This window comes from Rattus rattus, chromosome 10, assembly GCF_011064425.1.
Source record: "Rattus rattus isolate New Zealand chromosome 10, Rrattus_CSIRO_v1, whole genome shotgun sequence".
In the NCBI taxonomy this organism is placed as follows: Eukaryota; Metazoa; Chordata; class Mammalia; order Rodentia; family Muridae; genus Rattus; species Rattus rattus.
The window spans coordinates 19561632-19849989 of record NC_046163.1 but is presented as its reverse complement, the minus strand read 5'-3'; the positions used below and the strand labels follow the sequence as shown (position 1 = coordinate 19849989).

At 39.9% G+C, this 288358-nt stretch overlaps 3 protein-coding genes across 6 annotated transcripts in view; 1 reads left to right on the top strand and 2 right to left on the bottom strand.

Moving 5' to 3' along the window:
• Nucleotides 1–33904, bottom strand: part of Aspm (assembly factor for spindle microtubules) — a 38083-nt gene extending 4179 nt beyond the window's left edge. The window contains exons 1-19 of the mRNA XM_032915137.1: nt 32827–33904; nt 31162–31305; nt 29561–31007; nt 26649–26753; nt 26263–26409; nt 24908–25153; nt 24008–24075; nt 19759–19900; nt 19120–19250; nt 18368–18543; nt 17150–17295; nt 16974–17059; nt 15915–16136; nt 14192–14399; nt 13957–14099; nt 13618–13746; nt 10655–10849; nt 1490–5272; nt 89–255 (exon numbers count right to left, since the gene is read on the bottom strand). Of these exons, the coding sequence (XP_032771028.1) occupies nt 89–255; nt 1490–5272; nt 10655–10849; nt 13618–13746; nt 13957–14099; nt 14192–14399; nt 15915–16136; nt 16974–17059; nt 17150–17295; nt 18368–18543; nt 19120–19250; nt 19759–19900; nt 24008–24075; nt 24908–25153; nt 26263–26409; nt 26649–26753; nt 29561–31007; nt 31162–31305; nt 32827–33099 (7958 nt within the window). The 5' untranslated portion in view covers nt 33100–33904. The remainder of the gene's footprint in view (nt 1–88; nt 256–1489; nt 5273–10654; nt 10850–13617; nt 13747–13956; nt 14100–14191; nt 14400–15914; nt 16137–16973; nt 17060–17149; nt 17296–18367; nt 18544–19119; nt 19251–19758; nt 19901–24007; nt 24076–24907; nt 25154–26262; nt 26410–26648; nt 26754–29560; nt 31008–31161; nt 31306–32826) is intronic.
• Nucleotides 33905–36569: 2665 nt separating this feature from the next.
• Zbtb41 (zinc finger and BTB domain containing 41) lies at nt 36570–65820 on the bottom strand. 4 transcript variants are annotated; one of them, XM_032914742.1, is made up of 11 exons: nt 65722–65820; nt 63799–65032; nt 57604–57811; nt 56752–56821; nt 54731–54878; nt 49386–49515; nt 47947–48042; nt 46630–46736; nt 45200–45305; nt 44210–44298; nt 36570–42886 (listed from the first exon to the last, which is right to left on the bottom strand). In XM_032914742.1, the coding sequence occupies exons 2-11, from the start codon at nt 64913–64915 to the stop codon at nt 42231–42233; spliced, it is 2727 nt and encodes a 908-aa protein (XP_032770633.1). In that variant the 5' UTR covers nt 64916–65032; nt 65722–65820; the 3' UTR covers nt 36570–42230. The 4 variants fall into 4 exon arrangements, with proteins under 4 accessions (XP_032770633.1, XP_032770637.1, XP_032770634.1 ...); XM_032914746.1 differs by having other exon boundaries at nt 65731–65807; XM_032914743.1 differs by lacking the exon at nt 65722–65820 and adding an exon at nt 65625–65691.
• A 46296-nt stretch (nt 65821–112116) lies between these two features.
• Crb1 (crumbs cell polarity complex component 1) lies at nt 112117–285583 on the top strand. The gene is made up of 12 exons (XM_032915188.1): nt 112117–112309; nt 144593–145171; nt 153526–153721; nt 158870–159009; nt 166811–166993; nt 230526–231482; nt 236112–236659; nt 238796–238961; nt 242015–242921; nt 244938–245066; nt 248377–248503; nt 285021–285583. The coding sequence occupies exons 1-12, from the start codon at nt 112240–112242 to the stop codon at nt 285234–285236; spliced, it is 4218 nt and encodes a 1405-aa protein (XP_032771079.1). The 5' UTR covers nt 112117–112239; the 3' UTR covers nt 285237–285583.
• Nucleotides 285584–288358: the final 2775 nt, after the last annotated feature.

Here is a 288358-nt window from a genome sequence, read left to right as displayed (position 1 = left end):
TGAACATAACATAGCGATTACTGGAAATCAGCAGGGTGGTTCCTTTACCTAAGAGCCTTCACACTTCCACAGAGCTGTAGTACATTACCTCGTTCTCTCCTGCTTCGCATGGAAGTAACCTTGGATGGTTTTAACAGCTTTCAATAAAGTTAGGTATCTCCTGCGCACTCTGCAGCGCCTATACCAAGCTTGAATCCTGCAGGCAGCTTCCCCTCTGCGTAAGTCCTGCCGAGCTTCAGATGTTCTCCACACAGCCTATATCATGCACAGAAATGTAGGTTTACAATAATGGTTTACAATTGCAAACTAGAAAGACCTTATGCAATTATTGTCAATTATAATAACTAATATACAATTAATGGAAAAACATTCATTGTAAATATCAAGTTAGTTTCTGCTCTACTGGACTAACACACAGGGAACCTTCAGAACTGTGTCATTACAACAGTCTATGTGTAGTAATCACTTTCTCTATCACACAGACTCAGTGGCTGGTGGCCAGCCCACCTCAGCATAGCCTAGTGAGACGTTTAAAACTATGCTATGCAGAATCTGTTGGAAGCAGACAGATGCTCACTGTCCTCAGTGCATCTGAAAGAACAGAAATGTAAGTTCTGCTTTCTGGAGAAGAAAGACACAGCTTCCTCTCCCATCCATTGGTCATCTGCCTGAAACAGGATTTGGAAAGGACGACTATTTCTCATTTTGGCAACCTGGTGATTATGACAACTATAACTTATTCAATTAAGATTTAAAACCTGATTGTTTTAGTAATAAAAGAGACAAATTATGGACCAGAGAAACTAAATAAGTTGATACACAGTCATTTCAAAGGACACAAGGTCTGACATAGTTAATATTTATAAGTATCTTGTGAAGTGAAATACTGCCCTAACCCTCTACTGAAGAAAATAGAATTCAGTTGACTTTTCATGAGATTAGTTTGGCTTTCCTGTCATGAAGCTAATGCTACATGACGTATTCTCACTGAAATCTAAAACAGCCACTAATTCGTAGTATCTGGAATTGGAGAACATTTCTTGTTCTTTCCCAATCCTTGGCTGGTTGATACCAAGTTTCTCAGTTTACTTCTTTCCTAGGATCCTGGAGACTTTGCTCAATACCCTGTGTTCTTATGGTCTCCGGATCCATGTCTTAGACCCTCTTCTTCCTATACATCCTTCTACAAGGTTCAGTTATCAGTATGTGATTAAAAATAAACAAATCAATCAATCTAAAAAGGTTACTGGTCTGACCTCCAGACACATGAGCTGCCTTAGTAGCTGTCTGTGAGACACTATGGTCCAGTGCTTCACACTGAGCTCATCACTACTTCACTCCCCTTGCATCTGCCCCCTGTGGCCAGGAAGGGCGTGTCTGCTGAACTGCTAACATTTATAATATGTTAATTATAATAATGCTTAGCCACCACACCACACAAATGTATTTCTTTGCTCAATAGAGCTTTAGCATATGCATCATTACTCACCTGGAAGCCTCTTTCGGCCTCCATCAGCCTCCTTGCTTTAAAGGCTCTAAAATGCTTCTGTATAATCACAGCAGCGTCATGCTGCAGCTGAACTTGTTTGGCCATGTTTGAGCCCTGAAAATGCATCTGAGTAAGAGGTGTTTCTTCCTTACATGCCCTGGGCAGATCTTGCCGTCTCTTATTTGCTCTGTATTTCTTTTGTATCACTTTTGCTGCCCACCGAAGCTGCTGGTAGACACAGCGCTGCCTATGCATCCTGTACGTGCTTTGTATTCTGACAGCAGCACGGTGTTCTTCTCTGCTGAGTTGTTCTCTTTGCAGTTTTCTAGTTCTGTATGTTCGATAATGCTGTTGAATTCTAATTGAGGCACGCTTCCAAAGGTGAAACCTAACGTAAGTTCTGTGCATTCTAAACGTAGCCTGGATGAGAGCCGCAGCCCTGTGCCTTTCTTGTAACTGCTTTTTGACCATCAGTCTTCGAAAAGAGGACTGTATTGTAATGGCTGCCTTTCGTAACTGCAAGAATTGGTGCAATTTATGCTTGGCATAAAGGGTGGCTCTGTATTTCCTCTGCACGAATATAGCAGCTTTTCTGAGAGCAAGGAATTGTCTCCTTACTATTATAGCTCTAAATTTTCTCTGAATAAGGGTTGCAGAAGCATGCATAGTCTTCAAATGATTTCTGGTTTTCACCCCCCTAAAGACAGCCTGAAGGATCACAGCAGCTTGTCTCTGCCTGACAAAAAGCTGCCTCTGCAGTTCTGCAGTTCTGTGTGCTCGGTACTGCTTTTGGATCACAACTGAGGCCCTCTTCAAATGCTGGTACCTCACACAGGCTCTGTGCATTCGGAAAGTGGCCTGAATCACAGTAGCAGCCCTGTGCATCTTCTGCACACTTTTCCTTACTACCCATCCTTTGTATGATGACTGGATCTTTGTAACTGCCTTCTCCAACAGTAATTGTTGTCGGCAATACTTGGCGTGAAGTCTTGCACGGTACTGTCTCTGAATCCAAATGACTGTTTTCCTGAGAGAGAGGAACTTCCTTCTCATCAGTAGTGTCCTGAATCTCCTCTGAATGACAGTAGCAGCTAAATGCATAGCTTTTAAGTGTCTCCGCGCTTTCAGTCCCCTAAAGGCAGCCTGGACGAGGATTACAGAACGCTTCAGTCTGCTGTACCTCTGAAACTGAGAGCGTCCTTCCTTCACTGCTCGGTACCTCTGCTGCACCACTGTGGCTGCCTTCCTCAAGCGGAGGAAATATGTTCGCTGTCTGTGTCTCCTAAAGTATGACTGAATGAGCGTTGCTGCGAAATGCATCTTTCTTAAAGTCTTTCTAACTCTTGCTCCTCTGACACCGGCTTGAAGGGTCTTAATAGCCCTTAAAGTCCTCAGGTACTTTTCCTGCTGAATTTTACCTAGATAATACGCTCTGTACCTCACCTGGATCACAGCCGCTGCTCTTGACTGCTGTATCTTAAGCAAGGCTTTAATGAGTGTGGCCGCCATGTACATGTGCTGAATCTGTCTCCTTACTCGAATGCCTCTGTACACAGCTTGGACTTTAGTTGCTGCTCTCTTTAAGGTAAGGTATGCCTCACGTTGCTGGGTGGTAATTTTAATATTCCGATACCATCTCTGAATTATAATAGCAGAAGTTCTACAGGTTGTATATTCCTTCTGTGTTCTGTAGGCCCTAAATTTAGACTGTATAGTGACTGCTGCTTTGTGGCATTCAGTTATCTGTCTTCTCGCTTTCATACCACGGTAAGCTGACTGTAAAATTACTACAGCTGCCTTTGTTTTCAAGTATAAATGGCGCTGTTCCTTTCCAACTCTGTAGGCCCTATAGCACACCTGAATCTTACGAGCAGCGTTTTTCATGAGGCTCCACTTCCTGCGCTGAATGTACATTCTGTAGTACGACTGTATGAGGGCCGCGCACTGGTGCTGCTGTGCGATCTCTCTCCTCAGCATCTTTCCCTTCCACGTAGCCTGAAACACCAGGGCGGCGTGACGGAGCCGGATGTACTCCGAGTGCTGCCTCTCTCCTGCAGCCCGTGCCCTGACATGCTGCTGGATGACGACTGCAGCATTTCTCACTAGTTTATACTGCCTCTGGGCCCTGGCCATTCTGAAAGCAGCCTGGATCTTCACTGCAGCCTGATGTTGCCTCCTGAGCTGCTGCCGAACTTGCCAGCCACGGCAGGCAGACTGCAGAGCAACGACAGCCTCCCTTGTCTTTAGAAAGTGAATTCTCATGTCACAAGCAACCTTGTGTGCCCTGTACCATCTCTGAATCTTCACAGCAGACTGAAGCACAGTCTGGTATTTCTTCCTCTGACTGTGGCCTCTAAAAACCCTCTGAATTGTAACGGCAGCTGTAGACTGCCTCTTGATTTGCCTGCGTGCTCTGCGGCCTCTGTAAGCTGCTTGCAAACAAACAGCTGCTCCTCTGACCTGCAGGAAGATCTTCCTCTGACGGACTTGTGCTCGGTAGGCACTGTAGAAAGTCTGAATGACAAGAGCCGCCTTGCGCGTCTTCAGGTAGCGCCGCCTCACTCTCCACATCCTGAAGTAAGACTGCAGAGAAATGGCAGCCTTGCTTTGCAGCCTCATCTGCTTTCTGACCAGGCATCCTCTGAAGTACGACTGCAGTTTGATACAGGCTTCTTTGCGCACCTGTGCAGACTCTTTTCTCTTTTGGGAGCGGTACCACCGCTGGATGAATACCGCAGCGGCTCTTACCTGTAAATACTGCTTACGTGACTGTTTCATTTTGACAACTGACTGCAGCTTTACTGCAGCATTCCTCAAGCTCTGGAACTTCTTTCTGGAGATATAAGCCCGATAGCATGACTGAATCTTTACTACAGATGTTAAAGCACGACGAAATGTTTTCCTGGCTTGCATCCCTCTATATGCAGACTGCAGAACAATGACTGAAGACCTTTTTTTCTGGTAAGATGCTAGACTCTCCCTGGCTGAAATGGAAGCTCGGAAATGAGTCTGAATTGTAACGGCTGCCTTCCTTATCTTCTGATATTTCTGTAGTTGTTGGTGTTTCCTTATGTGTGCTTGCAATTTGATAACAGTCTTTTTAAGATTTAAGAATTTAACTCTTTCCTGTCTCATTCTCCAACAGGACTGAAGAACACAGGCGGCTTGGATGTGCAAACGGTATGAACGGCGAGCCTTCATGCCCCTGAAGGCAGCCTGCAGTTGAATGGCAGCCACTCGTTTCTGCAGATAGTCAGTGCGTGCTAACTTCCCCATCTGACGGGCCCTGTAGTGCTTCTGCAGAGTCAGGGTGGCGTCCTTCCTTCTCTTATGTAACTTTTGGGCGTGAAAGCACCGAACTCTTCTCTGGATGACTACAACACAAGACCTGATGTAAATGTACTTCTGCAACTCCCTGTGCATTCTGTACCACGACTGTATCACAACAGCGGCCCTTTCTCGTGTCTGTTTCCTGCAACGCCATTCTCTAAAAGCTCGCTGCAGTGTCACCGCAGCTCTGGTTTGGAGCTGCAGCTTGCGTCGCTTCCACCGTCTGAACACAGACTGGATTACAAGGGATGCGGATTTCAGCTTTCTGAATCTCTGCTGATCTCGTTTTCTACTTAAATGGGCGCGCCAACGCCTCTGGATGGTAACCGTGGCCCAACGATATCGCTTGTAAGATGTAAGGGCGATTTTCATTCTTAACCTGGACTGAAGGATGACGGAACAGTGTTTCAACTTCAGGAAGTGTTTTCTGGTGGAGTGTCTTCTCCAGTGAGCCTGAGAAACGTAAGAAAGGAGAGGTAAAATGGACACAGCTTTCTGAGGTCAACACTCGAAGCGCTCACTCATCTAGCATTCTGCTTCACAGCAGCCATGCTAAGGGCTAGGGAGGTGGCTCAGCCACCCAGAGCCACAGGACCTGGGTTTGGATCCCAGGACCCTCATCAGGCTGAGTTCACAATGCTCCAAATTTTCAAATGTTCCAAAATGAAAAAAAAAATAAACGTGTTGAACAGTTCCCTAACAGGCTAAACATTAAAGGTGATGACTCATTCCTGAGGAGTAGACATTGTAGAGGACCTTCTGGTAGTCCAGATACTACATACCCTGGATGATGTGCAAATGCAAATGCCATGCACTTTTATAACAATCTTGTTCATAGACAGAATTTGGGGTTCTGTCAGGGACCTCAAACGGATTCTCTGTGTACGGACGTATAAAGGTGACTACATATCAAGTTGAAGTAAATGGCTACATTACTGGCCCAATAAATAGGGCTGTAGACCTCAAGCTGATGCATCTATGATTCCACTGTCTAGAAGATACCTGACAAAAAGTAACATCTAGAATAAAATACTCAACCGTGTTAACACCCAAACTCCAAGTTATCCAATCAGGAAGTGCACACGCAAATTAAGTAAACAGGTGGTTCTCACAATAAAATAAATTACCAATAAATACAGCCTCGCCCATGAGGAAAATGAGAAGCTTTAGATAAGCTGTGCTAAGTTTACAGTACTCGGGCTAGGTAGCTAAGGGACATGGGGGGTGGGGGGGAGTGGAACAAAATAATATAGTCCATGCGCTAAAAGAAAGACACTGCCTACCCAGACTACTATATCCTGCAAAACTGTCATAATTAAAGGAGAAACAATTGTGCATAGAGGGAAAAAAACCAAGCTGAAAGAATTCATGACCACTAAATCACCACGATGTAAGATACCTACAGGGAAGCTTCAGATGGAAGAGAAAGGTAAACTCATCCAGGAAGCTGTGGGGCAGAATGAACCATGCTAGAGGGAGGATCAGCAAATGAGAAATAGGAAAACACCAAGCACCACAGAGCTATCTCACTGGCAGGAATTACCACCCACCTCTCAATAACAGCTTTGAATGTTAATGCTCTTAATTCTTCGAGCAAAAACTGAAGTCTAGGAGACTGGATCCATTTCCTTGCTGCCTACACCTCACCACTAAAGACTGATATTATCTGAGGCTGAAAGGAAAAGCAAAGCAATTTTAATGAAAGTAAAAAACAAACAAATATGGATCCATTCTCAGACAAACTAGATATTATAATTCTAAACTTAAATTCACCAAACACACTTGTACCTAATTTCTAAAAACAAATCTACTAGATATGAAAATATGAATTAACCCCAAACACAGTAATAGTGGATGACCTCAGTATCACACTCTCATCAACAGACAAGTCATTCTGATTATATATATATATATAAAAATATATATATCAAATGGATATAACAGACACATACAAACATTCTAACCCAAACATACAGAACATTCATAATTGTCAACAGTCTCTGGAGCTTTCTCAAAATTACATCATATTTTAGGACACAAATACAATAAAACTAAAATAACTCTTTACATTCTATGTAACCATAATTGAACAGAGCAAGAAATCAATAGCAAGAAAATTGCAGACTGTATACAAACTAACAGAGACTGACTACACTACCAATTGATGAATGGGTGCTATACAGCTATTTCTTCTAAAATTTGTCTTCCCAAAGGGAGATGAATTAAGAATCCAAAAGTAAATAAAACTCGGAAGTCTCTGGAAGCTCCTGAAAATTACAAGATTCACAAGGGGGCTCTCCACGAGGTTATATAAGCAATAATTTCTAGGACAAGGAGATTTGTCTTGCTCAGCTGCCTGCATATGCTGTATTGAGTGCCAGGATTTCATGGCAGGGTGGGATTTTGATTATGCAGTACCTTCAAGTCATCCATATTAGGTAACTTCTTACCAATATGACTATAAATTCCAATAAGCTCAATGGTTCTTTACCCTAGACTTGGGGGGGTCATTTTTAGGTCCAGTTTTGGTGCATTATCTGGGGCGAGCACACATTTGCTTGGCAGAAATCACACAATAATGGGTCATCAGAGAAATTAAGGAAGTTAAGTTTAGAGGTGTGGTATGGAAGGGGAGTAGTGGTAGAAGAGAATAATTAACAAATAGATGTGCTTTCCAGTAACTGGAGAAAAAGGTAGATAGATATCTAGGCTCAATGAAAATTAAAAGATGAGATTTAAAAACAAATTTAGGACTGCAGAGAAGGCTCAGGAGTTATGAGCACTTGTTACTGTTACAGAGGACCTGGTTTTGGTTCCAATCAACCACAACTGTCCATAACTTAATTCCAAGGGATATAATGTCCTCTTATAGCATCCATGAATACCAGTCATACCCAACTAAACATTCATCTTCTAGTTCTATAAGTTCATTAAAAGTTTAAGACAATAATTCTCATGCCACAGTAACCTGTGGTTTTGCTAAGACACAGATCATCTGCCTAGTGTCTCATTAGTTTTGACGATTTGTGTAGTTAAACGAGTCAATATTTTATTTTCTGTCCTTATACTGACAATAAATTGTGCATTCTCAGTTTATGCCCTTTAGTTGTCTCACAACAAACCTAGAAGAAATGTTTTCCCTCATTGTCAACTTGTTACCAGTCTGCTTTCTTATCCTTCCTATGAAATTGGTCCATGACACACAAAGGTTTACAGAGCCTTATTTGCTGCTTTTTTTTGAGGGCTGGAAATTACTGGTATAAATTTAGGAATTCTATAAAATCATTATCAGGAATTATGAAATCATCATTGCTAGATGAAGAGTACCCATCTTCATTGATCTGCAGAAAATCTGCAGGGTAGAAAATAGGGTAGGTTGATGTCCAGGAATCATTAGACTATAATGACTGGAAAGATATCAACAATAGGAACCAATCCTGAGATGAGATCTCTGAAGGCCCTGAAATTCAGAATTTACCCATTGTAGCCATGCAAAATGATGGGCCATCTCTAGAAAAGTCACTTGCTAGTTTTAGCCTCTAGATAGCTCCTGACAGTCATGGTCAGGGAGAAGACATAGTATGTTCTTCTGCCACCAATGCTCTGATAACTGGAATGAATATATATATCATCATATATATATATGATGTTTACTGAGTCTACAAGAAGACAAATCGAAAAATTAGGATAGTAGAAATAACATGACACAAAATTCAATTTCCAAAATAAAAAGTGATTATTATATTATTAATAAAATCAAATTAAAACTGTTTTAGAGGGGTTGGGGATTTAGCTCAGTGGTAGGGCGCTTGCCTAGGAAACGCAAGGCCCTGGGTTCGGTCCCCAGCTCCGAAAAAAAGAACCAAAAAAAAAAAAAAAAATGTTTTGGAGGTTAGTATATATAATACTAAGTATACAATACTAAGAAACTTTCTAAGTATTTACATTAGTGTAAAAATATGCGATGCTAAGTTGAACTGTACTTTGGCAAGTCTCTGGCAGTATATCCTAAAAATGAAATGCAACCACCTGACTGCTACCCCCAAAACCTCCACAGCTGGGAAGGGATGTTAGTCAGAAGGCATCAGCCAGCATGGTGCACAGGGCTGAGGTAGGTTTTGCCCTTCTTCTATTCCCTCTGTCTTGCAAAAAAAACCTGTTAGATTCCATTCCTAAAGCTAGCCACCAAGGCCTACTCCTTTATTTGGCCACTTGCTCCTCCTGAGGCTGACTACCTAGGCCCGGCTATCAAGTCCAACAATCAAAAAGTCCCCTTTTGTCTGCCCTAATTAACATGCCCAAATAAAACTAAAGACTTCATCCTAACATGGGGTTTCTCCTTTTACCTTTATAAAGTGCCATATGCCTATGTCTCCTCTCTGTCTAAAGCAGTTGTCTGTCCCCCTCAGGACAAATATCTCTTCTCCCTCTCCCTATTCCGTTCCCCTTTCCTTTAGTCCTCTCACTCTTTGTTATCTGTCCCTCTGGGGCAAATAAACTTCCTTTGTGTTAAAAGCTTGGTCTTGGGGTGTCTTGTGCCTACACAGGTCCCTTCAAGTGCTACTTCCACTGAAAGGTGCATTCAAATAGCCTTTACAATGGTTCAAAACTGGAATATCAAATGTCCAACCACAACAGAATGAAAACTAAGTGACAGCTTATTCAACCCTGATAATCCTCACAAACACAATAGCAGTAAATGAAAGAGTTTATAGAAATCTGAGTTCAAAACAGGACACAACTAATTTATACGGCTTTAAAAAGATACATAAGAAAAAGGTATGATTAGTACAGAACAGCCAATGGTCACCAATGGGGTAGAAAGGTTAACTAACTCTGTGAAGTAGCTTATAAGAGGCCGGTCACAGTCTGTCTCATGGTTAAGGAGGTAATTACATGGGTATTCATTTTGTGAGAAACCACCAGGCTCTAAAATATCATTGCATGCAATTTTCCCTGTGTAACATTTTATTTTTAAAGTGATTCAAAATGAGGCAATTTATTCAACTAATCTAGCATTTTCAGTAGACAGAATCAAAGCTTTTACATTTCTAAAAGAGATTTATATGGGAAAGCTTCAATAATATTTACAAGGGATGACTTGAAATAGCACACCTCATTAATGTTAGAATTCATTATAAAAACAAACTGATACCCATGCATGGAACACGTCTGTTTTTAAAAGAAAACAATATAGGCATTCTACTAGCCAGTGATGACCATGATTTCTGAGATAAACCAAAGGCGATAGAAAGAGAGGAAATGTCCACTTTGCTCGGAAGAGGAGTTTCCAGGATTCAATGCAGAGGAGCAAGGAATAGCCTGGCATCAGCACCTCCCATGGAGTCAAAGCTCTAATGAAAAACAAGACAGCAAGGGGTACAGAGCTTCAGCTATGTCTCAGCTCTATGCTACACACAGCAGCACTCAGCAGACAGCAAGGACGTACCAAGCCCAAGAGCCTACTTAATTAGGCAGTCGCCCTGCGTCCTTGCTTTTCACATCCTTGAATTCAAGCTAATGGCAGATAGGAGGCACCTAAGGAAAAAAGCAAGCATCTGACTGAATCTGCAAAACCTTTTGTTGTCCTTGATCCCTAGGCAATGCAACCCGACTGTGACCCAGCCACACTTACACAGTGCGAGGTCCTACGCAGGAGCATTAATGATCTGCTGCATACGGGGGAGCTGTAAGAAGTTACATGAAAACGCACCTAGATCTGGGATCTACACAGGACTCCAGGACCGACCCCCAGATGCACCAATCACATAGTTCCTTCTTTGCTAAACTAGGCTTACATGCTTTCAGTTGAAGCTTCACTCCACAGTACCGTACCTGGATCAGTGATGCTGATGCACTGTGAAGTTTTGCCAGTTTTTCACTCTTCAGCATCAGCAACTTCCTCTGTGCTGAGACTCTTCGCCAACATGTTTGAATGACGAGCGCTGCACTGACTCTCTTTTGCAATCTTCTTCTAGTTAGAAAACTGAGAACGACTGCCTGAATAATTCTAGCAGCTTTGTCTCTTTCCTTTAATGAGGAAAAGAAAAACAGAATTGTGTTAACAACCACTTTAAGACTTTGTTCTTTGTAAAATAATCATTTTCTACACATTAAGTATATTAGTAATTTATCCTGCAAAAATCCTCCCATACTCTAGGCTTACGTTCATCCTGGGGCTATAGTGGTTCTGGGCATATCAAAAAGGCAAATGATTAGAAGCGAACATTCTAAGAAAGAACCAAGATAAAATAGAGACATGTTTGATCTATCACAAATCAACTGCAGAGAAAAACAGGATTAACTATAATATGATTCTGACATGGATCCAGTGGGCTCATAGGAAAAGAGCCATATGCATGGCATGCAAAATGCTTTGCAGTGTAAGGCAGTGTTGCTTTGTTACAATCTGAGCAAAGCAATACACAAAAGAGGAGAACAATATACCTCTCCCCGTTACAGATCACGAGGAACAGGGAACACAGTGTGCACTGTGAGAACCATAGCTGAGAGGAGCAGCAACATGAGCTATCCAGGACAGCGGTGTGTCCTGGGACAGAAGCCAGCATCCTGCCTGCCCCCACTTGTATTACTACTGAGAGTGACTACTATGACCACCAAATGTTTCTTATCTCACAGCTCATAAGTGATCATTTAAGTCTCATTAAAATAATGATATACGCAGCACTTAAAACCCAGACGAACGGGTCACAGGACTTGTAAGTCCACAGGCAACAGCATCTCACAGGCTGCTCCTCTGCTCGCCTTGCTGCACTCTTTGCTCAACCTGAGTGGAAAGAAATAATAAACAGCATGACTGACACCCAGTTTGTTACTGACTAGAGCATCCCACGTGGAAGGGGCTCTACAAGGAGCTGTCTGCAAGGAAGAAGAAGCCACAATGTGTGAGAACAACTAGGGAACTGATCAAATCTTCATTCGAGAACATGAAAAAGACAATCAGTAGATTAAAACAAATACTAAGGAACAGGAAAGGCCATGTACTAGACCACAGAACTGAGGAAAAACTAATAAACTACACAACTGTAATCTTAGGACAGAGGAAGTATGCCTAGCAAAGTGACCAGGTCATCATACCACATTTCAGTGTCTCTTCCAAGCACTTCCTTCTAAGTAGTTCAGCTGGAAGTGCACTACTACTCTCCTGAGAGACACAGCCAGAATACAGCAAATACAGAGGCGAATGCCAGCAGCAAACCAGTGAACTGAGAACGGAACCCCCGTTGAAGGAATCAGAGAAAGGACTGAAAGAGCTTGAAGGGGCTCGAGACCCCTTATGAACAACAATGCCAACCAACCAGAGCTTCCAGGGACTAAGCCACTACCTAAAGACTATACATGGACTGACCCTGGGCTCCAACCTCATAGGTAGCAATGAATAGCCTAGTAAGATCACCAATGGAGGGGAAGCCCTTGGTCCTGCTAAGACTGAACCCCCAGTGAACGTGATTGTTGGGGGAGGACGGTAATGGGGGGAGGGTGGGGAGGGGAAGCCCATATACAAGAGGAGGGGGAGGGAATAGGGGGATGTTGGCCCGGAAACCAGGAAGGGGAATAACAATCGAAATGTAAATGAGAAATACTCAAGTTAATAAAGATGAAAAAAAAAAAAAAAAGAAGTGTACTACTAGAAATAATGGTAATTGATAAAGATTTTAGAAGTGATTGAGCTCAGAAATACAGAATATTTGGGTCAGAATTAAAAACCCAAGGGCGTCTTGGATAAAAGAGACTGAAGTGAAATGAAACAGTGCAACTGCAAGATCCGCTTTACGTCCAGTGACTAAAATGCACAACTTGACCTGTCATTAGATAAAGTGTTGAAGGGAGAGGCAAAGCACTGGAAGAGTTATCAAGACAGCTCTCCTAAGCTATGGCTACTGTGTCCACACCTGCAACTACTGGGCATTCTCTAAAGCACTGCAATGCCGCACCTACTACTCTACAACCAAGCTCCAGTTTCTTTTATTTCCCCATATATAGACCAAATACTACAATTTAATTTAATTTAAAGTTTGTGTCTACTTATGGATAGGAAAAAAAACATCATGCTGAACTTAGCCAAGGGACCCAGGACATGTTGTCTACCTGCCATTTCATTGCCACATAGCTTGAGTGACTCTATTGTCAATGGAGGGTTTATACTAATTATAACAATAGCATAAAAGCAAAATCTAAAAGCTGAAAAGGGTATCCCAGAATAATCATTGTCAGCCTAGCAGCTCGTGAAATGCATATGAGGATCTAAAGATGCTACATGTGTTCTTAATAGAAAGACACAGAAGGATGTCATCGCCACCATGTGGGAAGACTGGCAGCAGAAGCAACAAGTAGCAATCAGATTAACCAATACAATGTAACGAGAACTATAAATATTTCTTTCAGTCTTTCATGGTGGCTCGCCTTGGTTGTCAACATTACTAAATTGAGAGTCATTACAAGATCCAACACCCAAGCCTAAGCAGCACTAACACACAGGCAGTCAAAGCACTCCTGAGCCAGTCAGAGTCCATTCCCGGCCTCTGGAGACAGGGTGGACAGCAGTAAAAATATACATGAGGCAAGCACTCCTAGTTTATTCTTCACAAGTTTACAGGAAGTTGTCTATGTCCTCCAGCGATTATGGGGAGGGGGTCAGGATGGAAGATACGTCAGTCTACCATATTTATAGCTCCACATCCCCAAACCCTGTGTAATTAATACTTTTATCTCAACCATCTCTATTTGTAAAATTCACTGGAATCCTATGAGATACTGTTCTCATTTTCCACGATTACCTGACGGTCTTTCAGGTCTCTTTTTAGTTTATATTTTCTCCAGGTTATCTGTATAAGTCGGGCAGCTCTTATTTCTTTACGGAGATCCAAAAGCCGTGCACAAAGAAAGGACAAGTAGGTGATAACCACCTAAGAAAATATAGGAGAAAAGCAGAGGGTCAAGAGGGGACTGTTTCTCACTGTCACCGTCACACCTTTAATCCCAGCCTTCAGGCTAACTTCTGAGTTTGAGGTCACACTGGTCTACAGAGAGCAAATTCCAGGACAGCCAGGGCTACACAGACAAACCCATTCTCAGAATGCAAACGAAGAGTGATTAGGAAGAAAGTGTTCACCAACCTTCTCGTCTGGGATGGTATTTGACATGTCCGCATGATGAATCATAGCAGGTACGCCTCCAAGATCTCTAGCTGCAGATCTCACCAGATGAAAATTTTTCTTTTCGTTTTCTAGAAGCTCTTTGTACATTTCTGGAGTACTTTCTATTACACACACAAGTGACAAAGAGATGGCTGTGGTCAAAACTCAGACACGGCAAAGTAGCTGAAGACGTAATCAGCCTAAAGGGACTAACCATGATCAAGTGCTTCCAGAGACAGATCCAGACAACCGCCTTCAGATTCGGATGAGGAATTCAGTACCACTGAACCAGTCTGTGTGCAGGCCACGGACTGAGTGGTGCGCTGGCATATAGCATCGAAAGGAACATAGCCTGGGTGGTAATGGTGGATCAAATAGCATAGCACACGGCCATCTGAGAAAGACACTGTAAAATTCTCCACCTGAGTGCAAACGATAGAGAAGCAATCAGTGCTACTCAGATATTAATATAAACAGACTTGGTAAAAAAGTAGGGTTTGATTTCTATCTTGGTTGGATAGCATCTCTCAAAACAACATCAGCCTTCCCAGAACCAGAGAATATAACTTTATTGAAAGACCAGAGAGACACAGATGGAAACACGAACAGAATGTAATGGCAAAAGCAGAGACTGAACTAATGTAGCTTCAAGCCAGAAACCAAACAGGATCGCTGCCTTGTACCAGAACATAAAGGAGGCGCAGTGAGAATGGCCTTTAATGAGACTATGGACTGGAACACCTTGCTTGTAGACTTCTGGCTTCTACAACTGTTGAAAAGAAAGCCGGATGTTAAGTCACCTGGCACGCAGTAGTGTGTATGGCAGTCTTTGGAAAACTAAGAATTACGTTCAATCACCAATACCCATGAGTAGCAAATTCAAAATAAATGAACCAGTCTCTTAGTGGAAAAATCAGGTTAAGTTCCAACATTTCCATCAACTGTAAAACTTGACTTGTGTGTGTTCAGTGACATCAACCTCATGGCCAGCAGCACCGGCACACATGCCAAAATGACGCTGCTACTGCCTCCTTCAGAGACAGAACCTGTCTCAGCTGCTCACTGACCTCACAGGGAACGCACTCACATCTTTGGTACTGTAAGATTTGATTAAACCAGAGGTCACTATTATAGCTAACAGTGTTTCCAGGGACGATGTCTTTGAGGTGTAATAATTTATTACGTCCCTAGTAACATGCACTCTGTATTACTGATCCTATATAAAATTTGTTAGCAAGGAGTTTACATGTATGTGGGATCGTTTTTAAAACTATTTTACTTAAAAGTTCAGATCATACAGAAAGTATCACCCTAACAAACTATCATAAAGACCCAGCCAAGGTCTGTCACTCCTTTCTGAATGATGTTTCTTTGGATATTACAATAGAGTATGATCAGATTTCCATGTCCCGATTTTATGTTGCATCTGCCTTTAAAATGTTTCTTTAATTCTGTGGACAAATCTCACACAGATACTATCCCTGCAGCCTCCTCAGTCATTCCTTCCCTCACATCTGTCTCAACTCTGTCCACGGCTCCCTTCTGACCTCATGTCGCATATGTGTGAATGGATGTGCATGTGTGCATATAACTATACTGTCATTGTGTGTCTTTAAATCTACATATCACATAGGGAAGAAAACATACAATATTTGTCTTTTCTCAAAGCTTTTAATCTGTCTTAGTGATAAAAAATTATTGTGCACTGTTCAATGATTAACAGTCTGTATAACAGATTATATAGACTATAAGATGATAATAATTGTTGAGAAATAGTTTGGAATAATGAATGTGCAGAGTGTATGAAAGAGAGAGAGAGAGAGAGAGAGAGAGAGAGAGAACATGCTAAATATTAAAGAAATACAGGAAAAGATTTTATATATTGCTATATTTTAGCAAAGGTTTAAAATGTCAAAAACAAAACCAAGAAGACTGACCTTTTTATTATAGAAGGCGCAAACTGCATTTACCCAGTCCATCAATAGCTTCACACTGTCACCATAGTGTTCAAAGTTCCCACTAAACCGTCTGTCTTTTTGCTTCTTAGTAACCGCTGGAGAAGAGCATGTTAGTGCAGACATAGCTCTCTTTATATTGTGTGTGTGCTTTAGAAAATCAATTTCTTCCTTTAGTTGATTTAAATTAAGGGAAATATCCACCTGAAAAATACAGAAAAGTTAAATACATTTTTATATGCTTTCCATATTTCATTTTTAACCCACAAATTAAAATAGCTGTCTCTACAATAAGAAACTAAAGAAGAGCCTCTCAGAAATGTTAACAAACTGGGGAGGGCCGCTTGGGGGTAAAGGGCCTACTAAGTCAAGGACACCTGAGCACAGATCAGCGGCACCCACAGACCAACCAGGTGTAGCATCACAGGATCTAGGGGGACAGGGACCCGCAGATCCTGGAGACCTCCTAGACAGCCAACCTAGTCAAGTCAGTGAGCCAGACCTTCAATAAATTACTTTATCTCAAAGAACAAAGTGGACAGCAAGGAAGAAAACATACCCACCACTGACTCTAGCATCTTCACACATACAAGCATACAACACACACACACACACACACACACACACACACACACACACACACACACACACAGATTTTTTTCAATCTAATAAAATCTACTTAAAATGTACATCTTAGCATAAAAATTCTATTTTTTTAGCAAATAGTATCCACACATAAATGGTAAGAAATGTTTTTCAGTTAAAAATATAAACTTTGAGTCTACATAAGACCGACTTGTACATTTAGCACTATTTTTTCTAAGATAGAAACTTTAGCTTCAGTTCCTTTATTAGGAATTTACTTTGTCGATAGTATAAAAAAAGATTTAATTATAAAACAATAGCAATTACCACAGTTCCTAGGATAGAAAAGCCCAGAAAGTGCTACTGATTATTGCTAGTCTTCATTTGATTCTAACTGATTTTAATCATCAGCATTCAAAATCAATTAAAAAAAAGAAGAAGCTAAACATACAATACCTGGAAAGCAAATGCTATTTTCCAAAGCAACCCAAGGGTTTTCTCTCTGTGCCTATCCACGATATCCTTAGACAAGATAGTGTTTCCTACAAGTGAAAGGCAGTCCGTTAGGACAAGACATGCACACGTCAAGGTTCAGCAAGGACAGAAAAGCTTTATTCTGATTCTGTGTTTACCGTGCTCATCCGTCAGAGAAACTCCTCGTGATTTGAGAACCTGAAGAACAAGATCAACATTGTGCATCTTTTGAACTCGACTTATTGCAGGAATCCTGAGTTTGTCTGACAGATTCCAGTTCTGGGTCAGAAGCTCTATAGTTCGCCTAGCAGTAAAGAAATTTTCAATAAAACTTCTACAATGAAACTTGTCTAAGAAAAAGTTCACTTAAATAAAGATACTGTCCAAAAAAGTCATGAGACTCTAAACACATTAGGACAAAAGGAGGCCTCCCAGAATATTCAAGTTTCCACTGCTTCAGTTAGTAAGTGGACTTGTTTCTCACTGCAAGTCTGGACTTTGATGTCTACACATACATAAGAAAGAAAAGCATGGTTGGGGATTTAGCTCAGTGGTAGAGCACTTGCCTAGCAAGCTCAAGGCCCTGGGGTGGGTCCCCAGCTCCGAAAAAAAGGAAAAAAGAGAGCTGGCCTTTGAACAGGAGGGTAGTATGCAAAATATTCTGTCCCAGGAGCACGTGCATGCTCTCGGGCACACAAGAAAGAAAAGCATAAGACATAAACAAATATGAACAATTTAATAGAGTTCTCTACAGTAAGACAGAAGAGGATGAGGAGGAAGGAGTATAAGAGGAAATGTTGGGCAGGAATTAAGATACAGCATATTCTACAACAAGCAAATACATGTTTCTCTTAGTCAGGAGCAAATCCCATAATTTGGTATTAACTGTTCCTGATTGTCTTTGTTTTACAGAAGGCACCAAGACTTAGAGGAGTTAGGTTAACTTAGTCACACAGCTAACAAGTAATGACAGAAGGTGAAAGCTGAAGTAATGTTTACCAGTGTCCAAGCCAGAGCAGATCACTAGGATGCTATCTGAGTACCTACCCAGAAGAGACGCAGCAGAACCAGAATCCCAGCTCCTAGTAGCATCTCTAATATTTTCTTGTACATAAGTCCGATGAAGCCACTGCTGACACAGTGTTTTTAAGAATTCAGTGTTTTGCTCTTTGATAGTCCTATTCTGACACCCACAGATCCTATTTCAGTAACAGCAACACAAAATTGTGTTGCATAACTGATACATCATTTTTGTCAAAGAGAAAACTGAACATGTTTAAGTTTTAAATTTATTGTATTATAAAACATTTAAGGATTAATCCAGGAAAGACATGTTTAAAAAAATTCCATTAAGTAAATCTTTAGCTTATACTTACACAAGACGAACCCCACACTGCAAGTCCACTGCAAGATTCGTAACAGCAAAATCAAATTCATCAAGTGGTGTCTGAACGTGGCTCACAGGCAACCCCAATAAGCTGAGGTGACGAGAAAGGTCACCTTCACCACTTAGGAAGTCTCGTGAAAAGGCTAGAAGGAGCTCTTTACTAGCCTATAAAGAGAGAGCAAGTATCTTTCAGTAGTATATATTTTATTTACGATAACAAATCCTTCAAGCCATCCTGTACTTATGGAAATATGAGGAGTATAAAGAAACTGCCTATAACCAAGGCAAATGCAAACTCATTTCCAACTTAAGACCTTGTAAAAATTTGTTCACAATTAAATACAGAAGCTAGTTTGGTAACATATCACTTAAAATAAGGAAAAAATTTCTCCCCTAAAATTAATTCTGTATTAGCGTAACCTACCTAGCTCATTCTTAAGTCAAAATTAAGAGTAAAAATGAATGGGAAACAGTCAGTCAGCTAAAATCAGACATTTTAAATCAGGGGGTTTGAAGTCTCCAAGAACATTATAAAAAGATAAAAATGAGACTCATAATCATGGATAAACTGAGTCCTATGCAATTTAAAAGAACAAAGAAAAAGCCACTGGGCAAATTCTATCCCTGTTCCACTTGGGCACGTCTTCACAGGAATATCAAGGTTTTTATGATACAAAACATGCCGCCAGAGCAAGAAAAAGTCTGGCGAGGAAACTATAAGACGTAAAATAAAAATGGTACCTTGAATTCAGCATCTTTACAAAACAGACACGGATCATGATCAATAAGTCTGGAAATTTTAGCATGGTCAAGGAAACAGATCAACAACAGCAACTTTTTCAATGTGAACTTAGACAAAGCTGCTTCATGACCTTAAAGTACAAACAAAACAAACAACAGTAAGTTTCTCTGTGAAAGGCAATGATAACTGTAAGTTAGCAGAGCTGGTAGTAAGTAGCCCTAAAGTCATCATGTAGTTTTTCTCAGTAATTTACAGGTATGAGTCTATTAAGTAGTCTACGGGATGAGTACCATTTACTAAGTCCAAGGTATGGAAGGGACAACACAGTGGCAGCAATGAAATCCATCTGGTCTCATTCAACAGATGTTTGAGGAACTCCTACCACGATAAGCAAGCATCATCCTAGGTTCTGCATTGTTAGTAGCAACGGAAAATAAATATAGTCCCCATCGGACTTACAGCCTACTGGGGTAAGGCAGTGGGTAGAAATCACAGGAAGAAACAGTGATGGAGGAGAGGGCAAGTGAAGAAAAGAAAAGCCAGTCAAAAGCAGCGATTATTTAAATTGATTTGTGAAAGTAAAATTCAAACTACCAGGGTCAATGACAAGCTGTATGGCAGTGTGCGGAGATACTCACCATCCCGAAACAGGAGAGGAACAGTGGGGTGTCTATATTCAGCCGCTATGTCAGGATTCCAAAGTAAGCGATTCAGAATGAACATCGCCAATCCTGTGATGTCACTGTTGTCTGCGAGAGGAATCAGTTCTCCAAAAACTGTCTGCGAAGAGACGACAAGGCAAGGCCAGGGTTACACTAACCCTAAGTGGAAGAGGAAACTGTGCGGAGAGCAGACTGCTGTTTTCTAAGAAATATAAAACAGCGCAGAAGTAACATGGCTGCTATAGAATGTCCTGCAGCTGTGCATACAACCTGCATGCATGTTTAGTGTGAATGGTAGGCTGCAAAATCCTGAGAAACCTCATTCACATTTTATTTTTTCTCACTCAATTAAAGACCCACCAAGAATAGGCTCACTGCTCAAATTATATCATAGTCTGAAGAAGCATGTCCTTAAAATAATCAAACTTTTATAATAGTTAATGTGAAAGACTATCTATAAACAATCGGAGAAAATAATCGAGAAGTATAAGTAGTTCCATAAGCAACTATGAATGTGAAATTAGCTTAACGTTTACATGCTTGTGGATGTTTTTCAAGACATTTAGAAGAACTAAAAATAACAGGAAAAGATGAAAGTAGACGAGTATTAACGTCATCACTGTCAAAACAGGGACGTTTATCTTTATGTTCTTATGTTCTGGTCAAACACCACGCTCTGTGCAGAACCCTAAGGTCTAGAGTAAGATAAAGTGTATCAGGGTTCAATCACTGATCCGCTTTCCCAGTGCAAGGATTATCCATGTGCACTGCTTACTCCTGCGTTTCCACCGCGTGTCTCCCAGCGGTGCCTGGACATACTCTGAGCATCTGACACGGAAGTGATGCAGATTACGCCTAAGCAGAAGTCTCCAAAGGTCATTAGGCTGGATCGAGCAGGCTGGGGATGCTATGGCGTATTAGGGTAATGTGGTTGTTAAGAGTTAACAATGAGGAAATCCCACTCAAGATCCAGAAAAAAATTTAAAAGTTTCAGCATAAAGAAATGATAAATGCTTGAAGAAATAAATGTTAAAGATTAGACAATATACAATATATCTATATGTAATATATATAATATAGATATATGCAATATATAGTATATTGATGAATCTATATTAGCCCAATATAAAAATATATAACCATCTAATTATATATAAACATAACATAGTACTACAATAGTTCTATATTTTTATATATAACTTAAAATAAATTTAAAAGTAATGTTATATTTTAAGATGGCAGCTTTAAAAAGGCATTGCAAATTTCTACCTAGTAATTTTATTTACATCCTTTACTACAAAAAAAAAAGGAGGGCAAAGGAGGTCACAAATTCAGGGAAGCGGACCGTATCTATTTACAGAGATTACAGATTATCAGCAGAGTCAGCTGATATGTGATTTATTTAATACTGAGAGGGTAACAACTGAAATAAAACATTTTAGCAATGCTGTTGTCAGACAATGCATGCAACGTTAGCATGCAATGACATTGCCATGAAATGGTGCTCCAGTCAAGAATGTTCTAGTGCTGTTAGTCAGCTCTCTCTGAACCTAGCTACTAATACATAAGCTACAGCATTCAGCTTTCGAGACTCCTGTGTTCTGAACTGGTAAATACTAAAATAATAAATTGTATGATAGTCGTAGGAAAAATCAAAAGCATACTGGAAAAAACTAAAAAGAAAACACACACACACATACAAATGCCTCCCTTATGTTTTTATAAGCATACTTTAATAGTAGTGGTTATCGGGGCTGGAGAGATGGTTCAGTGGTTAAGAGCACTGACTGCTCTTCCAGAGGTCCTGAGTTCAATTCCCAGCAACCACATGGTGGCTCACAACCATCTGTAATGGGAACCGATGCCCTCTTCTGGTGTTTCTAAAGACAGCTACAGTGGACTCATATGAATAAAATAAAATCTTTAAAAAAAAAAATAGCAGTGGCTATCTAATGCCATCAGTTCTTATTTTATTTTATTTTTTTGGAGACACGTGTCGTTCTCAATATGTAGACTAGGCTACCCTGGAATTCACTATGTAGGTGGGACTTGAAACATGGATGGATTCTTCTGTCTCCACCTCCCCCAGGCAGAGATTACAATCATGAGCCACTACACTTGACTATCAGTCTATTTTAACTTTAGGTATCGCTGAAACAATACACATAAATATATCCGTACAGCATTACTATGAGAAGTATTTCATCTGAACACTTACAAAGTGTTTTGCTAACATACTAATAAAAATTCAAAGCTTACCCTAACATCCTAGCTGTCATTTGTATTGACACAAATAAAAAATTCAAAGGCGATTGTATTGTCATTAAATGCAGCAACAAATTATGTACAAAATAAAAGCGACAGTAAATTCTTCCGAAACGATATGCCAATAACTTAGAACAATGTGCCAGCACACGGAACTAGCACAGCACAGAGACCCACAACGGGGCACTAAGCAGAGTAAGACTCCAGACATTTGGTCCTGAATGGACTGTCTCCATTAAAGCGCTCCCATCAGGGCTCAGGGAGCTCTGTAGAGACAGAGGCAGAAAGACTGAGAGACAGGTAACAGATGACGCCAGGAAAAGATGCTTCTAGACACAACAGGACTGCTGCACATAAGAACTTGGATACTGTCTAAGCCACAAAGAGCCCCAGCACAGAGGGAGAAGTGGACATGGACTCTCCTCTTTAACAAAGAAGCTATGTGCAATTAATATCTACACCAGTGGAGTTCACTGGGTATACTACGTACACAACAGGCCAAGAGTAGGTGGCCAAGACACACAGACATAAAAATGTCATTGCTTTTCAGCGGACATTTTGTTTCCTTTTGCTTTGTTTAGGCATTGTTTGTTCTTTTGCTTATTTTACTTTTCCTTTGTGTGTTTTTGGAGTATATGTTTCTTCATTTTTCTTGTTCTTTTGTCAGTTTGTTTTAAGAAAAGGACTATGAGAAAAAACATAAATTTGAGTGAGTAGGAAGATTAGAAGAATCTGGGAAGAACTGGGGGTGGGGGGGTAAGCATGTTTAAAATATATGATATGAAAATTGTTTTTTTACCAAAAATGTTTTAAAAAGAAAGTGGTACAGTGGATCTTGAGGGAGAATGATTCCCATCTTTGGGGAACCACCAGATCTCCATAGTGGCTGTACAAGTTTGTACCCCCCAACAGTGGAGGATTGTTTCTTTTGCTCCACAGTCTCCCCAGCATAAGCTGCCACCTGTGCTATTGATCTTACATTGGAATCTCAGAGGCATTTTGGTTTGCATTTCTCTGATGGCTAAGGACAGTAAACATTTAAGTGCTTCTCAGCTGTTTGAGTTGCCTCTACTGATACTTCTTTGCTTAGAACTCTACCCCATTTTTAAATGGATTATTTGGTTTGTTGATATTTAGTTTCTTAAATTTGGTACATATTTTGTGTATTAGTGTTCTATCAGTGTGGAGTTGGTGAAAATCTTTTCCCATTCTGTAGGCTGCCACTTTTCACCGGGAGAACAAAGCCCTCTGAATCAACTGAGCAAAGATCATGTGAACGCAGAGACTGAAGCAACAAGCACACAATGTAAATAGACCCACACCAGGTCCTCTGTGAATATACTGAAGCTCTCAGTTCAGTGTGTTTATGGGACTTTCGAGTGTGTGAATCAGCGACTCTTTTGCCCTATCTTTGGCTTTTTGCTCTCTGTGGGTTTGCCTTGTCCAACATCAATGTGATGGTTTTTGCTTTATCTTATTATATTTTCTTTTGTTTTGTTGTTATTGTTAGAAGCCTGTTCTTTTCTAATGAGAGATGGAAAGTGAGTGAATCCAAATTGGTGAGAGTCAGAAATGGTAAGATTAGAGGGAGGGAAAACTGTAGCCAAGATATATTGTATGAGAAAAGAATATTTTCAATAAAAGGTAAAATCATCATCATCATCATCATCATCATCATCATCATCATCATCATCATTTTAATAATAATGTGGACCAAAAACTTCAAGTAAAATAATTCATAAGTAAATTACTTTGAAACAATATGCTAATAACTTATAAGGACATGATCTATTCATGCGGTAAGGATTTACTAAGTGACCTGATATTCTTTGTAGGAAGATGAATCAAGTCAACCAAATGACTTAACTATTCTAAGTAAAAACCATTTTTTATAAAAGAATGTATTCTATTGAAAGTATGTAATTTTTAAAATGAAGTGCTTCGAAACATGAAAACTTACCTCTAGACCAATTCGAAGCCACAGAGGATTATATGACAAGAGCCAATTCAGGACTTTTTGGCGTTGTCCTAAAACATAGGTTAAAAAAAAAAAGTTAAGTGTGGATTACTAAACAAAGATAGTAAATAAACCTCAACAGAGAATATTAATAAATATCAATTATAATTAATAATAAATAAATAAACCTCTATAGTGTAAAACAGAACAATTGAGTTATACTTCCTAAACATATGACCACAATCATATCTGTGAGATTTTAGGCAGCCAAGATTTGCAGCATCAAATGGGGATGTGCAGGAAGGAAACGAAAGTGGCATCTGCATGAGGGAACTCCAAGTTTGTTACATCAACATTCCTGACAGGCAGCACAGGCAACCAATCTTAGTCTCCACAAAGATGACTGACTGAAGCAAGAACACACTGATACACAGACAGACATATTATTTTATTCTAAAGAAAGGTAAATACTGCCATTTTCTAATGACAGACGTGGGTGACCCTGAAGGACATTAAGTAAAGTGAGCTAGGCAAAGAGTCAAATTCTTTACAGTCTCACTTGCACATGTCATCTGAAATTATTGGGCCCACAGAAGCAGAGAATGGTGTTCTGTGCATCTAGGTTAATTCAAGCATTTGGGCTAATAGCCACTTATCAATGACAGGTTGACAGGGCCAGGAAGATGTTGGCTAAAAAGTAGAGTGCTTTAGTTACGCAAGGTGAGTAAGTTTTAGACATCGGCTGTAAAGAAAGGTGACTGTAACTATGGTTCACTGCACAAGGTGTGACTCCATCACATTATAAATATGTACAGTTCTGTCAATTATCCATGAATAAATCTGATGAAAAAGTAATGCAAAATCTCTTTTAAAGAATGAATCTTGAGATTTCTAGAATCTTACCAATATCTTTCCAGAGGTGTCGATCTTTTCGAACAAGTAATCGCCCAACTTCGATTTCAATTTCAATCTTTTTAATAGCTTTAACCATTTTTTCAGAAGTAAACAAGGAGCAAGCTGTACGACGTAATCTATTCAGCCTGCAGCTGGCGGTGTAAGCTCTGAGAGACACTTCCTCTTTTGTAGGTGCTTTCGGGACACTTACTTTATGCTGGCCCTCCGCTCCCAAAACAAGGGTGGCCGCGTTTACTAGAGAAAAACAACAGGACAATGCTTCTGATCTCACACCATCTCCACACCTTACTAAACCCAGCAACTGAATGCGCGGTAAAATGCTTAAAAAGACAATTCGTTATGCTCTCCAAGCTCTCTCCTCTGGTTTACAGGTAACACTATTCACTAAGAGCCTTTGGCCAAGCTCTATCTGAAGACTGCCTAACAAGGAAAGTTCTTCTTACTAACCTCACACACATCTTCAAACACGAGACTTCTAAGGCAGACTAGTCAAATGCTTCTGCTTCTACGGAATATGATTCAGATGAAGTATGACATAATTTCAATTCTGTGTGCGTGCTTACATATACATGCATGTGCACATGTGTGTGTATATGTTAGAAACAAGAAGACAAGCTTGGGTGTCACTCCTGGGGTGCACTCCACCTTCTTGTTTTTGAGATGGTCTCCCACTGGCCTGGAACTGACCATGTAGGCTAAGATAGTAGACAAGTGAGCCCTGTGGATGTGCCCATCTACACAGCCCCAGCAATGCCCCTGGCTGCTTCTGTGAGGCTTCTGGGAACTGAACTCAGGTCTTCATGTTTTCAAGGCAAATGCTTTGTCAACTGAGCTGTCTCTCCATCTATATCTGGGATTTTTATAAAGCATATTTTACCTTAAGAAAAAAAAAACAATTAAAATCTGACTGTATTTAAAAAGAAAAAAAACAGCATAATGGCAGAAACCATACAAGTCAGAGAGTCCTGTAATGCAGAAATTCCAGAGTTGGCTCTCTGAGAGTACAAAGAAGCACAGTGGAGGAGTCACCCCTTTCCAAAGAAGCCTAGAGGACTTTAACTTGACGCCATCTTAGCCTAGAACTAACCCTGTGACTTCTATGCCAGGGCAAGTCAGGTTGCGTTCCCTTCTCCTCCAGAAGAGATCCCAACTCTTTCTACCCTGTCTACTCCCATTTCTTCCTGGAAAGTAAGCACCAGAATATTTTTAAATTCTCTCAAATCAGCATCCACGTGCTTCATTACCACAGAACTTTCCTGCACACTCCTTTATTAAGGCAACGAGCTAGTAAAACATTATTAAGTACAACATAATACCATTATGTGTAATTCAAAAACATTTACCTTTAGAAACATTGGTTTTTACAGTGAAATCATCAGGTGTTAATATATAATTTAGCCACCAAGTGAAGCCCTGTTCCTGTTTTTCCTTCCAGCGTTCATCATAGAACATATTCTTTGCAGCAAATGGCATTGGGTGTCTAGGAATAGCTAAAAATATAATTAAATTATTACATAAGAAATTTTCCTTTAAATCGCTTTTGAAAACAGATCAAGAGGACTTTTGTACTAGCAAAATCATCTTTAAACCACTGAGCGACGTTTGCTGTCACTCCATGCTGGAGAGAGCTAAGAACTTCCCGAGTGTAGTGCGCGGTCAGAGCAAAGGCTGAATGCTTTACTTCCCTCTCCTCGCGTTTCTCAGTCTGATAAATACAGTGAACACTTGCCTGCTTTTAATGGCTTTATAAAGGTCAGATGAGACTGTGCTACAGGGACAATGGATCTTCTCTTTCTCTTTGTTTTAGAAAGAGGTGTTTTTAATATTGATGAATCTAAAATAAAATAGAAAAAAGAAGCATTAAGAAGTAAAATGTTTCCAAATACGTAACAAATTTCAACTTGGATTCTTTATTACCATATTCATTTAAGAGATACATAATAATATAGGTGCTAATTCTATAAACTTCAGTAATCAAACCAACCAACATGTGGGGGATAGACAGACAGTGTGGCGGTGAGAGCTGCTCTTCCAGAGGACCTCGGTTCAACCTCAGATCCCACAGGTGGCTGCCAACCACCGGCTAACTCCTGCCAAGGGAATCCATTGCCTGTCTGGCTTCTACAGTACTAGGCATACACAGCTTTCAAAGACAGTCAGGCAAAACAGCCACACTCATTAAACTAAGGAACAACATCTTCAAGTTACAGACCGCAAACCACTTAATGAACCCCAAAGCGCCCCCTCCTGATGTAACCATAGCTTAGTTGTGCACACTTCCATACTGTGCTACATGCAGGGAAATGCAGATCTGACAGGCGTGTTCTCCGTCATGAGGCCACTGTCAGCCTTCAGCAGTATCAGAAGGCTTTAGAAAGGCCTTCTGAAGAGGAATTCACCAAGCTCCATTTAAGGAATATAACCTACTGACAGAGCAGCAATAAAGACGAAGCTAGGATTACCTGTGAGGAGCGGCACAAAGTGCAGAGCTCTACAATATTAATAACGGTGGCAACTAAAATTTAAATTCACTATTTCAGGAACTATGAAATAATAAATTCTAAGTTCTATTACCACAATTATCACATTAAATCATAGTATTATACTTATTAAGTATTAAGTATTATACTCATAAGTATTATACTTATCCACAATTTATACAATTAATACACTGGAGCAATTTTGTAGTCAAAGTTATACAAAGTTATACATAAATCAAATCTAGTGCATATAATTCTCTAGGTTTCTACTACAAATAAATAGTAGATTTGAGCAACCAAACATCCATGGTCATTTGTGTATTTATTCATGAATTCACTGATTCTCTTAATCACTTATTGTCTACTTTGTAGAAGGTCAAAATAGATATTTCCTTAAAAATCAAAGAATTTTGTTTAGAGTGCATCTATACAAACAGTGAAGCAGCGAGATATCACTAACAGGCATGTGCAACTGATTTATTTATATTTAAAATGTACTTGAAGGACATATTGGCCTCCAAGTCTTGATGTGTCAATATAACTACCAACAAATGGTACCTTCGGTTCCTATGCAAGAAACCTAAATGATGTGCACTGTATGATCTCTCTGGCTAGCCAGCCTGATGGTCTTTGATTCTGCAGGAGAGCAATCATGATAGCATAGTCTTCTTATTTGATGTCTCTTACTAACATTTCTGCTTACTGTTTTCTTGGCCAATTCACATTCTCATTCAAGTACTAAAAACTCAACTTTTGATAATCCCATTGGCTAATTAATTTCCTTCTAATAGCATTTCCAAATATAAGTATTTAGAATCATACCGATTTAGAATTTACATAGAAAGGATGGAAGATTACCACAATTAAGGACAATTCCAAGATGTCTGTCCCAGGCAATGAGACATTTAGAATCTTTCACTGAGGTCTGTACTGAGTAGATAGGAAGGATTTGGCTTTGTATAAAGCAAGTGAAAGACACTGTTGGCTAGTCATATAGAAACATAATATTGACTATAGGTCTACATATTAGGAGTCCTGAAAACTATATATAGGAAGATACATGTGCATAGCTGGCATTCAGAACTGTGACATATGATAAGGTTATAAAAAGAATATGAAAAATATTCTTATAGACCAAAGACACAAGTACGCAGTAAATATTGCCTGTCGTAATCTGACACAGTGGAGGAAGAGGGCTTCAAGAGAAAAGTGAGGGATAATATAACTTAGAACAAAATGGAAGGCTAATTTTTCCAGCCAGAAAAATTCAGGCAAAAAAAAAAAAATGAATAAGGACTTAATAGTAGTGACAAGACGTGAAGACCTATACAGGTAATGTTCAGGCATAGGCCACTCAAGTGAGATCAGCTTAGACAAAGGGAACTGGTTGCTGCTTGGCTGGCTAGTTGGGACATGTCTGGGCAGCACAAGAAAGGAAGGCAGGTAAGTGTAGTGATTGTGAAGAATTAAGAAATTCAAGCTAAAGAAAGAAAGAAACAGACACTGTAGGCGGGGCTATAAAAACTACTAATTAAGAAACTATAGTTGTTAGAAAAATATAAAAATGATGGAGTTTGGCTCAGGAAGAAGGGAGGGCTGGAATCAGAGATGACGGCAATTTACACTTAAGATGCTTTTAAGGGAGCAGAGCAGAACTCATGGATGTTGGAACTAAAAGACCAGGTTTTACAAATATTTTTAATTCTTCAAATTAGCTATTGGAGAGATGTTCTGAGAGAGATACGATTGTTCACCCTGAGAGACAGGAGTGAGTCCGAAAGATGAATTTCAAGCTGCTTGTTGTTTTATTCATTTGCTTGTTGAAGAAAAGAGACAAAATAATTTAGAAATACTTAAGAACAAAAAAAAAAAAAAAGCAGATATAACAATATCCCACCAGGAGGCCCAAGGTCATTTAGATGCAATATTTTTGAAGTTATAATTTAAGCAGAAAACTCAAGAACAAAAATATCAAACTGGGGTAGGATTAATAACTATTTCCGAACACTACAAGTATCCTGTTTATCTGTCAACAAACTGCTAAAAGTATAAATCAATATAAGGCCATAATAGCAGATGTACTAAATCAGAAACCTCACGAAAGCAAGAGAAAATGCATTTTTCAATTACACTTCTGCTTGAAATGTTATAGGCAACTTACCTGTTTTCTTCTTCAGGCCTGATCGCTCCAAGTTGCTTATACGCTTTGAAGTGAGTGCTTCTTTCTTTGTGGTTCTTGCCACAGTTGATGGTGTAGATTCCAGAGGAGAAAAATGGATCCGTTTGATTTCACACACGTCCATCCATTCTGCAACAGCTGGCTTTCCGCTTGTGTCTCCCACGGTCCCACTGCTCTTTCTTTTGCGGGCGATTACAACAGTTGAAGGTGTTACTTCATTTCTATAACTTGTTGGTTTATGTATTACTGCCTCTACAACTGGAAGAGAAGAATGAAAGCCTTTCTCTTTTAGCTTATCCACTTCTTTTCCACATTCTCCTACTATACCTTCGAGACTCCTTTTTGCATTTGGTTTGTTAATCTCAGGTAGCTTTTCTCTGGCATTGGTGGGCTTCCTTTTGGTAACAGTGGCGGAGAGAATTGGACGTCTCTTTTTCAGTTGTTTGCTCGGGTTACAAAAAGCATCTTGAAGCTTAGAAATCTTGGGGTTTTGCTTTGTAAAACCATAGTTATGTAAATTCATTTCTCCAGGGTTTTGTAGTTCAGATTTACTGCTGGGAGTTTGTGCATGCTGACCCTTGGGGTTCTCCGCCAAGCCTTCATTTACTCTCCAGTCCTGAGACGGTTTAGCTGGCAATGGTGATAGCTCACCCATTTGCTGCCCTACGTGGACCATGTTATCCTTTACAAATTGGGTTGGAGATAAAACAGGATTGACGGATTCTAAGTTTAGACCTTTTTTAAGTCCATAATTATCATTTAGAAAAGACTCTGGGCTTAAGATTGTTTGGCAAACTTCATGTACAGTTTGGGATTCCAGACATACAGATTCTGAGGGGTCTTTCTTAAATGTATCTGATAAAACATTTTTCATTGATCTCAGGCCATTATCAGATGTATAGCTGTCATTTTCAAAAGAATCTGGACTTAAAAAATGCATTTGGGTTTGTGCAATATTCAAAGGTGAAGAACAGTTTGGGATCAGAGCGAGTTTACTATCCCCCTCACTGTGGTGACTAACACTAATGGGATTAATAAAAGTTTCATTTGTAACTTCCTCGTTAAAATCAAATTTTTTTGAAATGCTGGCATCTTGTACTTTTGAATTTCGTGCATTTTCGGATTCATGAAGAGATGGATAGGCAGTGGGTCCGGGGAAAAACAGTGACAAGCAAGCTTCACTCTGGCATTCTCTAATAGGGCTGATGGATGAGGTGGGCACTTTGCTGTCTTCAAGGGGTAAAGAACTGTTTTCTGTTGGGGAACAGCATTCACTCATAGCCAGATTTTCACAAGGCTGCAGTGGGCTCCTAATTCTGTCAACTTTTTGTGAAATAGTAAACGATTCATTAAAATTTTGGTTTTTGGAGGTCCTTTTGGTATGTTTTGAAGAGGCTGGAATCTTCTTACTGGTATTCCAAAGACTTCTCTGTAAAAATAGATGAAATATACTAAAGAAGTTGCAAGCTATTCTCAACTAGTTATAAGTAAGTGATGTTATATATGTGGCTTCATGCCTCCCAGCTAAAGCATTTCACCATGACGAGCATTCCTTCTTTAAATCACAATGATTAAAGCCTTACCTTTTTCTTCCTCTGCTCTTCTGCATTTCCTAACAACACAGCCTGGTGCTTCAGAAAATCATTTACAAGAAATGTCACAATCTCTCTTACTCCCCCTTCTTTCAGTGGTGTCCAGGTAACAGAAATGGTAATCTTTTCTTTAGGCTGTAATCAGAAGAACACATTATAAGTTATTATAACAGTATAATTAATAATAGCCAAATGCACTATGCATAACTTAGAACAGATTGATAACTGTCACCACACCCTAATAGAGTTAATTATGTTTTCCTATCCAGTTTCCCTACACGAGTTCATTATAAGGGGAATAAAAGTCATTAGCAGTAGAACAAAATAAAATTATAAATATAATAAAAACTATAAAAGTATAATAAAATCCAATTGCACAAAAGCAAAAGAACCGATAATCTACAAGTCATTTTAATTGAGTGGCTTTTAAAATATAATAGTGGGAACTCGGGACCTAGTTCAGGGGTAAAGTGTGTGCTTTGACAAGCTTAGGATGCCAGGTGTGATGGCATTAACTTGTTTAAGTGAAAAGGATAAGCTTTTCACTATCATAGAAGTCATAGATTTTTAAATCAGCCAACTAACAATAACAACTTCTATAATGATAATATCGTCCTATAGCCAGAAATCCAGGCATCAGTGGGAAGGGCAATGGTTTCTTAAGTGTTGGGACTCCCGATGATGCAGCCAACCAGCCTCTGATTAGCCTTTCCCCTGAGGCCCATCCTTACTAGTCAGTAGGCAGTGTGTGTAGGCTCCCTCAGCTAACTGTTTCCACAGCTTTAGAGATTCTACTCAAGGAAAAGGACACGGTAATCCCAGTCAGAACGAAGAGACTACAACAGCAGCAAAGGAAATAAAAAAAAGAGTAAAATACAAAGGTTGCCTACATAACACATATACATATTGAGTACAATCCTGTGGCTGCTTTTAGGGTTCGGACAAAACAAAACAGTTTTTTCATTATCACAACAGAACTACATTTCTGTATCCAAACATATGAAAAACAAAAATGCATATTAAAATGGCTGAATGGAAGCAACTAGAAAACTTTCATCGATGTACTCCTTCAGTCTCAAAACACGGAATGTTAAAGAGTACAATCTTTAGAACCTCGAACATATTTTTGCAACGCCTGCCAAAAGTCTATTTAAAGCGCGTCTGTTTAACAGAAACTTCCTGAAATGCTTCTAGGGATGGCAGGTGCACACGGTTTCAATCATCATCCCAAGCAAGTTACTGCCCACTTTTCGCCAAACCATACGACGCCAAAGCCCGTCGACTGTGGACTTAAAGAGTTGACTTGGCGCTGGGGTTCCACTCTCTCCTAGTCCCATCCCTGCAGGAGCTGTCCCCGGGGGTCCGACTGAGGGTGGATTTGGTGTTGGCTCTTTCCCTGCCTCACCCCAGTAGAGGGAGCCCCACCCACCTCCCAGCCCCGGTCGAGTCCTGGAGCTGAAATGGTCTTGGGGTCCTGTTCTATCCCTGCCCTACCTATAAGGAGAGCGTCCCAAGATCAAAACAGGAAGGTGACTTGGTATCGGCGTCCCATTATCTCCTAGCCCCACCGTCAAGACTAGGAGCTGACCCAGGTCTTCTCCGGGTTTCTTGCCACTCCCCAAGGTGACGCCACGGGGACGTGTCCCTCGCACCTACCTGCAGCTCGCAGAGGTTCGGCGACGCGCTGAAGCCCTGGCCTGCGGCGCGCAGCAGCGACAGCTCCACATGCAGAGGCTCCGCGTGCGGGTTGTGCAGGACCAGAGACCGCGTCCGCGACGTACCCACGCGGACATCCCCGAAACAGAGGAAGGGAACGGCGCAGAAGTGGCTGAGCAACAGCACCGGCGGAGACGCGTCCTCGGCCGCGGGATCCCGGCGCGCCCGCCGCCCGCTCTCCTCCGAGCTGTAAGCCGCCTGCACCGTCGCCATGGCAGCCGCCCGCGCCGGGCAGTCAGGTACCCGCTGTTCGGGTCCCGCCGGCTCCCGGAAGCCAAGGACCAGGACAAAGATCACAAGAACAGGGATATCCCCAAACTCCGGGGAAAGTAGCCTAGCCGCTTTTGCTCGGTTCAAATTTCTCGCCTCCACCAATGGGGAGCTCCCGGAACCTCCTCGCTAGCGCACCAATCAGTGAGAAGAAACCCGCCCACATCACTAAAGAGCCAATGAGCGAGCGAGAGCTCCTGGCCAATGAGGAGGTGGCGCCTTGTTTAAACGTTGGCGGGGTTGTCAGGGTTACCAGGGTAAGAAACAAAAGGGCTACAAACATCCACTACTCAACGAGCCAGTGAATTAGAACGGAAATTGCCCTTGATGTTTTTAACATGTTAAGGCAAAGAAAAGGGTAACCTAACTGTGTCCAACCCACGGCTGCATGCGGTCCTGAATAGCTGAGTGCAACTTGTGAACAAGTTCCTGGGAAGAAATGGCATCTTCAACTCGTCCTAGGCAAGGCAAAGTAACTGACAAGAATATCAGTGATGGTGGAGGGGTTAGAATGTCGGTGGTCAAGTCCAATAAACAATTATTGGGGAACATAGCTAGTCTTAATAGCCATGTCTTGCTATCCTTCCTAAATGATCTAACATCTTTGTGAACATTATATAAATTAGTTATATGTACAAGTACAGCACTGGTTTCCAACCAACCAGAAATGAGTACTGCCGGCAACTGAGGCTATAACAGGTTTCCCTGTTGTCTTAGCACACATATCTAATGTTTCTCTTATGTATTTGAAAAGCACCTTTAAGTATTGTATAAAAAAAAAAGAAAGAAAAAGAAAAAATCATCGAATTGTTACCACCATAAACATGGAATTTGGAATAAATTTTATCTGGGTCCATAGGCCATGGACCTCTGAATAAACACTCTCATAAAATGGGACCAGGATGAGAGTTCTCATTTTATGTCAACAAACAACACTGTACAGTTAATGTGATTTTTTTTTTTTAGTAACTTGTGTGGTTTACCAACATTGTGTCACTATGTCAGAAAGTTTGACAGTGATTGTCACATAAAACCAGACACAACTGTGAAATAACCCAAGAAATATATAAAACATGTCTTCTTATCTGACATGTGGCAGGAGCCATAACGGGACAAGCTAATAACTATCAGGTGATCATCCTGAGATGGCCAGCCTAGAGTTATTATATAATCTGCAACTGGTTCGCACTTACTAAGCAAGGCTATAAGGGATTCATTTTAGGAAAGATTCCTGCTATTAAAATGCTTTTCCTATTATTATTAAACACATATAACAATCATTAAGTAATAGCACACCCCTCTGGAGCAGATCTCTGCAGATCTATGACGATGTCTTGTGATGCTATATAGACAAATAGATGACTTCTTATCTCTTGATAATTATCCTATAAGAATTCCTAAAATTATAACTGATTATTAAGCTTTTATAGGGGGACTGCTATTAAGTCTTTTTCTGATAGTCAAAACTGCAGTGAGAACTCTGCCAGTCTCCCAAGTGTTCGCAATTAATTGCTCTTAGATGGTAACCAGATTTTCTCCTACTCTGCACATTCTAAGAGGTTGTAAAATAATTAACTAAAAGTCATAAAAAGGAAACTAACAATTTATTCTAGATGCTAGGACAGAGGCTAAAATATTGACTGGGTTTATCTATACAAAGCTTCGCTAATAACTTAGTTATGGTTTTAAACCTTCAGTGAACCTGTGGAGTTGAGAGAGGTGATGGATGCTTAGCTAGATAATTACTCCCGATGGATATGCATGTAAACACACTCTGGTGTAAACGTCTATTTCAATTTATGATTTGATTTTTTTTGTGTGAACCTGTAATGAACTTTTTAACATGTGACCATGTATTCTGAAAGATGTTTAAATGCTGAGGACAGAGAGAGGAGTCAGAACTGAACTAAGAAGAACTGAGCTGAAGAGAGCTAAGGAGAACTGAGCAAGATCTGGGCTGAGAAGAACCGAGCTGAGAGAGAAACTGAGCTGAGAGTTTTTAGACAGAACTGAACTCAAGAAGAACTTAGAAATATAGGCATAGCACTGGGAGAAAAGGCATTGAGAGTAAGAGCATTATTGGTGCATCAAAGCAGGAAGAGAGAGCAAGATTAGAGGGAGAATGCAGAGTGGAATAACTGAGAGACTCTAGGTAACATAAAACACTAAGAGCACCGTGCAGAATGCAGAGGGAAAGAAGAAAGAAGCTGCAGAGAGCAGAAGGAACAGGTAGGTTTGTCCTTACCATGGGACAGAACAGGTCCTTTCTTAATAGCAAAGCAGGTTTAGTCTTATTAAAAGGAATAAACCTGTTTTCTTACAAACTTGGGTTTAATTCATTTAGCATTAAACGAGTAGAAGCTATTTCTTATCTAGGCAATAAAGATTGGAGCTCATTTTTCATCCAGAATGAGTGAGCTTTCTGCACTGGTGCTTGGTCTTTTTCTCCATATGCACATGTAAATATGGATGTGTATGTAATTATGGAATTGTAACAATGTATGCATGCTTATGTGTAAGAATGTAATTGTGAGAATGCATGTAAGCTGGGCCGAAATGCTTTGAGTGGAAATGTATAAATGCAGTCAGGAATCTGTATATGAACTTATATAAGTTTGTGCATATTTGCCTATGTAACAGTTTTTCCTTCTGCAAGCACTATTGACTTCTCTTGGTTCGATAGAAATGTATTGCTCCAAAGTTCCCCCTAGCCTGACAAGCAAGAGGCATAGGGACAAAAAGGAAAAGGCTCTAGCAATTAATCCTCTACTTCATCTCCTGCTGATTTAGAATGAGGTGCTAAGTGTCAGAGACTGCAGTTTCTGGCCTCAGAGGAACACAGAAGGCAGGTTAGCTACAGTAGCAGAGCATAGTGACTTAGACATAGATAAGTAAATCAGCTACAGTAACATAGTAACTTAGACTTAGAGAAGTAAACCTATTATTATACAGCAACCCTAAACATCTCCTAAGTCAAAGTCTTACCCTCCACCAATGCTCTTCCCCCTCCACTGCCTCAAGAAGAACCAACAAGAAAGAAGACCCGTGCCAGGCCCCCGGCAGACATGTCTGCCCGGAATTAATCAGCTTTACTCTCTAAGTTTCCGTAAAGAAAACTGGTAGTATCTTTCTGGGTTATTTTGTGGTTTTTAGACAGTATCTTCCTTTGTAATTATAATCAAATAATCGTGGCACATTGAAGACTGTAACAAAAATGGAGTTTGTTAGGTTGGGATGAGATCCTGTAGAGTTGTTAACATTTTACAGCAAGCCCCCTCCCTCCAAAAAACCAGAATAAATAATTGCTAAAATGAGGTAAGAATGCCCACTTTTGGTATTATATAGGATATATTCTTTCAGTAATAGAATTTTGCTACACTTTTAAATTCTCCAAAAGCAATAAGACTTCAAAGTAATGTCTAATACTTGAGTTTATATATAAAACACTGAAAAAATTAAGGTCCATTCATTTATACATTTCATATATACTTATAAATATATTTTAAATAATATGTAATTTATTAGAATTGTTTCAAAAATGATCCCAAGATACTTGGTTTTGCATTTGTTCATGGTTTTATAGACACTTGCTGAAGACATTGTGATCCATACTCTGAAAAATGTAATTTGAAAAGAACCTGGATGTGCTTTACTAGGACCAAAGAACTCTGTTTATTTTAAATATCAAAATAACACAAAGAACTAATTTAATATGCAAGATGTCATCTCCTCACAAAGAACTGAATGTTTGCTATAAAGACATTTATATTTAAGAAACACGAGACAAACAAAATACTAAACTCAAGACATTTTTCTTACAGTGGAAAATAATGAATTTTGACATTTTTGATTTTCCTTTGCAATTGGTTTTAAGACTGTCCTTAATTCAAAAAAAAAATTCAGATTAGAGACAGAAAACAAAAGCATTTCTATTTCAATATACACTGTTTCTCCCTTAAATAGAACAGTTATGACAGAACACTGAGCAGCTAAACATCCAGCGGTTGGCAATCACACTCATCAATTGTAGTAGTTTTACTTACAAGGAGAAAAGTCTGATTGTTAAAAGGATAAGGGATCACACCACAGTACATTATTCAACTTTATACAAGCAGGAATATCAGAGAGGCATAGTGACAATGAGATGTGCACATGCTCTTCATTCAAGAGACGTTTCAAAATCTCCAGCAGTAATGCAAATATTGAAATTGCTTAGCTTTACTTGAAAATTCAAAAGGTTTTCATCTTAAGTAACATTTGTTCTCCAAATAACATCTTTAAATTCTCTCTGCATAAATGCCTTGGGGATCTTTCAAAGGTCATAGACTTAAGATCAATATACAGTAAGTTAAAGCATGAATTAGTTGAACATAAACACACCCGCCCTACCAAATCCTCCTCCTCCTCCCAACTTCCACACAATCTAATCCTATTGCTTTAGTAATAGTGATCCACTTCCAAAGAGGAAGCACAAAACACGAGATGCCATAAGGGAAAGTATGGTAAGTAAAACTTGTAAGAAACATGGAAAGACACCAAAAAAGAACACACAGAGATTACTAAAAGAAAAATGGGCAAAAGAAATGAGTAGGATATGTAGAATTGTCTAGTACCTATATGCTGTGTAGAAAATTATAATCAATCCATTACTCACACTAATAGCAGGTAAGATTTAACATAATTCTACTTAAGTATTTAGAAACAGTACTTACTCCTTATTAAGTAATGCATTTTCAGTCTTTTTTAAATTTGGCACTAAATATGTCCAAACATGACTATTGAAAAGCCGTGCTTTTTCCTGAGTCATCAACTCAAGTTAGGTGTTGACTAGGATGTTGCTGCTTGCTAACAGCAGCTCTTCTCACACCGTCAACCATGTTCAGTTCAGGAAAGGTGAACTAAGTCTTCAGTTTAGAGCTGTGTGTTCCTCCTAACAAGTCACTTAAAAGGAGAGCAATCAGAGATAGACATTAACAAGAGGAGCAGGCATACTATTCTTCTGTCAGATTCTGCTAAACATCCAGACAGGCTGAGGAGTGACTCCAGTAGCTATAAAGGCCACAGTACAAACTTAAAAGAAGACATGTAAATTCTGAAGACCACTGTCCACACTACCACTCAACGCCAATTTTCCTAAGTTAACATAACACATAAAAGGCTGTTGCCCAGCCAGCAGGCAACAGGAATATTAAGACTCAGAACCAAAAAAATAAAACAAAAGGAACAATTCATTTATTTACCAGTACAATCTAGGCAACAGAGAAAAATGCTACATAACTACACATCTCTGAAAAAGTACAAAGTATTCGATTCAGAAAAGATGGTCTAAAAGGACACTCGTAAAGAACTAATGTTCAAAACCTCTTGATAAATAATAAATTAGAGTGATATTGTAGGAAGAACATTCAAGCTCATAAATGTACCAGGTTAGTTGTGTTTAGGTAACCTGTGATTGAGTGAAAAGCAACGGGTGGAACTGATTAGCCCTTAATACTTTATAGTCACTCCATAAAGGTGGTTTTGACACTTTTTTAAAGTTGAAAGGAATTAGTGTACTTCTTTTATGTTACCATCACTTAAAAGGCAGTCAGTTTATTAAAGCACCAGTTTAAAATGGTATTTTTTTTTATTCCTCTTTTGCCCAGCAGTAAAGTTCTAAATTAAAAGTCTGCAAACATTTCTACTTTTGTGGTAGCTTGAAGGTATCTTGCTGGCATGAGGAACAAATCCTACGGGTTAAGTGGTATTTTAGGCTGTCAAAACCAAAAAACCTCTAAGGCAGAAATTATTTTTATAATGTAGTGTAAAATATAAAATTATTGAATAGTGTTCATTAAAAAACTGTACTCAACTAAACTGAGAGAAATGAGTACTCTCACTTGTAACTGGTTGGTCAGTATGAATGTTCCCAGAGTATTTTCCTCTACTTATTTTATACATATAAACACAAACACTTAATACTTAATCTCAGTATTCAAACTAACAATTTTTAAAATTCAGTATCCAAGGACTTCAGCTGTGCTTCTTTGGACAAATATATAGTCAAACAACAAAGAATTTAAATTCTTTTAAACTATTCAATACCTACTCAAAATCTTTGGTGCATTAAGTCAGAGACAGTAAGTTAATAAATTTCTGCACTCAATAACTTATTCAATTTACAGATTAAGTGCTAACATATCTATCAAAATTAATTTAAAATAATAAATTATACTCACAAAATAAAATATTCACAATGAGGCTAAACTTACTTGTGAGATTCAAAATTTTAACCATAGTTACAAAATAATGATTTTAGAGTCATAAAAAGGTCAACTAAGAAGAGTGGGGCCCATTTTATAATTTTCGTGCCAACTTAAAATACTAATATACATTCAGCTTACTCAAATCCATGTTCTTACATTTTTGGAAACCAGAGGGAACAGGTAATTTTTTTCATTATTGTGGGTTTACTTATTTCTTCCTAAATATTTCTTCCTAAATATAAACTATCTACCTCCAGCCTGCAATAGGACCAAGAGAACGTAGGACTTGACCTAGTAAGCACTGGTTAATGCTATGGGTCTCCTCCTTCCACTAAAGGCAGTTCTGCCATGAGAGTAGAGTCACCATGAGTCCTATCTCTCTAAAATGGAAATGTGTCATTTCCTTTCTATTTCAAAACTGCTTACGAGGTTCAAATGAGATAACATGTGAAAATATTTTAGATAACAGACACTATTCCAGCTTTTCTACTACAACAGCTAAGTACAATTATACAATTGTATGTCACTTTACATAAGAGCTATATTCATAAAAAGTCCTATGTAAACCAATTCCTAAAATTAAGTCATATATTTAACATGTTAAAGTATCATTATTGAAAGAACCTTAAATACCTTCAAAACCCAAGGTAATATATCCACTGTGAAATGTTGTAGCCTCCTTTTCTGCCAAAATGTACAATTTATCATGCACATAAACACATATATAACATTTGCCTTTTCTGATAAACCCTAATTTTTCTACATTAGCTTATCTCTAAAGCAAAGTACATTTTATAGGTATGATGTTTTCATTTCATCATAGGTAAGATATTTAGTTAAAAACCTTATCTGCCTTTAGGATAAAAATCGCAAATCTGTCCTCTTGAACTTGATTTATAAGTCTAGGACTCATAGTGCCTCAGACTCAAGCTCCATGGTTAGTCCCCACAGAACATTTCTACATTAAGTAAATAAGAATGCTTTAGCAATAAGAAATAATATAAAATTAAGTTCACTGATCCAAAGACAATTACAACAACCAAACTCTGATAAGTGAGGCAAACTCAGGGGTTATAGCTATCATTTATCTTCGCTCCTTTGGTTAGTGCCTCAATTTGCAACATGCTCTTTGAACATTATATGGCAACTGTTCCTATAAAGTACCTTTGTTTCTTAAGTGCTTCAACAGTTTCCTCCTTACTGCTTACATTTTATCCACTAAAAGTTCATCATTTTATTTGTGATATGTTTTTAAAACCCACAAGGGCCAGGCAAGACCTTACAGTTTACACACACACATTCACACACAAAAAAGTGCTAAAAGCAATTAGCAGTGTAAACAAATTGAAATAGGAAAAAGTTTGAAACTGCTACTTTTCCAGTAGTTTACATACAAACTGCATGTTAACAGTGAGTCAACCCTGCCTGTGTAAGCATCAGCAACCCCACAAGACAAACCTCATCCTACATAAGATGAAAGTGAGTTGAAAAAAATGCAAAATGCCCATCTCTAAAGGTATTTCATACTTCTGGCAGATTTTTTTCTTCACCTAAGCTTAATCTGTGAAGTGCTCCTGTAATTCCTATTTCCTTTCATCAAGAATTCAACCATTGCCTCATCCAAAAACAAGGATGAAGAATAGAGACAAATCCACACAAAAGCAAAAATAAAGATCTGGTTTAAGTGTCAGTCTATACACAAACGGTACTGCACTGAGCATCATGTTAAGTTAGGGCAAATCTAAGAATGGGTTTGGCACCTTTTCTGATTATCTAGGTTCTGTTTCCCTATTTCAATCAGCCAAATGTGGGAAATGAAATGCTAACTACATTATTTGATTGAACTGCCATTGATTTAGTTACACTTGTCTTTCTTTATACATCTGTAGATGCTGAAACAGACTATGAATGTGGACTAAGTGGTCAAATACAAATGCACATGTATACTGATATATAGGTGAAACTGACATATTTTCATTAAGATATATTCAATTAGATAATTTAGTGCCTAGATCTAAGTTTGTATTTATTACTTAAGATAGTTGAATACAGGTCCAATTATCTGGATTAAAATAACAAATTTTACATTTCATTTAACATGCTAACCTTGTATTTGTTAGCTCTTGGATTTTGGCTTGTGAAAAACCCAAATATAATGACAAAAACAATAGATAGATGACAACCTGAAAGTATCAAGATTTTCTTACAAAAATTGTAAGAAATTTCAATAAGTTTCTAAACTCAATTTTGAAATTCTGAATGAAATATTTAATTAGTATTAAAATTTTGCCATTATTGACATATGTTTACATTCCTTCCTATAGACTACATGGTTCTTAAAACTTCATAGCAATATGGGAAAGAGAGAAAATAGATGATTAGAAGTAAAAACCTCGGCTTGGGCTCACACCTATAATCCTAGCAATTGGTTGGCTAAGGCAGAAAGTCTGTCACAAACTGAGGATACCCTGGGCTACAAACTAAGACCCTGTCTCAAAAAAACAAAAAGAAAGAAAGAGAAAAAATTTCCACTGATGATTTAAAAAATATCTCCACCATTGTCAGCAGCTAATAATCTGAAATTTTAAAATTTCAAAATTAGTACTAAATGATCTTTTTTAAAAAAATCATACTTCTAATATCATGTTAAAATGTGTCCAAGTATTCAGTCAATAGAAATAAACTTTTCTTGATTTGAAGCTGTTCTGAAGACTTGAGAAATTATTTAAAAAAAAAAAAAATGGAGAAAAAATAGCAGCCCTACTCATTCAAAGCCAGTAGCTTCTGACTGTCAGCTTACAAGCATCAAGAGGTCTATGGAATGTTGACTCATGAACGATGCTCACTAGTGGACATATTCTGAACAGCAGTTGTGCTATCAAGGCCCAGTAATGTCCCAAGATAAGACGGTTCTCTAGGATCTAGCATCTGTTCAGGTCGGACTGGGTGAACTATATTTGCAGGCTGAGGAGTAAGAGTGTATTTTTCCAGAAATGCTAAGTCTGCTGCACGAGGATAATCAGTTGGCTGCGGCTGTTGTGGTAGCATCTCATGGGACGATGTGGGGAGTGTGGTGGTATGAGACACCAGATCGCTGGATGTGTCAGGCATCTGAACTGGGACCAATGTTACTGGAACACATACTTCCGCAGACACATTCTGTAGCATAGTCTTGGCTTCCGACTGATAAACTTTGGGCTGGTCCAGATACTGTTTTGTTTCTGCTTGAAAGATCTTATCATCAGATGAGTACTCTATTGGCAAAGACATGAGTTTTTCCTCAGAAGTACTGAGAGAATCATCAGGAGATTTTATCCCATGAACATGGTCAATGTGGTACTTCAGCTTATCTTTCCGCTTAAATGTTGCATTACAGTGTTGACAATTGAAAGGCCGAGCATCAGAGTGAATAACCAGGTGTTTTGTTAAAGTTTTCTTAATTCTAAATGACTGATTGCAAATTTGACACTTGTATGGTTTTTCACCTGTATGAACAAAAACAAAATTAATGTATAATGTACCCACTTGATACGATGTCAAATTTTAAGTAGCAAATTTATCACATGCATACCTGTAAAAAACAGTAGTATTTTATGCTATCATAAATGAAGACAGCCTATCAAACTCATATAGCTAATGAGTTAAACATCGAAATAATCTGGGCTTAAGGCCTGGATAAACCAACTAGCCAAACCGCTAAGCCCAGCCCCTGCAATGTGGAACAATAGTTCCTACATAAGAAATAAAGTTAAATAAATAGGGCTAAATAACTGCTTAGTCTATTCTCAGTATAATGGTAAGTGCTTGGTAAGCCCTATTATCACTATTACTTTATCACTACTAAAAAAACACACAAAAGGTTTATTAAACTGAAACACTTAATGGTCAAAATCAATTGCTATGAATTAAACCTTCAACTGTCTCAGTGTAATTGTAAGTTTACCATCAATTTCACGAGCTCTATTTGTTTTTTATTAATAACTGATGTGAAAAAAAACAGCATTAACAGAGTTTCTCCAGTTTACACTCCTATAGATGCACTCCTAAAACTCTTTCAGTGTGTCTGGCTATTTCAAACTTGCTTAGAATTAGAGATGTCTTTCCACTCGGTCATAGAGTAAAACTGCTGTAGTTATGATGGGAATACAAGGGGAAGAAATAATCTAAAGAGTTTGCTTTTAGCAGCATCATTGTATCTTTACTAACTCTGGTATTTAAATTACCCAAATTGATTCACTTCCATTCTTACATTCACAATGTAATTACTTGTTTCTATCATGGTAGCAGCTCTAAAAATACAGAGTATAAAACAAAGCAATTTTAAGTGTAAACAAACGTCTTGATTGAAGAAAAAAATAAATTTTTCTGTATGAGTGAAAATGAAATCAATGTACCCTATACTTCACTAGAAAGTGAGTGAGTGCATTGAAAGAGAAGCATTCTAAATGCCTAAAGGTTATACATACCTATATGAGAAAACCCAGACACCACAACTTAATATGAGTCAGGAGATATAAGTATCACTTTTAAAAGAAGAAAATAATAACAGAAGCCTAAGGAAATGTTCCAAAGTTCACACAGAACCACAGAGCAGAAGGTACTGCAACACAGGCTAATTTTCTACAAAAAGGAATTTCCCAAAACTCTGAAATTGAGAAGAAAGTGAAAACATTGCTAATGTTCATGACATGAACTTTAACAAATTAAAAAAAAAAACTATATAAAGATTTGAGTCAAAAATAACACATCTAGATGTTTCAATATTAATAACTACACGGAGATCAGCATCAAGTACCCTTAAATATTACCTGAATGTGTCCGAAAATGCATTTCCAGACTTGATTTTCCTTTAAAAATCTTCTTACAAACATCACATTGATGAAATGTTGCTTTATATCTAAGAAAGTAAATGAGTTCATCTATAAAATTTAATGGATAATATAATTGACAACCGTGCAACCATATAAACATAAAACATACAAGTCTAGAGGAGGAAGAGTACTTAGAAATCCAGAGCTTCTTTCTCCAGTTATATTTTATTAAAGAATTAAAAAAATAACTTGTGAGAACAAAAGAACTTTTAATCAGTTATTAAATATACAAAGGAAAGAATGCAGGCAAAAGAATAAAAATTACATCATTACTAACTAAATGGCAAAAAGTGCTAGGGCAAAAAGCTTGTAATAAAATTTTCTTATGGTGATAATGACTACTAGATTATAGAAATACACAATAAAAATTGAATTTCACCTTAAGTAAATTATAAGTCAGTCAATTAAGGAAACAAATACTGAGACTGATTTAAAAAAACTAAAATAATCTCAATGTCTGTATTCATCCAAGTTGATGTGGCTCTCATTAGTTCACCTAACAAATATTACTAGAAGTTAAGAATAAACTTTTTCCCTAAATCAAAAAACAAATTATATATGAACCCTTTGTTTTTATACACGCACATATAAGTAAAGCTATAAATGGTCTGAAAGTTAACCTAGTTAACAGCATAGTGGAATGCCCAATAAATATTAAGTTAATGTTAAATTCAAACTGTACTTGTCAGGACTGTGAAATGAGTAGCACTTAAGTGAAATCCAGTGCCTATCCCTTCCTAGCCCTCTGAGTCAGGTACAGAGAGAGGGAGTAATAGGATAGCTCTTTAAGATTTTAGAGAAATATGGCAACTGAAGAAACAGAGATGATTAACCTGACTAAATTAAACAGAACAAATAAAAAGCCTAAATGCCCTCCATTCGGGACTCTGCCAATGTAGTGAAGAGGACAGGGGCTCGTGCACTCACTTCTGCCACACCTTCTCCCCCAGATGCACACTCTTGTAATGGACAGTGAGGTGATCCCTGCGACCGAAGCACTTTCCACACTCTTCACACTGATGAGCCTTCTCACCTAAAAAAAAAAAAAAAAAGGCCCACATACTTTTTTTTTTATCATAATAAGCATTTAAGCTTTATTTTTTTATTTTCTCTAGAGAAATAATGACCAAGCAGTAAGATGATTTGATGGGAAATAGACCAGAAAAACAAAGCTATCCTTTAATCTGAGTCATTTCCTAAATATCACTTAAGCAAGTATCTTTCCCAAAGAACCTATGCCTAATTTTATGATGTGGATGTTTTGATCACATGGAAAAGAAATTAGTAACTTTCTGTGGTAGACACCTACCTTTTTTTTTCAATATAGCAGAACAAGATAAAAATTACTTCAAACCTAAGGTATTGATTAGATTATCAATACCTTATATTATCTAGATATAAAACACCTCGAATGAACATACATTAAATTCAGATGAGTTACTTAACTACTTAGAAAAGGGACCTGGACATTTTCAGATCTTTGTATTTTAAGATAGCTTCATCTATGGAGATTTCTTAAATTTGCAATGAACCAAAATATAAATGTACATATAAATATAATGGAAAATCCAGCTGATTACCTATTATTACACATCAAAATAAAGGTTAATCTTTAAAGATCAGTGTCTCAGTACCAAAGTGCGATTAATGCATGTGACTTCTAGAATTACAAATTTAGACTTCCTTTATCTAAAATGAAAATGTGTAGTCGAGATTAAACTGTCATGAGACCTTTAATCTCTTAGAAGTAATGATGGCTACAATTTGCCTGGCTGTGACCATTAAGAAACCTGTCACAGTTCATATTTAAGGAATGTTTAGTAATGAGGGTAGTCACCTGTTCTACTGTGCTCAGGGAGATGGCTCCTTCCATTACTGCACTCACAGTTGGATCTACTAACACTCCCTGAACATCAAACGGAGAGGAAAAGCCCCAGAGTATAAAAATTATAATATAAAGGTCTGAAAATTTGGTCAGGACTATAAAGGTATTATTTTCCAAACATAAGGCTCAAAATCTCTTTATTTTCAGATGCTTTTACAGAAAGGATACAAAACCAGCATTATGACGGGGTAATCAACAAATGTCAAACTACTACAAACTAAGTTAGCATAAATAGAAAGCAGCATCATGTCCTTTTTTTCCACGTGGAGAGGTTTAATGAGAGAAGAAGAGTAGAAGAGGAGAGGAATAGAGGCTGGCCATGAGCATGTGAAGGGAAGGGGGCAGGGGAATGGGGAGAGGGGGACAAAGGGAAGAGGAAAGAGAGCAGAGAAGAGCAAGAGAGCCAATATCACGTTCTTCACAGTGTTTTTTCAAAACAATTTAGGAAACAGCAGTACAAAGTACAACTTACCTGAATGTATTTTTTTGTGCTTTGTGAGGTGGTCATGGCGAATGAATGTCTTCCCACATTCATCACACTCGTATCTTTTATCATCATGATGCACGCGCAAGTGAAGCCTGCAAACATAAAGGAAGAGAAACTGCTGAACCTGCTGTAGAAAGAAAATACCTGATTCTGAGTTAGTGAGGAAAAGGAGTGAAATTAGGCTGTCTGCTCAACCGCTCTCACAATCATTTGCTCTGCATCAGTGGCTTTGAGGGTCCTGCCCCACCTTTTTAAACAAAGATCTGAGGGTTTCTATTCACCTTCTAAAAGAGTACGTTGAAATGTGCATATCCCATATCAGTTCTAGACACTTCCTAAGTGCTTGGATCTTAGACCTGTCTCACCAGCACGACCAAATGTTTGGGGGTGTTATTGGTCTGAGTCTCAAGGATATAGTTCAGGAATTAAAATCAGACAAATGGATAAATATACAAATAAGTACATAATAATGACAGCAACCAGATAAGTGATGATTATACTACTCTGCAAAACTGACACCGTACAGAAACTGAGAGCTATAAACCACTGTATTTTAAAAGACCTGACATATAAAAATTACACTTTTACACTAAAGAATGGTGCTTCCAATTCAAAGATAAACAACAAAAGGGCTAGGTTACTAAATTTTACCTAGTTTGAATCCTTTCTATTCCCACAAAGTTCTTGTATACCGGAGTAAAAGGAATAGTTTTCCTTGTCAAAGTTCTAAAACAAGTCTTGATTTTATGATAACCAAAACCAGTCAAACGCAAAGAGAAGATAATCTCTTCATGATTGAAATCACACGTATCTCTTAGCAAATACTACCTATTTAGAGGGAAATTCCCACACGTTCAGACCTGCAGTTATGGTTATTCAGATATAAGACAAGTAAGTAACAGAGCACATACGGCCATCTACAAGTGAGGACTCCAGAGTCCTTCGTCTTATCCTAGCTCCACATTAAATCCACTCTTCTATTACAAAGGATGAGAAAACACTCAAAGGTTGAAACACCATAGTATTAATACTACTTTCACTCACAGACAAATAATTAAATGTTTAAGGAGAGCTCAATAAAGAATTTGGTAAAGTTGGTAATGACAAAAATTTAGTATTTTATATGCAGAATGAAGAAAATTAAAGTTGTAGAAACAAAAGTCTAGTCAGTAAAGTGTCTTCCCTAACTATACATCCTAAGTCTAAGAAAGGCTTTAACTGAACAAAGCACCTAAAGTAAAACAGACCTAGGCAGCCTGTAATCTTATCTCATTTAATACAGGGGAAGGTAAGTTGACTGACCTGTATGAGCTTCCATGACGAAAACTTTGCCCACAGATACTACAAAGATGAGGCTTTTCTCCACTGTGTATTCTCAAATGTTCTTTCAAAGTAGTTCTGTGTTTTAAAAAAAAGTTTAGCATATTATATATTACAGAGTCCTTAATCTTATATTTTATAATATAGATACACTCACAGTCAACTCGTTTAATATCAATGTACATACTCAATACAGATATCAAACCCCTTACCACAATGGAGAGTTCCAGTCTGACCATTATTTCAGCAGGTACTTGGCCAGAAAACCTGTAGTTCTAACATTCGAAATTTTTCTACACACTACAAGGTCTCAGTAAGAATGGACAAAATTACTGAGGGAGAGAGAGGGGCTCCTGACTTCAAAGGGCAGACCATGAGCTGGAACCCTGCCAGCAGATGGCGCTAGTCTACAAGAGCCACGACACCTGACAGGGAGGAGATTAACTGTGCCAGCTCTGTGGAAAACACCCCTGCACAGGGTTCTACGCTTACGTAAAACGGCAGCTAGAGTAAACAGAAAAGTATCTTTCTTCATTTTACTGTTTTTCTTTTTTGACTTTTGTTTAAACTTTTTGTTTTTATATAAAGTTCTACAAGGGGAAAATAAGTTTATAAATTTTTGAATCTGTAAAGAGGATTTTATATTAAGTGCCATAATGATTTCCCAACTCCCCTACCATATTCATAATTTATATTATTAAATCAGCACTTCTAATTCTAAGTGTAGGCCATGAAGTTTAATTACACTGAAGGTTTTAATTTTGGCCTAGTGTTTCACAAGGTAATTCCAGTGACAAGCTTATAGGCAACGTGCTTTGACTTGCAAGCATTGGGGTTGCAGGCGTGTGTCACTAAACCTGGCTTGAAAACTACACAAAAGTTCTATATATCTGCTCTTCAAGAAGAGCATTAAACATACGCTCAAGTCAGGAGCCAGACGATGCCACGCAGTCAGATATCTCGCTGATCTCCTTCTCCTCTCTCCTCAGAAACAACCACTCATATTTACCATGCCTTTCTGTTTTACTTCTCTCACATGCCCTCTATTATAAAAGACAGCACTGGCTTTTGAAAGCTGAATTGCTAGCACAGTCCTAACAATGTTGCCATTGTAATTAGGTCAATAGGGATCCAGAAGGTAGCATGACCAGGGCCTGTAGAGGAAATCCCTCTGCAGGTTCTGAGAGTTCATAAGGCCATCCTGACATGCCAGTAGATGAAGGGGAAAAAAAAGATATAGTAAGCCAATCATCTAAATTTGCAAATTCTGATTTCTATAATTGCTTTCTTGCCTTTTACATTTTAAATTAAAGCATAATTCTAGTACCTTACTTCCCAAGTTACCTAATTCCTATACCACTTATTAATAATTTATATCACATGTAAGTGCTTCAGCTTTCTGAGTGTACAGATAACTTTACCTTTCTCGAACTGACTTCCCACAAATAAAGCAAGTCCATTTTCTCTTTCCACCGTGAGTACATTCTATATGACGTTTCAAATTTCCAGTGTCATTGAATTGACGACCACATATATCACATGGGAAGGGTCCTTTAAAAAATAGCATATATTTGAAATTTAAAGACATATTAAATTATTCAACAGAGGTATCACAAGTTTGTTCCTACCACCACCAGGCATGGAGGTAAAATCCTTAGTAGTCTGAAATTATGTTTTTATATTCTTTTCCCCTCAAGGTCACTTATTCCTGAAAGGCATTTCTAGACCTTAGGCCCAAAAATGTGTACACAAATATGTTCATTTTGAATACTCTAATGCGTTCATTAACTGAAATGGGTAATTTCTAGTTTTAAGCTAGACTGAATCAAAATAGAAAATATTATACACAATTTCTATAAAAGCAGCAATGGGAACTTTTGAAAAAAAATGAAAAAGTGAATAGTTCATTATTTGGAAATAACCTGCTGTTCACATAGAACAATTTGTTAGCAACACTGAGAAAACACTGAGAAAACACTGTGACACATTTCTGCCCATTCTTACCAAACTAAACCCACATTTGTCAGTGACTCCGTAACACAAAGACCTTACCTGGTTCTGAATTTTACTATTTATTGAGAAGGTAACTGGAAACAGTAAGTTCTACAGAATAGGAAGCTGAAACAAAAACACAGCAAAAGGCAGTGGCAGACACAGCTTAAGGAAACTGTTTGAAGGATGGTAGTTCAGAATTTGTGAAAATGAAGTGAAGTAGGAATTACAATGAATTACTCAACAGTACAAAGGCAAGACTGAGAATTTGGACATGTGCTCAGAAACTACTTAAAGCAAATCTGGCCCATGGACATAGGACATTTCTATATTCAAAGTGAGATGAGACTTCAAAAACTATATTACTAGTCAGTACACTAAACATTCTTATTTAAAGTGTATATTTCTTTGACCGTGGGATTTGAATTTATTACTTATTAACTCATTCAACAAATACTTACTGACTCATTCCTAGTACTATGAGAGCTCCCTCCTCCCTGCCTGCACTGAGGAAAGAAAAGGTCTCCAAATAGTTGGGAAGGCAAAGGCAGTATTTGTACAACTGAAAATAAAGCCATGAGATGTACAGCCAAGATGAGCCTATACGGCAAGCAGGAGTTAAGTGAAGCATTAACCATGCACTCATAAAGTCCTTGGACCCTGTAGACTCTCTTTTCAGTTGCTGTCCCACAGTATGAGGAAGAAACAGTATCTACCTTCGTGTTGCTGATGTGTTACTTGTTAGCATTCTCCAAAACCACTTTTCCCCCATGTTGGATACTCAGTTTTGCATGTAAGCAGCTTATCTCAACTCTTTATTTGACAGTAAGCTAGAATCTTACCATCAGGTAGAACTTCAAAATAAGTCCATAAATAGGATAGAATTTTTAGATCTGAACTTTTTGTTATAGTATCTGACTATATATCTCACACTTACAAACACACATATATTAAAAGCTCTCCCTTAACTGTTCCATTCTCTCTCTCTCCCCTCCTTCCTTCCTTCCTTCCCCCCCTCCTCTCTCTCTCTCTCTCTCTCTCTCTCTCTCTCTCTCTCTCTCTCTCTCTCTCTCTCTCTCTCTCTCTCTCCTCAGCAGGACATACAGTCCTAACAGAGACAATACAAATGTACTGTTGAATACAACAAGGAGCTCCTTGTCACTTGCACCATCACTGCATAGGACAGTAGATAAGATCCACAAAGGCAAGCACTCTGGAGACAGTGATCACGGACCAAGCTGTTTCAAGAATCATGTCAAGTGCTGTGATTCTCAGGAATCACTCACCTGAAGCTTAAGCAGTTCACAGCAATGGACGTGTAGAAGGAGGGTGAAAAGTGACCTACTACCTGTCACTAAACACCTCCTTTGTTGTCTATTCATTATCCTTACAGAGCTACGGATGAGTCCTGGGCTTCCCAGGCCACACATCTGCTCTAGGACTGAGCCACATCGCCAGCCACCACACATTAGCGTCATGAGTTAAGGGGAGAAAAAAAAAAGAAAAGAAAAAAGAAATGCCCAAGCCTACGTTTAATATTTTTCTTAAATATAATGAAAAAAATATAAGCCCATTATTTTATTTCAAAAATAGAATCCTCAGAGTTCTTGAAAATAGTAACTACAGTACTAGAAATAACACATATTCAGAAAAAGAGAATACAAACTCAAACCTATTACAAATGACCTTTGTGGTGACTGTTTTACATCTGGAATGCAAATGTACTGCACTATGAAGTCTTACTCTTTTTAAATGATACCATACCTGTAAGTTCTTCTTAATAAATGTCACCTCATATAGGAATTATACACAGTAACTAAGCATGTGTGAGCAGAGAATTAAGGTTCACTGACCTGCTTGATTACGTGCTGCACTGTACTCTCATCAGGAGCCACAGCCTCCCTGGACACTAAGGCAGAACTTGTTACACAGCCAGCAGCTGGTCCATAGGTGGTTCTCACTAGTCTGAATATCAGTGTCTTTCCTAGAGTATTTTTTTTTTCAGTTACCTTTATAACTAAAGCTTTAGCACATTAATTAAACTTCACTGTCTACCGTTTCTGTATCATTTCTCTTATTGAGACTAGGTAAAATAGACTAGGTATAATAGAAAAACAAGTAATAGTTTAACAACAGTAACAACGAATTACTTTTAGAAACATCCTGCTCAAAAGCTCTAATAGTTATCCAGTTCAGGATATGCTCATAGAAAAGAATAATGCAGGTTACCTTAAAACTTTGAAGCTCTAAGAATGCATAGTGGACTAACTTTATAACTTAGAACTATAGTCTATCTGATATTTCTCAAATAGTGGCTACTAAATGATACATTTAATTGAAGTTGATATAGAAAATCATTAACAGAAATGGAGGTAGAATCAAAAAAAATCTGCCAGTTTACTTTTACAAAAAGAAAAAATCAACTATAGTTTTCAAATCAAACTAGTTGTTCAATAACAAGAAGGCAGTGGGGTGGGGAAATGGCACAATGAATCGGAACATTTCCTGAACAGGAATGAAGACCTTACAGTCAAATCACCAGAACCCAGGTCAAAAGGCAGGCACGGACAGCGCAACTGTAACCCCAGTGTTATAAGGCAAGAAAGAAAGATTGGCTAGTGCTTGCTGGTCACCGGCCTAGGTCCAGGCTCAGTGAAAGACACTGTCTATAGGGAATATGGTGGAGTGACAGTATAGGACATGAGACACCTTCCTATTCCTCTTCCTCTGGCTTCTGCATGCTCAAAATGAGAGGCACCTGCACATACACATGTGCATACACCACAAACAACCACAAATGGACAAACACAAACACAAAGCAGTTATTCCTGGAATAAAGTATAAAATTAATTTTCTCACATGTAATATTTAATCATTGTGTCCAACTAGAACTTCTGATAAATTTAATAGTTGTTTCAATGATGGCTTTTTAGAATTACTAGGATTGAACTTAGTCAAAACAAACAAATAAACAAAAAAAAATACTTGGAAAAAGTTAAGCTAAAAAAAACTACCTTCTAGCAATAAGTGCTTTCTATATTATAATCACAAATCACAATAAGGCCTTGAAGTTATCTGACACTTTGATCAAGGCAATAACAATTCAAGATCCTTTAACAGTTTTTCACTGACATAATTTTAAAGCATTGTTTCATCAAAAAGCAAAAACACAAAAGTGAAATTGAAAATAAACCAGGCTACTCAACTTCTATACTTGTCAATATCCATTTTAAATGTACTCAGTACAATTTTCTAGATCAATTCAAAACAAGATTATTAATTTAATTCTGAAAGATATAAACTACTAATACTGCTTAAATTTACATTAGTTTTGTCAGCTCATTGTGGGTTCACACCATGCTTTTGTGTAAAAAGTGTTTGCTATTAAGCCCGTCCATATAAAAAGGAGTTTGGATCATACACCACTTCATAACCAAATACTCCAAGAACTAACATTTGATCACTCTTCATGCATGCTGGATAATTTACAACCACCTATAATTCTAGCTTCAAGATATGCAATACTCCCCCCTTTATGGCCTCCATGGACACACACAGCAAGAACACACATGTGTACACACACACACACACACACACACGCACACACACATAATTAAAATAATAAAAATAAATCTTTAAAAAAATTAAAAGTATGTTCAGGCCAGAGAGATTGCTCCATAGGTAAAGGTGGTTGCCACTAAATCCCATGACTTCAGTTCCATCCTTGGGACGCACACAGTGGAAAGAGAGACCAACTCCTACTTGTCTCACTATCACCATGTAGGAATAGGAAAATGTGACACACACAAATATCTACGTACTTTTAAAAAGACTTCCCAACACTCAACAATAAAAATAAACAAATAAATCCACTAAACAAAAGGCATAAAGACTTAACAGAACACCAAGGACAAACTACAAACACGTGAAAAGATGTTCCACACTACATCTCCAGAAAAATGCAAATAAAAGCAATGATATAGTAAGCAGAGTTCTGACGATACTAAATGTTAAATACTATAGTAATGAAGCTCTAATCCTTGCTGGTGAGAATTAAAAATAGTACAACCATTTAAGAAGAAAATTAGAAGACAAACTGTATACATTCTAACAGGCCAATAGAGGTTTTCTTTAAGTTCTTAGGTTTTTATCAACAAAACTTGCAAACAGATAATAACAGACATATTACAATTAAGTACCAAAACTTGGAAGTTCATCATTTTTTAAAATGTACCATGTGGTGAGGATGCTGATGAGGGATGATGCTATGCATGTAAAGGGTGGTAACCATGTGGTGAAGATGCTGATGAGGAATGATGCTATGCAGAGGCTGGTAACCATGTGGGGATGCTGAGGGATGATGCTATGTCTGCACAGACGCTGGTAACCATGTGTTGGAATTCTTTTTTTTTTTTTTTGGTTCTTTTTTTTCGGAGCTGGGGACCGAACCCAGGGCCTTGCGCTTGCTAGGCAAGCGCTCTACCACTGAGCTAAATCCCCAACCCGTGTTGGAATTCTGATACGGGATGATGCTGTCTGTAGAGTCTGTCAGTATAAGAGCTATCTGCACTTTTTCAATTTTGTTATGAACCTAAAACTATTTTTGAACAAAAAGACATATCTTTGAGATTATAATTACTCATTTTACACTTTTCTTTCCTTTCTCCAAACAATACAGATTTTTAAGAGGAAAAAGTAAAGTTTAATAGTAGTGAGCTCTTCGAGAGTCAGACAATCAGAAAGTAGATGACTATTTTACAAGAGTATAACTTACCTAGATGGAACTTCTCTTGATGCTTTAACCGTGCAAATCTGGATTTGAAATGTTCTTCACAATAGGTACATTTAAAAGGTTTATCTTGTGAATGCAGAATCATGTGTTCTTCCAAGTGTGGTCTTCGAGTAAAAGATTTCTTACAAATCTAAATGAAAGTATACATAAAATGTAACTACCTTAATTTAAGCATGAATTAAAATATAAAGGCTATAACAAGGATAAAACATTTAAATTCAAGAGAAGTATCTTCCAACAAAAAAAGCACCAAAAGATAATCGATTTTCTACCTGTGCTAGGAAAGGAGGAAAATAAACACTAGAATTATAGCCCCAAATTATGCTAAATTAACCCTAAAGTAAGGCCATATTGTATGTTTAACATGGCTGTAAAATACTTAGTATCTTAATTCTAGACAGCAATTTCTTTTCAAAACACAAAGATTTATTTTATACATGTGAGTGTTTTGCATGCATATAAGTATGTGTAGCACATGCATGCCTGGTGTCCATGGAGGTCACAAGAGGATGTTAGAGCCCATGGAACTGGTTTATGGATGATTGTGAGATGTCATGCAGGTGGCAACAAAATCTGAGTCCTTTGTAAGAGCAGTGAGTGCTCTTTGAACTGCTGAGCCATCTCTCTAGCCCCTGAATATCAATTTTTTAATCCACAAAATAAGCCCAAATTTTATTTCCAGAATTTATATCAGGGATAAAAATATTTTTAGCATTATTATCACATTATTTAATTAGGATTATAATTAAATGACAGAAATCACTTATCTTGAAGTTTTCAGAAATAAGAAAAGATGGTTTATAAAAACGTGATACACGTCAGGGACTTAAAAGGAATGAAGCTCTTATAGCAACAGATAGCAGCACCAACCAGGCACAATTCCAAGATTATTTTATTTAATGCTCAAAAAATACTACAGAGCACACAAAACTACCAATATCATCATTTGTAGAGTTGAGGACGATAAAACCTCATAAGGTAAAGATATTATGTTGTATAGAATCAAAGAAATTAACCTCGATTTCTTGAAACCACAATCAAAACTGGGGATGATTCTTAAGTGTCCTACATAAGCAAGTTAGTCTTTAGAATAAAATGTATAACAAGCAATATTAAATACTAAACTATATGCAACTAAATAATGAAAAGAGTCCCTAAGAGTGTGACAAAATAAACACCAATATTTTGTTACTATTCCCACAGAAAAATACAGCTGAATTGTTCTCCCCCAACTCTTTTTTAGCACTGACTGGTTTAACCAATAGCATGGAGTGGAAGTTATGATCTTGGACTTCAAAGGCCTTGACTATGTTTCCTGGCTGGATCTCGATTCCTCCCCACCACCCCTACCACTGTCTCCTTCCCCTCCCCCTTCCCTCCTCCCCTTCCCTCCCTCTCTCTGAATCTAGCTGCTATGCTGGAAGTATAAAGAAAGTCCAAGCAGCTTCACAGAAAACAAAAAGTCACTGCCTATCCTTACTAACCCTAGCCATCAAGCATCACCAAGTTGGCAGCCATACAAGTAAGTCAATGGGAAAGTGCCTCAAAACCAGACAAGATCATCCTCCTTTGACTGACATCACACAGAACCAAAAAAATACCAAGCAAAGCCTTGACCCCACTTTGGTTCCGAATCCACAAAAGTGAAAAAAAGGAAAATAGCAGTTTAAGGACCCTAAAGCTTCAACATGGTTTATTATAAAGCAACAGACAACCAGGAATGGGGCGTTAACTTTAATACTTTATATTCTGCCACAGTAATGTCAGAGATTGCCATACACATCTATAAAAACAAGCATAGTAATTTTGCAAATTGCATGCCAGGGGCAGATCAGGGAAAACTACCAACCGAGACAGATTCTCCACTTCTAAAGTCTGAGAAAACTAACGCATCACAGGCTAAATTTAAAAAAAATCAATTATAGGTTCTAAAAGTGAGAGAAGTTCCATTACTTTTAAAGCCCAATTACTTGGATTTTCTAATAGAAATTACAAATTCTTACATCACATTTCCAACTCTCGCTCTTAGTCTTCTTAATGGAAATAAATTCTTGTGCATTTTCAGGATGAAATCTATCAAAGAAAGAAAACATTGAGAAAATATGTTAAATAAGTCTCTATTCCATATGAATCTGTCAACAGTGCTTTCAAGATCAGACATTATCACAGTGTGGTACACACGTCACACTCAGGAGGCTGAAGCTAGAGGGTCGAGAATTGTAGGCTAGCCTGTACTACAAACCAAAGCTGTGCTTCAAAACACAAAGAACTAAATAGGACTTGTTTACTGTTGGTTTTGTAAACACAGGGGTCTCACTCTGTAACCCAAACTGGCCGTAAGCTTACAGCAATCAACCTGCCTCAGCCTCACATGTGCTGGAATTACAACAATCAGCAACCTTACCCACCTTAGATACTGGTTCTTCTTATAAACACAGGTGCATATATTAAGAATATAGGTCCCATCGCTTAAACAATTTTATACATATATCTAAGTTACACAGAAATCAAGAAAAGCATATATATTTAAATGTACTCTTAAACAAAATCTACATGCTTTCAGGTATTTCAATTTTTAAAGTTAATATTAAATAGTCATGAACTTTTCCATCGTAAAAGTGAATATGGAAAAAAAATTAAAGTCATGAATTTCTGAAGGCATACTTGTCAAAACTGGATTTTTTTTTAAAGGATAATCACAGTGCATCTTAAACTTTACACTCCCAGCCATACACCTGCTGCGCTGTCAAAAGGCTTCATCAACAGTGAGGAAAACTACGGACAAAGCGACGTTTCTTGTTACTTGTGTTCACACTGGCAGGCCAGTGGCGCAGGCTCCGAAGCAGGATACTTGCCTCTTGACGTGCTTGGCGAGCGTCTTCTTGCTCGCGTGCAGCTTATTACAGTAAGGGCACTTGTGCTCCTTCTTATGAAACTCCACCTCGCTGCTGTGCTTCTTTCTGTGAACGGTTAGGTTAGACTTGGTCGAATAACGCTGGTGACAGATATCACACTCAAAGGGCTTCTCACCTGTGTGCACACGGGTGTGGCTCTCATATTTCCCTACAAGGGAGAAGAAAATTGAGTTCAATGAATCTGCTGTGCTGTGACTGAAACATCACAGTGCAATGAAAAGGCGTGGTTTAATAAACGTAATATATATACATATATATAACTAAAAAGAAAACTATTTACCTAAATTTCTAACTAAATGAGCCTCAAACACTCAGCACTTTGAGCTTATTGCTTAACGTATATTTTACTCAAATATTTAAGTTGTTTAAAAAAAAGTACTCATTCATGGATTTTAAAAATCTTAATGGCTGAAATTTTTCTGAAAAAAAAAGTGTTGACAAATTCTAAATTTTCAATGTATTTTTAAATGTAAAACTAACTTTTACCAGATATCCACTCGTCATTTCTCATTGACTATATCTGCAACTTAATCTTCCTATGCAGATCCACAAACTCGGTGCTCAGGATTAGTAGATCTTATTCAAATATCATGAGGAAGAAAAACGTTTACTTACTTTATTTTTTTTTTTCACAAAAGGCATTCTTGAAGAATGTTACAAACCCAAAATAATTAAAATAACAAATAATTAACAGTATGACCTATTTATATAAAAACTCCTAACAAAAATAGATGACTGTGTGTTTAGTACTGAAATGCTAAATCCAGCACATACACGTAAAATCTGAGAAAGTAAGAAAAGATGAGCAGGCATAAGAGGCATCCAGAGCCAGAGTCCCACCCGTAAAATGCACGCCTAAGATCTTTATCCACTCAGACCCTATCATTCAGGTGTTTCTAACAGAAATGACCAAGAAACTGTAACGCAGGCTGCTCAGCAAGAAAAGGACAGCCAAAGAGAGACAAATAGATGGCCTCAGTTGATTTACATTCTTATTTAGCAAAAAATTCTTTCCATCAGTAGAGGCGAAAGCACCATAGGTGATCACCTTAGATAGCAGAAATGTGTGACCTGGAACAAATAACGTCTCTGCTTCAAATCTTCCTTATCCCAACAAAGCACAGGAAGGAAATTTCTGCAGATTGATCTTTATCCTCTTACACATATGTGTATCCAGACAGCACCGTCAGTAACTGGACCCCTCCTCAGTTAGCTAAGCTTAGTTAAGCTGAAAATTTACTCTTAGTACCCGAGTTAGCAGTACTTTATGAATATCTAATAAATGAATTAATATATATATGATATTTCAAGCATTCTAGTACCTAGTAAACACTAGTAAATATCAGTCATTATTATTATTAGCCTCTTTAGATTCTTAGGATTAGAAAATAATTTATCAACTCCCAAATGCATGAATCTAATTTCTTGGTCCCAAATATAACAGGAAGAGTAACCTGAAAATATGAGGTGTAACAAAAACAAAAATGTGCAGCAGCCGTTCATTTTCTATAAACATTATTACAGCTGTAAAGATCTTATACTAGTAATTAGTAGTATTTTTATTACAGTAAAAATCAAAACTTTTCTATTTTGAAATAAAATTTAAGATATGTTTTAAATATCAAAACCATTAAGTACGAATAGTTAAACTTAAATTTTTAATTGATTACTCACCTTAGACCACTAAAAAAGTTTAATAAAAAAATTTTAAATAGCTCAAAATGGGCAAATACGGTGTGTGTGTGTATGTGTGTGTGTGTATGTGTATGTGTGTGTGTGTGTGTGTGTGTGTGTGAGAGAGAGAGAGACAGACACACAGACACACACACACACACACAGAGAGAGAGAGAGAGAGAGAGAGAGAGAGAGAGAGAGAGAGAGAGGAAGGGAGAATGTGAGGGTGCTTACCCATGTGTATACATGCCAAGACCTGAGTAAAGCACAGAGTGATGACTTTTTCAAGGTTCTCCATTTTGTTGTCTTGAGATGAGGTTCTAAATGAACAATAAGTTCACCCATTAACTAATCTGGAGGCCAGACCATTTTTGGACCCCACCTGTGACCATCTCTCAACTCTGGACTTACAGGTACACAGAGCCATTCCCAACCTGTTATGTGGGACTCAATCAAAGGCCTCTGGTCTTCATACTGACAGAGCCTTTTCCCCATCCCCCAAACCCAATGATTTTCTCCTTTAATTTTGGAAATGTAGTAAATTGTGATTTTTTTTTCTAATTTGCATGGTTTTTAAAATAAAAATTTGAGTAAGTTATAAAAGAGGAAAAAATAAAATAAACGTAATGATGTCAAGAGACCAAGAAAAATTCTCATAACACTAAGAATCACAGAAATGAAAAACTTAAATTTATGCATATCCATACTGCAGAGCCTATTTTATCCATGGATTTAAAATTCTGAACAAGAACAGCAGACATGCCTGAGGGAAAGCTCGCCTCAGAAGATCCACGTGAGTCTCCAGAGATTAAAGAAAACAAAAAAAAAGAAAAAAAAAAAAAAAAAAAAAAAAAAAAAAACCAAAAGAAAAAAGCAAAATGTAAGCCCCCAATAAATCTCAGGTTTAAGGCAAGTGGCAGGAGTGTAAGTATGAAAAGACAATCCTCAATAGAAACTAATATTCACAATCTATTTCATTTCTTCACATTTGTGTGGTAGATGTTATAATAACAATATATAAAATCATGTTCTTTTCAAACTATCAGTCTCTGTTTAAAAACAGAAAAACACCTTACAGAAAAAAACTGCACACAGTAGTTTTCTGAACGAAAACTCAGTAAAAACTGTCTCAAAGTAGTAGTAAATCAAAGGTGTTTTCACATGAATAAATTTGTCTTGATGTGTTTCTAAGTTTATCCCTCATATATCTCAGCAAAAATTATTTTTCAAATTTTATATGCAGTTTTTACGAGTATCACTAAATGAGCCTACAGATATTTCTAACCTGATATTGCTACTCTGAGTTACTCCTATTCATATAGCATACGGTAAAGAGCACAGAAACAAAATCCTTAGATGTAGAGAATTACAGCAGTGTTACAATTAGCTAAGAACCAAGCAGAACCCCTATCTAAAAAGACCAAAAGAACTCATGTTTAATAAAGAGGTAGAGGGGACACAAAACATTTTTGTCACTGGAGAAGATTAGATTTACGCCAAACAAAGATTTCAGTTTTCTACAGGAAACAAAAAATATAAATTATCCAAATTTCTCTCTTAGCCCATCTGTCATCTCTCTAGTTTGCTTTTTACCCAGTAGGTTTTTGGTACAAGGGGTAGCAAGGTCAAAGGACTTATATTTACATGAGAATCGGATGAGGGATGGACAGCTGGGAGCCTATGGAAAGACATAACTAGATCAGGAGTGCTACTTGCAGCACCAGAAAGAATAAAAGATCCGAGTAATGGAACCAAACCTCTGGGTTACGTATTGTGCAGCTAATAGTTCAGGCAGAATCTCAGTGCTTATCGCTTGCTCTCATAAACAACACAACCAAGTTAGGACATGGTAAAGAACCGTTACTGGGTCCACACAAGCCAATGTAAACCCAGATAGCATCCTTTAAACTTCGCTCAAGTTAGTAAGAGCTTGCTGACCTAAATACGCAAATCATACTACCTGAGCCAGCCTCGATTTAGTTAGACCAGCAAAATGATAGTCAAAAATCTAAGGTGGACCATTGTAGAATGCTGTAAGAGGAATGAGCGTGGTTTAAGAGGAACTGGAGAACAGCTATTAAATGGCTTTGAGATTAGGCAGACAAGACAGTCCAAGTGTATCTTCTGCATACTCTCTCCGTTCTAGCTGTGGCCAATCGCTCAGTTGACATTCACCACAAGCACTGCTCTACCCTCAGCCCACTTTTCATTGCCAACGCCTTCTCTTCCGAATCCAAGCAGCAGCATGCTTCTGCCTCTCTGCTTCCTTCTTGCCTCCTTGGCTTCTCGTTTTCTTGCCTCACTTCCATCTTCACACTGAGGCCAGGATGATCTAGCTGTAACTCACTGCCAGTCTCTCCTTTTTTTAAGCTCCCTGCCCATCCCAGCAGTTTCTTCAGATGAAGGTAAACCCCTCTGGATAGAATTCAAGTCATCCCCATGTTGGCTTTCCTTTACTTGACTACTCTTAGTTCCTGTCTTTTTTTTTTTTTTTTTCTATGCATCTTCACTTAGCCAAAAGACACCCAAACCTTAGCAATTTCTAGAACAGACAATGCCTTCATACAGGGATCCTTCTACCTTGTAAATACTAACCTATTCTGTATGTTTGAGGTTCAATACTACTTGTTCCGTGAAGCGAGTCATCATTTCCCTGATCACCTGTATTTATCCTGATAAGATGAACTCTATTGTATTATGATAACTTTTTACATGTACTCAGATACTTGAGGACAGAGAATATATCATTTCATACCTATTGAACAGTGCTTGGCAGGCATGCAATACTAAATTAATGATTAGCAAGGGCAGCTAACAGTCTTTGTAGTATTTAAGTGGTTCCCCAGAACCATCCATTTAATTCGCAACACTCATACTGTTAACAGCACATCTCATTTCACTAATGAGAAGGAAAACCCCACACAGGTTAAACAATGTATGCAAGGCCTAGTTTTCAAAACCCAGCAGTGTAACCCTATAAAAGCTCAAGCTTTTCAACCAGCATAAAAATAGAAACAAGTACTAGACAGACAGACAGACAGACAGACAGAGATATGCTATTGTAATGGCCATAAGGAAGAAAGGGTGTACAAGGAAAGCCCCAGTGTGGTCAAGCAGCAGAAGGGCAAAAGTGGAACATAAAATCATTCTGAAAACTAAATTGGAAATAACTGTAGACTGTGATCTACTGATTCTCAGAACAGAAGGAATTTGGGAAAAGATACTTGCAAACTTCTTGGTTTATTAGCTTCAATCATAGGTAGTATTTTCTGAATTCATGTACATAAAACTCAAGTTTCCTGAAGGGCATTAAAAGGGCACTCGTACGTTAACTTGTTTATAGTGACTTGAGGAAAAGCTAGGTTTAGAGGAATTAACTATATTTCTAGTACTATTACAGAATTGCATTAAAACAGACTGTGTGTTATAGTTTTCTAAACTTACTGGAGCTCAAAGCACTCTCTCAACAAAGTACCTCACGGGCTGACTGTTCAAGGCAACAGTCTGAGACCCATGTGCTAGACCTACAGTGCCTGTAGTGAACTGACCCTTGGTCACCAATTTCCAAGTCAAATCAGGCTAATTAAAGTTTGTGCATACCACAAGCAGGGAGTACAAAGTCTAAGATGTATAGGGAAGATAAAATGTTCCAAGATAAACGTTCCCAGGTATCTCAGCCCCAAAAAGTTGCTCTCTGTGTATATCCTCATACTGATAGAGCTAGAGACATTTGCTACCAGGATTGACAAGGTTCTTGTGCACATACACTCTTCCCATTGCCTAAGTTATTCAGAAGTTGTTTCGTTTCTCTGTGTATGAAAGAGTAAAAGTATTAATAATCACTATATTGGATTCTGCAAAGTATCCTTAGCAATACATTCAAAAGGCATTATAAAAGCAAAGAAACGTTTGTCACTGCAAAGCCAGTCTATACCTACTTGGAGAGCAAATGATTACAAATATCTTATAAGACGAATTTTAACCTATGCAAACAGCATGCATAACCCAGTACAGAACAGTCATATATCAAACTGCATGATTTCTTTTCCAAGGTCAGATGACACTGAGGTTGTCTTAATCATTTCATGTGCAGAATGTAACAATATCATCATCAGTGTACACGTGACTCAAAACTACTAGCACTTCTAAAATTAAACATTATATAAGTCAAAGCTGTACAGAATAACTGCTGATATTCTGGAGTGTTTCTTCCAAATACAGAGCCTGTACCCTGTTGAGACATGATGAAGACAACACAAAGGGGTAAACACCGGATTATTTCTGACTCACAACAAATTTAAAAATAACAAGGTAAACTATGTGCTGAAAACTGGAGCTCGTTCCCTACTTCAGAACTCTTTTTACATGTTCTTCTCAAAGTTTAGTTTTGAATGATTACCCCTGAGGGGGGAAAAGCCACAAAGGGTAAACAATTAGAGCTAGCAAACGGGCTCGCCTTACCTATCCGGTCAAATGTCTTATCACACTTGGGACACTGCAGGATCTTCTTATTGCTGTTCTGAATGACTACGGGAGCCAACCCTTCGTGGATGCTTCCTGCAGAGTCAGCAGCCTCGGGCTCCTCTTCTGCGTCATTGTCTTTGTCACTCTGCTCGGTGTCAGACTCCTCATCTGACACTTCCTCCTCCAGCTCCTCGTCCTCCACATTATATTCACTTCCAGGGTCCTCGGAGTCATTCCTATCCGACCTCTCCTTATCAAAACTTTCCTGATTCAAATTGTCTGACCCATCCCCACTCTCCTGTTCATCGTCACTGGTGTCATCAAACTTCACGGGACACTTCCGATTCCTCTTGGACCTCCGAGTAGAGAAACTGCGCTCCAGCATTTTTAACCCATGTTTTTTCCCCAGTAACAGGGACCTGTGAGTCTTAGCTAAATGGTTCTCTAAGGACTTTTTATAGCAGAAATGCCTACTACAAAATTTGCACTGATGATTGTTAGACAGCCTTCCGGTTAATTCATTTAGTGTCTCTTCTGGGGACGACTTGTCAGTGAGTTCCGCCTGAAACGTAGCAACGTTCTCATTATTCAGCAGCTTCACTGCGTCTATAATGTCCAAAAATTTTGCCGCCTCTAAAACAAGAGGTATTTCGTATTTGTACACAAAAAACTCTGATGTGTAAAGAAACTCGAGCAAATGCTGAAAAACTGAATGCGTTACGTGATCCAGGGTGACGACATCCGTGCTTGGATTTTTGCTCAAACACGCGTGGAAATAACTACTGCCAACAGCAACTACTACTTTATGCGCACTGAACTCTTTCCCTTCTACTATGATAAGTAAATCACAGAAAGACGGCTGCTTCTGCCTATCATCGTTCAAGTACTTCAGCAAATTCTTATTGTACTGCAAAGAACTCAAAAGCTTTCTCTGATCCGGAGAGGTGGGAAGCTCTTGGCAACACTGGAGAGCTTCAGGGGTTGGTCTTTCTGTCGACTGAGTGTAGGTCACTTGGCCACATTCCACAGCAGCATTTTCTTCTGAAGAATCTTTATGATAGCCTAGATGGATCTTCTCGTCAAGATCTGAAGTAACCTTTCTCCTTTTCTTCATTGCAGTACGGCAATTTTTGAACAAGAAACTTCATAAGTGGCTTACAAGATTCATGAAACAAAACTAGATTGTCTTGAACAACAGCTTCTGAAGGGGCGTGCCCCACCGTTTCATGGTCTGCAAAACAGCGAGAATCAGGTAAGAGCCCCACAGTATAGCAATCTTAAATAACCAAAGGTGCTGTCAACGAGTCTTTCCTACATCGTAACTAAATTACAAAGTCGACATTGCATTCACTAGCGGCTAAGATTTCTAGGGCAGAGAGAACCAGGAGAGCTGGGTTTGGGAAAGACAACCAACAAAAGAATAGTGTTAAGTGAAGGCACAGCACACCTTCCAGGCCTGACTAAGGTGGAAGAACAGAACACAGACAGCACTATCCCGCCGAGGCTGCAAACCTTGCAGACTGGCTGGCCCGGACTGCAGTCCGGGTTTGGGTGCTGTGACCGTGACAATAAGGCCAGCGCAGCCGCGAAAAGCAAGTCTCCATTAGCATGCTTTCCCAGGCGAGCGCGGCATGGCTCCAGAGAGACAGACCTTCCGAAATCCACTAGGCAGGGCGGCCCCAGGAGGGGCGCAGAGAGTGGGGTCAGCACGGGCGACGACTGCAGGAAGCGAAGCCTTCCCAGGCCCGGGTCCGCGGGGACCGCGCTCGCCCGTGACCCTTCCCTCCCAGGCTGTCCGGGCGAGCGCCCCACAGGCCCATTACCGGGAACCCCGGGCTCCCGCGCCGGCTCGGGGCCGCCCAGCTCCGATCCCCGCGCGCTCGCGCCCGCGCCCACCCACTTCCGGGTCCGGCCCCCCACCTCATCCACCTCGGCGGCGCTCCTTCCCCTTGCGGAGTCCCGCCGCCGCCGCTCGCCAGGCACGTCAGCCGCGCGCAGTCGCCCAGCCGCCGCGAGAGGCCGGAGAGCCGGGGGCATCCGCCAAAGCGCATGCGCCTGCCTCCCTGCCCCGCGCATGTGCAATGAGCTTTCTTTGCTGCTCTGGCTACCCTACTAAGGTTCCAGGTCTGTTATACCCGCTTTTCGTGGCGACTTGGGGGCCTTCGCTAATTGAATCAGCAAAACGTGGCTGCAGAAGGGAAAACGAAGATAGCTGTGATGAGGAGTTGGGGGGAATTGGCGCCGTGACCACTAGTGTGTTCCAGTCTGTCACGGAACAGCCACCTCCTCTGGAAGCCTGCCCCAGTCCATAGTGGCAAACACCCAAATGCGGGCTGCAAATAGTTATGTGGCTTTCCAAGATTTACATATGCGTAAAATGTACGCGCACGTTAAATTGTGGGGTTTGTTTTTATTAACTTACTATGAACAGATGATTTGCATGTAGGTGCGAAGCTGAGAAAAGGACATCCAAACCTTCAGCGACTTAAGAGCCTCAGAGCCCTTGCCTAACTTGTTTCTTCTCCGACAGAATGCCCAGTAGACTGATATTGCCCATCTAACGATGAAAGTTCTAGAGCTTGTTTGTACAAACCTAAGGGGAAAAAATGATACAAAGGCTGTGACCAAATGAAATAAATACCACCACCACCACCACCACCACCACCACCAACTTTCCCTTTTACCTGTAACTCCACTCTCTTCATAACTCTGAATCTGAAAAAGTTACCCTCTCATTAGAAAATATGGTGAGTACACATGGAGGGATCCATGACTCCAGCCACTTACATAGCAAAGGATGGCCTTGCTCAGAATCAACAGGAGGAAAAACCCTTGGTCCTTTGAAGGCTCGTTTCCCCAATGTAGGGTAATGCTAGGGTGTTGAGGTTGGAGTGGGTGGGTGGGAGTGGGAGCATCCTCACAGAAGCAGGGGGACAGGGGAGGGCATATGGAATGGGGAGGAGATAACATTTTATATGTAAATACATAAAAGAAAAATAAAATTTTAAAAAAGTTGGGGAAAAAAACAGGATGCCCTGAAAAGCAAAAGGAGAAGGAGAAGGAGGAGGGAAAAAAGGAGAAGAGGAGGAGGAGGAGGACGAGGAGGAGGGAGGGGGAAGGAGGAGGAGGAGATGGCGACGACGACGACGATAATGATGATGATATGGGCAAGGACATACCCAGGAGAAGGAGAAATGGGGGGAATACCTCAACTTTGTTTCCCTTGTTTGAATAGACATTGCAGTGAAGGTGCTTTATAGACGTACTGAAAGGCCTATTTGTAGATATAGCTCTCTAGAAATCTGCTGCGCCCCATCCTATCAGTTAGCCAAGACTGGCATCAGGCAAATAAACAGTTCCTCCCTTCTGTGTTTTCACCCCAGAACAATTGGGAGTGAAGACTGGATCGTCAACTCTTGCCAAAATTTTAAGCTTATTGGGCTGTTCCTGTGGATTTTACAGTCCAAAAAACTAAAGACATGACAGCTCCTACATACGGTTGAAGAGAAAGTCCATTGTAGAAATGAGAGAACATCCAGAAACACCTGGAATGGTCTAGACCGAACTGGGCCGTGGGACGGGGAGAGAAGAGAGAGGAGAGAGGAGAACTAAAAGGAGCTTCGGACTAAGAGGCCATGAGCGGTCCAGGAGACCAAGAAGGAAACAGGAGCCATAGAACAAGAGAACAAGAGACCCTGTACTCAAAATGGCTGGGTTATATAGGTATCAGAGAAGCTAGAGGAAGGGAAAAGGAGCTCAGAGGCTGAAGAGATTTAGTGTAGAGGCCCAGGAAGGTCAGTGAGAGTGACTTAATACTTGAGATGCTTAGAATCGAGCGGCCATTTGCCATCAAGCAGTTTTTGTGTGTTGAGTGGGCAACACAGCCATTGCCTCTAATTTAAGACCTAACAACTGTGTGACCTAATTTCTGGAGCTAAATCTTATCAACCTTACTATTCTGTCCTGTTTCTGTTTCTCCGGAGAGTAAGAAGCAAAAGTTAAATATAACATGCATAGGAATCAATCTTAATTATGTGCAATTTGTATGCAAATTCTCGCCTACTGGGCTACAAAATATTTCTGAGACCAGTTATTAATCATTTTCTTTTCTCTTTTTCTGCATTTTAAAATGTTTATAGGACATAAGAATCCTTTTCATACCATAAACTACACAAAAGCCAGACATTGGTTAAATTTCACTCAAGAGCCATTGTTCTCTAACCTCTCCCTCAGAAAACGCACAAGTAAATAACTGAAAACTGTTCCCTTAGGTGCTCTATGCTGGATAACCAACACTCCAAACTGGATAATTTATACACTATATAGTTTATTTCTTATATTTCTAGAGTGTAAGCGTGGTGGTTTGAATATGCTTGGCCCATGCAAGTGATACTATTAGAAGGTGAGGCTAAGTAAGTACTATTAGGAGGTAAGTGTGTGGCTGTGCGGGTGGGCTTTGAGGTCCTATATTCAAGCTCTACCATCGTGGAAAAGACCCTCTTCCAGGGTACCTGCAGAAGAGAGTTCTCTCCTGGCTGCCTCCAGATCAAGATGTAGAACGCTTTCTATCTTCTTATTTCTTCCTCAATTTCTTTGTTCAGAGACATTCCTCAACTTCTTTGTTCTTGCCATACAGGTCTTTCACTTGCTTGGTAAGAGTTGTACCAAGATATTTTATTTGTGGCTATTGTAAAGAGTGTTGTTTCTCTCGTTTCTTTCTCACCCTGTATAACATTTGCATAAAGGGGGGCTAAAGATGTTTTGATTTGATTTTGTATCCAGCCATTTTGCTCTAGAAGAACCTCTGGAGTCACTTATGTATGCTCTCATTTCACCTGCAAGTGGTGATACTTCGACTTCTTGTTTTCTCCCTTGGCCCCCCTTTAGTGTTCTTATTTTTCTAGCTAGAATTTAAGTGTTATGTTGAATAGACAGGGAAAGAGTAGTGATCAGCCTTGTCCTGTCCCTGATTTTAGTGGAACTGATTTAAGTTCCTCTCCATTTAATTTAATATTGGCTATTAGCTTGCTGTAGATTGCTTTGATTATTTTTAGATATGTGCATTGTGTCTCTGATCCTTCCAAGACTTTTGACATGAAGGGGTGTTGGGTTTTGTCTAGGTCTTTTTCAGCATCTGGTGAGATGATCATATGATTTATTTTTGCTTTCAGTTTGATTATATGGTAGATTATATTGATGGGTTTTCATATATGGAACCACCACTGAGTCCCTGAGATAGCAGCTTTACTCCTAATAGCCAGAAACTAGACACAATCTAGATGCCCCTCAACTGAAGAATGAATAAAGCAAACAAACGTGGTGCATCTACCTAATGGAATACTATTCAGCTATCTAAAATAAAACACACCATGAAATTTACAGGCCAATCGACAGAACTTGAGAATGTCATCCTGAGTGAGGTGACACGGACCCAGGAAGACACGTGTGGTATGTACTCAGTTATGATTAGACATTAGCAATTAAGTGCTAATTAACTAATTAGCAATCCACAGACCCACAAAAACTGATTAATAAGGAGAGCCCAAGGGAAGATATGTAAATTTCACTCAGAAGGGGAAACAAAACAGTTATCAGAGGTGGACAGAGAGGGAAGAGGGTTGGAGAGGGGGTGATGAGGGGATGGGGAGGGTGATCAGGTGTCAGGGGCAGGGAGGGAGCAGGAGGAGGCTGGGAGTGAGAATGGAAATCAGTGGGGCCATCTCTGGGAGGAGGCTACATGGCAGGAGGCTACGGGGAGTCTATAGTGTTAAGATTATAGCACTGAGATTCCTACCAGCGGTGAATATAGAGACTGTAGTCAGGAAAGACTTCCAATGAAAGGAGGAAGAAATCAACCCACCCACAAAACTATCAACCCACAATGTGCCCGCCTATAAGACGTACAGGGATAAAGATGGAGCAGAGACTGAGGGAACCAATGCCTGGCCCGACTGGAGACCCAGCCCCCGCAAGAGGCCGACCCTGACACTATTAATGACACTCTGCTATGCTTGCAGACAGGAACCTAGCATAACTGTCTCTTGAGAGGCTTCATCCAGCAGCAGATGGAAACAGGTGCAGAGACCCACGGGCGAACATCAGGCAGAGGTCGAGGAGTCTTGAGGAAGAGTTGGGGGTAGAATTGAATGAGCCAGAAAGGTCAAGGGCACCACAAGGAGACCCACAGAACCAACCTGGGCCCATGGGCACTCACAGAGATTGACCAACCAACCAAAGAGCATGCAGGGGCTGGACCTACACCCCTCACACATATCTGTAGCAATGTGCAGCTTGTTCTTTATTTGGTCCCCTAACAATTAGAGCCCATGCTATCTCTAACTCTGTTGCCTGCCATTGCAACCCGTTCTACCTGGACTACCTGGATGTGTCTCAGTGGGAGAGGAGGTACTTTGTCCTGTTGGAACCAGATATACCAGGGTGGGATGGTACCCAAGGGGGGCTTCCCCTTCTCTGAGAAGAAGGGGTGAGAGTAATGAAGAGAAGAATTTGTAAAAGAGGAACTGGAAAGAGATGAGAGATGGGGAGCTGAGACTGGGATATAATGTGAATTTTAAAATTTAAATTATGTAAAGGAAAAAATTATGTAGAACTCTTGTCTCCTTCCATGCCATGTCTGCCTGCATGATGCCATGCTTCCCACCCACCACGATGCTAATGAACTGAATGAACTGAACCTCTGAAACATTAAGCCCCAACTAAATGTTTGCCTTTGTAAGAGTTGCCTTGGTCATGGTATCTCCTCACAGCAGTGAACCCCTAACTAACACAGAGGGAAACCCAAATTCGAGGTTTTGACATTCAGAGTCTCCTAAGGGCTCATTTACCCCCCCATCCTCACTTGGAAAGATGAACCAGCCTCCCTCCGCATTAGGTTTAAAAGCCAGTTTATAGGAAAGATAAACTAGGGTCTTTTCTGTCCATTATTAAATCTGTTTCTCAAGGATTTGGCTATAGTCCACCTGTGGCCTTAACTACTAATGGTTCCATACTGCCTGTTCCAGGGAAGGCAATCATGTCTGTTTTTTTTTTTTTAAAAAAATGGTTTTTAACTATCTCAAACCGTTATCTTTGTTTCAAAAGGTTGTTATGATACCTGTTGCTATGAATCCCTTGTTGTGACTATCTTGCAATTAAGACTTTGTTTCAGGAGGTCCTTGTGAGTAATTTGTTGGGCTTAGATTCTGCTCCAATAACCCCGCCTATTTTGATATTTTGACTGACCCATTTGGAAATCCTCTACCCCTGAGATATAAAAAGTTTCCTTGACATCCTAAGGGGAAGCTGACTGTACATACAGATTAAAGAAAGGCTTGTTTAAGTAATTGCTCGCTTTAATTAATTTGGCCACGATGACTGTTCTGGTCACCCTTGCACTTCCGTCTTTGGGATTAACAAAAGAGATTATCTCTCTGGATAAATAACAGAAATGTTTTTAAGAAGTCATAAAATATTCCAATCAATCCTTTAAGTCCCGTTCACTAGTGAAGGCAGAGCTCTCATGTCAATCGCTATACTGGAGATATAAGCTTCAGTTCATGATAAGGGATGAGGCATTCACCATAATCATGAGATGAAAATATTCCAAAGACGCCTTTAATTTGTATAGATTCAAAGACATCAGTAAATGAGACTTCACATTGAACTCCTCTTCCCCATTAGCATATATACATTGTATATGGTACTGGGTTACATAAGAATATGTTCGCACAAATATAAAGGACTTTGAGCATATTCTTACTAGCACTTCCATACGCTCCCATTTCTTTCCTGTTCCTCTGTGGCAGTACAATATTATGAAAATATCTCTTGAATGCTAAGAGACTGGATTTTTTTTTGCTAGACCTCAGAGCTAATGTTAATAATACACGTCAAAGTCGCATAAAATTGCTAGCCGACTGTATACTCAAATTGTTTCACCTGCCTTTAGGAGAAAAAACATAAAAACAAAAATGTATTGTTCTTGGCTTTCCCATGTAACCACAGTTTACACCTAAGCTAATATAGAGCTGTAACTTTAAATTGTGTACTCCTCCATTCTCCCAACCCAGAATAATATGTGCACATCGTTTTCAGAAAATAAGTATAGAAATTGGAAGAATCTCCCTAAAATCTACTAGAAAGAATGAGAAGAATTATTTATGAGTATATGCTTATAAACAACGCTTCTTGGGAACAATTGAAGCCAGTGACTTAATCTCTCGTAAAACTCAAAGTTTTCTGTCAAGTATCTCATTCCTTCCCCTGTGATGCTTTCTGTGCTATTCAGTAAATATACAGCAAAGGCTTTTGAAAGAGAAGGCACACAGCACATACAGACACATACAAGAGAGGCATAAAGCAACAAACAGATTCATAAAATGTCCTTTAGGAAGACACAGAGTCGAGCTCATACCGCCGACAAAGGACTGAAGACGCAGGGACCATGAGACAGAGGATTCGAATCTGGACTCAATCTTAGTTAAATGTCTCCAAGGGGGAAGGGCTTTCATTTCTTTCCTTAATGTGACGTTGATGCATTATGAAACTGTTTGAAATCCAGGGACCACAAATGAGAGAACACATACAATAGTGTCTAAGTCTGACTTAATAGCCACTTTCTGCAGATCACATGTTCCTTTATATGGAGAAATCTTGATATAATGATGGTAGGAATGTAAAATAGCCACTATGGAACTCAGTATAGTCATCCTTCAAAAAATAAAAATGAAAATTAGATCTAGCATATGCCCCAGCTTTTCCATGCCGTTAGCCAAAAGATCCAAGTCAACATGTCACATAGACACTTGCATGTCAATGATATTTAATAAAACTATTAACAGTGGCCAAGTTAAGTATCATTTTTGTTTCCTTTCAAATTATGGGTGTGCCTATATGTCTGTGTGTGGGTTTGTGCACATGAGTGTAGCTGTACATGGAGGCCAGAAGAGTGCACTAGACTCCACAGAGCTGTAGTTACAGACAGTTGTGAGCTGTTTCTCATGTGTGCTGCAAACTTACCTAGAGTGTTCTGCAAGAGCAGCAACTGCTCTTCACCGCTGACCCATTTCTCAAGCCTAGACCGTCAACAGTATTAACAATTTCCCCAAAAGACAGTCCATAGGTTGAAACAATCATTTGATAAATATGTATCTTAAGACGAACCTACATCTAGAATAGTATAAGGAAAGCTAATGAAAGTGTGGAGTACACAGAGCTATAGATTGTAGAGTAAGAAAATGTTCGAAAAGACACTTCATTAAGAGATGAGCACACAAATCTTGACTTTTCGTGTGGGTGCATTGTCATCAGCCATCTTCTGGCTCCTGTCTGGCTCCTGCTGCCAAGTCTTTCCAGCTGTTGTCATGTGTCACTATTCTGAGTTACATGGGACAATGGGAAGAGGGAGGGTCACTTCAGGGTGAAATATGGCATTTCAGGCAGCAAGGAGGAAAGGTCTCAATGAACTGAACCTTGAACAACTATTCAAAAGTTCTTTGGGATAGGAGAGGAACCAAGTTCCTCATACAAAAGTCTCTAGTCTAATCTATATGTTTCCTAAAGGAAAACATCACACCACCCCCCCTGCAACTCTAGGCCTTACTGTGCACTGTTTGCCCTACTCAATGACGTAAGACATTCCAGCCAGGTCTGCAAGGACAGTCTTATGACCAGAGTCATGCTAAGGATGCAAATCGCAAAGCTCCTCAGGCAAAATGACTCTACAGATAGCAGAAAACAGCCACTGCTTTCTACAAAGATTTCTTCAATGTCAAAGTACTTCTGCTGGATTCAGTGAAAAACAACTACTTCATTCAAACGCTTACCCTAGATATAGTGACTCTACCAAATCCACTACAGTCATGTTGGTCCAACCACGATGGACCTTTGGAACTGTAAGCCAAAACAAACCCCCTCACCCCTAAGTTGCGTCTGTCAGGCATTCTATCAAAGCACCAGAAAAGAAACTAATATACCATATTGTATGGTTTCTGTTCTCTAGCTCACCCATCAGACAAAAATTATTTAGGACAGGCTGTATTAATCGTTTACACTGTTGTACTCTAATAGTAGAATACTCAGATGCTGACAAGTCAGTAAATACATTGATCTCAATAAGCTAGCTGGACTTTTTGCAAACATTCCTCACCAAAAAGCCAAAAGTAATAACACTGGTTCTGGATAATTTTGAGCTTCTCTTTTAGTACTAAGCTGGTGTGCTGGCTGTTCTTAATTGTCTACTTGACTACATCTGAAACTAACTAGGAACACAAATTGCTGGGCATACCTGTGAGAACTGTTTCTTGCTGGATCATTCGAGCTTGGCAAACCACCTTCAATCTAATCCACACCTTCTTGGAGCAGCCTATATAAAGGACAGGAAAGAAAGGGGATTTTGTTTTTTGCCCACTTGCCTTCATTTTGTTCGGCACCTTCATATATCCCATGGCTGACACATTCCTTCCCTGGGATTAGAGCCTACTTCAAAGGACTCCAATGAATACAGAAGATCAGATGAGACGTCCAGCCTCATAGACTAAGAACCTATTAGATGTTTTGGGATTCCAGCAGGAGGCAGCCATTGTTAGACTAGCTGGACCATATCTATAAGCCACTCTCATAAACGTCATATATAATTATAGACACATACACACACATTTGTAAGTATATATGTATATATAAATGTATATAGGCATATATACATATATGTGTATGTATACATATTATATGTATACATATACATATATAATATATAGTATTATATATACTATATATAATATGTATATAGCATTATATATTCTATATATAATATGTATATATAGTATTGTATATACTATATATAATATGTATATATAGTAATATATATATATATAATTCTATGAGCGCTGTTCCTCTAGAGAACCCAAGCTAATACATCCAGTATAAATGTAATTTTTATTTACTTATTTGTTTATTTGTAAAAATCCAAAGTGACTATGATTCCCATTGTGATACCCTCCTAAAGACTAATCATGATTTAAAAAAAAAAAAGATACAGAGCGCTGTTATGTCTGTGAAGTCGAGCAGTGAAAATTTTATAAAACCAATATATTTTGTAGCACAGCACAAGATAGCCCACAGAATTGGTCTATAACTGTATTTCAAACAGGGAGTTTAAAATCCAGAATTTACAAAGAATACAGAAATGAAAAACAACAACAATAATAGTAATAAAACTCTCAGTCAGCAAACTAATTAAAACATAGTTTCAAAAAATGGAAACACAGTGGCCAATAATCACTTTTGAAAGTGCTCACATCCCTAGTCACCAGGGATATACAAATCAAACCACTTGGAGATTTCACCTCTTCTGACTCAAAAGAACTACCATCAAGAATCCTGAAGACAAATGTGGAGAGGATGTGAGAAAAGCGTGATCATTATTAACTATGGTGGAAGTACAAAATTAATGCAACCGTTATGGAAATTGATTTGGAAGTGCCTGAAAATATTAAAAATAGAAGCTGGAGAGATGGCTTACTGGTTAAGAGCTCTAACTGGTCATCTAAAAGACCCAAGTTGAACTCCCAGTACCCCATTAGGCAGCTCAAAAGCACCTGCAACTCCATCTACAAGGCACGCAGCACCCTCTTTGGCATACAGGTGGTTCACATTCATTCATGCATGCACATGTGCACACAGATACATCCATTGAAAATAAGAATAAACCTTTAAAAATTAAAAATAGAGCTGCTATATGATCCAACTAACCCACTCCTGAGCAGATACCCAAAGATCTACATATCGTACCACAGAGATGTTCGCAAGTTCATGTTTACCATTTTATTTGAGACTACAACCTAGATGTCCACCAACAGATGAATGGACGATGTGCAGATCAGGGTTTTTTTTTTTTTTTTTTTGTCAACCTAACAAAAGCTAGAATCATCTATAAGGGGGAAACTTTCCAAGAATAAACAACTTATTGTGGCACAGTGGCCCAAGGCTTAGGTACAGAACAAGAGTCTGAGGAAGAGATTGAGTCCTGTATGGTTTCCTGTAAATTGAAATGTGCCCCCAGGAGCAAGGCCAGGGTCAAGAGATCATGACAACTAGTAGGCAAACAAATTTCTCATGTAGGGGAAAGCGGAAACTTTTGAAGAAGGCCCTTACTCAGTTTTCAGAAGCAGTGAATGTCTTCGGGAGGAGAGGGCTCTGACTACCAAGCTGCCCAGAGGAGATTTCTCAGACCTGTTGAGGCCCTCACAAGTTTTCCTGGGAGATCTAAGGTTGCAGCTACTCTGAATCCTACCTCTGTTGGATTGAGCTATTTTGGTGTTTCAGCTGCTTTGAGTCACTTTTGATCCTATAAGAACTCTCTCACCCATATTTCTATCAGTAACCCCAATAAAAACTCAGTGGTCCAGTGAGACAGATTTTGATGCAATAGTCATTTCCATCTCTCATGAGTTTCCTATCTGGTATAAGTGGACATATGCATTGCATTTCCACAGCAAAGACTCTCACACAAAATGTCCAAAAACTGTAGGAAGATAATTCATGCCTGGCATTGAGAATCTCACACAAACTTTAATGGCTTCTGAGAGTGTGCCAAGTCCAATAAACTATTTTAATAATCGCATCTATCTGTTGTTTTGTCTAAAGAGAGCAATGTCAGTGTCAGCATGTGTTATACATGTATTGAATATCAGGCCTAGGGGGTTTCTTCTATCCCTTTACCTTGGTCTCCCCCCCCCCATGCTGTCTGAGTCTTCTTATAAGTTCAATGTTTTTGATCCCCACCAAAATATTCTATATTCTAATAGATCTAATTTCTACTTACTGCTCCTTGCAGCCCACCAGCTATAAGAAATGACAAACCAACATATTCACCTTTCTTTCCTTTTTGCACTTTCACCATCAAATCAAAGCCTGTGATAGCTGTTCCTGGTTGTCAACTTGACTACATCTGGAGTGAACTACAATCCAGAAATGGAGGGTACAGCTGTGACCCAGACTTTGAGGGTGGAAGACCTCAGGCTGAGGACCTGGATCTTGACATGGGATGACACACGCTTTTGATCCAGATCTTGAGGCATAGTGGTCATGAAAAGCTTAAGCCCAGGTAAGCTAGTACACACCTTTAATCCCAGGAGACTGAGACAAAGCAGATCTCTGAGTTCAAGGCCAGCCTGGCACGGAGCAAACTCCAAATCCAGGCATGGTGGTGCACACCTTAAATCTGGGCCACACCTTCTGTTGCCTGCATTAGGACATTGGAAGAAGGAAGGCTTTCTTTTTTACCTGCTTGCATTGAGTTGCCAGTATATTTGTTGGAACCCACTTCTTTGGGATTCCAGCTTATACAGAAGGCCAGCTGAAACACCTAGCTTCATAGGACTGAGAAACTACTGGATTCTCGGAGTTTCCATTCACAGCTGCCCATTGTTGGCTTAGTTGGACTTCAGACTGTAAGTCATTACAATAAGTTCACTTAATACATAGAGACGTTCCATAGTGTCACAATGTTTGTGATTCAAGGGAACCCTGACTAATACAACGCCTCAGTTGCATGTCTTGTCACTCACGACAGAAGCCACACAACTGCCACCACTACCTGTCTATAATTGCATACCTGATATACTACTAGGGACTACAATGTATTTTCTAACCTAACCTCTGTGTGTGTGTGTGTGTGTGTGTGTGTGTGTGTGTGTGTGTGTGTGTGTGTGTTTACATTTTCATTGCTGTGAAGAGACACCATGACCAAGGCAACTCTGATAAAGGACCACATCTAAATGGGGCTGACTTACAGGTTCAGAGATTCAGTCCATTATCGTCATGGTGGGAAGCATGGCGCCATCGTCAGGCAGATGTGGTACTGCAGAAAGAGCTGACAGTTCTACATCTTGATCTGAAGGCAGTCAGATGGAGACTGACTTTTTCCTAGAGCTTGAGCACTAGGAACCCTCAAAGCTTGCCTACACGGTGACACATTTCCTTCATCAAGGTCACACCTACTAATAGTAGGGCTTCCCATGGGCCAAGCATGTTCAAACCACTACAGTGTGTACAGTATGTGTTTGTGCATACATGCATGTGTGTATGTATGTGTGTATGTGTGTATGTGTGTGTATGCATGCATGTATGTATGTATGTATGTATGTATGTATGTATGTATGTATGTGAGCAATGGAGCCTGTCTAAGCTCAGATGAGCTTAACTCAGGGAACTAATGTGCCAGAAGATCATTGGTCACCAAAGTTACACAGAGCTGGTGGCTTCTGTATTCACTCTTTTGTATCAATGTGATATAAATAATGCAAATAGATATAGGAGAGAGCAAAGCAAAAGTAGGATTATCATAAAAATTTAAAGACCCACAGGAGTGAGAGAGATCCAAGAGAGGGATACCGTTAGGCAGCATGATATGGTAGAAAAAAGTATGGAAGGAATAGACAAATGCTGAAGTAATGTTTAATAAGATTCATTAATTTTCTGAGTGTACAAGGGATGAACCAGGTGACTCAAATGCTCCACACACTTCCCCATATCCTCTTGGCACAACTGCATAAACAGTTGACAGTGTTTATCCACAGAGGGCAGTCACACATCATGGTCATCCATCTTCATTCATTTTCGATATTGCCTTGATTTGCTAGTTGTCGACCTAGGCTACGTCTACCACTGACTATTTAAGCTATGTTCCCTTTGTTCTGAGATTATAGAACCAGCTTGTAGTTTGCCATGGACGGATGGCTGTCAGGAGCTAACTCAGGCCTCAATATGGCATGTGATATAGTACTAGTGTAGAAAACAACCCACTGAGTAAATCACGGAGGTTATATCAAATTATAGACAAGAATTTTTCTCTAGATAGTAGAACAATGTAAGGTTTTATTTTATTCACTTCCAAATATTTCTGGCTCCTCTGTTATAAACCAATATTTTCATGACTATTCTTGGGCTGAGGTAGTGCAGAACATGGCTATGGCAGGAGGTAACTTGCTCCAAAAAGGAGGTAGAGCAAGAAGAGTGAGTGAGTCAGGAATATCTTCCAGAAGTATTTTCTGATGGCTTTCCTTCTCCATTCAAATCCCCTTCTAAAGTCTGCACAACTTTCACAAACAGCCTCATCAGCTGGGGAGGAAGCGTAGGACATGTGGGTCTGTGGAGAGCATTAAACCAAAACAGAGGACAAAGATAAGAGTATAGGAGATGGGGGTTACGCTTTTAAAACAGGGGGAAAGAAACGCATTACTAAGTAAATTAGATATACAACCAAGTGATATAAATCTTAGAAGAAAGGTAAAGAGCTAAGAAGGAAAAATAAAACAGGACCAGAGACATGAAAACCCTGAGTCAGAAACCATTTAACTGGGGTGAAAGTAAGAGCAAATCTCCCCTCATGGCTGAGGGACTGCTTACGCTGCTGGGCAAGGAGGGAGAAGAGGCAACAGGGTCCTGCATGAATCAGGCCATGGGTTGCAAGAGCGCTAGGAAGCAGAGGTGAATATTAATTATTGTTTGCTTGTTTTTGAGAAGATTCACTTATACTTTGTCAAGAACGGAAAATATTCTGGAAAGTGATCACCTGAGATCTTTATCCTAATTCTCTATGATGGGGAGGTCACTAAGTTTTCTAAAATAGATGTGGAGAATGCAAATAAAACCCAGCCTACCTAAACTACAACATTTACTCCCCCGACTCCCGACCCCCAGGTGAGCAAGGTATGCAAACTAATTCCTGAAGCAGGGGAAGCATGTAGACATTTTTGGAGGGCATGTTGTAGAAGAGAGAGGAAAGGGAAGCAGAAGTCAGCTTTCGTCTGGGGAGGAAGGTGATTGATTGTATTAAGGAACTTGCTGCAAGCCAGGAGCACTCATAATGATGGAAGGAGAGATCAACTTCAAAATGACGTCCTCTGATCTCTCCTCACACACCGTTGCACCCACCCCCCTACCGCATGGGCACACGTGTACACACACACACACACACACACACACACACACACACACACACACACTAGTGCCTTAGGATTTCTATTGCCATGGTGAAACGGCAAAACAAGTTAGGGAGGAAAGGGTTCATTTGACTTACACTTCCACATTGTTGTCCATCACTGAAGGTAGCCAGGACAGGAACTCAAACAGGGCAGGAACCTGGAGGCAGGAGCTGATGTAGAGACCACGGAGGGGAGGAGTCCTGCTTACTGGTTTGCTCCCCATAGCTTGCTCAGCCTGCTTTGTTAGAGAACCCAGAACCACCAACCCAGGAGTGGCACCACCCACAGTGATCTGTTGCCTTCCTTGCCATCACTAATTAAGCAAATGCCTTGCAGGCTTGCCTACAGCCTGGTTTTACGGAGGCATTTTCTTAATTGGGGTTCCCTTACGTGTATGTTAGGTTGACATAAAAACTATCCAACTAGTAATAAATACAAAATTTTAAAAGGGGGAACAATTTCCAAGAGATTAATTTCCATCTCTGCCTGAGTTCTATGATACAACATTCACTCATTAGAAATGGGACAGATGGGGACTGGAAAGATGGCTCAAAGAACACTGGCTGCTCTTCCAGAGGACCTGACTTCAGTTCCCAGAAGCAATGTAAGAGGACTCACGACTTCCCTATAAATACAACTGAAGGTTTAGCGCCCTCTTCTGGCCCCCAAGGCACTTGCACTCATATTTGCAGGTACCCATGTGGATTACAAAAATAGCATAGACTCTGTGGGTGAATACTTCAATATGCTTTGTTGTATCCGGTTAGTGCCAGTTTAAGTTTATATTTCTCACACTAGAGTGGCAAGAAAGGAGCTATTGATAGTATTCCAGTTCTTTATTGAAAATCTAGATTGTAAGAATAGCAATCAACATTTATTATAATTTTAACTAAAATATGTTTACATCATTTCTGTCTTTCCTTTCCTCATTCCAGTCACTGTTACATACACATGCATAATGCATACATATATATGCCTATACATACATATATAATATATGTGCATATATGCATATACTCATATATACATACATATGCCTAAATATGTAACTACAACATGTTTAATCTCATTAGTGTTACATCTATGTATATGATTTTAGACCTGTCCACTTGGTATTGGATAATCAATTGATGAGCTAAAAGTAAAGTTTTCCTATACAGATTTAAACAATATTTTTTTTTTTTGTTTTGGATGGTTACTAACAGCTATGATTCCATGCTTCCTGTCCATATCAATTTTCTTGTGTCACTGAAAGAACATTAGTAGAAAAAAATCAAATAAACAAACAAAAAAGAAGGGGCTGCCTGAACCTGGTTTTATCACTATAAAATAGTTGGTGGAGCTGAGAGATAAGTGAATTCATCAGTGCACACAGCACTGATCTTAAGACTAGAGGTAGACACAGAAAGTGTCATGTTCTTTTCCCTGCTCATCTATCCTTCACACTATGAGAGAAATGTGTGCTTCAGTTTTTATTGACCATTAAAATTTTCTTTTTCAATGTCAATGAACTGAAAATCCTCCGAACTGAACTCTTTGCTCCAGGAATAGCAATGAAAGGTAAAACAAACCCAGGTATCTTGATAAAGGTATGATATCACTAACATATTATCACATTAAATCAATCATTGACTATATGCTTTGAGGGGCTGTTGTTTAATAAACAAAGAAATATATATTTCTTATAATTATATATAAAAAGAATTATTATAAAATTCTTACAATAAGAACTTGATCTACAATGAAAAACCCTTATAGTTAAATTTTAATCTATGAAAATTATACTCTGTTAAAAATGTTCAATACGTGAGGTGTGTCTAATTTTCTAATTTTTCTTTAAAACATTTCTGAAGCTCCTTTAGCTTTCAAACATTTAACATATCAATGAAGTACAGTTTGATCACAGAGTCATTTTCCGTGATCTAGTCTAGTTGTGTATATGAGTGTGGATAGGAATACATTCCTTTAAGTTATAAAACAATCATGTCTATTCTTTTTAAATTGAGGCAGAAGGGCAGGTGAGTATGCTAAAGCTGAAGCATAGAAACACATTTCATTTTTATGGATAAACATTATTTCCACTGGAGGGTGCAATTTGCCAGCGTATCAGCATTTCCAGGGTTCTTGTAATGAGTAGACTTAATAAATAATATCAGAGCACTGATTATTTCCAAGACACGAATCAAGAAGACTGAGCAGATTTCACATACCTTTAAGTAAATTAAAATTTACCGCTTGGAAATTAGGCTTTACTACACAAAATACTCATGGTTTATCTAGGAGAAAGTGATTCATAAGCTCTGAATGCCATGTTCAGAAACTTCAGTGTCAATACTATAAAATGCATGCAAGGTATTCACGATGTTGGTATAAGCTCACCTATAATACTATGAAGTTTTAATAGATGCTGTCTTTAGTGGTCTAGGGGTATTTTTTAAAGTCTGTATAAAATATAGATAAATGCTGGATTCTTACACCAATAATATGTAGTCCAATAGTAAATGTGAATTCAATATACATAAAGCTAAATAGCACACGTAATTGAAAATTTTACTTCTATTACATACCTAAATTAGTACTGAGATTATTACATGCACCACCTATGAATTTTGCTAATAGTATTTATTGAGCACTGGCAGTTAGCAGTTATGTGCTTTTTAACTTTCCAGTTATTTACTTGCTCCTCAGCACTCCCTTATAGCGTAGGTGCCCTATTCCCCATTTCACAGATGGATAATGAAAAATGCGAAGTGATTTTCCAAGTCCAAACCAGTGGCACCAGGGCTCAATGCATGTACCATGGCACCCGGCCCAGACTTTATCAGCACTTAACAATCGTGTTAAAACTCTTAATGCCCACCATTGCTGCTCAAATGGTAATTTTAATGTTTGTTTTAGATATAGAAGGCAGGCACTTTAATTGCAGATTAGCCTGCCAATGACAACCCTTCAAAATAGCGTGTGTGTGCACAAGTGTGTGTGTGTGTGTGTGTGTGTGAGTGTGTGTGTGTGTGCGAGCGAGCGCGCACACATGTGCATTTTCTGCTTGGCCTAAGTTGATAAAACCCCTGTAATTATGAAAGAAGTCATCTTCTGGCAGATTATTATTAACCCACCACTGTTTTGTTTGAATTCTCCCCCAATAATGGAAAAGTAGCATTAAAAAATACTGTATATTGTAGCAATACAATTTACCTACTAAAAAGCACTGCAATAAAATGCTCTCATATAGCGTTAAGCAGAAGGAAAAATGAAGGAAATTGCACGTTACAAAACCCTTTCACTAAGAACAAAGATTTTAAAATCTCTTTTCCTATGTGGGTCACTGTGAAGCAGGTGTTCTCTGACTACTCACGGCTAATTTCAATTGCACCCGTGGTCGACGGCATTAACACAAACCCAAACTTTCAGTCACTTTTTCAAAGGAATAACACATGTTGGTATTTTTTGGAATGCAAAGATGGCTGTTGTGCTTCAGTACACAGAGAGCTGACTTCGCACGCCCACCACAAAATAGAATTAGCAAAACGTAAACCACGATGAAGTTGAAACTAGAAGGAGTTAGCTTTATATTCTTTTTCACGGCTCGTATACCCTTCGGCCAACACTCCATCCTTCTTACTTTGAACACCAGTGTCATTACAGCAACCTGTCAGGAGGAGTCCAAGAGTCATTTCGCCATCTCAGTTGTGCATGACCACATAATCATGCTGGCAATAAAGTGTCCACTGTAAGTGTCATGCGGGAGTTCCAGGAAATCTCCTTAAAATTATGGTATGTGCCCCTTCAGTGCTTGCTTCAAATCATCCTTTGTTACTGCCCTAGAGAAGGGAACAGAGAGGATGGCGAGCAGCCGCGCTTAGCTGCCGTCTTTTTTTTTTTTTTTTTTTTTCCCCAGATTGTATTCCCCTTCCGGTCCACCCTCTCCCTCCTCCTCAGCTTCTTCCAGCTTGTCAGGAGCTTCCAGGGGTCAGCAGCTTCTGTTTGGTGCATATATCTGCATCTGACTCTTTCAGCTGCTTGGTGGGCAGTCATGATAGGTCCCTTTCTGTAAACGCCCCATAGCCTCAGTAATGGTGTCAGGTCTTAGGGCCTCCCCTTGAGCTGGATCCCACTTTGTGCCTGTCGCTGGACCTTCTTTTCCTCAGGTTCTTCTCCATTTCCATCCCTGCATTTCTTTCAGACACTAAGAATTATGGGTCAGAGCTTTGACTGTAGAGTAACAACCCCATCCCTCACTTGAAGCCCGTCTTTCTGCTGGAGGTGGGTTCAGTAAGTTCCCTCTTCCCCACTGTAGGGCATTTCATCTAGGGTCCCCCTTTGAGTCCTGAGGATCTCTCCCTTCCCGGGCCTCTGGTACATCTAGAGGGTCCTCCCAACCTCCTTCCTCCTGAGGTTGCCTGTTCCCATTCTTTCTGCTGGCCCTCATGGCTTCAGTACTTTCCCCCCACCCAATACCAGATCATGTTCCCATCTCCTTCCACTCCCATTCCCTTTTCCTCCCCTGCCCCCGCCCCAAGCTGCCATCTTGGTGCTTGGCACAGGAGGACAGAATGGAAGATGGAAAAAAAAATTTCTGCCACCGTAATCATCTAAACAAGTGGTTTTTTTTGTTGTTGTTGTTGTTTTTTGTTTTTTTGGGGGGGGTGGGTTTTGTGCTCTTAATTTTTTTTTTGTTTTGTTTTGTTTGGGGGCGAGTTTTGCTTTTTTAAAATTTTGATGTTACGTGCAGCTGCGTCTAATTCTATCCACAGACTCGAATAAGGTTTCAGAGCCTACTTTCTCTTGCTTTAACTTCACCAGCACCCTTACCATAGCCTATCTTCAATGGATGTGATGCTGACATGAGATTATTGTTTTAAAATAATATGCTTTCTCATTTTTGCACAATGGTTTATTTAAAGGTTATTTGCATCGATAGCTCAAAATTAATTTTAAAAGTTGTTCTGTAAGAAATGATAACCTTAGTAGTGCGATCGACTACCAAGTATCAGTTGTTAAAATGCTTTAATTCAAGCCAGATTATATTTCTTCTTTTGTCGACGGAAAACTACAATTTTGGATGAGGTCTTTCTTTTCCCACCCCTAGATCCATATGATGATATTTCAGCCTCCAATGGAATGGTATTGTGAGATGAGGTTTGTGGAAGGTAATAATAATTTTAGATAAGTCCATGACTGTGGAATCTCTATGAGATTAATGTTGTTATAAAAGCAGTGCACGGCGATATGGGCCTATATTTCAAGTATTTCAGAACTGATGAAGAGTGATTGCCACAAGTTTCAGGCTAGACTGGATTATACAGTTGTTGACTTTTACTGACCTGTGCAGATCTGTGTCTGCAAAAATGGGGAGGATGGTGTAATACTATAGACAAACTTACTTCAGTTTCAGTGTACTTTCATATACAAATGTAGCAAAGAGAGCAAAAATCCAAGGAAGGGTCTCTGAGTTCAGAAAAACATCATCAGAGAAACATATAAATAAACATCAGTAGCACATAGTAAATATTAGCAGAGCACCCCTTTCCCAGAACTTTCTAAGGACTGACCAATTTACACATTTTCCTGGCATGGACTATATATCTGAGAAAGCATGAAAGCGAGGCAGAAAGTCATACCCAGATCAGGGTACACTGACCAGGCTGGGTTCTGTAGCTATGTGCTGACATCCAACAAGAAGAAACATGTCTTATAAATTGAATGCAAATTTTTGTTATAGGAGGCATGAAGTCTCCTATAACATTTCTCATGACAGGTATTTCTAATAACAACCCAGGAGAAAAGAAGGCATCGGAAGTAGAAGGCTTTCTGCCTTTTTTTTTTTTTCCTGGAGTCTCTCTCACAGCTCTCCAAGGCTCCGTGCACCATGTCTCCTCTTTTCACTGTGTTCTGATGCATAGTAAGTTTCATTATAACCTAGGTTGCCCTACCTAAAAACACCTACAAAGACACAACAGCAACAAAACTATCACCCAAGGGGCACACCTCAGCAAGAACTCTGCCCCTCTGGCAACTTGCTCATGATCTGCCAGCCTCCAGACATGGGCAAAATAAATGTGTACGACTTTAGCAGTCCAGATTAGCCAGTGGGCACTGTGACATGCTCTTCTTAAGGTAAAATACACCACAACGTATTCAGGAGATTAACAGAGGGCAGTATAAAGGACAATGCTTGCCCACCATTTCCAAGCATTTGCTTCTATAAATAGATTTTTCTTTCCACTATAGACAACGGCTACTATAAAATATAACATTATCAACATTTAGAGCTGATTCCGTTGCCAAAACAAGCATAGATTTGATATCTTCTTCACAAAAGTTTCTGGAGCATTTCAGGCATCCTCTCACATACTAACTACATGGAATTTCTACCTTATTAATTATTTTTTAACCGTAAAACTCCCTAAAACTAGTCTCATAATTGTTTTTAGTCGTTTACAAAACATGAGACAGGATTTCGACACAATGCTCTTCCCTAAATTTTTTAGGGAAAAAATTTCAGTGAAATCAGTTTTTAGCCTAACAGTTTGGATTTACCAATTTCAGCCGTTAACTTCCTTAGTGGCTTTCACAAGATAAAAAGGCAGAAGCTAGAAAGTAAGGAACTCAGATTCAGGATTTTTCTGAAATTCTATTTTTTTTAAAAAACAAAATTTAATGTCTCACAGATACAATCTTTCCACCCTCTGTGAATTGAATGAATGTTACAGAATGAATATTAGGTCCGATTGCCAGGTGCAACTGTGCTGAAAATATACAAGTATTTTTCAGTCCTGCAGCAAATACGATGAGTAGACTCAATGCTTGTGCGCACAGGGTGACACAGCTGCAGTCCACGAGAAGTGGGAGGTCTTGCCACAGTGCCTAAGAGTTCTGAATGTTCATCAGTCCAGTCTCTCCTCACAAGAGAGAAAGGTCCTTGGCTCCTGTCTTCATCTCTCTTACTCCACCCCCTACTCCAGGGGAGCAGCCCACTTGTGAGCTTGCCCTCAAGAACAAGAGAAAAGAAAGCCCCTACTCCACTCTTCTGCCCTCATCACTTGTCAGTCTTCACGGTCCCTCTTCAAAATGGTCTGGCGCCGCGAAGCAGAATCTTCAGATCCAGAAAGCTGAGCGAGCGAAGCACTGACGGTGCTTAAGCAGAAAGGAAAACTGGAGGCGAAATAATGCGCCGATGAAATAAACGAGCTATCCCCATTCAGTTTCCCTGCGTATCAACAGCCCGACTCTCATAACTAATGAATCCCATGTCATCTAAAATGCAGGACCTGAATAAATTACAAGGACCCAGGGGGAGCCTAGCTCCAGCACTGCAGCATCTGCCACTGGATGACTTGAATAAGGAAACGGTCTTAGTTAAAAATGGCAAAAGTAAGGATGAAGAAGGGAGTGGCTCGAGCCTTTCCTAGAGAAGCAGAATCCCACACACACAGCAGGAGGACACCCTACAGAGCATTTTAAAAACGTAAGGCACTAGCAAAAATACACCATGGCAAATCAATGTATGAGACATGAGGAATGCGTTATTCAATGAGTGATGCTTCTTGAATGATAGACCGAAGAATAGTCTTAAACACTAAAATGTATAACTTAGTGGCAGAGTTTAAATAAATACATTTTCGGTACTTACTGCTAAGACTCTATCAGATGAGACAACGTTTACTCCGCGCATGTTGAACAGTACTACCTCCTCTTCGTCTTGGTTCTGATACTTTTCAAGAAGCACGCTTAACATTTGAAGAGCACAGCTGTCATTTGTCCTTTGCCAGACTTGCTTTAGATGGTATTCTATTGGTCCTTTCCCAGGAGAGTAGGCATGGGGCTAGATTCCAAGGAGGTTGGAGTCAAAGCAAGATGCTTTGCAGAGTTGGACAGGGTACCGTATCCAAGTGTTCTACCGGGATTTGACAGCCTAGAAAGAACTTTTGGAAACAGTGAAAACCTGCTGATGGATTGGCATTAGTTTCATGGAGAAAGTACTGATCCAGAGTAAGCCAGAGAGAAACAGTGCAATTAACATCTAGATGAAAGAATTGAATAAAAGGTCAGTTGAAGCACTGATTACGCCACAAGACTCGAGCGTCTACGATGGAGAATGAAAATTTGCTGTTGACAGTTGGGAACATGTTACTCAGAGGACCAAAAACATTGGAAAGCACTTCCTTTGTAGGTCAGATATGATAACAGTAGGTGCTATTTGAGGCCCAACGGAATAATAGTCCCAAAGTTGACCTTCTCCTAGTCTCTAAGACCTATACAGCCCTCATGCCAAAATACTCTTTAGGGACTTTATATTGTCTGGGTGGTCCCTGGGGAATCACACCAGTCTTTAAAACAGGAATTCAGGAGGATCAGTGTCAAAGGGAGCAATACAAGGTGAAGTTCAATGGTGGAAGCCTGGGCCAAGGAATGCAAACAGCCTAGGGGGTGGATGTCAATACATCGGTGTGTTTGCCCTAGAGACTCAGAAGGAGTGTAGTCCCACCAACATTTTCATTTCAGCCCGTCAAGACGATTTTGGAGAGTAACTTCCAGGCGTATGGAAGACTATTTTTAAAATTGTTTTAAGCCATTCTTGACCACTCTTGTTTGTAACAGCAACAACAAGAAATAAATACATGCAAGGACCTGCCGAACCATGGAAAAGGCCTTTGGGACCGAGCCTAGTGCCTGTCAGGAAAGTGCTCTGCCATTCGACATTGCCTCCAACTTCTCCGTCTCTTTAGCCTCCCCTCCTTTTCCTCCATCGTTTTGCTATTTAATTTAAGCCAAGGTCTCGTTAAATTGCCCAGTCTGACTCTGTTGCTCCTCCCTCTCCTCCTCCCCCTCTCTCCCTCTTCTGTTCGATATTTAATTTAAGGTCTGCCTGCAAGCAGACCCACAGTAGATCACCATGGTAGGAGGTTTCAAGAATCTTCCAAACTTCTATTTTTCCTGGATACATGACCTTCTCATTACTTCCCATTTACCACGAGAGGTTCCCAAGCCTTCTTGTTCTCCTTCTCCCCCTCCTCCTTCCCCCCTTCCTCTTTAGAAGTACCCAAGAGGCAGATAGAACAGAGGAAGGGAGACAGAACAGAAACATGAATACGACTATGAGAGCCAGCATACAGTCTGAAGATATATGTGCCACTTGTATCAAGTATGTGTATGTGTGTGTGTATTTAAAGATAAGATCCTAATATTGCTTCTCATATGTTTTGTTTTGTGGAATTATGATTTCATTGCAAAGCCTTCATCCTTTTGATTCCATTCCTCAACCCTTCTTGCTCCCTTCAAAACCATGGCCTCTTTTTTGAATTGCTGATATATGTGATATGTGTGTGTGTGTGTGTGTGTGTGTATGTATATACATGTATATGTATATATAAAATTAGATACATCCTGATCAGCCTATATAATGTTACCTATATGTATGCAATCTCAGAGCGGATCATCTGTTATTAGTTAGTCAACCTTGGGGCAAACCATTTCTCCTACTCACAGCACTCCTCAGTTGCCAGTAGTTCTTTGACACAGTCCTCTTCAACAAAGGAAGCCCAGGCTTCCTCCCAATACTAATGAAAATAATAGAAAGAAGACAGTGAGTGCACTTTTGGGGATTCACTTGTAAATAGCACTGTCACTTCCTGCTCTTGCTTATATAACTTTCTTCTTCAGGGTAAACAACTCGTTGTCCTGAGGATACTCATAGAGTACTGGACTAACCCATGCTATGATATTCCAATGCCCATATTCCAATGAACTTGAAAAAGGATCCCTAGGGTTCTAAAATGAGACTTCTTCCCTTGACACCCAACTCTTGAGTGAAATTGATCTGTTTTGCTGCTGATATAACGGAATAAAATAATACTTGGTATTTCAAGTTGTTAAGCGAATTGTAAAGCTTTTATACCACATACTTCTCAATGGCCACCTTCAAGGATCCACTGCTGAAGAGGCACTGAGAAGAGAGAGTGACTTGTCACGTTCTTGGTCCTTTCTGGTCATCAGCCAATTCAGTAGCAGTTCAGTGGCTGTAAGCATGGAGAAACCATGAGGGCAGAAAGGAAAGTTACTTACAGTCACAGAAACATGGGTTCTCATCTCCCAAAGCCAGTCAAGCTACTGTTGGTCCAAGGTGCCCAACCACACAAAACTAGGGAATAGCATTAAAACATTCTGTGAGAAAATCAGCAAGACCATAGGTGACTGATAGTTGTGCCCAACTCTTTTTTCTGTGGTACAGAATTAGGCTCCTGCTTCAGAAATCTAGTGATGTCCTATTTATATGCCTGGGAAGGTTTAGAGATGACAGAAAAGACTTTACTGAAGCGGTATATGAGGAACCAGCTCAGAAGTGATTAGTACACACCTTTCCAAAACACAGTACATATTTTAAATCAATAATAACATGCACTACTTTGTCCCTACGAGGGAAATAGGGACCCAGAAGGGAGCTTAAGCTTTCTGTCTCTACAATTCTGACACAGAGTTATGCTCTGTGGACCTTGTTTTAAAGATGAAATACTTCCACTCAGCTCTCAGTAAGTAAGATACAGTGATCACTTGAGCAATTTGAATTCTCTAAGTGGCAATCTACAAATGAGAAAAGTCAATATCTCAAAAGGATACTTAGATTTGACCATCACGGTAAAGTAGGACCACAGTTGCTTGTAAATTGCCCATACAGAGTGACTTTTCATGCAGGCTTTGTGATCCTTGGGTTATCTTTTAACAGAGTTCATGTCTAACTTGATGGATGAGGGCAGACACAGGGTCTGGTTATCCACGTGGCTTAGTGGACAGGCTGCCAAATATTAGTCATATGAGCCAGATTATTCAAGGTTGGCAGTGACCAGCTAAACCACCCTCTGAGTACAGCAGAGGCTTGAGGCAGTCACATCAGCTGGGGTAGTTTAGAACACCAAATCTTAAATTAAAAATAATTATTGTGAGTACCTAAGTTTCAGAGAGACTTGTGAAGAAGGGTGAATAAGAAGTAACTAGGAAATGGAGTTTGAAACCAACTAGCACACTATGACCACTTTTTCTCAGATTGGTGTAATCCAAGGATCATTTCCAGAAAGTGGAAATACATTACCAATTAAACTGAATGTAACCTGAATATAATACTCGGCCTCTCATCATCTATTATGCCCATAACTTCTCTTATTGTCTACCATTTGTGAGTTCTAGATATTATTTTCTCTTAATAAGTCATTCCCTGATTCAATGTCTCTTTCAGCCAACATTTACTATGTAAATATTTATTGTGTACCTTCTTCGCAACAGACTCACATTGAACACTGAGACCGAGAACATTGTTTAATTCAACTATCATGTATGTGTCAAACCTGCCCTCTAAATTCTAGGAAACTCACTTTTACAAAACACAAGTTTCTTAATAGTAAAGGCAAGTGATATCATTCTGAAAGTATGTTCACACACACACACACACACACACACACACACACACACACACACACACACACACAGAGAGAGATCCCTCTTATTCCTTTTGCCTGAAACCATTTTCCAAGCATTTGCTTAGGAGTAATGTGATTCATTTTATTTTATACTAGGACACACATTTGAGAAAGCCAGCTTTTTCTGAAAAAAAAAATCTAATGAACACATGCTCAGGATAAACACAATAAACACAAACTCACAGTCATGTGTTTTCTACCCCATACACAGCATCCCCATAACCCCAGTGCCTGCTGAGTTTTATCTTCTGGGTGCCCCTCTCCTATTGTCTCCCAGATAATGGACAATACAGAAAAAGAACAAAATAAGCTTACTTATGCTGCATTTTACCAAAAATTAGTTGAACAAAAGAAACCTTTGCTTTAAAGGAAGGGGCCTTCTTTATTAACTCTTAGGACTTTAAATCAAAATCTTTCATTATTTATTAAGAGTGTCCTTGTCAGGTTGGGGATTTAGCTCAGTGGTAGAGCGCTTGCCTAGGAAGCGCAAGGCCCTGGGTTCAGTCCCCAGTTCCGAAAAAAAGAACCAAAAAAAAAAAAGAGTATCCTTGTCACAGGACTGTGACCACAGGTAAATCTTGATCCTTTTGTAAGTTTTGGGTTAGGTTTGACCTTCCCATTTTATATTAATAGCCAATCTTATGTCATCTTTGCTCCAGTGTTTTATTCCATGGAGTATTGTTATGAGTTCCAGAGCAAAAGTATTATGGAAAGAAATACAACTGTTCTCTGATGACCATGAACGTGTGGGGTGACCTTAAGAAGTATTGTTGTGTCCAGTGCGCTATGGTTTTTATTGCCTTCTTGTACTGACTAGAAATTTCTTCTCTATGTTAAAAAGGAAGGTGGTTTTAAGATAACAGTTCACTTTACCAGAGACAGAGACTAAACATCTTCTCTTAATTAAATCCTAATGTCTTAATTTTCTTAAGTCATCTTTGTGCTATTAAAATGAAATGCCTGTGATACAGCACATAATAAAGAATAAAAGGGCTCATGGTTTCAGAGGTACAAGCCTGAAGGGCGGCACTGAATGATGCTCTTCATGCTAACCAAAGCGGGAAGCAAAATGGAGCGTCACATAACAAGAGAGGCGATGCTTCAATGTGTGTTACAAGATGCAGACCACAGCAAGGTGTGATTATTCAGTATTGTTTGTGTGAGCTTATGGTTTCTGTACGTAACGACCACTTGAGTTAGGTTAACAAATTTGTGGGCATAGTTGTTTACATTTTTCTCTTTGTTACTCTTGGGGCTTCTAGTTACAACTCTCATTTCCTATCTAGTATTTCTACTTGGTGTCTTTCTTTTTGTGCTGGATATCTTGGAGGAGGTTTAACAATTTATTGTTCAGTTGAAAACTTTAGTTCCTGCCATCAAATTTCTGTTCTCAATTTCACTAATATCTGCTTATTTTTTCACATTTCTGACTTTCTTACTGTGTTGAGTGTTGATGTGTGAAATTTTCGATAGTATTTTATGCTATTTAGGAAGGGACAGTAGCGGACATTTCTAAGACCCAGGATCTCACTATCCTTGGGGACTCGCTAGATTCCTATTGCAGGGCATGAGTTCCCACCTATTGGTTAACTCTTAATTCTTAATATACTTAAGTCTGCGATTAGATTTTTGCTGTTTTTTTTTTCATTTTCCTCCCTATTTTCTTGCCTTCCTGCGAGTCACTAGATTTTTCCTTATTTATTCACTTTATATCCTGATTGTGCCCCCACTCCCAGTCACCCCTCCCACAATATCCTCCCTCCTCCTCTGAGAGGATGGAGATCCCCCTGGGTATTTTCCCACCCTGGCACATCAAGTCTCTGCAGGGCTCCGCCCATCCTCATCTACTGAGGCCAGACAAGGCAGTACAGCTAGAAGAACATGTCCTATAGACAGGCAATAGATTTTAGGGTAGTCTCTACTCCAGTTGTTTGACACCCACACGAAGACCTAGATGTATATCTCCTACATATGTGTGTGGGTGGGTGTGTCCAGCCCATGTATGCCCCTTGTTTGGTGGTTCAGTTTCTGAGACCCTCAAGAGTCCAGGTTAGTTGACTCTGTTGGTCTTCCTGTGGAGTTCTTATCCGCTTCAGGGCAGCAATCCTTCCTCTTACCCTTCCATAAGAGTCCCCAAGCTCAATCCACTGTTTAGCTGTGGGTATCTATGTCTGTTTGAGTCAGCTGCTGTGTGGAGCCTCTCAGAGAACAGCTTTGCTGGACTCCTGTCTGCAAGTATAACAGAGTAACATTCATAGTGTCAAGGATTGGTGCTTGCCCATTCATGGGGATTGGTCTCTAGTTGAGCTGGTTATTCCTTGGCCATTCCATTAGTCTCTGTGCCATCCAATGTCCCTGAATTTCTGGTAGACAGGATAAATTTGGGGTCAAAAGTTTTGTGGATGAGTTGGTGTCCTTATTGCTCTACTGAGGTTCTTACTTGGCTACAAGGGGTGGGCTCTTCAAGTTCTATATTCCCAATGCTTTGAGTCACAGCTAAGGTCACCCCCATTGATTCTTGGGTGTCTCCTCTATCCAAGGTCTCTGGCATATCCTTGAGATGCCCCCTCCTTCCCACCCCCACTAGTTACAGACTTCCATTTATTCATAAGGCCATCTGGCCATCTCTCCTGTCCCTTCCCGTATCTGATCCTGAACCCTCTCCATTTCCTTTCCCATCTCCTCTCCCACCCAGTTCCCTCCATACCTCCAACTATTTTATTCCCCCTTGTCTCTGGAGTTTCGCATGGGTATCCTGTATTTTGAGTCCAATATTTACTTATAAGTGAGTACTCATCATATATGTCCTTTTGGGTCTAGATTACCTCACTTAGGATGTTATTTCAAAACTCCATCCATTTATCTAAGAAATTCATGACATCTTTGTTTTTAATAGCTGTATAGTATTCCATTGTGTAGACGTACCACATTTTCTTTATCCATCCTTCAATGAGGGACATTTTTATGATTCTCCTTTGATGCATTTAAGATGACTTTTCTGAACTCTTTATGTCTTTGTTTTTTGCTTTTTTCCAGAGCTGAGGACTGAACCCAGTGCTAGGCAAGCACTCTACCACTGAGCTAAATCCCCAACCCCTTGTGAGCTCTTTATAAAGCTCTTTTTTGTTAACTGTTTAGGTTATTTGTTGCATATGAATACAAATCAAAAATTAAAAGAAAGATGATGAGTAAAGTTAGGTAGGTTCTATTCAATTTTAGGCAAATCTTGATGAATACTGACTTAATTAAAATATTAGCTAAGAAAGATGGTTCTAGGAGGCTTTCTTTGTTTCTGCTGCTGGATCATATTTTCCAATTGCTACACCTCCTATATCCAAAAAAGAAGTTATTCACATTTTAACATGTTGAACTCCAATTGGTACCATTTTATATTTTTTAATAGTTTTCACATTTTATTATATTTAGCCTTCTTAATGCCTAGGTACTTCTTAGCGGAAGATAGGTTTCTTTGTTAGTGATGTACACAATAACAATGAGCTTTTTGATTGTTTTTCACTTAGAGCTAATGAAATATATAACTCATCTTGTACAGTAGTAAATAAGTCCTTGCATAATTAAATGTATAGTGTTTATATTAAGCTAAAGTTACATTAAATAAGTTTATAGTTAAGCATTGGCTTCAACGTCACTTTTTTATGTTTTATATAAAACAGAGGAGTTTGAAGAAGGGTAGCTGGGAGGGACTAGAGGATTGAAAGAGATAGGAGAAGTGATGTAATTCTGTTACAATTAAAAATATTAAAAATGTAGAAGACTGAAAACAAACTTCTCACTACTACTTTTCTCCAATTAATTTTTTTCAAAAACTTCTGCCCTAAATATTCTTACAAAGTTTATTTTTCCTGATTGGCAAAATATTTCTCAAGAAACCCAAGGATTTCCAAATGGACTTCTAAATTCTGTTTTACATACTTCCTTATAACTTCCGTTTACAATTTGGAATTGTACAACTGAGGTTGGCAGAGTCATGATGCTGACTGGTTGTGATTCTACAAGCCATAAATAGTAAGTTCTAAATAAATGTGAAAGGCATGATCCAAAGAACGGGGCAAATATAAAAGCCAATCCTATTATTTCCAGCCTATCCAGCCTTCAAGGGCATTTAACAGTCAGCAGAATATTAGCAGTAAAGACAGATTTCATGATTAGAAGGTTCATTAGTAAGAAGGTACAGAATGCTAATCACAAGACTTTCATTTGCACTGACAAGGTCTGACCTAGCTAGCATTCATCAGTGACAGTGGAATTGCTCCCTGGTGGTATCTACCACAGGCGAGGCAGGGAAAACATGTTCTTCATGGAGGGATTTATCAAAACAAGCAGAACTGTATCACACACCACTGCTTTCCAGCCCTCCCTGGAGAATGGCTGCGAACTTGTTGGAATCAGCTTGTTTGGACTGTAAAATATAAAATGCCCAGGGGGAGTTTGCATGTTAAAGAAACTTTAAACTTTGTCACCTCAGCAAGCTATCACATGAATCTGCACTTTAAATGATGTAATTGGCTGTGAACAGGTGCCTTAACAATACTAACCCAGACTCAGAGAGTAAGCACTGAGATTAACCAAGAATTACAAATGCTATTCACGTTCATGAAGTTTTTTATTTAAAATTTTTTTATAAAAGAATAACTTTTTGTGTTATCAAAACACATATTTTAAGTTTGGAAAAGCATTTTCATATTTTTGTTATAAATGTGCACTTAGATGCCATTTTTTCCAGGTGATAAAATTTTCAACAATATGTGTTCTCCTAATGAAAAAGTGAGCTGTGAAAAATTATCAAGTCCCCAGAGATGATGCTGTCAAGGACAACTGACCACGGCCAGGTTTCTGCAAAAGATGTATTATTAATTTGTCATAAAATTTAAAAACTAAATACAGCAATTAGAAATTATAAAAGGTGAAATATAATTGAACAAAGAACCCAGACACCAAGGTCACATAAATTTAAAACAATGCATCTTTACACATTATATTTACACATTTATTGGGTGTGTAGGTGTGTGTGCCACATGTTTCAGCACACATGTGGAAAACACAGGTCAACTTTCAGAAGTCTGTTCTTTCCTACCATGTGGAACCCAGGGACTGAATTCAAGATAGCAGACATGTAGGAGCCTTTCCCCACTGCATGTATGCTTGTGGACACATACACACACACACACACACACACACACACACACACACACACACACACACTACACCATATTATGAAAACCAAAGAGACAGATTTCTCAGACTAGAAAAATCAAACGTTTTCTTTGTGTGTTTTAAATTAAAATTAAAAAAGAAAAACTGTCCTATTATAAAGAAAACAACTCTTTATCCTAGATGTTCATTTGTTCATGGAACAGTTAGATAAAATTATTTCTTTTAAAATTCTTATAATATCTTATGCAAGTGTAAAATGAATGCATAATCATCTCTTCTTTGCAACCTGGATGTAATATACATGCTATGCATGTTGTCTTTCATGCTGCTCTTCTGGTTTGGATGGTCTTGGTCTCATCAAAGGTTTATCTCTGGAGGCTTGGTAACTAGAGCGGCCACAGGGCAGCCGAGGAAGCCTTTAAATTTAGTGTCTGGTGAGAGGTTACTTGGTGTGCTGGATAGTTTATGTCAACTTGACAGAAACCAAAGTCATCTGAGAGGTGGAACCTCAGTTTAGATCTCCATAAGCTTGGGCTAGAGGCAAGCCTATAAGGTATTTTCTTGTTAGTGATTGATGGAGGAGGCCCCAGCCTATTGTGACTGATGCCATCCTTGGTCTAGTGGTTCTGGGTTCTATAAGAATTCAGGCTAAGCAAGCCATGGAGTAAGCCAGTAAGCAGAAACCTCCTTAGCCTATAAATCAGCTCCTGCCTCTAGATTCCTGACCTGTTTGAGTTCCTGTCCTGATGGTCTTTGATAATGAATAGCAACATGGAAGTGTAAGCCAAAACCAAACCAAACAAAAACAAAAACCAACACCAACACCAGCAAAAACCCTCCCCCACAAATTGCTTTTGGGCCATGGTGTTTCATGACAGCAATAATGACCCTAACTAAGAAAGTAGGCTATGGAGGCTGCTTCCTTTGAAAGGAAATGATGGTCTCCTGAAGAAATCTTTCCTGAGAGTGAAAGCTTCCAAGAGTAGTTCCACCCAATAGCATCCTGTTCGGGAATGTAATCCTCTGTTCCCTCACATGCTCCTGCCATGATGTAGTTAGGCCATCATGGGAAGCTGGACCAATCATGCTGTCTAGCCTGGGTTTCCAGTCTCCATGAACTAAATAAACTACCTTTCCTTATAAGGTTAGATAGATTAAGTATTTATAATAGTGATGTGAAAGGAACTAACTCAGCCTTGTGTGTACACATGTGCACGCATGTATTTGTGTGTGTGTATTGAAATTCATAAGCAACTTTTTGTATAGTCACCCATCTGAACTAGATGGTGTGATTTTATCATGAAGACACCATATCCTTTGGATATGGGACACAGAGAAATAATTCAGGAACTAAACTGGAGGCTTCCTTCCCACTGTATGTTGTTCTTGGTGTCAGAAGGTGCTTTGGAAACTGTTTGGGAGAGAGAATCAGCAGTCTTGCCTAGTTTCTTACCCTAAATGCTACAATACAGGCCTGAGAGGCAACATACACCCACTGCTGCAATAGTGCCATGAATGTTCTGGAGCAACCAACCACTTTCTGACAGCGTTAAGGCCCACCCCATGGGAGTGAATATGTTACTGGTCTTGGTCAAAAGCTCATGGCTGCTGAGTCACAGACCTTGTTGGGAATCTATTTCTTTTCACTTTTCTTCAGGGTCTTGGTCTCTTTGTTAAATTCTATGTTCATATCTTGAATTGTTCTCGTTATTTTATTCTGCTGTTTGATTTTTCAGAGTCTTCATTCCTGCATTTACTGATCCCCTCTTTGACTTCCTTAATTGTGCTTATTATCATTTCTTTTAAATCATTGTCACTTTTCTTGAAGGACATTATCGTGGGGAGAGAAAATCTTGGGGAGGATCTATTATTCTGATTGTTCATCACTGTGCCTTGTGATAGGACATATGAAATTAGCGTTAGATTGTTGGCAGTCTTCCATGGTATAGAAATCTTGTCTCTCCTTTGCTGAGTGGCTGTTTGATCTCTGTTTCATGTTTCCCTGGTTACATAGCAGCTGAATGGGGCTTAGGGTTCAGGCTTGAAGTCTTAGAAGAGAATCTAATACTGATGCACTGCTAATGGACAGATAGTCTAATCGCCTTATGAATATTGATGGATGATCTCACCTTGTTCAGAGAAACTGCTTGTTTGTTTGTTTGTTTGCTTGTTTGTTTTACAGTGAACAATGGTTAGGACTCAAAGCACTCAAAGTACTCTGACTATTGAATGTCCAGCCCTAAATAGGATACATCTTATCTCCTTCAGTGCCTGTGGAATATCACCGAAGAACAAGTAGAAAAGCAATAGGAGCTAGAGGCTGGGACAGCTAGGGCAATATTTAATAGAACTGTCTTTTCTTCATGACATAGCTACTGCACTCATCTTTATCAAAGAAAAAAATAAAAATAAAAAAGCCATGACCTTAGGGGGTAACTAGTTGGGAAGAAGAGGGTCCAGCTGGGGTGAGAAGGGGACAGGACAGAGTAACAGGGATTTAATATTATCACAAATATTGTATGAATGTATGAAATTGTCAAAACTAAAATAAAATATGGTATATAAATAGCCACTCAATATTCTAATCAAGTCATGCATTTAACTTATACCCCTTTGAAAGCCATATTGCTTTCTAAGTTTTTAGAATTACAATGAAATCATCAATGTCCTTCTACACAGGACATAGAGTTTAAAGTTAGGAAGGGTGTTTTGTGAATAGTGCCTATACAAGCTTTCAACCAGATGTAAGTTACCTAAGAGAAGGTTAGGAAATAAATGGTTACAGAGCAGAGGCAGCTAAACCACAGGTGTTCTAAATGCGTTGAGATGCTAATGACATTCAGTCCCTACAGCAGAACCGTTGTCAGCAATGAACAAAGCATTTAAAAAAGAAACACATTCTAGTGTGCTTTTATTTCTTGTCACCTGGGGTTGTTTGTAGCTTTGAAAGAAATTAAAAACACATTGTATTTTCTAGCTAGAGGAAATGAAGTCTTGTGATAGATTTCATCAGGTTAGTTAGTAGAGACAAAAGTTACAGGAAAGATAACTAGTAAGAAATCAATACCTGAATTTTAAGAAATGGACATGGACCGAAGATACAGGTGAACACTATGATGGTTGCTGTCGGCGCCAGCACCGACAGTGTACCAAAAGTCGGGCGAAAAAGACTACGGGATGAAAAACACACACACACACACACACAGGTTATCGTGTCCAAGCCAGGAGAAGGAAGAGAGAGAGAGAGAGAGAGAGAGAGAGAGAGAGAGAGACAGAGAGAGAGAGACAGAGAGAGACAGAGAGAGAGAGACAGAGAGAGAGAGAGAGAGACAGAGAGAGACAGAGAGAGACAGAGACAGAGACAGAGACAGAGAGACAGAGGAAGAGTGGAAGAGCGGAAGAGCTGAAGGAAGAGCGAGAGTCTCCTGTAGCTTTATTCACCACTTATATACCCAAGTCTCCAGGTAGAAAATAACTGGGAAGCACAGTGGGAAACCCTGGCTCGTGACTAATGACTTCGGTAACAAAAGACCGACTAGGAGACCTGAATTAATTAGGGAGAAATCCGAGAAGGCCAGCCTAAATCTCAAGGATAAAGGCTGAGGAAGCAAAAGGCAGAAGTAAATTGACCACCACCCAGGTGTGGTCCAGGTGTGTGGGTTCCACATGCGTCAGCCGGGCTCAGCAGAGGTCATGCAGTGGAGACACCGGGTGTTTACTACTTGCTCTTTTCTTCCTGTGCCATAAATACATGGGAGAGGCCTCTGTCCAACAATCCCATGACGTCTTAACTGTGGCCATGCAGTTTCAAAGCGGCCAGGCCCAAATCCAATATGGCTCACTACAGGTTGCTAGCTGGAAAAATTCAGAAAGGAAAAATATACCAGTGATAGAAATAGTATATTTTGGAATGGATCTTGGGGAACAGGCTGTGCAAATTTTGCCCTTTGCCTATATTTTATTCTGTGGCCTTGAGTGCACACAATGCATTGTAATTAATTTCTACGAGCACCTCATATTCCTGCCTTTTTAAAGAAATCATTCTCTCCCCATCTCCTCCTCTTCCTACTCCTCTTCTTCCTCCTCCTCATTTTTTCTCCTCTCTCATTTCTTCCCTTTCTCTTACTCCATTCTCATGTAGCCCAGTCTAGACTCAGCATCCCTATGAAGCTTGGGTTGAACGTCAAACTTCTGACTTTCTTCCCTTTACTTCCCTATTGATAGGATTCTGTAATTCATTGAATCCAGGGCCTCATACATGCTTCATAAGTACTTTATCAACAGAGCTACATCCCCAGGCTTGCTGTTTGTTTTTTAATCAGCTCATACATATTAATATTTGTATAATGTTTCTTTTGGTATTAAAGCCTGGAGAATTCTGAAATATTTGATGCTACATCATTTATTGATTTGGAATTTTTGTTTAAATAACTCAAGTGATTTATAATAATAATTCAACCTTGATTCCTAGTTAGAGTAGTGAAAGTCGTGCTTTCTTTTGCTTCACAGAGACAAGACTAGGTCTCCTGATGCATCCTAGGACCATTTGGAACTCACTCTGTGCCCAGGCTAGAACACCACAATTATAGGCATGTGTCAAGCCCACCTCAGGGAAAACTGCTGGAAGCTATTTTGCATTCTTCTGTTCATTACACTTTCATGACTCTCTCTTAACTTTACTGAAATCTCTCAGGTCTTTTTAAAGAGAGTACATAGTTTCTTTATATTCTAAGATACTAGAAAACTGCTTTTATAGGGCAGGTTCCTTGTAAGTCTCATTTTTCTTTCTTTGTTCATTTTTTTTTAAACATGGAAGACTAGTGTTTTCTAAAAACCACTACAGTTAGATTCTTTCATGGCTTTATTATATCTCCCTTCCATTCTGTTGACATCGTCTCTCTGGTGTCACATTGGAGTTCTGTCAAAGTAAGTTATATGAGTTGAGTATCTCCCTTATATAACAGGTACTGTGGTGGTTTGTGCTGCTTGGCCCAGGGAGTGGCACTATTAGGAGTTGTGGCCTTTTTGGAATGGCTGTGACCTTTTTGGAGTAGGTATGTCATCGTGGGTGTGGGCTTTAAGACCCTCATCCTGGACTGGATTCCTGGAAGCCAGTCTTCTTCTAGCTGTCTGCAGAACAAGAGATAGAACTCTCAGTTCCTCCAGCTCCGTGTCTCCCTCCAGCTACCATGTTCTCACCTTGATGATAATGAACTGAACTTCGGGACCTGTAAGCCAGCCCCGATTAAATGTTTTTAGCTGAGTTGAATTCTATTTGGTCTCCATCCTGTTCACTTGACAGCTCTTCTCTTTATACTGAAGCTCTAAATACTACCCATTAATACACACCCATTGGCGTAGTTATTAAGGTAAAAATTTTTGAAAGTTATTTAGAAATCCAAATTTAAGCAACATGCTGATTTTCGTTGTTTTGTAATTTTTATTGTGGTTGGAGAGATAGTAAAGTGCAGTGGTTAGGACATGAACTCTGTATACAAAGTATCTGATTTTTATCACAGAACAATCAAACTCTGAAATTAGTTACAAGTCCTTTAGTGTCTCTAAAATAATGTGAGAATCCGAATGAGCTGTTAACTACAGTGCTTAGAGCAATTCTGAATATACAACAAATGCTGTAGAAAAATTTTCATCTTCATTGTAATAGGGGTGATAATGGTATTTCCTCTTTGATTTTTCATAGTAGATTTACATGTACTTATTTAAGGAACATGGTCAGTGGGCTGGGGAGATGACACAGCAGATAAAGTCTCTTGTCAGCAAGCCTGATGACCTGAGATTTAGTCTCAGAACCAGCATGGGAGAAGGGGAAAATTGACTCCCACAGTTGCCTACGCACGCACACGCGCACACACACACACACACACACACACACACACACACACACACTCACACAGTGTCATGTGTTCCAGTCCCTACTATATACATAAATGTAATAAAATATTTTTAATAAAAATGTTGAGAGGACAACATTAATTAATACATCTAAGTATTAAGTTAGAAATATGATTTTAGACTTGCTCCTGTAGAATACGAGAGCTTGGTCACCCAGTGCCTTAGCACTCTGGAGTCTCTGGTTGTGTGATGACTGCAAGCTTTGACTCAGTACCACTCTCCAGTACCCTGAGAAGGTATCATACCAAATTCTGCTCTCCCTAGTAAAGAGCAAAACTGAAAATACATGGTTTCTAAGGGATGCACATCACTCTCACACAATCCTAAACTTGGCAACCATAAATTGAACTATAAGACTTTCTATAGGGTTGGAGGGATGGCTCAGCAGTTAAGAGCACTGACTGCTCTTCCAGAGGTCCTGAGTTCAACTCCCAGCAACCACATGGTGGCTCACAACCATCTGTAATGGGATCTGATGCCCTCTTCTGGTGTGTCTGAAGACAGCAACAGTGTCCTCACATACATAAAATAAATCTTTTAAACAAAAGACTATTGATAATAACAAATGATTTTGATCAAATACATACTCAGCTAATGAAGTCGTAAGTGCTATCTCTGGGCTGGAGGGCATCAAAGCTTGAGCTTTGACAATTGTTCTCTTTTTCACTCTATAAGATGATGGTACTTTCCCTAGAATGGAAGTCGTAAGTTGATCTTTCCAGGCTTCCCTTAATCTCGTATTTAAAGCAGTATTTCTGACACAAATTCCTTGATATTAGTTTCAGGAAACCCTCTTCCTTCCACACTTTGCAGCATGATACATGCTGCTGTAGAAATGTTACTGTGGGGAGGGTTACAATTGGTAGTTAAGTGATACAAGGATGAGCTGGAGAGTAGCCATTGCTAGTTTATTTAGGCAGTGCTGTTTAGTAGTTGTAGAACTTTTCTGATTATAATTCATATTAAATCTGCCTGTCCACAGCTCATTTATATCCTAGATGAAGAATCAGCAAACATCTAGTTCTACATAATCAATGGTTTAAGCTTCATGGATCACACAGTCTGTTACAAACACTCACCTCTGTCATTGTCATGTGAGTGAAGTTACTGACAATCTAGGTGCAAATGGACATGACTTTCCCCTAATAAAGCTTTCTTGTGAACACAGAAATGTAAATGCCAAGCAATATTATTCTATTTAAAATCCTTAAATCTTAAAATGTAAATATAAAACATTTGTAGCTTTTTAATGGGTGGTTGTTTAGACTTGGCCATTAGAGGAGGATAATATCTAGTCTGTAAACCCCAATTTGCCCTGGATACCTCAGTCTCTATTACTTTTGGAAATCCCATTTCCTCTCTCAGACTATACCTGATCAGTTCTAATAAATGACTGTATATTACTGTTTTCAGAGTAAGATATCAAGTATGAAAAGATATGAATGTGTGCTTGTATATACATGTGCTTGTATACATGTGATGGGAATTCAGAATTATCTTGTGGACTTTGGAAGATAAAAAAGTCTATACAGTGTATTCTTCAAGATGGAGGAACAAGGTCTACATCAAGGCTTGAGAACCAGGAGCACCATTGTGCAAAGGCATTAGAAGATGGTGGTGCACAGCTCAAAAGTATCAAACCTACTATTTCTTCACATGTGCATGTATGAGTGTGTATGTGTGTATGAGTGTTTATGTGTGATGAGTGTTTATGTGTGTATGAGTGTTATGTGTGTATGTGTGTATATGAGTATGTATGTATGAGTGTTTATGTGTGTGTATGAGTGTGTGTGTATTAGTGTTTATATGTGTGTATGAGTATGTATATATGTTTAAGAGTATGTGTGTTTGTGTATGTGTGTGTGGCAGGTTCTTTTTTTATATTGTTTATTTAGTATGGTTTGGTTTTTTGAGACATGTTATCATATCCCAGACTGATTTCAAACTGATTATGAAGCTGAAGATGAGCTTGAATTGCTGGTTCTCCAAATGCTAAGATTACAGGGATCTGAAGTGTGGCAGATTCTTAACTTATCCAGTGATGCTTACCCACACTGGTAAAAAAGATCCCTTCGACTAGGTCTACTCACTCAAACGCCAATCTTAACTAGAAAAAATCTCCCAGAGACAAGATGAAATAACATATAGTCACTTATATGGATATCCTCTAGCCAAGGTAAGTTCAAACATAAGATTAGACACCATAGTTTCTTATGATGCTGTGTTGATTCTCCAAATTTTCTGACATTGGCTTTCCTATTGTCTTAGTCAGGGTTTTTATTCCTGCACAAACATCATGACCAAGAAGCAAGTTGGGAGGAGAGGGTTTATTCAGCTTACACTTCCATGTTGCTGTTTATCACCAAAGGAAGTCAGGACTGGAACTCAAGCAGGTCAGGAAGCAGGAGCTAATGCACAGGCCATGGAGGAATGTTTCTTACTGGCTTGCTTCCCCTGGCTTGCTCAGCTTGCTTTCTTATAGAACCCAAGACTACCAGTCCGGGGATGGCACCACCCACAATGGGCTGGGTCTTCCCCCACTTGAGCACTAGTTGAGAAAATGCCTTACAGCTGGGTCTCATAAAGGCATTTCCACAACTGAGACTCCTTTTCTGTGATAACTCCAGCTTGTGTCAAATTGACACACAAAACTAGCCAGTTCACCTATAATAAAAACTACTTTGCTATCTTATTCCAAATATGCCTTCAGTATTGTTTTAGTCAGGTCAACCCCACTGTATTTGCTTATCTCATGAACATATTAATTTTTTTTGCTCACTCTTAGGTCCCGAATGCCTTTTTTTAAAATTGCCTGTGTGATACTCTCTCTTATGGAGTCTCATGAGCCTCTGCTCTGTGCATGATGAAATGGTTACCTCTCCAATCTTGTGCAGTCATCACTACTCAGTGAGTTCATGAGAGCCATGCCATATCCAAAAGACAGTGTTTTTCCGTATGTCTCTTCAAGCTCAAGCTCTTAATTCCTTCTGGATCCCCTTCTGTTTTGTTTCCTGAGCATTGGAGGGTGCGATGTAGATGTTCTGTTTAAGGCTGGGCATCCCTTAGGTATTTAGACTCTTCTCATTGACGTTGACAGGCTGCGAATCTCTGCACCGACTGCTGCCAACTTCTTCATCACAACTTCACAATGGCCTTCTCTGAAGAAGGCTGAGTCAAGTGCTAAAATATCCAGGTTTCAAAGAACAATAGCTGACTGTGTTAATAACTTCCATTACAATTTACAAATAATCCCAGAGGTGTTTTTTAATCACTCAAATATGACATTTTTAGAGTGTTTTTTTCCCTAGTGATAAGTCTTTAGATGCAGAAATCTTCTCAGAAGTTCCTATGTCCTTAGTATGTTAATGAGAAAGTGTTTCTTCAAGTTGTTGATCTAAAGTCTATGTCTGTACTCTGCTATCTTCAGTCTTTTAATTCCTACAACTTTCTCCTCCTCTACAAAAGGGTAGACAAATTTAGTTATAGATATAAGTGTAATTCCATAGAAAGTCCAAATGTATATAGTGTGTGTGGATGTTAAAATCTTCCTAATCTGGTTTCATACACCTTGTGGTCACTCACCTGCAAAAGCAAGCCTGGATTCTGGACAGGGGTCATCAACATGAATCTTTCTGTACTCATTGTTCTCCATTGTCAAGAACCATGCTCACACAAATTCTATATGATCTTCATAGCAAGACACAAGATGCCAAAGGAAGCTGAAGGATTTAGCCCAGGAAGGGTTTTAGAAGTGACTATTGATGTCATAAATGACAACACCTCAAGATTGTTCTGTTCTCAGTGTTATCACAAAGATTTATGACAGAGCAATTCTTTTCGCCATGTTGACTCTCCTACTTGACTGCCAGGTTCCATCGCTCTTCCTACCTCTTAGTGGGGATAATAATTGAGAGAGCAAAACAGCTCCCATTGTTTTACTGTCTGAGTAGAGACATAGATTAATTAGGACCAGAGCTGCTGATGATCTCTACACATCAGGTGTTAGAAATACATCTTTTTTCTATATCCAGAATCAACCTTGATATAAGGTCAGGTAGGGTAGCATGTTCTTGTAAGGCGAGCAGTGGGAAGGAAGAGTCGGAAGGGTTTCAGGGCTGTCTAGCTAGTCTGACACATCTACTTTGTCAGACAGTGACAAACTGTCTCCAATAGGCTAGACTGCTTCTGAGCAAAGACATTTGACCTACCTTTACACCCTACCCACGTGCATGCACACAAGCACACACACAATACATATCACACACACACACACACACACACACACTCACTCACAAATAAAAAATTAAAAGACATCTTTACACAATTTTAAAATATAATACCTTCTAAAGGCACTGATAGAGTTTTAATAAACTAATCCCACAGACACCAATAATCAAAGATTATCCTTCTTATGTAAGAATTTATAGTATTTTTATCTCCAGAAATCATTTATCAAACTCTGCAGAACTCACAGGCAGAAAGATGGATTTGATATGTAATAATTTTGCGGTAGATTCTTGTTCATGTGAAAGCCTTTTACAGATGCTCAAGACTATGATGCATTTATTTTTTCTTGAGCTGTATAGTGAGTATTTGTTCTAATTTTATACCTCGATCCCTCTTTGGTGTGACAGGAACATATTAACCCACTTGGAGGAGTTATCACTTTTTGTCTTGGTCCTCTGTTTCTGAATTGTAGTTCAAGGACTTTCCTTGGGGTGGCCACTCTGACTCGCTCCCCTTGGAATGTGACAGGAAAAAATTACTGTAATTAATGTATTCCAATGGCATGATCACGGTGAAACTATATGTAATTCTTAGTGATTGGGCCCTGAGCCACAGTTACTCCATCCTCTTTAAACATGTTCTGCTGAATTATTTTTGTTGTATAGGGCCTTAAGTGTTATTAGATGGATTTTTTTTTTATTTTCTTAAACTTGTCATTTGTAATCTAAGAACTCTGTTTTCGATGTGACTCTAGCTCAGAAAAATACTTACCAAGTATTAATGTGTCTCGATCACTTATGTGCTCATTGGAAATGAGCATTAGTAAGTATAAGAAAGAGCCCGTAGTTCAGTGCATCTTCATTATCTGAGCATAATGCTTACTTTAGAGAACCTAGGACACATCAGCCTGTCAATCATCTACATTATCCAGATGTTCAGCTGCAGTCACCAAGGAACTGCAGGCTTAGTGTTATACATCTGCCTACATTTTTACCAAAGTAGTATGAACTAGGGACTGAAATGTTGTCTTAGAATAGTTCTTGCATACTTATCAATCATCTTTGCTCGTTCACCTTAGTTCCCCACCCCACCACCCCGGGAGTAAGGAAATTTTATCTGTACCTATGCCTTACTATTTTGTGTTTATTTTTGAGGTTGTATATTTCCTCTCTCCAAATCCTTCCATACTACCCACCTAATTCTCTTTCAAATTGATAGTCTCTATTTTATTTTCATGAATTGTTATTGCATGCAAATATGTATTTGTTCATGCATATACATTCCTGAGCACAACCTGTTGAGTTCATATAATGCATGTATGTTTTCAGGTTGACTATATGGCACTGAGCAACCAATTAGTGAGCTCTTCCCACCTCTTCCCACCTCCAGATTTACTCTGTTGCCTGTAGTTTCTGTGTAGGGTGGAAGTCTCATCGGGTTTTCAGTGTTCAGTTTGGTGTGTCTGCTGCTACCATCCGAGTTCAGCTCCCATTTGGGCAGCCATGTTGGTGGGACTTTGCAGGTGTAGCTTCTGATGGTACTAGGAAATATAATCTCAGCAAACTCCGTGACCTCTGGCTCTCACAGTTTTCTGCCCCCTTCTGCAATGTTCTCTCCGCCTTAGGGGTGGCGGTGTTCTGTTGATGTATTGATTAGGACTTTGTTTTGCAGCTCTGCATTTTAGTTGGTTTTGGTTTTTTTGTAGTGATCTCTATCCCTTGCCAAGAGAAGTTTCCTTGATGAGGAGTGAAGACATATATTTGTCTGTGGGTATACGGTATAGCATTGTTTGGGGATTGTGTTGGTTTAGTGAATTAGTTGTTGTAGATTTCCCCCTACCCCAATAACTTGATTTTACTAGTACTAAATACAGCAAACCTCCTGGAAACACTGAATGCATTCCCATAAGGGGAATTTATAGCTCTAAATGTCCACATTAAAAAATCAGAAGGTACCCAAACAAATATAAGTCAAAAAGGCAGAAACAGAAGAACAAACCAAACTTAAACTCAGTGTATGTCAAGAAATAATAAAGATTGAAGCAAAAATCAACAAAATAGAAACAAAGAAAACAATACCAAAAAATCCTAAAAATCGAAAAACTGGTTCTTTGAGATTAAAAAAAGACAGACCTTTGGCCTAACTAACAAAAAGAAAGAAAAAAGAAAGAAAGAATCTAAATTAATAGACTCAGAAACGACCATGGTAACATTGTCACAGACACCAAAGAAATTCAAGAATACAAGGTATACAGGAATATTTTAAATCCTGAATTCCATTAAACTGGAAAATCTAAATAATGAATGATTTTCTAGAGGCAGCTAAAACATGATAATTATACCAAGAAGATGTCAACACTCTAAACAGACCTATAACAGATGAAGAGATTAAAAAAGTAATGAAAGACCTATAAAAACCCCTTTCAGAAAAAAGTGTAAGACCAGAAGGAGTCATAGCAGAATTCTACCAGGCATTCAAAGGTCTACAGCCAGTTCTTAAACTAGTCAAAGAAGGAGGGGGAGGAGGAGGAGGGGGGGGGAGGAGGAAGAAAGGGAAGGGGGAAGAAGAAGAAGAGGGAGGAGGAGGAAGAGAAGGAGGGGAGGAGGAAGAGGAGGGGAGGAGGAGAAGGAGGAGGAGGAAGAAGAGGAGGGGAGGAGGAGGCGGGGAAGGAGGAGGAGAAGGAGGAAAAGGTGGAGCATTCCCACAATCATACTATAAAGCTCCTATCACTCTGAAACCCAAAACAAATAAAACACGAGAGGGCTACACCCTCCAGGAAGGTCCACAGAAGCTACCTTTTCATGATACCACACTAATGATTAGGCTTCAATGATGAATTTTGAGGGAAACATAAACATTCAGATCCTGACTAGCCTTAAGACTAACAAGTTATTCACTATTTTGTTTTATGGCCTAGTCCTTTAGTCTTTATGGTTAAATACAAGTATAATTCCTGAAAGTATACTTCGTATAATACATTTCCAGATTAGTTTTAATCCTTTTTGTCTTGAAAAGTATACCTTTCAATTCTTGTAATTGTGACCCACTGAAAAAAACAACAGAGAATTTTGTTACCACTATATTCTGTGCTTCAAACTACACATCCTCTTTCTAAATCAGTTGACTACTTCCCTGGTGACTAGTGATTAAGATTTAGTGCTGTCTAGTGTATTGGTTGGCTTTACCTGTGGCCGATTCCTTAGGTTTCAGATCTATGGAGTAGGATGATCAGGCTAGGCTGACATATAAATTTCACAGAATGAAATTCTTAGAAAAGACCTAGAGACATAGAATGGTGAGAGTTCACTTGATAATAATAATTATCACTACACCACACGGTACTGATAGAGGAGGTTGTCCGGGCCCAGGTGAGCCAGGCCTGAAAGCAAGAGCACGGGAGTGTTGGCCTGGCAGTCATCTGCTACAAGGTGGCAAGGGTACAGAGGGTGACTTCGCCTTTCCCCAGACCCTCATCACTTGCAGTGGTTGACAGAGCTGGCCCTGAACTCCTGAGAGTAGTTATGGATAAAGCACTCAGGAGAGCAGACCCTACACCTCACCTGAGCTGCACAGTAAACCTGGCCCTGGAGAAGGGGCCACCGGTGAGTCAGGCCTTGTGGGCATGTGTGCAGAACTGTCTCTGCCACTTTCGGTCATGAGGTGGCATGGGCTAGGGGTGATGCCCTCCCCCTCACTCCCTGTGGTAGTTGGAAAAGCTGGCCCTCAGGTCATGAGAGCAGTCTAGCTATCCTCACTGGCTGTAGCAGATCAGGAGAACAGGCATTACCTGGTGCCTGTGCATAGCTGTGGAGCTGGTCCTGCCTGTGAAGACATGCATGAGCCAGCCCTGAGAGTGTGAGAGAAAAAGCTGGCTCAGAAAGAGTTCGTTGTAGAGTGGGCTCCATGCCTCAACTGGACATCACAGTGGTGGGGCTAGTTCTGGAGTGTGGTGTGGATAAGCATAAGAGTAAGAGAGCTAACAGTGCCTCCTGCTGATGGAAATGTTGGGTGGCCAGCAGTGCTGGAGAGCTTGCCCTGGTAATGCTGATAAGGGCAAGCCAGAGGCTCAGCTCAGCTACTACCCGAGCCCTCATCCAGGGTTTCTATTTGACCCATCCTAAAATCTGCATTATCTGTAAACTGTGGGGGAGGGTGCAGGGGCCTGTCCTGCTGATCCAAAGCTTCAGGATCTTCATGACACAGGGCAGCAGGATGATAGCCAGGAGGTTTTTGTGTGTGTGTGTGTGTGTGTGTGTGTGTGTGTGTGTGTGTGTGTGTGTGTGTGTGGTGTGTGTGTGTATTTTGGGGTAAGACTGCAATTGTGAAGGGCAGCTGTAAGGGGATGGGGAGTTTGAATGCTATGATGCAATTCTTTAGCTTTTCTAAAAAAAAGGACCCATCCTTTTCTCTTTTGCCAGTTAATTGGCTGATCAGGTCTTTGTTAACCAATCCGAAGGTGATGGAGAAGAATGTTTATAAAACACAGACACAGGTGATTCTTCATAAACAAAACAAAACAAAATTAACAATGCCAAAGTCCAAGTCTGGCCTGTCCTCAACTCTCTGCCTGGTATACAAGTCAGCGTTTGAATAGCACTGAAAGGCCCCACCTACTGCTAGCTCAGGTTCCGGGCAAAATTGTTTTGTACTACATGTTACCTGGGTTTTTATAACACACCTAATGAGTATAATTCCAAGACCTTGTAGGATATGAAATTCCAAGTACGTATCTGCCTTTTTATAAAAAATTATATATATATATATATATATATCCTTCTTGTATATGGGCAGAAAATATAAAACCTTCAAAAACAGATGCTGTGGCATCATTAAACATCTGATTGTACTATGACGAGTTACACAGGATCAGTCATTTTAAGCTACATAGCCAACATTCATTACATAAAAAGCATAGACATGTACTAGCACAAATACCAATCACAGAATTTGGCATTCCGTTTTTAGTTAAAGCATTTTTTGGGGCCAATTAATATACGTAAGTTAATGATGTGATGCGAAAAAATTAAGAAGTCCTAGAGGATGCAATTTCATGAGCGAAGTGTAAACACTTGATAGAAATGCTACTCCCATGTCTCTAATTCTAGCCATTTTATGTGATAGCTTATTTTTTTTCTTAATTTTTTTTTTACCCTATCAACAGCAAAAGCTCTACTGAACTGTTATTGTAGGGTTTAGAAACAGAAAAAAAGTTACTTATCTGTAAACAGAGTCTTGAAAGTGAATGTAATATACAAAAATGTAGTGTTTCTTTAAAAGTAGCCACATCAGAACAGCCGTGTGCCAGGACTGTCACAAGAAATTAATTTCTCTATTAAGAGCAAGCAAAGACCCTATCCTAAAATAAAGCCTTTCCAGGAGGCATTGTTCATGGAAGAAAACTGCTAGGCAAAGCCTGAGGGAGCGCCCATCCAATCCAGGCTGAGAAATCTGCTCCGGGTTTGACTGGTTACCCGTCTTCCTGTGTCTGTAAGGTGCTGTGAAACAGAAGTGCTTCTTGAATCTGTGACTGTGGAGGGCTCTGGGAGGGGTGGGACAGAGATGGCATCCCGGCTCTCTGAGGCACCTGCTCCTCTCTGAGCCACACACAGTCAGGAGCCATCCAGGGATAGCTTCAGCAACATTTCAGAGAGTGTTCTCTAAGCAAGAACATGAAGCTCAAGAAAACTGCCTACCTTCTCGTCCTGTACCTCAGTTCCTCACTGCTCATCTGCATAAAGAGTAAGCCCCCCACCCCGCAGTTATTGAACCCTGCCACTCCTCCTGGCTTATAGTCGCATATAGTTCCAAGAGAGGGTGTGTTTGTTTCTTCTAGGTGTTAGCAAGTGCTCTACGGTTAAGACAGTACTTTTGGTCCAGTTTTTAGGTTTTGCAGTAAGTAATTAGGTTCTCTCGCTGTTTTATCTGTTGACTGGAGAGCGTGAAATGGAATAAAAGGGCCGTGAATAAAAGAGATTTTTTTTTTTTTTTTGGTATTTCAACACTTACAAAATAGTTTTGGCACTTTATAGTTGGTCTTTCTTAAAGAGATGTTACTAATAAGTTATCTTGCCTCTTATTCTCATACGCTATGTATTTGTTTTCACACGTAAATATTTCTGTACTGCAACCCTTGTTTTCGTAACCAGAGGGACAGTCTCGCTGCTTCCCAAAGGAGAATGATTAAAACTGTACTTTTTGCCCCATGACTAGAGAAATAGTCACATAGTTGTGTGCTCTGTCTTATAATTAAAGACATCGTTTTTTTACAAACTTCCCCAAATATATACAAGAGTGACGCCCCTGCCCCCGATAATCTTGTTAAGTATGTGGCAGTGTGGAGAATCAGGGAGAAAGGCCCCAGCTGTGTGTTTATGAAGGACCCTTGCTATTGAATTCATCTGAAAGGAAGACAAGGAGAGTGTGTGGCTGTCAGAGGGGCCATGTGATTTGCGTCTGTTGCATCTGAATATCAATACGGCAAAGTAAAGAGCAGCTGTCTCTGTGTGAGACCCCTGGCATTAACACTGGTGGGTAATCTGGGTCGCAGTCTGTCCCTGCAGCAACGCTATGAGGTTCTAACTGGTATGGTGGTCTACTTCTGAACAACAGCCCAGATTAGGTGAAAATATAAGCAGGTAATCTTGCTAGGCAGCCACGACAGCCAGAAAAGCCAGATCAAACTTCAAATAGTAAAATGCTCGTCATAAAGCACACAGAGGAAAAAAAAATCAGAGATGCATTGGATAAAGAATTGTAATTTTGAAGTTACTCATCCTCTTTCAAACTTATAATGGGATCCAAGTAACAAACAGTGGGTGAGAGGTACCTTACCTTGATATACACAGTGGGAGGATAAAACAGTAAGAAAACAAAATAAGAAATGATGCCATTTTAGGGAACGTTTGTAGCGAAGAACTTTGTCATTTTGTGCAATATTTATTAAATTTCCTAGAGTGTTCTTTAGGGCTCAACTATGCAACTTCTCATACATGTAACTATTTAAAAGATAACATGCATAGGAACATACACTCTCTTTGTTTCATTTTTTTCTTCACCAAAGACTCTAAACAAATATTTGTAACTAGTTCATTTATTCTTCAGCAAAACTTTTTTTTTAGAGTTTAAAATGGTAAATTTTAAGCTTCATTTTATTGAGCTTTTAAGCAGGCAGGCGGCCTTTTATCTGTGTTATATTTGTTGGCAGGGAGTAACAGGATTGCCTTTGTACTCGGAATATCTAGTTTACACAATATGGGGGCAATCCAGTTTCAGGCAGTGACTCAGGTCTGCTTAGATCCAAACACTATATAGATCAGGCTAGCTTCCTACTGGTGACCTCTAGCCAATATTATAGGCACGCAGCCCCACGCACCCAATAGATTAAATTTAACATCAATTTCTTTTGTGTGTGATACTAGAGATCAAATCTAAGCATCTCATAAGCGCTAAGCAGGTATCCTTACACTGACTTATCTCCTCGTCCCTTTTAAGTTTTTAATCTTGAACAGGGTTTTATTAAGTTCCAAAATGGCCCTTGTCCCACGCGCAACCTCTCGCCAGCAAGAAACACGTGGGGACATAGAAATCCTTGCTGTGACCAAACTTTTAATCTTAAGGAGAAGCCTTGGCACGCCAACATGGTGCGCTTATATACACCCTAGCGCGGCGCATCCACACCTGATTGGTTGCTTACCCATGATCTCATAAGGCACACCCCGGAGTGGGCAAAGACCTGGCATGAAGGCACTCTTGCACATGCGCACACAGATAACTTCCTGAAAGGGAGTCGGTTGGCGCGGCGAAGGCTAGCGCCATCTTGTAATGGCGGAGGCTATCCTGGCCTTCCGCATGGGGCGCAGTGGAAGCCAGCGCCATCTAGTGGTGGCGAATGTTATTGCGGCCCTCTACAGGCCCTAAACTCTCTTTGTCGTGAAGTTGGGCCTTCAACATTTTTTCATCTTCATGGGGAAGGTCTGTGTCTAGAGTCTGTATTCTCAACTGACATGTACTATTCCCATGTGGTTACAATGTACACTCAGCTCAGAACATGACAAGCACACAGGAAAACTTAATGATCACTGTCTTATTAGTTGAAACCCAGTCTCATGTTAGTTTTTATTCACACTTTGAAAGGTATTGTCTTAAATTTAAGGGAAGGAGCTATTACTGGTGCCAGACTAAATCACTTCTCTAGAGTCTTACCTTGACTCATTGTCTTAGCCCCCTAGTCTCTTTCCGTTCTTGCAGTTAAGGATACTCAACATGAGGAAGATTAGAGCAGACTTTCACATGGGACATTCACTTCTTGTTCCTCAGTGGGTAGGGAGGCAGCCATTCCCCTGAGCTGGGCCCTCAAGAATGTGTTCTCTTGATTGCTATTATATATGCTCCAGAATCTTGCCAAGTTTATTCAGACATATAGGATCAGGTGTATTTTAATAATTCAAGTAGGGCCTTCTCATTTTGCTTCTGACATATTAAGCGAGAATCTTATTGGTGTGAGACTCTCCCGTGGCCCATTATTTTGTAGCTATATTAAATAACGGGAGCACATTCTAATAACTGTTGGGACCTTGATATTAGCTTGCTATTTGAGGCTTTTAAGAAGCTACCATGTGAAAGCAGCCTTCAATTACATAGCAATTTGTGTCTCCCTTTCATTATTCTAACTTTGGAGAAAAATGGAATCTTCTCTATGCAACTGTCACGTCTAGATTAATGTGAATTATTTTAATTTATATTCAGAGCGTGACCAGTGCATATAACAGGAATGTAATTGAGAAAACCATTATTAGAATGGTGTGACCAACATAAAAGGAGCTTAAGAAGCATCCGATCTTGTGGAAGCTAGCAATTATTAGGTAACTGAATTTGAATAAAGTCCTCATAAAGAGTGTTTCCCAAAGGATAAATAGGGTCTGTGAAGATAGGACATGGTCTGATTTATCCAACCTTAGCGCTATTATTAGGAAATAATTGAATTTTCTCAAAAGATCAGCCAAGCCTGATGTAATTCACTATGGAACAGCCACGGAGGCTTTAAAAATTCTAAATTTGCAGGAAATAAAGCAAGTGGGAGAGGAGTTTTTGCTTCTTCATACCTAAGTAATTTTCGCCTCAGTTTATAGTAAGTTTTACCTCATACAAGCCACCCGTTACTTCCCACAGCAATGCAGAATTCATTTTAATGTCTTTTCATACACTCATAGGCAGACCAGATTGTTTTCTCTAGAGTTTCTTGCTTGCTTTATCTTTAGTGATTTTCTTTTTAATGATTACCGTTTATGACCTTATAGTTTCACAGTTTGCTATTGAGTGGGCTAGGACAGCAAGGAAGTTTTATTCTTTTTTTCAGTTTTCTTGCTCATTCTTAGAAAGTTTCTGGGAAAGCCAGTTTTGTTCTTTTAGCCAAAAGATGTCCCCTTTTCACACCACTGCTCCGCCACACTAGATGTAGCTTTACTGTTGGCAATCACACTGCTCTTAACAGTAGTGTTCTAGGTCACATATTAAACTGCAAACTCAGTATTTTTGTTTGATGTATTTATGCTTTCCTGTGGGGCTGCTGGATGGCTATAGGAATCATGAGTGTCTTGTTCATGGTTATGGGAAATGGAGCCAAGATTGCTGGTCCTCGGCTTCAAGATGGGTTAGTTGCTAGATAACAGGACTTCATTGATCACTTCTTCGTCTTCTGATTTACATGTTAAATAGTTGAGGTCAAGTAGTTGAGACCATAAATCTGTTTTGAAATGTTTCGAATAAAAAAAGGCCCTCAATCTCTAAAGTTGTGAAATGTATATTTTCTTCATTAGGATAGACAACAAAAACTAGCTTGTAGCACTACCAAATTAAATATTTAGAAACACACACACACACACACACACACACACACTCTCTCGCGCGCGTACACACACAGCCTTTATATGTTGATATGCCTTATACAGCTCGATGGCTAGGCTACTTCCTAAACTCTTTGTGGCTAATCTACCTCTCTCCGATATTCTCAAGTTATTACGGATTATAATCTATATTGCTGTCCTGGACCCAGTTGGGCAGTCCTCTTGGGGTCTCTCTTCCCTGGTTCCCTCATGGTGGTTATGGTCTCTGTCCCACACCTTCTTGGGCGTGGCATCTTTCCTCTCTTCCTGGCATGGCAAATCTCTTTCTTCTTTCCTCCTTAGCCCAGAAATCTCAACATTCCTTACCTCTGTCTGTCCTTCCCAGCCATTGGCTGCTGGCAACTTTATTCACCAATCAGAACCAGCTGGGGGCAGCCCTCAGCGAACTCTAAGCAAACACTGGGAGACCCAAAGGAACATAATACAAGTATCATTAGACTAAACCCACTACACTAAATTAGGAAAGTATGTACATGTCAGTGGAGAAAAACAAAGAATGAAATAAAGGAGAGAACTATAGGATTTATGGTGAATAACGTGTTGTTGTTTTGTTTTGTTTTGTTTTGTTTGTAGAATATCTAATGCAGAAGTCCTGAGGCAGGAGCATGCTTATAGACTTCGAGAGATTGCTAGGTGTTGTGTTCAATTTGAGTGGACTGATGGAAATAGAGGATATTAAGGGTATATACCAGGGATGCTACTAATAGTATCTTCAAGTTTAAAAGAAAAATAAACCCTATAGACCAGCCATTATTAAACTCACTAGTATACTTAAAGCACAATAGATTAAAAGGGGTACTCAAAACACAGCTCTAAGGTGGCACAAATGAGATTTTCAGCCTTTGCTCTGTCTGGATCTAAGCATCATGTAAGCTCCCCAAAGCCAAATCGGAAGTGATCAGGACTTGTGCAGGAGGCTCAGGCTGATGTATGCATAATGTATAATTACAAATATCATCTTCCCAGGATTTGGGAGAATTTGTTTAAAGAAAAAATGGTTCCAGATAATCAAGTACCCATTTCACCTGTATGCTACTCTGAGTTAAAAACGCTCACAAATTTAACAGATGCCTCAGCCTTGGGAGTGAAATCTGCAAAAGCAGAAGCTGCTGGTGTGTGGCCTCCATTGACCTCGTTATCATAGACTCTTTTGGTTCTTCACATTGTCATAGTAATTTCCAGATGAATGCGTCTTTTCTCTGGATTCAAAGTTCATTGAAACTTTTACATAACCTCGTTCAGGCAAGTTGGAAAGAGCAGGGTGCTAATGAGGCTGAGTTTATGATTTATTCTCTCAGTACAGTTCGTATTGTTTTGCACAGAGACCAGCTCCAGACCAGCAAACGTGTCTCAGCAAACTAGCACCACTGCTTTTAAAGGCAGCTGTGGATAGCACCAGTAACTTCTTCATGCAGATAATTAGTTAATCTGATTTTGCACACGGCTATACTTTAAGCTAGCTTCTTCTGCCTGTTATGATACTTGACTTTAATTTTATATTTTCTCCTAAAGTAATCATGAAATAATTAAAGGACTAATCTATATAAACCTAATAATTGTAGAAATAAAAATATTTTCTGGGGTTGGGGATTTAGCTCAGTGGTAGAGCGCTTGCCTAGGAAGCGCAAGGCTCTGGGTTCGGTCCCCAGCTCTGAAAAAAAAAAAGAACAAAAAAAAAAAATATTTTCTAGCCTTACATCTTAAGGTTTGGTCTGCTGCTTTGTGTTGTAATGCTAAATACTGGCTCGCTAAGAACTGACTCCCCCAGGAAGCAGATTCTCATGGACACCGAGTGATGCTGTATAACCTTGCTCATTTATTTATTTATTTATTTATTTATTTATTTATTTATTTATTTATTTATTTATTTATTATTTGTTTGTTTTTTTATTATTGGAGGGGGTTCATGTGTTTATTTTCTATACAATTCCTTTGACCCTGGGTATTGACTAAGAAGGGTTTGTTCTTTAACAATGTATCATAGTTGTCTTGAAAGAAGTTTTTTTTAATTGGATATTTTTTGATTTACATTCCAAATGTTATTCCCTTTCCAGATTCCCGTCCATAGAGCCCCTATCTCATCCCTCCTCCCCCTTCTTCTATGAGAGCCTTCCCCCTCCCCATCCCCCCCCCCCTTCCCACCTCCCCGCCCTGATATTCCCCTGCACTGAGAGGTCCAGCCTTGGCAGGACCAAGGGCTTCCCTTTCCTCTGGTGCCCAACAAGGCCATTTCTGCTACATATGCAGCTGGAGCCATGGGTCTGTCCATGTGTACTCTTTAGATGGTGGTTTAGTCCCTGCAAGCTCTGGTTGGTTGGTGTTGTTGTTCTTATGGGGTTGCAAGCCCCTTCACCTCCTACAATCCTGTCTCTAACTCCTCCAATGGGGACCCCATTCACAGTTCAATGGTTGGTTGCAAACATTCACCTCTGTATTTGTCATGCTCTGGCAGAGCCTCTCAGGAGACAGCTATATCAGGCTCCTGTCAGCATGCACTTATTGGCATATTGTCTGGGTTTGGTGCCTGTATCTATATAGGTTGGATCCCCATGTGGGGCAGGCTCTGAATGGCCATTCTTTCAATCTCTGCTCCAAACTTTCTCTACATATCTCCTTCTATGAAAAAATTTGTTCCCTTTTAAGAAGAACTGAAGCACCTGCACTTTAGTCATTTTTCTTCTTGAGCTTCATGTGGTCTGTGGATTGAATCTTGGGAAATCCGAGATTTTGGGCTAATATCCACTTATCAGTGAATGTATACCATGTATGATTTATTATGATTGTGTTGCTTCAACCAAGATGATATTTTCAAGTTCCATCCATATGCCTAAGTATTTCAGGAAGTCATTGTTTTTAGTAGCCGAACAGTACTCCATTGTGTAGATGTACCACACTTTTTTTGTATCTATTACTCTGTTATAGGACATCTGGGTTCTTTCCAGCTTCTGGCTATTATAAATAAGACTGCCATGAACATAGTGGAGCATTTGTCCTTATTATATGTTGGAGCATCTTTTGGGTTTATGTCCAGGAATGGTATAGCTGGGTCCTCAGGTCATACTATATCCTATTTTCTGCAGAACCTCCAGACTGATTTCCAGAGTGGTTGTACCAGCTTGTAATCCCTCCAAAAATGGAGGAGTGTTCCTCTTTCTCCACATCCTCACCAGCATCTGTTGTTGCCTGAGTTTTTTATCTTAGCCATTCTGACTGGTGTGAGGTGGAATCTCACGGTTGTTTTGATTTGCATTTCTCTGATGACTAAGGATGTTTCCTTGGGTAATTCTCAGCCATTCAAAATTCCTCAGCTGAGAATTCTTTGTTTAGCTCTGTATCTCCATTTTTAATAGGGTTATTTGATTCTCTAGGGTCCAACTTCCTGAGTTCTTTGTATATATTGGATATTAGCCCTACATTTGATGTAGGATTGGTAAAGATGTTTTCCCAATCTGTTAGTTGCTGTTTGTCCTAATGACAGTGTCCTTTGCCTTACAGAAGCTTTGCAATTTTATAAGGTCTCATTTGTCAATTCTTGATCTTAGAGTATAAGCTATTAGTGTTCTGTTTGGGAAATTTCCCCTGTGCCCATGTGTTCAAGGCTCTTCCCCACTTTTTCTTCTATTAATTTGACTGTATCTGGTTTTATGTGAAGGTCTTTGTTCTACTTGGACTCGAGCTTTGTACAGGGTAATAAGAATGAATCTATTTGCATTCTTCTACATGCCAACTTCCAGTTGAACCAGCACCATTTGTCGAAAATGATATCTTTTTTCCACTGGATGGTTTTAGGTCCTTTGTCAAAGATCAAGTGATCATAGGTGTGTGGGTTCATTTCTGGGTCTTCAATTCTATTCCACTGATCTACCTGACTGTCTCTATACCAATACAAAACAGTTTTTATCACTGTTGCTCTGTAATATTACTGGAGGTCAGGGATGGTGATTCTCCCAGCAGTTCTTTTATTGTTGAGGATAGTTTTCACTATCCTGGGATTTTTGTTATTCCAAATGAATTTACAAATTGTTCTTTCTAACTCTATGAAGAATTGTGTTGGAATTTTGATGGGGATTGCATTGAATCTGTATATTGCTTTTGGTAAGATGGTCATTTTTACAATATCAATTCTGCCAATCCATGAGTATGGGATCTTTCCATTTTCTGAGATTGTCTTCAATTTCTTTCTTCAGAAACTTGAAGTTCCTGTATTACTGATCTTTCATTTGCTTGGTTAGAGTCACACCGAGGTATTTGACAATATTTGTGACTATTGTGAAGGGTATCAACTCTCTAATTTCTGTTTATCCTTTTAGTAGAGGAAGGCTACTGATTTGTTTGAGTTAATTTTATATCCAGCCACTTTGCTGAAGTTGTTTATCAGGCTTAGTAGTTCTCTCGTGGAACTTTTGGGGTCACTTAAGTATACTATCATATCATCTGCAAATAGTGATATTTTGACTTCTTCCTTTCCAATCTGTATCCCTATGAGCTATGTTTGTTGCCTGATTGCTCTGGCTAGGACTTTGAGAACTATACTGAATAAGTAGGGAGAGAGTGCACAGCCTTGCCCAGTCCCTGATTTTAGTGGGATTGATTCAAGTTTCTCTCCATTTAGTTTGATGTTGGCTACTGGTTTGGTGTATATTGCTCTTACTATGTTTAGGTATGGGGCTTGAATTCCTGATCTTTCCAAGACTTTTAACATGAAGGGCTGTTGAATTTTGTCAAATGTATTCTCAGTATCTAATAAGATGATTATGTGACTTTTTTCTTTGAGTTTGTTTATATGGTAGATTACATTGATGAATTTCTGTATATTGAACCATCCCTGCATCCCTGAAGCCTACTTGATCATGATGGATAATTATTTGATGTGTTCTTGGATTCGGTTTGTGAGAATTTTATTGAGTATATTTGCAATGATTTTCATAAGGAAAATTGTTCTGAAGTTCTCTTTCTTTTTTTTGGATCTTTGTGTGGTTTAGGTATAACCAGAATTGTGGCTTCATAGAAGGAATTGGGTAGAACTTCAAATTCCTTCTGTTTCTATTTTGTGGAATAGTTTGGAGAGTATTGGTATTAGGTCTTCTATGAATGTCTCATAGAATTCTGTACTAAATCCATCTGGTTCTGGACTTTTTTTGGTTGGGAGATTTTTAATAACTGCTTCTATTTCTTTATGAGTTATGGCACTGTTTAGATGGCTTATCTGGTCCTGACTTAACTTTTTTTACTGGTATCTGTCTAGAAAATTGTCCATTTCATTCAGATTTTCTAGTTTTGTTGAATATAGGCTTTTGTAGTAGGATCTGATGAATTTTTTTGAATTTCTGCTGTTATGTCTCCGTTTTCATTTCTGATTTTGCTAATTTGGATAGTCTCTCTGTGTCCTCTGATTAGTCTGGCTAAGGGTTTATGTCTTCTTGATTTTCTCAAAGAACCATCTCCTGGTTTTGTTGATTCTTTGGATAGTTCTTTTGTTTCTACTTGGTTGATTTCAGCCCTGAGTTTGATTATTTCCTGCCTTCTACTCCTCTTAGGTTCCTCTTTGCTTCATTTTGTTTTAGAGCTATTAGGTGTACTGTTAAGCTGCTAGTGTATGCTCTCTCTAGTTCCTTTTTGGAGGCACACAGAGCTATGAGTTTTCCTCTTAGCACTGCTTTCATTGTGTCCCATAAGTTTGGGTATGCTGTGCCTTTATTTTCATTAAATTATAAAAAATCTTGAACTTCTTTCTTTATTTCTTCCTTGACCGAGTTATCATAGAGTGGAGTGTTGTTCAACTTCCATGTGTATGTGGGCTTTCTGTTGTATTGTTTGTTTTTGAAGACCAGCCTTAGTTGGTGGTGATCTCATAGGATTCATGGGATTATTCCAATCTTCTTGTATGTTGAGATCTGTTTTGTGACTGATTAGATGGTCAGCTTTGGAGAAGGTAGCATGAGGTGCTGAGAAGAAGGTATATTCTTTTGTTTTTGGATGAAATGTTCTATAGATATCAATTAAATCCATTTGGTTAATAACTTCTGTTAGTTTCTCTGTGTCTCAGTTTAGTTTCTGTTTCCATGATCTGTCCATTGATGAGAGTGGGATGTTGAAATTTCCCACTATTGTTTTGTGAGGTGCAATGCATTCTTTGAGCTTTAGTAAAGTTTCTTTTGTGAATTTAGGTGCCCTTGCATTTGAATCATAGATATTCAGGTTGGGAGTTCATCTTGGTAAATTTATCCTTTGAGGAATATGAAGTTTCCTTCCTTATCTTTTTTGATAAATTTGGTTGAAAGTTGACTTTATTTGATATTAGAATGGCTACCTCAGCTTGTTTCTTGGGACTATTTGCTTGGAAAATTGTTTTCCAGCCTTTTACTCTGAGATAGTGTCTGTCTTTGTCACTGTGTTTCCTGAGTGCAGCAAAATGCTGGGTCCTCTTTACATATCCAGTCTGTTACTTTCTGTCTTTTTATTGAAGTATTGAGTCCATTGATGTTAAGAGATACTAAGGAATAGTGATTGTTGTTTCCTGTTATTTTTGTTATTAGTGGTGGAATTATGTTTGTGTGGTTCTTTTCTTTTGAGTTCTTAAAGCCCTCTATCATCATCATGAGATTCGATTTTAAATTTCAAATCTTGCTTTTCCAGTATGTTTGGATAGATAGCCAGCATTTGCTTTGGTTGAAGAACTTATCTCTGATGATTCCAAGTAGTCTTGGTTTCTGTTGCTTAGGTTCCTGTGCTTGTCTCTCACCATCAGGTTGTCTCTGGTGTTAGCTGGTCTTGCTGTCTCTGACAGTGGCTTTACCCTCCAGTAGGCCTGTGTGTCAGCACTTCTGGAGATCAGGTTTCTCCCAGCGGGATCTGGGAACATAGTGCTATGTGACCAGGTCATCTCTGGTTGCAGGCAGAAACTGGAATGATCCTGTCCTAGACTATTCCTAGGTTTGTATGTCCTGAGGGCTCCAGGCAGGTTGCTTGGAGCAGAAGCGTTGGTATTACCTCTGCTCTCAGGTGTGTCAGCACTTCTGATGGCTCGCTTTCAGCTCTGGACGCAGGCAGAGGCCAGAAGGATCTTTTTCCTGACTGCTCCTAGGTTTCTGTGTCCAGAGGGCTCTATGTGGGTTCCTCTTGGGCCAGGAATGTGAGCAGAAGTTGTGATCTCCCCTGAGCTCTCAGGATTTTCTGCATTTCTGAGAGTCCAGCTCTCTCCCCCATGGGATTTGGGTACAGAAAGCTGTGGGACTGTGTCAGCTCTGGGCACACACAGAAACCAGAAGGGTCCTGTCCCAGACTGCTCCTGGGTTTGTGTGTCCCGAGGGCTCCAGGCGGGTCCCTCAGAGCACAAGGGTTGTTATTACCTCTGCTCTCGGGTATGTCCTGTTTTCAATTTTTAACATCTGAATAATATTCTATGTATAAATATACTACTTTCTTTTTTTTCTATTCATCCATTGATAGATATCTGTTTCCAATTTCTCACTACTATGAATAAAGCATCAATGAATGCGGTTAAGCAGATGTTTCTGTAATATGATATAGCGTCCTATTGTATATGCCAAACAGTGGTGAAGCTGGATCTTAAGGTAGATCAATTCCCATTGTCTTAAGGAACTTCCACATTAATTTCCATAGTGGTTGTACCACAAGCAATGGATGAGTGTACCCTTGCTATACAGAGCCACACTGACATGAGCTGTCATTTAGTTTATCGATCTTCGCCATTCTGACAGGTATAAGATGAAATCTCGAAGTAGTTTCGATTTGCATACCTCGTGACTATGGTTTTTGCATATTTAAGAGTTTCTTAGACATTTGCATTTCCTCTTTTGAGACCTCTCTGTTTAGATCTGTACTCATTTTAAGAGAGTTATTATTTTTCAATGTCTATTGTTTTGAGTTTTTATATAGTTTAGAGATTAATCCTCTATCAGCTGTGTAGTTTGTAAAGTTTTTTCCCATTCTGTAGGCTGTTGCATTGTTCCACCAATGGGTCCTTTGCCTTACAAGCTTTTCAGTTTCTCTAGGTTTCATTTATTAATTCCTATTTTTAGTCCCTGAGCTACCAGTGTTCTGCTCAGAAAGTCTTTTTCTGTGTCGATGAGTTCAAGGCTATTCCCCACATTCAAATCTATCAGGTGATTCAGTGTATCTGATTTTCTGTTAAGCTCCCTGATCCATTTCGTGTTAAGTCTTGTGCAGGGTGATAAGTATGAATCTATTTGAATTCTTCTACATGCAGCCATCTAGTTCAATCTGCACCATTCATTGAAGATGCTGTTTTTCTTCTAGTGTGTCTTTCTGGACTCCTTATTTTTTTTAAAAAAATCAAATTTCCACTGGTGTGAACACATGTCTGGGTCTTTAATTTTATTCCACTGATCAGAGTCTGATTTTGTGCAAATATCATGTTGTTTTTATTATTATAACTCTGTAATACAACTTGAAATCAAGGATGATGATACCTCCAGCAGTTTGCTTGCTATTTAGAATTGTTTTACCTATACTGGGTTTTGTGTTTTTCATTTTTTCACATGAAACAGAATTGTCCTTTCAACATCCGTGAAGAACTGTGTTAGAATTATGATAGGGATTGCATTGACTCTGTAGAATGCTTTTGGTAGGACAATCATTTTATTTATTTATTTATTTTTTCGGAGCTGAGGACCGAACCCAGGGCCTTGCGCTTGCTAGGCAAGCGCTCTACCACTGAGCTAAATCCTCAACTCCGACAATCATTTTATTATATTAATCTTACTGATTCTTGAGCAATGAGAATCTTTCAATCTTCTGATGTCTTCTTAATGCTTTCCTTCAGTATATTATGCTTAATGTTATAAAAGCCTTTCCCTTGTGCCAGGCAGTGGCAGTGCACACCTTTGATACAGGCAATAGAGAGGAAAAGGCAGATGGACTTCCATGAGTTCAAGCACAGCCTGGTCTATACACTGAGTTCCAAGACAGCAAAGGCTGTATAGAGAAACCCTGTCTTGGAAAACACAATTTTCTTATCTGTATGTTTAATGCTCCCCCAAGATATTTTTTGAGTCTATTGAGAAAGGCATTATTTTTCTGATTTCTTTCTGTCTGCCTGTCATTTCCATATTGGAGGACTATGGATTTTTGTGTATTAATTTTGCATTTTCAACTACTTTGCTGAACATGTTTATTAGCTATAGGATTTTTTCTTTTAGAGTTTTTAGGATCAATTATGTATACTATCATATACATCTACAAATAAAGAAGACTTATTTCCGTCCTATCTGTATCCTCTTGTTCTCCTTCAGTTGCTCTAGCTAATACTTAAAGCACTATATTGAATAGATATAAAGAAAGTTTGACCTGTTCCTGATTTTAGTGTAAATGCTTTGACTTTCCATTTAGGTTCATGGTGGTTGTGAGTTTGCCATAAATGACCTTTATTATTTTGAGGTATGTCCCTTTCACCTTCCTCACTTTAGGACCTTTATCATGAGGGGGTTTTAGATTTTGTCAAAGATCTTTCTACATTTAATGAGATGGTAATATGATTTCATCTTTCAGTCTCTTTTTATGGTGGGTTATATTTATAGATTTACACACATTGAACCACTCTGCATCTCTGAGATGTAGCCCACTTGATCATGGTGGATGCTTCATTTCACATTGCAAACATTTTATTGAGAATTTGCATCCATGTACATAAGGCGCATTGGTCTTCAATTCTCTTCCTTCCTAGGTCTTTGTATGGTTGTGTATCAGGTTAAACTATGACCACATAAAGCAAAATGATGTTCTTCTGTTTCTACTTTGTTGAATACTTTAAGGCTCTCCAGCTTTATTTCTTCTTTAAACATCTGGTAGAATTCTGCACTAAATCATCTGGCCCTGGAGCTTTTTTGGTTGAGATGCTTTTAATTGTCACTTCTATTTGACTCGTGCTGTAGGTGTGTTGATATTGCTTAGATGAGCTTCATTTAACTTTGATAGGTAGTACCTACTGAGGAAATTATTCATTTCTTCTAGATTTTTCCAACTTAGAGGACTACATGGTTTTAAAGTATGTCCTGAATGATTCTCTGGATTTCCTAGGTGTCTGTTCTAATGTCTCCTTTGTATCTAATCTGTTGATCTAGATCTTTTCCCTTCATCTTTTAGTTAATTTGGCTAAGGGGTTTGTCCTATCAATTTTCCTCAAAGAACCCTTTTTGTTTGTTTCATTAAACCTTTGTATTGCATTGTTTTATTGTTGCTGTTGTTGCTATTATTTTATTGATTTCAGTCCATACTTTGATCATCTATTTGCATTTATTTCTTTTAGGTGTGATTTCTTATTTTTGTTCTAGAGCTTCCAGTTGGACCATTAAGCTACTATTATATGGTATCTCCAGTTGTTTTATGTAGCCACTCAGTGGCATGAGCTTGCCTCTTAGAATCACCTTCATGTGTTCAAAATTTCAAGTACATTGTGCTTTCATATTCTTTTCTTTTCATAGAAGGTTTTTATTTCTTACTCTTTTTTTAAAATTTCTCCTCCTAATGTCAAAGCCTTGACCATGATTTGTTTTCCTTTTAATGTGAATTTTCTTTTTTACTGAAGATAAATTATTCCCTCATACAATATATTCATTCTCATTCCAGTCCCCCCGCCCCACTTCTCCCAGCTCCTCCCTATGTCCCCTCCCCCCCAGATCCACTCCCTCTTGCCTTTCATTAGGACAGGCTTTTAAGAGATAAAAACAATACATAATAAAATAAATATAATAAGACAAAACAAAGACGATCACATTGATTTCGACAAGGCAAACAAACAGCAGAGGCAAAAGAGCCCAAGAGAAGGCACAAGAATCAGAGACCCACTTGCTCACACACTTGGGGGTCCAATAAAAGTACTAAGTTGAAAATTATAATATGTAACCAAAAGAGCTGGTGCAGACTAGTGCATGCCCTATGCTTGCTGCTTTAGTCTCTGTGACTTCATATGAACTTTGCTCTGTTTATTTAGAGAACTTTTTTCTCCTGGTGTCTTCCATCCCCTCTGGCTCCCATATTCCTTCTGCTTCCACTTCCTCAGGGATCCCTGATCTCTGAGGGAAGGAATTTGATGGAGCGGTGTGCAGAGGTCTTTCTCTCTCTCTGTAATGCCTTGGGTGTGAGTCTCTGTATTTGTTGCCATCTGCTGCAAGAGGAAAAGCTTCTCTGATGATTCCTCAAGAAGAGCACTGTTCTAAGAGCAGAATATCTTTGGAATTACCCTAGGTCTTTGGTCTATCTAATCTCAGGTTCTTTATCACCTAAGCAGTGTTAGGTTTGGATTCCATCTCCTGAAGGGGCCTTAAGTCAAATCAGATGTTGCTTGGTCACACTCTTGAGCTTTGTGCCATTATTGTCCTAGTGGATTTTTGCAGGCAGGTCAGCATTTTTGATCAAAAGGTTTGTGGTAGCCAGAATACAGCAAACACAGAGGCGAATGCCAGCAGCAAACCACTGAACTGAGAACGGGACCCCCCATTGAAGGAATCTTAGAAAGGACTGAAAGAGCTTGAAGGGCTTGAGACCCCATATGAACAACAATGCCAACCAACCAGAGCTTCAGGGACTAAGCCACTACCTAAAGACTATACATGGACTGACCCTGGACTCTGACCTCATAGGTAGCAATGAATAGCCTAGTAAGGGCACCAGTGGAAGGGAAGCCTTGGTCCTGCCAAGACTGAACCCCCAGGGAACGGGATTGTTGGGGGAAGGGCAGTAATGGGAGGAGGATGGGGAGGGGAACACCCATAAGGAAGGGGAGGGGGAGGGATTAGGGGGATGTTGGCCCAGAAACCAGGAAGGGGAATAACAATCGAAATGTAAATAAGAAATACTCAAGTTAATAAAGGTGGGGAAAAAAAAGGTTTGTGGTTAGCTTGGTGCTTTTATTTCTCTTTTGATAACCTACAGAGCACCTTCAACAAAGACACTAGAACGTAAGGGTGAAGGTTCTAGGTAGGCCCTAGCTGGACTGTTTCATGTTCAATGAGTTGAATAGGTGTTGTCTTTAGCAACAGGACCTTACTATCCACTTGTGGAGAGCAACTTATTGCCTTAATAACAGCATGGGTAGTTTGGGGATTTCCATGGCACTGCTTTGGCTAACAACTCAACTGGAGGCAACCCCGTTCCAGTAGTGGATGGAAGCTTTGTTTGGTGACAAGAAATGGGCAGATGAAAGTCCATCTCCACCATTATGTGGAGAGGTAATTAGGATAATTTTTATATCTTTAGGGAAGTTTCTACTTCGGTAAGTTTTCACACCACTCCTCAAATTCCGTCTCTACCCTCAGCCCTTCCTTCTTCCCCATATCCCCTCTGCGTCCCCACCTGTCTGTGGTGACAAAGTCTCCCACTTGCCTGGAATTGTCTAGCTAGGCTAGGCTGATTGACCAGCAAGTCTGGATGTCCTGGCTTTTTTATGTTGGTTGTTGTGTTAGAACTCATGCTCTCCTGCTTGTATGGCAAGGAGTTTACCCTCTGAATCATCTTCCCAGACCCTGAATCTGTTATTTTTGATAATACCAAAAGTCTTTTTATACCTTAAATTATGGGCTGCAGCTTCATTAACAAACATGATTATATACATGACACCTACACACTTAAGTCCAACATGGGCAATTATTGGCTAATATATATTATGGCACAATAAATCCTATATTAAAAGATACTAAAATAATTTAAGACATTATTATAAATTACTGACTCTTTGTGTTCAGAACTATGTACAGAAAAGGCCTTCATGACTTCAAAAACATTATATTCCCAATGCCTGAAGAAGGAAGCCCAGTCATTTCCTCTGGCCTACACAAATGTATGCACACACACAGCAAGAAAGAAAGGAAGGAAGGAAGGAAGGAAGGAAGGAAGGAAGGAAGGAAGGAAGGAAGGAAGGAAGAAAGAAAGAAAATGGGTTTCAAAAGATCTATGTAACTATATGGTATAATAGAATGTTTCACAATTTTAAGAATAGGAAATGTTCTAAAATGATTTTTGGAGTAATGACATATATTGTATGTAAAAACACAGAGAGAGACACAGACAGAGAGACAGGTACAGAGACAGGGAGAATAGCAATCTGCAGATAACTGCTAATACTTTTCAAGGTTTTTCTGGATTTTTTTAAAAGATTTATTCATTTATTATATATAGGCACACTGTAGCTGTCTTCAGACACACCAGAAGAGGGCATCGGATCTCTCTACAGATGGTTGTGAGCCACCATGTGGTTGCTGGGAATTGAACTCAGGACCTCTGGAAGAGCAGTCCGTGCTCTTAACCGCTGAGCCATCTCTGTAGCCCTTTTCTGGATTTTTTAAAACAACCTTTATCTTTCATCTTTAGTCATCACTGTACCTGAGGGACCACTTGATGTTTTCAATCACCCCCCCTCACTTACTACCTTACTGTCTTTGAAAATCGGTATTAGTTGTACAGAAAAACCTGACCTTGTCCTTGAAATTAAAAATGTTCAAATATGAGGCAGAAGAAATTGTTTAGTGTATCAAAGTGTTTATTGTGCAAGCATGAAGACCTGAGTTCAGATCCCAGCACTAAATGTATATGAGTTCAGATCCTAGCACAACACTGAATGTGTATGTAGTGAATGTGAGTGTGAGTGTGTGTGTATGTGTGTGTGTGTGCATGCACAAGTGCACGCATGCACATGTGTTCATTTGCTTCTGTGTGACTGTATACATAGGCCAGAGGAGGGCATCGGGTGTCCTCTAGTCACTCTCCACCTTATTCCTTTGAGACAGGGTCTCTTCCGGACCCTGAATTTAAACTAGTGGCCAGCAAGCCCTAATGTACTTCTCAGACCAACAGAGCTGGGACTGTAAGAATGTAAATTCTTTTTAAACATCCATCCAAATTGCAAGGTGTATATTTAAAATTTTTCCATACGGAAAGATCTACACAATGCAAGTGGGGTTTAACTCTTAAGACTTTTAAAAACAATTAAGGAACAGACGAAGTTCCTGTACTTTCAGGCTCCTTGCTGTCAACAATTTTGTAACTGAATTACGTAAAATATAGTCAAGGTGGCTATAAGCAAACAATGCAGGCTCCACCCTGAACACTAGCAAAGAGTACTGAAAATGGCCAGCTTCAGGAACTAGAAGCAGAGGATGCAGTGGAGAATAAATTTCAGCTTAATTTAAGGATTGAACCTGAGCTGTTAAAGCTAAAATGTTTTCGTTTTAGTTCTTTGTTTTGTCATACACTCACACTCTCGGCTAAGGAAGATGCTTGCAGCACTGTTTACAGGAGTAAAGAAACAAACTAAGCACTTGTACATGGTTAAAGGCAGATGGGAAGAGGAAGCGAGGCAAACACAGAGTAGGAGGATATTATTATGCGAAATGAGAGAGCAAACCTTGACTCAGTGTTAAGGCATTATGTTATGTAGAGTAAGTTCTTCATAGAAATTCAAATAATATCTGATCTCACCTGTATGGGAAAACTGGAAAAGCTGAACCCCAAGGAAGAAAGACAGTAACTGTAGAGTCCCTGAAATTAGCTGGTAATTAAAGGATCCACATTCTAAGTTAGATAAATAACTTTTGGGATCCAATATATGGTATGGTATCTGCAGTTGGTAATATTGTATTATTAATTGAAAATTTCTATATAATAGATCTTAAATGTCCTTACCAACCACTTACACTCACACACACACACACACACATATACATACACATATGTGCCCACTATATGTTAGTAAAATAAAAAACTATACATACATGTTAGCAATTAGACTGATGATCATTTCATAATAAATTCATATATTAAAGAATGGTAGTATCCACCTTAGATCCTTTGATAATTTATTTATTAACTACATATAATTAAAATTAAAATTATACATTTGTAAATACAATATGTGACTATTTTGAGTAAGCTTGGGAACAAAGATGTTTTCTAAACCAAGACAACATACTCTGAATTCTTAAGAGAAATGTGCTATCAAAATATTACCTTGCAGGTTCTTTTCCCTGTAAATTACCAAAAAACAACTCAAATTTCCTTTGGCAAAAACAGTAGGTGGTAGGTGGGCTGAGAAAATTATTGTTTGTTCAATGTTAATAATTGATTCCCAAGAATCATGCATTCTATGTGAAATGCATACCTCATAACATGTTCCAATAGAACAAATGTCATTTCCTGTCAATTCTCAAACTCCAATTTTGTAAAATCTAAGTATTTTTCTACATAGATAGGATAAATAAATGTTTCAAATACTACTTTCAATTCATCAATTAATACAGATCTTAACGTACAACGGCACCCCACTGCCTACAGCATTGACGACACGCATCCTGTGCGCTGACACCAACAACCCTTCGAAGCATCTGTATGTGATTTTTTTTTCCTACCAATAATATGTGGAATTTAGCTCGAAACCACTTCTGTACAATGTCAGACCTTAAAAAGGAGTACTCCGTGCATATGAACATCAAAAGTTATAGTGAAAGAGCCACACATTCTTTCGGCTTCCTGTTTTAATATACAGACTCTCTGTTGGGAATCAGGACCAGGAAGATTCATGAAGTGTGTTTGCTGTGTGTCAATTAGCAGGAAAGTGAGAGGCAGGCATAACAATGCCCGGCCACGGCTTCTGTTTTCCTCCACTAACAGGCAGCTTCCTTATGTCTCACCTATCTATCTCAGTCTTGTGTTCCTTAAGCCTTTGGTAGCTCCTTCTGCAGACGGCTTTGCTCTGCGTGGTAAATAACAAAGGCAGGTCCTTGCTATTCCACGCTCATGGGCTCTATTACTTTTAACTTTAAAGGGTCTTGAAGGCATTCCCTTCTGTAGCAACTGTTTATGTGGTTCTTTGCCCAGGCGTATTAATATTGGTTGTTTCTAGGGTAAGAAAACATCATTTATTAAACGATTATTTAATAGCCTCATAACAACTGTTTGGGGCAAATTCATAATATAACTATAATATACTGTTGTGTTTTCCTCTCACCTCAACATTTTTTAATCTAAGCCTTACAAATTACATATCTCAATCATGATGAGAAAGAGCTCTGACTATTAAATAACCATGTTGTGATAGAGACGTGGGTAAGCGCTTTCAACATATTCACTACCTTATATTAATCCCTAGAAAACTGTGTGTTTATTTCCACTTTAGCAGAACTTGGACACAAAGTCCGGGCTGCCTGATATAAAATGTATTAATGACCACTGACAGAAAAGAATCAGTCGTTCCCAGGAATGAGTCCCAGAACTGGTGAGTCAATGCTAAGTGGTCAGCCCTAAAAGCACATCCATGTGAACAAGGGCTACATGCGTTATATAGAGAGCTAGAGCAAGTACAGTCATGAAAATTGGTTGGAGTTATCACAGAAAAACATGTCACCTGGGTGTCAAGATCAAAATGGACCTAATTAGTTTTGCCCACACACAAAGATGTGTACTCATGTGTAGTGTTGATTATTTGATTATAGTAACTTTTGAAATATTTCAAAGTACAGTGACTGAAAATACAATGTTAACACCCCTCAACAAAAGCCAGTTCCAGGGAATTTTCTTAAAGCTATTCCTACACAAAGCAAAAACAAGCATTGGGAAGCATTTTGAGATGTATAAAAAAACCTCACACATTTGAAGGCAAGTATCAGAGTCAATATTTAATTTCTCTATTAATGTAGGTCCTTGATTTGAAATATAACCCCTGAATATAAATATCTAAACAAAGGCAGCAGCCAAAGAAAGGAAGCACTGGCTTCAACCACCACACATATTTTAGGTTTTTGTGAAGAATGGGATTAATAAAAATGATATTCAAATGCAGTGAGTCAAGTTCCCCAGTTTATTCCAAGTATCTCTCTTATTTCAGTGATTTCGGATACTATTTTTATTCTGACTTGAGTAATATAGGTTTTTTTCCTCAAATAAAAATATTTTTAAAATGATGGTTGCATCTTTCTGTAGATATCCTATGATCATTTTGCAAGTAAGTTGGGGGCTGAATGATAGCATTTGATTTTTATCCAAGAATCAAGTATTTGAATATTAGCCTTTGTTTTGCAACAATGTTTTTCCATCCAATGTGCTAGGACTGCAGGTTTTAATGTGCACAGGGATACTATGACCTTTACTGAGCTAATATGCCTTGCATTTTGTTGGTGTCATTGCAATTATCTTCTCCTCAACTTGATTTTAAACTTTTCAAAGTCAGAATTGTGCATATGTCTACAAATAAAAAATTTGTAACTTAGCAACATATAAGGTGATCTATCATACAAAGAGATGAAGTTGAAGGCGGAGAAACCATAGAGATGGAAATAGAGATGAGAGATTAGATAGATAGATAGATAGATAGATAGATAGATAGACAGACAAATAGATAGATAGATTGATAGATAGATGATAAATGATAGATAGATGATAGATAGATAAATAAATGATAGATGATAGATGATAGATATTTAGATGATAGGAGATTAGATGGACATATGTTTAGTTTAATTTACAGAAATAATTTTTATATAAAATTACTAAAATTGAACACTGAATTAAAATTTTAAACCTTGCATACCTGGAGGAAATAAATGAGTTAGTTAAATGTTGGTTGTCAAGAGTTGACTTTCAATATGATACCATGTTAAAACACCGTAATAGTTTGTGGTGAATTGTGATGAGAGATAATCTTATGTATTTGACATGATTTAACTTGGCAAGTTAAACACGTAATAAGAGACCATATTAGGCAAAGGCATACATATTATTGGAAAATTTTCATATACGTCAATGACGATTTTAAAATATAAAAAATTTACATTTAACTTTTCAAATACTCTGGATTTAAATTCAAATAAATAAAAGAATTAAGCGAGCAAGTGATTAGGGGAACAATTTGAAAGTTCATTTCCAGGACTTTTCCTCTGAACTGTACAGACTGACTCCACTGCTCCTGTGACTGCTTAGACAGAGCCCTTTCTACTTGTTTTCTGTCCTCGTTAAATTCACTCTTTCTTTTCTGTTTCCAGCAACATGTAAAAACAAAGCCATCTTGGAAAGGGGACGATGGCAAATGGATGAAAGACTGGCTTCTTGTCATTTGGTGGTTACTATAGCAATAATCATGATGGGGGATTTCCAGCTGCAAGTGGTTTCTATAACAACATGGTAGGGTGCTTTTGAAATGGGCCAGAGGCAAATGGATTCTTCGTGGGTTTTTTTTTAACCCTTTTATACCCAGGGTTGAGATTTTCTTGGAAGATGTGGCTTATTTGACAGAACCTTGAAACTGTCTCTTTAATTTTTTTGAGGATTAAATAAGCAATAATTTTATACAGCCCTGGCTTGAGCTGAAGGGCTTGTAGGCTTTACTTAATTCTTTACCTCTGGACACCTATAGCATCTATGCTTTATTTCTACAAATGAAGTTGGGATAAAACATAGAAAATATCTTTAGAACATACAGAATGCTTGTGAAAGATATAAATTTTCACTGCATAGTTATTTACCTATCTGGAATTTCTGTGAGTGTGGAACACACCTGTGGAGGTCAGGAAGCCAGTTTGCAAGAGTCAGTTTTGTCCGTCCATTGGGAGGGTATTCGAGATGCAAAGACCTTACCCACTGAGGGCTCAGATGCAAACACCTTACCCACTGAGCCATCTCACCAGACCTATTTTAAAGTCTAAACATAGGGAAAACTTCAAGTAGCCTGTGTAGAAAACTCTTTTAGCTCTCCCATAGATTGTCCAAAGGTGGTTGATGTAGTGAAATAATACACGCCAGCACAATAGATGTGCTTCTGTACTCAGCCACATGTGGAGAGACTTCTGCTCCATGCAGATTAACCCTGCAAATTTTGTTGTACCATTCAAAACGATCTAAATCACAGATGATCCCTATCTGACTAACAGCTCAGTAAAATATCATAAAAGGAAGTTTAGTACCTTGCCTGAACTTATAGTATGGGAAAATAAGAAAGAACAGAACACAGGCACCATCTCATTAAGAGCTTCTAAGTGAAAGCTCGAAGGACAGATAACCGACACAGGGCACTGGCACTGCCTGGCAGTGGGCTGGATACTAGTTTTAAGAGAAATGTTGACATAAGGCTTAAGTGTAATCACACCGTCAGTTAAAGAAGGTGAGAAGTTAAGCTTGCTTCTTTCAGGCCAGAGACTCAGGACAGGAGTTATACTACTGTACCTTGTAGGGCATCATTTTCAAAACATCACTATAAACACTAGGATTAAGCAACACTTTGATTACTATGTTTAATTTACAGATATGGAATTGGCTCGACTTTATCCTTTTTTTTCCTCATGGCCACGGTGTTTAAGATCGGGCACTGCTGTTGTATGTTACTCCTTATGCACTCCCCACTGCCCATGGAGCCATTCGATGCCTTTATGCTTTCTCTTCAGTTATGCTGCCAATCCCATATATGATGCACACTCTTCCAGCTCTCAGAAGGATGCCAGCCCCCCTACATTTTCCTGGGAGTTTTCAAGCATCGAGATCTCCCTTTGGCCTGGTGTTTCATGCTAAGTAAGGCAGCCTCAGACCTCATTACTTATGCACTTGCCTTCCCCTTCTGAGTAAAGTTTGCCAACCAGGTCCCTGTGAGATCAAGCCCTGTTTTGCATGTGCGCTGTGAGGTTGTGCAGAAGAACCGAGGCCTGTCCATGTGCACCAAGGTCCTGCTTAGAGCAGCAGGTGCCAGAGCGCGCCAGGCAGGGAGCCACTCAAACATCTCCAAATCATATCCAGACCAGAGGCACTGTGGCATCGCAGCTGTTGTGCTCCGTGCCACAGGGCTTTCAGCTGAATAAAGAAAAACGAAATCTATTCAGGGTAGCTTCCAAGTTAGCTGGTAGCCACGGTAACCTGGGTTTCCCCCAGATTCCGTCCACAACTTCCAGAGATCTGACTGAAGCAAATCAGTCTCTCTCTCTCTGTTCGAGTGTAGTGAGCCATAGAGTGGGCAACACCAATTTCCCCAGGGAAACCAATTAACCAGAAGAGCAAAACAATCAGCACGTATCCCCTGAACGATTCAAGACGCATGGGAAGGTGCAAAATGTATAGTCAGAGACTGGGGAAACAACACAGTGGTCAAAGCACTTGTGGCCCAAGCAATGAGCATGAGGACGGGAGTTCAGATCCCCAGAACCCTTTCGGGAATCTGGTACGAAAACTTTGGCCTCTGTTAGCACATGCATTCATGTATGCATACACCCTTATGCCTATGTGCTCACATACATGTGTTCAATGCATGTACACACACATGGGATAATAAAGTGCGCAACCATAACTGAATACATAGGTCATATATACAGACACATTGAAAAAAAGCCTAAAACTTGAACTTGTGGAATTAATATTCTAATTGCAAAGAAATAAAGAAACATCTATGAGAATACATCGATGACTGTTACAATGTATCTTAGCATCAATAAGTCCTGGGGCTGCTCCAACTGCAGATCCATGACACTGTAGCAATCTGAGGGATGCCTTCAAAATCAGCTTTGTGGAGTTGGTTCTCTCATTCCACCATGCGAGTATCAGAGATTGAACTCAGCGTCAGCCTTGTCCGCAAGTGCCTCCTTCTTCTGCTGAGACATTTCCACTGCCCCGTGTTCTGCTTTTAATGTAGTGAGTAGGCCCCTCACTGCATACGTGGCTCCTATTTATCTTCCGATAGACTGAGGAAGAACAAGCGTGCTATTGCTGTGTAGTTCTGGGCCAACAGCAGCAGCAGGAAGCTTCCAAGGAAAACAAATGTCAGGCTTCGGTCCAAACGTGCTAAGGCTATGGCTTAACAACATTTTCTGTGCTTCAGAGGAATGCTGATGTTTGGGGGAACAGGTTGAAATAACCTTTTCAATGTTTCTTTATGGTTCTTTCCTCCTCTTTGACTTTTTTATTTTCAGATAAATGTCTCGAAGTCCCTTGGAATTCTATCCTATTACATATTAGATGCACAAAACCAGTGAAGTAACTTGACACCCCAGAGAATTCTACATTTATGAGATGAATATAACATCTCCATATCCCATAATCTTCCCATAGAAAGTAAATGAAGTGATAGGGTTATTTATTGATACTGAGGAACCAGAAAATTAGAGACATTTTATGTTAATACTAACATTTAATTTTTATTAGTTTGACATTTCATTTTTCAGGTTTTCAATGCATATATATATATATATATATATGCATTTGTCTTTTGACTAAACCCAATTTTGTTTCCTCCTCTTTAATTCCTATCCTAGCATCTTGTACTCTCTCCTTTTAAAAAAACAAAACCCACTTCATTCACTTAGTTGTGCATGGGTGTAGAGCCATCTGTTGCAGCATAGGTAGTCTTCTTAGGGCCATATCCAAAATAAAATTTACTATTCCATCCCCAACAACCGCCAACTACCAATAGAATTTTAGCTAGGGGTGTGGCTTCATCCATGCTCTGGTTTTGACTGGTTTGATCCTGTGCTGGTTTTGCTTTGCAGTTACAGCTGCTCTGTGTTCACGTGAGCAGTAGTCCTGTCAAGTCCAGCACACACTGTTTTGTTGTAGATATTTGGCTGAACACAGTGACAATCTCCATTTTGGTTTACTGGAAGTAATGGTGATAATCAAGTGGAAGTCTATTCCCCAAGTAAGATTCCATTATTATTAAAGTATGCACTGATTATAATAAGATCAGAGCCCAGGCCTGGTGCATTCCAAATGGCAAAGCAACATGATCGAAACTTTTTAAAGTGTTCATTGACTTACATTCAGTAAAAAAAAAAATGATGTTCACATTTTGCGTTACTTCATCATTTTCTGAGGTTAATAGAAGGAAGGAAGGCACCTCAGATAAGGTGGGCACGGTGGATGCCCAAGACAAGAACCATGCGGTCGACAATGACCAAGACCCAGTCCAACCTATTCTTGGGTGTCCAAGCCACATAGTGGAGATCTTAGATGCTTTTATAGTCCAGGGAATCTTGATATCTTTGGATGGAAAGGGACTGGACTTCATCTGTGGTGGTGTTAATAATCAGAAAGGACATATGGAAGAAACAAGCAACATGCTTATCGTATGCAAGGCATTCACATCTACATTTAAAACAGACTCATAGGAAAGTTTAAAAACCTCTCTATGGGCCCTGTAAGGAAGTGATAATAGAATAGGATTCTGAGATGCAGGTGACACCAGTGAATCGTGGCCACAGTCTCCCCAGCAGGAGCAGTGAGGTTGTACCTCAGGGTTTGCCTGTGAATCAACTGTAGTAAGTATGGAGGTACCGGCCTCTGCCAGGATGAAATGTGCTGTTTGGTTTTCAGGGGATACCGGGAGTGATAAGCCTGTGCCTCTTAGAACTCTCAAAACACAGAATGTCCTTTGGCATATCATAGTCACCTTTCTTGAATTGATTCCTTGAAGTGTGATTTGTCAGGCACCAACTATGTGAATTGAACTTCTCTAGTTAACAGAGGGATCCTAAGGTGTTTAGGCTTTGGACCTTGCATGGAAAAGCAAACGGTATTAATTAAGAAGTATTTAGGGGGAAACTTCTTAGTGGCTGACATTTTTTTTTCAAGGACCTTCATGTATATCATTAATTCTGTTCTTTAGGATAAAAACAGCAACAATATGAATAGCACTTTTACTATTAGTAAGATATAGAAAATGCTCATTCATGCCAAGCAGTTAGGTATTTGATATTATGGAATAGTGCCATTTTGACAAAAATGAAACCTAAGGCATATTAGTATTTATACGACAAGACCCATAGAGATCAGTAAGCAGTAGAGCCAAAATGTAAACCTAGGATCCAAAACCCATTTGGTCACCTGATGTGTACACGACCACTAGTTATTCCTATTAAAAATGAGGAAACTGAGGCCCTGTGATGATGACCAGTTTCCTTAGTCACAGAGATGGAAGTTGGTTGAACCAATATTTCAATCCACCCACCACATATCCGTACTCTCCCCATTACATTATATTGGCCTCAGGTTGGTATTTGAGACCATGAACATGTACAGAGATAGCTGCATGATATGAGGATGAATGCCTAGCCTCTGGAATGGAGCAGAAATCCAGGGGGAAGGGGCTGTCTTAAGAAGAAATCCATCTACATCTTTGTTTAACTATTCCATGTGGGTCCTGCCATACCGTGGATCAAAGGGAGTGGTTTTCTTCTGCTGATTTGTTCTGCTTCATTTTACCAAAAGAGGTCAAAGTAAGAATTTCATAGTAAGGCTTAAATGAGAACCCAGCTATTTTTGCACACTCATTCATTATTCAACAGTTTTCTGCTCACTACGTACCATGTGTAAGCCATTTGGACTATGTCCTGAATAAAGATGTGCTTCCCTCCTGTACCAACCCCTACCCAGCCCAGACTAGAATAGAATTTCACTCTCTGCAGAGAGCCAGGCTAAGGAGAATTCAGCAAATGGCCTCATTTTCATAAATTAAAATTCTTAGACCTGTTGATGTGGGCTTGACTCTGTCAACATGTTTAAACCTCCCAGTTCATTTAAGCAGCATCTCATTAGTAAATATTTAATCTTCTTTGTAGAGAAAACACCAAATACCGCTCGTTGCATGCTGTTGGGATAAGCACACTTTGGAATCATAAATCCTGTGTTTATCTCCTTTTTAGGTGTGGTTAAATGTGAGATAGAATTAAATTAGAAAGCACTGTCTGGTTGTGTTTCCAAAGTTATTCCACAGCAAACCTAGGACAGCCCTAAGTAATGAGTCCTCTAAATTCTTGGCCCATGTCCTGCTGCTCTAAGAATGAATGGATAAATAAATAAATAAATAAATAAATAAATAAATCTGGGAAACATTCATGCCTCTGAGCGATGAACCCAAATAAGTGTGCATATACTGTTGGGGGGGTGTTTAGTTTGGCTAAATATGGACACATTAAAATTACTATTTTTGACCCAGATATGATACATAAGAGCTCGCCCACTCCTCCTTTCCCTCTTTCTCACGGCACAGAGTGAATCTGATGCTTGTGCTCAGTATCAATAAAAATGAATGGCAGACATGATTAGAGAGTTTTGTGGGCAGATTTGGGTTAGTAAATCTTGAGAAGAAGCTAAGAAATTTGTAACAACAGAATACTTAAATGAAAAATGCGTTTTAAAAAATGAGTATTAACATTGCTTTTGTACATATGGATAGTATGTAGTGATCGTAGGTGTCCATGTATGTGCGCATTCTTGGGATGTAGAAACGTCACTCATTAAGGAACCTTGGCTCGAATGATTCCTACTCAGGAAATAACTGTTCCATGGGCATTAGGATACACAGGTACTGAGGACAGCATGAGGCACGCCAGTGTCCTCTATACAGTAAGTCAGATCACAACATCGTTCCGTGTTCACTTCTGAGGCAAACATTCAAATCCACAGTTGAGTGTTAAAGATGTGTTTTTGCAAAATGCAAATGGTTGAAAGCAGACATTTTCCAATCTATTGCACTCCTTATCACGCCTGGTTCTGACCCAGCCCAGGTCCTTCATGGGAAGGATGTATGAGGCATGCCGCTTAGTGAGCTCACGGCATCTCTGTGGAAAGCTATACCTGAGCCTATCATTTTATGTCCTAGAACACAATCCCTGCAGTGGGAATCATTAGTAAAACAAACACTTCTTAGTGAGTGATATTGTTAATTTTGTATTAAGCTGGTAAATTTTCTGTTAGGAATTCAAAACCTAGGAATTCAAAAAAGATCATATATATGTGTTGATACACACACACACACACACACACACACACACACACATACACGGAGGAAGAGGAAGGGAGGGGGAGAGGGAGGGGGGAAGGAAAAGTTAAAGCTCTACAAAGAACTTCTTATGACTGCCAGTAGATGGCGAACTTTACTGCAAGGAAGAGGTGCTGTAGTCTCTGAATTCTGAACATTAACCACCCTGTAAAATTTCCTACTCTCAATTAGAAAGCTCGTATGAAAACCGAATTCTCTCTGCCCATTTTTCCTGGGACCTAAAGCCCAATGATAAATTTAAGTCTTATTCTACTAATGACAAAATTAATATTTTACTCTAAAGCACAGTAATTCTTAATAAAGTTATTTTCTTTTTCACTGAGAGAATGTAGTGTGCCAGGCATAACAAGTGTGACTCTTTTTTCAGGCATTGTGGAAATGTTGGACTAGCCGTGATCCTAAGTCATGACCACCCATCATGGGTTTGTGCCTCAGTTCCCTTTTCCTTGGTTGCTTATTTAATTATTTAATCAATGTTTTTGATCTCAACCCTGTTACCACAACGGGGTGACACATGCCTGTAGTGGGAATGAAGCATTCCACACCATTGTGGGAATGAAGAGAGAAAGAGCTTGAGTCCGAGGCCTGCCTAGGTGAAATCATGTCAAACAAAATTTAGTAAGTTGACATTATTTTTATAAATTTGAAAGGCGGAATTTCCTTTCTGACAGATAATTGGTCTCCTCAGTCAGTGCACATATGCAGAACTGCACGTACAAGAAGGCCTGCTAGCATCTAGGCACACATTCACTAATTCGCAGATACTGCATACATTACATCATAGACAGCGTCGATGGCACCAGGCACAAGGAGAGGAAGGAGTGAGGCTTGTGCACACACTAAAAACACTTCAAAATATGCAGAGGAACATAACCGATGGAGGACAGGGTATGGAGATAAACGCACCCGGCTTGCTCTGCAAATATTTTATTAAATGTGTCTTTAGTATCCTCTCAAAATCCCTAGGGTTCTGATGAAGCACACATTGCTTCCGATGCCTGAGGCGCACCACCCAGGAAAAGCACCCTGAAGTGCTTTTAAACAAATTTTCACTTATTTCCTAAACGGTTGTTTCATCTTTAGATACCGACATAAAATATTGGTATCCTAGCTTGGTGTGGTTGCTCACGCCTTTAATCCCAGCACTCAATAGGCAGTGGCAGGTGGAGCTCTGTGAATTTGAGGCCAGCCTGGACTCCATAGCAAGGTCCTGGGCAGCCAGGGCTATGTAGAAAGGCCTTGTCCCAACACTAAACTAAACAAAACTTATTGACATCCTACTGTGGCAAAAAATCAATTTAATTCTTTGGCAGGTTACACACACACACACACACACACACACACACACACACACACACACACACCCTCTACTACTCCCAATATCGGTTACAGTTTATACTATTTTACAGTAAAGTATTATTTCCCTACATTATTACAGTTTTATTTTCTCTTTGGCTTTTGTATTGATTTACAGACCAACCCTGATTTTATTTTCTCTCTTGTACAGCTTTGAATGTTCTCCAAAATTAATAGCAGTAGAAGTTGCTCTGGGTTTTAGAGTTAGTGTGTTTCTCTGCTGTCCCCCTACCCAGAACTCCACATTTCTATTCTCTGACACATCCCTCACGAGGCTACACTTTCCGCTCTGCTTCATGTTGATACTGGTGGCACATCTGGGGTTCTGGGATTTCTCTTTTAGTAAAATCTGCTTGTCGTTATCTTGTTAGAGTCCTGACAAGATTTCCTAGAACGAATGTCTTCTTTCTTGGTTTCATTGGCATTTTCATTCGTGGTCCCCTAGAATCTTCCTGAAAATCAAGTGGGGAAAAAAAAAAGTGAAGTTTGAGTCTGTGAGTGCACAAATGTTTTCCCCTCTTCAAATTAAATTAGTCGTATAGTTAGGCATTTAGTTTTGATTTGTAAGTGAGTTCCTCGTGTGTGTGTGTGTATGTGTATGTGTGACTGTGTGTGTGTGTGTGTGTGTGTATTGTGTGACTGTGTGACTGTGTCTCTGTGTGTCTCTCTTGTGTATCTTTGTATGGCTGTGTGTGTGTGACAGTGTCTTACTAGATACCCCAGGCTGGTTTTAAACCAACTTGGCCTCCATCTGCTGAGAACTGGGATTATAGGCCTCCTCATACACAGCCAGCCTTCTTGGGAGTTCTAAAATGTTCTAATATCCTCCGGTATGCAATACTTTAGAGGATAAATTAGAAATGTATCCGATCAATTTAGAGAAAGCCATAGAATCATTGCTCTCTTGGGGCCATTATTCAAATTAAATTTTCAAAGATAGATTCCCCAAAACAGGGAAGGTTTCAGGAAAATGAAGTTTGAAGCCCTTTACTTCACTCTATCCACAGTGGGACCTTGTCCATTTTAACCAGTGAGATGTACGTAACTATTTTGTGTGGCTGTGAGGTTGAGAAATGCTGTGTGTGAAGACCTGGGACGTTGGGCACAATGGAACCCACTGGATTACCAGGGCTTTATTGTTTTCTTCTTTATGTTTTGCTTTTTAGAGCATAAAACAGAGATGTTGATAAAACAGTCACAAATCAAGAAATAGGGTTCATTTCAATTGGGGTTTCAGTTAGGCATCTTTTCCACAGATGACTTTGTAAATGATCGCCTAGTATTTTCTAAGGTTTTTGCATGAGAGAAGGTTGGCGTCAGAATTCTCAATAGCTCAAGGGATTGACAGCATTGGCTTCTCATTATCTGACTGCACTTAGAACAGAGGAAAGGAAGATGTGGAAGAATCTTGCTGAAGTTAGTTTTGCTCTCTCTCTCTCTCTCTCTCTCTCTCTCTCTCTCTCTCTGTGTGTGTGTGTGTGTGTGTGTGTTTGCACTGTGTATTTATGTGCATGTGTGCAGCAAGTATGGATGTGGACACACATATGTAAGTCAGAGACAATCCCTGATGTCCTTCCTTAGGTGTCATTCACCCGTTTTTGAGACAGTTTTTCATCAAACTCATTCTCACCATTAGGTTAGAATGGCTGGCCAGTGAGTCACTTGCAAGGATCCATCTATCCAGTGCTGGAATTAGAAGTGTCTGCTATCCAACCTGACCTTTTAAATGTATGCTCTGGGGATTGGAGTCAGGCCCTCATATTTGCAAAGCAAGCATTTTACTGGCCCGAGGCGTCTCCTTAGCCTCTATTTTAGCTTCTTAATCACAAGTATAGAAAACCTCTGGGCAAATGAAGAATTAAAACTCCATATCAGAGCATATCCTGTAACATGTTTCACTAATGAGTGTGTCTTAATTTTTTTTCTGTAATTTTATCCTCAACCATTTACAAATTTTAATCTTGATATTTTCTATTTTCTTTTTAGATTCATTTTGCAACAAAAACAATACCAGGTGTCTCTCAAACTCTTGCCAAAACAATTCTACGTGCAAGCGTTTCCCACAAGACAGCAATTGTTGCTTAGACACAGCCAACGATTTGGACACAGACTGTGAAGATCTGAAAGACCCCTGCTTGTCCAGTCCCTGCCAAGGAACTGCCACTTGTGTGAATATCCCAGGGCAAAGGAGCTTCCTGTGCCAATGTCCTCCTGGGTACAGTGGGCTAACCTGTGACACTGCCACCAATTCCTGTGGAGGGAATTTCTGCCAACATGGAGGCACCTGCCATAAAGACCCTGAGCATCCTGTCTGTATCTGCCCTCCTGGATATGCTGGAAGGTTCTGTGAGACAGATCACAATGAGTGTGCTTCTAGTCCTTGCCACAATGGGGCTGTGTGCCAAGATGGAATCAATGGCTACTCCTGCTTCTGTGTGCCTGGATACCAAGGCAGGCATTGTGACTTGGAAGTGGATGAATGTGTCTCTGATCCCTGCATGAATGAGGCTGTGTGCCTCAATGAGATAGGAAGGTACACTTGTGTCTGTCCTCAAGAGTACTCTGGTAAGTGCAATCTCATATGCGCCCTGTACGTTCCTCTCATACTTAAGAATATGTATGTACTCTTCATTTTCAATACAATACATGTCCAATCACTTATAAAAAATAACCAAGTCCTAGAAGGTACTGATAACTAGAGAGAAAGCTTGCTAAATCTCTGAGACTCTGCTGAATTCGCTGAATCTGTGAGCAAGTATGTACTGTCACCACTGCTATTTCATTGGGAGCTCTACATGCCTGCAATCTTAGACTTGGGCTTTACAAATGTTAAATGGTATCCTTTGCGTACAGATGCACTATTTAAATAAAACCTACCACTTGATGGACACTGGCTGCTACCATATCATGGCTATTATGAACGGTGCTTCAGTAAATAATAGAAGACATCATTTTAGAGGCAGGGGAGGGGGAGGGGATAGGGGAGTTGTGGAGGGGAAACTGGGAAGGGGGATAACATTTAAAATGTAAATACATGGTGGCTGGAAAGATGGCTCAGTGGTTAAGAGCACTGACTGCTCTTCCAGAGGTCCTGAGTTCAATTCCCAGCAACCACATGGTGGCTCACAGCCATCTGTAATGGGATCCGATGCCCTCTTCTGGTGTGTCTGAAGACAGCCACAGTGTACTTATATATAATGAATAAAATAAATCTTTAAAAAAAAGTAAATACATAAAGTATCAATAAAAAATTAATTCAACTAAAAATGATATTCTCTTTCTATCTTCATTCTTTTTCATTTTAGGGATGCTGGAGAAGGTACTCAAGGCCTGTGTATACTAAGCACATGCTGTATCACTGAGCTATGGTTTCATGCTCCACAAAATTTGCTTTAAGTGGCATTAGAACACCACAAAATTATATATATATATATAACTTTATATATATATGTGTGTGTGTGTGTGTGTGTGTGTGTGTGTGTATCAAACTAGAGTTAGTGAAATATAATAATAAGAAAAGAATGACAAATACCTTTTAATTTAGTCCATGGACTTCAAGGAGCCACTTTCAGGAACAGACAGTTCTGGTTTTAAGTCTGTTGTATTTCTTCAATCATGACTTAGGTTAGCCGTTGATTGCCCCAATATATCATGTGGTCTCTTAGGAAGAAAGCAGGCTACAAATGGTAGGTTCTAGTACTGACGTGTGCTCTAACAGTTCGATGGCAACAAAAGCCAGTTCCAATCTCTCTGAAAGAGAAGGTAAAGGTAAGACAGTCACATTGATTGCTTAATGTGTCAATGATGTTGTTTGCATTTCCCAGAATTAATGCAATTTTAATGATTTCATACAAAAGTTTTCTGTCTACCCTCTCCAACCAGCCATGTTTACCTCCCTCTCATCCCTACCATGTCCCTTCCAGGATTCACGACTCTTTGTTTGGTTTGCTTATGTGTCCTATTTAGTGTAACCAGGGTCATGTCTAGGCACATTGGACTGGAATTATTTGTTGGTACATGGTGGCATCACTAGTGGGTACACAGATGAAACAATGACCCCCACTCTTGCTGATTATATCAGGAGAAATGGTTCAGCAGTGAGGCCATCCACGTCCCTGCCTGGCTGCCGACCAATGACTGTGAATCTGTAATTGTAATGACTGTCTTATTCAGAAAGTGCCATTTGCATCCTTTCTTCCAGCAAATATTTGCTTTCCAATTCCTCCTGCCTGTTCCCTGAGCATTTATTGGGATGGGATAGATGTCCTATTTAGGGCTGAACATTAACTGAAATCTTTTCTACAGCCAAAACTTAGAAATAAACGATGTCAAAATATTGAGACTTTAACCAACAGTGCACTTCTCTTCACAATTAATTTATTATTACTGAGGGTTACAAGATGTCTGCTCTGAGCTCAAAAGAGCCAATGTTCTTTGCTGGGTGAAATATTGAAATGCAACCACAAAATGGTGTTGTTTGCATAAGGCTAAGCAACCAGGCAAAGTTTTATAACTTGGCTTTTTATAAGCCATATTTAAAATGTAATTACAAAATAGAATTCACACGAAATAAACATAAGGTCATGAGAATCAGGGCTGTCCTTATTGGGCGAGGCTTGCTCAGCTCCAAGGATATGGGCAAAGGCTCCCTCAGCAATCACCTGCAGTTCTGGTAGCCTATCTTGGTTCTCATCCCTGAATACCAATTACCCAGAAATATGTGAAACAAATGTTCAGACCCTTCCTTCAGAGGGTCAAATTTAATTGATAATTCTAAAAATATCCAGGGATGGGAGCCAGAAATTAGTTTCATACGAACTTAGAGACTTTTGTTGCTGATTTTCCTCATAGATATCCCAACAATTTCAGAGCTTGTAGCGTCTAGACCAATTACTAGAAGTCCCAGCAAAGATGGCTGGAATCAAGGGGAAAGCCAGGGCTGCTGAGAGAAACTGAAGCGTCTGAGAAATCAGCATGGATGCTCTTGAGTTCCCTGACTCTAGACCTTCTGATGAATCTTGGAAACTGGTACAGTGACCCAGCCGCTGCACGCCACATCTGAATTTAGAGTGATCGTACTGGGTTTGCAGGGTGGGGGAAAAAAAGCCCGTGTGCTTCTGTGCAGCAAAGCAAGAAAAGGAAACTTAAAAAGAGAGAGAAGGTAGGAGGGGAGAAATAGCCACAGCATGTGGAGAGGGATCATGCTGCACGCATCCTCTGCGCCCTATTGCTCTTCATGAGCTGTGATCATTGGCTGCAAAAGTGAGCTCAAACCATGCCATTGAGGCGCCAGGTGAGTCTCTCTGCATACACAACAGCAACAACTGAAGGGCAAAGTAAGCATTGAAAGCTCTCGCAGTGAAAGGGCCTGTAGCTTGCAGCACTTGTCTGTTTTATGGTTCAAGTTTATGCAATAAATCCTTATGTAATTGAGGTCCTCCTTAAACTAACCAGATTAATAGTGTATACCTTTTCTATTATGATGCTTGCAATACTAGAACACTGGCTTGTAGTATGGCAAAAAAAAAAAAAAGACCAAGTGGATAAGAAAAATCTAATAAAAATGTGTTGAAATTTCCAGTGGAAGAAATTTATAGGAGAATATCCAGTTCCTTCATTATAAAATAAGTCTTTGAAGGGTTGGGGAGATGGCCTGGTTGAAAAAGTGCCTGCCAGAGCTAGCACGAAGACCTGAGTTTGGATTCATAGCACCCAGTTATAAGTCTGTGCAGCTCATAGTTCTTGTCTACAATCCCAACCGCCTTATAGCTCATTGGCAGGCCTAGCCAAAGGGTGATTTTCAGATATAGTGAGAGGCTCTGTCTCAAAAAAATATAAAAAGGCCTTCAGGGAGGTACTCTGTGTTGAATTCTGGTCTTAATACACCTACACATACATACACATACATACAGACATACAGAAACCACTTACTATGCACAAACATACCCACAAAAATAAATTATGAAGGAATGGACGAGTGACTAAATTAAAAATAGATTTTCAGTATATAAATTACCTTAAAATAAAACACGTTATATTTAATTTTCATATAGAAGATACACATCAAACTCCCCATTTAAGCATAGGATATGTTTTATTTCAGAAATAAAAAATATACAAAACTAGTATATTTTAAAAACTGAATTTAGTTCATAGTTTAGAAGGCATAAAAATCCTGGCTGTCAAAGTTTAGGACCTCACCTAGAAGAGTTATCATGGGCATGAGAGGAAGCAGCATGGAGGTAATTAGGAAGTAGGTTTGCCATTTTTCAAAGACTATTTTCACACTAATTTTATTCAGAGGAACTTTGGTTCCTTTAATAAAAACACGTACTGAAATTGCCAGAGATATTTCCAATTGACTGAACTTATAATGTATACCGATTTAGTATACATTATACTTTAGTATACATCCAACTTTAGTATACAGCAAACTCACCATGGAAATTCAGTCTTCGATTCCTTGATCTGAGATGAGGCTCAAGAGTATGCACTTGCCACAAGTTCCCACAAGACGCTGGTGTTGCTGGTACATTGTCAACTTAAGAGATCTGAAATCACCTAGGATACAAGTTTCCAGGCACATCTGTAATGGGTTAGATTACTGTATGGGTTAGATTAACCTCTGGGCTAGTTTGTGAGGGAATATATTGATTAGGATATTGAGGTGGTTAGATTCTCTATTAGAATGTGTGGCACCGTTTTCTGGGTTTGGGTCATGGATGCCAGGAGAAGGACAAGGCTAGGTGAACGCAATTATATCACCTCTCTAAGCTTTCTGACTGCCTATATAATATCACTAGCCATTTCTGCCACCATGATGTGGTGCCATTAAACTACAAGCAACGTAAACCCTCACTCCTTTAAGTTGATTTTGTCAGGATAGCTTGTCACTGAAACAAAACTAACTGAGACAATCCCAAGAAAGTAGTTGGTTACTCTCATGGCATTCAGAACACTGTTGGACCAGTGAGCAGATTTTGTAGGACCACTCATTATTGTAGCTTACACAGATATCAGCTTGGTGTGACTGATGCTGACTTTTCTCCTCTGACAGCAAGCATAGCACATCCAATCACTATGAAAGCTGGATGTTAGAAATGAAGCTTTTAGGTCAGTGTGAGTTCTATTTCTCCATGTCCTGCAACTCAGGTATGTGGTGTCCTCAGCAATAGGGTCTTACCATCAAGTTCTGGATGGTCGTCAATAGCATTAGGAAGAACCTGTAACTTCTGAAGGACTATAGGACCTCATTAGCCAACAAACACGGAAGAGGTAATCTTGGCTTTTTGTTAGCTTGTGGCATCTAGTGAAGGCAATGTCACCCCACTATCAAGTAACTCAATCTTAATGCTTCTTATGTGACTGTGTGTATACACACACACACACACACACACACACACACACACACAAATTTATCCTTTCCTGTTCCATTATTCTCATTTAACCCTTTATTATGTGTTTTATACCCCTTTGAAAGCTTGCCCCCCCATGACTGCTACATAATTTCATGACCTCTATAGATAGTTCAAATGAAACATGATAATCTGAATATCCAATGTAATATCAATAAATGAAGGGAAACATGAAACATTTGTCATTCTGGGTCTGGGTTACCTAACACAGAATGATTATTTCCAACTCTTTTCATTCACCCACACATTGTATGAATCTATTTTTCTTGATAGCTGGATATTATTGAACTATGTAGATAGGATACTTTTTTTCATTATCTACTCATCAGTTGGTAGGAATCTCAGTGGTTTTCATCCCCTGGCTATTGTGAGCATGACAGAAAGAACATGGATGAGCAGATATCTCTGGAGTAGGATGTGGAGTTCATTGTGTGTATGCCCAAGTGTGGTACAGCTGGGTCATAAGTAGATCTATCTCTGTCCTTTTGGAGAATTTGCATACTGATGTCTGAGGAGACGACGCCATTTTCTACACCCACCACTAGTGAGTAAGTGCCCCCTTTCCTCACACTCACTTATCATTTCTCTTATCAACTATTCTGAGCGTGTTTATGTGTCATCTCAAAATTAATTTTAATTTTCATTTCCTTGATAGCTGAGGATGTTACATGTGTTTAAATTTTCCCTTAGCTATTTGGAATTCATCTTTTGAGAACTCTCTGGTGCCCACATCCCCTTCTGGTTCAACACAGTTCTCGAAGTCTTAGCTGGGGAAAGGTGAGGTGGGGACCCTTGATATGCATATGATGGATACATCGATATTACCGGGTATATGGGGGCAGGGATGGAGGGACAGCATCAGAGGATTATAGAAGAGTTTAAGTGTAATTTCCAAAACCTTATTCTAGAACCCCACTTTATCCCCTCTTGACTTTGACCCTTGAAGTCTTAGGACAAAACAAGTGAAAGAGATAAAGGAGCTGTAACTAAGACAAAAAGAAACCCAAGTAACATTTCTTCTACGCACAGATCCATATGTTACAGACACTCATCAATAACTGTATAATGGATTTACAGAAAGAGCCTCTAACTAGCAAGCTTCTCGTTCTAAAGAAGCCAAGGTGCAATTGGGAATCACATTTATTGCCTGAAATTTAGAATCATAAACTTGGAGCAGGATTACTTGTGAAGCATGGGCCCTGTAGATATTGGGCAGGGTGTTCAGAGCGCTTCGTCATGGCTGCCCTGCACGTGGCCTGTGCTCTCTGCCTGTTGCAGTGAGTGATGGGGCAGCATCTGGTGTGAGACCTGCTCCATACTGATAGCATACGATGTCTATTATCTAGCAGCACAGAATGTTAACACAGATCTCCGGTTGTCAAATGCTACACAATAAGGGGCAAGTACCTCCAAATGTGTGTCAGAAGTTTAGGACAGTCCTTGAGAAAGCATGATTTGTTGCAAACATCTCTCAAAGTCATAAACTGACTTCACTGTTTTGGTGGGACAGTAGACCCAGACTTATTAGCACACTGAGAAATGTTTCCTTGGCTCATTGTTCAGGGGAAAGGGACAGAGTAACACAAGGTTGAAGCAATCATTCATTCAACGTTAATTGATCGTATACTTAATTCAAGAAAATATGCTCAATGCTTCATCCGTCTATAAAAAGAGGAACGAATAAGAAATATGATAAATACATCGATATTACAGGGTATATTGGGGGGATGGAGGGACAGCATCAGAAGATTATAGAAAACTTTAAGTGTAATTTCCAAAATCTTGTTCCACTCAATCCCACTCTTTGAAAGTAGAGAGTGACAGAAGAGGCATTACTAATCAGGGGCACATCCATGAAAGACAGGCCATATGGTTGCAAGCACACACAGCAGACAGCATAGCTCCAGTCTCTTAGAAGTTCCTACTGAATTTGTTTTTATTCTGGAGATGTTGGGAGAAGCTATTTAAAAGGTTTCAGGAAATACTAACATGTTGTTGTAAAAATATAAAAAATAAAAAATGTATGGTTGTCTTTTACTTCGCTAGGTCCAGTACCGTGGTGCCCCAAGATATCTGCTAGATATCTTGGCGGAAACACATCCCAACTCCTCGGTGGCCCAGTGTTTCCTGCCGCCGCACACTTTGCTACACTCAAATCGTCACATAAAATAACACACAACACAATAATCTTTGACCCAATTGGTAAGATATAATTGCCCACCTAAACATGCAAAACCCAGTACCATCCATCCCTTAAGAACATTTGTAACAACCTGTAAAGGGCGTAGAATCTTAATGTTACCTGCCATATTGTCCTGCCACGGCTTCTCTCTCTCCCTCTCCTCTCCTCCTTTCTATTCCAGTCTCCTCCTCTTCCTTCAAACTTCTCTCCCACCCATCCTTCCTTCTCCTCCAATGACAGGTCTCCTTCTATCCTGTACCTGCCCCTCACCTGTATTTTACAAATTTAATGGGGAGAAGGTTCTGGTGAAGTCACCTGATTCCTGAGTACGGGACTAGGCAGCTGTCCTTGGGACAGTAGAATTAGCATCAAAATACAGATAACTCCAGGGCAAACCACAACACTAACATAATCATATTTGTACTTTTAGACATCACACATTAAGTGATTTTTAAGGATACAGGTTGGGTAGAGAAACAGGACAATGAATGCTGAAGGTCATGAAGGAAATAATAATCAATGAGTGTAGGGCCTAATGATATTGGACAACTTTCAGGCTTTACCGATAGAATGTTTTCCTTCTCAAAAAGGGGAGGGGGATATGGCAAGTCAAATCTTATATACTGTAACATTTTAATTTTGATATTTATAGAATCCAGTGACAGTTATAGATAGCATATGCTCTTGGAACATTTCTACTGCAACTTAGATCAAGAAAAGAGAACAATATCACACTCAGTACCGACTCTGAACCACTTTGGGATCTGTCCATGTTTAAATGCATGATTTGTTATCCTGGGTTAGAAGCACTGCAATAAAAGATGTGTAAACACAGACAGCCCTTTTCTGTGCTCTTAAAGTTTCTTTACAAATCGACCAGAACACAGGGCTAGTAATTGTTTTCACTAAGACACCAAGCCAGCCTGTCTAAGCTTTTACCCACTGCTCTGAATGCAGCCTAACTAAACTGTTATGAAGGAGTAAAATAACGAAGGGAAAATACCCACATTGACCAGTACATTTTAGCCTTCCAACAAGAGTACAGTTAACAATAATTTTGTCCTAAAAATAACTTATTTGTTTCCATAGACGACAAAGCCACAAGCTGTTGTAGGCAGCGACCCCCACAAGCTGCAGCTGCCCCGCTCTGTGCGACTTCCCACGAGCACACCGAGTTAATAGCAATTAGAGTGGAGGAGGAGAATTATTTTGGGCAACATAACATTTGACAAGTGCTTTAGTAAATAAAGTATTGCCAAACACCTAAAATATTTTCACTTTGCTAAAACTTTTCTGGCTTTCTGTGTTGGCTTTTCTCAAAGGTGTGAACTGCGAGTTGGAGACTGATGAATGCGGATCCCAGCCATGTCTACATGGTGCCACGTGTCGGGACGCCCTTGGGGGTTACTTCTGCGACTGTGCACCTGGATTCCGTGGAGACCACTGTGAACTCAACTTTAATGAATGTGAAAGTCAACCGTGTCTCCATGGAGGTCTATGCGTAGATGGGAGAAACAGGTCTGTGTTCTGTAGATGACTGATAGACTCAGAGAGACCACTGCCCAACTGTGCTGAACTCCAAGCTCTCATAGCCTTTATTCGAGTCATGAATCGCATTATGTTCTAAGTAATGAAAAGTTACAGCATTCTAATTTTACTTAAAAATATTGTTTGGTTGACATCTGTCCTGAGTGAAGGTTTTCCAAGGCATTTTATAATGGTTGAGAACTATATATCTCATTTAAAAACCCATGTAATAAACCTGTTATAGATAAGGAAGATGGAAAAGCAATGCTATCAATTGTTTAAATTGTGAACATAATGTTTATATTTATGAAAATAAGCAAATCAATCAAGTGGAAAAATAAATCCTTCAGACGCTGTTTGTAAATGCCGCTCTAAGAGCAATAGTTGGTATACCTTGGATTTTAGCTGTTTGGGGAATTGGGTGAATATATTTGACAAAGCATAATATCAGCAAGTATAATTCAATCCTGATCCAAATGAGCGTTTCTCATTGGTTTTCAGGGAAACGGACAAGTCTACACTATAACTTCATGTGATAAATATAATGAATTTCTATAGGGGTAGCCAAGTTCACATCAAGTAATATATCCCTGTAAAGAACGTTCTCATATTTGCTTAGGCTGTGAATATTGCATGAGGAAGTGCAGGGCAGTGTTTAATGGTGTTGAACTTAGAGTCCCCTCATTTGATACTTTCTCAGCGTGGAGCATGCTGACTGTTACTGTTCTAAATTTGTAATAGGTTCTGTTCCTCCACTACGACAAGGAAGCTGTATTAAACAGATGTTAATGCTTCCGGAGTTCACATCATTAATTTCTTGCAAAAGTAGAAATAAAATCACTTTTCCTCTATTTAATAAATCAGATATGGGGCTAAGGATTAAGTCCAGTGGTAGAGTACATGCCCAGTGTGCATAAGGCCATGAGTTCAATTCCCAATAGTGCACGCACACACACATGCACACACACATGCACACGCGCACACACACACACACACACACACAAACACAGATAGTCATAACTCACTTCAAATCCAATTTCAAAATGACTGAAACTCATAGAGTTTAATAAAGCATGTGTGCTTCAGATGTATCTGTAAGTCATTTAATAAGATAATATTTTTAAAGAGTAGTGAAGTTGCACATTTCTTTTTAAAGTATGAAATGCTATTTTAAATAACACCCCATGATTTTTTTTACACTCATAAAGAACAACATTTAATTGGGCCTGGCTTACAGGTTCAGGAGTTCAGTCCATTTTCATCAAGGTGGAGCATGGCAGTGTCCAGGCGGGCATAGTGCAGGAGCTGAGAGTTCTACATCTTTATCTGACTCCCATGTGGCTAATAGGAGGGTCTCATTGCCCACCTCCATAGTGACACACTTCCTCCAACAAGGCCCTGCCTCGTTATTAGGTGTACCACTCCCTGAGCCAAGTGTATTCAAACCACCACAAATACCTTGGCCCCACAGCTAGGCTCTTCTTTGACTAGCTAGTAACTAAAATAACCCATTTATTTTAACCTACATTCTGTCATGTGGCTGGGTACCTGTGCTCAGGTACCCTGTATCCACTCCTTAAATCTTCCTAGGTGGGGCTTTGTGTGCCTGGCTGTATCCCAGAATTCTTTTTGCCTGCTGAATGGTCCACCTCCTATTCCTTGCCTAAGTCATAGGCCATAGACTTTTTAATTGACAGGCAATGCATCCATACAATATACAAGATATACTCTTGACACCCCATGATTTTATCTTACTTTTCGTACCACTCAAATAATGCACCTGTGCTGGGAGTCTACACTCCTGGGGACAGCTAACCAGACACCAAAGATAGAAGGGTTGGAATGGCTGAAACTTCCCAGGGAGAGAAACCCCTCTGTAGCACATACAGTTCTCTCTAGAGAACACAAGGGTTTCACAGCAGATAACACAAGGGTTTGATGGGAAGGTAAATGGGGTGGAAACTTGTGCCCTTTCATTCTCTACTCTTAAAGGTGTCCTGACTTACTTCTTCATTTTACTGTTATATCTCCTAATACCTAATTGGGGAGAGGATTGACCATTATGGTTTGAGTTTATTTTTGTACAATAAAAATGAACATCTTTCCTATAATTCATGTGAGAAAATTGATGTTTGCACACCAAAGGAGTTTTTAAATAAAATTTCTAATTCTGTAGACTTAGATGTACTCCTTTAATATAGGACGTCTCTCTAATGTCTCACATAGAGTAGATTTTAAATATTTTAATCATTATTATTTATGAACATGAACATGTGTGGTGTGTGTGTGTGTGTGTGTGTGTGTGTGTGTGTGTGTGTGTGATGGTGGGTGCACGCGCGCATGTGCGTGCATGTATGTAGGTTTGGGGATTAAATTTATGTCTCCAGGCTTGCACAGCAAGTGACTTCATATGCTTAACCATCTTCCTAGTCCAGTTTTTAGTATTTTTAATTAAGCAAAACCATGAGCAGATTTTTTGAACTAATTGAGATATAAAAACATTGTCCATGCAACATCTGCCATTTCTACATCCTTCAGCAGTCCAATATCAGTGCTTTGTGCTAAATATACACAGGCATGAGAAATGGGTTATAAGCATCCCCTCAAGATACCCTTTCTGTCTCACATAAGTTTGCAGATCCACTTTTAATTTTTACAACACTAAATCCTTCAGGAGAATGATATCATCTCAATTAAGAGCCACCTTAAACCCAAATCTACCACCAGAATTTGTGACTTAAGAATTATGTATTTTTAGATAAATCAAAATAACTGTTCCCTCAGCCACTTCTGAAACCTGGGGAAACCCTGATTTGGAAAGATAAGAGTTGTCCATGTCACCAGCAAACATTCTGGGGCCAGGTTCCCTGATCTCCAAAGAAGGGTTCAGACCTTTGGCCCGGTGGAACTAGGAGTTCTAGTTGGTCTGCTAGGGTTGGGGGGGGGCATATTTCTGCCTCACAATAGCTTGTGTGAGCCTCCACCCCCTGTCATATTTTAGGATTTATTTAGCCAATGAGATTGCAGCACACACACCAGCCTCAGCCTGAGGCCTAAGTCTTGTCTCTGATGTCACAATCTGCCCTGTTGTGAGCCATTAATGTGGCCACAGCCACTCACAGACCAGATGGCAAGGTCAAGAGGACCCCAGTAAGATGTGGAAGAGAACTGACTGATTAAAACTGCTATTTAAAAAAACAGAGCCACCTTCTATAAAAACCCAACAATTCTTCCCCAGCGGATTGATTTGTGACACTGAAATAAATTTAGTCAATGAAACCCCTCTCCCACTACCACCCCAGGGGTAAGGAGACCCCGTGTTGATAGTGGTGTCCTTATCTTAGTCAGTGGCAGAGCAAATGACAGTCCTTTGTTCATCCCAGTTTAAGCCCTGGCTTTGTGGCCAACGCTATCTAATGCCTAGGACTCATAAACATCAAATCAACCTAGGCAGCACAGTGTGGGAAGAGAAAGAGAGGCCTGTGGACAGGAGAGCTAGCACCATCTCTCACAAGCTGCAGGACTCTGGCAAGTGGGGCCTGCACTTTACCTGAGCAACACAGTAGAGTTGCTCCTGGAGGCAGGAGTGCAGTTGAGTCAGCCCTCATGGGTGTGAGAGCAGGAGAGTTGACTTCCTCTCCATTCCTCAACACCCTGCAGTAGCCAGGGAGAGCTGGCTCTGGGTCACGAGAGCAGGAGAACTAGACCTCTCCCCTCATCGGCTGTAACACTCAGAATAGCAGGCCTTGCACTTCCCCTGTGAAGTAGAGTGGAGCTGGCCTTGATAGCCAAGGCATGGGTGAGCCAGCCTCAAGGGTGGCCCAGCCATTCACAGGCTGCAGCACGAGGGAAACTAGGCCCTGCATCTTGCATCTCCAGCAGGCAGCACAGTAGAGCTGGCTCTTAGATGCATGGGTACTGGCGCTCCCAAGGGCTTGAGAGCAGAAGAGCTGACCCTGCCACCTGCCTATAGTAGCATTGGGTGGCCTAGACAGAGCAGTACAGGAGAGTTCACCTTGGTGTTGCCAGTAAAGGAGATCCAGAGGTTTGACCAGCTCAGCGACTACCCAGGCCCAGATTCAGGGCTCTGAGTTGGCTCACCCCAAACTCTATATCATCTATGAATGGTTGGGATGCAAAGGCCAGTCCTGCTATTTCAAAGCTGCAGGATGGATCTCCATGACACAGGGCAACAACACGATGACCAGGAGGAGTCCCAGTGAGGTTCCAATATTGATGGTGTCACAGAAGCCAGAGATCTGGAACCAGACCAGTGACTCATTGCAATGAATATTTGCAAATGAAGATATGTAGTTAGAGGGATACACTGTGGGACACACTATGACCTACTACAGCTTCCACAATATTATGTTTTCTATGCTTTGTTGCTGTTGGTGATGGTGGTGGTGGTGATGATGATGATGATAATGATGATGGTGATGATGATAGTGTGTGTGTGTGTGTGTGTGTGTGTGTGTGTGTGTGTGTGTGAGTGTATGTGTGTGTGTTATTTTGGGGAGGATAGGCAGATATGAGGGAACAGAGAGATGAGCATGACTGGGGTGCACTATGTGAAACTCAAAAAGAATCAATAAAAGTTTAAAAAAAAAGAAATAGAAAGACTAAAATATTCGGGTAATCAGAAAACACCATAATCATATTACACTTAATTATGAGTGCTTCTGTTTGGTAAAAAAATAATTTAACTTTTATAAAGATTTTATTTTGGTACAAATTATTACCTACTAACTTCAATAATATTGATAATTTTATTTACTATACCATTTAACAGTAACCACACTCTGATATACAGGATATGGTATTTCTATTTTTTTATACATATTTAATTATCACAATAATCTTATGATCTAAGTATCATAGTCTTATTTATGCCTGAAAAACACCAGCTTCCAAATAGTGTTGCATGAATCTTACTGTCACTTTTAAGTCAATAATGATAAGGTGTTGATGAGGAAACACATAACCATGTATGTCTACAGAGATAACTCCATGTTGCTTTTGAGGTAAGTATAAATGCTACACCATTTGTGTCAGGTTGATAGATAAACAGAGACAGAATAAAGGGGGTTGATTTCAAGATGACAGAGAGTTGACATGAAAATTTCATTTGCTCTCTAGTTACCACTGTGACTGCACGGGTAGTGGATTCACAGGGATGCACTGTGAGTCCTTGATTCCTCTTTGTTGGTCAAAGCCTTGTCACAATGATGCGACATGTGAAGACACTGTTGACAGCTATATTTGTCACTGCTGGCCTGGTAAGTGACAAATACTTTATCAGTTTTTTTGCTGATTTTTTTTTCATTTTTACTTACACTAGAAACAAATTGCTCACAGAAAGTAAACATTATTGTCATTAAAGGCACTAAGCCAACACTTTCTTCAGCTTTCCTCATTGAGTTGCACTCATCATTGTCCACACAGTATTGGTATTAGACTATGCATTGTTGTAAGACAGGCAACCACAGGACCAATAATGACTAGAAACCTCTAGGTTCAGAATCAGGACAGTGGAAACCTGAATTCCACATAGTTTTCCTGAAGAAACATTCACCGAGATTGCTTTCGTCTACCCATTCTCCTAGACACCAGAAATACATAAAAGCAATGCGTTAACCTTTTCAGAGTTTGTCCTGTGATTCATGAAGTCAGCCCAGCTCATAGTTATGCTGTCCAGACAATGTATTGAATGCTTAATAATAATATTAAGAATATTATAGAATAATAAGGAATTGACAACGGGCATTCTTATAAGATCAACAAGAATATAAGTTAAGCACATAAAGCTATAGTGAAACTAACATATACCTAGAGAGTAAAGATGTTACAAGAACCATCAGAAAGCAGTTGGTAGCACTTGAGATACATTATTGGTAAGTAGAAAATATTTTATTAATTCTGGATAACAACTTGATATATTTATTAATTTAATTTTTTTCTCTCTTCTTTTTAATCCACTGAGAAAAAATGAAAACTTATGAATACTTTATATTGTATCATATAGACTAACTATTTATCTATCTTTGTTTCCACTGATTTTTTTCTTGTCAAAAAAAAAAAAAAAAAAAAAGGTAACCCTGTATTGGAACACGAGATGAACCAATCCAGTTCAAAATACCTTCTGGTTAAGAAATGTTTATTGTCTAGGGAATTCTAACTGACAGTTTTGATCAACATACAAAAAGAAGTTTTGAATTCCCTGGTTTGCAAATGTCAGTATGCTATGTTTTCTGTTTCAGAAAATGATTAGGAGATACCTGTTGTCCTCTACTCATCATTATGCTATCAAATACTAGTTTAATAAAAACTATACCATCCTGTATTCTCATCACAGGAAATTCAGTGTGTTTGACACATTTGAAAGTATCTGGGAGTCAAAAGTGAATATCTAATTCTGACAGGAATACAGTGTGGTAAAATTCAAGTTGGGTGCATTAGGAAGTTATCATGAAATTATATTAAAGAAAATATTACTGTCTAGAAAATATGACTGAACATATGTCATAAATGGACTCACTGGCTCAGAGACTTTGGACAAGTAACAAAGCTACTCTTCAGAGTGATATTTCACTCATAAAAAAGATGTTGACAATAATGTTCACCCCCTTGAGGTGTTTTAGAAAAAAATTCTAGTAATGAAATATAAGAATCTTAGGTCCGCTTAGAACATGGAAGTAACTCAATAAATACTGACTAGTTAATAAAATTAGGTTGATCTTTCTATGCTCTATAATTAGCACCAAGCAGCAGGTGATTTATTTTAGGAAGGAAGTGAGGGAGGGAAGGAGAATGGAAAGAAGCAAGAAATGTGGTAGGTACACATAGAACTTGCCTTGACTGACTCTAGAACTTTAGGTGATGGGTGAAGACCATTTGACTGTGTTGGCTGGTGGCAGAAAGATGAGGATGAGGGGAACAGCAGCCCGATCTCAGAGACAATTGCGTCATAGGACATAGGTCATAGACATAGACATAGGTCAGGGAAGTCACATTCCCTGACCTGTTCATTTACAGAGAGTTCTCTTACAGTTTAGTGTAAGCTAGTTGAGTGAAATAAAACTAAAGATGCAAGAGATTTTTAAACAGTACTGAGTAACTTGTCAAAACTAAGACAACAGTGGTGGGGCACGGATGACTAGATGAGCCATTGTTATGACTTGAACATAAAATGTCTTCCACAGCACAAAATCAGGGAACCATTTCAGGGGCGGGGCCCAGCTGGCAGAAGTAGGGCACTAGAAGTAGTTCTTTGAAGATTGTTTCAATCATTTGGTCATTACCACTACATGTTTCTGCCACCTGTGACTGAGCCATTTCTCCCATGCCTTCCCTATTGCGATGCACTCCAGGACCCAAAACTATTTGCTCCTCTGTTATGGTATGTTTTAATCACATCTATGAAAAAACAATTAAGTGGGTCATGTAAGAGGTAAAGAACATGGATATATTCAACACTATTCAGAATCTGGGTTTCTATCTGAGACGACCGTGTGGCTGTTGGGTTACCCTAGATAGAAAAGAATGGCTTTGTACCCTCTGCTTATTGTTGAATATAATGAGATTCAATGCTACAAACCACTTTAGAAGTAAGAAGAAAAACATTTCTGACTGTAAAAATAGTCCTTAAAAAAAAAATTGGCAAGAATCACTACAACGTTTGTCTAAAGCCCTTATTTCTAAAGCAAATGATCTTGAGAAGCATCTCAAAACTTAAATGTTTATTACATATATAATTGGATATGAAAACAAAAACAAGAAAACAAGCAAACAAAAAAAGTCCACGAACCCAGAGGGTCTGATTCAGTATTGGGTTGTTTCTTAGTACAGAGATTTATAGAGAAACTTGTTAAAAATATTGACTGTGGTCTTGACTGAAGGAGTCTATTTATATCTGGTTAAAGAGAACAGCAACTAAAATTCCCTCCAGAGCCTCGGTGGTATGGACAGAACCGGCAAACACATAAATCAGGGCTTCCCCCCACGCTCCCGATTGAATGAGATAATGCACGAGCCGGAAAAGCAGGGAAGGATTTATTACAGTTCTAAATCTCTTCCTAACCTGGCTGGTGTGTGAGACTTGAGTCTTAGCACAAAAAGAAAATTACAAACAGCCTATACACCTCTGTCTCTGTCTCTGTCTCTGTCTCTGTCTCTCTCTCTCTCTCTCTCTCTCTCTCTCTCTTTCATTTTTTTCTTCTTTTTAAATAAAGTCCACTATATCAAAATCCTGATACGTAGCAACCTACTGTGAAAACGATTGTTCTGTAGCAGTTTATAAGCATGTAAGTATGAAGTGGAAGGATTTTAAAAGCAGGCATCCTCATTGAAGACATTCAAAGGGTTCTTTGGGGAGCTCACCATAAAGAACCGTGAGAGCTTTATCTGACATGCTTCTTAGTTCTTTTATCCAATGCTTGAGTTTCTTCTTCAGATTGTTGAGAAAGGCCCCAGGGGTTACATGAAATAAATATATTATACTATGGTGCAAGAAGATTTATGCCGTGGTTATTATTTGAAATAGGATCTACTCGGGATTTTATTCGAGTTACAAAATGAGCAGTCAGATTGTGTTTTCGTTACTGGTTCATTAATAGTTAATTCTCTAGTTATTCACTGAGCCGGTTTTAATTCAGTTGTTGTCATTTTAACCATTAATTAGTACTATTTATGCTCACTCAGTCATTGATCGGAGGTCAACTATTTATGTATTGCTGGGTAGTGAAGTGTTGAATAAAATACACACAGTCCTGTTTATGTGGGGCTGACAATCTGTTGAAGCAGACAACTACACAGGCAAATAAACACATCATTAAAAGTTGTCAAAAGAGCAATGGAAGAAGGAGGCTGAGGGAAATGACAGGAAACCAAGGCATTTTATTGTGTTGCGATTCCGTAAGACAGAAAAGAGTAACGTGAGGTAAAAAATCTGCAAACTGAGGAAGAGTTGGCCAAGAAAAGACTTGGAAGAGAATTTCCCAGGAGGGAAGAGAGCAGTTGTTGAGTCTGTGGGTAGAAAGCATCATCAGGGAGGGAGAGGGTGCTGGGATGGAAGGAACTCATATTACAAGAGAGCTCTTAGGTCATATTAAGGATCTTGAATGTTATCCTATGTGAAAACAGAAACCATTTTTAGTGTTTTAAACTAAAAGAAGACTGTGGCTTGATTTCCAGGTTTTGCGATTTAGGGCTATAAAATTTACCTTAAAAGTAAGTTTTTCAGTGAACTTAAGTTGACATTATAGACATTACTTGGGGTGTAGGTCTGTGTCCCTTGAAATACTCCATGCATTTGTTGTACTGGCTCACAGAGTACCTGATGCTATTTCGGTGTCCACCCTCATAATGTCAGTGTCCCGATAAATTTATATTTTGGGATTCGAACTACACAGAGCACAAGCAAACAAAATAATCCTCATGATGGATAAAATATGAAAATGAGAGAAAACATTTTGGGGATCAAATTTATTAACCATGGAGGTAACTAGAGAAGATAACTAAAACAACATATTATGAAAAACTTACATTTGGTGATAGCAAATGTTCAATGGGCATTTAAGTCTACTTGGTGGTGGTATGACAGCAGTGATGCTACCTTGTTATCATCTGTCAACCTTGGCTACAATGACAAACATGCATACCCTAAAATACAGAAGCTCTACGTTCAGGCCTCAACTTCAAGGCTTTACCCGGACACACAGTATTGCACTGTGAACCGTGTTTCAACCTGTCAGTGAGTGCTTACACATTCACACACTTTAGGACATCTAATGGTGAGGTAAGAGTTAGAGATGTCATAGGAACTTAGAGTAAACAGGGAGTAAACATGGCAAGTCATAAAAGGTCACATGTGAAACAATCCCTTTATATTAAATCCCCATCCACACAATAAAGTCATATTTTATAGGTGTATGTGTGTAAAGACACAGAAGCAGGTTGCATAGGGAAATTTCTTTTGTGATTGATATTTTAAAGTCATTTATTGTTTAAATTCTTAGTCATAATGAAATTACCTAGCTAAATCTAGGAAAGTATAGAATAATATACTTCTGCATGCCGGTTAATAACTCTGACCTTACTCTGACCTTTAAGGGAAATCGTAGGATTTCTATTGGTGTGATGAAACAACATGACCCAGGCAACTTGGGGAGAAAAGGATTTATTTTGTTTGTACTTCCACATCTAGTTCATCATTAAAGGCACAAATTCTAACAGGGCAGAAAACTGGAGGCAGAAACTGATGCAGAGACCATAGTGGAAAACTGCTTACGTGCTTGTTCCTTTCTCTCTAATGAATCTAACTTGCAGCAGCTTGACAGAAAACTAGCCAGCACAAACTGACCCCTTGTCAGTTGTGAGTCACAAACTTGACACACAGACGTGCCACTTGCCAAGGACCAGCCTCAGCTTGGAGAGGGGTTCTAAGAGAAGAGGCATTCGAGAGCAGCTAAAGGAAGAACTCAAAGTCAAACCATGTGTCACAAGCTGGCATCTATGTTCTGCTTGAGACAGCGTTCGGGTTGCTATTTCCCTGTTCTGCTTTCTCTGGAGAGCTCCAGATAGCACTTTGATCCAGACAATTTTTTGGCAAATCTAAAGCCTCTCTGGACTGCTCACTTCTTACAGATCAAAAGCCCAGTCTTTTATTTACATAGCAACTCAGTCTTTACTCAAGGTTCCCTTTTGATTATTCCATGAATCAACAGCTCCTTGATTCTTAGAAAGAGACATGAAGCATAAACACAGATAATAAGATAGCTAGGTGGGATCCTGCCTTGAAATTACCATTCCTACCATGTCTGGGCCTGCGCATTAACTGTCTCTGCCCTAGACTGACCTTGAATTTAGAAATCTGCCTATCTTGTGTCTGCCTATCTTTGCATTCTTATGACAAGGTGGCCTACAGTGCACCTGCCTCTGTTCCTTTGTATTTGTAAATCAGCTCCCTATACAATTCATAATGTATCCTTATATTTTTCATAGTTGAGAAATTATTTTCTTTCAAACTCATGTTTTCAGTGTTCTTTCCTACAGCCTGAAGGGCTATCCTGAAGGTCACAGCATTCTCCATGTTGCTGAGACATAGTGTCCTCTCCTTCTGAACTCACGCTGTCTCTGATTATCATGAAGTCATTAACTTTGGCAGAGAGGACATTCCTCAGAGGAGGAATGTGAAAATATGTACACTATTATACAAACAAACCTTTCGCCCACAGCAACACATGGAGGCCCACACCCTGCTGGCTCTGTTCCAGAGGCATGAACCATGTCATGCTGTCCCTTACATACAGCCAAACTGGACTCCGCAAACACTGTTAAGCAATCACTTTTCCTTTCTTGTTCATCCCCAAGATCACACATTAATATAAACACCAAAATATGGAACATTTTTGCAAACTTAAAAAGTCCCACAGTCTCTTTTAGAATCTAAAGTCACTCAAGTGTTGGTTCCTATAAAAGTTTTTAAAAAAATTGAGTTAAATACTTTATTTCAAAGAGGGAAGAATCAGTGAATGGTCACAGTCATATCAAAGCAAAACAAAACTCCTGACAGTATAAATTACTCAATGTCCAGTATCTGGACACTCATGATTTTTTGGTCATTTTCAAAGGGCAATCATTTCTTTGGCTCTGCTCTCTGCAAAACAAACATTATCTCCTAGGCTCTTGCTGGCTCAACTCCATACCCTGCTGTCCTTGGTGGCTATCCCATAGTACTGACAACTCTAAAGTGCTGGGGTCTTCAGCTGCAGCTGTGCTGTACTCTCACCAATGCCCTCTCCTGGGCTTTTCTTGAAGGATACCAGCCCTAAGGCACGATGCCAAAACTCAGCTGCTCTCCATGACCCCCTTCAACAGGCCTTCAAAACCAGGACCACTTGGGTGACTCTTACACTACCAAGTTAGGCTCCACTCATAAAGTATAACCTTGGTTGACTCTGGAACACAGCTTGAAAGTGTTGACTCTAAGGAAATACTATCAGAAGATTTCACTTCAATAATGCTGGCCTCTTAGCTATATTTCTCAACTCCAGCTAACCAGACACACTAACTATCCCACTAAAGCAAAAATTTTATTTCAGTTGTTCTGGTATCTTGTTAACCATAGCTGATTCTTCAGCCCCAGTTTAAAACAAACAAACAAACAAACAAACAAACGAAAACCCCCACAGAGTCTTAACTTAAAAATAGCAAACAGCCCTGCTTGAGTCATTAAGAGACTTTCAAACTTCCCCTGAAACTTCACAAGTCAGGTTCCAATGTCTGCATTTCTTTTGACGCCATCATTTTCAAAACCCCCACACAACAGCCTACCAAACTTTGAACACCCAACAGCTTTTCAAACCCAAAGTTCCAAAGTCTTTCCATAGTCCTCCCCAAAACAAGGTGGGAAGACCTATACTGGTGCCAATTTCTATCTTACTCTAACTTTTAAGGGTACCTTAGGGTTTCTGATGCTGTGCTAAAATATGGTGACCAAAGCAACTTGGGGAGGAAAGGGTTTATTTGGCTTTTACTGCCATATCCAGTCCACCATTGAAGAAAGCCGGGTCAGGAACGCAAAGAGAGCAGGAGCCTGGAGGCAGGAGCTAATGTAGAGGTCTTGGAGGAATACTGCTTACTGGTTTGCTTTTTCCTCTCTGATGACTCAGACGGGGACTTGGAGTTGGCTATGTAGATACTGCTGCCTTTTCAGATATTCTCTTTAAAAGTTTCATTTTTAAAACTGATAAATTGAAATTAATGGGTTTCCACTTTATGCAGTGTTCAGATTAAATCTTATCTACCTTGACACTTTATTTCAAGCGTTACTGATTAAACCTTTCCAAAAGAAAGTATTGACCCAAATCATACATCTTTTAGAATTTATTATGTATCCCTTATCCATTGCTACTAGAATCTGTTTCCAGGTAGCAGTCTCTTATCGGCTTCTCCTGCTAGCTCTTTGAGGGTGGGCAACCTTGCTAATTGGCACCAGCTCGGTGGTCAGCCTCTTTTAAGACATGTGCCTGGCATTCCGGAGCTTTGTCTCAGCAGCTCCTCTGAACTTTTATCCTGCAGGATACACAGGTGCTCTGTGTGAGACGGACATAAATGAATGCAGTAGCAACCCCTGCCAATTTGGGGGGGAATGTGCCGAGCTGTCCTCACAGGATCTATATGGAAACACTGCTGGCCTGCCTTCCTCCTTCAGCTACCTTGGAGCCTCGGGCTATGTTTGTATCTGTCTGCCTGGATTCACAGGTGAGGTGAATGAAATGGGAAATGACTCCCTGTCTTTTATAGCAGAGAATGGATAATTAGAAGTAAAACCTGTGCTGCGTAAACTCTGGTGCCATGGCACAAAGGGTCCCCCTTGTGGGCATGAGAAATAACTTGGATCGCATGTAACTCCTCAGCTCATAAGGAAAATGTAAAGAACGGGGATCAAAATGGAAAAAAAAAGGAACACATTTTATTGAGAACTGCTGTCCACCTTGAAGTCTTCAGTAAATGCTATCAGTAATTTCGTGTGACCAAATTTGAGAGTGTTGTCTTATGGTTTATTCATATTTGCTAGCAATGTGGTTATAGTTATGAATATGTGCGTGAAGGACGATTATCTAGTTTCAAATAATCTTGCTAAACTGTTCTGCGGCCAAAGTCAATTAAAACATCAAATTTCAGTGGCTTCTCTTCCTCATGAGGTGCCTTCTCCAAACCGGAAGGTCTCTCTGTTGTTTGTAGTGTTAAATGTTACTGTCTTTGCCTGGGGTTTGCCCAACTACCGGCCCCTCCCAGATATCTTTTGTTTTACCCACCTTTGTTCCAGAGGGGGCATTGACTATGCTACAGGCTCCCACCTGAGACCATTGAATCCTCTGATAAAAGACACATAAACAATTAATTCTTTTACAATTTGTCTTCTTGGCACAATTGCTGGGCGCAGATATCGCCCACCTGGAAAAGCATGGCTTTATCAATACATTATCTCCGTCTCTCTGCCCAACCTAAAATTAGTGGCAGGTCCCACCTGGACCCTGTCAAACATCTTTGGCCTCCTGTCTGTAGCAGAGGCAACAGGCCCCAGCTCCCACAGAGACCTCACAAGGTTGCCTTGTTTTCCCAAGGATGGTAGAAAGTCCTTTTCCTTTCTTGCATTTGCCTTTTCCCCCTCCTACTGGGAAGTCCCCGCCTGTACCTTCCGCAATTGCCCTCCCCCACTCCCACGTTTACTGACAAATCAAGAACCAATTGGGGAACAGGACGTTAGTATCAGAACCCCCCACTTACATCCCTGCATGTCTATTTTCCCCTGAGAAGAGGCATTTGTATCTAGTGCACTCTGAAACATCCAGAACTTTTGAAACAGTCCCTCAAACTGTTAATAAGTAGTAATTTACCCACAGCTGCTAGATACCAAAGAGAATCACAACTTAGTCTTCTACCCCATCTTTTTCTCCATAGATTAAACATGTACTTCAGGAAATACTCTAGCTGTGGCTGAGAATGTCTAGGAGTCTTTGTCTAGTCGTAGAAGCTTTGTCTCGGGGCAGGATCAGGATAAAACATATAATCTCTGGCCGGATTCTAACATGTGCTTTTGTTCTGCCACAAAACATGCGTGAACCTGCAAAAGACCACCAAGGAGCGGTTTCCGATGTAATCACACATTAGGGTCTCTTTATGACGAAAAACTCCAGTTTGGGCTTACTCCACTGGGCTGCCCACCGGACAGTTTGGCGAAGCAGCAAAGTGAACAAGGTTTTAAAGGAAATGGAAGTAATGAGGAGAGAAGGGTACAGCCTGCAAGTATGTGACTGAATGTCTATTGTAAGCCGAAGGGGGTGCTCTGAAGCGAGACCATGTACAATCACAAAGGGTCTGATAGTCTATCTGAAACAAGCAGACTAATCTGCTTAACGGCTGCTAGGAAGTATCTAGGGAGTGACTCTGCCCAAGGACAAGCTGTGGGGTCCTTCTGGGTACGTGGGTACAGCTTGGATTCAACTACGGGCCAAGATCTCAGTCTTGCTTTCCCCCTCCCCTCCCCCGTCCCTCTCCTCTTCTTCTTTTTAAGCTAGAGGCCATTTCCAAGATGGAATAAGCTTGGCCTGTCACTCTTCCTGTAATTTTTAAATTAATCTTGTACTGTGTCTTATTTTCTAATCATGTTGACTTGTAGAAATCAATGTGCGCTGTGAACACATAGGCTTATTTGTGATATATTCGTGTAGTTACCTCACCCTTAAGAGTATTTCATGACCCCATTTCTATTTCATACCTATCTCCTTTTTTCATTCGCAGTTATTTGATTTGGGTATGCGGCTGCGCTTTATATAGCTACTTTGCACTTTTCTGGGAACAAAGTGGAGATTATATTCCAGTATCCCCAGATATTAAGTTTGGGATTCAATCAAAGTGAGAAGCCATTGTTGTTGTGGCCTTGCCCGAAAACAACATGAAATCACGGCTGTTTAACAAGAGATAGAGTGTTCCAGAAAAGTCAGAATTGATGAAACGCTGAAAAGAATGACTCAGTGAATTCAAACACCTGGCTATGGCTTAATTGAATGAATTAGTATTTTTGATTATGTGGAATTCCAAAATTGTGTTCCCATCACGAACCTTCAGCCAGTGGTGATTGAATGATAAAGTTGTCATGCTCTTCCACAGTTCCCCCTGAGGAACCCCTTTGTACTTCCACCAGGGATGTATAAGCGATCGGTTTCTTCAAATCTCATTAGTCTTGGCACTCTGTGTTGTTGAGTGAGGTTTTCCACGTACATCCACTAGGTCTCGTTGAATGTGCTACCCACGTACTCTCTACCTTCACCAATTTTCTGTCTGGACAGCTTCCCATTCACTTAGAAAAGGGACTTGAAAACCCTGCCTATGATGTCAGACTTGTTTCTTCTTTCTGCTCTGTTGTGTTCTGTTTTATGCATTTTCGAGGCTCTGTTGTTTGCTGCCCCTTTTATAGCTATTGTGTTCCTCAGGGGTTGATCCCTCTGCCATTACGCAATATCCCTGTCTCTGTATGAATTTACTCTGACATCTACTTTATGTAATGTTACTGTAACTGCCCTGGGATTTTACAAGTTAGGTTCCCATGTCCTATCTTTCCCTGCTCTTCTGTTCTCCACCTTCCCGTGCCGCTGAATTTGTGGTTCCTTGTAAATAGCACATTAAACGCCATATTACTGAGTTGGCTTTAAGATCTTATTCTATTAATCTCCGCCTTGTGTGGCTAGTACATTTAGATAATTTTGCTTTTTAGCATATTACAGATAATCCATTCTTTGTTTCCTGTTTGATATTTTTACTCAGGACTTCCTGTGAGTTACTTGACTCATTTGTGAGATTCTATCCTGATTTTATTCATCATGTGTTGAATAAATTTCACATTATTTTGTGCTTGTCTTACCAATCTCCCACGGCTCTGAGGTGAAGTATATAAAGTTGACATCTACTTAGGCCTCACTTTAGGGTATCATTGTTCCGAGGAGCAGATGACGCTGCAATTCTTATTTTAATGATTAACGTGATTTTTGAAAAATGATATTGCCTATGCTTTGTTCTCTAATTTTTTTTTCTTTCATCCTATGGTCTCAACTTTTTTCTTTGTTCATTTTCTTTCTGCTCATTAAAGAGCTTCTAGTTTTAAGGGCGACTCGGGGTTAGCAATGACTTATTTTTCTTGCTCAAGAAAGAACTTATTGTCCACTCATCCTAGAATGAGAGTTTTGCTAAATATAGAACTTGTTTATGGCAGTTAATTTTACTTAGAACTGTATGCTACATTCCTTTGTACTCCATAGTTTGCTCTTAATATCTCACTTTTTTGTTTATTCTTTGAGAATATTTTACATGTATATAATGTATTTTGACCATATTCATCCTCCCTTTCCAATTCTTCTTGGAGCCCTTTCCCCACATGTCCCAGGTGATTTTAGGCCCTGCCCCTCTTAAATCCATGAGTAAATTAACGCTGCCTATATGCACATTGGTATGAAGTTATCAACTTGAGCATCGTTATTCAATCAGAGGCCATGCTCCTAAGGAAAACTGACTCTCTCCACTAGCCACCATAGGTTATCAATAGCTCTACAGCAAGGGATCGGGGCTCACAAACTCCTCTCCCACCAGTGCTGCACTGTTGACTGGCTTGTGGTCTGCAAAGTCCTGTTCAGGCAACCTGTGCATTCATGAGTGACACAATCTTTTCTTATCCAGAAAACAGAGCTTCACCCCAGTCCACTTCTGAATCATAATCTCTTTGCCCCCTCATTCGTGATCTGCCCAGAGTCTTGAGGAAAGAGTGAGTGAAATGTATGTCTCATTTGACTCAGCGGACTCCAGTGAAGCTTACCGGTTACACTTTGATCACTTGTGAATCTCTGTATTCACTACCCTCCACCAGAGTGAAGATTTTCAGATGAGGATCAATAGCCTTGCTATTGCATAACTATAGTGTAGAGAGATACATATTTTCAAGACAGTTTGTTGTTTGTATGCATTTAGCAAAATGACAGTAGTAGGCTCCCCCGCTGGAGCCTATAAGTTCCCCAATTCTTGTCCAGACATACAGTCCCAAACATGAGTTTCCTTCAACGAATAGGCCTTAAATCTTAAATCAATTGGTTTAAGATTGATTACTTTATCACATCCCCACCATTATTGTACCCATTGCCTTATCTTGCCAGGCTGTTCAACATAGCTTACAAAGGTTGCATCTAGGGAAGATTGCTGATGACTATTCTCTCTCAGCGGCCCACATGGTTCCTTCCTGAACTATGAAAGCAAGACAAAGGGCAGAAACTTCCACACCAGTACCGGCTTTATTCTACATGTCTTGTGACCAAAGTGTGTGGCATCTTCTAATGCTAAGAAAGGTGGAACTGGAAACTCGACAACACTGAAGAACAGGCAACCTATGCAAACTACCTGAGACCCTGGTGAGGTTCTGGCCTAGGCTGCTGCCCAGAACCATGTCTGAGTCCTTAGACTTGCTGCAGCTAGGATCTGTGTTGATGTCTGTGTCCCGGGTTACCACCAAAGTCTAAGTAGATGTCCACGGTCTGGGCTGCCATCAAAGACCACATGGACATCTGAGGATGCTACATGCTGATCTGAGTGGCTTCTGCTGCTACCCAAAGCCACCGGGACATTCAAGCCCAGTCTGCTGTCAGGAACCATGTCTGGGTTTGTGGTCAGTCCTATTGCAGGTGATGTCCCAGGCCACCTGAGGCACTGTGCTGAGCTGGTCCTGTCTGTCATCTGGGCTTCACCATAGAGCTGACCCTGGTGGCATATGGGGGGACTGAGTTGGCCCCAAATGTACAAGAGCAAAAGAGCTAATCCTGCCCCTTGCTGGCTGGGGCATTGAGTGAGCTAGCCTGGACAGGGTTATTGAGCTCACCGTGATGGTATGGATACAGAAAAGCTGGCAGGCTAACCAAATCCGCTACCACATAGCTCAGATCCAGGGCTTTGACTTGCTCCACCTTAATCTCTACTCTATGTGAACCCCAGTCCTGCTAGAGCACGCGAAAGGCTGGCCCTGCAGATCCAAACTTCAGGACTCATTTCAATGAACGTTTGCAAGATGTGTGGAGAAAGGATATACTGTGTGACACACTGCAGTTTCCACGATGAGATTTTTAAAAATTATTATTCCATCTTAATTCATATTCCTTTTGGGGGAGGGGCCTGGGTTGCAAGGGTGGGGAGCGGATACAAAGGGACAGGAAGATGAGTGGGATCGGAGTGCATGACGTGAAATTCGCATAGAATCAATTATAAAAAGAGAATTTAAATGGAACTACCAAACACAGGGAATTAATGCTTCTTCTAGAAGCCAACTAAAAACCAATGCCAGGCATGGGATGCCTCCTCTTAAGTCATTTGTGAGGATTGTCTCAGAAACTCTCCCCAATATAAGCTACTGTCATTGGTCTTTTTTGATAATAAAGAGACACCCTCTGCCATGGAGGTGGTGTGGTCCCTTTCTTCATCTTTTGTTTGTTTGTTTGCTTTGTCTTATCTTTCCTCTCCCTTTAGTTTTCAGAAGTTAATTTATAATGTACCTTCACGTTCCTGGATTTGAGTTTGTCCTACCAGTGATGTACTCACTATGCCAACAAGCTTTTTGTTGCCGTGATACCCAGCTGTGATGAATCTGTTCCGTAAGAAGGCTTACTTTGCTGTGTAGTTTTAAGTCTGCGATGCCTTGATGCCGTCGTTTTTGGTACTGTAATGAACGGAGACAGGAAGGTGGGCAGTGCGTGGCACAGGAGGTTACCTTATTTTATGGCGGCAAAAAATAAGAAAGAAAGGGAGGAGGAGATGCTGGGATCCTGGTTCAAAGCAGAGCACAAAATTTGTCCTCTCTAACCTCTAGCCTCTAAGATTTCTCCACATCCCAAGGGGCCACAGAGCAGTGACTAGGTTTCCCACATGCAGGCCTTTGTAGACGAATGCTCACCCAAACCATAGCGTTCAACATTTCAAATCTCTGGGGTTTGGGTTTTTGCCAGAGTTTTGAAAATTTTAGGCATTTTTTCATGGAATAGTCTATTAACTCCACATGCTTTTCCTACTCCTAGAACAATAATCATATGCATTGTATGTCTTTTGCTGTTTTTATAAAAGTTTCAAAATTCCCTCCCTGACTCTACTGTTGTTGCTTCATTGCTCAGACCTGGCAAATTCTATTGTTCTGTCCTCGCACTAACTCCCCTTTCATCTCTTTTTTTATTAATCTATCCAAAGAATTTTTCTTCCACTGTACTTTGTAACTATACAATTTCCACTTATATGTGCCCTATTTCTAAAAGTCAGCATTTTTCTTGTTCGTCTTATGCTGCTGAACTCCCCCGTAGTCTCTGCTAATGGTCCTTGACTGGCTAGTATTTGTTTCTTCATTGGTGAGGTTAAAGTGTGTGTGTGTGTGTGTGTGTGTGTGTGTGTGTGTGTTTACAGTGTACAAATCATAAAATACTGGGTTTCCATACAGCTTTCTCAAAGGTACTTAATGTTATATTTTCTTCTCTGTTTCTCACCAAGTGAGACGAGCTTCCTCATGCCACGTAATGTGGAACACATCTCTTCATAGAGGTAGGAAGTCTCAGAATTTGTTAAGGTAGTAAAAAAGATATGTCTGTTAGTGAGACTCCCCTATCCTACCACAAATATTCTAGATCCAGGAGTCCAAGGAAAAGAGAATTGTGCCACAGCACTGGCTTGGCACCTGATGGTCTCCAATGGTTAGAAAGTGTTTCTTCATTGGTCGGACTGGAGTTAAAGATCCATGGGAATAAAGAGCTTCTGTGGCTGGGAAAGTGTTGTGAGAGGCTTCTCCTTACCACCGAAAGACAGAGAACATGGAACTGTAGCCTAGTCCTTTTTGCTTAGGTCTTCTAGGCTGAGGGGTCTGATCGAGGTGAGAGTGCTCCATGATTTGTTGAGGTAGAAAAAAGGCAATCAAGTAATACAGATGTATTCATGCTCATGATACTAGACAGAATTTAATGGAGATTATAGGAATCTAAATGACTCAATAAATTAGTATTTTATGCAAGTGCATGTACTGGGTATGAAAACTGAAAGAGGTTCTGACGACCTGTGTTTTGTCCTTGAACTATCCTCTCCAACATGAATTTAAGACCCTTGACTTATATTTTAAGTGTCAATGCTTCATTTTGGTTCCTCAAAATATGAATCGCTTTAACAAGTTTCCAAACCATTTCATAATGAAGTCCCACTTTAACTCTAACTGTGTCTCTTCAACTCCAATTAGCGTCTATTCCCCCTACAAACAATACTGGCATCTCTGTAAAACTACCTTGTCACTTCTGGGGCTGCTTCACCCATCTGCTCTCTGTGTGGAAAGACTGAGTTGGGCAGCAGGGGATCCTGAATGTCCTGGCTTCAAACCTATAAGCAAGGTTCTTCACAAAACACCCGATGAGAGCCACCTGGCACAGCAGCTACACACAGAGCACCGGTTCTCAGGTTCAACTGCATTAAGCAGTTGCTAAAAATGTATTCATTTTTTTCCTAAAAAAAAGTAAAGCCTGTGCCATGTAAAAATTAATTTCTGTTTTCAACCTAAGTCCAACTAAAACAGCCATACAGGAACCAACATCATCCAGAGCTTCACATTACCGTGAAACAATGAAGCTTATGACCTAATCAGTATCTCCTGGTGAAGTGAAATTCCCAATAGAATTTGTTCCTTAGGCTCATTGTTCTTAGAAATATATTTTTTCTTAAAATTAAAACTTCAGAACATAGACTCTAAGTAACTTGAATAGACATTTTTTTTTTGAGGCAAGTCTTCACAATGCAGTCCTGGCTCATCAAAAAGTCACTATGTCCTGTGTAGACCAGGGGCATCTTGAAAAAAAAGAAAGAAAGAGATATACCTGTTGCTGCCTGCCAACTGCTGGGATTAAACTGTGAGACACCACAACTGGTCCTACTTAACAGATATTTCATATATGTAAAAAAACAAAACAAAACAAACAAAAAAACAAAACCCGGCTCTAAACATTGAACATTAAAGGCAAGAGTATAAATGAGTCAGAAAGAAGACCTAAAGCTATTTTTTCCTAGTTCAACTTTGTCACTGTTTTTCTTTCTTTTCTATCACTGTGAGTGTGTGTGTGTGTGTGTGTGTGTGCGTGTGCGTGTGCGTGTGCGTGTGTGTGTGTGTGTGTGTGTGTGTATGTGTAGGATAAGGGAATTAATATGAAATTGATAGTAAAAGTGTACAATTCTAAGTGAAGTTTCTTACCTTCAGCATGGTCATTCTAAGTGTACAGACAGTCACTAGGATGGATAAAGTTTTGAACTGTGCAAGTGAATGGCCACCTGCATCTACCCATGCTGTATCTGGAGCTCACAACAACCAAGTGGTTTCATTTAATTAGAAATCAAACTTTGTATCCATATCCTCATTTACTTAATAAAGAGTTTTACCAGCTCCATACACTTTGTTTGTTTTGGCTTGTACCATGCAAGCTAATCCTATAAGCAATGTTCCAGATAGTAAGTGGAACATTTGAAAAAGCACACTGATTGATTCCTACCATTTATAAAATTATGAAAGTAATGGGAGAAATGTAGTGACCGTGATTGTATTACAAAAATAAGCAGCAGACAAATGGCCAACTCTGAGACCTATGTATTGACCAAAACAAATCTAATTAAATAGTTATTTTTCTAAAACAAAAGAACATAGCCATGCCAAACCCTTCACCAGGAAGTTCATAACTGAGGTCTCAGTCATCCACATCCTCATACCACAGGTACTGCCTTCAAGACTGAAAGCATGAACCGTGGGTATTTTATACAAAGGCCCTGTTTTCATGTGAGAGATGGGGTCACCCACACTTTAAGAACTTGAAGGAAGAGGGTACTTTCTAACTACAGGAAGGTGCTTGTTAGACTGAAATGTTGTAAAAACTTTTCAGAGACAAGTCTGAGGATCCTGGAAGTTGTGCTTTAAGCAGATCACACTCCACACCCTCATTAAGTAAGTTTGCTTCTCAGGACCTATCTTGACATCTCTTTTTTTTTTTTTTTCTTTTCTATTTTTCGGAGCTGGGGACCGAACCCAGGACCTTGCACTTGCTAGGCAAGCGCTCTACCACTGAGCTAAATCTCCAACTCCGACATCTCTTAAAGTTGTTTTTAAGCATGTTAGTTACTTGTAGGAACACTGTCACTGGGTACTGTTTAACCTTATGGTCAGTGCTGCTTTGTAGCAACTGTTGGCTAGTAGAATTTTTTTATTACATTAAAAGAGGGCAGGGTTTTGGGTGAAGCATCCTAGAAGCACCTGCCTCATGTTGCGTTCTCTCCAAACTGCAGTTATGAGTCAGCAGGTCTCAGTTCAAGGGAAATTTTAAAACCTTGGGATGACCAATTCTCCTATTGAGTTACTAGATATCTCTTTCCTAAACCATGTTTTGTTAGACCTTGTGTTAGTTAACTTCAATAGGAGGGAGTGTATTTTAAAAGAGGAAGAAAAGGAAATAGAAAAGATAATCAACTTGCAATAGACAAGATTTATTTTAGCTCCCAGTTTGAGAGGTTTCAGTTCATGATTGATTGGCCTTTTCTGTGTTTGTCCTTAGTCACGAAAGGAGTATGCCATAGCTTCAGTGTTCCTCAAAGCTGTTCACTTTAGGACCAGGACATGAAGAAAGCAGAAGGGGAAGATAGATGTCCATCCCTGTAACAATTTCTTTGTGTCCATGGCCAACTTGACCAGCTCTGTCTCTCCAATGAGTTTACTGAGCAGGACAATATTTGTTCATCTTATCCTTCCAACTTCTCTACACCTACAAGCAATTTGAATGTGGCTGTAGAAAATTTCAAAGGCCATACATTGAACTACGGGTCACTTTAAATGTATGACCCAAAAGCACCAATGGACTTTTGCCACCAGATGACAACCTTTTTAGGGTTCTCCTTTTAAAGATGTCCTTTATATAACGTGTCTTTAAACTTCTGACATTTATTCCCTCTTTGTCACTCTAAATGTATTGTTTCTAATTTTACAAAAGAAAAACAACCACATTGCTTTTCCTCCAACAAATACATTAATCATTTATTTTATTCTCTTTACAAGTCTGAAAGTCATCCTGTTACTATTTTGTGAATGTTGGCAAAGCAAATAAGATTTGGATCAAAAAACCAGGCATAGCACAGAACAGAAGCACTGTATTAATTCCTCTTCTCCATGCTGTGGCAAAATACCTGATAAAATTAACTTATGGAAGAAAGGTTTATTTTAGTTTATGGTTCATGGATCCAGACCATCATGGCAGAGCATCACGATCTTTGTGATCGTGGAGCTGGCAGCATGACTTCTTGTATACCTACACTTTCAAGCAGTAAGAACTCCCAGGAAAATGAGTTGGGGCACAAAACAGTCAGGGCCTATGCACCATAGAACCACTACTCCAAGCCAGACTTCCTCCTAAAGCTTCCCAAACAGTGCCACAAACTGGAGGCTTTCTTTTTAAATTTGTGAACCTGACATTTCATATTCGACCTATAGCATGTACCCATTGATGTCAATTACTCCTATATTCAATTTCCACAATACAGACAAAGCAAACTTTTCTCTTCGTTGAAAGGAATTTATTTAATAACATGGTGGTCTTATCTAGGACTCCTGAGCATTTTTTCTCAAACAATAGAACCCATTCTTTTGAAAGAGGTCTCACGTGCTTTGCATAATGCTTGTTCAAGACTCTTCCTCTTATCTTCCTTTATCTTCTGCATTATTTCTCGGTCTTTAGAACTCATTCTTATGGAAGAGGTCACAGCTACTTTGCAAAAAGGCATTTAGTTTGCAAAGGAGTTTCCTCACAGTCGTACCTTAAGCTTCATTGTGATAATTGTCCAGAGGAAACTTTTTCTCCTACGTTGCACTGTGGTTAGATAATAAAATACTCAATCAAATCAAACGACTCAGGGTCAGACTCTAGAGCCAACACCAGCTGAGTCTTGTTGAACTGGGTTTCCTCCTTGCCTCAGGAAGCTGTGGCATTTTCAAGGACATCCTCAACAGAAAGGAAAGCTGCTACACAGACACACAACACTAAGGGGAATACTTTACTCCTGTTTGGAATTGGTTGTTCGGCTTGATCGGTGGAGCAATCTCACTGAGTGGTTAAACGACCAACTTTCATATGCGCCAGTACCCAAAACCTAAATCAGCTCAGGCATCAGGAGACATGAATACGCTATGTTACTAAGGCTGGCAAGAGCTTTTAGCGTCTGTTTGCACACAAACAAAATTGAAAAGAAGGCAGATTCAGGAGCAGTTGAAGACAGTGTTTAGCTTGGCAGCATAACTTATGGTGAGCCAGTTTTAAAAAAGCTTGTTTTGTTCCTTTAGTAAATAGAGGTAGACGGCCGTCCTCTGGTGTGTTTAAGGTGGCAGCTCCAGCTGCTAGATTTACCTAGACAGTGTCACTTTTTAGCCAGTATGTAGTGCTGAACTTGAAGAACAAAGTGGATCTAACTGTCCCAAGTTTCTAGGCTCTGAAGTGTTTTATCCCCTATGACTAGGATGGGTGCTCTCTTTCCCCAGGGCTGAACTCACTGCTTTGTAAGTTGCCTTAACTTTGAATTTTGCCAATCATTTGCCCCGTCCTCTTTCAGTCAGAAAAGACAAACGTCAGTGAGAAAGCCCTTACAGGGCTTGGGTGTATATAGCCTAAGGGTGAATCGCTTGCCTAGCATAGGTGAAGCACGGCAAAAATGAACACACAACAACAAAAGATAAATGAGGGACCCATTATAATTTCCACATTTAGCAACCCGAGTCACTGGGTAAAAGTATCTTCAACCAAATGTTCATGACTTTTGTGACGTAGAATCATACTGACTCAAGAGGATCAGAAATTCAAGGTCATGCTTGGCTACATTGTGAGTCTGAAGCTAGCCTGAGCTATGTGAGACCTTGACTAAAAGAAAAAGGCATTTGACCCTAGGCCTACACCTTAATCCTGCCTTAGGAGGAGGCATCCCATGTACAGGAATAAAAAAGTTTACTTTAATTAATTGCTTACTTCAATTAATTTGGCCATGATAATTCGGGTCAGTGGTTTTTCTCCTCCCATCTTTTGAAATTAACAACATATGCAGGAAAATCTTATTTAAACCACTTAATAGAAGCTTCCTAAATTTTAGGATTCTTGGTGGCAAATATTATCCAAGCTTACAATGTGAAGAGAGTTTTGCCCCATAACAGTTAGAACTTTATCACATTTTTTTTTCCACATGGAAAGGTTTAATGAGAGAAGAAGAGTATAAAGGGGGATAAGTAAAGGCCAGCCATGAGCACGTGGAGGGAAGGGGGGATGGGGAGATTAGGGACAAAGAGAAGAGGGCAAGAGAGAAGAGAATAAGAGCAAGAGAAGAGTAAGAGCAGAACTTTATCACATTTTAAGAAAACAGTTTCATCCTTGTAAGGCAGATAGAATTAGTTGGAGCTTAGAATTGTTGCTCCAATTATAGTCTATGCCAGCTTTGATAAATTAAATTTTCTATTCCAGTTGACACATCACAACTTGAAAAATGTGTTCTCTGGATAACTGATTGATCATCCATTTTCAGAAGGATGTAACACCTTAAGTTTCTCAGGTTACTTTCTTCCATTCAAGAACTTAAAGATTTGTAAGGAAAAAACTCAAATGTAATGTAAATGCTTCTATTTTTGGAAAAGCTTTAGGTTAAAATTAATTTTTTTAAAAGCCTGAACCATTTTTTTATGATTCTATATTTTTAGTGGGTTACTTTACAACTGGTGAAGTTATTGCTGGGGGTGTGATTAGTATCATTTGTGCTATAAAACCCTTTATACTTTATTTTTACACATGCTGTTACCTGCTTGCACTGGCTTTGAACATAGTGTATATTTCTAGTTCATCGCTTGTGACAAAAGTTATTTTACTTGTTGGCTATATTAGTAGATCTCTCTTTGTTGAATTAACTTTTCAAGGCAAAGTCTAGGACTCTGTTGACTATAATGAAGCTATTTGATTGTTTTTCTCCATTTTGACTCTCTTATTTAATTGACCGATGGTCTGAACAAGAAGGAAAAGAGATAAATAGGACTGACCTGTTCAGGCAGGCCGTGTGGGCACACGTGAAACTACCAATATTTTCCAAGCATCACACAGTGATATAAATCCACCCAATCTGGAAATAATTCAACCAAGCAAAAATTGCTGCTCTTTACCAAGAAGCTCTCATCTTAATTAAACTCACATTTTAGGTCAATATATGTTTATTATTGAATTTTCTGGTAGTGTTGTTGACATAAATTAAGTTGATTACTTTGGCTTTTTTTTTTTTTCTTTTTTCTTTTTTCTTACCTGCTCTCTTACTCTTGTTTGCTTTTTTCTCCCAGTTACTCTGGGCTTCATTTTAACCACTTCCTTCAATAAGGAATATCTGATGAAACATTCAATAAATGGTACACACCATTCTCCTGAAGATGAATGGCATGACTCTTCTGCTGAAGCTATGTGTGTCTATTTCCTTTGTTTTATTTACAATCACCCCTCTTGAAATAATTATTTACCTTACGCTGACAAAGCCACACAGGTATGAGAAGCCTCTCGTCTTGGTTTTTGCTTATTCTTTTGTACTTGTTTTTATTTTCATATCATACACAGATATAAATTTGAGCTGGTGGCTAGAGAGATGGCTCTGCTGGACCAACTTGCTATAAAGAGAACACAGTGTATATCGTGTACCCAGTCAAAGCTGTAATGGCACCTTCTTTTGAAGGCAGCAACTGGGTCAAATTAGGATCATAGCAGGTTCTGTTCAGTTTGGGCAAAACGTTTTTAATGAATTCTATGTTATTTTTATGGACATGTGCGTTTTGTCTGAATGAAAGTCTGGGTACCACGTGGCCTGCATAAGCCAGAAGAGGGTGTCATGTCTGCAGTTGAAGGCTGTTGAGAGCTGCTGTGAATTAAATTGGTTCCTGTGGAAGCAGAGCCATCTTAACTGCTGAGCCATCTCTCTAGTCCCTGAGCAACAATTTTTAAATAGTTAAAACTATCAGAAAATAGAGAAAAGCATTTTTTACAAAGAAAATGTTTCTGTGTGAGTGGGCTTGGCCTTGGATGAGAAAGATGAATCCTTGCACTGGTGGTCCTTGGGAGAAAATGTCACTTCTTAAACTTTTCCACTCTAGATTCCTCCTTGCCTGAGAAATGTTTTTGTGACAGAGCATACAGAAATATAGAAATATCTCTACATGTCAAACATTTACTGGTAACAAAAATGTATTTTAAGATAATTCCTTGGTATACATATAATTTTGCCACTTATCAAAACCAAAGCAAATTTATACATTAGTAACATAGATTTGTGTCTGTGTTGACACAAAAAGTCGAGTCTCAGCTGAACATTTAATAGTGCAGGACATTAGCTATCTCCAGGTTTTTTCAGAGTTGATCAATATTTTGATTTTATGATTATCAATACTGAGAATGACACATACATGGAGAAAATGAAATGGCAGAAGCATACCAAGGGCTGTTTCAGGCAGTGCAACAAATTCTCCTCTAATCTCAAACCAAAATTATTTAACAATGTTCATGAAACTCTGCTCAGTGACTTGGGCTGTGGGGAGGGTGCTTGTGTCAACCTTAGCAGACTTCATGCAAATGAAAGCTTCTTGCTGTGCCTGGGAAAATGCTTCCTTCTGGGCAGAGGGAAAATGGCCATCTACTCTTCACCAAGTCACAGAATGGCAATAATAATAAATAATAATATAGTAATAGTAATAATAATAATAATTAATAACAACAATAATAAAGTTCAGTGCAAGTTGTTTTCAGTAGGTATTGATTGGTGTGGCTGGGATGGTACCTTCTAGAATGAATAGTATGTTTCAATAGCAAGCAACTCTGGCTATAGGATAGCTCCCCACATTGTCTGTGGGGTGTTCAAGGTGCTGGCAAGATAGCAATCTGTTAGGCTACTTGGCTCATAGTCCTTTGCCCAAGGCAATCCAGAGCCCTAGGAAAAGATTTAGTTTAATCTTCTAAATGAAGACAGGCATTTAAAGAGTCAAACTGACTTGTCACTCAAAAACAGCCTACAGGAAAAGTAAGTGGTAAAAGCAATGTTTACAATACAATCTTAACCTCAGCAGAGATTTCACAGTGCTCTAATAGGGCCTAATTCCTGCCACAGTGACACAAGAAATGGAGCCCTCTCATCTGTCTCATGTACTAGAGACTTACTCCCTAGTAAAGTCTAGAGAGGTAGAAGCCCTAAGGGGTGTGTGTGGGAGAGACAGGTATTAGGAGATCTTCCAGTCCTTTGGAAGGGTAAAAGACACTGGACACTTTCTTCCTTATTTATTTATTTATTTATTTATTTATTTATTTATTTATTCATTCACTCATTCACTTTGCATCCCAATTGCAGTCCCTCCTCCCAGCTTCACCCCCTGTCACACATGCCTTTCTCCTTCCATTCATCCTTCTTCTCCTCTGAAAATGAGGAGAACCCACTTGGTATCTACCCACCCTGGCACATCAAGTCACTTGAAGTGACAAGGCAAATCCTTTCCCACTGAGGCCAGACAAGGCAGTCCAGTTAGAGGAACAGGATCCAGAAGTAGGCAATAGAGTCAGAGATGCCCCCTGCTACAGTTGTCAGGTGATGTGAATGAAGACTAAGTTGAATATCTGCTACACATGTGTGGAGACCTAGGTCTAGCTTGTGTGTGCTCTTCAGTTGGTGGTTTAGTCTCTGGGAGCCCCTAAGTTCCAACACTGGACGCTCCATGATCAAGACAGACAGGGAGCAACCCTTCTCTGTGTAATTTGGTAATGAGAGGTATTTATTATATCAAGAGTAAAGCCAACATGGGTTCCTGGTGGTAGTATCAAGGCAACTATACATATATACAATCAAATTCTATCCTCTACCAATCAATGAAAATGAGACTTATCCTTAGAAAGGAGTTTCCAAGCTCACAGAGTAAAAGCATTCAGAGTGCATGAGCGTATTACTTGTTTTTTATTTTACTTTTCATATAAAGTCTAGGATGAAAAGCTAGAGTAAGTTCTACAAGATTGTAAAGTAAGCCTTTTCTAACACCCTTTAGTGAATGGTGGCAATTAGGAGAGCTATCTGTGTCTTTCCTCTTTGTGAAAACACAATGTTTTAACAAAAAAGATGTTGCCCTGCGGGTGACTAGAACACACCCCTCCAACCATGCATATAAAGTTCAGCTTCACAATTACCTCATTCATCTGTGTGTACTTTTTCCTGGGAAAGTTTGCTTCATTTACTGCTCTATTACACCAACCTCATTTTGTGATTTAGTCTTCTTAATTATTTCAATGATTTAATAACTAGAAAAAGAATCCAATAAAGTGGCCGAATATTCTACTTAACAACTATGCCTCACAGGACCTAGAGTGATTGAATTGAGGGCAACATTCACTTTGAGTCACCTATGAAACACATATTCTGGAATACCATCAAAAGTTTTTGAGGAGAATTGTTTTCGGAGCATTGGGGTGGGAGTTTGAACACTGGCCAGGATCTCCCCTCTATCTATTTCTGTGAGTGAGTTTTAACACCATTGACCTGGCCAAACTCCAACACCACTCATTAAATCTTGCCTGTCTCAATCAACCTTGAAACCTTAATAAGGCCCCATATTTCATAGCCTAACCTACTTTCATAACATCTCCTGGAGCAGCCACCCAGCTGTGGTCATTCACGTTGGAGCTAGCTAGATATGTCTAGCAGCTCAGGGTACCCCCCACCCTGCTCTCATTCCACCCCCAGAAGCAGGAAGAAGATCCATGATTTGTTCCACTGAAACGATTCAAACGGCTTAAACAGATAAGTAGGAAAATCCGAATACTAAAATCATTTCTCAAACATTCCTCATAGTTCATTTATTGGAAAGATCTTCAAAGAGCCAGCTGAGCACTTAACTTCAACCAAGTAAAATGTTCCAAGAAATTAAAACACCAGGAAGCTTTACACGGAGGTGCTCTCCCGACCCTCTGAAGCCTTTTTGCTTTTGAACTCTCACTATTGGCTCTGGCGCGCTTTGATGCAGCCTGTCTGAGCACATCACCATATCAAGCTACACAAAGCAGCTCGGCAGGGTTGATGAGGCCCCAAAGACAGCACAAGTGTGTGTCTGGCACATCCATTCTCTCTTCCTGAACTCTTCTTATTGGTGAGAATTCTTTAGCACACAAAGCCTGTTCCTTAAAAAAAAAAAATCAGTGGGAAAGGGGAAAGATTTCTCAGCTCCTCCCCATGTATGGTGAGGGCTGACTCTTTTCTTGACCTCAATATCTCCCTGGAATATATTTTATAGTTTCTGCTGGACATAATTGACAAACAGATTCATCCAATATGTAAGACAGGAAACACAAAGATACTTCTCTGGAAAAAAGGCTTGCCATCGTGGGATAATGACCTCAGTATCTTTTCTGAGATCTAGCTTTGCCCTCCAGCGAGATTGAAATCTACTAAACAAACTGGCAGATCTGATATTTGAGTCATCACTCTTAAATCCTGAGAAGTCATCAGTTAACGTCAGCTTTGTGAATGTTCTTGTAAGTGATGCCTTGTGACGGTCTTAGCTAATTTCTAGTAGGTCGTCACCTGCTCTGGCTTATTCTCATCTGACTTTTAGGATATTAATGAATTTACTTCTCAGAATTGGCTCTGCCGCACCTTGATGCAGCCTGTCTGAGAACATCATCTGGACAGCAATGCTGTCCCACTATTGTACGCTGGGGAAATGAGAGGACTCACCTGCGACTTAACATCACTTAACAAGGAAGTGAGAGGACACCAGGAACCATGCCTATGTATACCTCAGCTACGCGTTGTCCTCAGTGACGCCATTTCATTTGTATTTCATGGGGTCATTCAGGACATAATAAAGACACTGCATAAATGTCAATAAGTAGTCTGCTTTAAGCCACATGGTATTGACTTTCTAGGTCCTCTAAGGGTGGCTGAAAAAGTTTCATCCCCATGGAAAATGCAGGGAAAAATTTTATCTGTATACAACTTAAAATGTTTTTTCATTAATGTTAATCAGTCTTGTCCTGTGAAATTAATCCTGCCAGTGTAATCTGTTTGATTTGATCATACCCAGAACCTATATAAAATGAGTAAAGATATAAGAGTATATAAATAAATGTGGGTTTTTCAGATGATAAGATATCTCACTGCAATAATAATAAAGAATGCTATTTCTTAAATGCAAAAACTCTCCATAGCCACTTAGCTAACATTAGAAATTTACACACCGATTGGCAGACTCCGCACATACCAACCAGGGAGATAATTGAACTCCTTAAAATTGTTCTCTTTAATATGAAGAAGGCAAATAATTTATGGGCTTTGGGGAGGACTCCTCTGCAGATGTGTTTGATGTGTCCCAACTGGTCTTCCCTCCTCCGGCCATAAGATGTTTGGTTTAATGTCTGATTTTTAGTATGCCTAGCACTGTACTGGGCACTCCTTTATTGACCAAGGTGGGTATGTGGATACAGGAGTAAGCTATGGGTGCCTGCAAACAGAGTAAATTAGTCTAGAAAATATACCTAGAAAAGCACCTAGTATAGAGACAGTCCACTATAACCACCATGATTACATGTGCCCCCTGAGGGAAGGAACCAGGACTTCACTGTTGTGCCTCCAGTACCTTGTGAAGCCTGGAACAGACTTGGTAACCAATACAATCTACAATACATTAGTGATGGATTAATGGATCCATGAATTTAGTAGAAAAAAAAACCTTAATTCTTTCAACAATATTTACTCATTGGATTTGCTGATTTCTTTAGTAATTATGTTCTTACTGGAATAAGAAGGTAAATCTTATAAAAGATACTGCAGTGACTACACAAACGTGACAACACATATTTCAGAGAAATATGTTGGTGTAGACTGTCTTTAATATTAAATGAACATATTTATCAATCATGTCCAGCAGAAACTATGACATAGAAAACAGCCCAAGCTAAAACTGACATTGAAAAAAAATGAAATACATTTCTGTATTAAGCTGTATAATAACCAAAACTTCTGGACATGTGCTCAAGACACAGCTATGAGATGCAATTTTTGTGCTAGTTGCTGTTTCATGGCCTAGAAATGATTTACAGACCATAATTATTGCCCTTGTTATCATCTTACATTCTTTGGAGAAAGACAAGAAGGTCTGTTTACAAGGACATTAATCAGAGTACAATTCACAGCTCTTCCAACTCTGCATCACTTAGCATGTAGACCTGCTCCAGTAATTCTGCAGGAAGGGTAGTGTTTCTCCAGTAGAGTAACAAGCTCGGTAGCTGTCCTCAAATATGCGAAGGCTAAGACGTTAGTCATCTATTTCTTATTTAGAAACATATTTTTGTTCCAAATTAGAATGGGCCCAAAGTTAATGGTTCTGCCTTTATTTAGTCCATACCTAAGATGGCGAAAATCCCTACAGGATTTCCGTGTGAAGCAATACCAGGTATTGACATCCTAAGGGGCAGCCCTAAAAATGTACCGACAAGCGTTTTCTCCAGGTTTTCCAGTTTTCATCCCACCTTGAGCTTCACTAGAAAATGTCAGATGAGAAGCATCCAGAACCTGTACCTTTGCCATGTCCTGCCTTTTGAAAATGCCTTTTCAGGCCTAGATCCTGAAATATGATCGAAAGCTGTGGATAAATAATATACAATATAATATTATATATGGATCTAGAATGTGTATGGATATAGAATTTTTCTACTTTTCCAATACCATTTGCCACTTAAGGTGCCCTATTACTTGTGTTATGCAAATACTCCTTTCAGAAATCCCCAAGTTTTTAGAAAGATGGATGAAGCAAAGAAGTGCAGGCCAAAAGGAACCAGATATAGATCTCTCCTGAGAGACACACCCAGAATACAGCAAATACATAGGCGAATGCCAGCAGCAAACCACTGAACTGAGAACAGGACCCCCGTTGAAGGAATCAGAGAAAGGACTGGAAGAGCGTGAAGGGGCTTGAGACCCCATATGTACAACAATGCCAAGCAACCAGAGCTTCCATGGACTAAGCCACTACCCAAAGACTATACATGGACTGACCCTGGGCTCCAACTTCATAAGAAGCAATGAATAGCCTAGGAAGAACCCCAGTGGAAGGGGAATCCCTTGGTCCTGCTAAGACTGAACCCCCAGTGAACGTGATTGTTGGGGGGAGGGCAGTAATGGGGGGAGGATGGGGAGGGGAAGCCCATATAGAAGGGAGGGGCTGGGGGATGTTTGCCTGGAAACTGGGAAAGGGAATAACAATCAAAATGTAAATAAGAAATACTCAAGTTAATAAAGATAAAAAAAAAATCCCCGAGTTTAAATTTGAAAGAAATCTCTTTCGATCATGCTACTCTTTGCTGCTGAGAAACATGACCCTGGCAAACAGTATTTTCTACTTTGTGGTGTTTGTAGCTTTTTTGAGCCTAGCTCTTTTGTGACATTTACTCTTTATGTGACTTCACTCTAACAAGTTGCCCTGTGCTTTTCAGTTTCCATTACTCTCCACTCAGAGACCATGGCTTCTCATATAAGCTACCAAAAGCCCTTTGTGCAAGTAGAAAGCAAATGTACCACATGAGCAAACCAATTACTGTGAGCAATAGATACTGTGCTTTAAAACTGACGAAGGGCATAAGAGTCGCAAGGAAACCCATGCAGAAGCCACAGATGAGGTCGTTGGGCCAGGCTCACCTATTAATTGACCCAACAATGTTTAAAATCAGTACTAACATTTAGGATTTGTAATATTGCAAAGGCACATGTTCCTCCTGGCCTTTCATAAATAATGATAATGGCTTATTGTAACGAAGTGCTGTGACAGACTTTCATCTAATATTTAGTTCTCTCCAAAATCATCTGATGTATCCTAATTCTCAGGCCTCGAATTTCGCAAGCGAGGAAACGAGAGCAGAGAAAGGTTTAGCCACCTACTTCCCAGGCTCACACAACTGGATGATGGCAAAGCTGGCATCGAACTTGGACTTTCAGGTTCCAAGAACTCCTGTGTGGGCAGTGCCATTATTGGAAAGACTCAGCTGAAGGCCCAGCATCTCATTCCCACCGAGCGTCAATGGGCCTGCCCTCCCCTCGGTGTCAGTGTGAACGGAAACAGCTTGCATCTTGACACAGACACCGTTTCAGTTTATGACCCTCACCTCGCCCTAAATCTAAGGTTAGAACGCATTATCTTGAGATAGGAGCTCCATATACTATATAGATATACTGACTATCTTTCCTACATTCCATAGATTTCGTCTTTGCTTGAAGTTAATTAACGGCAGGAGCCCCACAAGCCTAGATAGCGTCTTGTGAAGTCCTCAGCGCTGACCATGAAATGAGCAAAGGAGAAGTGAAATCTACAAGCTGCTGTACCGCTAACAACAGCAGTTTTACAAATATCATTTCCCAAGGCCTCTCATGCTTAGTCGTTTGCATTTCTGGGTAATAAGAACCCCTGTAAACACCTTCTCAAACTTGGATTGCTCCTTAGTCAGGGGTGTGGTCAACACGCCTTTGGAAAGATTTGCGTCCCACCTATTCGCTGGCAGTTTGCTTTCCCCATATCACATCTACAGGCTCCTGGGGCAGGCCTGGCACTTCTAAGCAATTGAAGTAGTTTCACAAGTGTGTGCGTGCTACCATTGGATTAAATCGTGTTCCTGTTTCTCAAAGTGTAAGTATTTGGAAAGCTGAAGATTCTTTTTCCTAAGGTACTATTTAGAATATAGATAGGTCTGGATGGACAGACAGAGAGGGAGGTGTAGAAACTGCCTCCCTTTACCTTCATTGATATTCTCTCCAGAAGTGTTTGTAAAGCAAGACATTACACTGTGGGACAGAAAGGACGTTTTCATGTTCTCTCCCTCCAGCAGCGTTGTCCTCCATCCCGCTGAAACTCAGAGAAGTTCTCCAAGTTCTGAGTCATAGCTAGTGTGTGTGTGTGTGTGTGTGTGTGTGTGTGCGTGTGGGTGTGCATGTGTGTGTGTGTGTGTGTGCATGTGTGTGTGCATGTGTGTGTGTGTGTGTGTGAGTGTGTGTGTGTGTGTGTGTGTGTGTGTGTGAGTGTGTGTGTGTGTGTGTGTGTGTGCATGTGTGTGTGTGTGTGTGTGTGTGTGAGAGAGAGAGAGTGTGTGTGTTTAATAAATATGCCACTGTTGGTGTTTGTTGTACAGTCTAGGCAATCCTGGAACATGAAAGCTCCCCCCAGATCATACAGTAAACCCCAGCAGTGTCATATTTATAATGACACGCATGTTCAAGTTATTCTTATGATTCATAAGCAGGAGCTGGAAAGGAACTGCTTAGCCACAGTGGAGAAGCACCGACCATCCCAAGAGCTTTTATGTACATCCTATGAGCTGATCCTTACAAGGATCCCTTCAAATGTTAAAAAAAAAAGTTAACACTTAAGATTTCCTTTTAAGTGACCCCAAAGAATAGATGAGTGATTTTTTTTTAGTCCGGTATTATTAAAATCACTGATGTTTGGAAAACTAAAAGTTTTAGGAATTGAAGTGATAATTCAATTAGGTTTAACAATCTTGAAATGCTGCGAGGAGACTATTCCCCAGGAACCTGTGACAGGATGCATTCTCACATTGTCATTCTCGTGTTATGTTACCTCCAAGCCAATGTTTTCAGAGCATGGACTAGTCTAAAATGTCAAATTCTGTCTTCAAACACCAAGTGCCTGTGCCATACCCTACTCTGTGATCAAAAGCTAGTTATTTTCACCACCTTGTCCTACAATCTTTCTAACAGCAAAGAGTCAAATGCTATGACACCTGCTACACACTGAGAACACGTCTGAACTGTGGTAAGGGCTTAGTAGATGCTTGTTATTATAATTCGCCACACTTGTTTTCCCCTCAGGCTCTCCAGGGTTTATGTGCTACATTTTACCCTGTCTGTAAGGCTTGGTTACCAAGTTTGTATCACATAAATCTCTGTAGCACTATAACACCAGGAATAGCTTAAGCAAGTCAAGATTTATCTTGGCTCATAATTTCAGAATGTCTATCTTAGTGGGGAAGACCTGAGAAAATGGGTCTGGCTGTGATGGTGATGGTGGAGAGCATGGTGGTATCTTACTTACAAGGCTGAGGACTAGAAAGGACAGGGCTGAGGATCCTTAGGGTAACACGGACCTCCGAAGGCCCACTCATTGTGCCACTTGTTCCAGCCAGTAACCTCCTCCTAAAGTTTCCATACCCAGCTCAAATAGTACCAGCAGCTAGAAGCAATCATTGCAAACGTGAGTTTGTGGGGTCACTAATATTTCAAATTGCTAAGATTCAAAGGTTATCTTTTAAAATTACATGCACTTAAACCAATATAAAGGATCCCAATTAAACAGTCCCAACACTGGTCAAAAGTCCAGTGTTTGAAGTCTATTCTGAGATCCAAGGCAAACTATTACAATGAGTCTTAATTAAATTAAGAAGAAAGTTACATTCTTCCAATGTAGAGTGACATAAAGCAAGCAATCTCATAGCCAAAGAGAAGAGTCAAAGCAAAGCAAGGGAAGAAAGCAATCAACCCTGTGGCTGAGTGTCAGGCATCCTCATACGGAGTCATTCTGTACAGTAATCTAGGCTTACTGCTACCACCTATATGGCCTTTCAGTTTGCTGGATCTCATAGTCTCTGTCACAAGCTGCCTCCACGTGGTGCACAAAGCTTTCTTCAGCAAATATTTCATGCTCCCGACATCAAAAATATCTTATAGTCTCTATTTCAACTTGGGCATTTCCTTGCAGTTTCCGTCATCAGCCTTCCAGAGATGTTCTTTAGGGAATGTGACCCTGTCTACATTGACTGGCATTCAAGGACATCCTTTAAAAATCTGTCAAACCGGGAACTGAGATGGATGTTTCTTCCATGTTGGATAGCTTTTGCAGTACGAAAAAGTGGTACTTCTGTTGGAGAAATATCATGAGGTCTTGTTCATCTGGGACCCTGCACACTGTACCACTGATATGCCAAACAGGATGTTCCCAGCTCAGTAATAAAGTTGTGGCTGTTATGGGTGTGGCCAATCACTTTCTGATAGGATTTGGGGCCCATTACATAAGAGGGAACACATACCTCAGACTCTAAACCTGGTGAAAATCTCATAGCTAGGGACATCATAGGCTCTCACGGGAAGGTACTGTTGTGCCCATAAATTCACTTTCTAGATGCTTCTGTTTGTACACAAGGTTGGTTCTGCTATCAGCTTTGCTCAGAGAATGTATCTTTTTTACAGTGGGAGGTGCTTATTACAGAAACTCATAACTGGTTAAAGTTCTGAGAATAAGAGATTCCTGAATGCTTAGCCCTCAATGAGACATTTATAACATGCCCCCAAAATCTCAGGGAACATCATGGAAGGAGATACAGAAATAGTGGAGGAACCAGAGGAAGGAATGATGGTATAACAGAACATTGTGTTCTGAACATGGTATAGCCACTGTAGGCATTAATTCACAGCAGCTGTGACTGCCTATACAAGTCCTACACAAGACTGGACCTGCCAGTCTCTTACTATGGCGCATGACTAGGATTCATGAGGTTCTATCCCTTCTGCTGAGGACCTATAGAGAGTTTGGCTGCTGAGAAAGGGAGAGACATCATTAGTCAGTTGCTTATGTTGTTCCTAAAAATAACTCCTCACCCCTACTTCTATAAGCAACCCTCATTACACTTATTGGATCACTAAAAGTACATAAACAGAGACACTTAGTTAGATATAAAGGGTACTAATTGGGAAGAGGAGGGTGAGTGCTAGGTGGAGAAGTGGTGAAAAAGTAAGGTAGGGTTAAAAAAGATTAAATGAATAAATCTATACAAGAGCTTCCATCGTGTCATGACACTTGCAGCCTGCAAATCTGAAATGCCAGAACCAAGTGAATGATGCAAAGGTTTACAGCCAGTGAAAAAGTATTCAGGTACCATTGGACCGTGGTTCAGCAGTGTCAGGGCCTTAGATGCTGAAGCCAGAGAACACTTTTCTAGGCAGCTGCTCTCAGGACGCTATCTCTTGTCAGATAAAATTCTTTCTAAAGAATCAGTTTTATGTCCTGAAGGTTCCTATGAGTGAGGTCTTATGTTCAAAACACCCATCCCAATGTCCTAATTTTAATGATGTTATTTTTTTAAACAACTATGGTTATTTTGTCTTGTCTGCAACTTTAAATGTGTTCACATTTTTTTTGTTGTTACACTATATTTTTAAATGTTTCCTCCTTGCCCTTTGATCCTGATTATCAATATAAACACAACTAAAAGAAGCCAACAATAACCGTGCCACAGCCTGAGTGCTATGCTGTCCTAAGATTCCTGCTACAAACACCAGTGCATTGGTTTTTAATTTAGCTTTGGTCTAGTATACAAGACATGGGAGAATACAGATCCATTGTTCACAGATTCATTTTTTGCCAGTATACCACATGGATGGTCTCTAGTTCTAAAGGGCATCCTTGCTTTCTTCTGAAATATCACAGTTCTACCATTCATATCTCTATTACTGTTTTGTCCCTCTGAATAACTAAGCTCTGATTACACCTTTCTAAGGCTTCTATAGCTTACGTTTCCAAACATTTTCATAGTCCTCCCATAAACACATTGGGAAGGTGTATAAACCACAAAGTAAATTTTACCACAAAAATAATCTCTCAGCTACTAGTTTCCTGTATGATTTACTTTTGTGTTAGTAAGAAATAATACTTGACAAAGACAACTTGAGCATAGAAAAAAATCTATTTGCTCACAATTTCAGAGGGTTAGAGTCCAGTGTAATTGGGAAGGAAAGCAAAGAAGTCCAGTTCACAGGACCTAAAGTTATGCCCTGTTATCATACCACGAAGTAGACAGTACGGCCAGAACTGTGTCGAGTTATGTGATCATAAATGCCCTGCTCCAAGCACCTCACTCTACCAGCCATGTCCCCCTCCTAAATTTTCTATAACCTCTGAAATTAGAGACACTAATTGGTGATTCAGGGTTTGAAACATGAGCTACTAAGACATGTTTCTCAAGCAATTCTGTAGATAAAGGGTCTCTACTCACAGGCTTAAAAGTCCTGATATCTCTGTGCAAATTAGAAGCATCCCTGGTACAATGTCAATTTAAGACAACACAGTCTAGGATTTGTAAAGTTCCCACACGTCTCTCAGAATTTAGCCATGGTCAAGATTAAATGGAAAGGAACATAACATGTTAGCCTTTATGGTCATTATAGGGTTCTCTTTAATTACGGAGGTTTTGTCACTCAGTCAAAGATGGAATGGATGACCCTGGTGACAGCAAGCTTTCTTTATTATGCTGATGAGCATTGAGTTGCCCATTGAAAGGATTTCATAGAGTATGATTCAATGGTCTAGTTATTCCTCCTCCACTTGTTAATAATTGGTCATTTTAAGACTGTTATATAGTCATCAGAATCCTCTGTCTTGACTGTTTTTTTAAAAACTTTTCTAGGTAAATTGTCTTCCTTCATGTAAACGTTGAGGTTGTAATGGCAGTGAGGTGGTTTTGATTTTACTTCTCTGTTGTCATTTCCCTGCATCCTTTGCAGTAGAGCCATGAAGAGGACCAAGTCTATATTACTTCCAACATGATATCCAAAGCACCCAGCATAGAGAATGTTAACAAATGTACAGTTGTGGTCTTAATTTGGGCAGGGATACTCATTTTATAGAGTGGTCTTGTTTAATCTCCATGTATTTGTCTCCTCTGTCTCCTCTTTCTATGTTTTAATAATCCCCCTTTCTCTGAATGTAACAGACAGATCTAGTACAATGCTATGGAGTTCTTTAAATATCTCTATATTTATATATATTTATATTAATATCCCTGGAGCTCTGTTTGATTTTGGCATCTAATATTGTAAAAATAACTTTTTCTAAATGTACTGCAAATGATTTAAAAATATTTTCAGTAACATTCTGCTATGGAAAATAAGTGATTGTTTTATTTCTGTTAGTTCTGTTCATTAATTTATAGGACTTAAAAATTATCTAAAATACACTTTCATAGATATGAAAGCACTATGCTTATTTAAAATTTTATTATAAAAAGAATGCAAACTCATTGAAATGAAAATTAGAAGACTATGTTAAAGATATGCCATCAGAACTGAAAAAATGGCTCAACTATTAAAGGCCAGGCTCACAACCAAAAATATAAGAATATGGTATAAAAGACCTTGAGGATGAGGTTATACAGATGTGATCACTCATTCGTTGTAGAGTCATATATTTTGGGAGTTAAAAATAAAATCTTAAAATAGTTTAAATACTTTCCCAAGAAGCTATTTCCCTAGACAGGAGTTAGCAGAAATAGTTTCAGAGCAGACAACACAAAGCAGTAGATGCCAATTGCAATTAGAACAAGAAAGTTCACCTGGTGAGCAGACACTCAATCCCTTTTATGGCATATTAGGAACATCCCAGTCTTTCTCTATGGCGATATTCATCAAACAGCTCACATTCTGCAATTCCCGTAAGAGTGTGTTAGGGTGCAAACAATGTTTTATTTTTTCCTGTTGTAGTGTCTTCAGGAAAGAAACCTTATAAAATCCCTTGCTTTGTTGGCCTGTCCACCTGCTATAATAACTATCAATCCCATGGACTAATTTCAACCCACCCTGACTGAGGGGCAAAGGGCCTAGAGCTAGACTGAGCCTCATAAATTTCTATGGTTTCATATCATCCTTTCAGAGGAGTTTTTAATGATATCACTTTGAAGAGTCTGAAAAAAAATTAAACCAAGTTTCTGCTGTGAAGTTGTCACCGTAATGGAAGATGATTACATCTGAAGAAGCTCAAACGGGAAAAAAATGACTGTAGTTGCCTTGTAGACTCCGGTTAACAAGCAAAGAGAGCACCATACATAACTCCACAAACTGGCGGGCACCTTTGCCTCTGATAGCTACATCCAGAAAGTTTCTAATAAATGCCACTCCTGGGTTTTACACATCTAAAGTGACCAACTTTTTTTTTTTTAACCAGAGTTGAACTTCAGCAGTTTTTAGAAGTATATTGAAGTAATTGAAAGACTTTCTAAGAGCTGTCGGTGAATCGGATTGTAGTAGACAACACAAGAAACCCGAATTAAAAAAGATGTCATGAAGGAAACAGTAGTTTTTTTCTAAAGCAATCTATCCTGGGGTGGGCATTCCGGTTTGCATCTACAATACAGTTAGTATAGGAAAGAGTGACTGAGAGTTATTTACCTCTATATTTAACTCTATAGTTTGCCACGGAAACCTTAGGGTCCCAGTGCAGGCATGGGTTTTAATTGGCCAAGGCTATGTGTTTTGTTTTGCCTGTTGATCCATGTATTCATTCTGTAGGTTGTTTTTGGTTGGTTGGTTTGTTTGCTTTTTTTTCTTAGTTGTTTTTAGATTTAGACAATTTCATGCTATGTAGCCCGAATTTAATGCTGGAATTTAAAGAGCTGTGAGAGCACATGGTATGTAAGACTAGAATGGAATACGATACCTGACCGTGTCAGAACTCTATGTGAGATTCTCATCACGTGCAATGGGAGGTGTCCAGGTGCTGTTGTCAGCTCCTGGGGTCCTTTCTCTACTCTTCCTCTATAGCTGAGGGGCTAACTTTTCAATATAGTGACAAAGCTAATACTCTAAACTTCATATAGTTCTTGCTCATTTCTATAGAGCATTGGATCTAGGATCCTTGCAGATACCCAAATCCTACCTTAATACTGAGATGATTCCTCCGTAAGTCCACCTGTAAAGTTAAACCATTTCTAGGCCACCAATAATAACAACTATAGTCTGAGTGATATATATATGTGTATATATATATGATATAAATAGATATAGATATAGATGTAAATATAGATATTACTTATACCAGAACCCCTGTATGCTTACATCCATACAACATATGGGCATACACACATTCACAATTTCCTGCTTTCAAGTGAGAAAGATTGTTCCAAATGGCACTGTGGAGTGGAGGCCTGGCTGGGGAGGAAACACTACAGGTTAAAAGGATTGCAATAACTGCAGGTGGAATAAATCTGGTACTAGTAGAAATTGATTCCTCAATGCTAACTCTTAACGTGTGTTTCTCATGGCTTTTATATCTCAATAGTTATTCCTGCACATACTCTGTTCACTAAAGAAAGGGTACAGTCAGGAAAAAATAGAATTATTTGCTTAAGCACAGTATAAAAGTAATATAACTGAAAACTGTCTGGATTACAAATGTTTATTGAATCTGAAAAAGTTTCGAAGGAGGCAAGTGCATTTTGTGCTGATGTTTGGGGTTATGGTTTTTTGTACCCAGCTATAATAACAACGACTTCTCTTGGTACTGCCACTGAAGATTCACTTCCCAAATTCTGCTAACAATCTTGTATGCTGAGAAAGAATGACTGGCACCGTAAGGGGAAAGGGAAAAGAGCATTGTTTGATGGAACTGCTATTTTATAAGTCATGGGACATAAAACTACACTCAACTGAACTGACATAATCACAGAGAACTGGAAATGAAATATAACTTAAAAACTCTATAACTTAATGAGACTTACAAACTGGACAGACAGAACATGGCGGCATCTTCAGTGGACCACAGAAGCTGTCCTTGCAAAGAGAATAAATTGTATTGGCAATGAAAGGGCAAAATTGCAAATTTGGGGTTTGATTGCAACTTAGGGGACCGTGCTACAGATGCAGGTGTTTTTAACCTGAGAATCTGATGGCAGACTAGTCAGTGAGTGCTACATTTTGTTTCCAGCAAGCACCATAGGCAGGGTCAAATCAGCCAGCAGATTATGTACCTTTTCCATAATATGCCCTGAGTTTTGTGAATATATCTATAAAGAAAATTTTCTATCAAGTTGAAAGTACAGACAGATAAAAAGGGGGGGGTTAAAATTACAATTAAAAAAGAAAATGGAATCTCTATCTCCCTACTTAGTTTTTCCTTCTAGAAGTAATCATAGAAAGTAATATTTGTATTACAAATATATGCTCGAGAAAGATGTTTCCTTAAATTCAGCGATGCTGCCCATGAGTTAATGGATTCAGGCTTCCAGTTTGTACTGTGCTCTTTCTGGAACACACACACGCACACACACACACACACACACACATACATACACACATACACACAGACACACACACACACATACACACACACAGACACACACACACACAGACACACACAGACACACACACACACACACACACACACACACACACACTTTTGGAGCCTAGCAAGAACAGTTGGAGAGGACTGTGCCTACTATTTCTGAGTGAGTGTTTACAGTTGCAAAGTCAGGCTGTTTGCAGTTTTCCTTTGCAAATTTAGGTCCTCTAAATTTAACTTTAACGTATCTCCTCTAAGCTTCACTTAGTACTTGAAAAGTGGTTCATTTTTTTTGGAAGGATAAGAAATTCCTTATTTAGAATCTGAACTCAATGTGGAAAAATACTATTCTATTATTTTACAAGAAAAGATCTATGGTTAAAAGAATTTGCTTTTAACCATAAAATGCTTAAAGAAACAAAAACAAAAAAATGTACAGATAACTTAAATGACTAACCTAGGTCACGTTTCATCAGTGTGAGTTGAAAGGTTTTAAGTTAGAATAGATTATTACATCATATTATTATATGATATAATATAATATATCATATATTAATATATATTACATCATAGCCAATCATAAAGTCTTTTTACATGACTAAGAATGAGGATTTGACAAAGTCTGTCAAATTCCTCTGTTTCCCATTTGATTTCCAAACAGCTTACCTCTATAAAGTGCACATCTTAAGTCTCTAAGAATACAGCAAATGTGAACATACCAAGTTTCTCCCATTAGTGTTTTTCTCAGTATCCACAATCATCATCTCAACACCAACTTCTAAATCCTACTGCACATAAGTGGTACTTAGATATTCTTTCTTAACATTTCCACAGAATGTGTGGTTTAAGTCATGGAAATCGATAATTTCTTATGCACTATAAATATGATGAAAATGCTTATATTCATACAACCTAATAAGTTACAACCGTCTATTAATTTACACAATTATAATGTAAACCAGTTCTATACATATTAGTTTACTTTGTAAGAAAATCCTTATGACTTTGATAGTTTTTGAGGCAGTTTCCTTTCCAAATTTTAATTACTTTCTATTTATGTATCTATGTGAGTGCATGCCTTACGCATATAGCTATCTATGCGGGCCAGAAGCACGTGTGAGACCTCCCTAAGCTGCAGTCGTACCTGATTTGGGAGTCAGCCTGATGTGAGTGCTGGGAACCAAAACCTGGTCCCCTAGAAGAGCATCGAGCAATGCTTACCCGCTGAGCATCTCTCCAGCCCCAACTTTAATGCCATGTTTGGTTATTGACCTTCTCTTTCAAGAAGTATTGCCTGATTCCGTTTTGTTACAGTTATTCTAACACAGGGATACTATTTCTACTATCCATCTTCACTTCTCCTGAATAGAGATAATGTTTTCATTCAGCAGGGGTAAAAACCATTCAGAGAAATCACATTTTACACCACAGAGACAAACGTAATTGACTGAAAGGAGGTTGGTTATCTCCAGGGCATATGCCTGAGTTAGTTCCTAAGCTTCTAGAGAAATAAACAATGCTTACTGGGTCATCAAGGAGCACTACTTGTACCATTTAGTCTTTTGGTCAGCCCTGGGATGGAGTTGCTAATACCATCCACATACAGGGAAGGAAAATTGTCTCCCTGAGGTAAATAACTACCCGAGGGCATGGTTTCCATGTGAAGCAGGAATTGAAGCTGTTGATGGATGACTCCAGAGCATGCCCAGCAGAAAGGAGTATTTGAAAAGAAATTCTATCCTTTCATGGAAAGTTACTGATTAATGGTATAAAATCCAATGTTATTCAAGGCAATGGCTCAATGAAATAACCTTTCCACAGGAAATTCTTCTGAACTGAAGAAGTTACTGAAAACAACACACATCACATCTGAAGCTATTTGGGGTTCTGACACTTTTCTGTACTCAAAAGAAACAAATTATTAAGAAGCAGATGTGTGCTTTGGTGGGATATTTAGATGATCATGTGATATACACTAAAAAAGCATAAAAGAAATATTTTTAGTGAGTTACCTGAAAATGAAGTTGTAAAGCAGAAAATGAGAAAAATACTGCATAAAAAGTTCAGTGGCAATTTTACCTCACCTCCATTTATTTTAATTGGCACACAATTATTGTACATATAAATGGGGTGCAGTGTGATTATCAGCCTGCACATACAATGTATAATGATCAACTCAGGGTAATTAGTATTTAAACTCCCTAACTACATCATTTTGTGCTAAGATTCTTTGAACTCCTATACCATTGTTACATATAAAATACATGATAAATTGGCCATCCTCCATGCTTTAATTTTCAAGACATGCGGGATTCCTTTGTATTCCAAGCTTCCTTCCTTAGTATCTCAAGTTAACAGCCTTTCTTTTATGGGATCAATCTCTCTCTCTCTCTCTCTCTCTCTCACACACACACACACACACACACACACACACACACACACAGAGAGAGAGAGGAGAGAGAGAGAGAGAGAGAGAGAGAGACAGAGACAGAGACAGAGACAGAGAGAGAGACAGAGACAGAGACAGAGACAGTGACAGAGAACAATTGTTTATTCTGTGAGGAGTACCAAATCACTGCCTTGGGTAAAGCAGGACATTGCTACTCCATGGTAAAGGAGCCCTGTGTGTCTGACTCCTCCCATGGGACTGTGGAAAAGCAATCCAGGAGAGGAAAAAGATCAAGTGTTCCTTTCCTTCACATTGTGTTGCTAGCTGAGGGGTGATAGTGCTAAGATCTGAAATGTAGTCAATAATCTACAGAGAGCTAGTAATACAGGTGAATCCAGAAAGGTTAACAGATCAGGCCAAAAATGAGGGCTTAGAAATTATTTAAGAGGAGTAGCTAGGAGCCAAGCTGTATGCTCAGAACGATAGCCTGGGAAGTAATATACAGACAGGAGGGTTGAATGAGTGGATGGCACTGGGCCAGCATTTTGTCAAGAACAGTTACCTTCCTTGGCCTGGAGCGTCCCAGAATGTCTTCCAAGAGCAGCCTTTCCAATGTCAGTTTAGTTTGATTTCATCAGAGGGCTGTATATGTCTAGGTCATTGCTTCTATGACCTAAGGCCAGCCAAGTTTCAAGATAACTTTGTGTTTGGGGGACGAATTTATCGTTACTAGAGCCTTTGATGTTTGGCATACATGATGGTCAGAGAATTTTGAAAGAAAATTTTCAACATTAAACCTAGAAAGTTAGAGTAAACAATTAATACAGAGCCAATCAGCTCTGCATTAATCAATTAAGGTTGGGACTTATTTCCCTTTTTATAAAGGCTACACTTTTTAGAAAGATGAGGCTTAAGTTTACCAAATAATCATCGTAAGTGAGGGCAATATGTGATATGCTTTATTACGAAGCAACCTGCTCCACCATGTAAGACTGAGGAACATAAAACAGAAAGATCTGCGGTGCAGCTGAGATGAATTCATTGGGATCTTAGTGCCTGAAGTGTGTCTTGAGACAATAACACTGAGTGCATTCCTGTGATAAGTCACGAAGAAGGGTACTGAAGCTTAAGGGAGAATGGTCCCATAGGCTTAACTATTGGTTACTTTGTCCCCAGTTGATACAACTGTTTGGGGAGAATTAGAAGGTGTGGGCTTGTTGGAGAAGGCGTGCCACTGGGGTTTCAAAGGACTCCCAGTATTTTCTCTCTGCCTCGTTGGTTGTGGATCATGATGTGAACTCTCAGGAGTTCCTCTGCTCCTCTTCATGGACTTTACCCCTTTGGAACTACAAGACAAATCAAATGCTTTCTTTGATAAGTTGCCTTAATGGCAGTCTTTTATCACAGCAGTAGAAAAGTAACTATGACCAGTATATACATAATGGTTAAGTCTAAATATGACACTTGGGGATGGCAAAATAGTTCACTGGGCAAGAGTGCTTTTTCTGAAAGTCTAAGGATTTTGTGTTCAAATGCCCACTACCTATGTAAAATGCTGGCCATGGCTACTCATGGCCATGATGCCAGATCTGGGGAATGGGGATAGGCAAATCCCAGAAACTCACTGCTCAGCAAATTTAACCAAAAGCAGCAAATTTCCAATTCAGTGTAACCTAATCTCGATGTAAAGAAGCCAAGATCAACAGAGGAAGACAAGTCCTGTCCTTTTCTGGTCTATTTATGAATAGTGCATGGACACACATCTCTGCACGCCATGTTCATGGAGCACACACATACATGTATGACTTCTTCTGGGAGTGTACCCCAAACTTACTACCTCAATGTATATAGTGTGTGTGTTGTATGTGTGTGCCTGTATGTGTGTTTATGTGTGTGCACGCATGTGTGTGTGTGGGTGTGGGTGTGTGTGTGGGTGTGTGTACACGCGCGCGCGCGTGCGTGTACCTTGCAATGGGGCTCAGATGTGAAGGGATCTGATGACAAAGACACAGCTCCTTGCTTTTACTTATTCCTGAGTCTGTCTGCTGTTGGTGCTGCCACCTTTCATGAACATCAGCCTTCCCATGTGAACTCAATGTCAGTCAGTGTCCAGTGAGCGCCAGGCTTTCAGTGCTGCACTGGGACTACTGAGGAATCCATTTCCAGGACTGAGCAGCTGTAAAGTTCCCACACATGGCCATCGTTGGCGTACCCAACTCCTACCATAGGAGTCAATTTAGCAAACACATCTTTTGCTGTATATATTCTATCGATTGTGGTTCTCTAGAGAACGGGCCTAATGCAACAAGATGCTACTACATGAGAATAAATATATTATTGATCTTTATAGCTATGGCCAGTTATAATTGGCAGCATCCAGGTTTTTCTGTTGAGCAACTGTCTTCTTTGCCAGTGATGGTATGACATGAAAACAGCTTGACACGTTTTTCTAAAGCCAACATCATACTCTTACAACCACAAGTCCAACTCTTACTTCCTAGATACGTACTCAAAATAATAAAAGACTGTTTACCTCAAACCTGTAGGTGCATTGTTATCACAGTTTTACTCAAAACCTCTGGTGGGAGTTATCCTCAGTACGTAAGTGAGTGAACCACTTCTCATTGTTACAGGAGAGTGCTGTCAGCAATGAGACGTCTGAGCTTCTGACATGTAGGATAGAAAAGATACACTATGATAACCTAAAAATAATAAAGCAGTGAAAGATTGCTGGGACCTGGGATTGGGATCTGTCTTTAGGACCTGGAGAGAGGAAGAAAGAATTTTCTATATCTTAATTGTGGTTATAATAGCTTTACAGTATCTACATGTGACTATAGAACAAAAATTAATTGTATGTGCATTATGTGTCAACACACTTGACTCAAGAGAGCAGAAGCAAGCTGGACCCCAACTGCCTCTACAACGCGATCATCATTGCATCCCGACAGTCTTCCTCATCGGGGTTCAGTTTCCGTCTTCGCCATTTCATTAAAACTGACTTTTTACAAAGAAAACATCCTGATTGCAAAATTCTTTTCAGGTCTTAAGTTTGAGTTGATAACACTGATAACACCCTCCCTTCCAATACTCTCTTGTTCCTTGTCTTCTGCAATGCTGGTGTCCTGCTTGTCACATTGCAGAGGCTCTCTGACCCCTTGGATACTGCTGTTTTTAGAATCCATATTCAGTGTGCGAGTCTCATTCACTGTTCATTCACGAGTTGTTTATATATGCAAGGTGACTTGGAACTTTCTTTTTTTTTATTGGATATTTTTTATTTACATTTCAAATGTTATCCCCTTTTCTGGTTTTCCATCCATAAACCCTCTATCCCATCCTTTCAATCCCCCTGCCTCAACCTCCCAGATGCTGGAATTCTTGTGTGTGCCATGATACTAAACTAATGTTGATCCCTTTAAACATGTATATTACATTTAAAAATGTTTACTTAGTATAAGTTAGAAACGAGATTTATAAAAGGAAAACCTAAAGGAAGGTTACTGGGTTGGGAGACTATAGAGAAGTGATAAGAATCCAAACTAGATATCAGGTGCGGGCCTTGGGAAGAGCTTTTAAAAGAGAATTGATACAGGGAACCAGAGCAAGGGAAGGTTTCCTGGATGAATGATGTGAGATTGTGGGCAGTTTTAAAGTCTGAATGAGAAAAGAGTCCTTCAACAAGTCAGCAGAAAAGTAATGGCCTATTTTAGAGATAAAATGAAGACTTCTGCTTGTTCTTGATTGGACCTGATGGGAAGTACATTGCCTTATGGGTTTGCCTTTATAAACCTCTGCAAAACGTGACTCGTTGACATTTTCCAGGAACTATAAAATGGACCTAGACAAAGTCCATCATCCTGCTCAGTATTTAATTAAAACTTACTTCAAATTTGGATAAAAAACTGTGGTCAAGATCTTACTCTTGACTGGTAGAATTAACATGTCCACTCCACACTCCCATGACTGACTCATTTGTCCTGTCCAAATTGAAAAATCTTCCTTGGTTTACCCCAGGTCATCTTAACCCCTCTCCCCGGGGATGCCTCTCCGTGGACTCATTCCTTATATGTAGTAAAGGCTGTTATTGTATAGCAGATTACATTTAGGTTTTCTCTTGATTGATCTCAAATTATCCTAATAGTTGGTTATTAATCTGATTTCTTTGTTTCTTTTATCTTTTTTTTTTCCTGAAGTGCTGTGGTTTAAGGCATAAACCCCCATGCTTGGCCCTTAAGTAAACTTACCTTACTTTTAAAACCCTGCCTTTATTCTAATTTTTTAGTTCAAATAACTGATGATGCATATATACAGTCTTATAATAAATGTTTTTAAATATATACATATGTATCATAAATATTTTTACACAGCAAAGTAACACAGACCTTTAAACTCTACCTATATTTGTATAGGATCTTTGATAAGAGACTCCATAGGGAGACAAGGTCTCTCAAATGAACCAAACAGATGTTTCTGTAACAGACTGAGTTCAAATCCTCATCATCTCCTTACTCCTTGGGAAATCAGAAATTAATTTTAAGCCTTATGAATCTTGTTTTCTTTTTGACGGTATGATCATTAAATTAAACATTATTATTAATATATACCTGTGTTTTCTTAGAAATGCTTCCAAACCTGCTTCGAATTGTATGTATATTAGAGTCATCAAGTGCCAATGAAACATGTTCTTAAATGCTTGTTCATTTGCATAGAAAGTAGTCATTTATATGTATGGAAAATATATAGCCCTAATGCAAATTATGAAATTAAGACTCCACGTATTATTAAAAGTGAACACAGAAAAACCTAAAATAATGTAAAACTATCTTTGGAATAACTACCAAAAAAGTGTAACAGCATCTAGTAAAATCATCCTTTCATCCACAATTGTCCATTAATGTGTTTAAAAACACAGCCAGTGTTTTCAAATTTTGTCTTCACAATTCTGAGATGATACATTCCTGTCTCAGGTGATGGTATGTACTGACCCAGGAGCCAGTGTGCAGAACCACTTCGCTTTGACACTCTGGAGAGGAGAATCCTTCCAGGACATCTCAGAAAGTAAACATAACATAAGACGAATCTATCTATACAGACAATTTTTTCCTTTAACATGACTTTCTAAGCCTTGAGATCCAGTTTTGTTATCTTAATTGATTTTGAATACATTTAAACATCCTAGAGTAAAAAGCTTGTAAGAAAGAAAATATAAACAAAAGAGGCAAGACTATAAAATATTTGTTTAAACCAATATCTTAGAGAAAATGAACAATGTTCTTTACTCTAAATTCGTTTAAGTTTCCTTGAACTATATAATATATGTGATAATTATGAATTATTCCATTGAAGGCTCTTACTATGTTAGGGCCTCAAGCAAACAAATTATCAAATATCATACAACCATTAGACTTTTTGTTTTATTTATTTTGTTTTTTTAATAGGATATTTTACTTATTTACATTTCAGATGTTGCTGCCTTTCCAGGTTTCCCCTCTGCAAACTCCCTATCCCATCCCTCCTAACCCTGCTTCTATAAAGGTGCTCCCCTACCCACCTACCCACTCCTGCCTCACTGCCCTGGCATTCCTCTACACTGGGGCATCAAGCCTTCACAGGACCAAGGGCTTCTCCTCCCATTGATGCCAGATAAGGCCCAAGTTCTGCTACATATGCAGCTGGACCCATGGGTCTGCCCACGTGTTCTCTTTGGATGGTGGTTTAGTCCCTGGAAGCTCTCTCGTTGGTTGGTATTGTTGTTCTTATGGGATTGCAAGCCCCTTCAGCTCCTTCAGTCCTCCCCCTAACTCCTCCATTGGGGTCTCTGTGGTTGGTACAATGGTTGGCTTCAAGCATCTGCATCTGTATTGGTCAGGTTCTGGCAGAGCCTTTCAGAAGACAGTTATATCAGGCTCCTGTCAGCATGTACTTCTTGGCATGAGAAATAGTGTCTGGGTTTGGTGTCTGCATGTGGGATGGATCCCCAGGTGGGACAGTCTCTGGATGGCCTTTCCTTCCGTTTCCACTCCACTCTTTGTCCCTGTATTTCCTTTAGACAGGAGCGATTCTGGGTTAAAATTTTGGAGATGGATGAGTGGCCCCATCCCTCAACCAGGGGTGGGGAGTATGCCTAACCTCTAGATATGGTCTTGACAGGTTCTCCTTCCCCTTTGTGAGGCATTTCGGCTAATGTCATCACCGTGGAGGTCCTGGGAGGCTCTTGCTTTCCTGGCATCTGGGACTTTCTGGTTGCTCACCTAGTTCCCCATCTCCTATTGCTAGACAGCTCTGTTCAATTTCCTGACCTCTGCACATCTCCCCCATCTCCTTCCATACCACTAGACTTTTTAAATTAAAATTATTCACTTTACATCCTAATATCAGTGCCCCCTCTCCTCCCAGTACCCCCTGATGCAGATATCTCCCCCATTCCACTCTCACCTCATTTGCAAAGAAAGAGTACCCCTCTAGGTGTTAGCCCCTAACACTACCCCTCACACACATACACACACACACACACACACACACACACACACACACACACACACACACACTGCACATCAAGTCACTGCAGGACTAGGCACATCCTCTTCCACTGAGGCCAGACAAGAGAGACCAATAAGGGATCCACAGTCAGGCAGACAATAGACTCACGGATGGCCCCTGTCCAGTTGTTGGGGGACCCACATGAAGACCAAGTTGCTCATCTGCTACTTATGTGCAGTGACCTAGGTTCAGCCTATACTCGCTCTTTGGTTGGTGATTCGGTCTCTGGGAACCCCCAAGAATCCAGGTTAGTTGACTCCTGTTGGTCTTCCTGTTGAGTTTCTATCCTCTTCAGGTCTCTCAGTCCTTCCCCCAACTTTTCCCTAAGACGTTCCTAGCTCCATCTAACGTTTGGCTATGCGTCTCTGCACCTCTTTCCTTTGGCTGCTGGCTGGAGCCACTCGGAGGACAGTTACACTCAGCTCCTGAATGGTCAGAGTATACAGTGTCAGGGACTTGGTTCTTGCTCATGGAGTGGGTCTCAACTGGGGCAGTCATTGGTTTGCCATCCCCTCAGTCTCTGCTCTGTCTTTGTCTCTGCACTTCTTGTAAGCAGGACACATTTTAGGTCGAAGAGTTTGTGAGTGAGTTACTCTGCTTATCCCATTACTGGGAGTCCTGTCTGACTAGAGGAGCCGGGCACTTTTGAATCCATATCCCCCACTGCTAGGAGTCTCAGCTAGAGTCGCCTGCATACACCCCTGCTGGTGTCTACCCATCCCAGTCTCTGACATCTCCTAAAGATTGCTCGGCACCCCCACCATGCTTTCCCTGCTCTCCCCACATCTGACCCCACCTCCCTGCTGCACTCCCCTCCCCATCTTCTCTCCCAACCAGGTCCCTCCTTCCATTGACCTCTAATATCTGTTTTGGTTCCCCTTCTGAAAAAGATTCAAGCGTCCTCCTTTGGGCCCTCCTTGCTATTTGGCTTCTTTGGGTCTAATAATTGTGGCATGGTTGTCCTTACTTTATGACTAATATTCATTTATAAGTGAGTACATGCAATGCGTGTCTGTTGGGGGTTTTCTCACTTAGGATGATATTTTCTAGTTCCATCCATTTGCCTGTGAAATGCATTATGTCCTTGTTTTAAATGGCCGAGTAGTGTTCCATTGTGCAAATGAACTACATTTTCTTTATCTATTCTTCAGTTGACGGCGTCTGGGTTGTTCTCGGTCTCTGGCTATGATGAGTAAGGCTGCTATGAACATAGCTGAGCAAGCAGCCTTGTGGGATGGTGGGGCATCTTTTTGGGCATCAGGAGATGAATAGCTGGATCTTGAGGTAGAAAATTCAAATTTTTCTGAGAAACCACCACACTGATTTCCAGAGTGGTTGTATAAGTTTGCACTGCCGCCATTAGAGGAGGACCATTTCTTTTGCTCCACAGCCTTGCCAGCATGTGCTGTTCATTGAGGTTCTGATCTCAGCCATTCTGATGGGTGCAAGGTAGAAGCTCAGAGCCATTTTGGTTTGTTTTTATATTAGAAGCCCTAGAACTTTTTTGGTGTGAGGCTCATATCAAGTGTTTAAGGAAGATGAACGGTTTGCAGAGATGGTAACCAAGCATCTGAGTTTAAACTCTACCTGTCTACCTGCTATTCTGTATGCTTGACTCAATTATTAATGTGTCTACAAAGTGGAGGCTACTACGCCATTTTTCTTATACTTACTGCTATGTATATAATGGTTCATAACAATGTGTCCCAAACTCTTCAGCATAAAATAGCACGCAACTAGTATCTCTCTATCAGTTTCCATGGGACTTGGCTTTGTTGTGCTCTCCACCTCACCATGATTTGAATATCTGAAATATAAAGGAGTAGCCATGGCTGTGGGATCCTTTGAAGGTTTCACCAGCAAGTTCTACTCCGAAGCCCTTTGGTGAGATTGAGGGAACGTTTGAATTCCTTAGGAAAGGTTGGGCTGCTGGCCTCAGTTCCTCCAGCAGTGAATGTTTTCCACAAAAAGCAATGTGAGAAAAGTCATCAGAGCATATGTATTCTCGAAAGTTGGAAGTCATGATCTGTGTGGCTCAAACACAGACGTGGCATCTGCTTGATTTGTCATGTTTGACTAATCAGAAACATGTTATTAGTTCCAGTAAATGGGAAAAAGCTGGGGGACTGATAAAAATTTGCTTGTATTACTAGTGTAAGTACAAAGTAAATAAACCAGAAGGCTGAGTGAAACTCCTCTTACATAATAAATAAGCAAACAGCTATTCCTCTCCAGTATACTACTAAACGAGAAATAAAACTATGCAGATAACTAGACTCACCGCTAGATGGCGGTAGATCCTTCGCAGCCTTCACTTTGTAATGTGGGGTCAGAGAATTTGAGCACAGGTGACCCCAGTTCAGAAGAAAAAAAAATGTTCATAATGATGAAATAAAGATATATCCAAAAATAGCCCTCAAGCACCTAAACAAAACACCTTTGAAATGTCAATGATATTTAGAGGGCAATCTGCGTTTTTACTTCAAAACAAAACATAAACCGTGAAGACAATAAAACTACTGACCGTTCTCATATACGAAATTTCTCAGATACATACGGCATTGACTTCTTTTCTATCTTAGAGACTATGAAGCCTTGTATTTACATTGTACATATAACATATAAAATATATATCTATATATTTATATCTATATATCTATATCTATATATCTATATAGATACATAGATATACATATATATCATATACATTATATATATGATATATATATATATAACACCTCACTGCTGAAAATTTAGAAACTGCAGAAAGCATGAAGTATTGCTGTTTTGAGCACCTAAAATTTCAACCTAGCCTCCTTCCATCCCATCCCACTCTTCAGTAGTTTCCCTCTGCATTCTTCTTCCCTGTTCCCATAACACTTACACATATTGAAACTGAAATCCTATTGTACAAATCTTGGCCTTCTGCTTTTATCACATATCATACTATGACCTTTTTTTTTTTTTTTTTAACATTCTCCACAGTGTTTTTACGATGAATCATTTTGGTGAACTTTGTAGATCCTAGGATAAAATATCTAGTTTTTAATGTGGATGAAATTTAAAGCTTGGAGCCTCTTGATGTCTCCTGACCAAGGTGGAGACCACAGAGAACCCAGTGAGGATTCTGCCATTTGGCAGATGTATGAACTTGACTGTACCTTGTTAGAGAGGCAAAATGAACTAATAATATTCAGGCCAAAGAAAGTGACTCGGATTTTAATGTTGCAGAAAACCTTTTAATGTCACATTTAGTGTGCACATAGGTGTTGCTCATGTTAGCAGTTTCATTGCACACTTAGAGAATGACCGAATCTCAGGGTGCATTTAAATGGGATTGCGTGTTAAGATAAATGACCCGTGTTAGGTTCCTGCCCGCCATCAGCAAGAGCACATCTGGAGAGAAATAGATGCCCTCTATCAGGAAGGCTGGGTATTGAGCTCACTGTTTATTTTGAAGGAATTTTGTTTTGTTGAAATGGGATCAGATTTCACGTCAATGATTCTACTGAAAGGATTACGTGTTTTGGTGTTATATGCACTGATGTGTGCTGTTGTCAAATCTAGTAGCAAATCATGTTTGTGCTGCAGGATAATCCAACTCTGAGTCATCACCTGATGCATGTTTTAAAATGGTTTTTCTCATCTTTTATCTTTTTAAATTGTACTGATGAACACACATAAACATTTCCCTCCTTAGCCATTAATTGTACCGCTCAGTAATGTTAGGTCTGTTCATGTTGTACGGCCAACCATCCAAAGTCTTCATCCAGCACAGCTGAGACTCTGCTCATTGTCCCCCTTTGTCAACTCCAGGAAAGCACCTTTCTACTCTGGCTCGGCAAAGTTAGCATTTATGGACCTTATGTGGGTGGAGTCATACAGTATTTATTATATTCGAATGTGGGGATGCTTTGTTTCTCTTAGCATAATAGCATCAGGGTTGATCCATACTGTACTATGTAACAAAATGTCCCTTTTAAAGATTAATATTAGCTTGAAAACACACACATATAATTTACCATCAGTCCATCAGTAGATTTGTGTTTGCCCCCATATTTTCCCCATTACAGATGATGCAGTCATTAATCCTGATGTAAAAAATACCTCTCTACCCCATCTCTCTTGTTCCTTCTGTCCCACAAAACTGGAAGGCAAGCACTCTAACATTGAGTTACATCCCCAACTTCCCAACCCTTAAAACCATGCTTTCTCTCACTGTGTTGTCTACAGAGAAGAGGGACTGTTGAATGGCCAAAGGAAAAAAAATAGACTTTTTCTCTGTTCTTACACCACAGTGATCAGCAAAGAAAAATTGTGTGACCCCGGAAGGTGTGGTCATTTTTCCACAGCAAACAAGCCATCAATGGTGAACATATGCTGGCTGTCCTCAAACTCTGTTCTGCCTTAAGCATTCTAGTGAGATTTCTCCATCCTAAAGATACTCGTTCCCAGTCACCTTCATCTTCCAAAACATTACAGCTTTGGAGAGCCAAGTACCAGGGAAGAAGCCCACATGCCAGTCATAATTTTACATGTGATAATCATGGTCTTAATTTATTATCATTATTGAGTGTATGTGTGTGAACAAGTGCATGTGTGTGCTTCAGTATACATGTGGAGGTCAGAGAGAAACCTTTTGGACTTGATTCTCCCATTTTACCCTGAGTCTTAGGGACAGATGTAAGGTCACCAGGCTTGGGAGGCAAGGCGTTTTACCCACTGGGCCACCTCGTCCACCTCTATTTTTAATTTTTCAAGGAACTACCGTACTGGCCAACCAACTTACTGTCCCATCAACAGTGAACAAGAGATTCAGTTCCTTCTCATAACATTTCATTTATATTCAAATTATAATCATGGCCTTTAATGTTTGTTTATAGAAATTTATTGTATGTACAGTATTCATAGATAAATACACATATTCTTTGTTTAATTCACTTTATTAAGTTTACATATATGGACATTAAGCTTATATGCTTAAAAATTAATAAATAATATCCATGTTGGTTATGTCACTCTATTTGTTTTCTTAATTAAATTTGTTTATATTTAAATTTCTCCTTCATTTTCTAACTTTCAAGATGTTAATATTCTGGAGTTCTCATTTCCTACCACTTAATTACTAGTAAATGTTCAATCTAAATAAAAATCCTATGTTTTCTCTCCTTACGTTTACATTTATCTACATTTATCTTAGGAAAGATCATATCCCATATGCCTTTTATGTTACTGGGGATCTATTAAGTTCTCTAAGTCTACAATTTGACATTCATCGATATTGGAAAATTCTCAGCCATTCCATCATTCAAAATCTCCTTTATCCTTTTTTTTTTTTTTTTTTTGGCTGCTGTTGTAGATGGACGGGTGGCAATGTTCTGTGTCCTTTATCTCCTGCGACTCTGAGCTTCAATTTCCTCCCAGCTTCTGCTTGCTGCATATGGAGCTCAAGACAGATTCTCCCACCCAGTAACTCTGTTATCTGTGTGCAGTCCGTTATTTCATTCACAGTGGGATTCTTATGCCAGTATTTAGCTATTTCTGGAAGGTCCTACCCTTTCCTTTCTGGAGATCTTTGACCTCTTCTATTTTAAGATCCATTTATGTTTTTAAATCTCTTAACTAAATAATCCACTATCGTCGTAAATTTTTACATCTCTTGTTCCCAGTTCATAATCACAATTTTTTTTGCTTCTTATTCATTCATTCATTTTTTAGCGTGATCTCTTTTTCCTTGGAATTTTTCTTTTCTTTTCATTAGACTCATTTGCTGCCCGAGCTTAAAGCATTTCTCGTCAGAGGTTTTGGATCTCTTTCGTGGCTACTTTAGAGCCTCTCCGAGTTTTTACCTGTGGCTTTTATGTTTCCCAGTAGTGTGAACTTAGGATCTACACAAGAAAGCAGATTAGTAATTAGGAACCCACAGGGAAATTTATTTTTCAGTTGAACAAAGTCAACCCCAATGCCTATCATACACACATCTCTCCTGATCCATTCAAAAGGTATCCTTCCTCTAAGACCCAAATTGTATATATTATTATCAGGAGGGATTGTATTCATTTTCCTCAAGCTATGTTTCATCCAATTGTCAGCAATCAAAGTCATATTTTTATCTTGATGTCAAGATAAAAGTTTCTTCTTGCTCCAAACTTTTCAGTCTCCTTTGCCTAAGATAACCATTTCTATCCTAGAGTTTTATGTTTGCCAAGCATATTGCTGTCTCCTGCTAGTTTTGAACTCAGCGCTTACAAAATAATTTTTAAATGCCTGCCCATTTCTCTGGTGAGTTTAACTTTATTTATTTCACTCTCTGCTTTCTTGGATTTTATTGTTAGCTCTACGTCATTTTTATCTACTTGTGGATATTTATCTCCACTAATGCTTGATATTCCATGATTAGGTTCATTTAAGTAACTTTTACATGTAAGTTTTTAAAAACATTTAAACCTGTTTCTTTTATTATAAGAATAAAAGTGACAACCCTGAGAGATTCCACCTCACACCAGTCAGAATGGCTAAGACAAAAAACTCGAGCGACAGCAGATGCTGGCAAGGATGTGGTGAAAGAGGAACACTCCTCCGTTGTTGGTGGGATTGCAAACTGCTACAACCTCTCTGGAAATCAGTCTGGAGGTTCCTCAGAAAATTGGACATTGAACTGCCTGAGGATCCAGCTATACCTCTCTTGGGTATATACCCAAAAGATGCCCCAACATATAAAAAAGACACGTGCTCCACTATGTTCATAGCAGCCTTATTTATGATAGCCAGAAGCTGGAAAGACGCAGATGCCCTTCAACGGAGGAATGGATACAGAAAATGTGGTACATCTACACAATGGAATATTACTCAGCTATCAAAAACAATGACTTTATGAAATTCATAGGCAAGTGGAATGAACTAGAAAATATCATCCTGAGTGAGGTAACCCAATCACAGAAAAACACACTTGTTATGCACTCATTGATAAGTGGATATTAGTCCTAGTGCTTGAATTACCCAAGATGCAATGCGCGGACCACATGAAACTCAAGAAGGATGACCAAAATGCAGATGCTTCACTCCTTCTTTAAAAGGGGAACAAAATTATCCATAGCAGGGGATAGGGAGGCAAAGTTTAGAGCAGAGACTAAAGGAACGGCCATTCAGAGCCTGCCCCACATGTGGCCCATCTATATACAGCCACCAAAACTAGATAAGATGGATGAAGCTAAGAAGTGCAGGATGACACATTCCAGATGTAGATCTCTCCTGAGAGACACAGCCAGAACATGTCAAATAGTGAATGTTAGCAGCGAACCACTGAACTGAGAACAGGACCCCTGTTGGAAGAATTAGAGTAAGGACTGAAAGAGCTTGAAGGGGCTTGAGACCCCATATGAACAACAATGCCAATCAACCAGAGCTATTCCAGGGACTAAGCCACTACCCAAAGACTACACATGGACTGACCCTGGACTCTGACCTCATAGGTAGCAATGAATAGCCTAGTAAGAGCACCAGTGGAAGGGGAAGCCCTTGGTCCTGCCAAGATTGAACCCCAGTGAACGTGATTGTTGGGGGGAGGGCGGTAATGGGAGAGGATGGGGAGGGGAACACCCATATAGAAGGGGATGGGGAGGGGTTAGCGGGCTGGTGGTCAGGAAACTGGGAAAGGGAATATTTGAAATGTAAATAAGAAATACCCAATTTAATAAAAATGGAAAAAAATAAAAGTGAAATTATATTGCTTTGCATTTTCTACCTAGGAGTTAAAAACCTCACCATGTTTCTCCTAAGGTCTCCACTCTCTGTGGGCTGCATGGTCTTTGTTCACAGAGTCATCACTTGTGGACAGATGCTTCAAAACTTTTGGTTTTACACTTTTAAAAATGATTGTCCTAATTATGAGCTTTATTCTATTTTGTGGAATGATTCAAACAAATGTACAAATTGAACTGATCATAATGAGTTACTTCAGAAAGAAAAAAAACAGTACCATAATCTTTTACTATAATCTTTTCTATTCAATCCTTCTCATTTCTCTCAATAATATTTCAACATTCTTTAAAAGTAAAGTTGTCCTGTTCATGGTGTTTTTTCCCCACAGGGGTAGAGACATAGTGAATTTTTTTAAAAGATTTATTTATTTTATGTATACGAGTACATTGTGGCTGTCTTCAGACACACCAAAGGAGGGCATCAGATCCCATTACAGATGGTTGTGAGCCACCATGTGGATGCTGGGAATTGAACTCAGGATCTCTGGAAGAGCAGTCAGTGCTCTTAACCACTGAGCCATCTCTCCAGCCCCCACTAATGTGATTTTTAAGCTTTTGGTTGCATTGTAGCCAGAGAGAGGACACGGAGAACATTTAGCCTGAGGATTCTCCCCAGCTAAGCAGCGTACACACTGCTCCCAGGTCGCAGGTTTTAGTCAGGTTGTGTGACAAGTACACACACCTCCAGCGTAGATTTGTACGGCGCTGCAACAGAGCTTGTCTGAATGGAGCCTCATCACGTCCAATGTCTTCTCTCACAGTCTTTAACCTCATCCTCTTGTCTGTGATCTTGCCATTTTCTTTTCCTATTTTTTCACTTATTTTCCTAGAAACCAAGTTTTCATGCATTCTAAAATTTTCTCTGTGTTCCTTTGTAAATTCAATTTTAGCCACCTACCCACTTAGCTTTTTGGAGTTATATTTCCTTTCTTTTATGGAACATTAGAGATGGACAAAGGAGAGATATTTAATTTTATTCCAGAAGCACTCTAACTTATCAAGTCCACACAAACCTATATATTATCCAATGACCACATGCTTTCTCTTTCTACCTTAAAACAAGCAAAAGGAAACAGAAAAAATTGATTTTTTTTTTAATAAACTTGGGTGGTTCTGAAGCTCTGCTTGATGTGGCAGAGGGCAATGAATTGCTCTAGCTGTTCCAGATGTTGAATTTGAGGTCAAACAACCCAAAAGATGTCTTTCCTTGGACTTACTCCTTATATAAGCCACAATTAATGCTGTCATTATATAGCAGGATTACATTTAGGTTTCTTGTTGGTTGATCTCAAATCATCCTGACAATCTGATATTGATCTGGACAGTTTCTACCCAACGGGGAATACATGTACCATCCACCCTGTGCATTGAGTAGGATAGGCAATCCTCAGACCCCACAGGGCTCTCTTAAGGGGAATGGAGTTCCTCACAGATTTCTGGTAGCTGGTGGACATCTGTTTGAACACCACGAATCTGAAATGGGAGCTCACATGTTTGATAGTTACTTCAAGCTAATACTAGCAAATCCCAAATCCAGCCAGGACTTTCCTTCAATCTGGTATCTTCTGTAGCACTGTCTTGCACTGCATAGAGTTCTCTATCTTTTCTCCTGTTATTACCACAAGTTTCTAAAGGCACATGGGTAGATGAAGTATAAAGATGGGGGAGAGACATACTCCTCTAATGCTCTCTAACCAGCAGCCATTGGCAGCTCGCCTGTCCTCTCATCCTGGCTGATGCGGGACTCTGAGCTTAGCTTGACTATTGGATGAGGCTATGCCTCTGTGCTGTCCTAAGGGTGGGGTGGGTTTCTGTATGTTTAATTCAGTACCTTCACACCTTTTCACAGTAAACCATCTTTTAATGTCATTAGTAGGATTTTGTCAGTTGTCATCTTTTTTTTGAGTCTTCAAAATATATTTTAATGGATGTAGGCGGAAGCTACCAGATAAACAAAGCCCTAAACAACGCTCTAAACGGCCCTTTAAGAAAGCTAGTTCTTGCTGTTCACATTTATCATTCTTTATTATATTTAACAATACATAGATGTGTCCATGACAACTGTAAATGTTGAAAAATTGTTTGGGGACACAATCACATCTGGGGCTGCCACTTTCTATTTAGCTTTTGGAAGGTGTGTGTGTGTGTGTGTGTGTGTGTGTGTGTGTGTGTGTGTGTGTGTGTGTGTGTGTGTGTGTGTGTGCCATAAGTCCTTTTGTATACAATATGTATTTGCTTATGAGTATGGGGAGCATCTGGGAGACAGACGTTACCCTGTATGTTCTCTTCATTGACTTTTCACCTTATCTTTTTGACACAGAGTCTCTCACTGAACCTGAACTTACTGATTACTCTAGGTTTGCTGGACATTGACCTCCAGGGATCTGCCTGCCTCTCAGCTGTAGGGTTACAGATCCAGGGATCTGCCTGTATCTCGGCTGTAGGGTTACAGATCCAAGCCTGTGTACCCAGCTTTCGCATGATATCTATGCTATCTAAACTAAGGTCCTCATGCTTCTACAGCAGGTGTTTTACAGATGAGCCAGTCCCAAAACATTCTATAAACCTTGTAAGTTTATTCAACTTATCGTCCACCTCACGTCAAGATTGTTAGAAACAATGCAATATTGTGCCCAAAACCTAGTTAGTAGCTGAAGCTGTTACTAATAATGTGTTCATGTATTTTGCATATTTTGATAGTGTTGAGGTTATAATGAAGGCTTTATGCATATTCACATATTCATGTCTGTATATTCTGCATATTTTAGTGAAATAGATCTTAACATATCTATGTTTCTAACCAATAGACATGGAAATGATTCTTTCAATGAGTGACTTCTCAAGTTAGAGGAATTTTAAACTTTTAAAATAATAGTCAAGTTCAGAAACATTATGAGAAATACCTTACTTTGCAGAACTTCATATTTTCCAAAATTATTTACAAAGTTATTAAACTATACAGTGCCCACAATACTACAACTAGACAGAGCTGAAGTGTTTACTCCCATTCTAATATTGACAAAAATAAAATTCATAGGAACTGAAGGCTCCTGAAAAGAGGACATATTTACTTAGAGCCATTGCTGGAACATTTCAGCTTAGAAGACCTCCTTCCTATTCCTTTACTGAATGTTCCAGTCAATTAATATAGAGAGACATATAAGAATGCAAGTCAGTCTACATGATCAATACATCCAACATTTTCATGTCAACATCATAAGGATATAGTTAGAATGAAGATAAAACGTGGAGGGAAATCCCTTGTGGCAGTTATTAGGTTCTGTTGATTTTGTGAAGTACACTCTAACTCCTAAGAAGTTGATGAGCGGCACAGGATCCGATTATGAGTAGCCAGAGGCCTGGTCTGTGCTATGATGTCATTTCAAACACTTATTTCAGTAAAGCAGTAAGGCAGTCCCGGATTTTATTGAGAATCCTGCATTCATTAGTTTGTTTTTTGAATATCCCTGCCAATGGTTAGTTAGTTTTATACAATTAAAACATTTAATACATTTTTAAGAAATGACAGTTTAGATGACGGCCCAAAGTCTGTTTTCCTGAATCAGTACATTTACACACACTGATTAAGCCTCTTCCAGATGTTCTCTTTTCTTTAATTGATGCTTCTTTGGCAATTTTTAGATTGTGTTTATCTCTGAAAATTTGTTGATATTCTAGGGCTTCTCTCTGAAGAAGCACTGTGAGAATTACTTAGAAGCGCCTACAAGCATTCAGTGTCTGCTGGTGAGTTTGCAAGGATGCTCTTGCAAAGGACCTGAGTTCAAGTCTCAGCCCCCAGTGGTGGCTCACAACCATCTGTAACTCTAATCTTTCTTTGGGAATTAGGCATATACGTAGTGCACATACATATATGCAGGCAAGACACTCATACACCTAAAATAATAAGCAAGTAAATCTATTTTTAAGTGAAGTATCCTTGTTTAATCTATTTTTACAAATCTAGATTTTAAGAAGAGTGTCCTGATAATCTGTAGTTTGAAATATAATCTACACCAAGCAATTCTTATATTAAAATGTAAAGACTCACTAGTATAAATCACCTTCTTAAATAAGACAGAATATAACAAAATGACACTTGAATATTCAGGGTATGGATAATCCTGTAATGTCCCTTTATATCCACAGTAGACATCTGTGGATCCCAGACTTATAAGCCTTACTTATAAATTAGCATTTTTCCTATGTATTTATAGTCCCCCAAAATAGTGGACACATTTCTTTTAATGTTTGAAATTAATGACGGAAAAATTGGAATGTGTTTTAATTTTTATTCCAGTGAAGAAAAAGTTTATACAGACTATCCACATAGTAGGTAGTGCTAAGTGATTCTGAGAGAGAAAGAAAAACAAAACTGTAGAAGACCATGAACCTCAAGCAGGCCCCATAAAGCCAGTCCTTCACTTGGCCTTTGACACGATTTTTCTAGTTTTGCAGAACTAGAACACTAATACATTTTTGAGAAATGAGGGGAAAAAAAGCCAGCATTCCTGAGGAATCCAAAGGCAGCTCCTACTGTGGCAGACAGGAAGCTAACAGTGCGTGAAGCCGCAGAGCATGCAACCCGACACAGAGCAGCTTCCTGTTACCCACCGGAACTCGGTTTATATTAATCACTCACTTAGACAACAAGTTGGGGGCAAAGGCCTAAACAGTGGCAGGGCCATTGATGATGACTTACTGATCAAAGCCTATTAAGATAGGTCTGGGTGAACTGGGCTGAGTTTCTCTGAAATTACTTTTCAAAGCAGCATCAACAGGGGCGAGCGCCAGCACTGTTGAACTTTCTACGTTAGTCCATGAAGTAACGAAAGCATCACTTGAGGGGCACGGTAACTTTTGAAGGATAAAAATCAAGTGAAGTGTGGAGGTGGTGGTGCTCAAAGCTTTTTGCAATTTTTCTTTTCATCTGAAGATAGTAGTCTTTTTTTTTTTTTTTCACACAATGGACTGAATAAAACCTCTCTCTGGGTTCAGCGTATTTTATCTGAGTCCCAGTATAGTTCTGACCACATATCAGTACTAGAGAATGTATCTGTACCATACCTTCGAATACTGTGGCAATAAAGAAAAATGCGTGGGAAAACAGAAGTGTTCCCCATCTCTGTATGTACCCAAAATAAAATCCTACACAGAATAAATCACCGAGAGTGATAGCATATTCTACTGGAACCATTAAGGTATCAGTGGCCCGCAGAGACAAACCTTTGACATATTTTTTGTAAATTATTAGGGAAAATGTTTTACTTTAATCATTTCACGTTAAAATATTTTAGGTGTATTTTCCTTGCGTTTGTTGTTTAAAATGTAGCCAACCGTGTATGTCGTTGATGACTAAAGCTCCTGCTTGAATACTATTGATTGTGCACTGCTCTTCATGTAACAGTTTTGCCTCCTTTGATTCATTCATTATTTACTTCTTCCCTTCCCTCCTTCTCTCCTTCCTTCCTTCTTTCCTTTTTTCTCTGTGTATGTGTTGGAAGGCATTGGGGGCACGCAAGTGCTTATGGGTATGGAGGTCACTGAAAAACTTTTGGGAGTCAGTTCGCTTGGAGTTACAAGCCCTGGTCCTCTCTCTGTAAGAGCAGGATGTGCTGTTAACAACGGACCCATTGCTCCGTTGGTAAGAATCAGTCTATGCCAGCATATCAGATTCTTCTCCTGAGAGCATCTCCCAATAGAGGAGTCAAGCCAGGAGCCGGAGTGTGAATCAATCCAGACCTGGCTCAGCGCTAGCTCCTGTGAGCCAATAGTTTCTGTATTTACTTCAGCATTCACAGCAGGAAGCACATATACACACTCATCATGACCCCTGACCCAGAATGGTGTGTCTTTAAGCTTTATAGGATGCTGCTATCACAAAATAGGGGTGCTATATGATCTTAATAAATTCAATATATTCTTCAAATAGAAATCAATCTTTACACAGAAATTATGACAGAACCAGAGGACCGAAAGAATCATAGATGCGACTGAACCCATCACCTGACCTCTCTTAAGTTTCTACCATTACAACCATGCTAAATGGCTATCCTTTCTGAGTTTGCACACAATTCCTTAGCCAGGAAACCCACTGTCTCTCTAGATAGCTGCCAATGCTTGGTTTATTTCAACCCCCAGAAGATTACACCTAGTAATCATAAATATAGTATCCTAGGAGCACTCCTACTGGATTATGTGTCTTTCAATTCTTTGGATTCAAATAAAACATTTTTATATTAGATCTGGAATCAGAGATGCTGGTATTCCCTTTATCCCAGACACTGTCCGTCCCCTGAACTTCTTGGAATAAGACACGCAGGACCAAGTCATTTCTGGTGAAGACACAAAAACAAAAGTACCTTATTCCCCAAAAAACTCAGGTGGAAACTGCTCATAGTATAATATCATAGTATAATGTCTCAGACAAAAGCCTGGAGAAGATTCATTTTTGCTCATGGTAATTGCATATGATATAGATAGATAGATAGATAGATAGATAGATAGATAGATAGATAGATAGATAGATAGACAGACAGACAGACGATGTCAAAGCTGCTGTCAGAGGCTCATGTCAAGCTGAAAATATCACCAGTCAGGATATTTGGACATTTCTGTGAGCCTGAAGTTTCCTTGTGTGTATACAAGCACTGGTTGGCTGATGATAATAAACACACAATATCTCTATTTGCAAGAAAAACAGGTACCTGCTCCCTGCAGCTTCTAGAAAATTTCCTCTCATAGGTACAACAATGGAAATGCTTTATGTGCCTTATATCCACCCTGTTCTATTCCATATCTTTATTCTATTATATTCAAACCTGTCCTCACTCATTTTCCTCTCCATATTGTGTAGTATACACAATAACATGGGTTCATATGAGTAATTATGATTTGCATATGTCTTAGTTACTCGTCCCAGTGCTATGAGAAATTTCCCTGACAAGAGAATTTAAGGGATTGTTTGTTTTAGCTCACAGTTCAAGGTACAGTCCTTTGTAATGAGGGGGTCAAGGCAGCGGGTACTTGAGGCATTGGTTTCATTGATTCTACAGTCAAGAAACAGAAAGCATGAACAATGTGCTGAGGTCTCTTTCTCCTTCTTAGACAGCCTGGGATCCCAACCCAGTGAAGAGTGTCTCCCTAGTGAGCATGTTTTCCAACCTCAGTTAACCTAATCAAGGTATTTCCCACAGGTACACACAGAAGCCCATTTCCCAGGACATTCTCAATTTCATAACTGAAAATTGAGATTAGCCATTACAGCGCATATTGGTATTCTGTGCAAACTTCTCATTTTCTTTCTTTGTTAATTTGTTCCCATTCTGTTTATCTCTGTACATAGTTTCAAGTGTGACTATAGCACTAATTGGCGTGTGTGTTTGTGTTTGTTGTATCTATTTGTGTGTGTGTGTATGGTGTATGTGTGTGTATCTGTGTGTAGTATGAGTGTGTGTGTGGAATGTGTGTGTTTGTTGTATCTATTTGTGTGTGTGTGTGCGTGTGTGTGTGTGTGTATGTGTAGGATTTCATCTTTTTAAACCTATGTCTCTTGTCTTAGGTTCGTTGTTATTTTGGGTCTTGTGGGAGGGGGTGTTTGGGTTTTGGTTGTTTGTTTTTATTGCTATAACAAAAACCCTGAGACTGAGTCAAAGGTGAAAAAGAGAAATTATCTCTTACACTTCTGGAGCTGGGGAGTCAAGAGCAGGACCCTAGCATGTGCCAGGACTTCCTTAATGTGTCATAGCATGGGGGGGGCTCATGACGGCACAGAGCAAGCCTCAGAGCTTAGATTTCTCCACCTTTACTAATGCTGCCGTGGATAAAAAAGCCTCAGACATCGTCTGATGCTAATTACTTCCTGAGACCCCACCTCTGAAAACCGCTAACATGGAATTGATGATTACGTTTTTACCACATGATATTCAAGGAGAGTCAGTGAAATGGTAGCATTTCCCCAGCCAGCTTTAGTCCTTCCCTTAGGTTTGAGGGTGATGTGAGCATCATTTCTTTATTTGTTTGCTTTGGCTTTCTGAGACAGGGTTTCTTTATGTAGCCTCGACTCTCTGGAACTTGGACTGACCTAGACTCGGAGACATAACTTCCTCTGCCTCTGGAGTGCTGGGATTCGAGTAGTGCTGTCAACTCTACCACACCCTGTTGTTTGGGGAGGTTGATTCGTGTCAGGGTAAAAAACAAAACAAAGAAAACACAAAAAACAAGCACACAAACAAAAACAACAAGGTTTGAAGGCACTGGAGAGGGGGAGGCAGGAATATCCGAGAGTTGGAAACCAGTCAGGACTACACAGCAAGACCTCAGTCTCCCAAAGAAATGAAACAAAATGAAGGAAAGACCAACACAGCATTTCCTTCATTATGAAGACAAAAAAATTAGGTAATGATTTTCCATAATCACCATTTCTCTGAATCGCGGTTCATATGTAGCTTCCTAGGTTTCCATAATACCACCATTTAATGTTGAGCTCATCCTACCCTCACTAGTGAGACTTACAGGAGGGAGGCACCGTGTGTCCTGCAGGGTCGGATTTAAGAACCTCACAGAGCTGCCTGGTAAGTGGCACAGCTGAGTCTTACATTAAGCCCCACTGATCCAGCTTGAAGTGGAGGAAGGTGAAGCTGAACCCTCGCATTCACCTCCACAAGGGCAAGCCCGCACTTTTGGAAAAAACACAAAGACATCAGAAATGGTTTCTGTCAACCTACTAGACTTTGGATGGCTAACTGTCTTTACTTTGTATGGAAATATGTTTGGACACAGGACACAAGGTTTTTACATTTTTATGGCGATACTCATAGGTAACTTGTTTTCTTCTTGTTACTTAGATAATCGGGATTGTTGCTACAGTGTTAAGGTATTTAATGTTTTAACAGCTACTATGGTTATATGAAAAGTACAACTCTGAGGGGGAAAGTGGAGCTATTCATACTTTAAACCCTGATTTTACATTTAATTCCTTCTTGAATTCAAAAGTCAAAGTAATTAAAATAGATTTTAAAAATGTAACTTGTTTTCATTTTTATAGAAACAATTTTTTTCTATAAGGTTATTTCCTTAGCAACATGACTGACAGTGAAAACTAGAAAAAGCCATTTTAGAGTTATATAGGCTTTCATATTGTAGCCCACATGGTCTTCATATTCAGGAACCTCCTGATTCAACTGTCCAAGTGCTTGAGTGACAGGTGTACACCACCACGCCTGGCTCCCTCTCTGTCCACAGATGTTATGTATTCTCATTAATATTTGCAGTATGCCAGGTCGTGAACATTTTTGGACTGTGATTATTTTTAAATGTGGCACTATCATAGAGTCATATGCTATGTTCGAAGAATTTTAGGAAAATACATAGTAAGAGTTTTAGTTAACTGAATCGATTCAAGACAACAGTGAACATAGCAATCCGCGTTATTCATCGACACCTGGACCCAAGCCAGGAGATCACAGCCCCTAGAATCCCCCAGAAAGCCTGACTGGCAGGAATCTCTGAGCATCCCCTAATCCTTTTATTTTGATAGACAGCAGACCTTTCCTTTTGCCCAGTCAGTGAGATAACCAGTGAAGAAATTATCTTTTGTTGTGGTTGTTCTTCTTAATTTTTCTACCTTTTATTTTACTTTTATTGTATGCTTGTTTTGCCTTGAATGTATGTTTGCTCACGAATATGTACCTGGTCTTTTTGGAAGTCAGAAGAAGACCAGGAGGCATATATGCTCTCTCTGTGTGTGTGTGTGTGTGTGTGTGTGTGTGTGTGTGTGTGTGTGTGTGAGAGAGAGAGAGAGAGAGAGAGAGAGAGAGAGAGAGAGAGAGAGAGAGAGAGAAATATTTTGTCAAGTGAAAGATCATATCTGTGTATTCTACGGGGTAATAAAAATAGAGTAACAACTATAAGAAAGAAAAGCTCCGTCATTATTTATATGCCAAACAAGTCCAAATGAAGGCAACTCAAACGGAAGGAAATAAGCATCCTATTTCCGGCTTCCAAAGACTTGCTTGTGGAGTCGTAACGGCTCCTGGCGCGTCTTCCTGTTTCTAGTTTCTTTCTCTTCGCTCCGTTACGCAACCCCGCGGGACTGATCTTTGGAAGGGACCCCCTTGGTCTTCCAGTCCACATCTACCCCATCAGTTCCCACTGCCAAAACGTAAATAAGTAAATAAATAATGCAGTAAGAACTTAGTAAGCCCCAGCCCCGCCCCCAGTCTGACTGCAATGACTTAGCCTTTCTGACTTGATCTTCCGCCATGAATCTTCCAGGGCAGCCAGTTTGCCAACACATGATGCCTTCGGAACGTCTTCAGATTTTCCATCAGGGTGTTTTGTTTCTCTGCTAATCTGTGCACACGATGATGTTTTCTTCTTCTTGCTGTTTGTTTGTTTAACTCTGATTTATACCTGAAATGTAGAGTCAATGCAGCTTCCCTAACACTTTCCGGGACACCCTGACACGAGGCCACGAGGGCTGCAGTTGCTTTTGCCTAGGCAGGTCACTGGGATTTGTCCAGTGCTGCCCCTTCGGCACGCAATGACTCACACTGACACTTTCTTTTGACACAATGGTCCCACCTCCACTAAACTCAAAAGACCTGATTGTCATTTCATGCTGGTCCCAGGACTTTGCGCATGGTCAATACGACATCTGTATTTGTTTACTTGATTTTAATTACTAGTTTTAATATCTCAAGCTTGTTCACTGTCTCTGAATCAAAGCCTTCACCAGAAATCTTCTACATATGGCCTGGTGGTGCCTGAGTTTGCGCTTTACAGATTATCAGCAACCACTGGAAGCCTTCTGTGTGCCATGCATTTTTAGAAATGTCGTAACAGTATACATATTTATTTGTCTTCATAATGAAGGAAATGTGTGTGCGTGTGTGTGTGTGTGTGTGTGTGTGTGTGTGTGTGTGTGACTAAGCAAATGAAAGTTCTGTATGACATGTTCTTGTCATGCAGAACTTTCATTAGCTGTAGCTGAGGCTGTTCTGATCCTCACTATATAGCCTAAGATCTCCTAAATTCTGAGATTAGAAACATGTACCACCATGTGCAACAGAAATTTGTCTTGGTGAAATAATTGCAGGGTTCTTTTGCTGAAATATGTAAAGATCAAATTAAGGAAAATTTCTTCTAATACAAAAGTTCAAAATCTTGTTGCAGTTAAAATTTCATTAGAATGCTCCTTTAGAGTTAATCTATACTTAGAATGTTATATTCATTCCCTTCATCCACAAAGCAGATCAATCCCATCCCATTCTGCTCTTTATATTAATAGAGCATCTAGAATATGTGCCCCAGCACTATGCAGGCACTGCGGGAGACTTTGCGTAAATTTATAGTGTGTCACCATTCTCACAACTTAAAATATTTTTGAATTACCAGAGCTTCTTTGAAATTGATCCAAGTTGGGTAAAATATAAGTATAATAAAAACATTCCAATCAAATGTCTAATGAGTGGCGGTGGAAAGACAAAAATGATCATTTCCTAAACTAATAAGCAAACCCAGAAAGTACACCTTAGGTTTCAATGTTTTATAAAATATTTGTTACTTTAGGAATACTTTGTTACTATAAATAAGCATACCCAGAAAGCACAATTTAGGTTTTAGATAAGATTTCATGCTTTATTTGCTTATTTTAAGAAGATTATTAATTAATCCATTCAAAAGATTAATTATAAAATGATTCTTTGGTTTTAGGGATTCTTGGGATTTTAAAATATTAGCCACGTATTAAACTAAGGCTTAGACACTACACTGATTGATGAATAAAACATATTCCTTTCCATCAAGGGATTTACTGTCTAATGAGATTCTAGAGTAATACACTGTATCAATCTCACATTTACCTTTTACTATTATTTCAAGGCTTTTCTTTCTGTGTGGCAGCACAAATAACCCCATTTTGAAATTTTTCTTACAGTGATAAAGAATTATTTCAATTTTGTCAGTAATGGTAATTCCTTTAGTTATTACTTTTTAGTAAATGGCTAACACCTACTGAGAAATTACACAATAGGCAGATTCACAATCATTTTCAGGGTTTAAATCAGACTGTGGGAAAGCTTTGTCTGTAAATTCCATTTTTATCCCCATTTTGCTGATGAGAAAAGTAAGACTCTGAAAACAGAACCTGCTGAAGGTCGCACGTGAGGCACTATCAAGATGACAACCTTTGTATGACACAGCTGTCATACAAAGAAGGAGAGAAAACTAACACGGAGGACAGTCATTGAGGAAAGAGCCCATATTCGTGTCTAAGATCATTGTCAAAGAGGACGTCTTCTGTTTTTGTTTTTATAATGTTAATATTATAATATATATAATATATAATATATATTAAAATTAAAATTTTAGGTATAGGCCTAAATGAGAAGCTAGTGTCCACATATTAGTAAGCACAATAACTAGCAGCATGTGATTATTAGGTAGAACAGTTTCAGACTGGATGTAAAACATGATTTAGGGTCAGATTATAGGAATATTTTAGAATGTAGACTTTGGAATTTCGAAACACCAATCTTCTTCTGCAAAAAAAGTTAAGAATGTGTGCCTTGCAGACTGCAGATTATTGGGAAGAGAGATGTAATACGGATGAAGGTACTGGGGGAAAAATCATAACACGGTCTGCATGTGTCAATTCATATTTGCTCATTTGCATTCATAGTCACTCCTAACAGCTGTCTATCATAGTTTGATGTCTGCAACTGAAAAAAAATACTTACCAAAGGAAATTGGGGGGGGGGTAGTAACTTTATTTTAACTTATAGATTGTTGTCCATCACTGAGGGAATCCAGGGCAGAAGCTCAAGGCAGGAACCTGGAGACGGTAACACAGTCCAGGACAGACAGCTGCCTGCTGGCTTGTTTAACTCCTTCCTTATACCACTCAGGACCACCTATTTAGGGGTAGTACCGCCCATGGTGGGCTGGGCCCTCCCACATCAATTGTTAATCAAGAAAATGACCCCATAGACTTGCCTAAAGGGGTTCTGATGGAGGGCAATTCCTCAAGTGAAATTCCTTCTTCACATCCTCACCAGCATCTGCTGTAGACCTGAGTTTTTGATCTTAGCCATTCTGACTGGTTTGAGGTGGAGTTTCAGGGTTGCTTTGATTTGAATTTCCCTGATGACTAAGGATGTTGAACATTTCTTTAGTGCTACTAAGCCATTTAGTATTCTTCAGTTGAGAATTCTTTGTTTAGCTCTGTACCCCATTTTAAAAAATAGGATTATTTGATTCTCTGGAGTTCTTTATATATATATTAGATATTACCCTCTACCAGATGTAGGATTGGTAAAGATATTTTCCCATTCTGTTGGTTGCCATTTTGTCCTATTGACAATGTCCTTAGACTTACAGAAGCTTTGCAGTTTTATGCGGTCCCATTTGTTAATTCTTGATCTTAGAGCATAAGCCAATGGTGCTGTGTTCAGGCACTTTTTCCTATGTTTGAGGCTCTTCCCCACTTTCTCTTCTATTAGTTCTAGTGTATCTGGTTTGATGTGGAGGTCTTTGATTCACTTGGACTTGAGCTTTGTACAAAGAGATAAGAATGGACAGATCTGCATTCTTCTACATGCTGACCTCCAGTTGAACCAGCACCATTTGTTGGAAATGTTGTCTTTTTTCCACTGAATGGTTTTAACTCCTTTGTCAAAGGTCAAGTGACCATAGGTGTGTGGGTTCATTTCTGAGTCTTCAATTCTATTCCTTTGATCAGCCTGTCTGTCTCTGTACCAATACCATACAGTTTTTTTTTTAATCACAATTGCTCTATAATACAGCTTGAGGTCAGGGATGGTGATTCCCCCAGAAGTTCTTTTATTGTTGAGAATAGTTTTTGCTATCCTGGGTTTTTTTTGCTTTTCCAAATAAATTTGCAAATTACTCTTTCTAATTCTATAAAGATCTCAATTGGAATTTTGATAGAGATTGCATTGAATCTGTAGGTTGCTTTCAACAAGATGGCCATTTCACTATATTAATTCTGCCAATCCATAAGCATAGGGGGTCTTTCCATCTTTTGAGATCTTCGATTTCCTTCTTCAGAAACTTGAAGTTCTTGTCATACAGAACTTTCATTTGCTTAGTTAAAGTCACACCGAGGTATTCTATATTATTTGTGACTATTGTGAAGAATGTCATTTCCCTAATTTCTTTCTCAGCCTGTTTATCCTTTGAGTATAGGAAGGATACTGATTTGAGTTAATTTTACATCCAGCCACTTTGCTGAAGTTGTTTATCAGGTTTAGTAGTTCTCTGGTGGAATTTTTGAGGTCACTTAAGTATACTATCATTTCATCTGCACATAGTGATATTTTGACTTCTTCCTTTCCAATTTGTATCCCTTTGACCTCCTTTTGTTGTCTGATTGCTCTGACTAGGACTTCAAGAACTATATTGAATAAGTAGGAAGAGAGTGGGCAGCCTTGTCTAGTCCCTGATTTTAGTGGGATTGCTTCAGGTTTCTCTCCATTTAGTTTGATGTTGGCTACTGGTTTGCTGTATATTGTTGGTGAGATTGCAAGCTGGTACAACCGCTCTGTAAATCAGTCTGGTGGTTCCTCAGAAAATTGGACATAGAGCTACCTGAGGACCCAGCCATACCACTCCTGGACATATACCAAAAAGATGCTCCAACATATAACAAGGACACATGCTTCACTTCATAGCAGCCTCATTTATAATATCCAGAAGCTACATTTACACAATGGAGTACTACTCAAGGATTAAAAGCAATGACCTCATGAAATTCTTAGGCAAATGGATGGAATTAGAAAATATCATGCTGAGTGAGACAATCCATTCACAAAAGAACACACATGGTATGCACTCACTGAGAAGTAGATAGTAGCCCCAAACTCAGAATACCCAAGATATAATCCACAGGTCACATTAAGCTCAAAAAAAAAGGAAGACCAAAATGTGGATGCTTCAGTCCTTCTTAGGATGGAGAACAAAATACTCATGGGAGAAAATTCATGGACTAAGAGTGGAGCAGAGAGTGAAGGAAAGGTCGTCCAGAGACTGCCCCACCTGAGGATCCATCCCATATGCAGCCACCTAACCCAGTCACTATTGCTGATGTCAAGAAGTACTTGCTGACAGGAGCCTGATATGGATGTCTCCTGAGATGCTCTGCCAGAGCCTTACTGATACAGATGAAGATGCTTGCAGGTAACCACTGTACTGAGCACAGGGACTCCAATGGAGGAGTTAGAGAAAGAACTGAAGGAGCTGAATGAGTTTGCAATCCCATAGGAAGAACAACAATATCAACCAACCAAATCCCCCAGAGCTTGCAGGGACTAAACCACCAACCAGTGAGTACACGTGGAGGGACCCATGGCTCCAGCTGCATATGTAACAAAGGATGGCATTGTCCGGCATCAATAGGAGGAGAAGAGCTTGGTCCTGTGAAGGCTCTTTTCCCCAGTGAAGGGGAATGCCAGGGTGGTGAGGTGAGAGTGGGTGTGTGGGAATGGGAGCATCTTCATAAAAGCAGGGGGAAGCAGAATGGGGGGGGGGAAGAAGATAACATTTGAAATGTAAACATATAAAATATCCAACAAAAATTATCAAAAAGATAAAAAAATTCCTTCTCCCCAGGTGACCCTTCTTGAGCGGAGTTGACAAAAACAACTAACGGGCAATGTCATGTTCTTGTCCATGTGATCAAAATAATTCTAACCATTATTTTAGGCACAGCATTCTGTGTTTCTTGAAAGCAGGAACCAGATTTTATCTGAGTGAAGTAAAGATTACAAACGGGAACTTGTAAAATAGATGCCTTGTTTTCTGTAAGAATTTGGGATGAAGATGAGCTCTTCTGTCTAGGAACTTTCTGTGGTGAGAGATGTCTGGGTTTATGTATCAGGCGAACTTTGATTCTAGAGGTTGCAGGGTGGTGTAAGCAAGAGAGAAAGCAATCATTCTCTCCAAACAGAAGAGAGGAAAATAAAAGGGTAAATAAGGAACTGAGAAATATTCCGCAAATCAATCATTTTACAATCTAGGATCACTGCCAAAACCAGAGTCCCTCCCACCCTTTTTGTTTTGTTTTCCTATCAATGCCATATGTAGACTTGACAATGGTAACTTGAGATGATCGCTATAATTGACGAATGGTCTATTTCTACAAGAATCCTAAGTCTGTCGCAACTGCTCTTTTCACAGCACATGCAGAATGGTAGAACTGATGTTAATTTTCCTCCAGAACTGTAATTTGCTCCATCACAGTTCTAAGCCTGAACTTGATCTGAACTTCTTTACTATATATGAAATGTATATGAAACTTCTATTAATGATTTGATCATATATGTCTATGTGAGTGTGTATACATTTAACCTAATGTTTACTATTTAACAGGGAGCCACTGTGAAGAAGACATTGATGAATGTTTACCAAACCCTTGCCTAAATGGTGGTACTTGTCAGAACTTGCCTGGGAATTATACCTGTCACTGCCCCTTTGATGATACTTCTAGGACATTTTATGGAGGAGAAAACTGCTCTGAAATTCTCCTGGGTTGCACTAATCACCAGTGTCTGAACAATGGAAAATGTATCCCTCACTTCCAAAATGGCCAGCACGGATTCACCTGCCAGTGTCCTTCTGGCTACACCGGTCCACTGTGTGAAACTGTCACCATACTTTCTTTTGAGAGCAATGGCTTCCTGTGGGTCACCAGTGGCTCCCATACAAGCATGGGGTCAGAATGTAACATATCCTTGAAGTTTCAGACTGTTCAGCCAAATGCACTTCTCCTTGTCCGAGGCAACAAGGATATGTTTGTGAAGCTGGAGTTGCTGGACGGCTGTGTTCACTTATCAGTCGAAGTCTGGAATCAGTCAAAGGTGCTCTTGTATATTTCCCATAACACCAGTGATGGAGAATGGCATTTGGTGGAAGTAACATTCACAGAAACTATAACCCTTGCCCTGAATGGCAGCTCCTGCAAGGAGAAATGCACCACTAAGTCTTCTGTTTCCATTGAGAATCATCAATCAATATGTGCTCTGCAGAACTCTTTTTTGGGTGGCTTACCAATGGGGACAGCTAGCGACAGCGTGTCTGTTCTTAACATCTATAATGTGCCGTCCACACCTTCCTTTGTAGGTTGTCTCCAAGATATTAGATTTGATTTGAATCACATTACTCTGGAGAGCATTTCATCTGGCTTGTCATCAAATGTCAAAGCAGGCTGCCTGAGAAAGGACTGGTGTGAAAGTCAACCCTGTCAAAACAGAGGACGCTGCATCAACTTGTGGCAGGGTTATCGGTGTGAATGTGACAGGCCCTATGCAGGCTCCAACTGCCTGAAAGGTGAGAGGAGTGGGGTGCCTGGGAGTACTATGCCTCCAGGCAGAGCCATCTCAAATCACCCAGGCTGCCACCCCCTGTTAGGAAACATAGGGACCCCTCAGGACTTTCCCTGATGTTTGCTCACTAAGGCGATAAAAGGACACAGCCATGATATGTATTAATTATGAGTGGATTTCATAGGATAGCTAAGCTTTATTTGGGCTGAAAAGTAAAATTAAAATAATAACAATAAGCAAATAACTGCAATCAAAGTGGCGTTTCATCTAGCTAGTAAAATGCTCTTAGCACTTTGCCATTGGTTGAGTATCAGAAATGTATGGAAAACCTTATTTGTAGAAGATGTAATCTTTTAGAGAAAGGGGAGTTTGGGACGGAGAACTAGTTAGTGCCTCATATTAATACTACATCTTGTGCTTGCTGGAGTCTCAGTGAATATACACTTTCCTGATCTCTCCGTATAGCTCGCACTTCCTTAAGAATCATGCTTAAGATTAGAAGGTTGACAAGCTATCAGTTCTAGTAAAAAAAAATTGTCTCTTTGAAGGTCTTGTTTTATAAAGAGGATAGATGTCTTCAGCAGGAAAATGAAATGTATTATCAGAAGGACTTGGTAGTTGTCACGCACAGATCAATATGATTCCTCTAGCGAATGGGTTTGAAGTGTATTTCAAATCCTTTACTTCTGACATCCCTCTGAAGGCTGCCATTGATGGCGATCAATACGTACCTGCTCACTTTTATTATTATTATTATCATGTATTGAGAGGGCTAAGAGGGAAGGAACCCTAACAGACGGCTTTGAAGTTCAGCTGCAATTTACTCCAGCGTTTGAGAATGAGTCCAAGGAGGACAGCATCTGGTAAATAGTCTACTCTGCTTTGTATGAAATAAAATTAAAACCAGCCGTAGCCTATACCCTACTCCATGTTCAATGGCTAAGAATTATTAGAAACTATTCGCAGGTTTCCCCCTGACCACAGTATTCATTACGATCGTGGACCTGTTTGACATTGAGGCATGGCGTCTGCTGCTCCATCCAATATTTTAAGTGGTGTGGCAAGTTGTTCTGTGATTATTGTTAAAGGTGAAATTATACTGAGGCAGTGGTTCACGTTTTGAAGAGAAATCTAATTGACCCAAAGCAATATTTTTACTACATACACAAAATAACAAACAGATGCGGACTCATTTTGACTGGCTTCCAGATGCGGTGACCCTTGAGGCTAGCACTGACCTGGGGATGCTGACTGTCTTAGGAAATAGATTCGAGAGATGCCAAGCCAGCAGGTTCTGGTTTTCTTTAGATTTTTTTTCCCCAACTTGGAATATAATGAACTTTTAAAACAAAATTCCTGATTTGGTTACACTTTCCATGTCTCCCCAGATATTGTGATTACACCCCTATCCTCACACCGAGTGTGATTACATCCCCCAAACTTACACAAATCGTGATGAAATCTTCTATTTTCACAGGTTGAAACTGTTTAACCCGACATTTTGCATCAAATGATTATAGGGAAGGAATTTCTTAAAACTGTTCGTTCCTGAAAATTTAGGGGGGAAATTTTAAAGGAAAGTTATATTTTTCATATCACCCTAGAATCATGAAGTTAAAATATTCTCCATTGCTGAGATCTATATAGAAATGTTTTCTGTATTTTATTACACACACACACACACACACACACACACAGACACACACACACACACACACAAACACACACACATTAAGACCACAAATGGACTTTATATACACACAGAGCCATTCTATATGTATATTCAAGATGAGGCACACTAAAAATCAAGAGGGAAAGCCATCAAAATAATAATTTTTAAAGATACATTTTATTATTTTACTTCATGTGTATGTTTGTGGGTCTGAGTGTATGTTTCTGTGAGGGCAGATCCCCTGGAACAAGAGTTAAAGACAGTTTTGAACTGTCTGATTTGGGTACTGGAATCAAATCTTGGTCCTCTACAAGGGCAGCTTGTACCCTAGCCATTGAGCCACCTCTCTGGTTCTCAAACAATGATTTTGGAACAATGTTTGTCATTGGTAAACACAACAGAAAAAGAAGATAGGTTGGGTAGAGGGTGGGATTATCTGAATGACACAAAAAGACAAAAAGTGTAGACATTGCCAATATCTTGAAGCTGATCTTCTCCAAAGTCATTTGTGCCCCCATAAGATTTCCACAGCACCCTGAACTGCCTGCAGTAATAACATTAGGTGTCTTGCATCATGTGTCAGAACAGATCTTCTGAGATACTGTTCTAAGGCAGCGGTCCTCAACCTTCCTAACGATATGACCCTTTAATATTGCACCTCAAGTTGTGGTGACCCCCAACCATAAAATTATCTTGTTGTTACAACTGTTATTTTTGCTACTTTTATGAATCATAATGTAGATATCTGTGTTTTTCAATGGTCTTAGGTGACCCCTGTGAACGGGTTATTCATCCCAAAGGGTTATGGCCCAAGGGTCCTAAAGGAATATGTCACATACCTCTTTCTTTATTTGGAGAGAATCTAATTTTAAGAAGCAACTTATATATATTTGTCTTCCTCTTTACACCAAGACTTTTAGAATGTTATCATATCAGAATCAGCGCTTGTTCAGTTTGACAGAGCCTCGTTCAGTAGCTGGATTTCTTAGGTAACCCTCTGCTTTTTAACCCGCTTCAGGAACAGACAATGCACTATCCCATCTGACCCCAAATTTTGAAATGGTTATTTCTGGGTGATGATTTAGCCTGACTTCCATTTTCCCAAACAGTTATCACTGGGGATGTTCTCACTTAGGGCTTTACATCCCTTCTTGAGAATTATTAAATATTTGAAGAAAAATATCCCATGCCCAGCAACCACTCCCACCATCCTACACACATTACTTTCCTCTAGTGTCTCTACACGACATGTCCTTGTGGGACTTCATTAGCTGCTTGTTCCTTTGTCATGCATTTGCCTCTTTCTAATAGCTATTATCTAAGTGTGCTTGATGATACACTGACATGGAACCACACTTTCTTCTTTCTATATAACATAGTCCCATTTATCCCGTAAGCACTACATTTAATTTTGTGACCGTTTACACATTGCCTTTTGTCGGTCACTGTCATTCGAGAGGCTAGAGAGTCCTCTTCTGTCATAAACGGATGAGTCACATTTAATATCAGTGACTCCTGGTTGCTTTCACTAAACTTCATCTTACGGGCCATTGCTCAGTAAAATCTGTCAAATTAAATGTTTTCATCCACACATCTCTAGAACATATCCATTATCCGTATTAAGCACCAAATCTCCCATGCTCATAGCTGGGTCCTTCCTATGTGGCTACGGCGTTTCTAAAATCAAGTAGCACATCACACACTCTGACTACCTGCTTGTGATTTCTGAAGAATAGGATTACTGGAGAGTCAAGTTTCTAAGGAAAAAAAGAAACCCATCCCTGCATCCTGTCTTTTATTCTGATCCACAAAGTGATGCTGCAGGCGTCCTAGGATGACCAGCAGGGACCTGGCCCCCTGAGCTTGAGGGATTTCTGTGCCTACCCTCAAAACTCAAGGGCTTCCAGAGCCCAATTTTCTTATTAAGCATTTTATCCTACACAAAAGTGCCGCAGCGTGTGCAGAGATGTTAACCCGTTCAAAGGGGCTGTTTTATCTGACAGAACCTTTGAAAGCTACCTGGAGTTGCCTGGAGCAGGTAGTGTCCAAATGCAGATTCACAATGCAACGTTCCTAGAGGAATCAAGTCAGAGTTCTGAAAACGTAGCCTTTCATGCGGAAGGTCTTCAAACACAGACGGTTGTCTAAGCAAGACTCGCTGTGGTTCAGCTAAACTAAAATATGTCTTGCTTTCGCACGAACTTCAATTGGCGATATTACCTAACCATGGTAGGGTATGATCTTCCTCCCCACCACCACCCCCGATTACAACTGAGATGTGAAAGCCCAAAGCAGCAATATCTTTCCGACCGTATTGTAGTCAAGCTCAGCAATCATTTCCACATTGCAGATTCAATAGTCAGCGCGCAGCCCTTCCTGTACTTGACCTCAGTCCGTTAACAATTGCACACTGCACCCTCCTAGAACCTCTTTCCCTAAGAGATTCTTACTACATGGGGTAACTTCCCCAAATTGAACTGGATATTCTTGCTATCGATCTCTGTCTCCCTACAAAGCAGTTTAACTTCACGACACGTCTGCTTCGGCAGGCCTTTCCACAGCAGAGCTAAACGGGACAGAGAGCCCCAAGGATGCCTGGAGCGCTCGCGGCCACACCCTTCTGTCACCAAAATGAAACTTAGAGGTATATGAGATTTCGTTGTCTGGAATCTAGAGAGGAGACAGGGATATTTAGTCGATCATTTCAGAAGCTTTGGTTTTTGGGTTTTTTTTTTTCTCTTTTGTAACTGACAGAAAGTTATTATGACACAAAGTATAGTGATTTTTACAATAATCCCAGAAGCTGAGAAAAATGAGGAAGCTTTACTATTCTACTGAGTAAGACTGCCTGGGACTTGAGAAAGTGTCTGATTGTGTATATGCCTGTGAAGTTCCATCTCCCGTTTCTCTTACATTTAAATGTAGAAACTTGCTTTCTCCTTCCCTCTTTGGACATTGCAGAGTATGTAGCGGGAAGATTTGGCCAGGATGACTCCACCGGATATGCTGCCTTTAAAGTTAATGATAATTTTGGACAGAACTTCAGTCTCTCTATGTTTGTCCGAACACGTCAACCCCTGGGCTTCCTTCTGACGTTAGGAAACAGTACTTACCAGTATGTCTGTGTCTGGCTAGAGCACGGCAGTCTAGCACTGAAGACTCCAGGCTCTCCCAAGTTAGTAGCAAATTTTTTTCTCAGTGATGGAAATGCCCACTTAATATCTTTGAGAATCAAACCAAATGAAATTGAACTGTATCAGTCTTCACAAAACCTAGGCTTCATGTCTGTTCCTGCATGGACAATTCAAAGAGGAGACGTCATCTTCATTGGTGGTCTACCTGACAGAGAGAAGACTGAAGCTTATGGTGGCTTCTTCAAAGGCTGCATTCAAGATGTAAGATTAAACAACCAGAATCTGGAATTCTTTCCCAATTCAACAAACAGTGCACACCACGATCCAGTTCTTGTCAATGTGACTCAAGGCTGCCCTGGAGACAACGTCTGTAAGGTAGGGTCATTCATGTCAACTGCACATGTGGTGCGTGCTAAGGTTGTGTTTATTAAATGATCTATTGTAATCACTCTGCTTTTCTCTTGGTTTATTGTTGTTATTGGGTTTTTTCCTTGCTTTTTTGTATTTTGTTTTTGTTCTTTGTTTGTTTTTGAGATAAGCAACTAACTATGTACCCCAGAATGGATTTGAACTCACTGTCTTCCTTTGTCAACTTCTCAAGTGTGGGTGGGGATTACAAGAATATGCTACCACACCCGTCTAAAACATTTTTTATGTGAACAAAATGCTGATGTCCCACCAGCCATGGGATATTTTTCATCCACATGTCTCAAGAAAGCCTGAGTCACAAAGAACCATGAAAAAGTGACATTAGGTTTTTTGGGTTTTTTTTTTTCCCCGTCTTATAATATTGGTATTTCTTATTTAAATTTCAATTGTTATTCCCTTTCCCGATTTCCATGCCAACATCCCCCTAACCCCTGCCCCTTCCCTTCTATATAGGCTTCCCCTCCCCAACCTTCCCCCATTACCACCCTCCCCACAACAATCACGTTCACGGGGGGGTTCAGTCTTGGCAGGACAAGGGGCTTCCCCTTCCACTGGTGCTCTTACTAGGATATTCATTGCTACCTATGAGGTCAGAGTCCAGGGTCAGTCCATGTATAGTCTTTAGGTAGTGGCTTAGTCCCTGAAGCTCTGGTTGCTTGGCATTGTTGTTCATATGGGGTCTCAAGCCCCTTCAAGCTCTTTCAGTCCTTTCTCTGATTCCTTCAACGGGGTGCTGTTCTCAGTTCAGTGGTTTACTGCTGGCATTCGCCTATGTATTTGCTGTATTCTGGCTGTGTCTCTCAGGAGAAAGTGACATTAGTTTTTAATGACATCATAAATATGTAACAGTCAACATAACTTAAGTCACATGCTTCTCTTGTTCCCAAAACAATCGATTTCCCTAAGAATAATAGTATTTTAATCTACAGGTTCTTAATAGTGTTCTATAGGTTTAGCACAACTACTTCCTTTTCAAAGACCCCACTAAATTTAGTGTCAATGCCCAGCTACTTTTGTTCAGTAAACAACAAAATTTCAGTTTTCTTTTAGTAGTTAGATATGAAATGCTTTGACATATGATTACTCAGAGTCAATATTTTGTTTCAAACACTTTTCATGTCTTCTAAATAGTTTTAAACATGTGAGATGATTATCTCTTTATGAGTCTTTGAAAGAAAGAAGGAACATCACTGGCATGACTTGAACATCTATGAGCCCCAATGACTCCTGTATATGAGACTCAGTTCTAAATATATGTGAATGAACCCCTTTAATATTCTTATAGGAATACTTTTACTTTAATTGAAATGATTTTACATATAAAAGGAGCATTTTTAGCATTTATATATTTACTGATGGAAAGCTAAAGTTTATAAATTTATGTGATGTAGCTCAGTGGAAGAGTGTAGGCTTAGCAAACTTGAGGCCTATGTTCTACCCTCAGAAGTGGAAAGAAGGAAAGGAGGTGGGGCATAACTAGGAAAACCCGTGTTAATAATAGACCCTGGATAAATGCAGTTCAGGATCTAAACAAAGAGTTTAAAAATATTTGTGTTTTGACCACTCTCTGAGTGACCTTGAAAATTGAAACAGTACTGTGTCCTTGAGAATTGGAGGCAGGGGAATTGGGGCTTAGAGTATGGAGTACCGGCCTACAATATTTCACCTTCTTGTGGGATCTTAGGCAACTAGAAGTACCCAGAAGTAAGAATTGTCACAACCAGTTATAACAGATGTGTGCAAAGTGCCTGGTAACTGGTAAATTGTGGTGAATATCCTTCTATTTCAATAATCCCTCTCATGTCATAAGTCAGTTTTACATTTTCTCTTCTTTTATTGTGTTCTTCCTTTCCTTTTTATCTCCCTCACATCTCTGTCTATTGCTCATCCCTCTGCTCTTTTAGCGAACCATTGGAAATGGTAGTGGTCAGCTTTATTCTATATTATTAACAATGTACAGAATGGCTAAAATGCAAAGATGTAGGAGAATTGGCATTTTAAAGTAACAGATGATCTCACCTTTAACATTGCCATATTTCATTGTCCTTGCTTTTTATCCCTTTGATTTTCTTTCTTTCTCAGTCCAACCCCTGCCATAATGGAGGTGTCTGCCACTCCCTGTGGGATGACTTCTCCTGCTCCTGCCCTACAAACACTGCGGGGAGAGCCTGCGACGAAGTTCAGTGGTGTCAGCTCAGCCCATGTCCTCCCATTGCAGAATGCCAGCTGGTCCCTCAAGGGTTTGAATGTAGGTAGCTTTCAAAGCTGTTGTCCATCAGTTTCATTGGTACATTTCAATTGTCCCAACAAGAAACAGTGAAAAAAAATTCAGGCGTAAGAAGTTTAATAGGCCTGGTGTGACCAAGATCATGACCAGAGTGACCTCTGGGATGCATACTGGCCCGAGTTTCGGAGTGAGAAAATGGGCCATTGCAACAATAAACCTAGCTCTTTATTTCAAGCTAATTTGTGAAGGACAAGACAAATGAGACCTGCCTTTGCTGCCTCAGTACGGAGAACATGCAGTCAATGTGCACCCATCTGGCTCACTGCCATTGATCCTTGATTTATTATGTTCATGGCCAGCATAATCTAAAGCTTCCTCACATCTCAGACAGAGAGAACAACGCCCACTTTGCATGTTTCTTTGTGTATTCCCCTATGGGTATCATGGTGTGTAAGAGGTACAGGCTTACTGTGTGTGTAACTGTTCCCCTCCTAAGGACTGTTTTCCAGTTTCAATATTACAGTCATGATTTTGAGCTAAACATCAGGGTTTATGTGTTGTCTTGTCCCTTAAATCAATTAATGCACAGTCCAAACATAGCCAACACTCTACGTCTGAATTACATTAAAATCTCCTCTCGTTATTCAGTAAAGTATCCATCTAAAGATGTGCTCTAAAGTCCTCTCCCCTCCAATGTCAACAGAGAGTGTTTGGAGGAGACACAACCTAGTAAAACAACACAGTCTTGAGGACCCAGCTCAGTTTACCTTGAGTTTACTTGAGCTCCCTGTCATAGCAAGATTTAAAACAAGATTTAAAATTTTACAACTTTCTCTAGGTATAAGCATATTTATTGAAGCAAAGCTCCCCAAAGGAAAGGCAATATATAGAAGTGCATCGAGCACTTTACCCAGATCACAGTATGTGGTTTCACTATCTTGCTAAATAAATGTATGTACCATGATAGACAATAAAGAGCTAATGAGATCGGTCATTTTAGCATTTGTTTAAAAATCCATAGTAAGGTGTTTGTTCATGCTCCTTCCCTCCAGAATTCCTTGCCCAAATGTGGTAAGAAAAACAGCCAAGTAACAATGAAATCAAATGAGACCTTTTAATCTAGTCAGACACTATATTTAAATTATAACACTTGCATTATTCCTCCTGGTGTGGTTATTAATATTCTTTCACTTTCTAAAGCAACAAGTAAAGTTATTTGCTATATTATCCACTTAGTGATGTTTAATGAACTCTTACTACAGACCAGGCAATGTTCTCACCAAAGAGACTGAGTGACCATTTCTACATAATAGATGTCTGGTCCTTTCTTACTCACGCACTAGAGCAGAAAGAGTCAAGAAACAAGTACAAGCCCAGTTTCAACTGGCAACAGGAGCTATGAAATAGATCAGTAATAGAAGGATGCAAGGAAGACCCATTTTAACTTGGACAGTCAGGCAAAGGTGACATTTCAGCAGAGAGCAACGCTGAGGAGGTGCTGAGCATGGGGAACCCTGGAGAAAGAATATTCCAGGTTGAAGTTTCAGTGACTATTAAAGGCTTGTGTGAGGACAAGCTCCTTGTTTTTGTGACTGTGGCACGTGAATGAGGGGGAGATATTGAGAACTGGAAGTAGGCAATTAAATGGGGTCAGATCCCATAGACTTGAAAGATGGCACCTAAAATTCACATCTTAAACTAAGAAGTGGTCGTTAGAGCCATCTTCAGAAGCCACAGAAATAGGGAAGCTGGAAAGCAAAATCTTCCGTATCACCAATGATGGTGGCTGGAACAGAGCCTCACAATGAAAGTCCCCAACCATGCTTTCAGATCAACCTCTGCTGAAAAGTAAGAAAAAAATGAGAACAGAAAATTGACCACAGGGTTGAGGTCATTGTGACCTCGACAAGAGCAGTTTCAGTGAAGTGATAGGGAGAAAATCAGAGAAAATGAGAGATGAGAAAATTAAAGCGAGTTTACAGAATATTAAGTTTTTGCAGTAACAGGAACAGAGAAATAAGACAGCAGAATAGCAGTCAGGGCAATGCTATGGGGTCTTGTGGGCTCTCTTTTTTTAAAATTTTCAGCAATCATAGTTTATTTGTACAGCAGTGGGGAAAAATTACAAAAATGGAAGGGAAATGTTGGTGCGGGGCAAAAAAAAAATGGGTGCACATAAGAAAAGGCTAAAAATAGTGAAAATGAACAGAACCCAACACGAGACCTGACAGCCTGACCTCCAGAAAGGAATAAGGACAGTGTGTCGCTGTAATGTTGCAAAGAGGGCTGGCATGGACACTATTCATTAGGTCGACAGGTCTGCTAGAACGTAGCGGGTGGGGCTTCTGCTTCTCTTTTCTCAAGGTTGTACACAGACTGCAAGCAGACATGGAGTCGGAGCATTTAGGAGATAGTTGTTATAATTATAAAATTATAGCGATTTTAATAAAGAAATGCAGCAAGACAGTCAAGAGTGCTATATTCGCTGAAATAGCTGAACACAAAAAAACTATTATTTTCCAGTTTCCTAACCACATGAATTTACTTGACTGTAGATGGCTAGTTGGTACCTTGGCATGTAATTGAAGGTCTTTATGTCCTAAATCAATGCATCATTTGTGAATGTTTCTTTTAACTCAATCAAAAGCCAGGGTCCATTGTTAACTAATTGGCATGTCACCAAAACTAAGTTTGTGATTTCTGTGTGTTTAGTTTATGTGTGAAATGGATAAGAAAGGCTTCCCTGATACAAGCCAATGGAAATCAGTAATGGGCATTCCTGGAGATTTGAAATGAAAAGAAAGGTGTGTGCTGAATTCTGGTATCACAATAGGCAGGTTTGACTTTCCAGTTTGGTGTTTTTGTCTTGTTTTGTTTTTTTTAAATGACCAAGTTACTCAGCTTCTGTGAATCTCAAGTTATTCTCTTGTAAAACAAGTACCATGATAACATCTGTATACGACACAACTTGAGAGCCGATAGCACAGTACGGAACATGTCTAACAACCTGTGCAAACATCAGTGGCGTGATGCAATGAATGAAGTTGACAATCAGTTTCCCCTTCCCGCTTTAGGTATCGCCAATGCTGCTTTCAGCGGATTAAGCAGCGAAATATTGTTCAGAAGCAATGGGAATATTACCAGAGAACTCACCAACATCACATTTGGTTTCAGAACACAGGATACAAATGCGATGATACTGCATGCAGAAAAAGAACCAGAGTTTCTCAATATTAGCATTCAAGACTCCAGATTGCTCTTTCAACTGCGAAGTGGCAACAGCTTTTATACGCTGCATCTGACGGGTTCCCAATTGGTGAATGACGGCGCATGGCACCGAGTGACTTTTTCCATGATAGACCCAGGGGCCCAGACCTCCCAGTGGCAAATGGAGGTGGACGACCAGACACCCTTTGTGATAAGTGCAGTTGCTACTGGAAACCTGAACTTTCTGAAGGACAATACAGACATCTATGTGGGTGACCAAGCTATTGACAATCAGAAAGGCCTGCAGGGCTGTCTGAGCACACTACAGATCGGAGGGCTGTATCTCTCTTACTTTGAAAGTCTTCATGGTGTCACTCGTAAGCCCCAAGAAGAGCAGTTTCTCAAAGTTTCTACAAATGTGGTACTTACTGGCTGTTTGCCACTCAGTGCCTGCCGCTCTAGCCCCTGTCTGCATGGAGGAATCTGCGAAGACAGCTACAGCTCTTATCGGTGTGCCTGTCTCCCGGGATGGTCGGGGACATACTGCGAAATCAACGTTGATGAGTGCTCCTCCAGCCCCTGTGTCCATGGCAACTGCTCGGACGGGGTTGCAGCCTACCACTGCAGGTGTGAGCCTGGCTATACTGGTGGGAACTGTGACGCGGAGGTAGACAATTGCAAGAGTCATCAGTGTGCCAATGGGGCCACCTGTGTCAGTGGAGCTCAGGGCTACGCTTGCCTCTGTCTTGGAAATTTTACCGGCAGATTTTGCAGGTGGGCACAAAGTCCGTGAAGAGCTCAGTCTCTGGGGCTGTGCTCTGAATTTTCCTTGTCAGTCTAGGAGGCTCTCCCCCTTAAATGTCCATCCACATGTGCTAAACAGGACTGGTTTGGAACACTCCCATCACAATCTGATCGTGCAAAGGTGCAATTATATATTATGCAATATCCTGTATCACGTGTTTTGTATAACTTAGAGAATTATGACACAGCTTAGTAAAGAAAATGTAGGGCATACACCAATGCAAAACGGTCGTTATACAATACTCAGCACGTCACTAAAAGAATATCTGTTCAACTTAACCCATTTTAAAGAATTTCACATTTGTTCTGAAATTGCAATGGAAGTCTATTGCTCTTGTGACCACGTCATTTTTATGCTGTGAAAAATAGAGATTAAACAAAGAATCTTTTAATCCTGTTACTGTCATTGATGTTTTGGCCTTACATTTATAAAATAACCGAGTCGTTATAGGGAGGTGAAAGGGTAGTGATTAACGAATACCATGTTCTAGGACGTGGACAAGAATACCTGGAGTGGAGTAAATTGGCAGGCTGTAAGCATCACTTTAATTCACAGGTAGAGCATCTTGGCACACATTACATGCAGCCGTGCCTGGGAGAAGCTGTGTTCATCTTCTGCAGCATCTAATGTTGTGCAGAGCTTCAGTGGCAAGGCACAGTGAGAAGTCCTAAGTGTTCAGGTGATTTAATAGACATTATTTCTTGCAAGTTAACAGGATCATTTGTCAAGGAGTAACCTGACTGGTTAAAACCAAAACTTGGGGGTACAAATTAGGAGTCTTACACAGTGACCATAGATAAGAAAATATATATGTGCTAGGAATGAGTTCTCTGAGTCTTTTTCTGACTGATCCATCAAAGTCACGTTTTAAAGAATAAAGTTCTCAAAAGTCCCTTCTAATGAACTTTTCGGGTGCTATTTATTAAGCCAAGGTGCTGCGTATAAAGCTGGAGATTTGCAATGCAAATGACTCCTTTTGGAGCGGGTTGGCATTCTTAACTCTTTTGAAATGTCCTTATGACATTTTCTTTTTGAAGTAGAGTTATTAGGCTCTTTTGAAAAGACGACACACCTTTATACCATCATCCAGGTGCTAGCTTCAGGGCCTAACAGGACGATTGTGAATCTGCTCTCCACTTCCAGAATATTCATTCTGTATCTGATCACACACACACACACACACACACACACACACACACACACACACACACACAGGCGCATGCATGCATGCATATGTGCACACACACATATGACTGAAGATCCTGAGCAATAATTTTAAAATCTGCTCCAAGATCAGCCCTTTCAAGCCTAGGGATTTCTGTCTAGCAGTATTTTCTTAGCTTTTAACAATCTAGTCTGCCTTTTATAAGAGTTCTTCAGTGTGTCCAGCTTTTCGGCTATACCAAGAGCCCCATGCTGAACTCGCATGTAGTCACATTGAGTATTATACACAAACCGCCTGGACAGCAGTTGGCTGGCGCTGTGCAAGGCTATGAATTATGAGAGAGGGAGCAAGCAAGTCTTGGCAGGGCAACTGTAGTTCAGTTCTGAAAGCCAACAGAGAAATCACACGAGGGCCTGAGTACCAGAGTGGTCTCCTTGTTTTCCTGCCCTTTATAGGGATGCAATTTTCCTATGGCCTCTGTTGATTTATTAGAACAAGCAGCTGCAGTTCTAGCTAGAGTGAGTTCCTTCCCAGACTTGAATTTACGGCCACCCCATGGCATAGATCTTATCTTATGCACGAAAGCTGCGGAGAAGGAAAGATGGATGACCACGTTGGTTGCAGTGGGCTCCAGGAGGGGCTTTTTGCTGAAGAACGTAGTGTTTTACGATGCAGCACAATCCAGCATTAATTGTTCCTCGGCCTCAGAGCTTAATTAGCCTAACATTGACAACATATATGAACTTTTCAAAAAAAATTTTTTTTTCTTGCACGGGATGAACAAGATAAACAGCTGTGGCCATTATTTTTATCTCTCTAGACACGGCAGATTACCCTCAACAGTCTGTGGGAACGAGAAGACAAACTTCACTTGCTACAACGGAGGCAGCTGCTCCGTGTTCCAGGAGGACTGGAAATGTGTGTGCCGGCCAGGCTTCACTGGAGAGTGGTGAGTTACGCTGGAACTTTATGGATAAAAGTTCTGAGGTAAAGAACAGAGGGATTGCCCAGAGTTCATTTTCTCCTCCAATTTTTCATCTCAGTTCCCACAGGAAAAAAATCCATGTTGAAATATAGGTCCAGACAGAATCAAGCAATAAAAAAGAAGAAAAATTACAGGGTAGGTCAAAGTATAGAATATTTTACCAGCCAAGACTTCAAATAAGAAAATACGATTTTTAAAATACATAATGTCTTATTTATTCTTTCCTATAAGTCCTTCTGGATTCATGGAGTCCTTCCCTGCCCACGCTAACTCTAATATATGATTTCAATATGGTTGCTTTTGAAGTAAAATAAAACACACCTAAAAGTTACCTTATTTGATTGACTTCAACCCAAAAGTATATGTACTCCTTACCCGGGCAATTCTTTCGTTCACAGAAAAGCCCTTTCACTGTTCACCTAGTCAGAGGTGCCCAGCTAGTGATACAGGGAAAGTTGTGTATGCATTTGCCTGGCTGGGGTGTGGTCAAGGGGAAGAGAAGACATGCTTTGATCAGATGCCCCAAGAGATCTCCATCCCCAAACTGGTAAAAACCAGGACTCTATGAACATGGGCATTATTTAGACAGATAGAACATTACCATTGGTTTAGCACTAATCCACCCATATACCTACATCTCAGAGCTCTGTGAGCAAGATTTTGTTGTTTTTATTTTGTATGTGTGCATGTATGCATGCGTGTGTGTGTGTGCATGTATGTATGTGTGTGTATGTGTGTGTGCATGTGTGTATATGTATGTGTATGTGTGTATATGTATGTGTGTGTGCGTGTGTGTGTGTGTGCGTGTGTGTGTGTGTGTGTGTGTGTGTGTGTGAAGGTGCATGCGGATTAAGCTACAGATTGATGCTGAGTTAAATGTATGCAGCAATGAAGGTTGAGCTGCCATCGAAGCTGGTGCTGCTCTACTGGGAAAGCTGCCGTGAATTCGTGAGTAAGCGTTTGCTCAGCACAGTTAAAGCAAAATACAAAATGTGTTTCTCCATCTCCTAGAATAAGGTACAGGCAGTTGAGACACACGTGTGTGCAGAAGGAATTAGAGGAGTCCCATTCGTGTTCCAGTTTATCACAGCATGACATGCCTCTGATTTCATATCCTCAAAATATTATAAATAGATCTTTGGCCTAAATGTAAATAACTCTTTACTCTCTTCAAATGCTCATTGCCTCCTGGCTTAATATTATCTCCCCTTAATAGCACAATGAATAGCAGTCATCCAAAACCCTCAATTATTTTTTGCAGTAAATATTTCCATTTCCTCCAATGTATATCAGTTTTGAAAGTCATACTTGCCATTTAAATTATTGATTGAGATGAAGGTGGGATTACTAATTTTCTTTTCTTCCCAGGGAAGATTTTCTCCACATAGACTTCACTAGTACAAAGTTATTTCTAGCAGTGAGTGTGCGTTTAATATATTCTGATTTTGCAAACACATTAATCATCATTAATGAATTCAGGAGATCCTAATGGCTTTACTTTGACTTTCCATATATTAATTATCATCTTTTTCATTTGTTTTTATCTTGCTTTTTCTTTGAGGACAGGATCCCATTTGTAGCCCTGGCTTGTCTAGAGCTTGCTACATAGAAGAGGCTGGCCTCGAACTTGCTATCATTCCTCTGCCTGACTTGTCTCACTGTTGGGATTTGGGGAATGAGGCACCACATTCAGTCCTATTATTTTCTAATAAGGCTCCCCTGCTGTTTTCTATGCATATGCAGCATCCACTGTTTTGTTCAAAATAGAAATCAGTAAGGAAATAAAAGAAGGCAGGAGGAAGGGCTGGAAATGTTTAGGCAGTCTCCCAAGGCCTAGAGCTGTGAGACTTCCACACAGTGGAGGATACTGAGAAGCTATTGAGCGTGCCTAAGCTTCCAGCTTCATGTTGTCAGTCCAGCACGTTCAGGTGATGGATGGTGTGAATGCTGGCCACCCATACACAGAATACTTGGCAAGCTCCTGAGAGTCGTCAAGTTTGGCTGGGATCTAATCAGAGAAGCCTCCTTCCAGCCCAGAAGCCAGGGCCATAAAAGGAAAACAGAGAGTCTCAGCTATGTTCGGTATCCCATGGATAAAGAGCTATTTTCCTTGGACTGAATCTCCATTTCCCATCACACCATCTCACAGCTCCTCCACCTCAGCCCTTGCATTAGAGCCTGGTGAGAAGTCTCTGCACACACAGACGTTCTACGTTGGGGGGAAGTGGAGATTAAAAACACTTTATATCGTAAACGGTTCTGCAGAGTTTTTCCTCAGATAGCGCAAATGCCTTCACCACTGCTCCACCCTCAAGGCCTTAGCAGAGTATCTGCCACGCGGTAAATAAAACCACTGAACTAATCCTTGGAGGGCCAGAACAAGGAGTTGCGACTATACATTCCAAAAACCTAAAACTTAAATGAAAGCGTCAATAGAAGGATGTGCCATTTGATTAATTCAACCTCATTTGAACATACACCATTGTATACACAGTATCAACATCACACATATACACACTCACATACCCATACACACACACACACACACACACACACACACACACACACACTTCCCACGTGTCTGCCATTTTTGTGTTCATATATCAGTTTTTTAAAAAATCAAAAGAAAAAAATATTGGTTGAAAAGGAGGCAGACAGTACTCAAGTACCTTAGAGTGGATATTGTTCTTTTTTTCCCAGAAAAGTCATATAGGAAAACACTAGAACGTTTAGAGTTCCTTGTCACTACTAGACCATGGATTTATTAACTGGGTTCTTCCTTACTTTTCTAAATGCTTAAACAAATTGAATTTCAAAGGAAAATAATTCAACAGCTCCTAGAATTAGCCAAGTCTATCCTGAGGCAGAGAGACTCTAGAACTTTCACAGTGTGTGCTGTCTCTGCCCTGTAGATTCCAGGCTAGCAAAGTCACCCCCACCCCAGTGTCTATCCAATAAAGCTGACATTTAAAAGGTGGCAAACCGACCCATGCTCCTGAGGGACAATCAGGACTTCTAAATATTTGCAGTCATTTTCTTATTTGAATTAATTCAATGTGTACACCTATGTCTGTGCATTTGTGCACAGACAAATTTCCACAAAACTCAGAATGTATTAAAAGGCTGTTAAGGAACCTCTGAAATTATCCAGTGTGTTTAATTGGGTAGATTTGGTGCAAACTCTATGCCATGTTAGGAAGAGGGACAAACCGTCGCTCCATCTAACAATCCGCTTGCCTGACCTGGGGCATCTGCTTTTATATCCATTTTCCAGGTGTGAAGAGGACATCAATGAATGTGCCTCTGACCCCTGCATCAACGGAGGCCTGTGCAGGGACTTGGTCAACAGATTCCAGTGCATCTGTGATGTGGCCTTTGCGGGCGAGCGCTGTGAGCTGGATGTAAGCGGCCTTTCCTTCTATGTGTCCCTCTTACTGTGGCAAAACCTCTTTCAACTCCTGTCCTACCTCATCCTGCGCATGAATGATGAACCAGTGGTAGAGTGGGGTGCACAGGAAAATTATTAACGTGCAAAACATTGACTTTCAAGAAACCTCTTGTCTCAGTGTACGACAAAGGGAAAATTAGGGAATAGAATCCATTTAGAGAGGTGATTCTCAACCTTCCTCGTGCAACAACCCTTTTTGTACAGCTCTTCCTGTTGTAGTGGTCCCAACCATAACATTGTTTTCATTGCTACTTCATAATCCTTCTACTCTTATAAATCATAATGTAAATATTAGGTTCTCTCACAGTCTTAAGTGACACCTGTGAAAAGGTCATTGATTCCCCCAAAGGGTTCGTGACCCACAGGTTGAGAACTGCAGACTTGGAGGATGATAATGCATTTAAGTACACCACAAGCAGTTTGGGTCTATAGAAGGTATTTTCCTATTCTAGTTTTTTTAGACACACCAGAAGAGGGCATCAGATTCCATTAAAGATGGTTGTGAGCCCCCACGTGGTGCCTGAGAATTGAACTCAGGACCTGTGGAAGAGCAGTCAGTGCTCTTTCCAGCCCCTAAGAATGTTCTAATACAGTCAGAAAGAGCTCATCACCCAGCCTACTGAGTCCTGGGGCACTGTCGTCCTCAATGCTTCCATGTTGAATGATTTTCATTACACTTAGAAAACCTTTTCTCTCCATTCCACCTCTGCACGTTCCCTATTTTCCTATTGACGGTTTGCCCCCCTCACCATGATTCTAATGTGGTGTGTGGTCCTCCTTCTTACCAGTTATATGTAACATGAACATTTAAAAATATCTATAAACATTTTTATAGTCATGTGTGTCTTCCTGCAAAGCTATTCTCCACGGACAGTTCTTTTCTACATGAAGAAGAGATGAGTTCATCCCCAGGAACACAGAAAAAAGATGGGCTAGAGACGGTGCTCACAGTATCCTTCATCAGCATCACTTCTGATATCATGGACCATACTTTCCACCAGCAAATAGCAGAGAGCATTTTCTCTATTAGTTTCCCTCACATTTCCCCCTTTTCATTACAAATGAAAACTTTCCATTAGGTACTGACACATTTGTAGGGGGTTTGACTTTCCCATCAAGAATTCCCTGATTTGGTATTTATGCAAAATATCTTTGCAGGGTGGGGGGGTCTATATCAGTCCAACAGAGATGTCATTAGTGTTCATTGAGGAGGGAATACTTGGAATGAATTCACACCACCACTGAAGTAGCAGTAGTCTGAAAGATGCCCTTCTGTGAATGTGTCCATGTCTTCAGGAGCTGCCCTGGTTTGAAAGCATGTGGGTAACTTGCGTTTTGCATGTTATCAATGCTCAGTGGGTCACGACTGTTTTTAAAGAAGAGCTTTTGCTGTGGCAATGACCAAGGCGAATCCAGATATGCCAGTCAGACAAAGGGGTATTGCTCTATTCCTCAGTACTTATTCATTTTACATAGCAGCCTCCATCCCGCAGCAACCCTTTTACAGTAGTAGTGATGCTGAGCTCTGTCCTTCCTTCTCAGCATTTTCCTTGTATCCAAAGCATGGTGTCCACATCGCTCTCCTAAAATGAGACCTTGTAGCCAGAAAGGCAGGGAAAACGTTTCCAAAAATATTTGCATTCCTAAGTATTTGCAATGAGTAGATTACAGTCAGAGACAATATGCAGAGTTTCAGGTTCGCTCCCTTCCACACATGACTTCAACTGTTCTCAATGTGATGTGCTCCCTACAGAATATATTTAAGGAGTATTTACCCACAGTGTCATTCTCTGTGCAGTTCTAATGCTTCTGTTGTCACTGTAACTGTTGATTGTTTTCCTGTTTTCCAACTGTCTTATTATCATTTAATAGCTTCTTGCTAAATGCCCTCTTTCTATTCTCCTTATTTCTCCATAGTTCAAGTATGTCTGTGTGACTAAGGATTCTCCTCATTTTCACAGAAAAATAAAATCTTTCTTCCTTCTGTTCTGTTTGTCATTCTCTGGTGACACATGCCTTTGCTTACTTGGACTGAGGGTTACACAGTAAGTGATCCGCAAGTAGGCTCAGTCACACAGACAACCATCACCAACACCACTACCAGCAGCACCACCACCAGCAGCTCGACACCAGACACAAGTATGAGTAGTCATCTCTTGATGACTCCTTCCCCCATACGTGTCATTGCAAGTAAGCACCATGACACCAAGGCCAGGTTCCACGGACTTTCTTTGGTAGGCAAGTGACTCTGTAATCCAATACCTCATTTGTTTTTACTCCTGACTTACATCATCTCTGACAAAGCTGGTCTCAGTTTGACCTGATCATGAGAAAAGACCATCATACCTAAAAGACAGAAATTCACACACTCAGGTTTTCATAATTCACACACACACACACACACACACACACACACACACACACACACACACACGTATCAAATCTCTGTAATTGACTACATTTATTTGCTGATGTTTCATCATTAACAGCTGTAGCACACCGGATTGTGATTGGGGTTGACTGTCTTCCTCCTTTGTGAGTTTATACATGGGAGTGGATTGAAGCACCCTCTCTCTCTCTGCTGAAAAAAAGAGAAACAGGGAAACTTGGAGAGATGCCATGTTTTGATTGTAAAGAGAAAAGTAAATTCAGTTAGTGCTGGTTCAGAAATCTGGGTCAGGATTGTGAGGAACCATTTTCAGTACATCTTTTTTTTTCTAACTACGCTTTTCAATACTACATATCAATAAATTCCTCCCATCCCAACTTTTATTTTACTAAGTTTTTCTGGAAGATGGCTAAAATAGAAGTTATCTAGTCAATACTTCCAAATTAAATCTCTTTCTGGAAGTAGGGTTATACTACTTGAGTTTAGTGATTTAGAGAAAAATTCTGTTTCAACTACTAGTGTCCTTTCCATATCGCTTGGCGTGGCCTTTAGTACCTTACTCAACAAATGATGTAATGAGGACTTACAGTATGCCACTCCCTGGTAATTCCTGGCCAACCGCCATGAGTGAACATGATGCTCGCCCACATAAAGCCAAAGGAAGAATAGGTAAGGAAGGCAGATAAATCAAGATGAGGAATTCTTCAGCCAGTGTTGTGATAAAAGTAGGTCTCCACTGTGCGGCCTGGGAAGCAAGGGGGTTTTGTCCAAAATTAAAACTGGATGTAGAGGGTCAAGAAGGCAAGCTTTACAATGGCTTTGCTGAGATTTGAAGGTAAGTAGAAACTTGGTGGAAAAGGAGAGATGGGGAAGACTACAATATTCCAGGCAGGAGGAGCTGTGAAGTTTGCATGGCATGGCTAGGAAACAGAGGGGGAGCATGGTTAGTCTCAGCTCTAGAAGTAAACGGAAAATGCTTAAAGTCATGTAAAGACGATGGCTTTCCATCCTAAGACCACTTGGGAGCCTTTAAAGGCTTCAACATAAAAGCGACAATTACACTTATACTCTCAAAGGTACCTGAACTTTTACATAGAAATGGATTAAGGACAGATAAGACCGCACTAATGAATATGTAACTAAGAGACAACTACAGTAACACGAACAAAGGAAAAGAGAATTTTGAACTTCTAAGTAGCCATGAGCAAAGTCTAGAGTGAGAGTTCAATCTGGTGAAATCTATTTGAAAGACTGATCCACTGAATAAATCAATGACTTATAACGCTCTGGCAGAGAAGTGCAATGTGATTTATACGTGTCACTGTTTTAGACTTGATATCAAAGAATGAGTCTGGGCTTAATATATAAACTTGAGAGTCATATATAGATATACTGAATTGTGTGGTTTTGTGGATGTCTGTACAAGCCATGTGCAGCATTTGTCTCTACAATGGTACTACCTTAAAATAAAAGCCGTACACACTTGTCACCTGGATGCTATGCTTAGGGTCTAATTCTCTGATTGTCACTATATTCCGTGGATTAGAAGCCTGAGAGCTCTCAGCTATACACAGAGGGAATGGACCAAAAAAATGAATGCAAGAAGTAGAGCAATGGGTCTATCTTAAGAATTTACCTGCGGGCTGGGATTTAGCTCAGCGGTAGAGCGCTTACCTAGGAAGCGCAAGGCCCTGGGTTCGGTCCCCAGCTCCGAAGAAAAAAAAAAAAAAAGAACAAAAAAAAAAAAAAAAAAAAAAAGAATTTACCTGCCATGCCCTCACTGGTGGCTAGTGTCTTCATTCTGAGCTACAGTCTGCATGTTTTTCTTTTTCTTTTTTTATTAATTTTTTTTATTATTCAGCCCATTCGTTTATATCTCAAATGATAACCCCCTTCCTGGTTATCCCTCCACAACCTCTCTATCCCATCTGCCCTCTTCCCACCTCCCCTTTGCTTCCGTGAGAGTGTTTCCCCAACCATCTACCCACGCACTCCCACCCCACAGCGCCAACATCCCTCTGCACTGCAGCATAAAACCTCCACAGAATGAAGGGCCTCCCCTCCCATTTATGTCAGACAAGGCCATCCTCTGCTACATATGTATCTGGAGCCATGCATTCCTCCCTGTACACTCCTTAGTTGGTGGTCTAGTCCCTGGGAGCACTGGGTGGTCTGGCCAGCCAACATTGTTCTTCCTGTGGTGTTGCAATCCCCCTCTGCTCCTCCAGTTCTTCTGCCAGCTCTCCCAGCAGGGTCCCCGAGTTCAGTCCGATGGTTGGCTGCGAGCATCCGCATCTGTATTGGTCAGGTCTTTGTACACTGACAATCCATTTATAAAGAAAACACTGGTGGTTTCCTGTATTTCTGTTACCTTTGCCATTTCTATACATGTTACTTTCTTACAAATCAACTGTTTCTTCTGTCAATGTTTTAATGTTTTCACTGTATTACTACCTTTTATTTTACGTTACAATGACTACGAACCTGTAGTTAGTCTGTTACAGGCTGTGCTAATGTTATAAGCTCTTCAAGTGTTCATCCACCTGTTTTTGTTTCTGTTGAATTTTCCACATGACAGAATTTGTCTCCTGGTGGTTTGTAATTGTTATTGGTGAACACAGATCATGAGGGTTCCCTTTACCCCTGCTCTGGTGTGAGTCTTTGCACAGCAAGTCATACACATCTGGACCTTTTGCTGGGAACTTGAGTTTCATATCTCTAATCTAGCCTACTTTCATATCTTTGGCTTAGATTGTCGCACAGCATCGAGGTGGTGAATTTGGCTTCCACGACTGATTTTGGTGGGAACTCTTCATAAATTCTCAATCACTCAACTCCCTCTTGAGCCTCAGTTCTTTGCCACTGTCTCAGAACTCTACTTGGTAGCTAGGCAGAGATCCTCATCCTCATCTCTCTGGGATTTGAACAGCTCTCTCTTGAAACTCTTAGTTCCTTCTCTTTCTTCCTCTAGCAAATTCCTAGCCTTCCTGAAACCTGAGGTGTAATAAAACTTCTTTTCCTCATACCTTTGTCACTTCACTTTGGGCTTCTTTTTAGTGACCATAATGTAGATCAAGCATACAGCCCCCCCCTTACTCCCCCCCCACACATAAGCAACACTCAGTAATAGACTTCTCTAGGTCAAGGACCATCTAACACATCTGCCACAATGATAAGAGAATTATCACCTTCCAATAACCATGGATCTTGAGAAGTAATAGTACTTTCTTTTCTTGATATTTTAATTTTAATGCGGATAAATGCTTTTTCTGAAATGACCTTGCCATGATATTGTAGCAAGTGAGAAAAACGTGAAAGCTTTGATAACGCAAGTAAAAAGCTTTGCTTAAGGGCTTAACAATGTCACAAGGGCAGTAATTTTGTCAGTTTCTGCTTGCTTATCCTTTAGTTGTCTATTATAATAGCTGCCCTAAAAGTTGGCTAAGTCCTGTATCCGAGTCATGTTGAACTTGGTCTCCCTCAGTTAAATGTCCTCCTACACATGGCAATGGTTGCTCTGTGATGATTTTGTTGCTGCTGTTGTTGATGTTATTGTTGTTGTTGTTGTTGTTGTTTTACCTTGTAATTTGAGGTTACATTTTTTTTCCATGTGGAAAGGTTTAGTGAGAGAAGAAGAGTAGAGGAGGGGAGAAGTTAAGGCCGGCCATGATGATGTGGAAGGAAGTGGGGAGGGGAATAGGAGAGAAGGGACAAAGGGGAAGAGGGCAAGCGAGCAGAGAAAAGAAGAGAGCGAGGTTACATCTTAAGTATTCTAACCTTGAGTATTCTGACTCATGGTGTAAGAGACTATGAGTTGTTTTAGACTCCCCCAAAACAGCTTTTTAATTTAGCAAGCAGTCAAATAGCTATATCAAAAATCTCAGTACTGGGCTAGGGCAGGCTTTGGGATGCACAGTGCAAATCTCGGCTCACCTCGCCTGTAGCAGGACAGCTTGTGGTCTGCTCACATGTACACTTCTCTTGGTCTATCTGGCAATGTGAGAGGAAGCAACTTTTCTCTAGAATTAGACTGTATCTCCATGGCTCTCTTCTTTCCAGAATTTTGTGATTCCACTTTCAGTTTCTGTCGTAAACCCCTTTAATCTTATTCTCTAAGCCTTTAAGACTGCAAAATCCACTTCCATTTTAGTGAACCGAGGATTGTACTCAGCAAACAAACAAAATGAAAATCACCAGTGTCCTCTGCCCTCTGAGTTCAGCTCTCTTAGAGCCATGCATACTTCCGTTAACAGTGCTCTAAGGGTTTCTCTGTCATTCTGTCCACATTTTAATAGTTAGTGCCCAAAGGTTGGTATAATAGAAATGATGTTATCAACACTTGAAGGGGACACTGAAATTTCAAGTAGGCCATATTAATTCCCCTGTGGTCTATGTTGTGAGACCACCTCTGAGGTCACCACAGAAATGATAGGAGGATAAAAGAGTTAAAAAGATAAAAGAGTAGTTTCTCCAGAAAGCACAGACGGAAGGGAAGCACAAATATCACTTTCAGCTTCTAGTTGCTATCATTCGAGTGGAAACAGTAGGCTTGCAGTACATCCAAACAGAGAGAAGAAATAAGGCATGGGGATATCATTTATAGGAAGATTTTGAGTCAGCATGAGCAAAAATGAATGAATATTAGAATTCTTCAGCAATGTTCCGAATTGATTTGCAGCAAAGTGAACTCCCACCCTAGAAACCATCAAATAGAAGCTGAGTGATGAGTCTTGTGGAGAATACGTGTGCACTGACTGGGATAGCTGTAGACTTGGCAGCTTCAAAAGCACCAGCCACAAACCAGTTCAGCAAATCAGTGTGTTTGCATCTTAAAAATCTGTTAACGTTGCATCGTGTGCTATCTATGACAGCAGAATGGTGTAGTTGGATGAGAACAGAAATTTTTACTCAACTAAAACTTGAGGGAAAGTGTAGTTTGCCAGGCCAAATAGCTGACCCAAATCTCCTGACCCTTAGGGAAAAGGGAGGATTGGGAAAGATGCATTTCTGAACTTCAGATCGTTAACACATTGGATCAGGTTATAGTGAAGAAATGTTTGAGAAAGAAATCTCCTTTAGAATGTATTTTTAGGTTCACTGATTTATTATGCTGGCTTCTTTGAAATCGAAACCTACCAACTTTGTCCATTTAACACCCCAAAGGCACCTTTACTCGGGGAAAAACCAGACTGAGCTGTGATGCTTCGTGTGCACAGAGAAAGTTTGCTGAGCAAGGTTTGAGGTTGCATTGTTCCATATCAATCACTTTCCAGCAAGATCTGCAGTAGGACCAGGGCCTGCGGCCAGGAAGGTATAAAGCCACTGGGAGAGTTTATTTGAATGTTCTTTCTATCTTAAATCAGTAGGTAAAATGATGCTGTTACAAAGATATTCCACTGTAAAGTGTAGGAGAGTTCCTGTTGGAAGACCAAGTTAGTGCTTATTCAACCATTATTGAAATACATATCTCTAAAATATTGACATTAAACATATAGTATCTGAGCATTTCATATGGCTCAGTCCACTGTCTGTATTTCTGGTATCTGCTAGGATGCTATTTCTCCTGAATTTTCGAGGTATTAATGAGAAATATTGTATCAAAGAGTTTAAAAGGATTTTAGCAACTATTAAATCCAACTCATTTTTTTATATAAAAGAAGAAGCTAAGTAGGAAGAGGGAATGGCTAGATTAAGTTATAAAGTATTAAATGGTAAGGCTGGGGAGTTGGCACAGTAGTTAAAACCTGCTCTTTCAGGGCACAAGAGCTCTGCCCCATCACCTACATCTGGTGGCTCATAACTGTAACTACAGCTCTAGCGCAGCGGGCGGTTCTTTCTGGTCTCTATCAGCACCAAACACATATGAGCATATGTGCACATGCACACACACACACACACACACACACACACACACACACACACACACACATACACACATACACAAACAGAGAGAGGGAGAGGGGAGTTTATAATATCAGGTCTCCCAACCCACTATTCAATAATACTCTTTCCTTCCCTATACTGACACAGTAAATATATAGCATAATCTTTTTTTAGTTTTTATTTCTTTTGAAGGAGGATCTCACCACATCTCCCAGATTGGCCCTTAATTCACTCTGCAGCTCAGACAGACCTTGAACTTACGGTCCTCCTGGCATTGAATTTGTGATCCTCTTGGCCTGTACGTGTCTGAGATCTCAGACCTAAACCACTAGCCTGGCTTTGCCACGTAACCCTATAGACTGATTTCTAGGTCAGTTACTCCTATGAACGCGTTCGTTTACCATGAATTTGTATTAAATAACTGAAGGATAAAAGAAGAAAGCATACTTAGCCACAAACTTTATAATTTGGAATTTAGAAAGGTGTAAACGGGGTTTGTTTATGGAAAATTTTGAAGAATTCCACTTTCTTCCACTAAAACATGCTGTGAAAATGTAGAAACGGGAGGGATTCTGATGCAGTCTAAGAAACATTGAATTCATAACTCCCCAATTTTTTCCATCTTACAATAATCCCAAGAGTAGTTTTTGTCCTCACTTTATAATGAGCAAATGGAATATAACAGGATGCATACCTTATTCACATTTGTACAGTTAGGGAACATTATGCCTGTGGGGTAATCAAATTTTTCATTTCCAAATTTCATGCTCAAGAAAGAATTGTGATCTCTGAGACGAGACCCAGGAAACAGACCACAGTGATACATGTACAGATTTCCCTGACACTGTGAACCAGACAGGGTGGCAATGCTCAAACCTTTTCAGTTCAGCCCCAAAACTTTGTCCCCATGATATCTGTTACCAGATTTCCAGAAGGTACAAGTAAAAGAAAATAATAAAACTTGGAAGAGTGTGCCAAGGGAAACAAAATGGGAGAGACGTGAGGAATGAACAGATGCATCTAGTGGTGAAGTCCGTCTTTATCCTGGCTGCACAAAGGACATAGCATACTTAGAAATTAAGGGATGGGTTAATCAGAGAAAGCTTTGAAAGACTCAGAATTTGAGAGTGTGGCCATTCACAGAGACCCAGGAAGCACAGAAGGTGGTGGGAAAATATTCCTCACATAAATAAGATTATGGAAGACATTAAGCCATGAGAATGGGGCAGAAAATAAAAATATACGCAGCAAGGACACAGAACCATTTATGAGTGACAGAATCATAAATTGTTTCTGAGTGGACAGAGTTGTGCTTAATTGCTAAGGCTGATGTCAAGGGCGATGCTGACTGGCCCACATCCTCAGGCTCTTCCTGCAAACAGAGCCCTGGCCAGTGGCACCGCGGTCTTAGGCTGTAGGGAGATGTCTTGTGCTCTAAATTTGGCCTGCAGAAAGAAACACCCAGGATGACATTCTCTTCAAATTATAGTTTAAAAGAAGCACTGATGCTTATCCCAGAGTTTTCACTAATTAGTATTCAGGAGCAAGTAAATATAGTGCTATATACTTGTCCGAAGAGGATGAACTGCCAGCAGGTATATCACAAGATGTTTAGCATCATTAATCATAAGAGGAGTATAAATCAATACCACAGTGGGATATCACCTTATACATGCTAGGTTGGCTATTCCTAACCAAACCAAGGATAGTATGTGCTAGTTAGAATGGAAAAAACTGGAACTCTTGTGCTTGTACTTCTGAGACTGTAAAATGGTACAGTCACCACAAAACATTAAAAGTATAAGTATCATTATTTATTAATTAAATATTAAAGGAATGCTTCCCTATAATTCCACCTTTATCCTCACTAACTCTTTTCCCTCACAACTTCAGGCAATTGTCTTTCAAACCCTGTGAATTATTGAGTGTAATTTGTTTGTGCATGGTTGAAAGACAACCTACCAGAGTATGGCTAGTCAGTCTCTCAAGGCCTACATCTTTTAAGAAAGCTAACTCTACTTCCCCAAACAGCCATCACTTGCCTTGAGCTCGTCAGGTAGGGATGGGACATCCTAAGTCTCTCCTCTGGTCAAACAGGTATTTTGGGTGGCTTGATCTTGTGCAAGTCTTGTACATACAGTCTCAATACAGTACAGTGTTGTATTGAGTTCATCACAACAGCATTGTCATATCTGGCAAATTCTATTTTGCTGCAGTTGTCTACTACCTCTGGCTCTTACAATCTTTCTGTCCGTTCTTCCACAATCATCCCTGATCCTTATGGAAGACAACACAACGTAAATGTCCCATTTAGAACTAAATACTCCTCAATCTTTTATTCTCCCTATGTTGACAGATGTGGGTAAGCTTTGGTGAAGATTAAGAAATGCACTAATATATGCACTACTATATATATATGCACTAATATATATAGATAGATAGATATTCATAGATAGATAGATAGATAGATAGATAGATAGATAGATAGATAGATATAACTTAGGGTAGAATTTATTGCTATACCATTTAAGAGAATAAAAGTATTATGCTCTCTACTAATGCATATGACCTAGACAGGTAGAGGTTTGATGCCCAGGCTACCTTACCAGACATGAGTTTACATGTGAAGGTCAAAAGACAGCTTGCAGGAGACATTCTTTCTATTCATCATGTGATTTCCAGGGATTGAACACAGGTTGTCAGAATAGGAGCAAGTGTCTTTACCTGCTCGCCATTTTTCCAACCCGACTTTCCTTATTTGTTGCTTTATGAGAAATGATGGTGTTGGTATTATCCCTCAAATGTAGAGCTGTGATCACTCAACCTGGAAACTTACCAGTATGCAACAGATTAATACCATGATCTTATATAGTGGAGCACAGAATGGCCTTTGCCTATCTTAATTTTAAGTTTCTAAAAGGGCTATATTTTTTTCTTATTTTATTCTCTGACCGTTTTAGACATGTATATGGTGAATCATAGTCTTTTTCACACTTCTTTCCCCTCTCTTACTCTGCTTTTCTCTCCTGCTGAAACCCTTCTACTTCCCAACAAGGTGCCTCCTACTCCCTGTACTGTTTGCGTGGTGACCCACCCAACGGGTTACTTGTATGAGCATGGGTGAGAGGTTATTTACTGGAGTATGGACAACTGAACAGTTGACTCTACCACCAAAGAAAAATATATGTCATTCCTTCCAGCAAACCATAACTTCCAATAGACCCTCAAGGAGCACTGGAGCCTCATAAACTTCTCCTCCATCCATGAGGATATGTTGAACAGCTCAATCGATGCAAGCCTTATTTGTAACACATAACTACAGCTGAATGGTATCCACAGTACACTGGTTTTTCAAATTTAGCTGATGTCTAATTGATGCATGTCTCTCCATTCTCTGGTTCATAATTCTTTCCACCCTTTCTTCTGTGATGGTCCCTGTACCTTAAAGGTAGAGACATAAAGGTCCCCTTTTGGCATTCTGCCATCATTTATACTTTTACACTTTGACAAGTAATAATCTCTGTGTTAACCACCAATTGAAAGAGCATCCATACTGGAAAATATCATCCTGAGTGAGCTAACCCAATCACAGAAAGACATACATGGTATGCACTCATTGATAAGTGGCTATTAGCCCAAATGCTTGAATTACCCTAGATGCACAGAACACATGAAACTCAAGAAGGATGATCAAAATGTGAATGCTTCACTCCTTCTTTAAAAGGGGAACAAGAATACCCTTGGCAGGGAATAGGGAGGCAAAGTTTAGAACAGAGGCAAAAGGAACACCCATTCAGAGCCTGCCCCACATGTGGCCCATACATATATAGCCACCCAATTAGATAAGATGGATGAAGCAAAGAAGTGCAGGCTGACAGGAACCGGATGTAGATCTCTCCTGAGAGACACACCCAGAATACAGCAAATACATAGGTGAACACCAGCAGCAAACCACTGAACTGAGAACGGGACCCCTGTTGAAGGAATCAGAGAAAGGACTGGAAGAGCTTGAAGGGGCTTGAGACCCCATATGAACAACAATGCCAACCAACCAGAGCTTCCAGGGACTAGGCCACTACCCAAAGACTATACATGGACTGACCCTGGGCTCCAACTTCATAGGTAGCAATGAATAGCCTAGTAAGAGCACCAGTGGAAGGGGAAGCCCTTGGTCCTGCCAAGACTGAACCCCCAGTGAAAGTGATTGTTGAGGGGAGGGTGATAATGGGCGGGGATGGGGAGGGAAACTATATAGAACCCATATAGAAGGGGGAGGAGTTAGGGGAATGTTGCCCTGGAAACCGGGAAGGGGAATAACAATCGAAATGTAAATAAGAAATACTCAAGTTAATAAAGATGGGGAAAAAAAAGAAAGAGCATCCATAAAGAAGACTGAGTGCAGTGCTTATCTATGAACATAAATATAAATATTCATAAGATACTTTAACACAAGCATTTAGAAAAACAGTAAGAGTAGTTTATCCTGGGACCTATGATCCCACCAAGCACAGACTCCTGACAAAATTTACAGTACCAAGCATGAATTCCTTCCTTTGGAGCAGGTCTCAAATGGAATCAGAAATAAGTTGGCTGTCCCCATAATAGTGATGACACTACTATACCTAAGGCACAATTTCCCTGGCTAGAGTTTGGTCTTATGCAATTGTAATCCCTCATAGCTCTTAGGGATTAGAGTCAGATATGACAATTGATAACTTTTTTCTTAGCATGGTACTGCCTCTCTGGTACCATGAACATTAATTAGCCTGTAGTGAAGAAGGAATTTCCATTGTAGTACCAACTGGTTTATCTGTGTAAATATTTATCTATATAAAACTGTAACTATGTAGTATCTTCAGCCTTAGGCTCTTATCATCAAGGTAACCAAGAGCAATGGGCATACCTTGAGCATAGTTTGGCAGAACCTTTGAGGTCTCCCTAGGTGCCATTAATGTCATGTAGTGTGAAGTTTAAAAAATGACATATTGATTTTAAGAAATGAAACCAGTTCTTATCATTTTTGTAAAAACAAATTGGATAGAAAACTAGGTATATGGTAGGAATTTAGCATTTTAACAATTATAAATACTAAAAAAAATGATTTGTGGGGATGGAGAAAATGCTAAGTAGTTAATACCTTTACTCCTTTGTTCCTTCAGAGATCCTTAGTTCAGTTTTCAAAACTTAATTTAACCCAAGCTCCAGAGGATCTGACACTCAGCTTTGGCCTCCATCGGCATCTACACTCAAATGTGTGAATGTGCATGTGTGTGCGTGCGTGTGTGTGCATGCACGCACACACACGCACGCACACACATACACACACATTCTAAAAGAAAATAATTTTTAAAATACAACCGATTTAAGATTGTTAATTGATTTATTATAATCACCTAAAACCTTTGTGCTCATAATATTTATAAAATAAAATAAATGTTTATAAATATGATCTTGATCTTCATAATCTGTGAAAGAAATCTTTATTTAAAAGGATAATCATTCTATGATGATTTTCTTTTCCACTCGGTTGTTAAATACAGATTAGTTTCATTTGAATTGCTTTAATCTGTTTAAAATTAATTACAAGTTCTATTTATGCCTTATAATTGTGGCACCAGAGACTGATACAGAAGAATCACAATCTTAAGATCATATTAAACTAGAGGCCGTTCAGGGTCAGTTCAGGCTGTAGACCAACACCAGGCAACGAGTAAGCAAAAATGAATCAAAATAGTAAGAAAGAAAGAAAAAAGAAAAAAAGCCATTAAAAGACCACATTTATGCAGAAAAAGAGCAATATATAGAAGTATCATGTCTAAAGCACAGAAGAGTCTTTCATATTAAATTCTGTTCTTATTATTTTTGTACGAACAACTTGGTTTCTTCATACAGAAATTGCATTCAACGTGTTTATTTGAGAAGTCTACTCATGACAGTTCTACCGTCTCATGTCAGAGTCATGATCAGAGCTACATCCAAATACGTCTAACATTTCCACTATCATTCTATTTGACTACATTATAAAGGGAAATTGAATTGTTTATATATGTCTTTTTCCATTTGACAAACCTCATATTCGTACCTTATCAATGAATAAGATCAATTCTAGTTGATACCTAACCCTTGGAGAAAATGTAGTTTGGAACTAGTGGCTAACATGCTTGGCACGCAAGCAAGAGATCAGAGGTTTGGATCCCTAGTACTCTCAGAAATGCCTGATTGGCTTGGCCACCTGCCTGTAACACTGGCCTCAGAAGGACAGGGGATCCATGGAACAAACTAGCAAGACTAGCCATACACTTTTAACATGCTCTGGGTTTGCCTGAGAGATGTTGCCTCAAGGAACAAGGCCATAAGCAGCTGAGAAATAGTCCAGCATCAACTTTTGGCCTGCACACTCACACATACACACATGTGCCTACACACATAAACAGACATACATACGCTTATGTTCACATCACACACATTCACTTGTAGAAAAGTAAAAGAACAAACAAGCAAAAAAAGAGCCCCAATATGTCCCTTTGAATTTTCAACAGCCAAGCACAGATTGTGAATATAGAAATTACTAATAATTAGCTAGTTGATTGAATGAGTGCTTTTGTAGTTCAAACATCAGTTTCTAGCCTTAACATCCCTGTCTTTGTGTTGAGATCCCTCACTGTTATTAAATTCAGATAGGAATAATAATATGTAATAACTGCAGAAGAGTGTTCCAGTTTCTTTTTCAGAATAGGCTTGACCAGGAATGATCTCTGTACTATGACAGTGTCTTGGGAATCAATGAAGCAACACTGCCCATCAAAGTATCATTGCTATCAAAGGCTTAAATTCTCAGAAATTACACTGTTCATGTTTAATTGAATTGTTTTTCATTTTTTAAAGTTTTATTTAATTTTTTTATACTCCAGATTTTATCGCCTCCCTCCCCTGTCTACCCTCTGACTACTCCACATCCCATACCTCCTTCCCAAGCCCCTGTCTCCACAACGATGTCCCCAACCTTCCACTCCCCACCCCACCAGACCTCTAAACTCCCTGGGGCCTCCAGTCCCTTGAGGGTTAGGTACATCTTCTCTGACTGAACCCAGACCCAGCAGTTCTCTGCTGTATATGTGTTGAGGGCCTCATATCAGCTGGTGTATGCTGCCTGGTTGGTGGTCCAGTGTCTGAGAGATCTCGAGGATCTGTGTTAATTGAGACGCTGGTCTTCTTAACAGGGTTGCCCTCCTCCACAGGTTCTTCCAGGTTTTCCCTAGTTCAACAGCGGGGTCAGTAGCTTCTGTCCATTGGTTGGATACAAATATCTGCATGTGACTCAGCTGCTTGTTGGGTCTTTCAGAAGGCAGTCATGTTAGGTCCCTTTCTGTAAGCACTCTATAGCCTCAGTAATAGTGTCAGGCCTTGGGGCCTCCCCTTGAGGTAGATCGCCCTTTGGGCCTGTAGCTGGATCTCCTTTTCCTCAGGCTCTTCTCCAGTTTTGTCCCTGCAATTCTTTCAGACAGGAACAATTATGGGTCAGAGTTTTGACTGTGGGATGGCAACCCCACCATTTACTTGATGCTCTGTCTTTCTGCTGGAGGTGGGCTCTACAAGTTCCCCTCTCCCCACTGTAGGGCATTTCATCTACGGTCCCTCACTTTGAGTCCTGAGAGTCTCTCTCACCTGCCAGGTCTCTGGTACATTCTGGAGCCCCACCCCTACACCTGTAACCTCCTACCTGCTGAGATTGCCTGTTTCCATTCTTTCTGCTGGCCCTCCCCCAGCAGAAGGTTTCAGTCCTTCTTCCCCACCCAATACCAGATCATGTTCCCCTCTCTGCTCTCCCCCAGGCTGTCCCCTTTCCCACCCAGTTCCTCTATCCCTCCCACCTTGTGATTGCTTTCTTCTTCCTCCCAAGTGGGATTGAGGCATCCTTACTTGGGCCCTTCAGTTTGTTGACCTTTTTGAGTTCTGTGAACTAACACGTTGAGTATTCTATATATTTTTTTTGGCTAATACCCACTTATTAGTAAGTACATATGTTGCACGTCTTTTTGGGTCTGAGTTACCTCAGGATGATATTTTCTACTTACATTCATTTGCCTGTAAAACTCAGGATGTCCTTGTTCTTAGTAACTGAGTAGTATTCCATTGTGTAAATGAACCACATTTTCTGTATCCATTCCTCTGTTGAGGGACACCTGGGTTGTTTCCAGCTTCTGGCTATCATAAACATGGCTGCTATGAACATAGTGGAATACATGTTCCTGTGGCACAGTGGAGCACCTTTTGGGTATATTCCCAAGAGAGGTATTGCTGGGTCTTTAGGTAGTGCAATGTCCAATTATCTGAGGAACCTCCAGACTAATCAGAGTGATTGTACCAGCTTGCAATCCTACCAGCAATGGGAGGAGTGTTCCTCTCGCTACATTGTTACCAACATGTGCTGTTGCCTGAGGTTTTGATCTTAGCCATTCTGATTGGTATGGTGGAATCTCAGGGTCATTTGAATTTTCATTTCTCTGATCACTAAAGACTTTGAACATTTCTTTAGGTACTTCTCAGTCATTTGAGATTTTGCTGTTTTGAATTCTCTGTTTAGTTCTGTACCCTATGTTTTTATTGAGTTGTTTGGATTTTTGGTGGGCAGCTTCTTGAGTTCTCTGTGTATTTTGGACATTAGCCCCCTGTTGGATGTGGGATTAGTAAAGATTTTTTTCCCAATCTCTAAGTTACCAATTTGTCTTATTGACTATGTCCTTTGCCTTACAGAAGCTTTCCAATTTCATGAGGTCCCATTTATCAATTCTTGATCTTAGAGTGTGAGTCATTGGAATTCTGTTTAGGACATTTCCCCCTATGCCAATGAGTTCAAAGCTCTTTCCCATTTTTCTCTTCTATTAGATTTAGTGTATCTGGCTTTATGTTGAGGTCCTTGACCCACTTGGACTTGAGCTTTAGGCAAGGTGACAAATATGGGTTTATTTTCATTTCTCTACATACAGACAGTCAGTTAGACCAGCACCATTTATTGAAGATGCTTTCTTTTTTTCCATTGTATATTTGACTTTGTCAAAGATCAAGTGTGTGTAAGTGTGTGGTTTTATTTCTGGGTCTTCAATTCTATTCCATTGATCAACATGTCTGTGTCTCTACCAAAATACCATGCAGTTTTTATCACTATTGCTCTATTTAGTATAGCTTGAGGTCAGGAATGTTGATTCCCCCAGCAGTTCTTTTATTGTTAAGAATAGTTTTTGCAATCCTGGCTTTTTTTGCCTTTTCAGATGATTTTGAGAATTGCACTTTCCATGTTTTGAAGAATGGTTGGGATTTTGAAGGGGACTGCAGAGAATCTGTAGATTGCCTCTGGTAGGATGGCCATTTTTATTAGGTTAATTCTGCCAATCCATGAGCATGGGAGATCTCTCCATTTTCTGAAATCTTTTTCAATTTCTTTCTTGAGAGACTTGAAGTTATTGTCATACAGATCTGGACAAAAATCAAACTCAAATCTATCTACCCTAGAGAGGTTCCTAGAAGAAAAACTCCAGCACAAGGAAGATACCTACACCAAAGAAAAGACAAGATAGTAAACATCTCACAGCAAAGCCAAAAGGAGAGACCACACGCTCATAAAGTCACCTATGAATACAAACATACAGTCATCTACAGGAACTAACAGTCAATATTAGTGGACTCACCTCACCTATGAAAAGACATACACTAACAGGTTGGATACACGAATAAGATCCAGCATTTTGCTGCATATAAGAAACATACTCCAATAACAATGACAGGCATTATCTCAGAGTAAAAGGATGGAGAAAGGTCTGCCAAGCAAATGTTCCCAAGAAATAAGCTCAAGTTACCATCCTAATATCCAATAAAATAGACTTTCAACCAAAATTTATCGAGTATGATGTGGAAGGACACTTCATATTCATCAAAGGGAAAATCCACCAAGAAAAAGACTCAATTCTGAACATCTATGCCCCAAAAGCAAGGGCTCCTATATTCATAAAAGAAAATTTACTAAAGCTCAAAAACCCATTGAGCCATACACAATAATAGTGGGAGTATTTAACACCCCACTCTCACTAATGGACAGGTCACTGAAACAGAAATTAAACAGAGACATGGTGAAACTAATAGAGGTTATGAACCAAAAGGATTTAACAGATATCTACAGAACATTTAACCCTAAAACAAAAGAATAGACCTTCTTCTCAGTACCTCATGGTACCTTCTCCAAAATCAACCATATAATTGATCACAAAACAACCCTCAACTGATACAAAAAGATTGAAATAATTCCATGCATCCTATCAGATCACCAAGGACTAAGGCTCATCCTCAATGACAGCAAAAACAACAGGAAGCCCGCATACATGTGGAAACTGAATAAGTCTCTACTCGATAATAACTTGTTTAGGGAAGAAATAAAGAGAGAAATTAAAGACTTCCTGGAATTTAATGAAAATGTTGATACATCATACCCAAACTTATGGGACACAATCAAAGCAATACTAAGAGGAAAATTCGGGGCTGGAGAGATGGCTCAGTGGTTAACAGCACTGATGGCTCTTCCAGAGGTCCTGAGTTCAAATCCCAGCAACCACATGGTGGCTCACAACCATCTGTAATGGGATCGGATGCCCTCTTCTAGTGTGTCTGAAGACAGTGTACATCATACATTAAAATATAAATAAATAAATCTTTAAAAAAAAAAGAGGAAATTTCATAGCATTACGTGGCCTGGTAAAGATACTGGAGAGATCTTACACTATCAACTTAACAGCATACCTGAGAGCTCTAGAACAAAAAGAAACAAACACACCCAAGAGGAGTAGAAGGCAGGAAATAGTCAAACTCAAGGATGAAATAGAAACAAAGAGAACAAAAAAAAAAAAAAAAGAATCAACAAAACCAAAAAGCTAGTTCTTTGAGAGAATCAACAAGATAGATAAACCCCTAGCAAAACTAACACAAGGGCCCAGAGGCAGTATCTGAACTAACAAAATCAGGAATGAAAAGAGAGACCTAACAACAGAAACTGAGGAAATTCAAAAAATCTCCAGATTCTACTACAACAGCCTATACTCAACAAAACTGAAAAATCTAGGTGAAATGGATGGTTTTCTAGACAAATACCACATACCAAAGTTAAATCAAGAGCAGGTAGGCTATCTAAACAGGCCCATTTCCCAAGAGGAAATAGAAGAAGTCATTAAAATCCTCCCAAGGAAAAGAAGCCCAGGGACAGATGGATTTAGTGCAGAATTCTACCAGATCTTCAAAGAAGACCTAATACCAATATTCCTCAAACTATTCTGTAAACTAGAAACTGAAGGAACACTACCTAATTCGTTCTATGAAGCAACAATTACTCTGAACTGAAATTTCTTATAGATGAATTTTTTCCACAACCAATCCCAGAGGAAGTTTAGATCCATAAGACATAGCTAATTACAGATACCCTAGGTCCTTTCAGAGCTCTGACTCTACATTTATAAGAGCACTTATGTCAATGAATGAGGTTACTCAAAATCTTGGAGATTTGGAAAGAGAAAGGTAATGTTTTTTCATATATATATATATATATATATCATTAATACATATGTAGTCCTTTAATACACCTGCTGTAACCCAATAAGAGCCAAATAGCATGACACCTTTGAAAGCACATGGTGCCTATTGCTATTTATAAAACCTTCGCTTCATTCTCCTCTGCCTGGTGGAACCTATTTGTCTTCAAAACTTTCCAATAAAGAATTCTTTGCTCAGTTCCTGCCATCCCCAATGGTAGTGTCTGTTCCTCGAACAACTTAAACACTTTGCTGTTGTGCATTTTATGATTAGAGGTGCCTCAAATTTGCAGAGCGTTTGCTCTGAACCCTTATGTACATTATTTTACTATGTACAAAAGTCTTAGGAGTTAGCCACTCCCTTTTATTGATGGGAACCCAAAGACACGATGAAATGTTTTCCTTATCCTTACAAATTCATATCAGTCAATCACGTCTGCAAAACAGCATGCCAATGTTTGTTGCAGGAATGATGAGATGACAGGAATATGGTATCTTGGAAGAGGAACGTGTAACCTTGCTAGGGTAAGGAAGGCAGAAAAACCTCACAGGGCAGATACTTAGCCCAGGACTTCAAAGATAAAGAGGCATTTCCTTTACAAAATAAAAGCACATTTTCCCTTGATTTCATTTTTTTGCCTTGTATGATTCTCTGTTTTCAAAGTGTGAATTTAAATTGTTTTTCACTGCAAAAATTGAGTTGCAAGGCAAATCCTGCTCCTGTTATCAGAGAGAACTCAGGATGCCCGTGGTGCTGGAGCCTCATAATGTTTATAATGGAGCTTTGCCGTGATTGATGGTCTAGTTCTCTCTATAACTGTGTTTTATTTCCGAGTTTAGAGAGGGAAAGCCTGGGAGACAACCATTAAATCCACTGGCTTCCTTAGGGATCATGGAACAGGCTTTATAGAGTGGAGCGAAGGACTGAACTTTACAGCGCTAGACTGAACTCCCTCAGCAACAAGACAGAGCGACATGCCAAGGAAAAGGAACTGGCTATGGGACAAAACCAGAAAAAGCTGGTTGTGTTCCTGGGCAGAAAGAGCACCAGAGTCTCAAGATTTGGGGGCTGTGGCTGGGGACTTCTGCTTTTGCACCGAATGTGCCTTAGTAATTCCAACTCTGACCGTGTTTCAAAAATTTCATGGTCAGAAAAGACTCACACCACCTTTCCCAAGTGCTCTCTCCTTTCCAGATTCAGCATATCTGGGAGGCACTGTGCCTTCCCCTCTCATCTCCTCCCTGCCAAGCCATCTTCACTCTTAGCTGCCTTTGTCCAAATTTACTGTTCCCTGGGGGGCTCACTGACATTCTGGGCTGCAAGGCAGGAAGTCCAATGCCCTGTCCTTTCATATGGCCCATGACAAAGTTGGGAGTGACTAGAATCTGTGCCTTCTCTGTTTCCCCTGCAACCTAGAGAATGAAGCATCTTCCCAAAGTAACCATTTCAGCATGCTTGTCTCTTCAGTCCCTCTGGTAATGGGAATCACATGGAAGACAGAGAGAGTCAGTGAAATATAATACACGATTTTTATCACAGTAGTTTCAAGGAAAGTATAATCTCTCTTTAGAGAAAAAAAACTAATTACACAGCATACGTCCAAACAATCCCTAATTTGTGTTTCTGAGTCGAAGCAAATCATAAATTCACAAAAGCCCAACCAATGAAAGTGATTGCATCGGGAGACATTTTCATTGAGGATATGGGGATTAAGTTGAGAGCCTGAACTGCCTACGAGAAGGAATTTTACGGGACAGAAAGTAGGGTCACACTCAAGAGATGGAAAAATGTCCTAGGTGACAAGATCCTGGGGATTATATGAGGAACAGGGGTGGACAGGCATGAGTGGAACAGCAAAGTTGGAAAATACGAGAATGTCAACTCAAATAAAAGAAGGGTCGCACCAGACTGAGGCTGTAACTGCTCAAACTTCTGTGACCATCAGGTCCCCAATGGAGAATCTTTAGAAGGGAATCCTTCTTGGTCTCTGCCGGATAGTGGGTCACTTACTGCTGAGAGACATTATCTAGAGTTCTGGCATATAGAGTCACAGCATCAGAAACTTAATGTCTGACGAAGTCCTGCTTTCTTGTCATACTGGACATTGACATCCCTTGTGGCATCACATCATGAAAGTGGCCTCCAGGCAGTGTGCACGCTAAAGTGTAACTGTCTTCCAAAGGCCCCATCTAATACTATAACCTTGGGGTTTGTTCAGGTTTCAACACATAAGCTTTAAGGGAAGTGAACACATATCACAACAGGACCTTTTCTAGCCCAAAATTTAATTTTCTTGCCATAGTTTTGTCATTGTGTTGATTTAAACCTTCTTTAAAAAGTTTCATTTGAATACTTTGTAAAGTTAGTCATTAAAGTTTTAAGACATGATGCTGTCTATTTTTCTCAAAGGACCCAAACCAATTTTGGCTTGGGAAGTTTTAGATATAATCACATTAGGTCTTCCTTCCGGAAAAAAATAATGAGAAAAATTCCTGTGTCCAACCACTAAAAAGAGTCTCAGGGGTAATAGACTAGTGCACTTTTTACCCATCACCCTAAAGAGCACAACAGTGAGAGCGTATGTTTACTCACTTGAGAAAATGGCCCTGTTGGGTACTGAGCAGAGAGGGTGGTTTGAACATAACCTATTTTCAGAACCAGAGAACCATAGATTACAAAGCCAAACCCCGACTGCCCTAGGAGAGTTAGCCCAGGCACAGGAGACCCTGCTGGTTCCAGGACCAAGGGTCTAGGGTTCTTCTGGGTGTCTTTCCCTGCAAAGAGATGCACGTGATGCTCTTTCAGTGCTAAGAAGCATCTCCTTTAATACCAGCCATGGGGCACCTGTGTTCTCTCAGTTTTATACGCAAACCTAAGGCTCAAAAAACGTGAGTAGTTTTTCTCCAACTCACATGGCACATCTAACCCTAAACCTGATTATATTTCTCCCAATATGTAGTTCTGGGCTTCTAGTTTATACAATGAAGCCTTTAGAGGTTGTTTCAAGTAAAGTGCCATAGTAGAAAGTTCTCTCGGAGAGTTGACATTTCTTAAGGGTAGAGTGAGTTTTAAGTACATGTTCTTATTCATACAAAAAAAAAATTGTGTACTTCATGAGGTCAACACTGCAGGGAACTCTGTGGAAGCTTTTGAAGAAGAGCTCGAGAGGCAAATAAGGAACATAAATGTGGAGGCGATTGCAGAGTTTGCTCTATGCCCCAATGGGATCAGGTATGGATTTGTTTTTACCATTAATCCCCGTGTATGCAGAAGCTAATTACCAAGGGGAGTATGCAAATTATCCTAGTTTGCAGCTTCCTAAGGTTGAAGGTTGTGTTTGTCTGGCTGCTTTAACTGCTTTACCTCTTGGTTACAAATATAAATACTCTCAAATAGTAGAGACTAACGTAGGCTCCGTAATTTAAAATATTACTTTCAGAATCCGTAGGAATGACACTGCATCGTACTCACCTTGGGAGGTGAGTTGACGAAATGTGTGTGACTGTTTCATCGGTGACCTGACTGGAAGCAGAAATGGAGCTGTTCACAGGAAGCTACCATGGCTAGGGAGGACAGTCAGCCTCCTTCTGATGGGAAAAATGACTTGAAGGAAGAGGCACTCTGACACGGGTGGGGAGAGTGTCACGAGGGTACTGCTCACATGTATGAATTTTGTGAGTGAAGAACTGGCCAGGACTGTTGGTTATCCAGAGTATGACAAAGACACCTTCATCTATCCCACTCCCTCTTCAAGATTTGTTCACCACAGGACTGCAGATTTTAGTCCTACTCAGTATTGGCTCAGAGGTAGCAATAGATCAGGTCCTGTACAGAGATCAGGCTAGCCCTCTCCTCTATCTGGCAGCAGAGAGCATCTGCCCGTGTCTCAGGAACTGCTCTTTGTCTATCCTGGGAAGTTCCACTTGAGTTTACAAAGCCGTCCCTTGTCCGTCAGTCCAGTTCAAAGTCACTTGAATGACTGCAAACCAACACAAGAGGCTTGATTGCAGCATGACAGGAGCAGAAGGAATTCAAGAGTAGCACAGTCAAGCACTGCGCGTGTCTACAGCCTCAGCATCAGGAGGGCTAAGAATTCAAGGCCAGCCTAAGTTCAATGACAGAAGCCAAAATTTAGGAAGGGGGTTGTTTTCTATAGCTTGGCAAATATAACCACACATGGATCTTGAAAATATATTGCCCAGAGTGCTCTGTAACATGGACTGCAGAAGCTCAAGGATAGAATTCATTTTTTTTTTTTTGCAACAGAAATGTAAGTGTTTTCTTCTGAATTAAACAGTTAGGCCGTTACATATTTTATACATCTGATACTGTCTTCCTAGATTCTGTAAAGGACAATGCAGAATAACCTTATTTTTATCTTTCCGAGACTACAACATTACTATTGCCATGAGGTTGTTTAAGTATATTGTAGGGAGCACGGTGTCAGCATCCTTATCAAATGAATTCCCCATTTTTGCATGCTTTATATACTTGATGGATATTAATGCTTCTAGAATTCATATACTTAATCACACTGGCACACCTTACATCCTTTATAAATAATAAGACATATATTTTTACATGCAATGAAATGTGTTCATGTTTTCCCATAAATAACATTCCAAATATCCCAGTCTCCTTTTTAACATTCCAGTTATGAGAAAATGGGAGCTCCTATATAATGGTTTTGAAACTCTACCGAATGTCTCACAGGGAATATAACAGCATTGCCCTTCTCCCATGCTCTTGGAAACCTTAAATCTTTTCCACATTGGGTCAAGTGTCAAAGGCATTCTTAGTTTGTCCTAAATGTGCTTCTTTGTCCTCAACCCATAGTAAAGCACTGTCGTCAGTCAGAGGCGAAGGAACCATGTGTTTTGAGGAATCACATATAAATGCTATGACATCCAAGAGGATTAATTGCCTTTCTTGAGACATTAGGAAATGGATGTATAATTTTTAATTATGCATAAATTTCAAACTTTCCATCAAAGTCAAATTATGCTGATGTTAGTCAAAGCTACGATCGGCATTGATTCAAGAACCTGCTGATGGAGTGAAAATACACAGAAACTTGTTAACAAGAGGTACAATTATCTGCGTCTCAGCAAATAGCGCCAGAGTGGCTTGTAATCTGCTGAGCTCAGACAGCCATGGCGAATGAAGATCGCTTTCTTCGCTTCCCCGTTAGCATTTACAGTTGGAAGCAATACATGGCTGCAATCTAAGTGCTGCACCTAAAAAGGGGAGCTGATGGCTTGATACTTTGTTTCCTGACACTGCGAACAGCTACTTTCTTACCCACCGCCTGCTCTGCTGTGTTAAGACTGGGGAGCAGCACAGAGTTGTTGTCTCTGAGCAGCAACCCTGGAAGAGTTTCTGCATTGTTTAGGTTGTTTTGTTTCTTGATAGCCATGCTGGGTGTTAAAAACATAGGACTGAAAGTTGTGAATTATGGGTCTCTTTCTTTGTTCTTCTGCTGAGTATTTCAGTGCCTCTCTCTCTCTCTCTCTCTCTCTCTCTCTCTCTCTCTCACACACACACACACACACACAGTGTAGACAACTTCCTTCCTAGTCACCAACTGTATACTTACTACGCACCTTCCTAGAATTTATAAAGAAAACCTTCCCACACACTAGCTTGCTCTACTGAAGCTTGTTCTCCTACATAAAACCCTAAAAAAATTAAGGAAACAATGACAAGCCAGGAAACATGACTAACTATGAAAGTATTCCCCCTAAGAAGACACTTGAACAACCATGCCACCGTGTAAATATGCCACACACTGCTAAGAACTGAAATTTCAGGGTAGATTTGGGTTTTTAATTCATTCGGATTCCTACAAGGGATGCAGCTCTCTGTGACTGAACACGCTCTGTAATTTGAATACCAAGTTTTCAGATTGCCGGCTATGTGACTTAGATAAACTGTTTAAATAACCTTTAAGCAGTGTCTACATTATTAAATTGGGAAAACTTAGATGCAATGTCATGCAAAAATGCCAGAACATATTAAATCCTTAGCGTGTAAATTAATTTTCCCTTTTCCTTATACCACCCTTTAGTTCTCAAGCACTTCATGGGTAAAGCCATTGTCAAAAATGAGCGCTGTGTTAGAAACACGGATCACCTGGACCGAATGCACTAGTAACCAAAGGTGTAGATGTCATTTTTGTAAAAATAACACATTTATTCTAGGCTCCGGAAACTAGGAAAATGACCCTTAAAACAGTAACAATCAAAAATATTAGTAAAAGTGGGCAATGAAACTTAGTGACCGAGGACCAGCAAGTGAAATCCACTGAAGTACACAAGCTTCTTTTTATGTCGTGGTGGTTCCTGCCCATGTGGACCACACAAAGAAGAGGACTCGAGCTGAGTTCTGCTGCGGCTCAGTTTCTCCTGTGGAGACTGCAGCGAGCCCATCCCAGTGTTGTTAAACCACAGCAGATGGCTCCCTTTTACACCCAGTGCTGTCAGCGGAATGTAAATGTGTCTCCTCACAACACTGAAAATACCAAGGCTGTGTGTTTAATCTGTGCTGTTCAGGCAGGGTGACCCTGAAAAGAACGCGAGCTCCCAGCACGTTTGGAGAATTGGCACTGATCCTGGTAAACAGGCTTGGGGAGGATTTCTCAAGGTGGTGACTAATCACGGATTTTTTTTTTCCTGGGGTTCCTAGCCCAGACACATCCCTGAGATGAACAGTCCACATGGTGACTGGGTTGAAAAATTACAGGACCCAGGGAAACTCATTCCAAAGGGGTAAATGGGTGTGATCTAAGGTATGGGAATCGTTCGGAGGATGAATTAATTCTAAATCCCTTTGAGAGACTTAAGAAAACAAAAGCTCCCCCAGATTTCAGATCATTTAACATAGTAAAGGTAATATTCTCTTTTTAACAATCATTTCAATATCCTGGGGGGATAGAGGGACAGTGTCAAATATTGGCATGCTGCAGATGGGACAAAATGTCCTTAGCCATAAAGTTGTCTGGAAAGAAAATCCTGTTTTCAGACTATTACTAGCTAACTGGACAAGCAAAAATATGATGAAGGCCTTAGACGCATTATTTAATTCCCTTAAATAGGTCTCAGCTGAATCAAAAGTAAGAGCTCTGATCTACATTTTATTAAAGTAGACCTTGACAATTGACCAGAGGTGAAGAGGTGGTTTTTGTAACTTGACCTTGACACTTTGTCACGAAGGGACAGGGGTCTTCTGCTCCCCACCCTCTATTGACCAAGTGTCAGCTACAGTATTTCACTGTACATCTCACACAGACTTAAAGACTCAGAAATGTCAAGTGTAATTTCCAGCTGCATTATCAGATCTAATTTTTAACAGTCTATTATATTTTGTTTTAATTTTAGGGATAAAGAAAGATCTGTTGTAGTTTGACAATATTTTTAAGTTCATAGGAAATGCTGTTAGATTTTGCATTTGCTCTCCTCCAAGAAGAAATACTTAAGACTCCTCAGTGCTAGAAACAAAGTATTTACCCAATTGGGCACTTGAACATTGAGGTAAACTGTTAGTAAAGTCAAACATAATTCTTTTTCTTCCCCCAATCCTGATGATTTTAGACTTTCACCCATTTCAAATACCAACTTTGGGAAGGACTCTTCAGCTCTAAAACTAGGTACAGCTTTAAGAACTCCTCGCAATGGGAAGATTTCTATCTTTGCCGGCTGGGAATGCAGGCCTACCCCACCTTCAGCAGCCCAGTGCCCTCTGTTTAGATGCACTAAGTCTCAAACTTGGAAAAGCAATGTCCGTGCTGTGAAAAGCTCCCCATTGCGGCGTCATGCACATCCTTCTTCTTCCAAAGGCAGAGCTTAAACCCGAAAGTCTGATAATTTGATGGAAGCTGACAGTGACGATAGAAATAGCCAGTCCCAAGATTATTTACAGGAAGGTGCAATGTGCAGACATCCATCAAGGAAACACTAGCAGAATGGGTTTTAGTTCTGCGTCTTCTCCTTAAAATAAGAATAGACTAAGTGGCACAATAGATTATATAAACAAGGACTTCAATGACAGGCTGTCAAAGTTAAAGTTATACATTTTACATGGGTGACTTGACGCCATACTCTATCACCTACACAAGGGGAAGCCAATTTGATTCTGGTCAATAAAATACAACCCCTGGAGCTGAGTTGGGGCCAAGCTGACATGGAGTGGCAGATTCTGACTATCTGACATCCACTTATTCTGGGAGGGGATTCAACAGGAATTGGCACTTGCTACCATCTGGGGTGTGTCCCGTAGTTAAGTCCAATTTGATTAATAAACACTTAGCTATGTCAAGGGGACGAGGCAACCGCTTGTGCCCCTATGCCGTCCGTGCTCCGGTAATTTAGTGCAGGTCTGAGTCTAAGTGGGACTAGCGATTCAAAAGCTGAATTTACTGCAGTCTCACAACTGTTGAAAATTAAACTACATGTGCTGTAAGTTAGGGGTTTACCAGGCTATGTCATTAGCGGAGGCTTTCACCCCCCACCTCAGAGGTTGGAATCTTTGCTGAATTACCGATGGACTTATTTGAATGTAGACTTGGACCAAATAATTTTCTGATAAGTTGGCCATAAATCCTCAGTAAAATAAGCTTGGTGTTCTCAGCGTATCTATTGGCTTTTTGATCATTTTTATGGCCTTCCTTTTACTGGTCAAATTATCCTTATATGCTCCTACAGCCTCTCTGACATGGATTAAGTCAACACAAACCAATGGACCTTCATTACTTTGGCAACTGGTTTTGATTTGGGGGCAATAAATGCAATGACACAGACTAGATTACCTCTGCGGAAGGAATATGTGATAAGCCACGGGGATGCCAGAGATTTCGCTCTCCCCCCCCACCTCACCCCCCGTATAATGTAAAAAGAAAGAGAAAAAAGAATCCACAGCAGCCTTCAGCCTGCTGAGGAAAGTTGGAAGAAAGAAAGAAAGGTGGATGAGAAAAGAGCAAGGTACAGGTTTTATTCTAAGAAGGGCAACTGACACGCAAGGGGATGCGTTGACACTGAGCGCCCAGGGGAGGATTGTCCGTCAGTGAGAGCGTTTGCTGTGGAATGAAAGCACGGTGTGGGGGGGTGGGGAGGTGGGGTGGAGTGGGGGGTAGGAGGGTGGGGGAGGGTAATGGAGCAAGCTCTAGAACAGCCAGGGACAGGGCAATGGGAGGAACATGAACTCCAGTTGGAGGTACAATCTCATAAAGAAAATCAGAAGGAAATGGGGGAGCTAAAGAGCCTTCCCCGAGATCAGCCAAGTTTCTGAGATTTTGCCACCTTTGTTCAGCCTTCTCTGCGCCCATCCTTTATTTTTTCAAGCAGTGTCGGTTGCAGGCTTCACACCTCACCACCTGGTATTTCAGCAGCCTCTTCTCTGGCAGAAGGCTTTCCTCTTCAGCTACAACACTGCTATGTCACCCAAGAAATTTAAGTTTTCATACACTCTTCATATTTTGATTTCTACAGTTACCTAATAATGTTTTTTTTAAGTCTCCTTCCCGAATAAACCAGGGTAAAGTCAACTGCACTTAGCTGTCAGTTGTCAGGGGCCTCAGTATTACTCAAGTTCAAAGTGTCTCTCTGCCTTTTAAATTCATTTGACGCTGAATATGCCCTAATGCTTGAGCTTATGTATAAAACAAATCGACACAATCGTTGATCACTTCCTGAAATGTATATACTATGGCAGATGTAGTTTATAAGGAAAATCAATCTTAAGAGAAGACTTCTTGGCATACGAAGATACACACACACACACACACACACACACACACACACACACACACACACACAACAACAGGAATAATGAAGCCAGTGTTTCAGATAACCAGAACAGACAGTACAGATTAGGAAAAAAAGAAACAGGAGAAAATGTACAGGAAGCTACTCCCCAATTCACTGAGGAAGAACAAATAGAGCTGCCCGGATGTCCACAAGTTGTTCTGTGCCTAGGATGAGTAAGAGTCTCTCTAGCCACTCTGCTCCAATCCTGCATTTGTGGCCCTGCAGAGGGACCTGCCTAACTAGGAAATATCCCAGTACTATCGCCATGTTTCTTGTTCTCCTTAAAGGAACAGGATTATGGTATTTCTTTCTGCTTAAAGAGCTTCCCCTCATTCTCCCAGCAACTGCCTCAGAGAAAATGAAGCCATGCCAAGAGCTCAACCTCCCTCCTAGACATCCTTTATACCTACCTCCAGCCTAGCATTTGCCATGCAGAACACTGATTGCTTGTGGATTTGTCCCCCAATCCCACACACACACACACACACACACACACACACACACACACACACACACTACTATTGAACAGTGAGGACCTCTGTTAGACAATGGTTATTACAACTTCATTCTCTGCCTCCAATATCTTACAGGATCTCTGCAGCTTAGGAGTCATTCGGTAAAAATGCAAAAGAGTGACTGCATGGCCAGATGAGGAAATGGCCCCACCCTTAAACATTCTGGGCGCTGTAGACGTCTTCTTGTATGTAAAAATAATTTAATAATGCATCAAGCAGAGCGATGAGCCTTACAGCTGTGAGTCAATAGGGAGTGGCCAACCGCTTTGTGCAAAGCTCTGCGTTTTGTATTATTGGAAAGTTCCAGAGTAAATAGATACCCTTTCCTCATAGTCGTCTGGGGTAGAATTCTGCCTGTGAGCAGTAGAACAAATGAGTAATGTTCTAAAAGCGGAGAGGACTGATTGAAATCCTGTCGTGCTGTGCTCTCTGGTGAACTGGAAAATGGCACCAGCAGATGACTCCTGATTCGGATGTGGCAAAAATAGAGAGTTACTTTGTTGCGGAAAGTGGGTGCCATCTAGGCTGTAGCCAGAGACGCTAATCCCACAATTTAAAATAAAAAGACTCACATAGAGAGAAAACAGATTTTAAAATTAGCAACTTAGATTGGCTATGCTAAGGTGTGGTGTGGGTTAGTTCTTACAGGTGCCCGAGTCTGGTAAGGTCTGGTTTTGGTTTTGGTTTTAGTGTTTTGATTTCCTTTGTTCTTTCTTCGGGCTATAGGGATGGCAACTCAAGTGGAAGAGAAAGTGACTGGAGGATAAATTACTCAGCTAGGTCAAAGATAGCGTTTACTAAACCAGGTCTAGGACTATGGAAATGAAGAAAAGACAAGAGCGAGTGGCGGAGGAGCTGGCTTTGGGTGGGTCTGACCCCAGAGTACCGAAGAGAAGGAATCAGGGTAGAGACCTCTAAGTGTTACCTCTAAGTGGTATTGCATCAACCACACACTCGGGATCACTCATCAGCAAACACCGATTTCTAAAAGGAAGTACAAAGGGAGTACGAGCGAGGAAGCTTTTCCGAGACAAACACGGACCTTGGTAATGGTTTGATAGATCGCCTAATGGATGCAAAGAAATATCCAGGTCTCGGAAACTGTTGCTGGTGGCAGCTTCCTTACTCTTTTAGTCTTCAGTAGCTCTGCTGCCACCAGCACCCCAGGAAGTAATTACCTAACATCTTCACTGGGAGCCAGGGCAAACTGTCTCCTCCTTCTGTGGAGTACACGCTTAGGTTTTGGATAGATTTAAATTTCAGGAGAAAGGTTCTGCTGTTTGGGAAGTGAGTAGCTCCAGAGGTGTCCGTGCAGGATGGGTACTTTGTTCACCCCTGTCACGTGACCATCATCCGCGTGTGGGATCCGCACTGTTCCAGTGCGTAAGGGAGAGAAGGGAGCATGGAGGGGAAGCAGAGAGAAGTGAGACGAGCATCTGTACCTCAGCGGGAGTTCCTGTGGCAGCAGGGCTTGTGGACAGTGGGCAGACGCCACAGCACCACGCACTTGAGAGATTAAAGCTAACTGCAGGTAAAAAGGGTGACCCCGGGGAAGGCCTTCCTGGGAGGGTGACAGAAAATAGTCACACCTCCATCATCCATCCGCATACTGGGAGAATTAAAGCTGTTTTTGTGTAGGAAACATCTGGCAAGCCCCCAACCCAAGGTCAAAAGAAATGGCAAGCTACTATCTCTGGCCAATAAATTTGTAAGGCATGTTGCAAGCTAAGTGAGTTTGGAAGACTGGAACTTGGTTTTTGCATGAGAGAAGGAGAGATAATTTTTATTCATGAGGTCTCATGTTCCAAGGCAAACAGTGATATTGTTCATACCACCTGTTTCGAGAAGTAAAATATGAAAGCCATGTTCTTCAGACTCCTAGCTGCTTTTAGCTTTAGCCTAACTTCTGTGTCTAAAGTTGAAAAGAGTCAGGAAACAGCACAAAACTTAAGTCATAGTGATTAGCCCCGAAACTCCAGCAGTCCTGGACTTCCAGGGAGCTCCTGGTTTGAAGCTCAGATCTTGGTTTGCTGAATTCAGGAATTGTGTTCCTTTCTGGTCACCATCACAGCACATCTGGAATGAGCAAGTATGAGCGTTTTTTTCCTGAGAGTCTACAGGACTAAACAGGCCACAGTTGGGCTAATGAGTGTGTAAGTTAACTTTATGCTGGATCAGTTCATATTTTTCTCATTGATTCCCATACAGCCCCCAATATAGACCCATCGGCAGTGCCTGGCATGGACACCCATGAGAAGGTCCCTACCTTCCAGCTTGTGTCTGTCTGAGACTGTCCTATATCAGTCTTGTATTTTCTTTTTTCTACTGGGTAATCCTAATTTCAAACAGCAGAGCTGTAAGGACTTGCGACTATGTGGCGAGAGTTTATGAGAAAGACTTTATATTCCGGTGAGGGACTTTGAAGGCTGCCAATTGCATTCTTACACAGTTCTGTGGGGAATGGAGGGGGACGTCACTGTTTAGATGTTCTCAACAACCCCAGAGAGAGCTTTGTTTTAGGGAGCAGCAGACCCAACTGATGAAGATGTGGGTACAGTTTAAGTGCCAGCCCTCCTCAGCTGCCTTCTGTCCACCGTGGCTGCTCCTAGGGAGAGGTGTATGAGCTCTCTGGGGCCACTGTTTCTTCTCTTTCCTGAGTCTTACATTCGGTAGAGGGAACATCTGGCTAAACCTCCTTGCTGTTGGAGAACAGTTCCCAAGTCTCTTCCTTTAAATTTTCAGTACGGTATTCCCCCAACCCCCAAACTGTAAAGTGAACAGTATATTTATGGTTAAAAATTGGCAGCTGTCACAATAATAATCTTAAAAACAAAGCTCTGGCACAGTCAGCATTACTATGGAAACGCCTGTTTCTAGCAACTCGCTGATAAGATGCAGTTCAAGGATTCAGGCCTGCGTGGGAGTGTTTCACCGTCCATAAGTGAGGATCTAATTGTTACAGTGGGGATTCCCAGGAGCTGCTCTCTCCAGTCTTAAAGCTGGGTTCTTATTGCTTCCTTTAATTTGGCAAGAGAGTTGAAGTGATGCCTTTCTATTGCTTTTGATATGCAGGTACAGATAGATATTCTAAGTGGTGTTTGGAAACACTCGTGGAAAGCAATTTTTCCATTAACCGCCAATTCACATAATAACGTTTTCTGGTTATTTGCGTAACATTTAAATACATACGTCACGCACAACCAAAGCTCACAGGAAGAAGCTGTACCCTAGACTGCCATCAAGTGACACCGTTTCTGTTTTAAGACGCAATCCCCACACCTCATTCACTGTCTCTGCATGTTCCTACTCACCTGACATGGAACTGAGCTTCAAGGAGAATTTGAGTCAATTCAATCCACCATAGCCTTTTCCAGAAGCTAAAAAGCCACTATTTTTAACCACAAAGGCTTATAAAAAAACAAACAAAAAAACAGCATCATCACCACTCGGTGGCAGTTCATGGGGGTGGGGACAAATTCACAAGCAGTCCCTGTTCCAGGTGGCAGATGTCAGGTTAGAGGTGAGTGTAAAGGAGGCCAGGAAGAAGGTGGAACTCGTGATTGCTTTTTCAAGTTCCACATTTGGGAGAATGACCTACGTGGTAACACCATCCATTTGTAACTCTCTTCACTTTAAATGAACGCTTGCAAGTTTTTTTTAACCTCCCACTCCTTGAAAGAGTGAGGTGAGTCTTCATAAAAACCCTTATGGCCCCACAGTTTTTCAAGGCTGCTTCTAATACATTTACTGTTCCTTCCACATTCTCCCAAATGGCTACAGCTAAGCCAAAGCGTTCAGAATCAAAGCAAAACATTTCTTTACTTCGTTCTAAGGAGTTAAAGATAATCACAGTTTAGTCGTAAATAATATGCACGTGTACATTTTAAAGATACCAGCATGAGAATGGGACTATAGATCGATGAAAATCTTTTAGAAAAGTAATCTTTATCATATAGTCTCTTTAAAAATTATTAACCTGGATATACCATTGCAAGGAAATGCTGACAATCCCAGTGTTAGAACGTGGCCTGTCCCTGCCGTTCTGGTCCTATCTTTTGACAACTCGATCATGAGTCCATGTATTGTTGCAGTTTGAGTTATCATAGGATCCATCTGTTTCTATATTCATATAGGATTGTTGAAGAATAACAGAGCGAACAATAGCCCTTCAATCATGGAAACTCAAAGGCAAAAAGTCTTCAAAGCAATTTGAAAATGCCGTTCACTTCAGCCCATGCCTAATGCCATGGTCTTCACGGTCAAGTGCTGAGGTGCTCCTGTACAAATCAATAGACCTGGAGATCCTGGCCAATAATATGCCCTGTCTGCTGACAGCTATTGAGAACACACAGCCATTCTTTGTATAGTTTAGGCTTCTTGTCTATTGTTTAATCCCATCTTTTAGTATATGTGTTGCCCAAGTGAGCACAGTCCCATCTTTTTAAGTCGTTAGCAATGCCCATCTTTACATGGCGATAAGCGGTTCTCCAACTGTGAAATAAGTTGCTGATGTTCACATAAATAAGAGGCAAAGCCAGGAATCCAAGCCTAGTCTCTTCCTCTTAACCACGTCAGTGTTCAGCCTAGAGTGGCAGAGGTGTAGCCAGAGTTCAGCTCTTGACATTGCTCCCTTGTTTGTTTCTCAGGGTGATGAGAGAGCTACAGACAAGGTCTTGATTTCTCACAGGCCACCAAGTAAAGGAAGCAGGTTTGCACAGGGAAGTGTGGGCACCATCCATGTCTCAGCCCAGGTTCCCTGTTACCATCTCCAGATATATTGTGCTAGGGTATAGAGGTTCTACTTCCCCAGTATAATCAGTCTTTCTAATGACACACAAAAATGTCTAGAAACATTCAAAAAACAGAAGAAAGCAAAATGATTTGTCTCCTGCCTGTGTGGATATGAGCGTCCTATCTCATCCATCCAGGACAACAGCTGTTTATTCCCAAAAGGACACAGCTGAGTTCGGACAGTGACAGCAACACCTTAAGCATGCTTTGTCTTAAAGCCCCAGGGAATAGTGCCAAGGGTTGTGTGCTGGTCTACAGGTGCTTCTGATTTTGTCTAACCTCCTCTACCCTCTACCCTCCACCCCCCTCCTCTCTCTCTCCAACTCTCCCTCATCCATCAGATGTTCTTTTTTCCCCATCCTTGAAAATGAAGATCTAGATTCAGCCTTGACATATTTGTATTTTTATATTCTAGCTTATAGATACCTACATAATTGATATACACTGATGAGTAGCTGAAAAGGTAGTAAACCACAAAAGAGCAAGGTTTATAGTAACTAGATCAAAGAAAACGTTACAGGGACATCACTGTGTGGTATTAATAGTATGATTATTTGAACCAAACTCTGGGACAATAGCAACGATAAAAATGATTAAAGACAGCAAGGATATTAAATTGCCCAGAACATTTAAACACTGTCTGCATACGTAACATTCTGTTGTCTGTAATGAGACAAGGCTCATACAGATAGTTAAATGGAAAGTGGGAAGGCAAAACAGCTTATTCCTGCTTTTGTGCTACCAGAAGTAGTAGTCTCAACACATCATTTAAACAATCCACATAGTACTGCCTCTCTCCTTAATGTTTCTATGCATATTCCTTATAACCTAGTGCTAAACCGAAAGATTGCTGCGGCTTTGCTAAAGTAACAAACACACTGCGATGGACATTGTATCAACCTCTGTGTACTAGGAAAACCCCTTTGCTTTCCCGGAGGGTTCTTGCTGATGTTTTCTCTTGCTTAGTGTCTGGGCTCAGCATGAAACACAGTTGCTTTTACAAACATCAGTTGTTACATCCCATCCAAATCAAAATGATGACCCAGAAACCGATTTTGAAAGTCGCCCATCAGTCTTCCTTCTCTAGGGAAGTGTTCTTCAAGACCCAGTTAATTTAATCTTTCTCCCACAGGCTTTAAAACAATCACGTTGTTGCTTCAAAATCATAAGCTTGAACAGGGAAGGAAACAAATCGTGAATGTCACAGTCCAATAAATTTAGGATGATTTTGCACATATATGGGTTCATCTTTTTCTGTTTAAATGAAGGATCTTAGTCATCCAGACAGCAGCGCTGAGTCAACAGAGTATTTCACACAGGTTTTCTCAGAGCAGACCTTAGAGGCTATGTAGAGCACCGTGTGTGCATGACTTGCTAATCAGAAAAGTCTGGAACTCCCTGGTCTTGTTACACTGCTGAAAGGTACCAGCTCCATCTCCTTGGTATCCGTCCCATAGTACCACCGTCCTAGCATGAACCTTTGCTCTAGAACTCACATAATCATCCCTTCAATCCCTGCAGTTGGCTGATGACAGGCTCGTGGGCATTTTCACCGCTGTGGGCTCCGGAACGTTGGTCCTGTTATTCATCCTCTTGCTTGCTGCAATTGCTTCTCTGATTGCCTCCAACAAGAGGGCGACTCAAGGAACCTACAGCCCCAGTGGTCAGGAGAAGGCCGGCCCTCGAGTGGAAATGTGGAGCAGGATGCCGCCCCCAGCACTGGAAAGGCTCATCTAGGAAGCCCCCTGCTCCTTTCAGAACAGAGCAGAGCATGATGAGCAAGCACCCTGGTCATGCCGGACTGAAGGTGGTTTTACATCAGTAAAGATACTTACTGGAACTGTCGGAAGGGTTTCCATAGATACCTCATAGACCTTCCTGAGGGTTCGTCTTACATGACTGTTTAGTTATGTCATCCATTCACAGAAGAGTGTCCCTGTGTCACATCTGTCAGCCTCAGGATTAGCAAACCATCTTCCAGACAGAGAACACAGTATTTTAGAAAAACTCCAGAGGCTTCCCCTTAGACTTTTTCTTGGGTAATCCACATAAAATGATTAGTAACTAGGTGCCATTAATTCTGTAGAGCCAAGAAGAAAAACTAGAATATAACTTTCACTTCTTGTTTTGTAAGCAAGGTTTTATGCTTTGCTTTGGTTTGATGTTGTTGCTGTTGTTGTTGTTGTTGTTGTTGTTTTACTGACAGTGACTCATTATATAGACCAAGCTGGCCTCAAAATCACAGGGACCCTCCTATTTCAGCTTCCTGAACTCTGGAAATATGTGTGTCCGAACATGTTCAGCTTAATTTTGAAACTTCTATCCTATGGTGAAAGATTCCAATGGGACCTGAGGAGATCCCCTAAGTAAAGCAAGGGGTGTGTAAGTGTCAGAACTGGAGTTGAGTCCTCCTTACCCACAGAAGTGTCAGGTGAGTATGGCCCCTGCCTGTCATCCTGGGCCTTAGGAGGTGAGATATAAGGGCTCAATGGAGCAAAGTAGTTAAACTGTTAGGGCAGATAAGTTCTGGCTTCAAGTGAGAGACATGACTCAATATAAAAGGCAAATGGTGAGTCAAGATGACTCTGTATGTCAATGTCTTGCCTGTACATGCATGTGTACACATTTACATGTTTGCCCAAACATGAGACCATATGCACACCACTTATAGATGTAACACACAGGTACACACACACACACACACACACACACACACACACACACACGCACACGCACACGCACACGCACACGCACACACACACACACACAGAGACAGAGACAGAGAGAGACAGACAGACAGAGACAGAGACAGACAGACAGAGAGACAGAGAGACAGAGACAGAGAAACATATACATTCTGGTCTAATTGTGCGTAGCAATGAGAGTATGCTTTTATCCTTCAGTCACAGATTTAGAGAAAGCTATGAGAAGTATGTATGGTTTAAAACATGACCCAACCATAACATAAGATTGAAATAGAGCTGTTCTCCTGCCCAAACTTGCCTTTGTTGTTGTTCCTTCAGTAAGTTGGTTGATTGGTGGTTGGTGGAGACTTCTGTCTGTTTGTTTGTTTGTTTGTTTGTTCGTTTCGTTTGCCTGGGATATTACATGTAAGAGAAGTAACTCGAAAGAACAATTGAAGAACTTGGTTATGAATCACATCTTTGCCTAGGTCATTTAGAGTCATTATTCTTTATGCAGATTTGCTTGCAGTCAGGACACTTCGTAGACAGAATTTAAGACAGTAAGAAAATTGTTTGCCAAGTCTGAAAACAGAGGTACTTTCCTCCAAGGAACTTTTGATAATGCCCAACAGAGATGGCATCTAAAGAGGACCCTGCAGTGAGATGGGCACTTGTGCACCCTCAAGGAGAAAATATTGTGCCTTTTGTTTGCCTATCATCTATTCTGTGATGGCTGTATCCTATATATGCTTTGAAATGCATGTTATACTGTTATAGTATAAATTAAATAAAATGGAAATATATGTACATTTATATTGGACATAAGCTAAATGAAATGACATAAACTTTAAGTCTTTCCCAACGACTGTCAATGCAGACAATCATGGAGCTTGTTTTGTATTAGCAGTTTTTCCACAGTACAAGAAGTCCTATAACTTCAAATGCGGGATCATGGGATCAATCACTGGATTCTCTCCCGAGAGCCATTGCTTCCTTTAAAACCTCCTGTTCCTCAGCTTCTGTTGTCAGCTGCGTATCTACAGAAGAGATTTCCCTGTCTCCCTGTCTCTGTCTTACTCCCCGCACGCAGACTCTTGCTTCTCCTTCCCACTGCTCAGATACTTCACGCCACCAACATGGCAACAGGCTTCCCTGACTTCTCAGATTAGAACAGGAAACAACCATCTTGGACCACTGGACCTCTTGGCCTTCCTCTTGCCTCTCTTCCCAGCCCTGCAGTACCTTTCCTGCTTTGCCCCAGTTAGCCCGAACTGTGCTCTGTTTCTTTCCCCACAGCATCTTTTCTCTTTCTGTTTCCTCTCATTAGACTGTAGTTGGTTGGGGAAACACTTTTCGTTTTATGGGAATTGTTGTCACAGCAACATGTATCACCTTGAAGAGATTTAACTCAGTGAAAGTGTGACCAGTGTTTCCTGAATATACGAACACAAACCAAGTCCCAGTGAACTCAAGACGCGTGCCTTCTAGATCAGTGAACTCCCTCAAGATGAGTGCCATCTAGCTCTATAGCTGATCTAGGGTCCTAATCTCTGATCCCCCTCAATATTCAAATTGTGTTAAGCAAAAATTCCAGAAGGCAGATGTCTGTGGATGTCTACATGTGAAGTATGCCAATAGATACATTTTTGAATCCCACTGGGGCAATAACCTGTTAATAGAGGGTTTATAGAGGAAAAGCAAAATGAACTTTTACTTTAAAAAATTCAATTTCTGAGTTTTTTAAAATACAGAATATAAATTGGTCTAACTGGTATTAGCACCAGTAGGGAAATTAGAAAATTCCAAAAGTAATGGAATTCATTTAGGAAAGATGTTGAATAACCCAGTTTTTAACCTTCCTTTGGGATAGCTTAATGTCACCAGTATAAACACTACATACATACACACGGACACATGCAAATGGTCATAAATTATGAGTGATTCAATATTGAAAATGTCCCAACAGGTACATAGTGATTTCTTACAAGCTGCCTTAGCTCACCGAATATGTGTACCCAACACAAGCAAAATAGTAAAAACACTCAATGCTGGCAGAGCTAAAGAATTCATCTTACAAAGGATTTGCACCAAATGATCTTTAAAAGGAAGACCTCATCTTAAATCCAGAAGCCCAACTCTGGCATCACAAATGGTGTGCCCTTTAGCTCACATTGC

What these genes read in the sequence shown, in the direction of transcription:
- Zbtb41 (XM_032914742.1), bottom strand. Translation starts at nt 64,915, where the DNA reads ATGAAGAAAAGGAGAAAGGTTACTTCAGATCTTGACGAGAAGATCCAT. An exon ending in CGTCATGGAAGCTCATACAG is followed by an intron (nt 46,737 to 47,946) that starts GTCAGTCAACTT and finishes TTATGTTTGCAG; the next exon opens with GCTTCACTTGCGCGTGCATC. An exon ending in GCACAAAAAAATACATTCAG is followed by an intron (nt 45,306 to 46,629) that starts GTAAGTTGTACT and finishes TTTTTTTTTTAG; the next exon opens with GTGAGAAGGCTCATCAGTGT.
- Crb1 (XM_032915188.1), top strand. Translation starts at nt 112,240, where the DNA reads ATGAAGCTCAAGAAAACTGCCTACCTTCTCGTCCTGTACCTCAGTTCC. An exon ending in AGGCTCCAACTGCCTGAAAG is followed by an intron (nt 231,483 to 236,111) that starts GTGAGAGGAGTG and finishes TGGACATTGCAG; the next exon opens with AGTATGTAGCGGGAAGATTT. An exon ending in GCGAGCGCTGTGAGCTGGAT is followed by an intron (nt 248,504 to 285,020) that starts GTAAGCGGCCTT and finishes CAATCCCTGCAG; the next exon opens with TTGGCTGATGACAGGCTCGT.